This window comes from Tyto alba, unplaced genomic scaffold (genome assembly GCF_018691265.1).
Source record: "Tyto alba isolate M040663 unplaced genomic scaffold, T.alba_DEE_v4.0 Super-Scaffold_16, whole genome shotgun sequence".
Classification (NCBI taxonomy): Eukaryota; Metazoa; Chordata; class Aves; order Strigiformes; family Tytonidae; genus Tyto; species Tyto alba.
In genome coordinates, this window is record NW_024881278.1 from 15,235,614 (window position 1) to 15,523,971 (window position 288,358).

The 288,358-nt window shown below is 41.0% G+C and overlaps 7 protein-coding genes, 1 long non-coding RNA gene and 1 other non-coding gene across 17 annotated transcripts in view; 4 read left to right on the plus strand and 5 right to left on the minus strand.

The window, feature by feature from the left end:
* The window catches only part of TLR5 (toll like receptor 5), a 22,435-nt gene extending 21,216 nt beyond the window's left edge, over positions 1–1,219 (plus strand). Inside the window, exon 2 of the mRNA XM_032989438.2 lies at positions 1–1,219. This exon is cut by the window's left edge and continues 2,438 nt beyond it. Coding sequence (XP_032845329.2) covers positions 1–152 — 152 coding nt within the window. The 3' untranslated portion in view covers positions 153–1,219.
* A 30,366-nt stretch (positions 1,220–31,585) lies between these two features.
* Positions 31,586–130,012, minus strand: DISP1 (dispatched RND transporter family member 1). 4 transcript variants are annotated; one of them, XM_042789705.1, is made up of 8 exons: positions 129,819–130,012; positions 66,977–67,513; positions 48,503–48,532; positions 44,295–44,418; positions 42,932–43,059; positions 42,396–42,493; positions 40,221–40,318; positions 31,586–35,241 (listed from the first exon to the last, which is right to left on the minus strand). In XM_042789705.1, the coding sequence occupies exons 2-8, from the start codon at positions 67,480–67,482 to the stop codon at positions 31,597–31,599; spliced, it is 4,629 nt and encodes a 1,542-aa protein (XP_042645639.1). In that variant the 5' UTR covers positions 67,483–67,513; positions 129,819–130,012; the 3' UTR covers positions 31,586–31,596. The 4 variants fall into 4 exon arrangements, with proteins under 4 accessions (XP_042645639.1, XP_042645638.1, XP_032845383.2 ...); XM_042789704.1 differs by having other exon boundaries at positions 129,876–129,953; XM_032989492.2 differs by lacking the exon at positions 129,819–130,012 and adding an exon at positions 74,903–75,074.
* A 2,793-nt stretch (positions 130,013–132,805) lies between these two features.
* On the minus strand, positions 132,806–142,855 carry LOC116960782. Its single transcript, XR_004406569.2, has 5 exons — positions 142,647–142,855; positions 138,224–138,321; positions 136,213–136,322; positions 134,851–135,007; positions 132,806–133,695 (listed from the first exon to the last, which is right to left on the minus strand). It is a non-coding gene; the product is annotated as an uncharacterized LOC116960782 (long non-coding RNA).
* Positions 142,856–147,392: 4,537 nt separating this feature from the next.
* BROX (BRO1 domain and CAAX motif containing) lies at positions 147,393–165,712 on the minus strand. 3 transcript variants are annotated; one of them, XM_032989262.2, is made up of 13 exons: positions 165,607–165,712; positions 163,667–163,794; positions 162,739–162,845; positions 161,135–161,231; positions 159,712–159,807; positions 158,978–159,050; positions 158,498–158,603; positions 157,857–157,946; positions 156,971–157,056; positions 155,683–155,764; positions 154,487–154,637; positions 152,295–152,454; positions 147,393–151,798 (listed from the first exon to the last, which is right to left on the minus strand). In XM_032989262.2, exons 2-13 carry the CDS (start codon positions 163,765–163,767, stop codon positions 151,712–151,714), a joined length of 1,236 nt encoding a protein of 411 aa, XP_032845153.1. In that variant the 5' UTR covers positions 163,768–163,794; positions 165,607–165,712; the 3' UTR covers positions 147,393–151,711. The 3 variants fall into 3 exon arrangements, with proteins under 3 accessions (XP_032845153.1, XP_042645438.1, XP_032845152.1); XM_042789504.1 differs by having other exon boundaries at positions 163,667–163,798; positions 165,617–165,680; XM_032989261.2 differs by lacking the exon at positions 165,607–165,712 and adding an exon at positions 164,880–165,157.
* Positions 165,713–165,828: 116 nt separating this feature from the next.
* Positions 165,829–195,164, plus strand: AIDA (axin interactor, dorsalization associated). 2 transcript variants are annotated; one of them, XM_032989263.2, is made up of 11 exons: positions 165,829–166,051; positions 169,805–169,874; positions 176,653–176,706; positions 178,895–178,949; positions 184,252–184,315; positions 184,760–184,866; positions 186,600–186,611; positions 189,369–189,491; positions 192,258–192,380; positions 192,866–192,983; positions 193,922–195,164. In XM_032989263.2, the coding sequence occupies exons 1-11, from the start codon at positions 165,942–165,944 to the stop codon at positions 194,016–194,018; spliced, it is 933 nt and encodes a 310-aa protein (XP_032845154.2). In that variant the 5' UTR covers positions 165,829–165,941; the 3' UTR covers positions 194,019–195,164. The 2 variants fall into 2 exon arrangements, with proteins under 2 accessions (XP_032845154.2, XP_032845155.2); XM_032989264.2 differs by lacking the exon at positions 186,600–186,611.
* A 2,025-nt stretch (positions 195,165–197,189) lies between these two features.
* Positions 197,190–226,355, minus strand: MIA3 (MIA SH3 domain ER export factor 3). Of its 3 annotated transcripts, none has more exons than XM_042789503.1 (29): positions 226,170–226,355; positions 224,440–224,573; positions 219,065–219,151; positions 215,132–218,048; positions 213,943–214,224; positions 212,289–212,380; positions 210,814–210,945; positions 209,576–209,597; positions 207,357–207,445; positions 207,125–207,202; positions 206,929–207,039; positions 205,994–206,065; positions 205,689–205,793; positions 204,770–204,892; positions 204,533–204,656; positions 203,590–203,645; positions 203,418–203,508; positions 203,146–203,284; positions 201,572–201,673; positions 201,415–201,475; positions 201,256–201,291; positions 201,097–201,164; positions 200,709–200,806; positions 200,465–200,596; positions 200,185–200,253; positions 200,002–200,078; positions 199,783–199,855; positions 198,499–198,654; positions 197,190–198,097 (listed from the first exon to the last, which is right to left on the minus strand). In XM_042789503.1, exons 1-29 carry the CDS (start codon positions 226,186–226,188, stop codon positions 197,769–197,771), a joined length of 5,874 nt encoding a protein of 1,957 aa, XP_042645437.1. In that variant the 5' UTR covers positions 226,189–226,355; the 3' UTR covers positions 197,190–197,768. The 3 variants fall into 3 exon arrangements, with proteins under 3 accessions (XP_042645437.1, XP_042645435.1, XP_042645436.1); XM_042789501.1 differs by lacking the exon at positions 226,170–226,355 and adding an exon at positions 225,318–225,611; XM_042789502.1 differs by lacking the exons at positions 199,783–199,855; positions 226,170–226,355 and adding an exon at positions 225,318–225,611 and having other exon boundaries at positions 198,499–198,652.
* A 2,717-nt stretch (positions 226,356–229,072) lies between these two features.
* TAF1A (TATA-box binding protein associated factor, RNA polymerase I subunit A) lies at positions 229,073–241,867 on the plus strand. The gene is made up of 10 exons (XM_032989518.2): positions 229,073–229,409; positions 231,195–231,364; positions 232,731–232,841; positions 234,103–234,301; positions 235,034–235,164; positions 236,007–236,165; positions 237,292–237,358; positions 238,684–238,804; positions 240,216–240,376; positions 241,545–241,867. Exons 1-10 carry the CDS (start codon positions 229,253–229,255, stop codon positions 241,664–241,666), a joined length of 1,398 nt encoding a protein of 465 aa, XP_032845409.2. The 5' UTR covers positions 229,073–229,252; the 3' UTR covers positions 241,667–241,867.
* A 5,054-nt stretch (positions 241,868–246,921) lies between these two features.
* On the plus strand, positions 246,922–263,765 carry HHIPL2 (HHIP like 2). The gene is given in 11 exon segments (XM_032989486.2): positions 246,922–247,062; positions 247,064–247,306; positions 252,957–253,609; positions 254,581–254,724; positions 255,079–255,410; positions 256,884–257,009; positions 257,386–257,532; positions 259,050–259,131; positions 260,242–260,244; positions 262,235–262,314; positions 263,106–263,765. Coding segments are annotated over 11 exon segments (2,316 nt in total). The 3' UTR covers positions 263,471–263,765.
* Positions 263,766–264,165: 400 nt separating this feature from the next.
* TRNAT-UGU lies at positions 264,166–264,238 on the minus strand. Its single transcript has one exon. It is a non-coding gene; the product is annotated as a tRNA-Thr (tRNA).
* Between the last annotated feature and the right edge of the window lie 24,120 nt (positions 264,239–288,358).

The window sequence follows — 288,358 nt, forward strand, 5'->3', positions numbered from 1 at the left end:
TACAAAGGAGTCAGTATTTGCGGTGGCCTGAAGATTATCAAGATGTAGACTGGTTTTTAAATAACCTTTCTTACCAAATTCTGAAGGAAAAAAAAGTACTAAGGAAAGCCAGTGGTATAGAGCTGCGGACTGTAGCAACAGTCTCACATTGATGGGGTATGGGTTGCTGGCTTTCTAAATACCCCATTTTGAGCTGTGCTATGGCAGGAATAAACAAGTTTGCTTTATATTTCCTTGAAAAAGCAGGTAGAAAGATAACTAGTTTAGTATAAACCCTACTAAACATGGAGACAGCTTGAAAGCACCCAGCAAATATATGAAAGTGCAATTATTTTATGGACAGACACACGTTTTCAGGAGAACCAAATGACTCAGAGATGCTGCACATTTTGGATGCTCAGCTTCAGACACTTTAGTCCTGATTTTCAGAGTACTACTTACAAGTCTGTTTCAGTTAGAGAAGGATGCCTTTTTTTTTTTTTTTTTTTTTAAGAGCCCATGGTACTGTACCGGAGTGACCAAGTATGCTTTCATGTATGGTCAAGCCTGACCATCAGTTCATGGATTACTTACTCCTATGCTTTCTGAAGTCTCTAACTTTTCATGCTCTGTTTCAAAGTAGAATCACTACTTTGCACCTTTATGCTTTAAACTGCTGTAACACAGATTTCATTTATTTGTTTTCTACACAATTAGCCTCAGCTTCTCGACTGGAACATACAAACTTTGAACCTCCCTCATCCCCTTCACCTCTAGAACTTCTCTGCATCGTGGTAAAACTACAGTCATAGGTCTGCTTCATTTGCTGCTGTTTCAGCCTGGTGCTTTTCCAGTTGAGCTGCCTCCTGCCCTGCAGAGGAGCAGGCATCCCCTTCAGGTCTGAAGCAAGCCTGGTCTTGAAAAGCAAGCAAGAAACTACCTCAGCAGCCGTGTGGGCTGTACACCGGTGACACGGCCAGTAGCCCAGGGACTGCCAGACAGCTTTCACATTCTGGGAGTGGAAAGTACAGGCAACTGCTGTGTAATTTGGGTTGTTCTCTGTACATCTTGTGTGCTGAGCAATTCTAAGGTGGTGGTCCGCTTCTGTTGATATATGTTTCTAGAGTCATTATTGCCTGGTACTCTCTTACCTCTCTAATGATTTTACCCCTGTTTGTTCAGGTATGTGTCTCCAGGAGGTTGTTCAGGGTCATTTTAATAAAAGTCTGACTCACTGTTACGGAACCTGCACCTGTTATTTTGATGGTGACATATCCCTTGAGTGTACCTGTTCATCTCGGTTTATACACTGTTTCAACGAAAGCTTACCCAAATAATTTCAGTATGGCCTCAGTGAGTTTTTCGCTGTAGTGAGGAAGCAGGAATGGGGGGTTTAATAAGCTCTTTGTCTTGACCTTAGCTGCAAACAAATAATACCATCCTAACTATTTTAATAGAGGTGAAAAAGTACAACCCACTTCATGTGAACGCAGTTGTTTGAATGTAGAGGTGCCCGTGGCTGATCTAATTTACTCTCAGTGCACCAGTACACGGGATTTCTGTTGACAAAATTACTACAGTAAAATGCTACTTCCTTCTCAATCAGCGTAGCCATTCGGGAACAGAGAAGGGCTCCCCCCGGCAAGCTTTCCCGGCAGGACAGGGCGCAGGGGTGCAGGCAAGAGGGGGTTTGCCTGTGCTGGGGGAGCCCTGGGTGTCGCTGTCGGCTCAGGGAACCGTGGGCGCTGCCGCTCGCCTGCTGCTGCGGGCTGGGGGGGGCTGCAAAACAGCCGGCAGCCCCCGCTTGCCAGAGCCCCCACGGGCTGCCACACCTGCACTTCAACTCTGCATTTCTCTGAAAAGGTTCAACCTTCTTTTTTTGTTTTTTTTTTTTTTTTCTTTTTCCCCACAGCCAGTGCAAATATTTATAGGCATCCTTTAAAGTCAGAGGTTATACCAGGGAGTATTTCACAGAAAAAAAAAACACTGACAGATAGCCAAAGCAGGAATGAATCTGTACAATGAAGATCACGTGCAGGACTAGGCTGTTAGCCTAAGGAGCTGTACATGCTGTAAGAGATGGGCATTTTAAAAGCATACTTAAGAAATTATATTTGAAGGAATGTCACAAAATATTTTTGGTCAAGTGTTAATTGAGAGCCCTCTCCAGTTAGGGCTTCGTTGTATACTTACATGACACTCCTATCACTTCAGATACTTAAAACTTAATTCTGCTAACCTATGTATGTGGGAATGACAAGTAGATACAGAGATTGCTGAGCTGGCTTTAAGGGAGCCTTTTCTGTTTTGTTTGAAATGCTTCTGGCTACATAAAACTTGCATTTACTTCAGTCTTTGGAAAGGTCTGACTTTTTACAGAAAGGTTTTAATGTTTGGATGAAATTTCATTGTCTGCCTCCATGCTTATATACCATTTTGGAAACTTAAAGAGATCAAACCTGTGTCAGGAGCAGCTGGGAAAACTTCTTTCTACTACAAAGGCAGCTTAGAAACATAGAAGTAGCCTAGCCCCTATCTCCAAGGGGTCTGCAAAAGGCAGTAAAAGGATTTTGGAGACCATGCTACTGAACCATTCCTGATTGTGAAGCGATTTGCAGGCATATGAACAACTGCAGTGTCAAATCTTTAAGAGATCCGAAATAACTGTATTTTTTACTCACTGTGAAACCACTACAAACCTGAGACTCTCAGAACAAATGCAGTTGGTACAGGCTGTCCTATACAATGAAAAAAAAAAAACTTCAAATAGATCATAGAACCCTGATCACCACCTCTGTAGAGTCACCTATTCTTAAATGACAAAGCCTGGAGAATTGTCGAGAAAGGGCTTGTGCAGACTTTATACTCTTCTGCTCAGCAGGAACCTCAAAAGCATCGTGGGCAAAAATGGAGAATGACTATGCTTGATGAATTAAGGCCATAAATTGAGCCTCAGCCTCATAACTATTGATCAGATTCCCTTCAAGTTCACTGGGAACATTACTGCTTTATTAGAATTTTATGGTTCCTTAGTTAAGGATACTCTCATCAGTTTTACTCACCTTCCTCAGTGAAAGACATTAACTTGTTGGAGAGTATCCAGCACAGGGTGTGAAGTGTGGCACTGGCTCTAAAGCAAGCTATTAAGACGGAAGTTGGTGAATTTATTTGCAGTAGCAGCACAGGGAATGTTCAGAGGACAGCAGCTCAGTGCCACATGGTAACAGCTCAGATATTTCATAGTAAAAGTCTACCCCCACCATTGCAAGATGTATTATAAACGATAACTGGTCAAGCAGGCAGCGTTGTTCAACAGCAACAGCTAGCCAGCCTGTCGTAGTCCAAAGATGACATGGCCTCCTACTCAAAATCAAGACACTTGCGACTGGAACCCAGATTCTACAAACATATTCCTGTGGAGGGTAACAGAAGCCAACAATGATATGCCCACATATTATTTCACATTTTACATGATTGTTATTTCACATGCAGTGAAATCAGGCTCCCTCCTCCTCCCATCTGACATGCACACTAGTCTCAGCAAATTGTTGTCCAATTATATTTTCTAATCCCTCTTCAGAGAGACTGTTCCACATGCTGGTAGATCTACCACCTTGTTAATTTACAGTTACTATCCATCACTGCTCCCACCCCAATAGCTGTACTACCTGTGTGGAGAACACTAGCACAGGTAAGACTACAGAGAGTTCAATCTCCTGAGTGGGACACTCCTACATATGTTGCTCAGAATCACTCTGCCTTTCATTTTCTTGTGTCACATCATTAACTCAGCTCATTTGCTGACTTCTGGGTCTTTTTCAGCATGACAGCTCTCCTACTTCTCCCTGCCAGAGGCCATCTGGGTTTCAGATTATTCGATCCCACCTTCTCAATTTCATGTGGTGCTGATTATTTTACAATGGCTTTAACATGTTCTCTTCTTACTGCGAATAGCAGCAGTCCAGTTAACTCACAAAGCGAGGCCCATACCTGGTAAAATACTTAGAAACGAAGAGCAATACACAACTGAGTGGCAGGGGTGAGTGGTGAAGATGCTGCAAATGGAAGCAGAAGCAGCACATGCGAATCTCTGCGAAAGCAGCGAAGTTAGGAAGGCTGACACATGGCCATCTCAACATCTTGCCACCAGAAGGGGACTTGGGTTCCATGAGAAGTCAAAGCTTGAAGCAAGCAAAGACAGACAAGGAGCAGGATACCTCTAGGGTTTGGCTCTACAAACATGACGAAACATAGTGCCCCAGTACAGCAAGCAGATTTAACTTAAAATAGGCCTAGCACTAGCAAATATTTATGAGGTTTCTCTGCATTATACAGTACTGCCAACAGCAAACATGCAATTCTGTAAAATAAGGCTTCCAAAATCAGAAGACTGGTGTAAAACCCCCAAAAGATTAGAAAACAATTACAAATGTCTGGTAATTGACCCTGTAAGACAACATTTTTATGGTTTCTCCATGATCATAAGAAGGTGGATATTCATGCAGTCCATGAATACAAGAGCCAAGGCTTTAAGAAAAAATCTGAGTATTTCAGGACTTCTGCTTAACTGTGAAGTATGTCCTAATTAGTCAGGCCTTGAATAAGGAAGAGCTTTAGGCAGATGGTGAAGAAAATACAGTCTGGCCTTTCCAGCTTCCCGGCCTGCTCTGGGTAGTGGTCTTCTATCACATATATCCTCTTCCATTCTCGCAATATTTTTTAGTTGTTGCTGATCAGTAGGATCAGCAAAACTACAGTCTGGACTGCAGTGAAATAACCTGAAGGAGAAGTGACAATAGTAAGACTTCCCATACAGACAAATTTACATCAAAAGTCCCTACAAGGCCTCTTTTGGTGGTTATTCCATTAGGCTGCTTGTCAGTCTCTGAGAAGGTGTCAAACACCTTTAGGATGCCAAACACCTTGTTCTGCTTTTGGGTACAAGCACTTTTTCATACACAGCTTTTAGTTACCTGTTTTCTGCTTTGTTCCTCACAAAGATGAGCTGAGCATCTTGATCTTAAGTCTCACTGTGCTGTTCCTGGCAGCCATCAAAGATTCCACATACGTGGAACACAACTGCAGGTGCTGCTCCACCAGTACATCCTTCAACTAAACAAAAGCTGCAAAAGCAAAGTTGAGAAGCTGAGATTTACCAGAAGACCACAGTGAGCACTGACTTGAACCACAGAAAACACTGGATGCCATGCACGTACCAGAAATTTTAAGTTCAGCCTTGTTAGTCAACCTTGCATCACATCTAGGCATTAGTTTTGGGGCCGTCCATCTCCTGCATGATTCCTTCTTGCTGTTTGTACAGATTGACAGGAGGCTTCTCTACCCTTTATAACCTTAACTTTCCTTTCTGTATTCTGTATATACAGTGTAGTGGGTGCCAAAAATAAGTCTACATTTCCTTTCCCAATATGCAAAAGTCAGTATATAGGTATGACATGAGTTATTTCATAGTGCAAAGACTGTCTATTCATAGCAGACTCTGTTTGTTTCAGACATGCGGTTTTCCTTCCTTTTAGATAGCCTATTGTTTTGTCTTTTCCATTTATATTAAAAATAAAATCTTTGAAAACTGCAAGTAAGAGAGAAAAATATATTTCTTCTGAAACTAACAATTCTCCAAACAGGAAGGTTAGCTTTTTCCTGTTTAGACATTATGTTCAAAGAAAGGAAGTCGGGATTTTCAATGATAATAATAATTACATGGTATGTAAACATCAGTAAGTATCAAAGAAGGCTTCACTCTTTATTTAGTGTGTCCCAGTTGCTACATTGCTGTCTGGAATATCTTTACCAGTTCACCAGCCTCTTGCAAAAATGGATTTATGAGCAGTCATTGTACTGGGTTGATCACCTGTATGCAAATTTCCACAGTATAAGAGCAGGATTATCAGGCTGCCTCAAGCCTGCTTGGAGAGCAGTGATGGAGAGTAGCGGAGCAAACAGAGAATCCTCATACGAAACAACAGTTTGATGCAGCAGGGTTTTTCTGCATCGGGATTACACACACCAGGCTGCGTAATGTTCTCATGTTGCCACCCAAAGCAAAGCACTTCAAGCCATGAAGTCTGTTGATGCTGTTCCTAAAAACCAAATTGGCAGTGTAATTTCAGCACTGTGATTAGATGCAATATCAAAACATAGATATTTGGTACATGTGGTATCTTGTAATAGTGAAACCAGAAGTGCTTTATAAAGATAAGTGCATTTCATAATCTTCTCTTTAAAGATGGGGGAATTGAGGTAGAGAGAATGAAGTTACATACCTTTTGTCATGGGCAGCACTGGGAACAGAACTCAGGTTTGACAAAGGATAAGCTATTAGGTCTGTTTGCTCTGTTTTGTAGGAGTTCTACAGTATGCATTTTATTACCTTGGAAACTAAAGTCGTCTATTGATTTTCAGAACTAATTAACAGTGTAAGGCCTCAACTTAATGTGCCACCAGTTTGCCTGTGTGGGGCAGAACTAGTTTTACAGGGAGGAGAAGGTAGCTGAAGTTTCATTGAGAGTTGCCAACTTGAGTGCCAGTGATTTTGGGATGATCTGAGCCTATTCAGGATAGGAGCAAGAATTCACTGGCCATTTCAGTGGGAGTTGCTAACACTTTTCAGGTAGCCACCTGGACTTTTCTGAATAACCTAAATAGCCTGTGGCTATTTCTGATGAGGGCGTGCAAATTAAGAATAATAGAAGAACAGTGGAGGACGTATGGCCTCGTCCAGGTGAAGATGCACCTGTGGGAATGCCAGCAACAGAGTAGGGAGAATAGGGAGAAGGCAAAGTATTTTTAAAAACATTAACTTGCTTTTGAGAACTCTAAGATAGTAAAATTTCATCAATGATCAGGAAAAAGCTTTGGAATGAGCTATCTGGATGCGTTGCTTCAAAACAATGAAGCCTAAGAATTTAATGTGAGTAAGGGGGAAAAAAAAAGGTGAGAAGATTAATGGTAGGAAGTACAAGAAATGAACAAATGTATCCCAACTATAACCTTTATAACCTCCTTTTTCCAAAGATCTGATATTTTGGAATTTACTCCCACAACTGCTCATCAGAAAGGAAAACCCCAGGCCCACGCGCTCAGCCTTCCCTTTGGGATGGTGAGAAATGCCAAGGTGAATCACTTATTTTGTTATACGAGTGTTAGCACCTGCAGCTCTCCTGACATAAACATTCAACACTCCTGAAATCAGGCCTTGAATTTCTCACTCTTTTCCTAGGGAGATTAGCCTTCAAGCTGCAAAGCGAATACATTCCAACTGCTCCTGTTGGAAGCATCTTGCAATTGTCAGTGTCAGCTTCTTTAATTTCAAACTTTAACTGCTCTGTGACTCCTTTTTGTAACCTCCCTGGTTCCATATTGTCAAATGCCCCCGGACCATCTTTTGTTGCAAATGGATTTGTGCCCACCCAGGAAAGGACCGTCCTGTGCTGTGAGTGAGGACTGACAACAGCTGCCACGTATGCTGCATGGCAGGAATGTGTGCACGATTAAATACAAGTTAGGAAAGATCTGCAAACCATTTACCTAGTTATGTCTACAGTACTCACTATCCAGATTTCCGAGAAAACTCACAGATTAATCACAGCCCTTCCTCATGTCTCTGAAGTCTGGACTGCACTTTTCCTGCCAGAGGCACAACTTTTTAAGGAGATGCCAGCTCAGCCTTCAGCTGTAGCAGCCAGGGCTGCCCCTGACAGACCTCATGGCACAAGGGGAAACGCAAGCTCGTGTGGAACAAAGAGAAACCCAGAACACAGAGCACCTTTCCAAAAAACCCTCAATACTCTTCAGGGACATGTCCAGCAAGAGGAAAATGTAGGCCCTCGTTTAATACAAAGCTAGTGGTATTTCACTCAGTTCTGTCTTTACAATTCTTTATCAGGAGTAATCTAGAATGTGACTTGATGGAGAATAAACTCAAGCTGGGAATGACAGAGCTTGGTTAGTTTAAATAATGAAGGAATTTTTTCTTTTTTGTTCCTAAAACTTGAGACAGGCTTTAGAAAAGCCCATTCAGTTTTGGGCCCTGTTTTCCATTTTTGTGAAATTCTCCTAGTCTAGGTTCTGGAAACAAATCACTTCATGAAAGGAAAGACAGGTTGCAAAAGATCTGTAGACTCATTTGAAAGAGCCGAGGAACCCAGAGAAGCAAAAGAACTACCAACAACAACAGCTGCAAGAAAATGAAGCTATCGGAAGTTTCTGGTGTGAAGAAAGAGGAGCTGCATTACTACAGAGGGCACTGTCTCTGCCAACTTGCTATCTATTCATATAGTAGGTGAAATGACTAAGTGAAACATAAAGAATGGTATGAGAGGCCAATAACATGAAATAAAGGAGACAAATTCCATTTTTAAAAGATCTTGTGCAAATCATCATCTTCATGCCTCACTTCTTCTTCTTCATGGGAAGACTAGCACAAGCCCTCTATCCTAAGGGTGCTGTAATTGTAAATACATTAAAATTGAGAGACATTTAAACACTGTGCTGATGGAATGATGTAAACACAGAAGACAGATAAGGGCTAAACTTTTTTAAACTTACTGCCCTCTTCAGAGAGGAATCCATAGGCTTGTCCTATGGCCACAGAAGTACACTGGCACTTGTCTTCACACCCAGACGTTTCACTGAAGACAGACATTTCAGTTTTTTCCTAAAACTGGAAAATCTTTCCTATTTAGTGTGACTTCTGAAAAGAAAATAATGTAGTTCACTAGAAAGTGGGAACCCACTCCCCCTGGGTGTTCTTCCTTTCGAGTATTTGCTCATACTTCTGTGGTCGTTTTTGCTAACAGTGTCCTTTTCATCAGTGTTCTTCTGTGAAGAGACTCATTCATAATATTCTCATTTGGGTATACACACATTCTCCCCCTTGACACTTCAGAAATCCGCAGTTCCATTCATACCCCAGCACACACATCAGAAGGCTGTTTAAAAAGCCCCAGGAAGTTTGCTCAGACATGCTATTTTAGGAGACTTGGACTGGGTCTTGGAATTTTACAATATTTAGAGGATTTGGCACCATGACTATTTCCACACCAGGACACGTGTGCCGTCAGAACGCGCACCGTACACCTCCTGAGAGAGGAATAAGCTACCTGCAAGCTGAGAGATAAAGAGGAAGGCCTATAAAATGCTTGAAAGTAGCTGTAATAAATAATTTGGGGAAGACCCCAGTTGTCCAACAGCCTGACCCCGAAGAGAGAGGCAGGCCGGGCTGCAGCGGGCCACCGCTGTGCCCACGCTGGGGACCCACCCGCCGCTCCACTACCTGCACCGTGCTCTGCAAGGAGGAAGGGCTCATGTACCTAGAAGATGTTAGCCTGTCTGAGGGTGGGTTATCACATAATTTGGTGTTAGCTGAAGGGGCAGAACTAAGCTATCTTATTCATGTTACAGCACTATAAAGTGCATAGCTACAAAGCCTGGCGTTTCCTCTGCACTACTCCACTGCATCAGCAGATGTGTTATGGTCCTAAAATCACCAGAAGATAAACGGGCTGCCCAGTCATATGAAACCTAAGGAAGAAGAACAAAGAAGATGCTGCAGTTTTCTACACAGCTCCAACATACCTGCTGGCAGCTGCCAAAGGCACCAGAGAGGCACCTTTTTAGCAGAGGTGCCCACGAACAGTCCATCCTACTGATACCGTGGTGGTTGCCAGACTTACGAAGCTACTTAAATCAAAATTTTAAACAACAGCATGAGGAGGTGGCAGTGGCCACTCTACCAGTTTTATCCTTCTTATTGAACAGGCAACCTGGGACACCTGCTCAGACACCACCGACTGACCTCAGGGAGCAGCACCAGGAACACTCTTCTTAGTAAACAATTTTGGACACTCAGTTACTACCCACGGCTCCTTGCGGGGTCCAAGGTTTAGGAAGGATCCTATGACTCGCCTCAGGTTTGCATGTGTGCAGAACTTGCAAGCACTTAGGAAAGAGGTATGGCACTATAACTTAGGGACCTATCAGGAATATCTGCAGAAAAATATTTCACAAAGTAGGTAGCTGCAAGTAACTACTATGGCTGGGCTGTTCTGCTTTCTCGATTTTCAGAGAAAGGTGGTATTTTTCATAAGTCCCCTCTCCCATGGGAGCAGGCCATTTGTCAAGAAGCTGGCCCATACTTCCCATACGAGACACAGCAATGGGTGATGAAATCCACCAAACAGACTTACATCTTGCAGAAGCACAACTGCAGCTCTTCTCAGCAAACCCTCACCCTTCTGCCATACTGTAAATTCTACTGCTTCTCAGATGACCACAGAATACAGAGTTTTTAACTTAATAACTTACTGCTCTCTGACCTCAGCTTTACCCCTTTGAAGGAAGAAGCTTAGCAGGAGATGCTCTGGAGGGATACAGCTTGTACTTCACATATAGAAGCAGCGGCTTTTCTTTCAGTGACCCTTTGATAGCCCTTACACTCAGGTTGGAGATCTCCCCATATCCTGTTGACTGTATTTCATTGTCATGACAAAGCAGCACATCCTGCCTGAACCTATGAACCTTTGGCCAGACCCTCATCTTTAGAGCTCCAGGATACGTACATTAATAATGCCTGATGAGCCACCACAATGTGCTTGATGCCTTAGTCACTGAAATTCAGCTTAGCAGAACATCATTCTGGTCTCCTGGGACATGTATCTGAAGCCAGAATCTTTGCTAAGAGCTGCTACGCCACCAAAACACCACCCACAGCAAAGCTAGCAGAGATTTAGACAAGCTGTTGGATTTATTTTGACGTCCTGCAAAAGCTAGAGATGTATCAAGCCTCAGTTTTCAAAGTAGCATCTGGGATCAATGCAAACCTTTGTCACAAGAGGCTCAAGGTGTGAGACTTGGGCTTGCCTCCCACAGAGATCCAGCAGCTGCACAGATTTTTGACAGACTGATAACTGTTTATGCAGTAGTAAATATTTTCATACTCCACCTATTTATACTTTCACGTCACTTCAGAATTATTTATATTTTTTTAAAAAATCAAAGATACCAAGAAGGCTATATAATCCCGTGTGTTACTTCACAGTTTGATAGAGAAAACATGACCTAGGAGGGAAAGAGCGAGAAGTGAGATGTGATTGCTTCAGCAGGAAGGTTAATTAAATAAAATTCCTTAAGATCTAATCCCTCCTGCCTAGCTCCCACTTGCCTTTTATGACTACTCTGCATGTTTCGATCTACCCACTGAGAAGTCATTGAAGGGGATAATGGTTGCAGCCTGCCCACCCTATATCCACTGACTTTGAGGAGGATGGGAAAAACATCTTTCAACAATTTTTTATTCAGTACTAATACACTTCATAGAAATAAACTTCATCAGTGGGATGGTGACTGATTAATGAGCGTTTTGGCTTTGAAGAGTCATCTGAGATGAGAACCTGAGATATATCGAGATGGTTGTAAACTGGGTGAACTGGGGAGGAGAAGTCTCACACAATTATGCTGTGGTAAAAGGAGAACCAGGGATCACAAGGCAGAAGAAAACAAAAGGGCTTGAAAATCAGAGAAAACTAGAGAAAAACAAAAAATGCAGAGAAAAACAAATGGGCTTTTTACATTTTAAGCAATCTAAGGTCTGACCCAGTTTCACCAATAGAAAGATACCCAGGGAGCTCCATAAGTCTTTTAGTTAAAAAAAACCAACCAAACAAAAGAGGCATTTTTACTACATCTTGAGTAGATTAATCCCACAGCAAGAAGTATTATCTTTGTTTTCCAAAATCTTAGCCCTTCTTGAGAAATTTTTAACATAGTATTAGATCTTGATGGGGAGAATCAGTCAGCCCTGGACCAGTTTCTGATTTACAGCATCCAAAATGATCAAGATTATTCTCCTGCAGATGTGGCCTTAAGCATTTTTAAAATATGCAGCTCTCTGAATTCCACATCTAAAAAGGAGAAGTCAGACCACCAGTCACAGAAAGAGACCACCATGGTGACTCACTGTTCTCAAATCTTCCTTGCAGAAAAGATGCCTCTATCCCTTCCCAAAATATGAGTCATCATTTTCTGATGAGGGCCAGAAATCTGCCCTCCAATTCTCAGAAAATGGTGTTTATAGCATTGCAGTATCTAATGATTCAGGAATTGCAAGACCTCTTGGAGAAATAGAAAGGGCTGCTACACCCAGGTTACGAGGAAATAGCATGACCCCTGGAGAGAAGACATCCTTGTGGATGAATGTGTGGATGAGAAAACAAAGACGCAAGGATTGCTCTTGATAAAGCACAATCTCTGTATTTTCCCTATGACAACCACACACTTCAACAGCCATAACAGGAATTCATATGGTAACAGAAGCTTATCCGTACATATTTTAAGCAATTCCCAGTTTTTGATGCCTCCAGGAACTTCTTCAAAAGGTGCCTTAGGTACTTCTGTAAATAGGTACTTCTGTAAATCAGAGTATCAAGCACACAGAAAAATCAACTACCCAGGAACTGCTCTCAGCAGGAGTCACAGGCAACATCTGCCCTGGTACATTACTTTTTCCATTGGCCTTCTGAAATTAGATTTGACTTTGTGAAAAGAAGTGTGCAGGTACCCTTGTCAGCTCCAGAGGCATGAGACAGGAATGGCACTTTAATGACCCACTTAAAAGTAATGAAACAGACATTTATCCTAATTGGAGGAACACTAATTATATCACAAAGTGGCGCACTTTTAGATGGCAGAGTGCAAATGCTGTCTAATCAAACGTAATGAATAGGTAAAGTATCCCGACAGAGCATCTGTGCATCACTCACGCATTCCTGCAAACAGAAAAATTAGCCTGTAGGGAGCTGATCTGGAAATGGAGGTTTTAAAATGAAAGGTTAATTATGGTAGTTGAATATATGTGCTTTATCTGAAAACAGGTTCACATCGTGAGCCTCAGGGGATGTTTCCCTTTTGAAAGAAATTAAGGTAGTTGAAGGGTGGCTGGAACACCGGGTAGCACCCAGTGTGGAGGGCCCACGGTGGTTACTGGGAACATGTGAGGGACTCCCAGTCGTCGTTCATGGGATAGAAGGCGCAGGTTCAAGAAGCCTTTGAGTAAAGCCTTCACTGATGCTCACCACTACTGCTAAGCCACAGGTTTATGCTGAAATGGCTTTGTTTTCTCTCTAACTGGCTCCCGGTGAGCAGAAGAGAGTGGCCTTTGGCACTGCTGCTGGGAGGGAGAGGTCGGTTCCAGTATCTTCCCAACCAGACAGTCTGGAGTGCAGCAGAAGCAAAGTGTACGGCCCTGGGCTGGCACGAAGCACCTCCCGACCTTCAGCCTGTCTTTAAGGACAACAACAGGGATGCTTATCTCTCTGAACGAGATCTCACTTGCTCTGCATTAGCCAGCAGAAGGGTGGTTGGGATGCAGAGGCTGGGAAGGGACACGAGACATGGATCAGTGAACGGGTCCTGGAGAGTGCACCGGAGCCCAGCACTCCTGGAAGAGATTATTGTTATAACAGGGGAGTGTAAGGGTCTTGCCTTCAGCAATCACATGGATATACTAATGCAGTTGTATGAAAGTGAGCTGGGCTTTCTATGAGCTGTTCACTGATGGGATTGCAACGGCTATGAAAAAAGAAAAAAAAAAAACAACTTTGCCACCTCTTTAAAAAAAATCCTCTAATGAGGAATAGCAGTGAATTGACAAAATTGAAACCCCTGCCAATGAAAAAAGCCATCAAAACTTGCTCCTGTGAGCAAGATACAATGTTAAAGTCAGAAAACATTTACCCTCAAGCCGCATTAGTCAGAGCCTTAAAATATTAGCAGAATTGGCTGCATGGAAGCCATGTGAATAGCGCTAGTTTTATATACTGAAGATGCCAAGTAAACACAGAAGTCTTGACCAAACAAGCACTGCACTGACAGCTTAGCTTAAAAAAAAAAAAAAAAAAAAAAAAAAAAAAGAAGCCATGAGGGATGTAATAAAACTCCAAGGAAAATGTGTTGCCGGCCAAAAAAACAAAACAAACCTCAACAACTCAGGATAAAAAGACATTCACAGCCTCTGAATGCTTACTGAGATTAGACATAAAAGCCTCTTCAACTTATCTGGAGTTGTACTTTCCTCTTAATGTCAAAGGGTACCCTGCCGCAGAGGGAGATGTTTATACCCTCTCATGGGAAGCCAGAGGCTTCAGATAAGGGAGTGTCTTTGGAAGAAGAGAGCCTTAAAGGCTTGGGAAGATAGCCTTTATTATCAGCCAACCCTCTATTAGGTTGGTGAGATTCCTGTTTGATTTGGCTGCAGTCTCTAGCCTCAAGTTCCTGCCCTAGCTTTTAAAATAGAACAAGATCTCGCTGCAGCTGAAAAGGGGCAAAGGGTGGAACATGTAAATAGCAATTAAAGCAAAAATCTTGTTTTTAAAAAACCCTCCCCTAAAAGATACTCTGTGCTCTTCCCCAGTGTCGAGGGTTGGCAAAGCCAAACATGCCACACAAACCAGTTCAAGCTAAATGTAATTTGCCCAGCTATTTCAAACTGTGGATGACAACAGAATCCTGACATCACCCTTCCTTGCTCTCATGATTAGAGGTAATTCAGCCAAAGGGACAGACTGCTGGACTGGGGTTCATGAGTGCTGGGGGCTGTCCTGGCTCACCCACCAACCTGCTAGGTAATTACCTCGGGACATCTCTGTTGGTTTACCTTTCTGAAGCATTTTTGAGACCTTTAAATAAGAAATTCTGGATTAGATGTTACTATATATTCTTACTATCAGTGGGTTTTGTTCCATATAGGTTGGTAAGACTACATAGGAAAATAAAACAGCTAAGCAAACCAAACTTGTTTTGGGGAATAAGAACTCCCCCATATCCTTCCTTACCATCATGGTGCAGCCCTGTCAGGCTCGTGCCTCACAGGAGCCGAGTGTGCTCTGCTCCCATTTACTGCTCATGTTTTGTGACTTCACCTCATCTGTTTCTCAGTTTTTCACTGTAATGTTATAAATCATGACTCTCTTGTCTCTCAGCATTTCAATCAATATATAAAATGTCAGATCAGATAACTGGTACTCTCTCAATGCACACTAATGTAATTTTATAATGTGATTTCATTTTTCAGAGAAAGAACTGGAGAAGCTATTATTGGAACAGGAAGAACTAGGTAATCGATCAAGGATACTTTAAAGGTAAAATTGTTTGAGTTTTGAGTACCATATTTGGCTTTGGATTATACCTGAGTGGCATCTGTAACTTCCACTCCATTTGCGCATGCTACAAACCAAAACTATTTCCAAAAGCTAAGCACATATACAACTGACCTAGGAGAAAGCGGATTCACAGGATGGTTAAGTGCCAGTACCCTGGGAGATCAATTAAGTCATGGAAGTTTTTCAGCATCTATAATTTCTTTTTATATAGCATTAGTATCACGTGGAAGAAGTCACACTCCAGCCCATTTCTATCTCATTTCCAAGCTGTATCTGACATATGGGATGAATCAAGCTAACATATATCTCCAAGTATGACAACACTGTATAGACATCTTGAAGAGCTGCAAGGTGCAAGATGAGAATTGGAACCAACTACAGAATTTTGGGGAAATATTAAAGCATTCATTCAGGGAAAAAAAAAAAATACAAAACTCATGCTGTTGGTTTGAATCTGTGCTCCAACAGAAGACAAATCCAAAAACACAGTTGAGACCCAATCTCAATCCCACTGGCTCTGGAACCAGAACTCTGCAATGACAGGATGAAGTTCTGCTCACATCTCTGCACATTCCCTCTCTGTTTGTTCATGGCCATATCGTCCCACCTGTGTTAGGAGATGATGAGATTTTTCAGTTAGGATTCTTGGTAGGTTGGCTTCAGTAACTAGGTAGTCCCTTTCAGGAGCAGATTAGGAATGTCTGGGTGAACTGTTGATTATTTGTGCTATATAACAGCAGTCTGAAGTTTCAGAGTACTTTGTAAACTTTCCTTAGTTCCCTGAATTACCAGCATTATCCTCCCCACTGCTCAGACTTGAGAAAACAGAGAAACTAAATAGTACAAGTCATTGGAAAAGCCGGGATCTGGGCCAGAATCACAATTCCTACGTTTCTTGCTTTAGCCACCTCTTGGACCATCCAACATCTTTTGAAAGAATGATCAAATAGTTTAATTTTTGCTCAGCTTAGTCATTGAACTCATTTTTTGCTCAAGGACTGCAAGCAGTTTTCTGTGATAGCAGCTTCACTGTACGGCCTTGATGACCTGCCTTTTTTCAACTTGTAAAAGCTTTTGCTTCACAGGGAGGGAGGTTTAGTTTAGATCAAAAAAGCCATTGTATTGCAGAGTTATTCTTACAATGCCCCTAATTTCCAAGTACCTTTGCTAAGCTAAATATCATAAATAGTTTTTGTGTGAAACATGGAAATAAGCAAAGAAGCAGAACTAAGTATTACTGGGATAGGCTAATTTGACATTAGAAGAGAAGGAAATTGCAAACAGAAATTAAGGTATACAGCAAGGGAAATTAGCACAACACTGTATGAACATCTTGGTGAGAATCAAAACCACCCAAACAATCTCACTGAAATCACAGAGTGATCTTTGATTTTTTTTTTTAAGCACTGATAGGCTGCAGGGATGCCAGCAGTTGAAAGAAAATGTAACTTTTCCTAAGAGAGAAGAAGGAAAGAAGGTGTAAGATTTTTGACATCCAGACATCTCCACATAGAAAGTTCAGCAATATGGGAGAAAGAAAGGTTTTTTTCTTCAAATCCTACAGTGTTAAAATTAACAGGAACTCAGACTTCACTGGAGCTGGATTTCATCTGTGGTCTCTGTTTGGAGGGACTCATTTTGCCATGCTGTTAGGCACTCATGGCAGAGCTGAGAAGTTTGGGCAGATACTGATTTTAATCAAATTACTTGAAAAAGTCAGTGTAGGAGGTGATTTCAGCTTGAGGTGACAGAGATAAACCAGATTCCTTGGACACTGCTACACAGAGACAACTTAATGTCAGTGTGTGCCTTAAAGCAATGAAGGTTATGTGGCAATTTGACACAGGCATACCTGGCATTCTTCCCAAATTGGAGTGAAAAGACCGGCCTGTGATTTATATGAAGGGGAGACAAAGCTGCACAAAGGCCAGGGGCAGGAAAGAGATCAAAGTTCTTAAACGAAACAAGCCATCCTTATCAGATTGAGGCTTTTTCTTCATTTCAGGAAACATTCAGAATATTAATTTCCAGCAAAAATCTTATTCTCAGAATCATCTTCCTAAAAAATTAAACCCTGCATTAAAGAAGCTTCAGTTTTCTTGTTTGATTTTTTTTTGGTGTGTGTTTGTTTGTTTGATTTCCTTTATCACTTTTCCTCTTCCTTCACTTTTCAGTGGCAAAATAGAGAGATTTAGAGAAAAAGAGAAAATGTCAAGCAGCCACAAAGAAACCTGGACATTTTCTATACAAATGCTGGTGAAATATTTTGAATTAATAAAGTTATATGTTATATGCAAAGGCCTTCAAAATTAGAACATTTTCAAAGATCATTTTTCTACCATGATTACTTCACAAACCCTAAAATAATAATCTGAGTCTTACAAATCATTTCTGACATTTCAAGATTTTCCAAACCGCATTTCAATAAAATCATAGTAATAACAGTTTAAACAAAGAATAATTCTCGAGGTCTGAGTTTCTGGGGTCAGGTATCACTCAGCATCAGTTTGAAAACAAAGAGCATTACATGATTGTTTATTTCTTATTCTCTCTCCAGCTTCTCTTTTTAAAGACAACATTTACAGTTGGAGTACAGGGCTCACTGTTTCTTATTCCTGCCTAGTGTCCCATGCTGAATGGGAAGCAGAACAAAACTTGCACTTGCTACTGCCAATCCATGGCCAGACACAGCTAAAGACTGTAATTTCCAGGGCTGATAAACAGGGTTTATTTCTTTAAATGGCTAAATTTCTTGTATTTGTGTTTTCCTTAAGGGTCTTCTAATTCAGCCATGTTCTGAGGTTTTTACTTAAAGCTCAAGTCTCCCAAATAGTGAGATTTTTGACAACTCCACGCTCATTCCAGCCCTGTGAGGCTGCTAATTCTCTCCAGGCTGCTGGAAAGACAAGGTAGAACAGCAGTCAGTCAGAAAGACACACTTATTTTCATCTCTCATACAGCTGATATCTGAGAAGAACATCTCAGTGAGGCCCTAAGGGCAACAAGGACTTTGATTTACTCCAGAAACTGCTTTCTTAGACAAGTTGCTCTCTTGGCAAAATTTAGAACAAATTCTTGAACTATAAAGGCTTGGGGAAGGATTTGACTTCCTGCCTCACTTGAATAAATAATGTTTGCACTGTATTTTGTGTGATCTCCCCAATCCCCAGCAACAACACCTAAAATTTCCTGATGCCATGTCAATATGTTGCATGTTTAGAGGCTTTATTGTTTATAAGATCAATAATTATTATACAAACACAATATCGAATAATTATTTCAAATCCTCATTAACTTCAGTAACAACAGGAAGAGGAAACTAGGGCAGGAAAAACCTGCAATTACTGTTACGCATTCCCAGTAACATCAGTCACACCACATCAGTACACTGTCTTCCTTGTTCTTCATCCCTCTTCAGCTCGGATATCCTCTGGCAGAGCCAGCTCAGAGAACAAAAGCTGGATTAGACATTTATACCAATAAGAATAGTATCTAATATTACACTAGCTAATGAAAAATGTCCAAAGATATCAACTGTCATGCTTCAAGGCGATAAACTGATCGCCAGCTAAGCTCAAGAAAAAGCTTCCCCACCCTCAACCCACACAGCACTTCAATGTAGTTACAAGGGGAACACAATGAACGTTTAAACCTTTTTTGAAAGAGCCACAACTGGAAGCACTGGAAAGAAAACACTTGACCAGACAACTCACTTGCTTAAAAAATTCATATAGCAGTACAAAAAATAGACAGGGTAGCAATCCAGACCAAGGTAATAAAGGAATTTTGGCTTTCCTCTTGAAATGCTGGCAAATGAGCCACATATGGCTGTTTGCTGCAATTCATGCCAACACATTAATGAGTGTCTGGTAAGTTACTGCAGTTACTTCACAACATATTGTCTGCATATCCACCAAGGACCCATATTACAGTTCTGTACACAGTTCAATTCTAGTTCTAAATGCTGGTCCTGCAAGGTCAAACTGCCTTCATTAAGTCTGGCAGCTCTTCCTAACTCAACTCTAAGGCATTCAAGTCCCCTACTCAACAAGGCAGTAATACACACTCTGAGAGGCACGTGTACAGCTTGGGCTCACCTAGTCTCTCTCTACATATGCCCCTTCTATTTCTTGTTCAGTCAATATTAAATACATCTCTGAGTAGCTAGTTCTGTCTCTGCTTTATTTACCAGGCAGGAGAAGGATTTACTCGGCTGCCAGTGCTGTAGATTTAACCCATCATCTGAGAATTAGGCTTGTTTTTTTATTTCATACATCATTTTTAATAAGAATAATCATGCAATCACAGTGGAGACGTAATTTATGATATGGTGGCTTCTCCTGGAGCTGTGCAAATTCTGAATCAGGAGTAGCTAATATTTATATTAATTACCTGGCTCTCCCTAATTCTTGTGTCTGTTCCTCTCTGGTAATATCCTTGCCTTCCAGAGTTGACCTTATATTTATCTGTAAATCCTGGAACATCCACAGAAGGCTGCAGAAGCAATACAGAACTAAAAATGCTGGACAACCAGCCTTATTTTGGCATTTTTTTCACTGTTGCCCCATCTGCAATATTGCAGAAACGAAGCAGATACCATGTAGTGCCTGGCAGTCTTCCCTCTTTGAAGGTGAACATTCATTGGGGAAAATATTTTAGTAGCGAAAGGGCAGGTGAGAGAAGATTTAGAGATACAAGAATGAAGTCCACAATTTAAGTACCCAAGTATAAAAAGGCTTTCTAAGGAAGCTCTGAAATGTATCCTTAGGGAGTTCTGATTTTAGATTCATCTAATATATTCTGGGAGGCTTTTTCTTGTCAAACGTCAAGAGAATGAGTATGTCTGGACTGTGTGTCTGGTGTAATCCTACAAAAATGCAGCAGCCACAGTCATACATAGATTAACACTTGGCTTGTGATGTGGCTGAACCTTGATCCATTTACTGATTTGAAAACTAGATCAGTGCCTTAAATTGTTCTTGAAACTGAATGGGAAGCATCAGAGAGCAGGCTTTAGATGGCCACGGTGGCCTGAAGCATGGAGAAGGCAGGCAATCACATGCTGTCCTCACTGAAATCTGTGTATCAACTTCAAACCCAGCTTTAGATACAACAAATCACAGTAACACAATCTGGAGGTGACGAATGAATCGACATAATGCGGCCAGATGCTGTGCAAGGGAAGAATGGCCAAACTTTCTTAGAAAGCTGGAAGTGAAAGATTACATTTTTAGAAACTAATGTAAACCTGAGCTTCCTCAAGTAAAGTATGCTGATGTGTCTCAAAGCTTCAGCTGCGCTAAACACTGTAAGTAAACACTGCTACAAAAAACCCTAAAAAACCTTGTTCTTACAGCCTCAACCTTTATGATCAGATCTAACCTTTAAAGCAATCTGGATTTATGCCTGCTTATTTATTTTATATTTTTATACACACACTTACATACATGCATATGATGCTAGAACTTTACCAGAAAAACTGTTTCCGACAGGAAATTACTCACTTAATTTCTTCCTACAAGAAAGGATGACTTTAAATTCCAGGGTCAGAGAGGATTTGTTCAAAACCTAAATCAAATGATGGCTCCTATGTGTAAGTACCGAGGTGTGCAAGAAAACTGCTGATCAGTAAGAACAAGAGTAGATCACCTGTATTTCATACCCTCTGTGTTTACATACCAGAATACTCTGAACTGGAAATCCAGTATTTTAGTTTACAAAAAGCACACAAGATTTATAACTTTTAATGAACGTGCATATTGCACACAAAGAAGTATAACCAGGTGTCCTGGGTGAGTGCTGTCTGCTGCCATAGACTAAACCCCACTCCTTTTCCTGTTAAAAGCTACACAAACAAACAAATGGGAACAATGGATTAGTCAGCTGAAAAAGGCTTTCCCAAGCCAGCACACAGCTGATGGCTGACTGGCAGCAAGAAGATGAACTGGGTTTAAAGCATCGGCATGGGGAAGACAAGAGACAAGAGCTGGGCTCAGAGCACGGGGCCCAAGGACTACCGTAACCACTGATTCTACCCTGTCATGAAATAGGTAACCAGTTACCCAGAAAAGGACCTGGTCTGTCCCTAAAAGACAACTGCCAAAGACTATTGTATGGGATGACTTCCAGCAGAAGTCGGCATTGGTTTATGGTTTAAATTTCTATTGCAGACCACATCGCAGCACAGAGATACGTGTGGTAGCTTGAAGGTATCCTGAAGTCAGGATAAATAAGCCAGGCCAGAGCTTGTGTTGTCCTGGCTTGATTCCTTTGCTGGCTAAGGGGAGCAGCGCAAGTATCTCTTCATTTTCCTGGTCAAATAAAAAGATTCATGGAAGCAAAGTAGCCCCTTTGCCAAGCTTGCTGCCTCAAAGAGGAAAGAAATATTTCACCTGTTCCCGTGCTTGTCCAACTTTCCCATGTTACTCCAGTTTCAGGTTTCAATCCGCTTCCACATTAGTTAAGAGGAAACAAAGAGACTATACTGCATTGTTAGCCAGAAAGACATTGCAAACTCTGGAAACCTTAAGAGGGTGATGTTCCAAGCTAAGTACAGTCCACTGCTCCTAAATTAGAATCTCGGGCTCTCTAGACAGTCACTGGGAGGAGACATAGGTGCTTCCAAAAGGTTGCACCTGGGTCTGGTGCCTGAAGAAGACAGTGGGAGTATGTCTCAGATCGCTTTTACGCAGTCAGTAACTTCCCATCCCACATTTAATTCGGGGGGTTTCTGCAGTGAGAACAGAGGAATTTCAGGCAGGACACCACAGCCCAGGATGCATGTGGTTTTCCTTAGTGGCAGCAGTCAGCTCTAGGAGCTGGCATACTTATCGTCTGCTGCAACCATACCCAGGGAGGCTGGGGCTCTCAGATCTTGCTTTACTGAACTAATTCAGTATATGGCAAAACTCGGTAGCCGGGAGCCAAATTATCAGCTCAGATCATCAATCACAGATCAGCCACTGTCCTATAGAGAAGGAATGGAAGAGATTGAGAATGAGTCTTTTGACTCAGCTCCAGTTTGCCTTCCCCATTTCCCCTCCTACTGTAGGAGAGGTTGCAAGCAAGAGTTGTGTCTAGTTTGATACACTGAGCTGGGACTTGAGATTCTCTGAAGTAAAAACAAACCAATCTGAGAGCTGTGACAGCTTTGAGGAAATCTACATTCAGTCAGGCACACCTAAATACAAAAACATGAAGAGGCCATGGCTTCCTCACTGTCTGGGTTTCCTAAGGAAGGGTGGACCCATTTCCAGATAGCATGGACTTGGGTGGAGGGAAGGAGGAAGACACCAGCAGCAACAACATTTGACATGAATCTTTGCTCTTCTAATCTTAAAATACAACAATGAAACCAGAGCAAGTGTGCAAGCTGAAGACTCCAGCAGGATTTCACATCAATCAGGCTTTTAAGGCTAAAGCGTATCAAAACCAAGGAGTGAGACAGCAAATGTTAGATGTCGGGATGATTTCTGAGCTCTTGCACAGACAGAAGACAAAACAGGTTTAAATCTGCAGCCCTCAGATTTACAGTCCACCTGCCCTGTTCCCAGTCCCCGGGTGGCAGAGGAGGTTACAATACAAACAATAGCAATCTCTGGGGCAAGGCCACTTAAATAAATGAATCGCGCCAGCTCTCCTCCACTGACAAGGGGCTCCAACAAGGCTGTACACAAGCAGCGGGGGCTCCTTCCTCAGCAGGGCCCCTCTGCAGGCAGCAGCCACTGCAAGGATTCGAGGAACCAGGAGGGAGCCGCTCTCGGTTACCCAGAGCAGAGCGAGGGAATAACTTGCAGAGTAGCACAATGACAATGGACAAAAGGCAAATTTAGACCTAGTATCAGAAAGATAAATTGCCAAGAGCTCTTATGACTGGAGACTAATCCTCGGGGATTACATGTCCCAGTGCCCCGCTGTGGCACAGGCCACCACACCTGCTCTGCTGCTCCAGATCAATCACTGCCTCGTGCTCAGAGAACTAGGCGAGATGGAACAGTGGGTCCTATTCAAGCTCTGTGTCTGGGAACACACGCTTAAAAAACCCCCAGGCACGCAACGGCATAATCGCAACCCCTCCGAACTGGGTGGCCCCTTGCAGTCTGGTAACCAGCTCCTGTCCTTCAGGATTCACGTTCAGACATTGCGAGGAGGGGAGAACTTGAAGATGGAACAAAGGTAGAGGTAGTCTTGAAAGGAGGGCTGTGGAAAGGGCAAGCTAGACAGGAGGCATGTGTATACAGACTCGCTAGCAGTGAAGTATATTGGGCTTTTGTTTTACTACTATAGGTCAAGTGTTTTGTCTTCCCCCCCCCCCCCCCCCAGTCTTTTCAAGCAGTTTTAAAGCTAGCTGTAGGTACTTTGAATCATCTATGCGTCCAGGCCTAGCATTCTGAATTTATTATTTTAAAGGCATCATGAAATACAGTCATGAAGTACTAAAAATGGTAAATGAAAACAGAGTTTATATGTCCCTACAGTGCTGGACCATTTATAAAAATACTGAAGTAATGGCAACATTAAACATTAGTTTATAATAATAGGAGTTTAAGACTAGGGCATATTATTTTAGATTTTATATATTTAAAATAAATACGAATTTAAACATAAGAGCATAGCATTTCTTTGAGAGCACCAAAACAGAAACAGATCAGGCCACTTTTACACTTAACCAGGGCAAAGTGAAAAACTAAATAATCAGTTTGAATGTCAGTAGCTTCTTAGCTACAGAAATTCAAGTATGTATCTGGAACACCAAAGAATACAAGCACATACACACAGTTTCAGCTACATGTACAAAGCATTGCAAGGACTTCCTTCGCATTTTGAAACATCTACACTGGTCAAAGTTAAGAGCTTCTGTATTCAGGGGACAAACAGAAGTACAGATTTCAACCTCCCTCCTCCATTGCCCATAACAGGCCGGTACCTGGTGAGACCCAAACAGGCATACTCACATTCTGCTTTTACAGATGGTCTCAGTTTCAAGCTGCTCATTCAGGGGGCAGATCCAAAGTCCCGACTGGCGACAGTCAAATTCACTGCACTGATGTACCCATGAACCTGTATAATAGATGCCCAGTGGAGTATATCAGTTATAAGCACTAAAAACTATTTGGAGGTACTAAGTTACTGGTCGTCCTGAACAAGTACCAACATTTATTGCAGGTTCATGGAATGTATCCTGTTCAAATACCATTGATTTTAAACGCATATAAGTTTACAGTTCCATAATTAAACATCAATCACCTTTTACATGCTATTGTTTGCAACTGCTTCATGCTTATTACTCTGAAATCATAAAAGTTACCGTAGTCTCAAATACTGTGGTTTACACACATTTTCAAGACATTTATTCCCTCTGTATCATGTAACAAGAGTGTTTCAATGCAAAAAAGGATTTGGAGTACATCTCTCTCTCTCTCCCCCCGCCCCAACTATGTCTTAACTAGTTAATTGAAGGTTATGTGTCTAAGTTACCCAGTGCACCTACTAAGCTGTCTCAAATTCTTGCGTACAGTCTTGAGTATCTTGCAGTTAGAATATGATAGTTCAAATTCCATATTGTTTCTCTGCTGCAAATACTGAAAATGCCAGACTGAGTGACGCTTGAATGACAGTCTTCATGATAACACTTTATTTCAGTAATGTATCTTTCCCCAGTGCTGTTATTTCACATGTTCAAACTTCTCTGGAAAGTGATACTGTCTAGAGATATCAGAGGAGATTCTTGAATTTGCATTCAACAACAGCATGTTGTTCACCTGGGACCATACTGAGCTGGGTGTTTTAAAAATGTCCTTAAAGAATTGAGAAAGTAGCAGATCTTACCTCCTGGCAAGCCACTGTAATCCTAGCATTTTTCAATTTTATGTTGTTTTGCTTAATGCTTCCTGAATTACTTAAGGTTTTTTGTGTGTGCGTGTGTGAAGATAATGCTACACAAAAGAAGATAAGAGTAAGTCATTATCCGTCATTTATGTTACAAAATTCATAATGCCAGTCTTTGTGAAGATTATACTCTTTCAGTGCTATGCCAAATAAAACACCTCCAAATCACATAACTACTCACTGCTAGTAGTCTAAATAGTGTCAGTGTAACACAGCACTCTATTTCTGTCCTATTTAATAGTGTAATACTGCTGTGAACTGTTAAAAAGCTGACATATTATACTCCCCAAATATAAATAAAGCTTCCCTAATAAGAAAGGATCAAAGGGATTATGCTATGCAACTACACAAGTTGTATTTCAAAAACTCAAGAAAAATGTGCATCAACAAAAGCAGAGGAAGGCCTGCTACATGCAGTTTTATGAATACATGAAATACAGAGAGAAGTGGTTACTTTAGTGTATATTAATGTCAAAATGAGCTACAGTTGGCACTTAACAGATTCAGTACTCTGTCAGGAAAGAAATCAAGCTATTAGGGCATCTAAGAAAAGCCCAAAATTTTAGAGTCAGATGACACAGAACTCTAATTAAGAACACAGAATAGAAGAAAGGGTGAATAAGGATCTTGGACAACTTTGCTGATATGACAGTCACGAAATCAGATTGATTCATCAGATTGAAAAGAGCATGTATTATGAAAAAGGATTGATGTTCAGTCATGTCTGGGACAATACTATTATATATTATAAAAATAGATATCGAAAACATAAATTTTAAAAACATAGATTAAAAAAATATATTTTTAAATAGACTATTTTTGTAAGAAAAAGTGAGAGTATCTAACCAGGTACTGCAGGATGGCACCTACAGAACTCTCCACTCAAAGCACTGCTAAACCCAGCTTTCTGTTCTGTCTGTCTTTTTAGTACTGAGCTCATGTGCTTTCAGCTGCCTATTTCTGTTCATTTTTACCTTACATTAAGGACATCCATGGTTTCTGCTTTCACACATAAACATCTCTCTCAGAAAACAGATTTAGGGTCCAACACTAAAGTGTACTAGAAATTTTTATGAGAGCCAAAACCTCAGCAGTTGTGATACCTCTCTTTCTTATACCAACACAGCTCCTGTAACTCCAATTAACTTACTTTTGATGTATTCCATTAAAGCGAGAGTTGAATTATTGTCCCAGCTTGCAACACAAAGGTTTTCTCATTACAAAATGAAGAGGTGGCTGATGCAGTTATTGCCCCTGATGCTGCCGTTACAGCGAGGTGATTTCAGGTGACCTGCTGCTAGGGTTGGGTGAGGGCAGAGAACCGGAGGTGTCACCTCTTCAGTCATCCCAAGCCAAGCTGTCCTCACCTGGTATTCATTTGTCTTGAAAATGACTTCAAATATACATAAACTCAGTAATAATCTTAGTATGTCCTCCATCTTAAGATTTAAACTATGCCATTTCCTATTACTGAATACTATTATATGCAGAAGACATGGCTTAGGTAAAATTTTTACGGGTCTGACATCACTCAGTTTATATTTCAGTCGTACTGTATTCTGAGGACCAGGGCACTGTAATATAGTCAGCATTACTAAAGAGTCAGTTATGAATAAACTGCTCCTTTCCTAAGCCACAAAGACATGTGCTAGAATTGCTACTAAGATAAATCTATGGACAATTTTGGTTAAGGCTTTACAAGGGTTTAAGAAAGTTTGTTTAGGCCTCAAAGCAAAGCCATCCATCTGCTCTAAAGACTTGTTGCTGGAAGAGTTCAGCTTCTAACACTACCATCATTGTGGCCAGCCCGCAGCAAGAGAACACGTGTCATCCCTGCTGCTTTTAAGAAGACAATCAGCGCCAGTTTTAATTAACTTTAACGGTTTGGGAACTAGACTCAACATATATTTTTAACTAACAGAACTTAAATAAAAGCAACAACCAGCTGCTGCGCTGGAATATGTCTATCCACTTGCCGCTAAAGTGACATTTAACAAAACCTAAAAAATGGAATCCAAACCCAAGTGGGACATATGAAAATGTCTCCAGGAGGCACCTGAGTCTGTGCAACTTTCTAAAGTGGAGGCCTTAGAAAAACCACGCCAAATACAAGTTGCCAAGTAAAGGGAAACAGCAAAGTCAGAGTTCTCGGTGCGTAAGACTACTTAGTATTCAGAAGTTATAGCATGGTAGTAGCTAAAAACTGCAGCCTCTCTAAGCCGTGCACCACCTATTTTACAGGCTCTCCAGACCTCAGAGACCGTATTCTGACAAAGTGAGTGAACCAGTGAGATACCCAGAGGCAGAATGAGCGATGCCAGACTGATACTACGTGCAGAATCGACAGCCAAAGGGTAACAACATCAGCGGTAGCGACACTGGATCCAAATTCAGGACTCTGCGGACATCTGTTATGAACTCAGAGAAGCTGTTGCCTTTCTGTCACCTCTCTTACTCACATAGACTTTTTTGCAAAGGCAAGTATTGTTTCACACTGTGGGAATACGCAGTACTTAGTAGGATGGTGTCCCAAATCACCATCATAAATCAAATGCTAGATGTATAGGCACTTCAGATATTATTGGCAAAAGTAAAATTTAATATAGCTTGCCGGCACGTGGAAAAAATTTAAGATCCAATTCAATGAAGTCAGTGTGATTTTGGCCTGAAGTACCCATCTGCTACCTATATTAAATAGTATAACATTCTCTATATAAATAAAATATATTCAATTTTGATCACGTTTGACATTTCTTACAGTGCAAAAATTTTTGTCGTTTGTCAACCTGTATTTTTAGAGTTCTCTTGGTCTGACTTCCAGGGCTCCATCTGGCAAAATTAGGGGTGTTCCTAATCCAAAACATTCCAAAGCTATTCCCCCGCATTAGTTAAAAAAGATCAAATTAAAGTGATTGCAGGTGATTGTAAAAAGATGTATTTTAATATTCTTAAGAAACACTTAACAATGAAACAGTAACTTAAAAACCCCCTTTCTGTTACTATACCAGCTACCTACCTATCTACCAATACTTTGTATGCTGCATTCAGAGTGATTATACATTCAGCCTGGTATAATACTTTAAATGACTTACTGTAAATTATTGTATCATATTTTGTTAAACTAATCACTGTATTACCCACACTGTGAATGTGATTGTAATCTGAAACACACAGACATTAAGGACAATACAGAGCAACTAAGGTATCTCATATGTTAAATATAATTCTTTTTCCCTGGGTGAGGCGAATTTGAGACAGTTGGTCTCAGATGCAAGTCCCCCTTGCAGGAAGATTCTTGTTTGTATCCTTTATTCCTGAAGAAAGCATACTAGCAACTTCAGAGCCACAAACAGATCACTGTCTTCCCACATAAAGCCCCTTTTTCCTCCCTTGGATAATCAGAGATATCACTTTAAAGACTCACTGCACATACAAGTTACAGTAAAGTCTCTCCTAGACTTTGAAAAGGCAGAAAGCTCATCTATCATGTCCCAAGCTACGCGTGTCATCTGTGCCAGAATAATTACCAAATACCCTGACCAATGTGCTAAATATCCCAGCATGGACTATCCATACAAATAAAGCTCTACGTCTTCTAGAGGCAGGACCCTGTCGCTTCACGAGAGAAGCACTAGCCAGTGCCAGTGCCAGTGCCAGTGCCAGTGCCAGTGCCAATGCCAATACCAGTGCCAATGCCAGTGCCAGTGCCAGTGCCAGTGCCAGTGCCCTTACCCGCAGCGGGCAGGCTACCAGAGAAGCACCACACGTAGCCCGCGTGGCACGCACACATCCAGATTCACCAGGCCATCCCACTGCAAGGGAGAACCGCAGTGAGAGCAAATCAGTTAATGGAAATTAGAGTATTCTGGGTGCCTCAGCTTCCTTTTGGACTTGGAAATCATTCGCAAGACTTAGAGAGATGCCTCAGTAGGATGTAATAGTCCTTGTTAAGATTTCCCGGAGTGGAACAGGATCCCACCTCCCCTTGCTTGCTCCTAGTAGCCTGTAAAAACTTAATTATTAGTATTTATTTTTTTCCCTCATGAGTTTTCTGGGGATAGAGTAACGCATAGCCTCGTCAGCCTTCAACTGTCACTGGAACCAACTCTATTCTCTTCCACTCTCCAGGATTTGTATTGGCTTGGATTTTAGAGTTTATACACGAATTGACATGGATGCGGCACACACACCCCCAGTGCTACATACGTAAATATTAAACATCTATTTGAATGATTGCTCCATGTCCAGCTAAGTGATTTGGAAAGAATAAAGCAGTTAGCAGGGAGGCAACGGCAAAGTCACAAAAGGCAAATACAACAGCGATACTGTTTGCTAGCCAAATATATTAACTCATTTTAATCTTTTCTAAGAGTACATTACATCGCAAGGCCTTATCTGCCCCATTTTTTTCACTGTATCAGCCTTTAAGAACATATAAATCATAATGAAAATACAACATTAATCTCTCTCACTTACCTCATCATTATAAAAGATGTTATTAATATAAGCAGTCGAAAGGGATTTCCTTATACAGAATGCAGTTGTGGAAAACTGGCTTAGAAAAAACCTCACTTTTGAGCTCATCAGCTCGAAATGTCCTATGTTCTGTAGATGCGTTAGCTGGGGACCTCCCCTAAGGCCCATGTCTCAAAGGCACAGCTGTGTGACAGGCACTACATAAGCATTACACACTGCTTTGGCAAGGTCTGACTGCAGGTCAATTAAACTATCATAACGTTGTTTTTATTTCAGGAACGATTTATTGCTCAGCATGTTTCATACAACCCCCACAGAAACTGCACTCAAGCAGGTGCGGTGGTCAGGAAGAAAGCTGGACAATAGCAACAGCAACAGCCCGGTTTATTTCTTACCCCTTTTAATTTCTTTAGATTTCTAGCACTACAAGCTTTAGGTCTTTATAATTAATGGCCTCTATGGTGCACAGAAAATCCCTGAATTGCTCTCATTACAAACATTTAGAAAGAATCTGGCTCTAAATAGAGCTATGAGTTTTAAAAGAACCAAAAGTGAGTTTTATTTTACATCTAAGAAAGAACACTACTCTTCCTAATCCATGTAAAACTGTTTTATGTTTTCCTGTAGATTTCAAACTCTTACTCTGTTCCAGTCACTGGGGTATATAAGCACTAATATCACCACTGCCAGACAAACCAAAGTAGTTTGTTGTATGATACTGATCTCCTACATCCCTTCAACATGAACATTAGCACAGAAAAAGCCAGGCTTTCCCTCCAGTGATTCATAACACACCAAGTACGTGATATCACATCAGTCCATGTAATCTATCTTCTGTTATCTGTGTGTAGTAAATCAACATAATTAGCATGGCCAAACGATTATATGAAGAGAGATTTGCCATTAGGGTGCATAGCAATTATGACACAGGACACAGTTTCAGCTCTCAAATCTACTCTCCCTGAGTGACGAGACCAGCAAGTATTCCCACGACCAAACTGTAGCTGTCGTTTGACCGAACCCTGTAGTTACACAAATACAATGTCTGAAATCCAATGTCCTGATTACATGTCTTAGTTCAGCATTTGTTAACTGTATCTTGGAACTTCTCTGTGTCAGAAAACTCAGAGCACAGTATTTAAATTTACGTATGTGAACCTTTTGAACTGATTTAATCTGATACTATTGACAGTAAGTCTAGTACATGTGCATTAACTATGCCTTTCTCCACAGCAGATTTAGTTCTAATTTCTATACTACATGGGGAAAGTTCAGTATTGCAAGGCACTTCATGCCCAATTTTATAGCTCCTGATTTTACATACATTCATGTGTCATACACATGAATCATACTTTTCTTGTCATCACTGAGAAGTAAATAATGTTCACTTATTATTGTTTCCACCTGTATTCTCTGTTATTTACTGGTGAAGTCTATACAGTAAATGCCAGAAAGGGCAGTTTTAAATGTTTTACTGCACTATATACACAGATACGCAACAATGGCGGTGCAAGTGCTATTGACCTCCAAGAGCTTTTCTTTAGATTTTGTAAGGATAAACAATTAAAAGTCTTCCCAAACCAGGCTACCCTGCAGAGCTGGTCTTTCAGACAGTCCTGAATAAACACAGTTATAGTCCTGTTGCTGTTTCAAGGTGTGCATAAGCCTGCCAAGGCAGCAGTACAAGAAAGGTAAATGACATACTTGGAAAACGTGTCAATCTCAGTCCACCCCAAACGTTATCAATCTCACAGGTCCTGGCTTCAGAAAAGGGAGAGCTTCTTTGTAACGCTTTGTTTCTTGAGATGGTTTATAAGGAGAATTCAAACTGTAATGCCCTAGGACAAAAACTAAATTAAGCATAATCTAGTTTATGAGTGACAGCAAAAAAACATTCTGGACAACATCAGGTTTTACTACATGTAATGGCTTTATGAAATGTATAAATGTTACTGGTCTATAAAATACATTTTTCATTCCAAAATGCAAACTATAATTCATATTTATTCAGGACTTTCCTTTTTAGTGTTTTAATGTTACTTTTAAAAGAAAGACACAGGATTGCCAAATTAAAGATTTATTATAGTGTTTTTATTAACAAACTTTCATTGGAAAGTTCTGGGCGCATTAACATAGGAGGCACATTGGCTTCGATGTTTGGCATTTGACAGTCAACAGAATTGCACTTCACTGTGATAGCCTTGCTACAACAGCGTGAATTTTCATGGCAACCCTCGTAGCGAGCCTCTCTCACTGACCTATTCAGCAGATGTTTTTTATCATTCTGGTCAGCCTTCAAAACCCGGTCATTCTGCAAAGAACGCTGATCTACCTTGCTCTCAGCTTTCTTTTTCTGCTTTGACAGAGAGGCTTTCTTGCTTTCAACCCCATTCGCTTCTGTACCACTCCTTTCATCACACTTGTCTGTCTGCTGACAGAATCCCTTTTGGTTATTTGATACACTGTTCTCACATTCAGAGCAATGCACTAGTAGAGGTCCTGCGTTTCGGCAGAGAAACTGTGAGGAGCTCATCACCTTTGGAACAGTTCTTACATTTTCCTCTGGGTTTTGATGAGCATGTGAATCTGTCCTGTTTATTCTTTGATGTGCCTGAAACTGTTGCACAGACTGGAGGAAAAAATTTTTAGGCAGAGAGTTCGGTGTCATCGTTCCTTTGAGCCTTCCTTGAAGGCAACTGCAGTGGAGGACATGATGGACTGGATGCACGTAACCTTCGGCAGCTTGCTGTAAAGCATTTATAGGAGCTACAGAGCTTTGGATCTGCACGGCTGCTGGTGGAGGAGAACACTGGTAACAGAAGGTGTCACTTAACTGTTGACATGAGTGTGGACTCCACTTCACTGCCACTTGCTTATAGGCATCGGGACAGCTACACTGCCTGTTTTGAGAGAAAACTGGGCATATGGTGTGTTGGTCAATAGATGTCTGTAGAATAGCTGAGCTAGCGACATTTTTTATGCTTTTACTCACTTCACTATTATAGGCTGAATGCATAGGCGTACATGTGTTTGGGGGCCTGCTGCCGAAGAGCTCTGAGCAGATATGAGTTTCTTCGTAAGTCACTTTCTCGGCAGGGTTACAGATACCTGTCTGTGACGCCAGAGGCTCGAGCTCATAGCACTCGTGCTCCATTTCTGGTTTTTGACTTCTGGAGTCCAGCTGATATTTGCTAACAGGATGTGATTTGTTTTGACCTCTGCCTCCTTGGGCTCCTGAAAAGGTCTGAGAAAAGGCATTACACCGCAATTTTTTTGGTAGTGGGATCTGGCCACAAGTGCCCTGAGGTCCAAGGCATCGACACATGCACTGGAAGAAGAACGTTGCAAAAGCCCAACTAATGCACATTATAAGCATCATAAAAGTGCCAAGCTGCGTGTACGCCAACACGGTAGAGGGCATCATCATTGCTCCAGCCACAAATGTAGTCAATGCAGCCATTGCAATAGCAGAACCCATGCGGCTTAAAGAAAAAATTACTTTTCCCTCTCGGTCAGGGTCAGGGGCTAAGCGATAAGCCACTCCATAATGAACAGCAAAGTCAACAGATAAGCCAACAGCCACCGAAATAGTGACAGATTCTAACACATTTAGCTCCCAACCAAGAAGAACCAGAGAACCTACAGTGACAAAAATAGTTCCAGCTATTGAAACTATTGCATAAAGGCTTATAATTATATTCCAAGTTGTAAGAAGCATTACACTAAATGCAACAGCAACTGAAAGACCCATGGCAATCAGAGTACCATCAGAAAGACTATCCTGAAGATCATAAAATTCAAGGTTACTCACAAACCAACCATTGCTAAGACCTTCAGGAGCAGAACTGAGCTCACTTGAAATCCATGAGTCTACCTCTTTGTAGAACTGATGCATTTTCTCATAAGCCAGCGTGAAGAGGTAGGTGCTTTGGAACTCCAACACCACTGCCCTGATGGTGTCATTTAGGTCAAAGCGAGGCCCTGGGGTTTTACTATCTAAATGGTACCCTGTGCTTCTTTCTAGCTCCATTATAGCTCTCTTGATACATAATTCAAAAACTTCTTGTTTGTATGGAAAGCTCCAGTGGCTGCAGCAGGGGTAAAGAGATGGCTCATCGCAGTCTTGATTTTCCATCCACTGCTTAAATGTTTCAATGAAGCAGCTTGTGAAGTCCTGTTCTTCAGTCTGATAATAAAATGTTTGATTTCTTAACTTCTGACAGAAACGTAAAATCCAAACCTGTGAAGCCGGGCTAGCGATATTAAAACTGCTATCTAGCTGCAGCTTTCCTTTACTTTTAGGGTTTAAAGGGTCACCACTATCCTCAGGTGTGACACCCCAGATTACTGTAATTGGCATGTGGAGCTCTTCTCCATGGTGGACACGTTCAAACATAAACAGCTTTTTGTATTCTGCATCATATCGTTCAAATGGGTGAGAAGACCTAAATACCTGGAACTCAGAGAGCTCCAATGATGGCAATTTCATCTTTGGATTTACACACACAATATATGCTCCACCAACTGTTAAGGCAAGGAACCAGAAAAGCCAAATATATCGAAATTTGATAACAATGCATGGCAAAACTTTTTCAAAAAATATCCTGGATGCTTCTGAGACCGCAAAAATAATCTTGTGGAACATTTGGCACAACACTGTCCAGCAGTTTTTGTTGTTGTATACCCTCTGCTGAGGTTTCTTAAAGCAACTGAAAATATTGAGAAGATATCTTTCATGTAATACAACTACAGCAGGCAGCCATGTAACCATCAAAACATAATTCACCAAAATGGCAGTGCCGGCATAAACACCAAAACACCTGATAGCTGTGATATTGCTGACATAATTAGCATAGAAGGCAGCAGCGGTAGTAAAACTCGTGACAAACATGGAAAGAGCAGCGTGCTGCAATGTGATGCTCACTGTCTCAGAGGTTCCAGCATGAGGTTTATCAAATTTTGTGTAGTTCCAAACGTCACATAAGACAAAAGCATCATCTGCTCCAATCCCAACAAGAATAATCAATGCTGTGAGATTCATGAATGGGAAGAACTCAAAATTAAATACTACCCGATAGAGAAAGTAAGAAATAATCAAGGAACTAATTATTGCAAACATAGTCATCAGCGTGATAAACATGGACTTCGTGTATACACACATAACTAATAAAACAATTACAATGGCTATTGCAGGATACACAGTATCCATCAACAGGTAATCTTGAAACAATCTATGTTTTATTCCAAACTCAATCCCTGTGACGGTTGTTACACCATCAGAAGCGTTCCAGTTCTCAAAGTTATCTAGGTAAATACCCATCATGCTTTCCCCTTTCTCAGTCGGAGAGAAGAGCATGCTGTATTTTAAAGCTGGTAAGACATAGTCAGCTGTCTTTGGGCTTAGAAAATCCTTGTCCACTAGATAGTGAAGGATCTGGTAAACAGCATTGTACTTGGTACATTTGCGAGGCACGTTTGTACACTTGAGTTGGTCCTTCCTTTTGGCATTCATATCCCAGCAGTCCGGCCCCAGGGTTCCGTTGTAGTAGTATTTGGCACATGTGCGAAGCAGCTTTAGGGTGTGAGAGACATCCCGTTCTACAATTTTTTGACACGATGACCTGTTGTTTAGAATAGCAATATAGTTGCCCAGTGTCCAGCTGGGACAGCACGAGGCAGCAGTGGCTCTCTGGCAGAGATCACCAAACTGGGAGTGGGATCTGATCTGTGTAAAGACAGGCAGGGCAAAAAATCCAGTTTGAATTAATAGTCTGAATTATTAGAAACATTCACCCACAAAAAAAAAAAAAAATCCCCAAGTGATGAAAATTCAGCTTATAGTCCTTTTGTGTTAACATCTTAAATAATTCTTATTTCCACACACATTGGTTTTGGTCAGTATCCTCTTACGTGCAGCAGACTAAACCAGCAGTAACTCAGTACACTGACTTGTCACAGTGGCATAAAATTGGCAGAAGCGTTAAGAATATTGCAATTCTATTGTTTGAAGATGCACTGAGGGTTTTCTTTTTTTCCAGACTGAGGACTGCTAACTCTCTCTATTAACCCGTGCTATACTCCTAAAAATACACAATCAGCCATACAGCAATGAAGTTTCATTCTGCTTGGAATCACATACTGAAGTTCCTAGGAAAGGCAGGGACTTACCATCTAGAAAGAAAGGATGTGACAGCTTTATGACAACTTCCATCATCCAACCTCTCTTCTACAACCCTCACTTCACGAGTCTTTTTTAGCTCTTGTACAGCTGATAGGCATTTCCCCCACCCAGGCCAGCTTGCCACTGTGTACCCCAAAGCCTTGCAGGACTTCCAAGGCACAAGCACAAGATAATTCCGCTGTGGCATAAAGCACCCTAAAAAAAAGCCCTGCTGCACGGAGGCAACGCTCATGCCTCTGAATGCTGCACCCACCGTGGGACGAAGTCCCAAGCAAGAGTTGACGCAGGAGGGGAGTGGAGGAAGACACAGCAGCAGCAGGGCCAGAGAAGTCACGGGGACAAGCAGGCACCAGTGGCAAGTGCAGAGAGGGCACAGAGCCGGGACGGGGAGGGCTGCTGCTCTCAGCTCAGGTGACTGCCCAAAGCCTAGGAACTCCTGCCAGGGCTTTACAAAAATGACAGCTATTTTAACATTTCGGTTAAGGACTCTCCTGAGCTAAATGAGAGTTAATCCCTTACGTGGATACTCTTCTTTCACTTCAAGAATATTCCAGATTTGGTTGAAGGCAGTAAGAGCACGACTTAGCTAAATCACCATAAGGCACTTCTAGGCAAAATTGGAAGTATCTATAAAATAGAGCTGAAACTGTTAAGTAACAAGGTTAGATCAGGGAAATTTTCTCAAGTTGGGAAAACCCAACCTTCATAGGGCACAGGGAATACAAGTCTTAAAAGCCAGAACTTCTGGCTTGTTATACATGATAAATTAAAATTAATCCTTCAAATATTTAGATATATGTAAAACTTCAGTCTTAATCAAGTTACACAGAATGAACACATATTAATACAGCCATGTGTTTAAGAGTTTACGGGATTGGGCCCAGAAAACATTAGACATGTACGTTTTAAATTTAGGTGATCTGAGATACACCACTTTTTTTTTTTTTTTTTTTTTTTATTAAGCAAAAATGCCCAGGTTTGTTATTAACAATCCTTTATAATGCAGAAAAAACCCTCCACTTGGGATTCTCATGGCAGTTATAAAAGTTTTAATATGGACTTAATTTTGTCAACCAGATTCTGAACAATAACAAACTGGCATTCCAAAAAAACAGGATAATTCATATTTGATTGTTTCCAGATAAAAACACTCACACATGCAAACTCAGGAAAAACTGAACAACCTACTGAATAAAAGGAAGCACTGGAATAGCATATCTGTATTTTTCATGGCACATCTCCAGCTCAATCCTATGAGGATATAATAGGCAAATTGGGAGGAAAGGATTGTATTGTCTTCTCTATGTATTCAAGTTCAAGATGGGACAATGAGGTTTATATGCTGTTCTTCAACACTTGCTGCAGGACATAAACATTCACTGGTAACGTAACTGTTGCCAAAGATAAAGTAACATGAGCTGGCAGCTGGAAATTAGAAATTAAAATACAAAATTTACCTCTGGATAGCTCATTAAAATACTCCGTAAAATGCTGATATATTGTAGAACTGGGCTTTGTTGGTGATCCAAAGAAATTGAAAAGGCCATTTTGCTGTTGCCAGACTTGGTCTGCCACTGGCACCATTTTCATTTATTTTGGAACAAGTAAGGAAACTAAGCTGTGCAACCTGCACACATGCTGTATCTGTGGGCAGATCTGCCCAAATGGATCTATGCAGTGATGAAGAATCACAAATACACGGTTTTGGGGAAGCAGTCTGAGGAGACCATTTAGTCTTTGAAGTTTATAAAATAACTGCTCACAGTTTATAGGGAAAACATTCTGCAATTAACAGGTGAAAAAAAAAGGGCTCTTTTTATCCAAGTAATAAAAAATTAGAACACCTCCTACAGCTATTTTGTATATAAAGTTTCCATGAAGATTACAGGACTACCATATGCTGAACAGCTGCAGGATGGAGCCCCTAAGTGTCAGTAAAACATCTAGTTAAAGTAGTTACAAGCAGATGGGAATACAATTAACACATAGGGGATATACTGTTAGTTCATACTAAAGCAAATACTAGTTGGTGCTGAAACCTTGCTTATCATCAGAAAAATACATAAATTCTAAGGTTTGCATTTCCAGAAAATAGTGCCCAATTTTACTGTTGTTGAATACAGAAAGCTTTGCCACTTATTTCAACAGAACTGTGGCCCTAAACAAGCACGAATTCAACAACAAAAATAACTACAGCCAGAAGAGAGTCTGTAAGACCAGAAGGTCACTGAAGTCATCAATTTCTTCCGATAGCTGCAGTGCGAATGAACATCCTCTCTAGGGACTGGCTGCTAACAGAACATAGAATTCAGAAGTGAGGCGTGTCACAGCATTTCATGAGTTCTACAAAGTGTCAGAAGTTAAACGTGTTATTTGTAAGTAACAAGCATTTTTAAAAATGTCATGAAAAAAGCTTCAGCCCTTTCTGAGTCCCGAGTATCTAATTTTTATTATAAATTTACATATAGGCCAGCAAGAATTGCAAAACCTAACCATACCCGTTTGTTTTGTCTACTAACTAGCTAAAAATCAGTGCTGCTATCATGATGCGCTATCGTTCTACTCAGCTGAGATGTTAGATTGCTGTATCTTAAGTAAATACCTAAAGTACAAAAAAGATCCATAGAAACATTATCTGCAACAATATTCTCTATAAATATCTACACAACTATGGGTGTAGCTGAAGCAGCCAACATTTAATTTTCCAAAGTGTTCTTATTTCAAAGGAAGAGCTATTTTTATGGATACAAGGTGAGTGGTGCTTGTTTTTTTGAAATAAAGTAGTTTCATCCCTCCCTCAGAAAGTAACGCAGCATTGGAAATAATACACTATTATCAAAGTGTGCATATAGGGAGGAAAAAAGAGAAATTCTTCAGGAGTAATGCAACCATTACAAAGATCGTTCTTCAGAGGCAATTAACTGTTTTTATTCTGTTCTGGAAAAATATTTTATTTTTTTTTTTTAATTCAGACTGCATTGGCTTTGTAATGATCTATTCTATCTGGGATTTACCTGCATCACCTGTTTACATGACTAAACTTCTACAGTTAAATGCATGGATTAGCATCTCCTCCCCAACTCTGAATTTTAACGCTTGTGAAAGGTTATTCTCCACTGTATCTCTTGATTGAACTGGCGATGTGATTACTCCCTAGCTCAGCTCATTCAAAGCTGAGCTGGGTTAGTTTAAATACTGTACTTTGCTTGCCTGGCTCATTCTGATTGAAAGAGATAAAGGGTAACCACATGAGCCATCCCTGTCAGTGCAATAATCTCTGATGGGGAAATAAGGAACATTTCATGAGCATGTGAGGACAAAATCCACTTATACCAACAGAGGCCACTCAGGACAAAATGCCTGTCAGCAGACTGCCAAGGGAGATTCATAATACAGTGTTTCACTACAGCTCAACATTTTAAGCAAGCGAGTGCCAGCTGTTACAGAAAACAGCTTGGGAATTTCCTAAATTAATACAGTTGTCTCAATGGCAATGGTAAATCTAATAATGAAAATATTCCTCATTAAATAAATGTGGTATAATATGAAGTCAATTATGATTTTTTTGGTAGGCAAAAAAATTGGAAATAAATGGATCATTATTAGTAGAAGAAAGACACATTGCTTTATTTCCATACAGTCACCAGTACACAAAAATTTATGGTTATTCAGCAGTTCAGAGGAGTTCACTCCAGCAAGTAACCAGCTTGTATTTTACAAATGTACCATCCAAATGCTCATTTTATTTTAGCCTCAGTCAGTTAATTTTTATCAGTTGAAACCGGACGTCGATTTAAATCAGAGTGCTAACGTACATAATAGCAGCTGTGGTATCCTCTGAAGCTGGCTATTACAACGGTTGTTTTGACTATGCAAGGTACCGAGCACAAGGAAAGACAAGAAAAATTACAACAGCGCCAGACAGACAAAGCCAAAATGTCTTTCATTTACTCAGTTTTAAAGAGCAAATTAATATTACTCTGAAAGTATCACTATTCACATCTAATTAATTGGGCTATATTTCTAACTACTGTATCTGTTCCTTTGATGTCCATCTGCCAAATTATTCTATTTTGAGCTTTAAAAAAGAAATCTGAGTGATGGGCTGGGTGTAAGAGAAAATTGCGTATGCTATGGGGATGCAGCTCATTTACCCGAAGGTGAAAAAGCAAGAAAAATGAATTATTTGCTGAGAAACAAGAACAGAAATCCATGGAATAATATTCTAAGAGGAAACACACAGCAAAAGTTACGACAGTCCTTTCTGCAAAGAAACTTCAGAAGCAACCCTCCTCCATTCCATTCTGGATAGTACTAGTAGCAAAACCGAATTCCCCTGTATAATCTGATTTATAAATTGAAAGATGTTTTTTAACTTCATCTGCATGCTGACTGACCATTTGAAAAGTATATGAACAATGTAAAGTCCTCTCGTATGCTACTGGATGGCAATGGGCAGTAAAACAAAGTTTCAAAAACATGCTTCGTATCTGCAAATTAAACAAACTGTCATCTTTACTTACCCTCAAGTTATCTATGCTGCACATTGACTTAATTGCATTCAAATTCCACAGATTCTCTCCTTCTGTTGATGTAAACACCACTCGTGAATAGCGATCACCTGAAATTACAGGGGGGAGGTTTTATAGATTGTTTGGGTGTGTCTGGTATCAAAGACTGAGGCAAAATCCCGTCATTCAAATGACACAGATGAAATCTCTGTCAGGTCATGGGAATCCACCTCCTTTTCAAGATGAGCTATTTATCTGTAAGACTCAGTCCACATGAAAGTTTCAGTTTCCTTGAAGTGCTTATAGTAAATATGGCGTCTTCAATACTGTATACCACTTAGAAGCTCTACAGACTTCTATTCAAGCAAACTATCTTCTGAAATGTGACAAACAAATTAAAATCTGAAGATCTAATCAGCAAACTATGAAATTCTTGGCACAGCATAATGGCAGTACACAGATAATAGTAATCAAAGGCTGATTTAGTAAGTCGTTTGGGAATATAAATAATAATTATAAAGCTGTTTCTACAAGAATGTTTTTGCTTTAGAAGCAAATGACTGCAGTGGAAATTGTTGTGATATACTTGAGGCCATTTTTAAGAATTCTACAGTTTAGACACATACAGCTTAAATTACAAATTAAATCAGATTTATTAGAAGACAGCTTTTAGGAAAGGAAATAATTACTTAGTGGCAGTGAGATCTTTCCGCACAGCTAACAAGGGAAATGTATATACAAGCACAAATATATGGTGCTGCATAACACAATATGGTTCTTTGGGTTAAGAAACATTATCACGTTAATTACAATATTCTAAAAAGCCAAAAGACTGAATATTTCCAACTGCTATGAATGTGCAGAATTTTCGCCTTTCACAAGACTGTAATGAAAAGACTCGGAGGTAGAGCTTTATGATCTCTGACTGTGCTTTAGGATCAAGGAAACTGAAATCTGCAGATCCTGGAACAGACAAAGAAAGATACCAGGAATGACAAAAATGAGTCAAGAGGAAATCAACTGTTTTAGTTACTTAATGGACTGGCAAATTTTCCCATAGAAACACAGTTCCTTCATGACTGCCACAACTGAGACTACACAGAAACAGTAGTGGAAAGAATGAGAGTGAGGCTATCCAGAAACAGCGGGCAGGATAAGAGGAGTTAATTCTGCTACATGTTGTAGTTAATGCTCAGTAGAGTTTCCTCTTCCTTACACAATTTATGCTCAGTCTAATTTAGTTCTGCTCACAGGAGCAGAAATGACGACCTTGCTCATATCCTCTCACTTAGATGTAAGACCATACCATAAAAAAAAAAAAAAAAAATCATAAATCTGTTTTTCACTGGTCACTGCTCCCTCAGATCAAGTAATATAAACAAATAATTTCACAATTATGTTTTTGTACTCTGTTATCAGTCCTCACATATTGAAGTAGCTGCAAAAGAGCCCAGGTCATTATATGAATAAAGGCAAGATCTACATCTGCTAAATGCATGCTCTCTGCCAGAACTGGACTTATCAAAGTTTTGCAGTATGCCTTGTAAAAAGTCAGTAGAGACTTCTTTGTCTTTTTTCACCTCTAGTTTAACTTAGACAGTTTCATAAGCCTTCAGTACTTGAAGGTGTGTGGGGGTGCTAGTGGTTAATTTTCATTTTATCCAGGGGGGGTGTTTTGTGTGTGTGTGTGTGTGTGTGTGTGTGTGTGTACAGTTTTTTTTGTGGTTTGTTTTTTTTGGTTTTTTTTTTTTTTTTTCCACCTAAACAACCCCCTAAATTCTGTACAAGATATGACCTGTGGATGTCTTTTAGGATATATATAGGAAAAGTATTTTGATTTAGGTTTTTTAGAGTTAATGGCACAGATAAAACACAACTTCTTCCTTAGTGTGAATTAAGTTCTATCTCTATGGTCATACACAAAACACTGCCTTTACAATGATCAGCATAACCAATAACTAATAAAAATTTTTACAGGAAATGGAACCATCTAAAGTAAGCAAGAACCAATAGAACATAACATTTCAGCCCAATTTCTTCAGACTCTGCACACAGAAAGAAGGTGCTTATCGTGAATATATTAAGCAAAAAATATCTTCCTAATAAGGCATACAACATACAGAAGAGCTCAGAAATTATTCAGCTGGCAGAATTTTCTAGCCTTCCTTACATCATTTCTCTACTTACTTGGAATATCACAGAAAAAAGTATCCTTGTGGAAGTTCCAGTCTGCTTGCCTCTTCTCTCTTTCGTAGTGATCATCTGACCATCTGTCATCCTGATGACTAAAACAGAATAAATAGTTTTACCTTACCTTAGCAAAGAGATTGTTAATAGAAGGAGCATCCAAATCAGCCACACATGTTAATAGCTCTTACATATGAGAAAACATTTTTACCAATGTGACTTTGGTATACAAAAACCAAAAGATTCATTGAAATTTCTGTTTAAATTAGACTTCAAAGGAAATTACTTTGAGCTCAGTACTGAAAATATGCATAATTTAAGGAGAAAACTAAAATTACGCACTTCTTTAAAGAGCTTGAGACAGGAAATACATAGCTTCATGTGGAATGCCTTGAGAATTATAGGTGAGCAGATTCAACATTTATTGAAATCAGTGGCAGTATATATATTAATTTCAGAGGGTACAGGAGCAAGCACTATGTACATACAAAAACCCCCCAAATAAAATAAAATGCATTTTTAATATAGATTCTTACCTTTTAGCTTGCTCATCTGCATATTTGAAAGGATAGTTTGCAAGTGTTGCTTTGTACCCTGTGTTTTTCACCATATTGTTCCATGTGACCAACCTCTGTCCTATGGCCGTCCCTCTTGGTTCAAAACCCTGAGAAGAGCATCACAAAATTCCATTAATACTTTTAATTCTTTAATTCAAATAGGAAAATGGAAACATGATCAAAGTGATGGATAGTTTTCATTATGAAGTATAGTTACTCCAGACATCTATGTTTAAAGATAAAATGCCTTATGACAGGTCAGACAAATAATGAGTGACTATAGAGTGATAAGGGATTAAGAATTCTTGCACATACTTCTCTCACTGAGATGATTTTGTCTAACAAATGTTCAACACAGTTTTCAGAGCAAGGGCATTCTACAAAGTCCTCTTCTGTATCTCAATTATCACTCTTTACTGATTAAATGCACTCAAATCACTCAATTATATTGTCTCTATTTCTCCAAGAATAAGGCAAATCTTTAAATAATTTTGAAAGTGACTTTGTAACTATTTTAATAACTTGGCTGTTTTCAAGAAATATCCATTACATATGGATATGTACAGATACACACTACTATAAGTAACAATAATTTATAAGAACAGTATATTTTTATTTGAGGATAATAATTAAATACAATATTTTCAATAAAAGTCCTGAAAACTACTCATGAGTAAGACAGCTCATGAAAAGTAAGAAATGACCGCAGTATTTAATAGAATCTGATAAAAATTACTTTCAGTCTTTCAATATGGATATAATTTCATCCCCAGAAGGCACTCAGAATTCCCCTTCCTTTAATAGATCCTGGCCCTCACTCTTTTGAAACCTGATTTAGAACGTATGGTCTGTGTTGCACTGTGCTGTACATCTAAAACTGGGATGAATTTACATTATTCAATCTACAGCAGTTCTGTTGAAGGACATATGACCTTTCATCAGCAAAATGCAGAAGGAATTTAAGCTAGTGGATAACACTCTCTGATGGCAACTGCATCTTTGTATAACCGTTAGCTGCTCTGATGTCAATATTTAATACATTTTTTTCTTTAATTGGAGCAACTACAAGTCTCTTTAACAATTCATTTCTTTTCGTGGATTCATTAGACAAAACTTGCTTCTGCAAGCTTTCTACTAATAGAATCTCTCTGGGAATTGATGCCCCCAAAAGTTCCACAGTACAGGGAAACTTTTCAGGCATATTAAGGGTCAGTTTTTTCTTCTGGGCAGATCTCAATTTAAGAGGAATCTTGAACTTGTATCTGCTGTTTACTGGTCTTGCTGAAAAAACAGCAAGCCGAAAATACTTATTTGACAGTAAAACTGATTAATATTTACCTACCAGCAAAGGATCAGAGAAATCTGGAAGATCTGGAACTAATATTCCAACCAGCGCACACACCACTATTAACACAGTACACATGCCCAGGACCACCACAGGCCAGTCGGCTATCAGCGCAGCATAGCTACATGGAAAGGAGCAGAGAAAAAGACGTTACAGAAGTAGAAGTTATCAAAAATTAATCCATACTTCTCTAAAGAACCATGTTAAGACACTGATCTGTTTTCTTTGTTATACTTACAGGAAAATAAACTAGCTATCACAAATGGATGGAAACTGTTTGGAAACAGTTTATTTCTAAACCCTTTTTTTTTTTTGGTTTTTTTTTAAAGTATGCAAACCACTCCCTCTCCCCCATCATCCCCCCCCCCCCCACTTTCTATCAAATCTCCCTACTGAAACTTTATATTCTTATATAGAAAAGCTTTTCGTATCAGACTATTATTTTCCCCCCAAGATTACGACAAAAGAGCAGGCTTTATCTTAGATTTTCTTTGTGCTGCTACACAGGTGATTAACTATGGGCTACTGAAATAGGTATCTCTTTTGTTTAGTGCATGTTCAGAATTTAAAACTGCCACAGCAATAATTTACATAAAATGCTTTCACATAAAAGATGCAGGAAAAAAGCATATGTGAAGCATATGTAAACTGTTGTTTAAGACTAAACACGTTTTTTATATAGAAATACTTTTTCCTTGACTTTATACGTAACTTTTGGCATGGGTATTATCCATGGTTGGGGACCACTAGAAAACAGATGCTTTGTTAAACATTTAATGATAGAAAACATCACAGTTTCTTCTTAGAAAGCTTAAGGTTTTTTAAGAAAAATATCAAAGAGAGAAAAATCAATTTTGAAGTAGAACCGAAAAGAAAACATTTCCTCTATATTTAAAACAGTCGTTAAAAAAATACTCAAACCCTGTATAATAATGAACCATAAAAATCTGCTGTAAATTCAAAGGTGCAAAGGATTTGCGACATGATACATAAACTAATCAGCATTAATTGTTTAGTCTTCTAGTATAACACATATCCTTGGATTTTAACTTCTAGTTCATTCTAAATTTTAAGAGTGCAAGAATTTTTATACGCAAATCTGATTTTCATAAAATATTTTAATTTTTGTTAAATTGACAGAAAAGTATCAGAAAATAAAATGAAATCTTAATTTCTTAATAATTTTTCTTAAAGACTTAAATTCATAGAGTTTGTCTTTCAGGTGCAACATTGTCTAATCCTGGGAGAAAATAGAGTACAGAAAGTGCCATAAAGTCTAAGAGGGATTACAGAAATAATTACAGGCTATGAATCATTCTATACCAATAGTCTCTGTACACACTAAATATTGACCAAGAAGATCTACACTCTTATTTCCTCCTCAACTTGCATGCAATGTAACGTGAAAGTTTATAGCAGAGCACTCATTTACTTATTTCTACTGTCTTAAAAGATTATGGTTATTTTTCAGTTTCAGAGCAACTCATTATCTAATCACAATTCAATTATTTGCTCTACAGAAATTTTCTGTCCCATTGCTAAGAAGGGAGGTAATGCCCAGCTTCTCACTCCAGCAACAGCTTCCTAGCTTTCTAACCAGAAAATCAATGGCAGTGAGCAAGTTCATTGCTGACTTTCCACAGCATGTGGAAATAGGCATGGTCTAGGGGTCTAAGTACAGCTTCAAGGAGCAAGGAAGTCCAAAGCACTGGGTGTATCTCAATTTCCCATTAGGTAAATGCGGTATAATTCTTACATTCTCACACAGTAGCAAAAGCTTGAAAAGCAATCTGAAGTGTAAGTTTTTTATTAGTGAATCACAAAGAGGCAGCTTGCCAAATGAGCAATTGTACAAAGTAGAAATGAAGGGAAGTAAATGACCTAATAGAATTTTCCTATTTATAGGAGTAAATGTTTTCACAAACACCAAGCTAGATTGACTAGCTATTACAGGCATTTGCTCTGAACTCATAAAAATTATATCTGATTTATTTTCCTATTCATCACTAGTGCCAGAATTACTGCTTTGACATGTTGTCTCTACGCTTCCATTCTCAGCTGAGCAGCTCTTAAATTGGTTAAATTCTTCGGTCACTAGCTGTAAAAGAAACTGTCTTAGGTGAAGTTTTTAAGATGTTAATAAGACACATACAGAAAACAGTAAGTGCTTGTTTATACCTGCATATATGTCCTGTTTCTTGTATCAAATACTGTAATTCAGATAAGCAAAGCTGACCTGGGCTAGAACATAAAAAAGGACTAAGCAGGCTGTATTTTAATTATGTCTCAGCATAATTTGGTGTTGCTGAGGGCTCTGGCTCTAACCAAGTTGCCTACAGCCAGCCTTGAACTCAACCTACTGCAAGTGGCTAAGCAGACAGCAGTTATTTTGGTTTTTATCTGTTAAAAAGCCATAAACTGAGAGTTTAGTTACTTTTTATTTTCTCTGTGAAAAGTAAGCCACTGTCATGATTTAAATTCTGAGCAAATGACCACTTGTCTGTAAATGAGTCCAAGAGAAAATTGCTTAAATCAACTCCTCAGTCAAGATATCCCATTCAGAAAGGACATCCTTAGTGCTAAGCACATCCTTTAGTACTTTTCTAAATCAGGATAACACCTCCTGCTCTTTGATGCCTACTTAAATCTATGGTTGTGCAATGAGCTGGGCATAGAGCTACACAGATACAGTATTTTAATTTTTGTTTCTCTACAAACTATTCATGCACTGAATGATGAATTCTCAATAACTATGACACTGACTGAAATCTGGTTTTATGCTGTTTTTCCCCCTTGCTTTCAATCTAGTTGTTAGAATGGTAACACTACTTTAAGCTGCCTTGTACCATTAAAATGCATACAGTTGTCATTAATTGCTTTCTTCCTGATGTTTTTCACACACCTGAAAAAGGTTTGGGTTTGTGTTTTGTTTTTTTTTTGTTTTTTTTTTTTTGTTTTTTTTTTTGTTTTTTTTTTTTTTTTCCACATTTTAAATGATTAAAAATGCTTAGGAGATATAGATTGAATTACTGAATGTATTTATCTCACCCACTTAGCACCACTAAAAGACTGTTTTCAAGCAATTTGCCCCAAGGTGATCTAAGACCTCAGATACTTTCTTAAAAAGAAGGTAAAAAAGTTAGTGTTTGCTTTTCCCTCACATTTTAAGCTACAGCATAACACATGGATAATATTAAACTTTTCAATTCAGCACCTGCATGCAGACATACTCAGGTTAAACCACTACCCAGTCTCATATAAAGAGACAGAAACATACCATACGTAGTTTCCGTATTGAAAAGAGGTCACTATGAGCAATAGATATTTGTGTGACTGAATTAATTTTAACAAACAGATTTATGTAACTCAGAACAGATATTTATCGAACAGGCCTCTTCACTGAAAGCAAAACCTAAAGGTGGATTATCTTTTTAATGTATTTTCACTTAATACGGTTTCTTGTTGCTATTACTGATGCACTAACTGCTTTAGGTTGTTTTCTATGACCCTGCCATTCTTCAGAGCACATACAGACCAAACCTAGTGTTCTTGATTGTGTGGGGTTTCTGGTTTTAGGAAGAAAAGATCATTATGATGAAATTTTCAGAATTTTTCTGCTAGGTTCTTTTATCATTATTGATGATACAACCAAGCTGCTTTTCAGAATAACCCTTAATCAAAAATGTACTGAGTTACAGAGTTCTTATGCTTGTGCATATAGTGTACATACACGCAAAGAGAATGGCATGGATTATAATTTTAAGATACTGTAAAATATTTGAAAACAAGGAACATTGAAATCTGCATGGTTTTAAAATTCTGGCCCATGAGTTTGCCCACTTTCTGTGATCTATCCCCTTCCTGCTCCCCCAGGATTCACAGATGTGTGATAAGGGATGTTAAAGGGCTTGTCCCATGCTCCTTCTTTCAGTATTTATTTAGGGACCCATTGTAGATCAATTCATCTAAATGTGGTTTGAACTTGCTGATGCTATCTGCCTCCACCCATCTCCTGTGACAATTTCAGAAATTCACTACCCACTGCATAAGGAAATACTTTTTCCTTTTAAAATCTTCTGCGATTTGATTCCCTACTATTTTCCTTGAACATTCTTGCATTGTGTGGGGAATAACAGCTTTGACATCACCTCATCTACTGCCTTTATAATTCTGCAAACGCCACATGTGACAGTATTAGTTCCTACCTTTTTGGTAACTTGAATGGTCTGGCTGGCCTGGAAGGAGGAGAAAAAGAGAATAATTGAAAATATATGAAATATACATGCTCGTGCCAATTTGTTTAATTCTACCCATACATGGATAAGTAAATAAATTATAAAAATCGGATATTTTAGAATATGAGTTATTTCAAAAGGCATACAATCATATTCAATCGAGTCTTTGCAAACAAGTAATTCAGAGAATAATTACAGCTACAAAGACAGCTGGGTTTTCAAAAGTGGAATTTTATGCAGCTGATTTTTGGGATTACTATTCCAGAGGCTTTTCCAGTTTTCAACAAGAGGCTAAATAAACTAACATGATAAAAATTCAGTACCATTGAAATTCATGACAAAGTGTGCATATAATGGGAACTGAAAACCAAAACACCATGTTCTTACATGGCAATTCACAAACCTTCCTAATTTCCCTTTGTAATTCCATTACAAAAAATTATTTTGGCCATAAATTCTGTCTTACCATAATACAGGAAATAGAATGACAAAAGGTACCCATATAAAATAACTTTTCTATGCAAGTTTTTGTTATTTATTAAAAATCTAATATAAACAATATTACTTTGATGAGGAGATAGCAAACCCAAATGCAAATTATTCTTATCTGTCACTGTTCAGTGAGGACTTCAATTTGTTAGCTATTGAATCAGTAGGTTTCACATAAATTTCACTTTAAAAAAGTCCCATGGTGAATATGGAAGTCTTTTCAAGAACTTCCTGTCTATGCATGTGACATACAATAACTCAAAAGATGTAACCATACTATGGCTTGTTATGGACTTGTCTGACTTTTACCACCAAGGACTTATTTAATATTACTTCTTTAGAAGGTATAGAAAACAAGGAATTAAGAAACAGCTGCTTGCATAAAATAGATCGCTTAGTATTTCTACATTAAGGTCTCCAAAAGAGTAGATTTGTATGTTTCCACGCCACCAGATAAACAGTTCAAACTTCTGACTCCTTGGAGATTTTCACAAAATTTTAAAACTTATTTCAGATTTTGGGAATGAGATTTGCTGTCCTCCAAAGTGTAAGATTGAACAAACTGGGTTGAAATTCTAGTCCAAGAGAACCAAAACATTCTGGCATAATCGTCCCAAGGTAGCTGCAACCATGCCCACACTAGGTGTGACTACTGCTTAGACTATGTCTATTTCTAACTCTGAGCAACAGTATAGGGGAAATAATCCACATTAAACTAAGCCTCTGAAACACAATGCTCTGTTGCACTGAACAAAAAGTACAATCCAATGCAAATCAGCTCTTAACAAAGCAACAGGTCACTTCAGATATACATTCAAAGCACTGCTAGCTAACATGATAGCAAAAGGGTGATGAAAATGTAATTGACAGTGTAGAGTAAGATAAATGTTACCAATTCCTATTATCCCTTTCCTCAGCAGGGAAGATGGAAGAAGAAATTAAAATAGCAAAGCTAAACACTGATGCTAAACCCTCTTTTACTCTTCATCTTCATTCATGGTGTGTCTCAAGCAATAAAGCACATAAATATAATTATGATGGATCATTCCATCAAGAAATATAAAGCCGTTATATTTATTTCCTCAGGAAATATAAATCCATTTTAATTTAACCGTTGTAAGAAATAATTATTGTATAAAAGCAAATTTCTATCAGCTGTAATTCACCGCTGTCTGGAAGTGCTCCAACTCAACAAAGCAGTAGAGCTGCTGACTGGGACATGCCCGTAGGTAGTACACAGCAGTAAAAATTGCTCCATGCAGCCATGAGGAAGATGGAGAAGAGGAGGAGAAAAGCAAAATAACCAATCTGCAGTTGCAGTTACTCAAGGATTAGGGAAATGTGCAGACAAGGATTTTCTGTTAAAACCAGCCACGAAAATTAAGATTAAATTTATGAAATGTCACCAATCTTCAGACTGTAGTCCAAGATGTACAAATCTGACTTTCAGAGGTACTGAACATACTCAGTTTCACAGGTGATGCCAAAAACCTCTGGTACCTCCACAAGAACAACAGACTCATCAGCAGCCAAAATGTGCAGAAACCCAAATAAATGTTCTGAAATGACTTTGCAAGTTGCTGAGGCTGATATGAAGTTGTGGCAGGCTCAGGGGACTGCTCACTATCCTATCTACAACCTCATCCACAAAACCAACTTTTCTTACCTAAGACTAGACTGGATGATAGGACACTAGGTACTGAAGTCATCACTCATGAAACTTGAGTCTGAAGTTAGTAGTAATAGGACTCTCTATGAAGAGAAATCCTTAAGCAGACAAGTCCTTTTATTAACTAATTCAGCACCAATGCAGAGCACAAACTGAATATGTGCTCCTGTGCCTGCATGGAAAAGGAGACAAAGCTACAGTGTCAGGTATAACAGATTTTTGTAATTGCAGCATACACTCTTGGATTTACAGATTAGAAGGAAATACATAGAGATATATTTACTGTTAATATGGTAATTCAAGCACGAATTTCTAGCTTTTATTTGTAAAGATCTGAATTTCCCTATATATGTTCCATCACTAAGGAAAACAAATCCCGTTTTCATCTGCGTCATAATGGACCTTACTGTGAGCAACAATATCATACAACTATTTTGTGCAACCAAGAGACATCCAGGGACAACAATGCGCACAAGCTTTGTAATTATGCTAACTTGTATAAATGGTTTATATGACAATTTCAGTTTATATTGGCAGATAAAACTGTGTTCCATATCCTTGGTCTTTGTCAATTTTAGTACCGACTTTTACAACAAAGTTAATCTACAAGGCTGGAAAAACAAGCAGGTGCTTTAGTTGAGAATTAACTCCCAAAGAGGCAATGTCTTCCTCTGCGTGGGCTGCAGCGCTGCTGTCCACAGCATCACACACCACGCTGTACGGCCGTTACCGTCATCCCCCTGACTCTATAAAGGGTTAGCTGGTTCATCCAGACACCCGTGTCCAAAGCACTCTGCACTCCCCCCAAATACAAGCAAGGCCCAGAACCACATCTGAGGTCCGCAAAAAGCTGGCAAGACAAACACTTGTTGGGAAGGACTAACATGTAACTGATAACACGCTGGGGGCAATGCAGGCACCTTCTCAATGTATCTTCTTGTATGTTCACTCTTTCTGCAGCTGTCCCAGCCCCTTCTGCATGCAAAATCTAAGTGGATGGGCATGTTTTAAATCTCTACCTTTTAATTATCTCTCTCTAACTATATGGTAAAACTAATTTTCTCAACAGAACATAAAATTTGTTTTAGATAGAACTTTCACAAATTACCTTTGCCTAATTTAATTTACACAAAAGGGGTAGAAATACCAACAGAACCACTCCTCATCATCACCCTTTCCCATCAAAACCAAACTACATTTTCCTCTGTTTCCTCCACCTGCAAAATATATTTGGTGCTGAACAAATGATGATATTTAAGTTCTTCAAAGTTAGGGAGGGTTAAAGGTCACACCTGCTATCAAACTGTTCTGTTTCGAAAAGCACGCATTAAAAAACCTTGTGTACACCCGAGTGAATTCCAGCAGTGTAACCAATCTCTTGCAGCTGCTGTGATGACTCTATTATATTGGTCAATAGGAAAAGTTATCCCTGAAAACTATGTCCCAAAAATTCTTTAGTTATGCTCCAAAATTCAGAAATGCATGGCAAAACTGGATCTTTCCCACTTAATTAATGCTGCTGTATCTAATTTTTGAAGTATCATACTTTTATTTAGCCAGTTTAAATAACATCACTAACCTCCAAAAAGAAGCGTAGACAAAAAAAAAAATCCTCATCAGTTTTCATGAGAAAGAAATGGTGAATTCCATTATTTTGCTGGGACAAAAGCCAAGTTGATCTGTGTATTAAATTACCTCTGTACTTAGTTCTCACAAGTTTGATAGCAGAAAGTGACAACCAGTTGTTTGTGACAGGACTAGCACAACCAAGTTATTACACAAATTGCAGTCACCGATTAAAATCTAATACATACTATGCACCAAGGAGGGAGAAAGGAAGGGGGAAGAAAGGGACAGGCTCTATTCTACCACCATTTACTGCAAGTCTCAGACCCTATTCAACAGATGCCTTGCCTCATCCTGTCCTTTCCTAATGGCAAGTTTAGACTAAGCATCATACAAATAGGAACTACATAAAGAAAAGAGAAATAGATTGGTTAAAAACCCCAGATGATTCTCAACATGAAATGTATTTGGTTGACCAGCAACCTTCTGTGCAACATGGTGAAAAGGAGGAGTGGTTTGTTTTCTTTTTTTTTTTTTTTTTAAATTGCTATAATAGCTGAAAGTTTACTGTAGGAAATAACAAGAGTATCGGGAGGATGGATCAGGGCACTGGTTTGGACTGGACTACTACAGCTCTAATATTTACCTCTCTAGCCTAAATAAGCACATAACCTCAGTGCTTCTACCAATATTTTGAACAGTGAGGTAACAGAAAACATTTGTGCCTTTGTGTACATACCAACTTGAATAAGGGCAGTTCACCCTTATAAAAAAAATACTATTGCTTTACATATTTTTCAGTCTGAGAAAGGTGACAACTAGTGCTCTAGCTTTCTTAAGAGGAACATGCCATGCCATTCTACCACATCTTTCCTTCAGGTTCACAATGAAGCCGAAGTTTCCTTTCAGCTACAGCACTGGATGAGTTTTCTCATGAAAGTTAATAGATTGGCATGGGTGTAACAGAGAAGGGAGTTTGGTCCTAATTTCAAGTATCACAATGGAAAGCAAATTTTTGGAAATCATTAAGTATCATTAAACCTGATTCTATAACCTTCACATCACCTGAACATTACATGACACAAAGCAATGTTTCATGAACATGTTTCCCAGCATGGAACCCTTCCAAATGAATTTAACACTTAATAAAATTATGGACGGTTTACTGCTTTTGCAGTGTATTTGTTTCATTATTCTAATGCATTTCAGGGAAATCCAAACCTGAATATGTCAGAGGGAAATGAAAGTTATCTAGATATTCCAAGACATTCTTTTGCAGACTTTCTTCACAAATCTCTGTTGTGAGAAAGGTATCAATTTAAGTAACTCCCTTTGCCTCACACCACAAGGAATCAATGCTAGCTGCTTCCTGAGCAGGTGCAAAAAAACCCTGCAGAAGGTAGCCATGAAATAGAAAATTAGGAAAACAGGCTGTGTTTTGAAGCATATTTTAAAGAGAGTTTTCTACCTGTTGTACAGCAACCAGCATTTTTTAAAAGTGTCAGCAGCTATCAATAACCTAAAAGGTTGAAAGAGATGATAATACGATTCTGAATGGGAATGTTCATGCCTACATTGATAGTGACTTTTTTTTTTATTTAGTCAGTTAAAAAACATCAATACATTCCAAAACATACGTTTGTACTAACTTATCCAAACAATACCTTCCTGAAACATTTTCAATTCCTATTACAATTCTGGATATTGTCCTGGCTAAACATTTGATTTCTGATTTCACACCACTTAGATGCAATGAATTTCTATTTCACAGTGTGCAGATGCAGAGACTGGAGCTCAGATGTAGAAGGACTTTTCTCCTTTTTTCCTTGGAGAAACAACAAACCCGTTGGACTTTGAGCTGAAACAAATGCCTGTGGGGCTACCACCCTGACATGGGGCATCACAGAGGCACTGCCTGGGATCACTGCGCCCTATTCTAAGATGTAAGGAGACACCTAACAGCATTATGGATAAATCCGAAATGGTCAGTGCTTCTCCTCTGTTTCGCTCCTGGGAGACAGCAGCTGAGGGAAGCAGAAAGCTGCGCTCCCAGCAGCACTATCCAGCTGATTCTGGTGCTTTGCTGCAGCTGAGCCAGCTTCCAGCATTGGGTGAATGGCACCATCTCCAAGCTGGAACCAGCCCTAACTGGGGAAGCACTGCTCTTCTTCATACCATTGCCTGCCATCAAGCAGTTTATTATAAATCCACAGCTGACTGAACTAGAAGCATCTCAAAGCGATACACACCAGTTTTTGTGATCACTTTTTCCTACTTTATTGCAAGAACCGGTCTCAGATGAAAAAGTACTGACTGCTGATAACTCATCCCTTAGCAAATCCAGCCGAGATCCATGATCGGTGACATCTGCATATGAACATTGACAGCCAACCATAATTTCAGGGCTCAAACCCAGGTGCAAGTATAGCACAGAAATGGTCACTGACAGAAACTTGACAGATTAGGAAAAGCCCAATTTTCCAAACAATCATTCAGAGAAAACTAACTGGTCATGTGGCTGGTCTCCTTCATTTTGGTTCTGAGCTACATAAAATTTCAAAAACATATGTATAGCTTACACCTATTTATCACACAGTAGTTGTCACAGGGATGTAAAGCAGTCACTAATAGTACTGCACATAATGCAGTAGCAAAAGCAATCACGACAACTGCTCTAGTAAAATAGGGTCCAAAGTAAATGAAAATTGTAGACATTGCAGTAGATCTGTAACACCTTCAGTTTCTGGCAGTATGGACAAACACTAACAGTCTTGCATAATCTTAATTCTGCTTTCTTCATGCAGGTATTCATAAGAGGGATGTACTATTTCTCTGGATATAAATAACATCACATCCATAAAAACACAAACTGTACTTGTGAAATACTGTACTCTTTAGGACACAAATTATATCTTCTTTTTGAAGCACTTTGTATGCCACAGGTGTCTAAACATACTGATATTAAAAAAATCATTAAAAAGCCAACAGCAGAAAAACTAATTTTGCACTCTTGCTTTTCACTTAAAGATTTACTTGAGTCAAAAATGTTAAGTTACAATAAATAGCTGTACTTACTGAAAAAAACAAAAAACAAAAAAACAAAACAAAACAAAAAAACAACAACAACAACAAAATCAATATAAAGACTCCTCTGTCCAAGGACTCTGAGGTGTTTAACCTCAATGCTTTACTTTGCCAGAGGGAAACTATTCTCTTTGTTAGTAGATCTGGTTACAAGAAGTGATAAAACATAGCTTTTTGTCATTATTACACTCAAAGATAAGCTAAATCCCTGCAGGATAGAATGAGATATGCATCATATTGTATATCTTCGATTAGAACATAAAACACAAACTAAATCCCTGCAGAAGAAGAAAATCTTAAGTGTTTTCAGAATGTCATTGACCCATGAGAACAATCTGAATTGCTCTTAAATATCAAGCTGGCCTTTGCTGCTGTATCAGATAGAACACCCATGTGCTTTATCATTTTAACGATCATTCAAACAACAAATCCAACAGATTAAGTTGCTAAAAAAATTTTACAAGCCTCCTAATTTAATTTTTTGCTAAGATGTGTAGACTTTTCCTTGATTCTAGCAATGAACTCTCTCTAGATGTTTTTTACACGTAGTGTTTATTGTATTTCCACTTAGCTTCATTTATTTAAATCTACAAATGAAATAAGACAACCCACAGCAGAAGGATGTCGTAAGGATGACAGAGAATTCAGATTTCTAGTAAGCTGGGGGTTTTTTAAGTTTTTACTGAAAGTAAGGAAACGCAAAGAATGTCCTTGTTCTCTCTCGCATGTCATGGAACAATCCAAAAGGAGTCTATTTTTTTATCTCTAGATTATCATGGTGAGATGATCTGAAACTAACTGCTATTTCATCCCATCAAAAAAGTATGAAATCTCAATGTTGCAGCTTTCCTTAACCTTATACTTATAAATTAATTCTGCTAAGACTATTTTTTTACATAAAATTAAGCAAAACTAGTCTCTGTAGTAGAGAGACCAAAAATCAATATGCTATTTGGCAACTGTATTATAGACATCAGTTCACATTTTTATAGTTGAGGTATCAAGCTTTATAAAGCTTCTTGTCTGCACTTGTATTCTTACCTACCTCTTCAGTTCCATGTGAGGATCTGCTCTATGTTCACAGCAAGTATAAACAAACAACATTGCCTTTATGCAAAGAAAGCAATTGTAAGGAAGGTATTAACAATAATAAAAAAATCACTCTGATTTGTGCTCTGATTTAAATGTAGCATAAAAGTGTATGCTTTACAGTCCTACAGCATGCAGTGGGTAAAACCAGACTTCCTGAACATCCATCGCAAACCCTGTAGACTTAACTAAGCCAAGGTTTTACTCCCTTTCTTTCTGCTATGAAATCAATATTAAACAGTATTAACCTACTTTGAAAAGGTAATAGGCAGTTTTGAGATCTCCTATTCACAAACTTCTGGCTCATGCCAACATGCAACAGGAAAATATGTTTCCATCAAGTCAACAGAGATGGGAAAAGGTCAATGCAGTCATATTGATGTTCTATACATATGTATTTTCATTTGGAAGTTATTTTGATAAGTTTAATATCAGGGCTGGAAGGCATGTCCTACGAGGAGCGGCTGAGGATTTCAGGCTTGTCTAAATTGGAGAAAAGGAGGCTGAGGAGCGACCTCATGGCTCTCTGCAGCTTCCTGAGGAAGGGACGTGGAGAGGGAGGTGCTGATCTCTTCTCCCCTGTACAGGAACAGTTCAAAGCTGTGCCAGGGGGGATTTAGACTGGAAAGCATTAGGAAGCATATCTTTACTGAGAGGGTGGTCAAACATGGGAACAGGCTTCCTAGAGAAGTGACTGATGCCTCCAGCTTGTCAAGGTTTAAGAGGCATGTGGCCAATGCCCTTAACACACTTCAACTTGGTCAGCCCTGAATTGGTCAGGCAGTTGGACTAGATTATCGTTGTAGGTGCCTTCCAACTGGAATAGTCTATTCTATTCTATCCCAGTATAATTCATTATATGCTAACATTAAAACTTCTATAAATTTATAACATACAGATGACTTGAAATTGAAATGCTCCTATAAACAGCTCCAAGGTTTAGGGTTTGTTGATTTTTTCCCCCCCTCTCCTTTTCCTCACTGATCCGTATTGATGGTATATATGCAGGAGCCCAGGATTTACTTACAAAGTTCAGTTTAAGGTTCCTTAGAAACTCATTTTTGCAATACTGACTTCTAATGCCTTCCCTCTTTCATCCTCAGCAACTGACTAAATATTATCAACTACTAGGAAAACTGGCTCTTTTCCTTAATGGTGTCTGCTTGGTTCACTTGTCTTGAACAGGATATAAATCATCTTCTCTGTAGGAAAATCTGATGGTGTATGAAGGAGCCAAGTAATTACACCCCACAAATATTTTTCTTGTATTTTTCTTTCCCTAAACTTTTCTCCAATGAGTGTAGCTACTTTTAAACACAGTTCTCAAACTGTCAATATGAAAACTGACATAAACTTAAATTGCCATCATACTTAAATTGGATTGTCCCAGATTTAAATGGTAGAGTTCATACATAATTTAAAGTATATTCTTCTTCAAAAGGTTTAATTGAAGCTATATATATATATATATTCCTTTAACTTCTGAAGCACTAAGGGCAGGACCACATAGAGTACTACTTGGCAAGTTAAACAAAAGTTCTAAACTATTCAAGACAATAAAAAAGGCTTAGTAAAATACCACCATGAATCATTATTTGAAAACAAGCCAACAGCTAATTTGGAACAGACTAATATTATTTCAAGATCCTTCACAAGTCTAAAACCATTAGTCTTTTTTCTTTTCTTGGTAATTACAGTGAAATTAATAGATATGTTCTGGGATTTAAATGATGACTAGAGTAGTTTTCAGCATTTTTACTGGCAAAAAGTTCCTTCCTTAGAAATACTTTATTTCAAAGCTGTTTTTATTACACTTCCCAGTTGAATGGAGCAATGCAAGGTCATGGTCACATCTTGTATTTCTCTGACAGACAGGAAATTAACATGACCCAAGAAATCACAACATACACTGAAGAAAAACTCCATCCCATGACACAAAAGAGAATGAGAGATGTACAAGAGCACCTATTTTCATCAAGGTGTTTCTCCACGAAGGCTGAAATCTATGTTCTTACAGGCATTAATGTTTGACATTAAGCATATGTAAGTTTGACTCTGGAGTAGGGAGACTTCAGTCTGTCATATATCACACTTTAACTGGTACATGCTTCAGTCTTCCTTCCTGTGCAGATGTAAGAATTTGTGTATGTAGTGTCACCAGTGGTTTCATTTTTGCTCTCAGAAAACCTCCTGACCAGAGGGCTCTTCTGAAGATAGACTACAAACCCTTATAATTTCTCCAAATTACTAGACTGACTGTGGGGACAATGCTAGTTTTCATCTTTCTACATATTTAATCCCTTGCAGTAAAAGAAAGTATTGTTACTTAAGCAATTTTGTTCTACAGTTAGAGAAGTATTTAACTTCAAGCATACATTTTGGTGTTGATCTGCTGTTCCAGTGTCTATGAATTTAGTTACTTAGAATGTCATAATTTTAAAATTATATAAAACAGGTGCATATTCAACACAATCAAAAGATTTAAAAGGATTTACCAAGTAATTACACAAAGAAGGCTCTTTGGCTTATGCTGACACATTAAAAACTGTACATATATGATGCGATATCACCTTCTGTGCCTCCTGAGATTAAATGTTTTGTTTGCTCAGTAAGAGGCAAGCAAAAAAAGGGAATAGTTACTGAACATTTAAAAGTTTTCAGTATTGTAGCTAAGATCTCCGAAAAGCACTATATGATTAAACAGGCTATAAAATAGATTTAATATAATCAAAATGGTTCAGCAAAAAGTTAGCAAATGTTCATCCACTTGACTGAACGAACTAAACATCCTACAAACTGGAAATGTAACGCAAGAATTTTGTGGCAAGGTATCCCATTAACATCACAGAAAATACTGGAAAAGTGGAAGAAGTGATGCATGCAAGCTCTTCTAGTCCAGTGCATTCATCTATTTATGATTTTATTAAAAAAAAAACAAACAAACAAACAAAAAAAAAAACTGATTTCCAAATAGAGGGGCCAGACTTTCTGAAATACAATCAGGATTTCTACTTGTAACTTTCCTTACCTGTACTGATCTCTTAGTGGTATCTTCTCGTTTCTATTTTGCATTGATACTCAAGGCTTTAAGAGATTTCTTTATTCAGCAGATATGCTGGGCAGAAATCTCATAGCAATCTTAATATAGCAAAATTAATGACAAATTGCTCAGGCACCCTCCGTATTTCCCTCTTGCATTGCGTTTGGGAATTTTTGTTTTGTTTTACTGTTCAAGCACCATTGACTACTTAAAAGCATGTTCATCAATTATTACTTACAAGGAGACTAAGACAACATTGAAGTATCATCAGAGAGGAAGGACAAATGATTTTGGAAGGAGCTAGAGACAGAGACAATTATGGCAATTTACAGAGAGCTTTCCAAAGTCGATGCTCCTCATTCTGCACTTTCCCCTCATCATAAGGAAGACTGAAAACTTTTAAGTAGTAAGAGTACTCAAATCTTTCAAATCCCACCTCTTTAAAAGTGCTGAAAAACAGGTCACTGGGCACATTTAGTTTAGACTTATGCTCTTTGTTGTCTAGTGTTGTCTCGTTTCACATTTGAACCTTATCACAGCCTACTATTAAATTAAAAGTGCATGAAGACAACTGTACACATCCAAAACATTCCAATAAACTGCCATTGTTTTGGCTGTTCTGTCACATTTATTTTTTTTTTTTTTAAATAAGTGTATGGAAATGTTCAGTTTTAAAAGTCATCTCAGAAACCACACTGATTAGTCCTTTCCAAGAACGAAAGCAGCTAATGCTGGTTTTCCTGCCAATTTAGTACAAAAGAAAGGACCCATATTTTTTACCATTTCCCTCACATTATCAACTTTATGGCTTCTGAAGACTGCAGTTCAAAGGCAGATTACTAGTTAAGTACTAGCTCTTCTGTTGTTCAAGAAAAGGTGAGGGATACAGGGCACGGGAAATTCATCTTCAAGCACACACAAAACCTGGAGTTTGTAAGTAGCAGAGACGAAAGGTCAAAACATGGCCAGGCTGGTACTCAGCTGCATTCAGGCCAGAGTAGGAACCTTCCAAGTCCCTTTTTCCTATTGCAAAACCGCTTGCTTCAAAGTGATCTGAAGTCTAGACAAATACTAGTGCTTAATTAGTACAATTAAAGCCTGAAAAATCCCTTGGACTGCCTAATGAATGAGTGGGTTTTTAAAGTGCATTTAGTATTTTTCTAGGCATGTTATTTTTAATTTGGTCAGCCACTGAATTACAAATGGCATTTTTTTATTTGTATTCTGGTCTCTGCATGTCAAGCCTTTGCTTTCAGGTCTGTGCAAACTAATAGAAAGTGCAGTACGTTGTTTGCTTAGCCAACACCACACAATAATTAACATGGGAAAAGTAAACGAGTTAATAAAACCAGAATAAACCTCTTAAGGTATCACACTCAGGGATAATGTAAGACTAAAATTAAAAATTAGTAAAATGAGTAAGAATGATAAAGCACAGTTCAAATTACTGAACTGCCATGAACATTATTTCTGAGACAGAAAAAGAACCAGTTCATTTGTTTGATCACAAGGAGAGCTCTTTCTCCACACATGCACAACAGAGAATCCCGTATTTGGACTAAGATTCAGAAGGATGCACGTGACTGCTACACATTCCCTTTCCTTTTCTCAACTACATCAAAATCCCCAAGTATGCCACCAGGCTTTTAATGCTGCAACACAAAAGGGAACATCTTGATTGTGGGCCCAATGTGTCTTCAGCCTCTTCATTCTGGAAAGCCACTGGATAAAGAATTCATATTTTAGCATGGAATAAGTGGATTAAATGAGAATAGAGACAGAATTCCTAGTGTTTCCATACAAACTACCAACACACAAAACTGATCTACAGCATGAATCAAGATACTTGCAACATCCTGAACACTGAATGACATTATGATACCAGCTTTTGCTTTTTAGCTGCTAAAGGCTGATAAAAAGTTTCAGAAACAACCTTCAAAAATTTAACCTAAAAGATTTTTTTTTTAAAGATAACTATATTTTTAATCTTCCTAGGGGAAGAGAGTAAGTCTCTTTTATTAATTTATAATACGGTATTTGCATATGTATTTTGTACAAAAGACATCACTACACATTTCATACAAGAAGCAAAAACAGAAGTACCTTTTAATGAATCACATACAGCAGAAGTTAGCAGCTTTCAAAATGGAAAATATTTAGATAGGTGGAAAATACTTTGTTTAAAAAACTCCATGTTGGAGTTCTTGTGAACAGTTAATGTTGCTGAAATTAGAATATTTTAAAATATTGTGTACACATGTATACATATAATCAGCTCTGCAAGCTATGCAGAATGTACTAGATAACAATTATCCTTTTCCTGGAATCAAGCAGGGAGCTGTTTCATAACAAAGTCTTGTTATTAATATTGGTATTTGGCAAACATTCCCCTGCTTTTTGAAAAAACAAGAGCTTTTTATTTCTTTCTGGTTCTAATCTTTATGCCAAGTAACTAGAAGGAAAATGTAAAAGGGGTAAGAGGCAGCTATAATGTTCTATCCTTACTTCATAGCTTTTTCATTTTTATAGATCCCCTTTTTAAAGTATTAATTAAAGTGCAAGTATTGAAGTACATCTGCAATACTGTTTAAACAGTGTGTGGCACAGAACTCCCTGAGATACAGCAGAACTCAGAATCCCAGAACCATCACATAAATCTGCAATGCCAAAACAGTCCAAAAGAAGGCTTAAATCTAACTGAAAGGAAGATGCACAGTAAATCTGGAGATATTAACGCTTTACCAGTTTCCTGACCCTAAAGTACTATGGTTTTTGCCTTGCTTAGAATATAAATTGGTCTAGCAAGCGAAAACTTTGAATCCAGCAATTTAAACTAAGCTTTGGGAGCTAAAACCTCCAAACTGGGCTGGTGGGGGATGAGGAGCAATTTACACATATCATAAAGTCTTAAACTTTAGCCAAACTAATGATTCTGTAAGGCTTTAAACTAATTTTACTTTCATGTTCTAGCTTGAGATGACTACATGATCATGGGGAGATGGTCCCACATGTCCTTTTATTCTGTCTTTTACCAGAGATAATTCCAGTGCTTTTCGTAACAGTTCACTTTACTAATCTGCTTTAGCCAAAAGCAGCAACAGTATAGTCTTGAAACATAAATAATGGCAGGTGATACAGAGCAGGTCTATTCCAAGCAAAGAGTACTTTTATGAATTTATTGGTTCAATATTGCAGAAGTGTAAGCACTACACACACTGGCAGTTTGGAGCGGTTTCCTTATCAGCAATACCATCAATTCTTTTGCATCTTCCTGGCCTCTTCTCCCCTACCTTTTGTCTCCAAGTCTATAGGCCTAAATTTTCTAAATTGTACCTCCAAAGAGAGATTCCAAACGAGTTGGCATCAAGATTAGTGAGGATATAGTCAGCTTTTAACTGGTGTTTTCCCATTAAAAAGTTCACATACACATCTGAGAGAAGCAATTCAATTTGCCAGAGACAACAGCCATGCCCAAAACTGTCACTCCATGCCTTCCACAACCCCGAGATGACTTACTGAATGATCTCTGTACATTCTTCCTCTTCTGCCCCTATTTACATGCATAGATTCCTATATAAATAAAATAATTCCTGGTATTTTTCAAAATCTATTAAGAGTTTTCTGGTTTTACATTTCTTTACTGTAGTGTTTAGTTCTGCTGGAATATGCAACCCTTCCTTATTTACTTTATCCTCCTTTCATCCCACTAAACATGCTGCTGGGCTGCATAGTTTTACTCTTCCCTAGTGACTCCTAACTCAGTGCTTCCAGTTGTTAAGCATCAGTCTTCATGCTTCTTCCACTTCCTCAGATTAAGAGCCTTACTTGGTGCTTGTTCCTCATTTCTACTGCCTACTTGGTGAAGGTTGCTGACAATTACAGAAGCAGATGGCAGCAAAAGATGGGCAATAACCCCCCAGTATCCAGTAGCCCAAGACCCCACAGGTTTCTTGAGACATATAAGTGCATTCAGACAGAAAGTGTTACTTTAACGGGAGTCCTCCAAAGGGACAGGGTAGAAAAAAAATCTTCTAATAGTACCTGAAAAGAACTAATCACACCATGCTTCAAACGGGTAAGTTTAGAAACATTTTGTCAGAAAGCAATCAAGTCCCTGGACAATTGCATTTGGATATAGATATAGAGACACGGCTGGGGCTGGATTGTTTGTGTGGTCAAGATATTATGCCCACAAAAAAAAAAAAAAAAAAAGGTATGAACATGTTTGAATGAACTACATCTTAGATATGTGCACAAAATAACACAAAAAAAAACTTTGCTCAAGATCTTATAACCTCAGAAAACTATGAAAAATCATCAGAATCATTAGGACAAACTACTGACCTATTTGATCTACCTTTACAATAGAATTTTTTGCCACAATCCCATTGTAAACTACCAACCACTAAAAAGATTTTCTTTTATGCTACAAGCTTTTTTCACCAATGTAAAAAAAATCGCCTGTTGCACAGACATTCAAGTAATGGTGTATAGATGACATTTTCATGTAATTTAGTTTAAACTTCGAAGCTGAACACACTACAAAATTCCTGATCCAGACGGCTTTAAGAGGATAGGACAAGTGTGGCATTATTTCAATCTGTCTTCTTTATACACTCCAATCTGCAATGATATACCAGAGCCACATTCCTTTAATATTAGGTCACTGATGAACGTTAGGCCTTGGGCTTCAAAACCTGACAAAACCTGTCGTGCTGAAACAATTAGTTAGCTGCCAAGAGCTGTAAGCATTAGTGATAGAGTTCGCAATAAGTGTTTGCACCCCTCTAATCACATCTTTTCGCCCCCCTCAAACTTAAAGTTATAACAATACTTGAATGTGTTTTTTAAAAAAAACAAAGAACCAGAATGAAAGCTAGTTTGACTATACACTGAATTTAATTAATGTATCATATAAGAACCCTCATTTTAAATAACTCTGTTAAAACATGCACATGTTATAAAGCTGGATGATTTCCAGATATCCTTGTAAGAAAAATATCTGGAGCTGTTGTGCAGATTATAGGCTCAAAATATGATAAAATTAGAGTGTGGAACAAAGATCACATAAAAAAATCACATGCCTAAGTGTTATTCTGTGTATAGAAAGTTACCTGAGCATGTAAAATGAATACACATTTATCACCTATTCCCTTTAGCACTGCAAAATCACTACCAATGAGACAGTTTTTTTTTTTTTCTTCCTGAGCATATATGCATCCACCTGCAAGGCTGCATCGTTGCTCCCTTTTTTTACCTTCTACCAACATTTTAATTGCCAATGGCCTCTCAGTATGATAAACTAGATTCACAATACCACAGGAGACCACTACTTTTAGACACACCTTGTAGACTACTCAGAAAGTCAGTCTTTGGTTCCATGCTAATAACACAAGATGCTATTAGCCAGATGGATGCATTGGCTGTTAATGCAACCATGGCCAGTTTAAGTAGTTAAAATGCATACAAGAAGTCCAGCTTCCCCAACGTGGCATGGGACCTGAATACTCTTTACCACATGTTTAGAGCTAAAAGATCAGCTAACAGCAACCAGAATCTAGGTGGCTTTTAGAAGATGGATTCATATGATTTGCTGACCTATAATGCATATTGCAAGTATTTTCTTGCTGAGAAAATTCCGTTGCCTTAGCTAGAAGCAAGTCCAGAAATGAAATAGAAACCACTTGATAGGAGTATGTAGAGTACGCCAACGGGTATAGTTAAGTAAATAACTACGGGTTGTTTAACGGTCAGATTGTATCCTTATTTTGACTGCTAAAAGTAAGACAAACACTTATCACAAATCATTATTTGTATAATGTATAAATACAAATTATTTATTTGTACAATAATTTGAATATTTGTAATGTTCAAATAATGCTAATAAATAATTGTATTATATATATATTTACATAAATTATAAATAGGTACAGCATAGTGAGGAAGTACAAGATGAAACAAAGCATCTTGGAGCAAGGTCCCAATCTGAGCAGTTCAAAGTCTTCGTATTTGTGAAGCACTACAGTACTATGGAAAACATTTTACCCTATCTGGAAGAACTTTTCACTGCTCTTTTTTCTAGACTAAGAACAGAAACCCAGATTATGAATCACATTTGTTCTCTTCTTCAAGACTATGGAATACAGATGAAGTTTAACAGTCCTGTTACACAGGGAGAAAAACAGTGAAATTAGTATGCCCACTCTGACAGTTTGAAAATTATGACTGAACGATTCTGTAATGACTCAGCCTCCTGCATAGGTCTGCATATAAAATTATATAAAAATATAAAAGGTTTCACCTTTACTTAACATTTAAACAAGTATGGGGTGGAAAAAATGTGTCTGATCGTAAACAGTTCCAACACCTAAGATTTTTTCAGTTTCTAAGAGGAATAACTGGCTTAGGGGAAAGCTGATTTGCACTTTGTATTATCTTTATTTTCATCTGCTTTCACCTTAAGGAAAAAAGCTTTATTCACTTTGACATTTTCCACATTACACATTTGTCCCAGTTTGATATTCTCAGAAGTTTAAAAATAGTTCATCCATTTCATCAAGACAAAATCATTATAACTGACCAAGAAATACTTGTAGCTCCCAAGTTTTTGACCAAGGATGCAGATGTTGGGTTATGGGGAAAAGGATAGCTTTTATTACTCCATTGAAAACTCATCCAGTTTGGCACAATTGCAACTCAGAAGAAAAATAACCTTGCACAAAAGCTTAGAAGTGTCTTACTGCAACAGGGAATTTGATTTTTAGAAATTGCCCCTTGGACTGACTGATTTTGCGCAGGACCAGCAGGCTGTAGAACATTTCCCTTGTGACTGCTGCTCCTTGTAGCTGGGACTACTGTCACTGGAACTCCAAAGCTAGCAAATATAAAAAGGTACATTCATGTGAAGTGGAGGGTAGAAAGGATTAAAACCTGCAACAATCTGAAATTTCTCAGCCCAAGCACAACTGAAGTTCAGCAGATACGTACATTGAAAAGACATGGAGGCAACTCACTAAACCAGCTGACCTGATGAAGAAAAACAACCCAGTACACTTATGAATAGAACTGCTGAAATTAATCTTCAATGCATCTTTTTAAGGAAATACAGGTTTTGATTAGACTATTCAGACATACCACTTCTTTCAGTGTTTTCTTAGCTATCTCTGTATTGGTTTGTTTCACACAATATAGGTGTATACTATGTCTTGTAAAAGAGTTAATCATCTTCCAATCAATCCTGAAGAAGAAGAAAAAACAGCCTTTTCTCCCCCCCAGAAATAACTAATTCACTTCAGGAATATTCATGCAGCCCAGTAAAACTAGTTTCCTGACTTGGTTTCTTCAGAAAAAGAGTAAGTTGGTAACGCATCAAAGATTAAGTTGTAAAAAACACTGGGGTTGAAATTTGGCTCATCTTCCTTTTAGATCTTCTGATTTTGTAAGAAAATGAAATAGTTATGAAAAGGTTACCCATACTGAGAACTAACAAACGATGCAATCTGCTTACCTTATCCTGGCTATGTGTTGCTGCACAGGCTGATGCTGAAAATGGTCAGGCCACTGATGGTGAAGGCAGAAGGATGGGGAGGGCTGAAGACAGCAGGCAGGCTGATATATGGGGGTGTGTTTTTGGCAAATAGATGCTGAATACTCAGTATGGGGCTGCATGCAGCACGAAGTCATAGGAGATGGTGCTGAACTGCCAACCACTGAACTACATTCTTGCTTGTTATTATGGCTACTCAAAGAATGATGGTATGGACAAGGGTGGCAGCATTGCGACAACATCTGCTGAGTTCTTTGGTTGTCTAAAGGCAGAAAGGATGGTTTGATCGTACCATTAAGTTGCAGGCAGCCATTCGGAGTCACTTTTGTTCTTGGTGTTTCCTTGGATGGGTGTTGTTGGACGACAACATCTCCGTCATTAGCTGCAACAATACCTGGGCCAGTAGCATTTGACAAGATGCTGCCATTGCTCAGAACAACAGAGTCACTGACGTTGCTCATAGCCATGCTCCAAGTGCTCGATGGGTACGTGATGTTCCTGAAGAAACAAATAAAGCAAAGTTTACAGAGCTGCAGTGTTTTCAGATGCTCAGAAATAACTTCAGATTAAGATGAGTAAAACTCCTCTCTCATCTTCACCTTTCACAACACATGGAAATAGAAAGGAGTCACACGCACACTGTCAGGAATGTTTTGAAGGACTTTCATTTATTCAACAAAAAGTTAAGAGTGAAGTTACATAAATGCTCAATGATTAAACCAAAGTATAAGTCAAATTAATAGACATTTGTCGGTCTCCGGGTCACAGCTAACAAGTAATGGTTGAGATCTATGGGGAACAAGCTCATCTTGCACAAGACTAAGTAATAGCCACTGTTCATGAAAATAGACTTTGGTGTAAACCATGTAACCATCCACACCTTGCACTGTGATTTGCCTGTGTGCTTTGAAAGACAGCAGAAGACGGGACCACACAGTAGAGATTGTTTAATAATCATTAATGAGCTGGTTTCAGTAACCTCCTTTCCTATCTCCCATTTATATTGAAAATGAGGCACATTTTTATTTTTGAAGAAATTATTTTTAAAAATGCCTTATTTAAAAAAATCAAGACACTTCAGCAGACATCTGTCAAAATTTCTGGATGGTAGACTAGGTTTTTAGCAGAAGCTCAAAATGAACTGTTACAAATACTAAAAAGATATCATACAACCACATGTTTTTCCCAAGCTTAAAAAAAAAATAATCCCAGGATTCAATTACTGCTGACTGAGAAGCTCATGCTTCTGAGTGACACATATTCCAAAGGCAGTTAAGAAATGTACTGTGCTGTAAATAAAGGATATTAAAGATTTTCTTCTAAAGTCTTGTCTTTTACAAGCAAAATGTAAATAAGTGAAAACTATTAATACTGGAAAGGTGACTGAGGAGCTTGGCTCAAAATCAAAACTTGTCTGAGGTGCTCACAGCTGCCAATTTTCCCTCTGTTAACTATAATCGTGTGTTAATAAGATTTGAAAATAAATTGGAGATGATTATTTTGATAAGTAACATGAAAGGTCAAACATCACGCTTAGATAAGAATTTGTTTCCCAAATTGCATGGGCGAGGGCAAGGGGGTGAGGGAGGAGGAGAAAGGAAGAACTAACACTAATTATGTACTATTTAGAAGAATAAATCAATACTTGCTTAAAACACAGAATCAGTTAACTACAACTGCTTTGGCTAACTTAGTGTTACCTTTTTAATAATTTAATTGACAACATTCCAAGTCCAAATTGCAAGGCTTGCATTACAGACACAGATCTTTGCAGACAGACACAACATACAGATTAAGACAGATAAGCGAGGAAGTTTCTAACTCATTTTCTTCCCCAATACCTTTGCTGAGTGCTCAGAGAGCTAAGCCTGCCCAGCCAGCTGAGCTATTTAATTGCCTGAATGCTAATTCTGAGCAGAAAGTGCTTTGCAGAGTGGAATGCTAGCCCCGGCAGCTCCCCCACGCAGCATCTCCCCTAGACATAGCTAAATCCTTCATTTCTGAAACGAAAATTAATCCTCTGCTATTTGTTCTAGATCATGTGCAGAGCCAGATGCCCTGGGAAAACACTTTCATTTAGAAACAGCTCAGAACAGGAGAATATGCTGCTCAACGAGCATATTTTTTCCAGCTTCCAATTCCGCACATTCCTGCCGGGTACCCCCTCCCTGGCCCAGGCAAGTCCAGCCCATGGACGACTTTCCCTTGAGCACAGAGAGTAAATTCAGGTGGCTGGCTAAACTTCGTTTCAGTCTGAAGAGACATATTAGCTATGTGAAATACCACTGTGTTTGAACAGTCTGGTTTTCTCTCGCGCTGTCGGCAGCTTCAAAGCCTGCTGAAGTGGACAGAGCAAGAGCTGGACATCAAGGCAGAGAAAGATCCTCTCGAGGCATCTGGCAGCATTTTAGGAACTTCTGGCTGCTTATTTTCACATTTGCTCACATAAGAGATAAGCTGCATGGTGATGTTACATTTCTGTTTCTAAATTAGTTTGACACATCCATATCATCACTTGAAACTGCTGTACACTGATCAAAGTTACTGTCCTGCAGACTACTATAATAATGGAAAATAAGGTATGGAGATACTGCAAATATTTAGCCCTTCAAGAAGACAGACATGCCATCCTTTTGCTTTAAACCCAGGACATCTGCAGCGCGCAGCAATCGAGATAACAGGACATAATTTTTGGTAGCTGTTTCAAATCATTTTATAAAGGAAACCACACATTTACACACAAGGCACACATGCACCAGAGATGCAAGCTAACCTGCTGCTGTGGTGCTGGGCAATCCCAGCACAGACACACAGGCTCGGGACCTTCTGTGTATCTGTGTCCCTTGTGAACACAGACACAGGAATTATAACTTTTATTCCAGACAGCCAAGCGACCTCCATTTGATATGATCAAAGATAAAATGCTTTATTTTCAACAGATGTAATACCTACCTGCATGCCTTTCAGCTTAAATATAAACTTGGGAAAGACTCTTTAGAAACTAGTAAATTCAAAGAAAAGCCAAAGAGCATCATCATCAGTACTACAACATATAAATCTGCCTTCCTTCTCCTGTTGAACAGACTACTCACAAACTATTTTAAGCTACAAAAATTTTAAAAGATCAAGCTGACTCTTTCTTTATTCCTAAGCCTTGAGAAACTATTGAGTTCTGTCCCTTTTCATGGAGTCTTGGAGCAAAGCAATGGAAGCACTTGCTTACCTTGAAGCTCTTTCAATGCCATATTACAGTAAGACTACTTTGCATGCTTAAGGTAGCCATCTGATTAAGTATTTTACTCAGTCACAGCTAAGAACAACTCGGACACAAACCAATTCTCTGTGAGTTCATTTGGTTTGGTAGCTTCTGTTTTTTAAAACAAATGTAAGATGGTTGATGTCATTTGACAAGTCTAATATTGTCTGAGTTTTGTTTCATTCATGTTTGAGGGTATTAAAAATTATGTACTATGGTGCTTCACTTGTGTCATGCTCTATACAAGCAACTGCAACTCCACCAACAGCAAAACTCCACCAACAGCAAAACTCCACCTGCAGCTGTCACGCCAAAATATATTCTTAGATTATATTCCTACCTCTCTGCTGTATTTTGTCTTCTCTGACACAACTACAGTGACTGGGAACTTATTGAGAGATATAATAATGGCCCTAAGGAAACAGTTAACGCAGAATGTCTCCTGTAGGGTATGCACAAATAAGCCAGTTAAAATGCAACAAGTAAAATTGCAGTAAGATTTTAATAATATATGGACATGAGAAATCAAAGAACATGTTCCTCATTAAAAAAAAAAATCTAAAAATAAGAATCTCTGAAAACACAATCTTTGAGAATTCTGAATTCTTCCAATGCTGAAGTTTATTTTTGCTGCATTCCTCAGACTGCTTTAGCATTTGGTATTCTCCAATAGAGTAGGGTTTTCAGACTTCTACCAATTTACATCTGAGGGCTTTGAAGCAGTGGACAGGTATTCTGAGTAATGAGGTTGTAGATAATATATGTTCTAATATAGACAGCCCTACTTAACAGAAGATTATATACAATTAGAAAAAGTGTTAACCTACATGTTTAATAAATCACAATTAGGTATCTAGCTGGACACAAGGTACTTTAAACATTAATATCTATTTAGAAAAAACGCCAATTGGACTGCTAAGGAAAGAAAACTAGAATTATCTTTAATTACTGCACACTTGATAACAGTAACTGCTAAGAAAGCACATTAGCCATGCAGTTCAAAACAACAGCTTGGAAGAGTGTCATATCTGGAAAGTACCTCTGTCTGTAGCGGAAAAGTTACTTAGTGACAGTTTTATGGAGTAATCCCTCTATTATTTGTGGAACTAACAATGAACACAGCTTACACAGCAGACATCTGCCATCCGCATTGCAAGCCCTTCAGGAAATAAAGTAATGCTGTACCACATTGAAACTATGTAGGATTTGGTGTTCCCTAACTAGCATGTTCTTTTTAGACTTGGATTAGGTTCACCTGTTCCTTTGGCTGCAACTGAAAGAATTTTTGCTTGCTTTAAAGTTTCTGTAAAAAAAAAAAAAAAAAAACCCCAACCAAACCCAGACTTAAAAAAACATTGGTTCAACAAATCCCATCTGGACTCATAATGCCTGCAATTGAGAATGACAGAAGTGCAAATTCAAGAGGGAATGATGTAGTGGAAATTTAGTATAATCTAGTATATTAGTACAGATAATTTATAGATCTTTAGAAGATGACAGAGAACAGCTAAGTGTTGAGGGTTGTTTTAACCATGTAAGAAAATAAAAACCCGTCAAATCTGTACCTTGCACTAAACCAAAACCAAGCTGGTTATAAGACTTTACAGTTTTCATTTAAGGTAGGACAAAACTCAAATTTCATTTAAAACTTATCTAAAACCTTTCAGCTGTAGTCAGCATCACACCACTCAGTCAACTGAACCAGTCCAGGATTTCTGACCTGTCAGCTATAAAGTGCCATGGTTCTAAGATGAACATGATGTCTGAAGTAACGAATATGTCTTTTCACGTCAAAAGTTCATCTAAAACAATTGGATTCTAAAAGTAGTGCATTCTTGAAATAAGTGACATTTAACAATCCCAATGCTACCTCTAAGTCTCCTTCCAGATGAAATATTGTAATGGCCTTGTAGTCTCTTAAGATGCTAAAGTTTTCAATGTGGCAAATGGGTTACACAGTCTCAATCCGTAAACTCAGTTAAATCCTCTCCAGACTTCGTTTCCTGTGCCAGCCAGCGCACAGCCACTCCTAAGGAGGGTTTTCTCCTCCTTCACACGACCAAAATTCCTTGCATCTCTCCTTTTTCTTTCTCAGCACTCACAGGAGTAACAGGTGGTGCCTGGTGTCTGATACTGGGTTTTATGGGAGACGCCTAGTTATCTATCACTGAAATGGTCTTTAGCAAGTCAAACAGCTTTTTAATGTTTTATGGTTGCTGATCTCCATTTTGGCTCTCAGTTAGACATTTTTCAAATTCTCTAGCTCTTACTCCTATGTGTTCATACGTGGTGCTTAGTTTCTCTCAATACCCTGATTCTTGCTCTTCCATTTCAGCTGCTAACCACTAGGTCTTCCCTGAAAAGCTTTCGCTACACAAAATATAGACGCTAGAACAAACCTTCCCTGTCTTTCGCCTTCTTTTTTGAGTATTTAAACTATATTTTAAATATATATATATTTCACCTTCAAGAAGATTCTCTAGTTCACATTTCATCACCACACAACTTTACTGCATGTATTTATCAATGCAACTGTTTCACTTTGAGGATTGATACAACGTAGCTCCTATTTTTGAGAAATGCCATTAAGGTCAGTTTATTTTCTGCACAGTCTATAATTACCCATTTTCTCCACAAACGTCACTCCACTAACGAGCAGATTTCCAGAAATCCAAGTACTTGTACCACGCAGCAGTAGCTAGAAGACAATCAGGAAGCAGAAGAGGTTTGCAGAAGGGAAATTTCCCCTCCTCCATTTTGTACCAAGTGTTCCTTCCAAGAGCCAGCCAGCCCTTCCATCCCTCTCGGCAGCCCGAGAGGGTCAGAAGCTGTCCTGTCCCAAACCTGAGGCACCGTGAGCTCACTCCCTGCGTCGCAGGCTGGCTCGGGAGCTGCAGCTCCTGGGACAGGGAGTTTCCAGCAGCCACAGCTCACGCGAGGGATGGGCACCAGCGCTGCCAAGCTGGCACCCGGGCTGACCCACCAGCCACAGCTGTGGGTGGAGGGAGCGGGCAAAGGCTGGGAAAAACAGTATTCTTCAGAAATCGGTTTTGCTTTGCTTTTAAGCTACAGTTACTTCTCCTGGCACAAACAGTAAAACAACAGCAGACCATTTACAGAAATCATCTGCAGGGGTTTGGCTAAAGAAATCAATTGCACTGCTTTAACTACAAAGTCTTTTTAAAGTCAGAATTCACAATAAGTATAAACATACACAGAAGCAACAACCAGGAATCCTATAAATTCTCTTCCAGGGGTTTTGTATGTTGTTAAAAAAAAAAAAAAAAAGGAAAAAAAAAAGAGCATATATGTGTAGGGAAAATGGAAAAAATGTATTAAGAAAATCCGAAAAAGCTTCAAATACTCTGAGTTTTGGAAAGAGAAACAGCTAACAGCTACAAGCAGAAATGACTGGAACAAGACATACTGCTACAAGAAAAAATGTGTGTAGTTCTGGAAAGCAGGTATACCTCAGCACAGTTTAAAAGCATGGAAAGCTATTAAACCCCCCCAAAAAAACATTACTTACACCCGTGACACTGTCATCACACTAAATCTTATTTATGCAATTTACTGACTTTCCATTACCATATGAAAGACATTGAAGTTTTTGTAATTGCAAATATTCTGATCCAAAATAGTTCTAATACTGCTTACATGGGGGAGGGAGGGAAACCAAAATATGTCTCTTTCTGGACGTAAAAGGAGTTAGTTGCATTTAAAGTTCCATAGGCTTTTACTTCATCATGCTGTGGGATTCACATTTAAACTATTACAGCTGTAAGGGGATACAAGAGCAATACCCTTTAGGATACAGCTCCAGCTATGCCTACCATCATCCTGACTATATTAGTGTTACGTAAGAGGTTAAGAAACCTCTCTACCATCTGTTTAGAATAAATTTTTTTGTTTGTTTTTCTGTCCAAATTTAAAAGAACCTCTTACTAATAACAGCATTTTTTCTTATTTCAACAGAAGCACTAACATAATTTTGTAAGTAGTGTATATTAAAGCAGCAAAAACACTGGGTGAGAATGCCAGGGCACACCAGGCAGGTATACATCAGCAGTCACACCTATTTGATAAACACTGAGCATTCCTTGCATTTATCTACAGAAAATACAGCAAAGCAGTTTTACACTAGCAGTCCAACAATCATTTTCTTCGAAAGCTAAACATGTGAGCAGTAATTTTTTTCCCCTTCATTTCCCAAATGTACATTGGTTTTAAGTCTCCCATTTGCTGAGCCACACTCGCTCTGAAGGCCAAATGATAAAGCCCATACACCACGTTTATAATCTGTTGAAACAGCCAGATCTCCAGTCGGGGGGGGTGTGTGTGTGTGTGTCTTAGGGCTTTTTTTTCTTTCTCACCCGACTCTCCAGAGCTAGCAGGGTCCTGTTCTAAGCTCTCCGGCATTTCTAGCCAGCTGCAGTCTTTTAGAAGCCCAGGAGCCTACTTGCATTAAAAAGTAGCGTTTTAGTGTAGATAAACCGAAGGTACACAATAGTCTTAGTTAAACCTGCATCCTGACGCTTTCTGAAAGCCCGAGATGTTCAGCTGTAACCTAAAACACGCTCCGGGAACGCGCGGCTCAGACATGAAGCAATCCAACATAACACACTTCTTACCGCTTACCAGCGCCCAGCCGGAGCAGACTAGCAGGCAGGAGCGAGCAGCCCCTTCTCGGATCCAGGTACCCCCCTCCTCCGCGCCCGCTCCGCCGCTCGCCCCGACAACGGCCCCGAGCAGGGAGCGACGAACCGGAGCCGAACCGGAGCCGAACCGGAGCCGAACCCGGAGCCGAACCCGGAGCCGAGCCCGGAGCCGAGCCCGGAGCCGAACCGGAGCCGAGCCCGGAGCCGAACCCGGAGCCGAGCCCGGAGCCGAGCCGGAGCCGAACCCGGAGCCGAGCCCGAGCCGAGCCCGAGCCGAGCCCGGAGCCGCCCCTCCCCGCGGCAGGTCGGGGAGCTGGCACCGACCCGCCGGCTCCTCCCCGCTGCTGCTGCGGGAGCCCCGGGGCCGCTCCCCGCCCTCGGTTCCAGCCCCCTTTGATCTGGTTTGGTTAAGGCCGATCTGGAGATTAGAGCCGCGCTCTGCAGCTTCGCCTTGCCCGCGCCCACGGGGGCCGTGGGACCTGCAACGGCGGCGCGCCTTGCTCCTTTTTCCGGCCTCGACACACACGCCGCCGTGGAAAGCACGAAGCGGCATCACCTTGCCACCAGCGGATTTGAAATGGAAAGAGCTCAGGGAGGCGGGACGCTGGAAACACCGCCGAGTGTCACGTGGAGAGTTTCTCAAACTCACTTCGGTCCCCGCTGGCTCCCGGCAAGGTCCTGTCCCCCAGCCCCGAGCTCCCGCCTCGTCCTTTGGTTGTCAGGCATTTCTCACAAAGTATCTCTGTGTGGCTACGAATCTCTGACGCTTCAACAACAACAAAAAGGCCCCAGACTTGGGAAACCAGGGCTTTTCCAACGTCAGATTTTAAAATACTCGTACCTAAAATGCCTTTTCTTCAGCTTCCTTCGTATCTGAGCACTTGAGGACCTGGTAGTCCAAAAGTGAACATCCCTGCATACTCCTCATTTATTTAAAAAAAAAACAACAACAACAACAACAACAAAAAAACCAAAACAAACAAACAAAAACCCAAAACACCTTATAAATACAAACTGAATTACAGGCTATTAATGCAAACAGCTGAAAACTCCGTGGGCAGAGAAGACAGAGCCTGGTCACTTAGAAGTCAAAATTTAAAAATATGAGATTGCCAAAATCTGGGGATATTTAAACCCTCAGTTCTAAGACCTCAAGAATAAAGCACCAGGTTGTGTTTAGAAAGAGCTCAGTATTAAGATTGGGAACACTGTTCTCACTCAATTCACAGAGCTGTATTATGAAGAATTTTTTAAAATAACACTGTGGGAAATGCTACAAGCTGGTCTCGACCTGCTCTACCAGGGTATGCTCAAACTCCTAAACCTCACATGCTCACCTCATGTTTGGGGAAGTGACTTCTGGTTTTCCATCAGCTCTGGGTATCTCGGATGCAAACCACAGGACTGGCCTCCTCCTGGGGCAGATCTTATAAACCAGTCCCCTGCCATTCCAAAGCAGATCACAATCCACCTGGGACTGGCTTTTTAGAAGAGTAGAAAAGCTCTGTCCCCTCTGCTGAAATACAAGAGCTCTGATTTCAGGGTCAAGTTGAACTAGTTCTAGCAAAAGGAATTTCTCATCTACAAGCACCTTTACTCTTTGTAAAGCAAAAAAAAAAAAAAAAAAAACCCCAAAAAAAAAACCCAAAACACCAAACCAACAAAAATCTTACCCAAAGGAAATACTGGGGCTCAATTTCCCTCAGTGTGACCTTAGAATTATGTATCCTAACCCTGGTCCAAGTTTTTACGCAAAGCAGCTCTTCTTGCTCAAAGGATCTGGTCTTTAACAGGTGGTGAGAGATTGTGTTGCTTCCCTGCTTTTAAGGGGAAACTTTTTTTTTTTTTTTTTTAAGCCAGTGTTCCTTGCCTTTCTCACTTAGCTTCAACTGGAAAACTTCACGGGCATCAGCTGCCCTGTCTCCACCTCCCACACACCATCAGCATCCTACCTAGAACATCATTTTTCTAACATTAATGAATTCTCCAATAGAAAACTTATTTTCCCATCCAATGCAGAGCCACTCAGTGCAAATGACCCAGGACAGTTCTTATACAAGAAACACAGATATATTTATTGAACAAAACAGCAATACGACAAAGCAGATAACTTCAACCCATAATTCAAAATGGAAGTAGGAGTACAATCCAATATTCACTTTCTGAATATCTGAAACACACAGTATACGCCCAGAAGTGTCACAAGAATCTCAAAGCTACTTTTTCAAACTCACAAAACTCTATGTATTTTTGAAAAAAAACAAAGCAAAAACCTATCTACTAACATAAGCATTTCTTAAATACATAAATATTACTGTATATCAGCTCACTGGAGATACTGTATCACTTATATTTGCTAGTCACCTCAAAGAAGTGACAAGAGACACGTCATAATTTCTCACTGCTTTCATATGTAAGAGGAAAAGTACTATAAACATCTAAAGGATTACAATCTGTTAAAGTTATTAGATTACGTGTACTGCACAAAATACTGTTACTGTATCTCAGCACACCAACTTACTGCAGCTATTTTGTTCCCACGGACAACAGTAAAATGAACATATAACGTACGTTCATAGGTTATGCTTAATAAAATGATTCCTGTGCAAATTGAATTTAAATACTGTATCATATTTTTGAATTACAGGCTTGTAGTCAATTTTTGCCTTTACAGTACCTGAAAAGCAAACTCAGCACTGTGAGTGCTGAGAAACCTTCCTCCCACACTACCCTCTACCTGCGCAGAGCCTGAATTGTCCAACAGCCCCCCGGCACACCCCTGGTTTTGACATCTCTATCATACACCCCTTAACAGCCGCTTCTGCACTACGTTCAACTTTTAATGTTGCTACTTATTCTACTGTCCATCTCCAGCAGCATCAGACAAATGCTGATTTCTTCATTTGTAAAGGATTAGGAAATACAACTGAGCTCTGCAGCATATGGAGTGCACGTACAGGAAAACTGAGGGAAGGTGGAAAAGGATGGAAGAGTTTAGATCAATTCAAGGCAGATCAGGGATGTCACATCTGATTTGTGGAGAACTTGAGAAGATAAATGAGTAACACCCTGATCTACCCACCACCTGGAAATGCATAGATGCAGGGAATCTGCAGGACATCTGCACTCCTAATTCAGCTTTGGTTTAAGTCAATATGATCCTCGACCCATCAGGAAGTTCCACCTATCTATGGATCAGTCAATGCATTTTAAAAGTGACAGAATTTCTATCCTAAATAAAATGAACTCTCAGAGCTTCACTATGCATTAAAGAGAAAATGAACAGAATAAAATTTTACTGTTATGTCATCTTGAAGATTAATTATTATTTTTAGATTTCACAGATTACTTAAAGATCTTGAGATTCAAGCCCCTGCAGATAGACACGCTTCTCTGGGCAAACAAAAGTACTTTGCATGTTCTGATCAAAGAAAAAATCCTTCAAACTTAGAAAAAACGGGCAAACCCTCTCATATCCTAACAAGCGGCTTTTTTTTAACTGAGATTTTAAAATAACATTTTTCATAATACACTTAATGAATAAAATCAAGTAGCAGTAAAAATATTAACACAGTTCCCAAAATTCTATATACAATTCTCAGTAAAAAAAAGTTATGATAACCATATTACAGATTCAAATGAGCTATAGTTTATAGACTATACAAGAAGCTTAAAAAAATGAAGCTTATATTTGTATTTACAAAGCACAGGTGACATATTGTGTTTTAATGTATGAAGTCTGACCATTCTCTCTATTCAAACAAGACACAAAGAGTTGCAATTCTTGTCCATGTCCCTTTCATAGACTCTCCTGAAGCTACACAGCAGACACTACGCAATGCCACCAAGCGCCAGCTGCTTCTGCTAGGTTTGGCTGCCCCTGATGAAGAGCTGCTATTGAGCTACCACCTTCCCAGTGCTGTAGGTGCAGTTATTCTCTGTACCTTCCACTCTTGGCTGTATGCCTTCACATGCCTCTCTGAGTTTAATATGACATGAATCACATATTATTCCTGTCACAGGGGTGTCTTTCTAAAAAGAGAGATTCAGAAGAAGCTGAAGTACTTCGGCAGTGTTGGACGTTATTCGAAGAGCTGGTGGTGGTTTTGGGTGCTCTGGGGATAAACTGAAGCCAAAGGACTATGCAAGTGCTCAGGGGAAAAAGTACAGAGGCTTTTGAGATCCCTGAAGACCAGAGGGCACCAGAGGTGCTATAGAAATTTTGCTGAGTTGCTAATGAACTGGGAAGAATAAGGGAATATGGAATAGCAGTAAAGAGCCAAACAGAGGTTAAAATGACAGAATGAGTTCTGCACGTGGCACATGTACTCTGTAAGTATTTTATTATAGCTACATTGAATTTTTATTACAATTCCTATCCACCTACAGAATTTCCTGACTAGTGTTTTTTTCTTGGACACAATATTCTCTATTGCATCTTAGACGCTATAGCACAGTACTTGCAGTAGGCAATTTACCAAATGTCATTTAAAACAGTGCAGTGGGAGAAATATGGTAGGGACCAACCATTTATTTACTACTTTTCCTATTAAAGTGTATTTTTGTGCAACACTTGAGGCAATACTGAGCTAGCAGCAGCTACTTTAATTATTTAAAGGCACACAGGACACATAGTGGCATCTTCCAGACCCTAGCAGTAACTGGGACATGGTCAGAGCACAATATTGACAAAGTGAGTTGGACTGAGTCAGCCTGATCCATCAGACATTACTAGGTCTAGACTGCCACTGATTGTCACACCTGACACTTTTGCAGATATATGCAAGTTCCCACACGGTGCTCCCAAGTGCTCTTGGGTCCAGAAATACGAAGCAAAGACAAACTGACTTATCCAAGACTACAGCCACACAAACACGAGTCGTCTGCTCCTAGACCTAAACTGAGCCTGTTCATAATGCATCACCCCCAAGATGGAAACTCTCAAAACTGGCATTTGGGAGCCTCTGAACAGACACTGCAGATAATTTACCATCTGTCTTACCCATCCAGAGATGAAAGAGACTATTGTAAAAGAGAAAAAAAAGGACCCAGATATGAAAAACCTGTACTTAGGTCTGTGGGTTTATTTCTTTGATACAGTATGATGAAAAGGAAGTAAATGAAATACAAGGTATTAAATGTAAAAACACACATCCTCTTACACTGGTATTCTTCTATACACTCTTTTTTATTTTTTTTTCCCCAGAGGGTGGAGGAGACAAACCTTCACATAAATATAGGTCATAATATAAACAAAACTGATTCAGTACCATCATATACCTATGGGTGAAGCCTTAAGTATTGAGCCTTCCCTTCCATTTTCAGACTGCTAGCTCCACAAGGATGAAATATTGTCTAATCAATAGGTGACATGAAGTAAATTGGCTGTCCTTCTCCAGACTTCATCACAAAATCTTTCATAATCGATATCCTCATGAAAGGCTGAGAATTAAAAGGGAGCATAGAGGCTGAAAAATCTTTCAGCCTTGCAAAGCAGTCTTCTCCAGCACTAGTGACAGGTGAAATGTTAAGACATGATTGCTGATCATACTCAGCTTGTTGTTTGTTTGTTTTTTGTTTGGGGTTGTTTTTGTTTGGGTGGTTTTTTTTGTTGGGTTTTTGTTTTTAATAAACAGAGGACTTCTGGCTTGCAATTGGGAAATTTAAACTCTACACACTACACCCAATATAACAGATATCAATACATTTTTTAATATTCTGGAAACTGGACATATAAGGTCACATCATCTTAAATAACACTGAAAGTCAAAGCACAGAAATAAATTTCTGGGGGCAAAGAGGGTCTGTCTTTGTCCATAAAGCATCTAGAACAATGTGGTCTCAGTCCCTAGTGTAATTAAAGAGTCAGTTCAGCATGATACTGCAAACTAATAGAGCAGAATTCTAAACTATTTCCTTTATTGATTTCTTTTTTTAAAAGCTCTCAAAGTACAATAGTGACATTTTCCAGTCTGTTGTTTTGTATTCCCCACCCCCCAACTGAAACAAGATACTCTAGCAGTATTTCTCTAACTTTTTCCACTGAGATCCTGGGTTTTTAAACCAGGTCATGTGAAGGTTGAGTTTTATGAAATATAAGACTGTCTTGTTTTATCCACTTACAGACATAAACACTAACATCAATTTAATGATTTTTCAGTGAGGATCTAATACAGATAAATCTTTTATTTTGCACGTTTCCAAATCGCATGTACTCTGAATTGAAATGCATGTCTGAAGCTATGCAGTAACTCAAGTCACACATCACACAAAACTCTTGAAAAGCTATCAAGTTTAAAAAATTCCCCACACTGGAAGCAATTATTTACATTACTAAAATAAAAAAGTTGTGTATTAATAATGAAAACCAGAAAAAATCAGATTTAATAGTCTGCCAAAATGCTTTAATATGGAAAGTTTGTAAGACAGTTTTATTAGCACCTCAGATAGTTTTCAGATACTAATTTGAAGAAAACTTGCTGAAAGTACAAATAAATCTAGAAGGTATAGATCTTCAATTCTGCTTCTATCTACAGCTCACAACGTTTTGAAGGAATTTTTAATAGCTTATCGTAAGTTGTAACAGTTTTATTCTCTAAACAGAGTACTCCAATAATAAATTACATTAAAATGCAGCTGCATAAACATGTTTACACACAGTTACATTTTCTCATTCGCATTCCTTTCTCACAGGTGTACCTTTTCCACTATGAACTAACTACACTTAAGTGTATCTTATGTAAGTGCACACATGTATATTGTCACTTGTAAAATAGTGCAGACTGACCAGAGAGAAAAAACTAACAGAATGTTTTATCTGAACACAAAATAAACAAGTGACATAAAAAGCAGTAATTTCATCACTTGTACAACACTAGTATTTAAATTACACCACCATCCTGATGTTACAGTGAAAGAGACTACTGCAGTATAATTTTCTTCCAAATGACAGGAGAAATGCACTTTACCAATACTGTTACCGTAACTTCCATACTAAGATTATCTATAATGAAAGAAAAAAATAACTGTATTTCCTCCATCATTCGGAGGAATTCATATAGCAACCATCCAGAAAACACAACTACCACTATTTCTATTTCAGCTAGAGAAGCAAAGGAAAAGTCACTTTTTCAGATTCACATTCTTGGTTCAGGAAACAGCAAAGTCTTGAAATGTAAGGGATTCTTTTAAAAGTAATTGATACCTTACTGTTTTAAGATAGGGACCACTGTTTTGCACTGAATTTCAGGGAAGCTAAAAATGTAACATCAGTATTTACTGCAGCTGCCTAAGTATTGCCATATAGTACCTATGAAATATAAAGTTATGTGCAAAATAAGCATTTATGTTGCAGATATCAGAAAATTATTAATTTTGTTGTTCATTCCGTTCACTTTCACAGCTCAGAAAGGAGAAGGTTCTTGCTATTCATTTAAGAACAAATTAGGTGACAACTGTAGTTCTACGTTTCTTCTACCTATTGCAAATTCAACCTCCAACTTAGCATGATCTTCCCTTGGCTTAGTAAAAGTAACAGGAGAGAAAACCCCTACAAGCTTCTTAATTATCAATTTTTCTAAAGGATTTTCAAAGTTAGCTGCCTAAACCTTCAGAAAACGCATGAAAGATCTCCTCCTCCTTTGTGCACAACCCACATCACACCTTCACCTTTCCTCATTAGGAAAGTGAAATAAGCAACAAAGCTAATCGTTTTTTTCTTTAGGAAAAAAAAAATAAATCTAAGTGTTTGGAGTAAACAAGCATTGCTAGAGCCTATAGAGGAGATTTCATTTGATGTGAGCTTTACTGACACAGTAACGAACGCCTGGCAGACAAGGCAAGAGAAAATGCTATTTGAGCATAAACTCAATGTTTGCTCGCGAGGCTGCTTGCCTGCCAGAGGGTGAACCAAACACAACTCCTGCAACAGGAAGTCAATCTTTTCTTGCTGTCTCTTAGCAAACAGATGTGAGCCTGGGAATTTCTCATACAATCAGATAAATCAAGAACCAGACCTTTCAGAGCACCAACCTCCATAGCTTTAGAAGGAGATGCCAGATTTCTCTGGGACCTTCTGATTTCACACTGTTTACTCAAAACTACAGTTATGGCCTACCAAGACACAAGTCCCATCATTTCCACAGCTGCTCACTAAGTAAGTTTGATGCATGTCTGTTTTACCTGATGCTTGAAGTCAAAACCTTGAGACCAGTCTAAACTATGAAACGTTCCCCAACATGCTCTTTTTTAATGACATCTCTCTATTCCTTTTACATTATGCCTAGGGATACTGAGGTGTATCTTCTCAAAAACCTGATTTGGTGTCTTCTGCAGTGCACAGGTTCCCTGAAGTCACATAGTTCTGAGCTATATTCTTGTCAGTACAAAACTGCAACTATATACCTTCCTGATCAATTCTCAAATAAAAAAAATCCTTTGGAAAAGTACAAGGTATACAGATATTCCATTATAGTTGTATTACAAACCCAGATATATTATTTCTTTGCATGATCTATTTAACAAACCAAATTTTTATACTGAAGATGTCCAGTATTGACCAAATGTCTAAGATGATGTGTTTGAAGGCCTTTCAAACCTGATGGTACCTCTTGAGATTTACATTCAATAAATACAGTTGGATAGCTATTTAAAGATCAAATTCATGATCAGACTTCAATTAGATTACATTTACTACAGTCTCTGTGTTGTATGAAGCCAATTTAGTTAGACAATATTGTTTTTTCCAATTACTACAAGCTACCCATTTTGTATGTACTATACATGCTCTGTTTCTAGGAGATTCATTGGAATATGATTTGGTTCTCTACTGGTTACATGAATTGTAGTATCAGAATAACTCTCTTCACATAAGCATTAAGGAATCTGAAGAGGATCAGGTGCTGAAATGTACTTACGAGTACACTTTCTTTCTGTACCAAGGGGTTGAGGATCATGAAGCACTCCAGGACTCGGAAGCAGCAGGACTGATACCAGTTTTCTGCACAGGAAACCAAGGTGTGGGAACTGAGAGAACACAAGTCACTTTTGGTCATTACAGAGCACAACTGTGGAGAGATTTTTATTTTTTTTTTTTTATATCCTGGCAAAGAGGAGTGACTGGGTGTATGCCAGCAGTGCCACAGCTGTACAAAGTCAGCACCAGTAAACCACCTCTGTATCAGACACAGAGACAGACATACAGCAGCTGCCGAAGACTTCTGGCAGCCCTGCGGCAGCAGCAGCTGCACAGCGTTCCATGGCTACGAGAAAAGTTTGGTCCCTTTGCAACTCTCTCCCTTTCAGCTCACTTAATTGGGCTGTGTACCTGTTCCAGGGCACGGGCACTGCTAATTTTAATAAAGCTAAGAAATCGGTTTACTACCAAGCCATTGAACCTTTATAGAAGCGTTTAGATATTAAAACCTGAATATTCTTTTTACAATTTTAAATCTTATTTAACAGAACAGCCTTGTTTAGTCTACAGTATTTAACAGTCATCAGCCAGATACTATTTTAATGAGCAATGCATGCGTAAGATACTGACCTTCCCAGCAAAAACTCACAGCCCAACCAGCTACTGAAAGCAAAAGAGCAGCCACAAAAAGACTGCTCCATTTGTCGTAAGATACTAATCCTTGCATATACCCTTTCTAAAACAACTTATGTATAAATCTACTAGCAAAAAAAAAAAAATCTTTCCCAAGGAGTTTGCTTTAGAGGCAAAGACAAAAAAAATAATCTGACCTTGAGGAAAGCAGCCCAATCAATTTTGGATGACTTGTCTTTCATGCTTGTATGACATATCCACTACTTTTTTCTTTTCCCTCACAGTGAACAAAAAGGCATCACACGGATCTGGTCATAGTACTCAAAGCCAAATGCATACAAAGTTATCGCTAGGCATTAGAAAAGGCTGTAATATCCAGCAGCATTCTTCCCATCTTTCCAGTACAACCACATACAAGATGTGGGGCAGAACCAGTGGTATTTGTGCCTGGTGAGTAGCAGCAGGTGACTCCTTGGTTACCGACATATTGTAAGGAAGGGGTGAGAGCAAGCTGCAAATTTCAAGGGGAAGGGGGCAGGGATGAAGCGAGAGAAGGGAACCTGGAATGCTCGCCCGAGGTCAGAGGACAAGGAATTTCACAGCTAGGCGATAATTTTAAGAGGCAAGTGCCTATCATGCAAACATGTGCTAAAACGATCACCCACACACTTCCTCCTCACAGATTAGTTTTAATCCCAATAAATTTTCTGAATTTAGTTCACCACATACCTGCACAAGCACATTTGATGGGATATGGATGGCAATCATAGCAAGCAAGAATAACTAGGAGTGGGGAGATGTGCTTCTTTTGGTGACTCTAATGATTTAAGTCCACTCAGAAGTATGTATGCATAAAACATATACTGTGTATACTACAATATACAAGAATTAGTTTTAGAGTCGACACTTAGCACTAAATAGAAATTTTTTAAAGATTTTGCTTAAGAAAAAGTATGTAGAACAGAATATAACTAGAAAGTAAAACTGCAAATCAAAGGGATATGCATAAGCAAGATGTTTAATTTCTGGTTGTAAATCTTCTATAAAACAAGTTATTGCTGAACTAGCTTAGAATTCTCACAAAACAACAAAGAAGAAACAAAGGGCTGTGTTTGAAATGCTTGCAAACTGAAATTCCAGTCCCCTACATACAGGAATTTCTTTCATTAGGACAAGATGGGGAAGAATTCAGTGATTAGCATTCTAATTCAATACTAAAACATAGCTGGGTACAATTGGTAAAGCCACTGAAGGGATTTTCCCAGGTTTCTTGCTTTCTTGTTGAATGACTGCACTTTTTCCCTTCAGAGTTAAACAAGTCAACAATTCAACAACGTCATTATCTTCTATTAGTTTCTTCACAAGTGCTGCATTACTACCCTACTTGCGTGGCTACTGTAAACACTGAGCAGAAGCCTCTACGCTCTTCAGATTATCAGTCAGAGCACGACTGCAACAGTCAGGCTTCTTATGCACAGAACATGTCTGAAAGATACCAGCCATCATGAACAAGTTTGCAAGGCTGCAGGTAAACACGTGAGTGACTGAAAACAAAGTTGTATTCTATTAAAATGGCATGGGTGCAACACATGTGTGCCTTCAGATGGAGGCAATTCAAGAAAAATTGTGCTACGTATTGCTGAATTCTGCATAGTACTTAGCAAAAGCATCATGACTTCAAAAATAAAAGAACAGCCAGGTCCTGTTAAATTTACTACACTCACCCCCCTGTACATTTAAAGATGGAAAGAAATACTTCCCTCAGGGAAGTGGGGCCCATCTTATAATTTCTGGATTAAACCCATTACTATTAGCTGCAGAATGAAATTATTGGCGACAGGTTCACTGAATTACCTCTTTACAGAGGTCACTAGAGCTTCCTAGAAACCTAAAACTGCCATTGTAAATTTAGCTAGTAACAAGTGAGTTTTTTAAACAATCAAAATTAGAGGTAAACATAGTAAAGAACCTGGTTTAATACCCTAATTTAGTCATGCAGCGAAGTACAACACATTTGCATTTTCTTCACTTCGAAGTTATAATCTGAGAAATACATGAGTGCTGGCATGCACCACTATTACATCAACATTTTATGTTCACAGATGTGGATGTAGAATTTCTATTGATTTTCAACATGCTCATTTCTCTTAAAACTATAACACATATCAAGAATGATTTCTCTGGCAAGTACACAAACTGTATCTTGATCAGCACATTTAAAATAAGATTAAGCATAGGCTTAAAATAGGATTAATCAGAAGCTTTCACCATGCAAAATTCTGTTATGAAATTAATCAATTTTGCAAATATCAAGAATCTTGGAAAAAAAAAAAACAAAACCACAAAACAAAACCAAATAAGAAGTCACATGTACAAAAAAAAAAAATCTTACTTTCATCTTTCATTCTGTGTTTATTATCACCACTTTAAAGCTTCGCTCAATTATTTACAAAGGACCTCTGACAAAAATTGTTCAATCTACCACTTTATAGGCTATGCTTAGTTCTGTTTAAGCTTCCAAGACTGCTAATAAACTGTGTACTGTTTCATGTAAAATACATACACAGTCCTCAAAGTACAGCCTGTGTTTCCTCCCTCCCAGGTAAGCGACCTCATCACTGGATTACAAAGTCTTGTTTCTCTTGCCTGTGTTCTCCCTCACTCTGGTCCTGTAAATTTTGCTTTCCTAGTTGTACAAAGAATGCCCTTGATACCAATTCAGTAAACAGTTGAGTAGTTAAGAGTCCACTACTTGGTGAGAAACTTGAGCTTGAAATCCTTCAGATGGATTTTGGCATAAAATACAAGTCTTCTTTTCTTGGAGTGATCACACAGTTGCCCAGCAATTATATCAAAGCATTACAAGACATCTGGAGACACTTCTTTATTGTTGTTGCAGTGAAACTTGGACACTGGGGCACTGGTAGAAACAGCACTGGGAACAGCCTCTGCTCTACAACACACCAGTATGCCTTGTTGCTTGGACTGCAAGGGGACTGGAGCCTAACATTTGCTTATACCAAGCTCTTCGCTCCTCCCCCTGCAATGAGGACCTTTATCCCTATTGTCCCTCCTAAATTCTGATTTACTTCGTCAGATGTTACTTCAAGAACTTCTAGAAGTAATGACATGCTATCCTAGCTAAAAGCATTTTGAAATCACTATTTTTAAACGGGGTAAAATAAAACACCTTTAATTCTGCTGGTTCATAAGGAATTGACTGGTAAAATGGTGCTACAGCTGAATTACTGGGGAAGACATGGAACACCCCACAAAACAGTCATGGTAAATCTTACACTAAAATGAATGTCACCTGTCACAACTGAGCCATGTTCATTCGTATTCAACAGGAATATCCTGAAGTTCTCATAGTCCCACAAGCCTTAAATAGATTTAAAAACGTGCTCTGTTATGATTTATTTTACCAGTAGAAAGCTACTGTGCAAAAGTACTTGAATCCCACTGACCCTGGTCATGAGTTCCCTGGAAGTACAATCAAAATTCAACAATTGTCATAGACCCTGAATCTGGAGCAGACTGATATTAATTTGCAGTTAAGAAACTGAACTACCATACAGTACAGATTTCATGGTCTAAATTCAGTTTACTATAAATTCAGTTCCTTTTGTAATTTAATTTTTCTGCTGAATATTTGAAGAGATTCTGTTTTAACAACTAATACATCTCATGCAGTAACTAGAGATACCCGGTAACAGACAATGATGCAAAAGGCTGGAAAAAGTGCTTGATTAATCAACTGTGAGATTCAATATCACCTTTTGCACAGGGGCACATCTGCTTCTGGAACAAGGCAGGCAAACAACCTCTGTTCTGCTGTGCCAGCTTCTGTATCATTGTGGTACAAATTAAGATCACATTGTTCAATTACCTCCTGGCACTGGGTTTAGCAATTCAGATGTCTAGGTTGAAAAAATTGACATATTGAAATAAGAATTTCTTTGAATTGTTCCACTGGGTAGAATTTGCAGATGACTCTCAGTAAAATTAAGCCAAGAGGGGACAGGCACTTCAATAACAAAGTGTTTGTCATCCATCAAATGAAACTTCAACATGACAGATACCCATAAAGTAGGTAACCAAAATACTGAGAAATTCAGAGGAAAACTCATGCACTGAAGTTCTTGAGTGGTCTAAATTACTCTCGCAAAATATTATTGCACTATATTTCACTAATATTCACTATTTCACTATCGTTCCAAAGTTCTGTGGGTTTAGCTCCCCTTGCAGCTACTGGCACCTCAATCTGAAGAGCAACTTTTGCAAGCCTTCAAGACACTAGGTGATCTGAAATTCAACAAACTCTGTCAGGGGCTGCACTGAATTATCTACCATCTGGAAACTGTAAAAATAAAAATTATATATGAAGGGTAATGAAAAAATACTATTAAAACATGATGGTGATGGCAAAGTTTGACAACCTTCCAACAGAATAAACTGGAAATCTGCCTTTCGTGATGACCCATACAACTTAGAGCAAGATGAGTGAGAGCTAAGAGCCCTGAGGTATCAGATAAGGCTACCCAGCAGGGTCTCCTACCTGAGGAGATAAATGCCCTAGAGATAAACTATTTCCTTCTACAAAGAAAGGCAGAAATTTTAATTTTAACTTTTCAATTTGATCTCTAAAAAAATAAAATTTCAACACACTGAAATTCTTTTCAAAAGTACAGTTCCCTTTCTCAAGCCAACTCTATATCGTCTCTTCCTGAAAAACTCAGCACTGTTCAAAACTAAGTTAAAGAATTATTTGGAGTTGTCTTGCATAAACACAAGCCAAGTATCAGCTTAAGTCACTATAATGGTCTTTATATAGGCTCATAAGTCACATGGAAAATTTTGGCAGAAACAGACTTCAATTTTTAGAACATACATGTTCAGGTATTTGAACACAGTGCCAAAAATCTCCCAAAGATAAGTGAAATACACCAGAAAAACTGGTTTTAATATCCGAAGAGTTACTCAACCTGAACTGAATTTATCAAGATAAAGAATACATTTTTCTTGCTGTTCTGAGGACAGACGAATCTTTCTGGTCAATATCTAACAGCTGTTGCAAACAACAGATGCTAGAATTTCTCTAAGAGATTCTACAAAAAAAATCTTTTATGGAGGAAAATACTTCGCAACCTAAGCACCAGAGCTCCTATAATGAAACCAATTTTTATGCCATGGTCTTAATTTCAGTCTACTTCGTATATTCATTCAACCTGCAGCCTCTAACCTTCACATTCAAGAAGTTCTCACACCAGCAGTAGCCTTCCATAAAAAGACTTGTTCACTTAACAGTGCTAGTCTTTGCTGAGTGGACTATTAGTTCCTGCGACCTGTCAGAAAGTAACTGAACAACAACATACTCTGGTAGAAAAAGCAAAAAAAATTAAACGAGAACTAAAAAGGCTACCTTTTCAAAACTGAGACTTCTTGTCTGTGAAACTGGGTAGTTTATTCTACATAGAACAGTTCCGCTTATTCCGTAATCCAAAAATGAAAATCATAGCCTTCCACCAATATACTAAAAAGCTTTTATTTTTTCCACCCACAGTTTAAGCCAAATGTGTCTCAGCACTGGATCCCAAACTTTAATTTCCTTCTACTTCTGCTATTGTTATGCCAGCACTTCTAAATATTTACCCTTCCCAGATTCCTAAAATGGAAGGAGCCTGGGTTCTTTTGTAGTGCAGATGATTTGCACAGACCCCAAGTACCAGAGAAATTCTCACGCTTTCATGGAGGGAACTGGATTTAGGCGACACTTTGTTCATGACAGGGTAAAGTAATCTTTAATAAATTTAAATTGAAGGGTCTTTCTAACACAGAGGGATTATGTATACCTTCCTCATGTACAATGATAAACATTGAAGATATTAATAAACATTCCTTAGAGAACTGAAGATTTACATTTTTCATAAAGTGTAGATGTGATTAAATTGCATCTATATCTGGAAACATTTAGCACTAAGCAGCTGAAAAGTTATTTTACTGTATACACCACTTCAGTTGATCTTCCAAAAAATTAAGCTGTTATAGATAGTGATTCAGTAAAAGTAAAGGCTTAATCAAAAAAACTAAGGAAAGACAAACAAAATGGAAGCATTAAACAGCATGAAAACGGAAAATAAGTGCCAGTTTTATAACTAGTGAACATTTTGGAGTCTGCACAGACAGCTTTGCAACTGCTACCAAGAGGAAGCCAGTTTGGTCTTTGCTGGCATCACACACATTCAGCAAAGTGATCTGCAAGAGAAATGCTCTATGACCTATTTATTTATTAAATCAAACCCATAGTCCAACAAGCTAAGCTACAGCAAACCTAAAAGAGATGTAAACATAGACGATACTATGGAGTAATCTGAGACAAAAGCAGTTTTCCTTTTCTTCTTTTGTAAACGCACACTGAGTTAAATTCTCCTACTTAACAGAAATCTGTTGCTAAGATATTTATTCCTCCCGTTGCAATGGAACAGACAGAAGGCTAATTAAAACTTGCTAAAGCCATCATGACATCTTAGCTGAAGCTGTGATAAAAGTATCAATATATTATAGTATTCTTTAGTTTAAGGTTGTCAAATTATGCACTGTAAGTGGAAGGAAATCCTTCCAGAAAATCTTTTTGAGCACTGAGTCTCTTTTGTTATCAAAGCAAACATTTCTTTGCGTGTACATTCCACCTGATAAGGTTGGTTTTCCCCTCCTTATGGCTGCTGAAAACTTGGGGGATAAGAATCTAAATGAGATGATCATCCCCACATACTCCAGATTTCCTTAAGAATCTGTACAAGTTTATGTGGTAATCGACAGAGAAATATAATGAAACTTAAAACCAGTCTTCTGCACAGCAGGGAGCTACAGCTCCTCAATACCCAACTCACAACACCACACAGGCAAATCAGAAAAGAGGACAGAAAGCAGAGGCTACCAAAATCTGTTTTTCAGTCTGAGGCAGCAAAATAATTATGAGAAAGTCGTAATTTATATAAAACCAGGAAAAAAAAATGTTTCAAAAGGTAAGGTTGTTACTACTAAACCCATTTTGTACAGCTCTGCCAGTCTATCAATAACTGTCTCTTCTTATGCTCCAGGTACTACACGATTTCTCTTTCTTTTATACGGACCTTTGCTTCTTTCTCGTCTCCTGTTTCTATTTTTATATTTATCTCCCCCATTCCTGAATTTTCCTAATTACAAAATCTTCTGAATCAGAAGCAGAAACTTGGAAGATTAATTTCTAGAAGCAGCAGTCTAGATAGGAAAGGAGAAATCTCAGCATCTGTCCTGTAGGCAATCTTACTACATAGCATACCTATCTGCATAAACACTATTTATCACTGCAAGAAGTTTAGATGTGCAGGACAGTTTTAGCACATAGCCAAGAGGTTTCTGTGGGCACACAGGTTCTACAGATTCCATTAACCAGTTACCCCTTTTAATCACTGCGGTGACCTGCACTGCATTTCCACCTTCCACAACACTGAAGTGTCAGGCACCAAAAGGCTCACTAATGAAGCATGTGTCGAGTTTTCCAATTTAGGCTAAGATAATTTCAAAGCTATTTATCCTCTTAAGGGAAAGAGTTGGAAGACGAAATCAGAAATTTTGTTCATGACTTTAGTGAGAAACTGTAACATTCAAAGTTGTAAATAAAATGATTTTGTTTTTACAGGCTGACTTCAAGAAAATATTTCAGAAAACCCTTTCTAAATGATTCTTACTCAGCTTGTAAGTTACAATGGAGTTACATTTCACCAATTTCAGTTCAAGCCAGTCAACTACTCTAAACCATCAAAAGACCACTGAACAAACACTAGCTGTTTATGAAAGTCCTTATCTTTATAAAAGAAAATACTGAAAACCAGTGCTAGAACTTTAAACCTTGGAAAATAGAACTTCAAAAATAACAGTGGGTACTGACAAATTGAAGGCACTTATCTTTCTTAAACATTCTTTTTATAGTTACAAAATCTGCTTTAGATGTCGTATGGAAAAAAACTAAAAAAAGAACAATTCCTTACCTCTACCATTTAAAACACATAACTGAACAGTTAGAAGCCTGCCCTATATACTTACTGAAAGGATAAAGGCACATTACCCAAGCCCATCTGCAATGGGACCTGTGATCAGACAACAGTACCAGGATTCAAAATGACTGATAATCATGAAATACTTTAAATGCTGAATCTCCTCTAATTATCTAAACTCTGCAAATATCATGAATCTGGTTTACAAAGCACGTAAGCGAAGCTGTGTTGTATGTCACTATAATGTGGAAATACTTCCAACATACTTTTACTGTTAGAAACATGTATTTAGGATACTATTTTAAGATTCATCTTACACTCTTTTAAGTAGAAAGAATGAGAAGAAGCCTAAATGCCATCAACAACCAAACTATATGAATGAGTAATATGTTTCCTATGGCCTGAAATCAGAAGTGAAGACCTTGTCATTGTTCTGGAGAGACTGAAAGATAACAGATAAGTGAAAGAAAATTAGTAGGGAGGGGGGGAAAAAAAAAAAAAAAAAAAAAAGATGAACTCCCAATTTATCTAGATCATGCACAAGCTATAGAAGGTAGCTTTTTCTTACCAAAACTGTCTGGAGGAAAAAACCCATGCTTCCTAATAGCATTACTGGATTTTGTGATTTTTCTAAACTGATAACGAAAATAATACTAACCAGCTATAATGAATATTATGACTTTTCAGGTTTATAATGTGACTTTGGTATTATTAGGCTTAACAGATACTGAACAACGGAAAAGATTTCCAAAGATTGTGATTAAACTTATCTACTTGTTTGATTCATCAAGTAACACAGCTGCTGGCTTCAAAACTAGTAATTATCAGAAAATTTTAAAAAGCTGAAAAAAAATCTGACCTTTTCATAATCTCCTAACTGCAATAACCAAAAGTTAAATACTACTGAAGACTGGATCAAATTTTAAAAAAATTTCTTTGTTGTACCAAATGATGTGCTTTCCCATTTATGAAGGGTATTATTCTTTAACCAAATATCACTTAAAAGCAGAGATAAGGCAGCTAGCCAAACTGGATGACTGTAATAGTGTCAGTTAGGTGGATATGAGTTAAAGAAGCATGTTGCTAATACTGAATAGCAAAGTAAGCATGCTTACCTTAAGCTGGAAAAGCAGTTTTAAAGAACAGACAAGATTAATTTGCATAGAAAGAAACAATCTTAAAATGGCAAATGTTTATATATATATATATATATATATATATAGTTAACAGTTCTGTATATAGTATAAGTAACATCTAGACAACAGGCCACAGATACAAGTCTTTCAAATCAGTTAATGTTTGATATTCTCAGGAATCTTGCCCTCTCTGATGCAGACTGTATGACATCAGTTCTGGAGAGCGTAGGCAAAATGGAACAGAAGGAAAAAAGGCACCTGGAAAGAGGCAGCCCCGTTCTAGGCAGGATGATTTCACTCAAAGGGACTGCATAAGGAGAACAGCAATATGAAATAGAACTTTGTGTTATTTTTCAAGATAAGATTTTAATGATACTGAAAGTAATTCTCGAAGGGAAACTGAACAAAAAATAAACTTCAAGCTAAATGAAAAAAGAGAACGAGAAAAGATGCAAATATTTCATGCAATTTTCTTCCATCTATCATCACAAAACGTGACACTTTTTACGTCCAGATTTCTAACAATCTAAATTTTAATCGATGCTTTAATTGTCACTAACAGCTAGAAAAGATGTCACTTTCTGGTCCTGGATTAGTTACCCTGAACACGAATGAGAACAGGAGCCTTCCCAATACAGAAGAATTAAAACCATGAACTTCCCAAAGCCTGCACAACGCAACCCTTTCCCTCCTTACCCAGCCAACAGTGTGACTCATGAGAAACAGCTGACTGCACGCAGAATGAAGTCTCCGCTGGAAACCGGGCTCATTTGATGTACTTCAGGCAAGTGAAAAACTTCATTATAACATTCCAAACAAGTTTCCAGGAACAGCAGCACACTGAATTAGGAGCTAAAGGAAGAGGAGTTGTCAGTTGTAACTGCACCATTAAAAAAAAAAAAAAAAAAAAAAAAAACAGGAACACATTTCCTGGGGTTTTTTAAATTACACTTCAAGAGCTATTGTTACTAATAGCTGCTCCAAGCTGTAAAAACTGCAACCTCGGAGGGCAAAAGTCAAAGAAACCCTACTGATTTTCTCCTGATTACTCACAGAATTAATAAGATCATTTGGGCGCCAGCCTTGAGGTTATCAGAAGTCTCTCATCACTTGCCCACAGTACACTTTTGCACCATTTCTGTTTACAACTCTTTAATGAACTGCAGCACTGAAGCAGAAATCCTCTTGCTTGCTAGTAGGTCATGCTGGAATGCAATCTAGGCATCTACATATTTTGTGTTTCCAATAGCAAAGTTAAGACTCTAAAGTAGATAGATCTTTAGTGTTTTTTCAGTACATGGTTCTAAGATATCTTTATAAAAGTGTATTTACCACTGAAGAATAAATATCAAAACTTCCATACCAATATTATTACTGATAATATAAACAAATTATCTTAATTTTTCATGATACAACCCAACAGAACATTGCCTTAAAGTGCTGTAGGAAGTGCTCCTTTTTAAACTGTTTTCTAAAACAATAGCATCAGGCAGGTAGAAACAATCCAAACTGTAAGTTCCATAGTGGAATTGATCACTGATATTTTGACGCATGAAAAACCCTAAAAATCCACAGCACTGAATGGAGGCTATGCTGCAAACAGAATCTTGTCAAGAATCATAGGGTTTTAGCTACAGGCATGCCTTCACTACATTATCTTTAGGCGCTTAGTGGGCTTTAGCCCAACCACTGCCACTATTTGTGCACAAGTATCACATATTCTGAGCACCTGGTTCACTGAAGTTCCCCACATTACCACCTATGCAGAATAAAATAGACACCAAGTTGGGTATCACCTTTCAGCATCAAAAATGTGGCTTGCCAGCCAGAAGCTCAGACATCCGCTGTGAATTTGTGATGGGAGGTCAGCAGGAGACAAACCAGAACTGGTATGCCAGCTAGAGGATAGCCTCTCAATACAGCCACAAGAGTAAGTCGGAACCAGGTGGAGATCAGACAAATAAAACCGAAAATACACATGACAAAGCAGGACCTCAACTTGCTCTTAATCTGAAGGGCTCGGTTAATCACCCAGCATTGCTGGAAATGTTGTGCATCTGAAAGTGTTATAAATTTCAAAGTAAATCTTTTCTTTTGGCCTTTTGGACAAATGTCCTGAGAAGAAAATGAAAGGACTTGAAGGTGACAAAGCAGCATAGAAACCAAAGTAACATTACAGGAGAGCGGAGAGACCGAACATCATCATCAGGTTGGAATGCAAGGATCTGGCCAAGATATGGGCTGGGAATAATAATGATAAAAAAACTCAAACTTACTTCCCTCCTTAAAAGGAAAAGCCCAAAAGAGGCAAAAATCCCCAAAGTAGCCTCTCACAGGTAAGAAGTTAACTTTGTTGTCCATTTGAGAGAAATCACAGTATTTGTGGAAGGATTTTGTTGGTTCGATCAGTACAATCACCGAAGACTTAAGATTATCAGGCACTTGCTGCCACAGTTTGGAAGAATATTTTGCAATACTTGACTTCCTTTCTTACATCCCAGGAAATCCAAAATGGATTCCAAGCAAGCAGAAAAATAAAGGGTCTTTAGCCAGTTATGTCTGTTTTACTTTAAAAGTTATAAGCAGAACAAATCCAGCACACTGAGAGGCAGAGGTAGCACAGAGATACATGCAAATATACATACACTTAGTTTCTGAAATGGAAAGTCTGAATATGGAGCAAGATTGTGTGTCTCAACTGCTGTACATGAAAGTTCACTGTCCTGAGAAGGGTTAATATGGCAAACTTATTGACCATTTCAACATGCAAGCCTAGGCATGGTTTTTGCACATTAGAAATAGCCTTAAAGCACCGCCTGACACATTTTAAGTTATAAATCTTATTGTATGACATGCAGTTTTAAGAAATCCCATGACACTGCTGTTGTCTGCTATCTAGGCACTGCTAATTCACTGTTTGCACGCATGTGTTGCAAAGACTGCTGTCACATGCAATATTCTGCATCCAGGTTCAGCATCCCTTTCATGCTGGCATGAACTTTTGCCCACTCTTGACTGATTTATGCTTTAGAAATTCCTTTTTATGGTTTAGTGCAATCAGGGAGGGTAGAAGAAAAGAAAAACAAAGCTTGTAATAAACTCTCAGAACAGAGGAAGATGGGTCCATATAATTTTGATGTCAAATTACTAGTTATCTACACATTTTGTCCCCAAAAATATAAGAACAAAGGGTATCTGTTGCTTCCCCTGTACTGCTACATCACCCAGCTAGAAGAGCTGCACATCCTGCCTTGGAATCGACTCACCGATTTCAGTCCACTCCTAACAGCAGCTCTTGGCCCCATTCTTCTCTTTGTCATGCATTCTGTCTATCACCACTAACATGAATTGAATTTGCCATCTGAACAGGCTAGCAACAGCAGTTTGCCTGCCTGCAGAACACTGCTGCCTTCAGCAACCTTCAACTTTTGACAACTGCTCAGTACAGACTTTCTTATATCTGGATATTGTTTCATGAGTTTGAACAGCAAAGTGTCTGCTGGAACACTTATCTAATGGGACAGATGTACCCTGGCTGGTGACATCAATGGCAGTAAGGATGAAGCAGACAAGTAGTTGGTTGTAAGTCAGTAGCAGGTTATGAAAGAAAGCCACTGTCTTGGAGAAGACACTTAAAGCGCTAAAATGCAAGGATAATCTCCATTACCTGCAAATGTCAGTCACATCAATTTCCTCATCTGTCAATCTTGAAAAACAGACAAAAAGTTCTTCGACTATGAAAAGCAGGTGTCTGTCCTGGAGCTACTGGGACTGGCATCACACAAGTGTAAAGCAGAAACTGACGTTTTCTCCTTTCTTGAAAGCCTTATGGCTGGTAGCATCTGGAGGCATCCACTAGCTTTCTTACAGCGTTTTTTTGTAGACTTGTATTTTTTTGAGCAGTGACTACCTGGGTGCTTAGAAATGGCATAACTTTTCTCTGAAAGGAGGGGAGATCAGGCTTGTAGCCATTCTCTTCACACACTTTGTTGATTATTCACCCAAACCAGTCATATCAACGCAGTTTCAACAGAAAAGTCCCATACTCGTGCTATTTTTGAGCCAGTCACAGAGCTGCAAGCATAACTTCACCCTACTGTTATCCAGGGAGTCCAACATCAGTATGGATCCTTAAAATTTCCCCCCAAACCCCTTTATCAAACAGGTTAACACTATTTTCTTTCCTTTGGCAGTGCTCCACTGGTAACTCTCTCTTTCAGTTTGTCTAATACAACTAAAATCTAACTTCTATGTTTCCTGGATGATGACTTCTTGTCAAAACTATGTTTAACTTGGGACTTTTAGACCAAGATGGAATTTTTACGTAATAAGATCAGTAGGAATTATCATCACATTCCCATTTTCTTCAAAAATGCATCTGGTATGGGTTTATTATTTCATCTACAGTATTGTCAAGTAAAAATTTTCAAGTCTCATAAAAAACAAAGTGAACAAGGACAGCATCTACCCACTGTATTTTAGATATTACCAACAAAAGAGAGCAATTATCAACAAGTAGCTATTTAAATATTTATAATTCTGATTATTAAAAATTAGGAAAATTTTAAATGGCTTTTTAACCTGAAAACAAGGATTGAGAACTTGTAAGATATCAAAACACTAAATATACTGCACACAAAATGGTTCAGAAAGTAACTATACACCTTAGAGATTATGAGTAAGAAATTAAATTCTCTAACATGCTGGTTGATAGCTAGCTTCAGACAATATCCACTAAAAAAAAGTTAGACAACTTTTTCACTGCTCATAAATTGAATGGATGCCTTAATTTCAGAACCTGACAGTCTCAACGAGTCAAGAATTTCGAGGCACACAGAAGCCTGTTTCCATTGCAGTAAACCACCAAGAAGATCTTTTTTATTTTTTATTTTTTTTTTAAATAGAAATCTCATTTCTCCACAGTAAAAAGCTTTCACTCAGTAGATGCCTCAGGAGTGATGAGAAGGGAGCAGACTTGCCTTCAAGAATGGCCTTTAGTTATCAGCATACCTTGAAGGTTACCACCAGGACAGAAGTCTCCCAAGCATATTCCACTCAAGGCCTCTATTACGTATTCTGGGCTGGGTGCAAAAAACTACATGAATTAACAGTCTGAGTAACTAAGTGTCATGCTGATCTTGCCTACTACGTGAATATAAAGTACCTTACTCGTTACGCAAAATGTAATCAAATCTGTATAATTTAAATAATCAAAAGGTAAATATTTGTGTGTAAGCTGATGGCAGATTCCTAATACGCTTAAAACCTGATTTATGTCAGGAATATGATCTCATGTTTGCATGTTCTTTAGTTGAGGTGAAAAACTAACTAGTACAAACTATTTGTGCTCATTTGGCAAGATCACATCTCTGCAAAGGATACTTAAATGAGAGAGACCAGAACAAAGTTTCTCATCAGTATCAGAATATTATGCCACTTAACACTTTTTAAATTAATTTCTTCTATAAAATCCAATTTTTATTAAAGTTTGGAAGACAGATAAAAAGCAGCAGTTATACCTGGTTTGAAAATAAGCAGTCTGTACCAATTAGCCTCACGAGAGCATGAAGGACTCGCAGTGTAGATTTTTAAGTGGAACTCTGCTTGGAATTTCAACAAGGTAATTAAGTATAGACCACTTCAAAGCAGGACGTGTCTATACTGATCGCTGGAGCATATAGTACTGTAGAAGGGGAAAGTCAGTACTTCAAACAGCATTTGAATAAAATATGGATAAAAAAAAAAACCCTGTACTCTACAAGAAATATAACAGACTAACAGAATATTTGAGTAGGTCTGCTTTGCATTTTTTTTTTCAGTTAACATTACTTATATCCATATACAAGTACTTCTTTGCAAGTGGCAGAACTTAGCTGTTGGCTCTAAATATCTTAACACAATTAGAATGGTTTTAAACATCAGCTATACCACGGCTCCTAATCTTTCTGTGTAGACTGCAGGGTACTGCAACTCCAGTTTGTCTTCCCTCTTGCTGACCTTAGGTAGTACAGTACCTGAGCTCATCCTGCTTGAATTCAGAAGTGTGTGTCTAATGTCTCTCCTCCAGCTCACGTCAGACACGATACTACTTTTGTTGATATATGATGCATGCCAACATCTCAGCTTCTTTCTTCTGTCTGCTCATGTTCTACTCCCAAACTCCAAGCTTTTGCAGACAGTCAAGAGAAAAAACACTGTTCTGTGCCACGTATATATTGCATTGCCTGGATTGCCCTGAACACTGATTATTTCTAATAAACTCTTTACTCATGCTCAGTGACTCCCTCAAAAGATTTCCAAGTCAAAACTCCTCTCCTCAACTAAGTTGTCAATATATTAATTTTAGCCAGTTCTTCTGGTGCAGAAGCACTGTTCCTCTCTTTCAATCTGTAAACCCAAGTGAAACAAGGGTTTAATCACAGTATCAGAGAAAAGATTTGGCTGCTGGGCTTCAAGTTAGCTGATGTTGCAAAACAGTAGCTAACACAAGCAGCAGGGCAACTGACCACTATTTTGGCAAAAAGGAGTTGCAGCTATTATGCAAGATCCAGAGTTTTTAGAAGGGAGAGAGGAAATTTGTCTTTATCCTAAAATAGAACTCTTACTTTTCAGTTTACTGTTTTGGGTTTTTTTTTAATAAACAAATCTGCAATTCTGAATTTATAATGACTATATCCCAATGCCCAAACAGATATATTTGCATTGAAAATACATTTTGTGGACTGAGATGCACGGACTCAATTAATTGAACCTTTGCCCGAGATGTCAGACAGTTGCAAATAGGTTCTAGATGCACTGTCAGAACTGGGAGTACATGCCAAAAGCTATGGCTCCTTGTCTGGAGACCTAGACAGAAGGCAGTATTTCAATTGTAGGATGGAACACACAAAGAGAAATAATGTACTCGTCTATTACAACTGAAAGTAATTTTGACAGATGACCAAATAAGTCATGTTTTTTAATTACTGCAACAAGATTCAGGGTGTTTTTTTGGTTTTGTTTGTTCGCTTTTAAAATACAAATATAATCACTCTTTTTCAGTCATACTTTGTTCAATGAGCTTCAGAAAAAACATGCCATATTCTGCAGATTTGCAAACTGAGAACATATGCTATCATTATGCATACCACAATAAAAAAAGCATGCTGCCTGTTCAGCTGAACATCTCTTCCTGCACATGTACACAGATGGAAACAGCTGTTGCCACGAATACCTCTCAGAGCTGAAATGCATTTGAGAGAAACTCTGCTCCATTTTGCAGGCAGGACTGCATCAAAGCTGGATGAGGTAGAAACTAAACACAAGTAGTGAGGTGGTTTACCATCTCCCTCCATCCTGTAATAAACTATGAAAATATACTCCTACAGTTCTAAGAAATTAAAACTAGTACAAGTATTACTTTCTCCTGTAATTGTTAATCTAAGTAACAACACTGTTCAGTGCACACTTTCATTTTACAGCTCAACATAAGCAAAAATTAGGCTTCTTTCACTAAACTATTAAAACATGCAATTTTCCCATCAGGTCACTGTAAGAGTAGGCGAAAAAAGTAGTGTCTGCAACACGGGCTTTACTGAAAAAACAAGGAGGTGGAAGGATGAGGTAATGCAAAGAGGGAAAGCAGTTTATCACTCCACTCACTCTCCCCTCAGAGGACTTTGAACCCTCAGGAACAGGAGAGGACTATGTCCTACTCATGACTGTTCTTTGAAAAACTACAGTATATAGTCTTGAAAAGTAACAGAAAAGTTGGGGTGGAGACAGAAATCTGGCATTCCAGCACTCCCACTCCCAGCTTAAAACTTCAACGCAGACCAATTGTTTCAGAGTCTGCTAATTTGCTCTACTTTCCATGAACCAAGAATGCTTAGGAAATTTTAACTTAACATCTGCTTAATGTCTTATGTTAATCATAAAACTTTGGTTCTGAAATCTTTAATGTCATCAATGGCTGTAGTGGACCACTGAAAGCGAATATTCAATAAGAAAAAGAAAACTAAGAATCTACTTGCTCCAGAAGATGAGCCAGAAGTCATTTTTCCTGAGGATTTTAGAGACAGGTTAGTTTGATTTGCATGGTTTTGCACAGGTGTGCACCTATAGTAAGAGAAATTTGATGTAAATCAGTACAGAAACTACACACTTCAACATTTATCAAGTTATGAGAAAACATTAGTAATAGTACTGAAGCATATTTATTTATGGATTAGAAAAAGGTATTACTGCTTTCTGCAGCTCATTAAGTCATTTGTCTTGTAGAAACTAGCTACAGTATTATACACTGCTATAAATACAACTGTAGACATTTATATTCCTGGGTGATTGAAATACAGGAATGATTGTGCTGAATCAATCCACAAGATAATGGATTTCTCAATCTCCAAAAATACCAAGATACCTGATTCTTCAGAGAAAAATATACGACTGCCACAAGATGCACAACTCAACAGGAAATGTTTTTCCTAGAAGTTTTGAGCTATAAGTTCATAACTATGAAAGATTTTTTTTTACTGTTTGAATAAATTTTCACATTTGGAGTCCATTATATATTTTTAATATAAGTTTCAGATATGGCAGAGGTCCTATCTCTGCAACATCAATTCTGCAACCATATAGCCAAATTTTCTGATTTCCAAACAAACTATGCCTCTTATAATCCATCCCATACATCTAAGAACTGCAATTTTTGCATTACTATAAAGTAAGTAAATTTGTAGAGGTGACTAGTGCTGGACACTGTTTTCCCTATCACAGTATTGTTTTGCAATTAAATGATTACAACTGTCATGGCATACACAAAGAACGTGCAGTATATCAATACAGATAGGCACAGTCAGTCTCTCTGGCCAACCAGTTCCAGTCTTCAATCATCCTCTCAGTAAAAGAAGGGTTTTTTCTGATGTCTAACTGGAATTTATTGTATTTTAATTGGTGCCCATTCCCTCTCGTCCTTTCACTGGACTGGGATGCAAACAGCAAGTGAGCCAAAAATGAAAACTGCTACTCAAAGAGCTGCCAAGCACAGTCAGACCAATGTTAAACCAGTGAGAAAAAAGATTTCTCTAATTTTAGGTACTATTGTATTGTTTTGCTTGGAAATGTAGAAGGCAAGTATTTCTAGCATTCTATTCAGTCACTGTCCCTTTAAGATGTTAACTGAGCAATGTGAACATGGGAAGCAGGAAAGCACATACATGCAAGTTTTATTTGCAAGTTTTACTCCATGTTCCGTCACCTAAAAAAACCATACGTTTTCCATTTCTATAGAGAAACTGTGCCAGTATCTTCACCCAGACAGCTGTATTTTTCCTTTAGTCAAATGAAAAAAGGTTTAATTCTGAACTTTAACTAAGTGTTCCTACAGTCACTTCCAGACTTCACTCCATTACTTATCCAAGCAACGAAGCAAACAGAAGATGGAAAAAAAACCCCAAATCAACAATTCCATGAATCACATGGAAATTATTTGGGTTCCAAGGACACGATCAATGTTTGAGTTAGCCACTGATACAATCTTAAAGGCGCATCCTCTCCTACTGCAGGGCCTCATCCTCCATAGCTTCTACCCAACTTCCATCCAACCCAAGGACATTCATTAAGTTTTTGCCTCTGCAGTAGAGTGCACTTATGCTTGCACTATATTTTAAATCATTTAATTATTCTACCTACTTTGTAACAGAGTCATTACCTGATCAGATATGACAATAATTAAAAGAAAAATAATTAAAATAATTAAAAGATTCAGTAAAAAGAAGTCTCATTCACTTACTCGCCTTTTAAATCTAATTCACTCAACTTTTCTGCTTCTAGTTATTTAGAGATACTAATGGATCATTTGATCAGCTCTTAGAGTCAATTACTGTACTGGTAAAATGCACCTTTAATGCAACTGTCACTCAAGACATCTTCAATGTTGTTCGCAATTGATTCCTCAGGTTCTTCTCTCAAAGTTTTTGCCAGTGTTGCAGCATCTTTCTCCAAGCCCCTGCTTTTATTTTTCTCTGCCAGCATCAAGAAACCAGTTCCCAATCACAGAACTTCCATCTAACGTCCATTCTAACTCTCCCTAGTAAAATAACACTCTTGTCATTCTGACTATAAAACTCCCCCAGAAGGCGAGGGGGACGAAACCCCATCTATGTCAAAAGACAGTGAAGTTACCACAATTATCTGCCTTGCAAAGGAAAGGAGGACACCATACAAAGAAACATATAGGGAATAACTGCACAGAGAAGTTAGCCAGAATTGGAAGTTCCTGTCTTCAATGTCTCAAATAGTTAAGAATTCTCATACATTCATGAGACTTGCATGTTATATTCCCACCTTATATTGTTTCCTCCTCAGCTGCCTGCATGTCATGCGTTTGCACACAGCACCTTCATTTTCTTCCCCATGTTCTATGTGCAAGATGTAGCTGGATGAAGCCACCAAGCATTCAGCATGTGGAAATCACAAAGCAGGAGAAAGAGAAGAAAACCTTATCACAGCCAGATGTCGTTGCTCTTACTGGAGCTCCATGCTCAGGAGTCTCCTTAGAAAGAATATCGTTGCCAGTTACAGCCTAACAGCGGAGAGAAATAAAACAGAAGTAAAGCAAGTTGTCTGCTCATGACAAGAGAACATTCAGTAAAAATCTAAATTTGGCACCTTGACGTCTTTTAAATCAATCAGCCTTTAGAATTCATTACCACATGATGCTAAACATGGAATACAGCAAGATTTAGTGCACTGCAAATTTTTATGGTTGACAAGAACATTTAGCTGTTCATATTATTAATGCCAATGGAAAGACTATTGGAAGAGAGATAAAAATCTGATGTTTAAGATGTTAAGTTTTTCATGTCTCTGGCTCAAACCATAACAAGTAACTTCACCCTCTGTAAGGTGGTAAGATTCCTTACGATAAGATTCCAGCCCCATCCCTGCCCCACCAGCCTTGGTGCTCTTCAGCCCCTGAACTGAGCTGCTTCTACTGGCAAAGATCAGAAAACCATTCTCCCCCAGACTCCCTCATACTAGGTTATATTTCTTTCCTGGTTGGCAAGCCAAGCTGACTCAAAGGTGGGCCTGATGCATGCCAGAGCCAGTGCAGAGACAAGGCCATCACACTGGCTTAGCTGCAGTGTGCAACCTCACCCCCAGAGCAGGAAGAGTTTAACCGTCTGCTGAAACATTTGTCTTAATACCATCTCTGAAATTGACATTTTAAAGGTGCAAGTCTCTCCATTTATTCTAAAGGGAGCCTGAGTGACTATCACTGACTAGGTCCTTAACCATTTAAACAGCCAAACTTATCCATGATGAGCTCTCTCCTAAGCTATTAAACTGTGGTTGAACCAGAAAACATTCTCCCAAATACCTACCATGTCACTTTCCACAGACCCCGAAGCTTCTGGCAGTAGCTGACACCAGAGATAACACAGTTAGAAGCCAGATTACAAGTCAAATTCAACACAGCTATTTCTGTATTCTTTAAATGCCTCTCTCTGTCAAGGACAGATCTTGTTTTCTGTTGCTACTTCTCCCCAGACATTCCAAATACTTTATTTATTCTTCCTAAACTTGCTTTTTCTCCAGCTTTTTAATGGTACACTCTCTCTCTTCCTGCTTATTCTGTTCCTCTATGCCTGCAAGAGCATCATTCCTCCTATACATACCCAGCACTCGGACAGGCCTTGTTCAGGTAAGGACTGAACTCCTTTCAGCCTGCTCACTACTATTAATGCTCAGTCCTCTGCCATCTCTATCTCTTATCTACTCAAACTGCTGGAATATTGAACCAAAGTAGTGAATAAACTGGTACAGCAAAGGGGTACTAGGCAACACTCCCCTTATTAATAAGCCTTTTGATACCCTAGGCTAGTTCTGATGTTTCTTTTCATGTTAGTACCAGCACCATGTTAATATTTACTTACATTACCAAGATTATAGTGCTACCAAACAGTAATAAGTTTCAACTAAATATTCTCAAGAAATTAAATTATGAAATTAATCTTTTAAAAATAATAATTTTTAAAAAACCTCTTATGACTATTAGAATGGGGGAAGATATAAAAAAAAAAAATCAGTCTGAAGCAGTTTCAAAGCACAGTATCAATCATATATGAGTTTCTAGCATTTCACAATCACAAAATGAAGTTATCTTCCTTACACTGAATTATGACAAACTGTGCAGTCCTTCAGTATTCAAATTCTTATCATGTGTTGAACAACTAGTACTACCAAAAATCTTCAGCTTAAGCAAGGTATCTTCAGTTTAACCATAGGAGATATTAAAAATCTTTCTCTCTATTATGATCTTGTGGTCAAGTAACTATTACATGGCCTAGCAAAAAGAACTTATATAGATGTGAAAATAGTATTGGATTTCTAACCTGTAGCTAAAAGTACCAATGTAAACATGCATCTGCACCTACTCCATTATTTCCATTTGCATAAAATGAAGGTATAAGTACACAATTTTTTCAGCACCTGCACACATGTGAGAAATGGGCCATTCTTTTAATTCAGTCTCAGAATTGCAACTATTCCCTATAAACTTTAGTAGGCAGGACAATTCAGTCAGAGCAACCTAATAGCGAAACTGCAAAAGAAACATCCCAGAGTGAGAACCTGGGAGAAAAGGAAAGGCATACTGCCTTTCATATTCTTCCCAGAAGGGCAGCAACTTTGCTTTTCCACATTCGTAAAAACCCTTAATTCAGGCTTTCAAATAAACCTTCCATGACATGCACTGAACACGGTCTCCTAAAAAGACAGAGGACCACTTTACTATGTTGGGTAAAATTTATGTTGTAAACTGCTGTATTTCTGTTCAAAACTTACTACAGGAAGTTACAGAATTCTTAGAAAGCCAGTGGAAAAAGTATCTATTGTAAATGGGATATTGTAAACTGAAATAATAGAGCAGACACACAACAACATAATAGTTGCAAAACATACAGCAATAATTTACTTCAGCTGCGCTATACACACTCTACATAAGAGCACTATTCCTAAATGGTGAATATATGAGATCAAGTATAAACATATCAACTGCAAAATTGGGATGAAACTCTCAGAAGCTATCCTGACTGTCAGCCACTCTCATATCACTGCTTCTTCCTTATGACAGATGAATTGTAGGAACACTTTGTTTTCATGAATTACAGCTAACTCACTTCACTAAGGTTATATTGTGAGGATGAACCCATCAAAATCTGTACCTGGTCAGACAAACAATTTAGTAATTCCATCTGAACAGTTTGTTTGTTTTTGTTTTTGTTTTTTTTTTTTTTTTAATTGCTAGAACTGCTAGTTTGCCCTAGCTCAAATCACTATCACAATTTCTAATGGCCTAAGCAAAGTAATCTGGTCCAATTGTGCCTTAACCCAGATCACCTATAAGGAAAAAAAAATACAAACACCAAAACCTAAGAGTAACTCTGGTAAATACCACTATTGGTACTTTCTGTGCTCAGGCCAAGCAGCAACCATAAGAATCCAGCCTGGACACGATAAAGCCCTGGGTATCCAGCCCCTGGCTCCCCAACTGATCTCTGATCACCCAGAACATTTCAACAACTTCAGAAGGTTTTCCTCGAGACATTCTAGCAACTACAGAATGACAGAGAATAAGCAATCCTCATCTTACATCACTTTAACAGTCTCCAGCTTCTCCCATGAATGCAAAGCTAGATTAGTATTTCATAGAATCACAGAATGGTTTGTGTTGGAAGGAACCTTAGAGACCATCTAGTTCCACCCCCCCTGCCACAGGCAGGGACACCTTCCACTAGACCAGGTTGCCCAAAGCCCCGTCCAGCCTGGCCTTGAACCCTTCCAGGGAGGGAGTAGCCAGAGCTTCTCTGGGCAACCTGGGCCACTGTCTCACCACCCTCATGGTGGAGAATTTCTACCTTGCATCTCATCTAAATCTGCCCTCTTTCAGTTTAAAATCATTACCCCTCATCCTATCACTATACCCCCGATGAAGAGTCCCTCCCCATCTTTCCTGTAGCCCCCTTTAAGTACTGGAAGGACACTATAGGTCTCCCCAGAGCCTTCTCTTCTCCAGGCTGAACAACCCCAACTCTCTCAGCCTCACAAGGGAGGTGCTCTAGCCCCCTGATCATCTTCGTGGCCAACTCTGGACCCACTTGAGCAGGTTTATGTCCTTATGCTGGCGGCCCCATAACCAGACACAGCACTGAAGGTGGGGTCTCACAAGAGCGGAATAGAGAGTCACCTCCCTCGACCTGCTGGCCACACTTGAATTGATGCAGCCCAGGACACAGTTGGCTTTCTGGGCTGCGAGTGCACGTTGCTGGCTCAAAGTCAGTTATGCATCCACTGATACCCCCAGGTCCTCCTCAGCATGGCTGCTCTCAATCCACTCCTCGACCAGCCTGTATTTGTGCTTGGAGTTGCCCCGACCCATGTGCAGGACCTTGCACTTGGCCTTGTTGAACTTCATGAGATCTGCCCAGGTCCACCTCTCAAGCCTGTCCAGGTCCCTCCGGATGGCATCCCTGCCCTCCAGCATGTCAACTGCACCACACACCTCCGTGTCATTGGTGAACTTGCTGAGGGTGTGCTCAGTCCCACTGTCCTTATCGCTGACAAAGATGTTCAACAGCACTGATCCCAACACCGACCCCCGAGGAATGCCACTCAAAGACCAAGTCCACACAACTTTTATCAGATTTCACTGCCATCCTCTCTCAAGACCAACTCAAATATTTTCCCAAACAGTAATTTTTAAATTAGATCTTGTAAGCAACATATAAATTCTTTCCTTTAGAAGCATGATCCCATTTTGTGCAAGTTTAAGATACTAAAAACCCATCTAAAAAGCACACCACCGACTCCTTGGGTAGTTGATTCTTTATTTTAAGTGTTAAAGCTCAAAATTGTATCTCTTCTCAAAAAACTGAAATGGCTCTTTAACAATGCAGCAAATTATAGTACAGCATGAATGTTGTCACTGTCTCCTTTTACCAAATAATTTCATTTCATCAGTGCAAATTTTACCATAACTACCTTCCACTGCTTCTCTCAAAGTTTTCCTGTTTTTTAACACTCTGGAAACCCAACATCTTGCTTTGAAACTGCTTTGAAGAACTGGCCTATGGCCAACTTGCAACTGATACTACAGTTTAAATACCTTCCCAGCAAAGTTGCACAAACTTCAAAATACTCTGGGATCAGTCATTAAAATGTTTTTGTTTCAGTTACAACACTAATGAAAACCAAATGTCTGAATTTATTTTAGCTAGCTTAATGGTCTAGGGACTTTGCTAAGAGAAAGGTCTGAATCAACCTTCATTTATCCAACTGAATTGATTAGCAGTACAACATTGTACAGAGATATGGATAATACTTTAAAAAGATTTAATTATAAGAGTGTTTCAGCCACAGATTTAATTAAGAAGGCCCAATTAATTGCCTCAATTTGATGATTCTTCTCTAAAGCCTTCAATTACAGTGCACCCAAAACTATGCACTTTTAGCTGCAAGTTGAGAAGATTCAATTTGCAAACAGATTTAAGACCCAAAACTAATGCTACGCTACAGGATAAGCTATTGCAAACTGTATGTTTTTACTATCTAAATAAGGGACACAATAACAGATCCTGCCTGAAGTTTAAGCCTCCCCAAAGTGTCTGCTTGTAAAAGATTTCACTGTCTTATGCAAGTGTGAGTCTCAGTTAATACACATGCCACATTCAGCGAACATAGGAATATTCTGGGTGGGAATCATAGAATACTAAATTAAATGCTTCATACAAAGCTGTCTTTCAGCTACAAGTCATGACATTCTTCTGCTGGTTTAATCCATACCCTCTACAATCAAGCCAGCAAATTCTAAACTGGTTTTGTACAGGCTTAGCAATCTATAATGAATTGATGTTTCAGTAACGCTTTACCCCTAAATTAATTTTAGAACGCTTTGTACATACTTCTCCACAGCAAAGAATATCAAAGCTCTGCTACAACAAAATCAACACAGCCTGACACAAATATCTATATTTTCAATTATAACATTGCTGACCATTGTCTGTATCTCAAGATATTTAAAGCATGCACCACCTGTTTCCAACTAGCATTCAAACTGTTCAACCACACAATTAATCACAGCTGCTAAAAAGTCTAAAATATCAGGGAAAAGAAATAAAATTTTAACAACAGCTATTTAGGATTAAGGCAAGCCAGAGTATTTTGCTAAATATGAGTCATTATAATACATACAGGACTCAAATAACATATATTTACACTTCACAGCATTCTCTTCGAGACCATTAGAACTCAAAAGTTAACAGTTTCTGTCTGCAAGAATGCCGGTGTCTGTGTGTAACAACTGTTCCTAGGACAGGAGAGCGAGGAAGCCATCTGTGCACTTCTAGAGTTGTACATAGTTAAGAAATCCCTAGCAGGGACTTCCCACTACTCATCCCTAGCATGTACATCCATGCTATTTAGACAGGAACATATAAAACAGAGCAAATAATCTGCTTGAGAGCCAATACCAGGGGCACAAATGCCAACCTAAAAAGGAAAGTTGAGATTCAGTCATTTAAAAATCGATTACTTATTCCCTTAAAATAGGTAAATACTGATATATATCAAGAAATTAAAGGTTATAGATCCCTGATCGCCCAGAAAGTAGGCTTTATAACAACAATTCTAAACACACTGCCACTTTATGGAGCAAGAGACCCCACCCAGCTTAACTGTAAGCTTCTGAGTCTGCTCAAAAGCATACCAGAGACTGAAAAGTGGATGAATAACCATTTAGAACTACAAGGGCATTGCCAGGGTGTGCAGAGATGCAGTTAGAAAAGCAAAAGCTCTGCTCAAATTGAAATTGGTCAGAGATGTCAAAAACTACTATAAAGTGTTCTTCAGATATGTAAAGAAGCAGAAACAGAAAGAAAATATTGCTGCCCTGTTAAATAGGAGAGGTGAGTTAGTGACCAACAACACTCAAAAGGCAGAGGTTCTCAACACTTTCCTCACCTCTGTTTTCATCAGCACTGTTGGGCCCCAGACCTTGGGAACAAACCCCAGGTTGGTGCAAACACAAACCCACTGTCAGTGAAGGAATACAGCATGCAAACTATTACAGGAGCTTGACCCCTACAAACAGATGTTATCCACCTGAGGGTGTTAAGGAGAGCTGGCTAATATCTTTGTGATGCAGTTCTCTATAATCTTTGAGAAATCATGGAGATCAGGGGATGCCCCAGAAATACTGGAAGAAGGCTAATGTCACCCCTATCTCCAAAAAGGTCTTGAAGTAACATTATAAGCCCATCGGTCTTACTTCAGTCAACAGGAAAGTTATGGAACAAATCCTCCTGGAAGCTATCACAAGGCAAATGAAGCAGCTGACTGGGAAAAAACTGCATGGATCCACCAAAGACAAATCATGCTTGACAAACCTGATTGCCTTCTACTAGAGTAACCTGCTCAGTTGATGTGGGGCAAGTGGTGGACGCTGTCTGCCTGGATTTCTCCAAGGCTTTTGATATGGTTCCCCACAGCCTCCTCCTAGAGAAAACTGATGTGTTATGGTCTAGACAAGTGGTCAGTGCAGTGGCCAAGGAAATGGCTGCCAGGCCGCACCCTGAGGGTGGCGGGAAATAGCTGTTTTTCAAACTGGCAACCTGCTCACAAGTGGGGTCCCCCCAGGGATCAACACTGGGCCCAACGCTGTTTCATATCTTCTTAAGTGATCTGAATGATGGGGTCAAGCATACCCTGTTGAAGTTTGCTGCTGATACCAAACTGAGTGGGGAAACGGACACTTCGGAAGGGAGAGCCACCCTGCAGGAAGACCTGGATAGGCTGGAAAAGGGGGCTATCAAGAACCTTATGAAGTTCAACAAGAAGTGTAAGGTCTTACAAACAAGAAAACATAATCCAGGAGTGCAGCACAGGCTGGGATCTACCTGGCTGGGGAACAGCTGTGTGGAAAGGGACCTGGGGGTCCTGGTGGACAAGCAGCGCAATATGTGTGAGCAGTGGGCTGCAGCAGCAAAGAAAGCCAATGGGCTGCTGGGTTGCATCAGCAAGGGCATCACCAGTACAGATGAAGAAGTCATCATCCCACTCTACTCAGCGCTTGTCAGAATGCACCTGGAATACTCTGTTCATTTTTGGTCCCCACTGTACAAAACCAGACATGGACAGGCTGGAGATGGTCCAGAAAAGGGCCACAAAGATGATTGAGAGACTGGAAAGCCTGCCATGTGAGGAAAGGCTGAGAGAGTTGGGTGTGTTCAGCCTCGAAAAGAAAAGGCTTAGGGGAGACATTATCACCATATTCCAGTATTTAAAGGGTGGCTACAAAGAAGATGGAGACTCCCTTTTTGCAAGGAGTGACATGGAAAAGACAAGGGGTAATTGGCTACATGTTACTGCTGGGGAGATTCCAGCTGGACATGAGGAAGATTTTTCACAATGAGAACAATTAGCCACCTGAATAATCTCCCCAGAGAAGTAGTGGATTCCCCAACATTGGACACTTTTAAGATTCTGCTGCACAGGGCGCTGGGCCATCTTAACTAGACCGTGCTTCTGCCAAGAAAAGTCAGACCAGGTGATCCTTGAGGTCCCTTTCAACCTGGTATTCTATGATTCTATGATTTATTTCAAAGTGCAAAGTTTACTTATGAACACTGACATTCCTGCCATGCTTTCAAAAGTATGTAGAACTCTGCCTGCATAGAAATACTTTTCTAGAATATAAGGATATTGAAATGAGTAGCTTTTTATATCCCTATTTCACAGTTTCTCAAAAACATCACATACTTACAGTATTTCAATTAATTGTGCTATTTAAGAGGTTCCTTTTCTAAAAATTAGAAGATAAAATTCTGGTACTAAATAGCTGATGAATGTTTTTCTGTTAATCCCAAAAGGAGGAAAAAGGACTAATACAGGAAAAAGGGATATTTAGATCACTGCACTTAGGTTTCACAAAAATAACAACACAATATAAAAACCATTCAAGGCCTTAAGTCTCTGCCTTGCTCACAACTTTGAAGTTTTTACAGATGATAGGCATCACATCAAGAGTACCAGAAGCAAAGAATTCTCTCAAAGTTTCAGCTAAACTATGTCTAGAAGCAACAGCCAACATAATTAAGTAGTTCAGCTATTTAAATGTGAATAAAAAAAGAGCAATTTCTTATTCCTTTCTTTTGTAAATCCACACACATGTTCTTCACCATTTTGAGAGAATCAAGACATGTTTATTCACATAAGAGAAATAACTATAAGAGAAAAGATCGAGCAATATGAATTCAACCACACCCTTAAAGAAACTAACTATAAAAATACCATTTCTCAGTATGAATTTTCTGAAAACCTGGCAGTCTTACAGAACAGTCACATACATAGCTCTAGCCAGCAAAGAAGTTCTCTTTTGAAATTTCAAAGAGACACAAGAATGCCTTCATTTATTAAACTGAGCATACATACCTATCTTAATTTTTTTCAGGCATTCAGCACAGAAGACTAATAAAGAGCATGTGGATCAAACAAGCAATACTTCCAGAGATCAAGAATAACAAATCTCTGCAACAACACAGTTGGAGAGAAATTCCCACTATCAAGTACTGTTTGCACACAGCAACACAGAAGTGCAAATCTCTCTGGAGACCCCCGCATCCCATGTGTACCCAAGCGGAATTTTAAAACTTAACCTATGGTTTGGGACAACCTTCTCAAAAGTGAATCTACTAAATGGTAAAGCACACTCATTTTTTCTCTCAACAGAAAATAATCACATCAAAAGCAGATTATGGAAAGGCAACAATACTGAAGGATTAAGTTTCAAATTCAGAATATTAATACTGATTTTCATGGCTCATAGAACAAGCCTCAATTTCTTGCATGAGATAAGGAATCTTTTATGTGAATACACTGTGCGGAAAAAAAACAGATAAATATTAAGTCTTCCCCAGTGAAGCAGAACCTAACACTTTCCATAGACTGAGCATTCTCACTTTAACATCTCATCCACTTGATTATTTAGTTCAAAATGTACCTCATATCAGACAAGCTGTTCCAGAACAGTAAATATGGAGGCAAGTATATCTCAAGAACAAGCTGGCTGCTCAGCTTCCTTCATATCACACAGGAGCAGTCATCCCTTTTGGAATAAAAGAACAACATTCTGAGTTAGTAGCTCTTTTTGTTTTTTCCCGACACTCTACATAAGAGGCATTTTTTTTCCACTGTGCACTAAGGGTTAATCTGAAAACATTTAATGGCGATTGCTCCATGAAAATTTAGGATCTTGATGGCTGGTAGTGTCAGCTTTGGAAACTAGCTGTTGGACCAGGCCAAGAGGATTGATGGAAAATGAGGTAATCCAGCAGACGTATATAGCGCTTTGGGTTTTCTTCCCCTGTTGCTAGCCCAAGTGGCTTTTCTGCCTACAGCACAGTTTCCAAGTATGGAAAATAGACATATAGGATGATTAGAAAAAAATACAAGGTGTCTTTTACCTAGAAATTTACTTGGAAAGTAGGCTAGAACTGCCATAAAAGCAGACTAACCCAAGAGCTTTTGGTCACTGTGATTTATCAGTGGAGAAGCATCTTGGGATTGTTAAAACAACACCTAATATAATGAAATAAGCATAGACTGCAAAAAGCATTCATCCCTAAGCACTGTCATAACATCCTGCTGAATTTGCACATTTATGGTATATGGTCTATATTAGAGCCAGCAGGAGGACCCATACTGTATCAGGCCTCAAAACCCAAAGCTAGAAATCTTTCTCAGAGATTCCAGTGACGATTCTTACAACTTCATTTAATCCTAGAGATGTGATACTAGCCTCATGAAATCCATGCCCACTTTCTTCCCAAATATGTTGAACTTGTGTCAAAGAAAACCAGACTACGGCTCGACCCACTGTTCTGCAAGATAAAGGCTCTCTCCCTGATACATTAGTGACTGGATGTCTGGCTACAAAGAAGGTCCCAACTAAACCGTATCTCCCAACAGGTGCAGAAAATACAGAATATGTGTTACAGATTCTGAATGAAAAATGATTATGTTTAATGCTGGGGGCTGCTAAGTGGCATTTATCTTGCATGAATCACTAGAGATATTTTGCACTACATCTATAAAAGCAATGAAAGAGCTCTTCTATTAAACAGGCATAGTTTGTAACACATCTATCTCTGTACCTATCACTTCACAAAGACACCTCTCTGGCTATTGCTATGGATACCAAACCCATAGAATATCTTGTTACCTCCATCTGGAAACTCAGCTCAGATGTACTGCACTAAAATTAGCACACTGAGGGTATTTTATTTACACATTTTAAAATACACAAGACACTCCTTTATAGAAACATTTCAGATTTGTGCAACACACAAGGTATGACTAACACACTTTTGTCAAAATACATTTAATACACTTTACATGTGAAATAACTTTAAAACAAGGTTGACAGTAGAGCTAGTATGGGAAGCGATTGGTACATAGAGCTGTGCTACACAGATAGAAGATCATGCCCAGGCTTCTCCCCTGCTCAAGAAACCTGCCTTTGATTATGCAGTGGAAGGGGATAGAGACATTGTGGCTGTGGAGCTCCAGAATTAACTTTATCTCGGCATGTACCCAAGGCTCAATTTTACCAATAAAACTGCAGGTAATTGTTTCTTTTGACCATTAAAAGCGGTCATTCTCTTTTACAGAGCAGCTTCTTTAATAGGTGTTTTTTCTCCTTACTCATCTTTCACTTTCCACATGGGGATGTTTACCTTTTCACTCTTCCACTATGCTGCCTCTTGAATTCTGGCTTCTTTGACTAAAAAACTAATCATGTGTCCTGAAGTAGTTGTTTGCCTTGTCCTTAAGGACTGCACAGCTTAGAATTAGACAGGAGCAATAGTTAACCTAGTTGTATCTTCACTGTGACAAAGACAGGGCTCATTTTCTTCAGCTTTCAAACATGCCAGCCCATGCCTCTTCCAGCATGACCTGGGAAAGGAACAAGTTAATGTTTGACTTCCATTTTAATTGTATTATTTTTTCAGTGGTTACTTAACAGCAGTCTAGTGTGCTGTGCAGGTAGTTTGCAAGGGCTTAAAAGTCAGCAGTCCGTATTTCTGAATCAAGATTTCAGAGGTTACATAAACACATTCATCTTTATGATCCTTAGTTTGAAAGAAGAAAAAAGTAAATGAGCAGTTAGGAAAGAGCAAAGCAGATGGTTTAGAAGACAGAGAACTGATCAGAACCGTACTTCAAGTGTTCTATTATGTAACTAGTATCTCCTGGGCATTTGATCTATGCACACAGGAGTTTTACGGTTTCATTTCCTTGTTATGACAGCTCTTAGCTAGACTTAGCTAAAATTCACCATTGCCTTTTCCCAGATCTAGGTCTAGGACCTTTCCTCGCTTCATGAAGATACGCAAAATACAGCAGGTATGGCAATGGCAATGCTGCACTCCTCAGTAACGAGGCTCTGCAATAATGCATGTACATTGTCTACTTATTTACATGCTGATTGACAGGACTCCAAAGTAGTTCAGGGCACACAAAATCAGCAGGCTCATTTTACTGCGGAGGGAAAAAAGCAACCTGAACAACTGACAAGCTAGTGCAAAGTAAAGAGGCACACATGAACATCTCTGCCTTAACTCACTCTGAAGTGAATTTAATCCATTTTCAAAGTAGACAGTAGAATTTACATTGACTGGCCAGTTAACTCCCAATGAGAACAGCATCATTTAGATGCAGAACATTTATTTGAAAATAGCTAGCATGAACCTTCTCTGCTTCATTCCCCTGTAAACAAACATTAAGAACCTGACATATCCATGGCAACTTGTGCTGTGGAAACCAGAATTCAACATAACCTTTTATAAAATGATGCCAGTTCTTTCACAAAGAATTCACTCAAGGAACTATAAACCCTGTAGGGTGACACTGTAATAATAAATTTAAATGTAAATGTCAGTGGAGGCCTAGCTTAAAACCTGCACCTGCAGAAAGCAGCCTGCGGGGATTTCAGTCTGATGCTACTAGTTGTAAAAAAAAAAAAAAAAAAAGGTATTTCATTGCCCTAAAGACCCCACACACCCTCTCACTCTTCAAAACTGCTGGTTCTCGAACCAGAAGGATATCACACTAGTATGGGCCCCAGCCTCTTAAGGAACTTAAATTTAAAAAGAAAACCATAGGATAGTTGTATTGCTCTAACAATACTAAAAGCCAAATCAGTTTATAATGATGCAGTCTCCTTACTTAGAAAAGCTAGGTAGTAAGCAGAACTGGGAGTCCAATAAAATTTAAATTCTGCAAGCTTTCTGTACCCTTATAAACCATGAACAGAGCCAAGCAACTATACCATACATCTGAAGTTTTTGAGAAAGGAACTCTCTTCAATAGTAGTGGGGAAGAAAAAAAGTAAAGGAAGAAAATGAGCGACTGCATCTTCCATATACAAAGACCAGGGAAAACACCACAGTAAATTCTACTATGATAGGTATTTTTAACCTACCAAATTTTTAAATGGTTGTTCTTTAACCTGAAGATACTGTAGCAGAAGCCAAACACAACCTAGGAATCGATGAATGAAAACCTTGGGCTTACATACTAACTTTTAAAGTAGAAAGAGAGACATGTCAGAATTTTCATCTCTGTAGCTACAGACAAAAATTAATCCTTACAGCATTACGTTCTGATGTGTGGAAAACAGGGCCAGTAATTAAACATGCCCTTCAGCAAATCATAATTCAACATCATATCTAAGATTAAGATGCTGACAGTTCTGCCTCCCAGGCCCAAGTTCCTGTTACCAGACTACACTGCCTCTTATTCATGCATCTTAATTCCCAGGTTTACGGAAAAGGGCATGCAAGATAAAGGCTTATATCTGCTAATGAGGGAATGGTTTATTTTCTATCTTAATTCTAATTCAGAGTAATGAGCAAAGCAGTCAAAAATCTCAGAATCTAGTATGAAAATTTCTGTGGGGTTTGAAGAATCAGATTTCTCCCTTAACCCCAAAGCAATTTTATATGAAGCTGGGGAAGAAAGATGATTCTGGAAGTTTGTTGCCACCAGTATACACCTAGTGTATCAATTGGAAGACATTTAGTCAGGAAATGGAAGAGAGCCAGAAAATTTATACAAATATTTCTCCCTCTCCCTCAATGCAATGTTACTTTTCTTTGAAGAGCAGGGAGTGGAAATGAGGGAATACAGATGTGTAATTTTGATAGCAAGACCCATTAACACAAAAATGAGAAAGTGATTAATATGGGCCCAATGCTATTAACCACTCTGATACCTTTCTAATTTGTATGCCCCCGCTTTCTAGAAACCCTTCTAGGATTTTCTAATATTATAAAATAATGGTTGGAAAGGAGCTAAATAAATCAGCTAATACTGCCTTTCAGGACTGAGGGAGAAAAACACAGTCTAGACATAGTTAATACGTACCTTATAAGGCACTCTAAAAATGGAAATACCAGTCTTCCCAAGTAATCTGTTCCAATGGTTCACAATTTTGTTCTAGTGTCCATTTACGCCATCTTTGTTGCAGTTTAAGCACATTACCAGTAGTTCTATCATCAGAGAGGCTAGAGTAAAAAACACTGTCCTCTCTTCTTGCTCATTTCTCACCTGAAGACAACTCTTCCTTCTCCCTGTAGTATTCTGTTCTTTAAGGAAAACAGTTCTAAATCTTTCTGTGAATGAAACAAATCCATTTTCAAGACTTTCTTCTCTTTACTTCCCTCTGTACTCTCTCAAAGTACTCTCACTTTTCCTGAGGTGAAATGCCTGAGCCTAGAATGAAGAACTCACGTGATTTATGAAAAATTATCCTGCTTATCAATCACTGTACATCTGACTTGTTTGCAACATCTGTGTTAACACAGTCACATCTGGTTTGTTAACTGCCACATGCCCAGATCCTTTGCACAAAACTCATTCTACCTCCCCATTGTCTACTTGCAGAGAGATGATCAATAAATGGCGGATCTTGAGTCTTGTCCTTATCCCAAAAGGCGTATTTTTCCCCAGACTGCTTCTCTACTTTCTTCAAATCATTCTGAACCCTAACCATGTTTTCCAACACACTTGCAGCAATTCCTAGCTTGGTACCATCTGTTGCTAATATTGCATAGCCTTAACATTTTACTTAAGTCGAAATTAGTGACTGAACCCTGTAGAGACCATTCAGTCTAGACATCCTCTGGTCTGACACTGATCCATGAATCTATTTAAGGTTTTTCACCAGCTTTACGGTGTTTAGACAAACATTTCCTTGCTTTTCATAGAGACAAAATAATTAGAATAGCTCATTAAACTAAGATATTTCTTCCTCCCAAACAAGACTGGATACCATGTCATGAAAGAAGATTTGACTTCTTGTGAATTTTGTTTTGAGAAAATCCACATTTATGTTTACTTAAAACCTTTGTACTTATTACTTTAAGAGCTTACCAAATAGTTCATATTTGTTGCATTGTTTTTGCAAGTTCTCTACTGGTTCTTTTTCCACCTGTCCCAATTAAATACAGGTACTGGCTTGGCTTCTGCCCCTCTTTAAAGAACTTTATCTGGAAATTGATAGCTATTCTGATACCAGGAACCATGTGAAACAAAATAACCTTGCTTGAAATCGATCTGCTGTTCAAATTAGCACTTTTATAAGAGTTCTTCATTATTTACCATATCTGAGAAAAGTTCCTACACTTCTGTTTCTGAGGAGAGGTATAATTGCAGCTTATCCTGAAATAAAGATAAGTCTGAAGCAACAAATGCACAAAACATACAGTTTTTTCAGCATCACATTACATTTCTTTACTCAGTAGCAGGCCAACCAGTTACTCTTCTTATCACCATACATAAACTATCCTAGAAGTACACTAATCTTTATTGTAGTAAGTATAAACGGATGCCATTACTATCAAACATGCATGAACAGATACAGAGGAGGAGCTAGTCCTGCAGAAGAACCTCTCGAGACATGAACACACTAATGTAAACAGCTTGTTGTATAGTATGATGCCTTTGTATCATGCATTTCTATTACTTAACCATATTTAAGTTTTAATCTTTATTCCAAAACTGTTTAACTGTCTCAGTGTCAGAACTCTCAGCTCTTAGCCAAACTTACAGAAAGAAATCCATACTTTAATGAAGGTTTGAAACAAGAAACTTTACATATTTTCAAAAAAAGGTTCATCCAAAACTTTTCCAAAAAGGTGGCAACCAATTGAAGTCTTAGAATATTTTCACCAATCACCTCTTACTAGTTGTCTGTACCCTAATTTAGTAAACACCCAGCAGCATCACACATTCAAGTTTCCAATAGTACAGCAAAAGAAAGCTTTATGTTAGATGGAAATGATCTAACTGATCACCAAATACCTCATTAGTGCTAAATGAGGTCTCTTGCCTCCTGTTCTGGTTGACCTGTACCAATCGTGCTGGTGTACCTCTGACCACGCATTGAGCTCATTCAACTTGCTAACCAGAAAGATAACCTAAGCAAGTAGTTCTCTGCTGGCTTAGCAAATTGTATTGTCTTATGCCACGAACACATAGGCAGAAAGCAAGATGGCATTACTGGACTTGCATTCTGTAGTAGGAAGTTCTGATTCGTATTTCCCAACAAGTGCTGTCACCCTAATCTAGAGCATTACCCACAGTAAGAGCACAGCTGCTGCACATGGCAGCCACATCTGTAACTAACACTACTTGATATTGTTAATTATGGATAGACTCTCAGGAAGCTAGTCTATACAAGTCTAAATTAACTGAAAGAATGTAACTGAGAAAGCAAAATTTAAGCAGTGGAACAAAATTGTTGCATCAGTTCCTACCACCCCCACCTGCCCTTCTCCATTCAATAACCATAAGTGCTTGTTTTGGCCTGTGTTTTAATACACTAAATATTAAATGTCCTGGGTTGAGCGAGTGGTGGAGTTTATGGTAGCAGGGGAGGGGGTTATAGGGGCGGCCCCCTGTGAGAAGCTCCTCAAAGCTCCCCCAGCTCCACGTCAGCTCCAGTTCTGTTTGGAAAACTGAGCCAATCAGCTGCGCCTCTGCGATAACATATTTAAGAAGGGACGTGGTGACAGGCAGTGAGACTGGTGAGGAGGAGTTGCTACAGCTGCGTGAACACCAAGGTCAGTGGGGGAATAGAGGAAGAAAGGAGGGGGGAGGTGTGCCGGAGCAGAGACCCTCCTGTATCCTGTGGTGAGACGGCAGGGCGGCCCCCCCCGCCACCCATGAATGATCTACGGTTGAGCAGACACTGATTTATGGCCTGTGGCTTCCGCTTGGTTGATCAAGGTGCTGTGCCTGAAGAAGGCCAGGGTCTTGTGGGAAAAGGTAGCCCCGCTGCTGTAATTCAGCGCTGGGAGGATTGCAGCATGCGGGGGAGTCCCACGCTGGAGCAGCTCGGGAAGGGCTGCAGCCGTGGGAGAGAACCCAGTCGGAGAAAGTTAGTGACCCACGATGGAGCAGTGTGGGGAACGCTGCGGCCTGTGGAAGGAACTCATGTTGGAGAAAATTTGTGGAGGACTGTCTCCTGTGAGAAGTGGACCACGATGGAGCAGGGGGAAGAAGTTCCAGGAGCTCCACCCACCGAAGATGAAGGAAGTGGCATCACTGACTGCACCCCCCATTCCCTGCCCCTGCGCTGCTGGGGGGAGGAGGTAGAGATATTGGGAACACAACTGAGCCCGGGAAGAAGGGAGGGGTGGGGGGAAGGTGTTCTCAAGATGTGGCAATGCTTCTCACTGTCCTACTCTGTTATGTGTTGTTAGTGTCTGTAATAAATGTATGTTCTTTTTTTTCTTCCCCTAACGAGTCTACCTTTTGCTCGTGACCATAAAGGGGGATTTTTTTCCCCATCCCAGTCCTATCTCGAACCCCAAGCCTGGCTCTCTGTCCCTTCTTATTGCCGGAAGAGAAGGGAGAGAGAGTCGCTGTGTGGTGGTTGGCTGCTGACCAGGCCCAAACCACAACAGTAAATCATGGAAGACTACCCAGAAGCAGCTCACACATAAGAGATAACTAGATCTTATTAACAACTATTGAAATATTTACTTTGTTCAATCTTTTCACTTACTGTATTTTTTTTCAACTCCACCCCAGTCATCCTTCTTAGAGCTGTAATACAATAGAGAAAATCTGTAACACAAATATGAATACAAGTTTCCAGTAAAGACAAACAAGATACCACAGAACATCCTCTTAACAGAGCTGACAGAGCTGGCATTAAGCCCTGAAGAGAAAAGCAGCATAAACATTTTGTGATACCATTCAGACCCACTATTACCAGTTTACTAGATTTTGACTTGGAACCTCTGAGAGTAAATCAGGGACAACCAGACCCTTTGCTGAAACAGAGAAGAAAATACTGAAAGGTTGGTTAGAATAGAAGGAGCTCTGTTAATAACTGCTGGACCTCAGAAGTAGGAAGAAGCCTCAATGTCTCATAAACCCATTATTATAGCTTCAGTTTGTGGGTTTTACAGATTTAGTAGCCTAAGTTCTAAATGCAGCAAGGAACTCTGAACAGTATATTCAAGTCGCCTTTGGTGGCTAGAGGAAAACATGCCCATTTAAGAAAAAACAAAAGCATGTTTGGCACAAGCAAACACACACTAGTTTCTCCTGACTGGATAGTAAAAAGAAGATTATAAATTCACATATTTTTGAAGTCAATAAGTTCTTTATTGTGTATATTATTGGTAAAGCCATGACAAAGAAAAGTTAAAGGGCTTTGCAAAGTAACAGATTTTGAAAAGCTAAGAAGAGAGGGACGAGCCTCCCCTGATCCATCCACCATCATATATCAGTGATCAAAATCAATTTGCCAAAAAATCATTTAAAAACCTCTCAATTTCCCCTGAAAGCAGTTTGGTTTGTACAATTCAACCATATCCAAGGCAATAAAAAACAGCCATGTGACCCTCTCATGGAAAGGCCATGGAGAAAAAAAAAAAAAAATCTGTCTGGAGTTTGCGTTGGCCAGGCAAATCAATATACTTAGTCATAACTCAACAGCACTACTTACAAAGCAAGTAATTGTTTTCCCACTAATGCCATCTCTACCATTTTTTAACACAGAATAGGTTGACAAAGTACTGATTTTGCAGTGGATCTTAAACTGGCTTTGCCTGACAGCAAATTAAGTAGAGAAAACCAGTTTACTGATGCAACAGTTAAGCAGTTACACATAAAAAAAGCCAGTTACAGTTCACAGTCAGCCATAACACTACTTTAGCTGTCTTAATGTATAAACATTATTACACAATGACACATTTACAAATTTTATGCTTCAAAACTCTTATATCTTGCTTTTTAATTTTCTGACGTTTCACCACCAAAGAAAATACATGATGATTAATTCAGGCCCCAAAAATTTCTAGAACTATTCAGGTTCTTAGACTTTACTGTCACAGGAGCAAGTTCTAAACTATATTAATGATCTTATTTTTAGTTTTAATAATGATTTTGGGTTTAATTCCATTATGTTTTTATAAAGATATCAGCATGACATACCTTCCACATGATTTAACTTCAAAGAGTTAAGATTAAGTTACTGAATTCTTGCAATACCTGCTGTAGTTTTTATGGTATTAAAGAAGCTATCAACAATAAGTGAGAACATATGTTTAAGACTAGGGTAAAGTTTATTCCAAGAGGCAAAAATTTCCTTTAGCTTTATGTAATTATTTTCAACTGCATACATATTAAAGAAAATATTTTAACTTACATATTCAAACTATGTGGCATAGTGCTCTTTAATTGTCTAAGCCCAAAACAGCGTAACTGCAGCAATCTTTAATTACTTAGTTATCAAAATCCCCCTCTTCCTTCCTCCCACCCAAAGATATCTCCACATCATCCATTTTTTATGCAACTTCAAGAACTGCTGCTTATTCATGGTGTTTTAACATTGAGTATTTTTACCCTTAGAAATGGATCCTATCAGCTGTATAGCTGAGTGTAACAACTATTTACAGCAAACAGGACAGCGAGAAAACTCCTAAGTCTTTTAAGTTCACATTAAGTCTAGAAGTCTCTTCAGTCCAAGTCTATAGATCAGGCACCCATGTTTTACAACTCATAGGAAAGTGAAAAACTCAGAAGACTACAAATGAGTCTTTGCAATAAAAAAAAGAGCCCAACAAAAAACAAACAAACAAAACAAAACAAACACCCACAAAACACCACCAAAAAAAACCCACCCAAAAACCCCAGTTTTAATTCCAGCACTACCCTGAAGCACAAGTGTAATCTGAGCAGCATCATTCCACTCACATTCCAGATAGAATGGATTTTGTATTTACAAAATGTATCTTCTTGAATCTCACTACTGATGCTCCATCCTGTGTATAAATATTTAATCACAGACAAGCACTTCACAAAAAGCAGCTTGAACACGTATCAGTGTAGATGCATCTTCCCTACACTAAAACACAGAAAAATTATTACGTTACACATACAATTAAATATGACATCAATAAAGAAGCCTTAAAGGATGCACATTAAGAGAAACAATTTCTTAAATTAGCAATTTTAAGTCTAAACTATTTTTAAAGGATACTCATTGATCAGATGGGTACAAGTCACAGGATGATTATGATGTTGTACTTAAATATTCCAACCTGAAACAATGCTCATCGATATTCTCTTCAAACACTCAGGGAAAACAGCAAATGTGATACTTTTCAAAAGCAAGCCACAAGCACAGTTTTAGCTGTGGCAATAAAACTTACTGCTTTTGAGATTTACTCCTTGGTACAGCTCCAACAACCATGTCTTATCACATGCAAGGATGGCAATGGCATAAAGAAATACTAGGAAGTCTAAAACAAGGCTGTTTACAGCCCTTGACCAACCTTGGTTACATAAAGACAGAAGATAAAGAATTAACACTTGGGGGGGAGGGGGGTAGGGCAGAGATTCTTGACAATCCAGGAATAACAGCAGTTTAATTTTAAACATTATGGCTCTGCACAAGAAAGCACTATTGCTGGGTGTGCACGCTTCACTCAGGAATGTGTTTTCAAATGACAAGGGAAACGTTTCCTCCTATTAAAGTCAGACTTATCCCCTTCCCATTCTATCTGCACGTCAAGTTCATTAACAAGGAGAGACTATACAAGAGTCAACCACAGTATACATCTGCTAATAGTTATGGGTTAGTCATTTTTGTTAATTTGTGCTACATAGCACAAGGGTTATGTTGTACTATAGACAGCACAACCATGCTGTGTTTGTCTGCTCCTACAAAAACAACAGTGCTATAGATTACGATACACAGCAAGCCTTTTCTTCAGAGACTTCAGTGCAGAAAGCTAACATTATTTCCAGTCATAGGTTGACTATACCAACACAACAGAAATCAAGATTTTTACCTCTACCATAAAGCATAAAGATGGAGGGAGGAATAAGAACAGGCAGGGCAGAAAGAGTGTTTCCTTCACAGCTTCTGTAAACTGCACACACTGTGACCACCTCTCTGGGTTCTGCACCACTGAGGACAGCCAGCATGGCTCCCTACCTGTCCCTATTGAGGGTACCTGTACAACTCCTCTCGGTTTGGGCTGCATGCCTTAAGCTGTTTCCATACCCCAAGTGCCTCAGTCCCACCTCAGCACTCAGGTTTCCCCTCACAGGGATGGGCTCCACATCCCCTTGTTCTCATCTCCGTCCACACACTCCAAGACCATGTGCCTTACAGTCACTAGTTCTTCTGGTGCTCATCACTCCTTTCAGATATATTTCTAATTAAATTCACGTGGCACTTTTCAGTTTGTATACCAACCAGTTCCTCCTCTGTCTCTTCTCAGTGCCTGCTTCCCACCCCAGAAAACTTTGTTCTTGTAAGGTCTATGCTACCCTACATAGCCACTAGCAAACTTTATTCTCCTGTGACCCCTGGCTTCACCACACTCCATTTCCCAACACCTCTTTCCTTGCCCCATTCACCTGACCTAATTGCTTCCACTTTTAGATCTTTTCCTTCCCACTTCACCATGTGACACTGGATCTCCTTCCACACAACTCTCCTAGCCAGATTTATTTCTCTTAATATCACATGCTGAAGAATCTCCCATGGAATAATTTAAACTGCTATTAATAAGCAGAGAGTAAAGATCAGCTTAAAAAAAAAAAAACCAAAAAAAAAAAAACAAACCCCCCACCTTTCACCTTTATAAAATTGCTCAGGGTTTCCCAATGAAGGAATCCTCTGTTATTCTAGCTTTCACCAACTCAGTTGGACCGTGCTCCTTGATGCCCAGAATGTTTTTCAAAAGCTCTTGACTTGTTAAGATTTGGTGATCCAAAAATTATCTGACAGATAAAATCCACGAGTTTTTGACTACTGCAAGCCTCAAAAATCAGAATTCAGATGGTAATTTCATGTGGCTGTTTTATTAATGTCAAGACACGTGCAACAGCAGCATTAGTGTATCACACCTCAAGAAGAGATCCCCTTAAAAGGTTAAGTTACTGTAACAGGGGTCTCATGTTTACTGTAAAGCTAAGAAGTATTTTGTTTACAACAAAACACTGATCTGTTAATAGTTATTTGCATTAAAAGCTTCAGTGTCAAATAAGCAGTAGTTACAAGTTTTGATTATTTTCACACTACAGTCTCACTAAATGTATGATTCAGATGCTATAATCCACTCTTACACCAAAATGAAAGCAACCTGCGTTCTGAGGGCAGAAAAGCAACCTGCATTTTTTTTTTTTAATATAAGAACATTTTCACACCTTCCCATTGTGTTTAATTTTTGCTGCACTTCACACCAAGGCCCAGCTGACTTTGTAAAAACTGCTCAGAGGAAGTCACACTAAACTCAGAAATACCATATGGTCACTGAACAAGAAAACAGCCATGGTTACCAAACCAAATTAATGCCATTGATCATTTTAAAGAGAGATAGTTGTAGGCTTGCTAATTATCCGAGGTGCTTATTATGTATTTCAAAGTTTGAAAGTAATTCTATACTTGTATCAAAGCTAATAAATCAATCATCTCTACTAAAGGCTTAGAGGAAAAGTAAAGCTTATGGCTCAAATCTATGGTGAACATATGAGAAACATTACTATGAAAGCCAGTCAAAAAGCCTCCTCATGGGAAAGGGTAACATTATGAGAACTAAGTGTTTTCACATGTTCTTTTTACCTTTGTTCTTTTATAGTCTTATTTTTCACCTCTTCTACTGCAAGATCTTTTTGAAGGCTACTAATCTGAATTCCATCTCTTTCTTCTCAAGGCCCCTTGGGACTGCTCTCCCCCATCAATCTCTTTTGTTCCTGCTACAGTAATTCTCTGATCAGTCAAAAATATCTTCACATGGCATTCTCCAAAAGAATTGGGAATCTGCAATGGTAGCAGATTTGGAAAGGAGGAGCGAGAAAAAAATAATTCAAAGGGAAAACCCCTACTTTCTCAGCAATGTTGTAAACCTGTCTGCTAAAAAATAGAGAACATGCTTCATTCTGAAGTCATGCCTCATGCATTACCGAGCAAGAGAAGGCAACCAAACTGAAGCAAAGGTACTGCTCTACGCAAAGGAAAGCCCAGCCACCGACACAGTTCTCCCCCAGGTTCCATGAAGGCAAAGTCACCACTGCAGCCTTATTTATCACATTATACAACCCATACGCAAGCTTAACTCCACTAGAGTGAGTTCAAAAGCAGGTTAAAAAAAATGGAAAATCCAATCTTTGCATTTTATTCCCTACATACGGACAATGCCACCCAAAAGGGAAAAAAATCCTCGCTGAGTTATGCTACACAGTCTCAAATCCTAATGCAGTCTTCCATATTCTGCACCACTATAGTACCAGGTCCCAATTTCAACGTTCATCTGCGTTTAACTGATGTTCATGTTTAACCTTCTAATCTCAAAATAACTGTGCCCTCAAACTAGGCTATTATATTACTACAGGATATTACTCACTTCGCTGTAAAGGAGGAAATAAATCTTTCTGCAGAATTTGATTTTCCTTTCTATTTAATGACTCCCAAAATATCTCGTACTACAATCATGATGTAGTTCAACCATTCCATTCCTAAATAGAATACTAGTGTCAAAGGCTCTTGTGTTTTGTTACTTTAAGCTTAATGTTTAAAGATAAAGCAAAAAAAAAAAAAAAAAAAGACCCTGGATGTTTGTTTGACTCTTTCATTTGTATCTCAGTTCACTTGGACATTCAGCAACCAGCACAGCAGCATCCCAATACTAGTGGCAGTTTCTGGAAGCTACCAAAAAATAAAGCAGCACAAGTCATATTTATTGCACATTCAGAGTAAAATGTAAATATATGTAAAGTCAATAAACTTGTGAATGTTATAAACATTGTAACATACTGTGAATGTTTATAATCATTATTATTTGTTAGAGTCAACAATTTAGTGATTACAAACTTAAGCATTTGCCACAAGAGTCTATAAATGCCAATGTTGTAAGTATTCATGTTTTCCTAATAGACATTTCCCCACTCCAAAGATTGTTACCCCCCCCTTGAGCGTTTCACACTAGATCTCTTCCACCTCCATCACTGCAGGCTGCTTGCTTCAGGCTCTTGTCCCTTTGCGCAGTTAAGAAATCCCACCTTACTCCCAGGCCCTACCTGTCCCAATTGCTTCCTTGCATTTTCATTCCCCTGCAATTCCACCAGTCAACATTATTGAAGCTAAGCACATTTATAAGCCCACTGGTCATTTGGATACCTTATCCTAAGTGCTTGTTACTATTTCACAGGTTTGTCTAAGCCAGATTTTGTATAACAAGTTACTTGTAATTCTAATCAGACAGTTTTCGTTCCCTTAAAACACACACACACTAGACACACCGAGTAACTGCCAAGTCTTCATCCCTTCTCCTGAAAAGAGCTGGCTCTCCTTTGCTAACACACAACATGAACCATCAACCATTTTACAAAATTGTATTTTTCAATCTTATTTCAAGGCTGAGAAAATATTCTGAGTGTCCTATTCCCATCCTCACAGAAGTGTTTTTAATTAAACTTCTAATATCCTCTCCTCCTCTATTAGGAGAAAGATGAAAAGAAACCACCAGGTGATCCATCCTTCACACTGGAGCTAACCCGTTCTGTAAATCCGGGTACAGTGCTACCTAGTTGCAACAGCTGCAGATGCCATTGCTGATAACACAGTAACCGGTTACTTGCAGTGAATCCACCAGCCAAAGAGGCTCGCGCACTACTCATGACAGACACATCTGAATAGACCTCTGCCTTAATGGTGTCTCCAACGCATCTCCAGCATTTGCCACCACCACTGGAAGCAACGCTTCAGCAGCATGTGGGAACACTGGCTGTGCAGGCAGAAGTCAGGGGTTACCGTATGCCATATGAGTAGCCTTTAGAAACCGCTGCCTGTAAGCCTTATGTTCTCACAGTCTTTGCTCCTAACAAACGAACTTGGCAACTACAAGCAGCGTGTGTCTGAACAAAGACCGTAAGCACACGAAAGGGCTGATCATATTTCAGTCCACAATGAGCAAAAGAAGTTAGATGTCTGCACACTTTTTTTTTAACAAAAAAAAAAAAAAAAAAAAAAGCCCCAGCGCCCACTAAAGTCAACACAAAAATTCATAAGTGAATCTAAAAAATAATTTCACTCTTACGCAATGTTTTAAAATAAGGCTCACAAGACACCAGGGCAGCGCTGGCTGCCCAGCGGCTGCGAGGGCAGCCGTGACCGCCTGCCCACCTCCGCCCCGGCGAGGGCTCTCCCTCCCCCAAGGAGAAGCCGCCGGTACCCCGGGGAGGAGGGCGGACGGACGGATCCCCGGGGCGCTCTCCCCGGGTCAGGGGGTTACTCCCTCCGCTACAGCCGCCACCGGAGCACGGGGCCGCCTCCCCGACCTACTCCGGAGCGCAGGCGGGCGCGGAGCCGCTTCCCTGCGGGCGAGAGGCGGGAGGGCGGGCTGCCTGCCTGCCTGCCTGCCACACGCGCCGCGCTGAGGGGCCCCGCCGCCACCCGCGCCGCGCCGCCGGGTGCCCGCCGGAGCCGGCTGCGGCTGACGCGGCCGGGACCGCCCTCGCCGCCGCGGGGGCCGCACACCTCAGCGACGGCGGCGCGGAGAGACCGCCCCGCAGGGCCCGCCCGCCCCCGGCGGGCTCACTCTCACCTCACGACCGGGGGCGGGCGGGGAATAAGCCGTTTGGCCGGGGCCGGCGGTGCGTACCTGGCGGCTGCCCGGTGGCAGGGCCCCGGCGGCGGCCGCCCGCTGCTGTGGCCCGGGTGGCGGCAGGAAGCGAGCAGCCCCCGCGGCGGCAGCGTCTCCACCGTGGCGCAGTTACCATGGGACGGACGCCCTCTCCCTCCGGAAGTCTCCGTCGGGAGGGCGGGGAAGGGGGCAGGGAGAGGCGCCATCTTGAGCGCGGCTCCCGGCCCGGCGCCCGCCTTCCGCCATCTTGAGCGTGGCGGGGCCGCAGGGCGGTGCGGGCTAAGGGCTCACCGGAGAGTCTGTCCCTCCCCCCGGGGCCGAGCCCCGGGAGCGGGTAGGGGTTGCGTCGGGGAGGCTTTCTAAAACCTTCCGAAGAATGACAGCCTCACACAGACAGTTTTAAAAAGAGATCCGAAACGAGGGAAGGCCGTATCTGGGGTTGAAACGATTCTTTTCAGTGTCAGAAAACTGTAGTAACGACAAGAGAAAGAGCATAAATCTGGTGGAAATTCTGGTGGGTTTTCTTCTGGAGGAATTAAGTAAGGAAACTAAACTTGACACTCTCAGCAGCAGCCCCGTAAAACTTGAGGTGGTCGGAGAGGGTCTCTGGCACCACCGCGGCAGGGAACGTGGTGGGAAGGCTGGGAAGAGCAGGGGGCAGAGGAGCGTGACAAGGAGCCCACGCTAGCTCCTCGGCCTCCCCCATGACCTCAGCAGCCAGGCCCACTCGGGACACAGCACAGGCCACAGTGTCCCTGGAACGGTTTCAGCCCAGGCTGTAACACAGATCCCTTCTCTGGCCCCTGCAGCATCCCCACACGTGCACCGCACTGTCCTTGATCTTTTATAGAAATGTTAATATTTTATATAAAATTCACACATAGAAAACATTATCTAGGCGGGGTAAATCCAGTGCTGAAATGTTAAGAAAAGTTTGTTGCAGCCATAATTGTGCCATTTTATGCATATGCTTTAGTTTTTAATTACATGATTGCATACCCTTTTGTCCCAAGGGACCTCTGCCTCATTTAGTGCACAGAACAGGCTGACATACGGTTGTGTTGTTACTCAGAGACAGAGTTTCCTAACCTTTGAGTGCTTGTTTTAGCAGTTGGAATAAAAGTACGTCTTCATAATTTTTAAAACCAAAATAAAACATTGGATAATCTTCAGGGATCCCTCGCACATGACAAGCTGTTACACTTTCATCCCATCACAAGGTTAATCAGATCTCTAAAAGTCACTCTGAAGCATGTGAAACACCCCAGGTCAGACTGTCGATGGTTTGAAAGCCAATTTGCAGCCTGAGTCAGAGACGCTGACACCCTCCCTTCCTTGTTCTTCCTCTGAGGTTCACTTAACATGGTTTTTGTTAAAGGCTTATTATAATCTTGAGTTCTGACTCCAACTTCATCCTGAACATGAGCAGCGTATCTCCTGTATCAGCCCAAGATTCTGTGTGTTTGGTCAGGCAGGGGTAGGATCAGAGCATGAAATGCCGTGGAGGTTGAGGTTTTAAACTCTTGTCAAGTCTGGCACTAGAGTGGCACTCAAGGAGCACAACAGTGAATGGGAGAGAGCATATAAAATTTAGAGGAGATCTATCTGCTGTGAAGCAGCATGAGCAAGTGGAAGAGGAAAAGCTCTGGCGCCTCTGGCTGCAGAGGGACTTTGCTGCCAGGCCTGGTTGCTTAATATCATATTCTGCCAATTAATCTCTAATTGGGCTGATTTCTTCTATCAGCTCAAGCGACTACTGAGTCATGTAATATAGTTTCTATAATTCTTGTGACACCTTCCCTTTTTTTTCACAAAATAGATCTACAGGGTATCATTTGTGCTTCGGCGATTCTCCACTGAAGTATGCCAACCTCGAGAAATTTAAGAGGCGCTTCTACACCACAACTCCTGTCTTTCAGTGCCATCTAGTGTTCACGCGTGGAAGAGATGCTGTACCTAATGGCATTCCTCATCAGCTCGATTTGCCATAATTAACACATTTTGGAAACTGATAGATGGCACCGATAGAAGCTATCTTTGTAAATTAATAAAAGATTTCTATGTATAAATTCTAGAGATATATCTATTCGTATTTTTATTTTATAGCATTAAATTCTGACACAGATGTCTCTTACATTATTTAAAATCAATAGGACTCACAAATCAAATACATAGATAGATAGATAGATAGATATCTACCTACCTCAGTTATTTACTTCTGGCTACGCTGCTCTCTGTGACTAATTAAATTGCTTCATAAAACAGTGGACACCAAAAAAACCCCAAAACTCAAAACAAAACTGAAATATTCTATCACCCTGCTTCATTTTCAGCTCGTCCAAAAAGGCATAGCCATCCAGATCAGAGCCCAATCAAAATTTTACTTAAAAAGTAAAATTGCAGAGCTTGGAGTGACAGATCCTTCAATCCACCTACAAAAAGGAGCAAGGTGGTTTTTGAATCGAGGAGACAAAAAATGAAGGATTATCCAGAGATCACCCATCCTCAGTTTCATCTTTTCTCCCTTGATGTCCTTCTTTATAGTGACTTCTTAAGCTCATCCCCAGTCCATGATCAGCAGTTAAATAGTTCAAAACCACCAGAAAACCTTTGTCTGTCTTTTACTATTAATGAACAAACTTACTTAAGAGACAAACATGAGGAACTTCTAGAATCTCCCATATTTATATGAAGAAAGTGTTCAGCAGCTAGTACAGATAATTCCCCCTTGAAGATCTCAGATTCTAAATTAAGATACAAATCCTGAGTAGAAAATACAATAAAAGAAATGTGAATACAGAATTTCATACAATAGTTTTTGTATGTAATCAAATCCTTATATGTATTTAACACAACTTACCCTCCTACCTGTTCATGAAAGAATTGGAAAGTCATTATTCTCTCAATTAGTCTGGCTATAAAGGAAACAAAGCAAGGTGCTCAGCTGCTTTTATTCCAGTGAAATTTAATTTAATTAGAGAAATTTCAGATCACACTTCTGGCAGCTGTGTTTATCACAATTTCTTCAAAGGATACAAATTAGCATTGACTGACATTGGCATCAAAGCTCATTTATTCATCCACCCACATCCTACCAGCCCTTCTGAGTTTGTCTGTTTACTTAGCACTTTAATAACACCACAGTAAATAAGATTTCATTTCAGAGTATGCAGGGTTTTTGTCAAAGCATTTAGCACAGACTTCTTATAATAACATGGTAGAACCTACCTTTGCAGGTTTGATGAAAGAGTGGCTAGCTCTTCTGCAGAAGAGACATTTTAAACCATTAAAAAGGACATAGATTGCAATCCAGAATTTATTTTTTCTTTTTTTTTTTTTTTTTCTTTTTTGTCAACAACTAAAAAATATGTCTTTCAGCAGAGGGGAAAAGTGCCAGAAATGACCTGTCAATCCTTAAACTGCTGAAAAATGCCGAAGTCCAAAGCTATATAGGTCATGGTGTTTTTGAACACTGGAGTTTGGGGAAAGCATGTAGTACTGAAGACTCAGCTCCCTCTTTCACAGCTGCTTCGTCCTTGCCAGCTCATACGGAGGCATGAGCGCTGCCAGTTCACTTGCAGTGCACTATCTGCTATCATCTCTCATGAACTGAAAGTAGGTTCTTGCTGGTAAAGACCATTTTTTATTTCATGTTTGTGCAGTGCCTGGCAAAACCCGACTTGATCTCCAAGCGGAGCTGCTGAAGCACAGGAATGAGGTGGACAGATCATAGCTCAGCTGCCTCTTTTGGAGGCACATATAGAACTGCTGCCACATCAGACCAGACACCAGAGATGTTGGCAATAGGGATCTGCTGCCTACGTTGCAACTTCAAGCCCTGGGGTGACAGAGAGAAGGAGTTAGGCTGGGGCCCCATGGGCTTATTCTTCAGTTATTAGCAGCAGTTTGCATATAGTCGTGACTGTTCATGGATAACAAAATAGACGAAGATGATGCCACGAGAAGAGAAAAAGCTCCTTTCAATTGCCTTCCAAAAAGAGGTAAAGCAAACAGCTCCACTTGATTTTTCAACAAGTGGAACCCAACTGAGCTGACAGAGCAGGTTCACAACAGGCGCCCTTCACCAGAAGATTCCCTCCAGATCTCACCTTTAGCCCTGACTTGCCAACATAGATATCATCAGGTACAAACTAGAAGCAGCAAAGAGAAGCAACCTGCCAAAACCTGATCAGGGTGGAAATGGAGCCTACTGTGTATATTACCCAGACAGAAATGGCTGATCACAAGGCTCCTCTGTTATGCTTTGCTTACTTATGAATCAAGAGAACCAGTAAGAGCAGCTTTTCAAGCAAAGGGACAGTGCGGGCATTTTCTGCTTTGCAGTGAAACATCAAAACTGATGATGGAAATGGTTGTTGCGTCCCAAAGGTTTGTTGTGCTACAAGCAGAACAGTAGTCTCCCCTAGACGGTGGTATCAGCACTGGCACTAGCTGAAAGGAGAAATCAGAGCCCTCCCTTCAAGCTGTAATTCAGAATGCGAACAAGGAACAGCACAGCTGTAAATTGTCTCTCCACTGGGCATATGATTCTGAAGAGAAGTTACATTTAAAAAAAAAAAAAAAAGGAAAAAAACCCCACCAAAACACAATAAAAAACCCCAACAAATAAAATAGATGAGAGAATGACTAATGGGAATAAATTCCACTGCTTTGACCACACCATTACTTTATCAAATCCCAGGCCTTAATGAGCAAGAGTAAGACAATCATAAACAGTGAAACAAATCATAAGACAACAGTTATGTGTAATGGAAATAGTTTAAGTTTCAATATTTCATGATGACCTGTGCAGTGTGCCATCTTAACTGGAACATTTATTGATTCTGACCACTGGTTTATACAGCAGGAGTTGAAAGGTGAAGAATTCAACTCTCTGGTTCTGAAATTAGGAAGAAACAGAAATGCCAAGGAAACAAGACACTTGGCAGCCTGTGAGAAAGTGATGGAAAATTCATGGCTTTCAATCACTTACAGCAGTTGTTATGCAGGCTGAGCTCCCAGTTTTGCTTGGAGGTTGTGTCACTTGCAATCTTCCCTGTGAGACTCAAGCATGGTTTATAGTGGCGATTTGCATGTAGATGAATGAAATGTCTGCCTTCAGTGACTGTATTTCTGAAACTTGTGTTTCACTGGTTGAGAAAGAAAACAAGTTTTTTTGGGGGAATATTACTCTTGTAGAAAATCCCGATGCTCTAAACCATTGCAATGTCTAACCTTTTTTTTTTTAAAAAAAAGGAAAAAAAATTAGCTTAACACACTCAACAGAATAGCAGTGATACAGATTTTCAGCTGACAACCCAGCAACTGAAGAATCTTGTGTATTCCATTTAGCTATTCAGAAACGACATAGGCGCATGCAAAACCAAATTTTTGGACATGAATTTTCTCAACTACCATGGAAAAGCATAATTTAGACGTCTCTTCAAAAGTATTGTCCAGAAAACTCATCTTGCATAGTACTTTCCATAATCCACTCTTCCAGATGTTCTTCTCATTTTCTTCATGCATACAAGTAATCAAAAAAGCGCAATGAAGAGTAGCTTAGGACAATACTCAGTATCTCATAAGGAGATTACTGAAGCAGCATATCAACTAGGATAAGTATATTCTTTTATTAGCTTGGTTGATCTATAAAGCCAATTTACCTTCTTATGAATACTGACTGACATTCTAGTTTGCAAAAAAAAATACAGAATCTGGACAGCAAGAATTAATAAAATCATGATTATTAGTGTTCAAGTCACCTGATTTGCTGAATATTTTAAAAGGTAAATTTTACATGTTTTCAGTCAGCTAAAGTTCTTGGGTTTTTTCATTCTGTTACTCTGATGAATGAGAAAAAAAATGTGCAGCTGCCGAGAACAAAAGAGGACTTTGCAGTCTGATTTAGGTATACCGGCATATTGAATTCCACTGTAATGCCCCAAGAACTAGGCTTTCTATATTCAGAAGTGATCAGCTAGCAACAGAACCAAGATCTGTGCGATAGCAAATAAGAGCTTCAGTTAAATTGAAACCAGATGACAGAAGCTCCAGCTATCTCCTTAGCTTAAATAAAGTGGTATACGCCACAGAGGTCATGTTCGTCCTCACAAAAGCCCTCTTTCTCTTCAATGACTGTGTTGCTTTTTTCTCTACTGAACAGTAAAATCTTGCTGTGCTGGGCAAAGGGAGGAGATGTGTTATGCCATGGCTTGATAACCATTCACAGCCTACAAAATACTTTAATCAGAGATATATTGGAATGGCAACATTCAGTATTTAGTAGTTGAGACACTTTTTGGGTCACATTCTGAAACTTCATTAATATTTGCAAAAGCCCTTTGGGAGAAACCCACTGTATTCTTAACTGATCTGTCTTCAACACCCTCTACCCCAAGTTGGCTTTCTTCAATCAGAGTCCATGTCATTTCTCTCAGAGCTCTCTCTACCATCTCCATGTTCCTAAAGACAAAATAGTAGAATGTTCATTATGTAAAAGGCAATTAATGTCGTTATTTGTTAGGAGCACTTAAAAAATTATAGTCCTCCCAGTGTTTCTAGTCACATTGAGCACAGAGGCTCCATCACATACGGCTGATTTATGGCTGTTGCTTATATGGTGAAGTAATAACAAGACATTTGCAATACCAGAAGTCACAAAACATAGTTAAAATAAATATTGAAAAGCAACAGTGTGAAAACACTATTCACAAATCTGCTGTTATGTTTTAGAAATGGACCAATTTTGCTTTAGCAGCAAAAAGCCGCAAGAAGTCAGTGTTGGAGCAGGATGGGTGAGCTGCATTCACCTCTGGCTCATGTTTCGAGCAGGGTGCCAACTGCAAAGCCTCCTCTGCTACCCTTTTCCTCTCAAGTTACTCCCTCCCCTACACAATCCATATAAAATGCAGTTAAATAGGTTTATTCATCGAAGGTTCAAATTTAAGACTGTTAAAGAGAAAGAATAGCATTTGATGAATGAGAATCAAGCTCAAGTGGAAGATCTCAGAATATGCTGCCAGGTGTGAGGTCCCCTTTTAAAACTGAGCTACATCACACCTAAAAATTTGAGAACTACATGACCATTTTTACATACCCCTTTTTCAAAGCAGACTTTCACTTTAAAGAACAAGCTGGCACAAGCTGGTACTTCAGGCCTTCAAGGAAATTGTGTCATGCCTAAATTGCAAAAGCTTGTGCCTGATTTATCTCTAAAGTTAAAATTCTGTGTAAAACTATCAAACTAGAACTTGAAATACAGATTCAGACAGTTTAAGCAACTTTGGGGACCCCTTCATTTATAGGCAGACCTCAGCAATGTAAAGTTGATAATCTTCTACCCCCTCATTTAAAAAAAATCTCATATTTTCTGGAGAATTTTATTACTAGAAAAACTCGACTTCACCACAATTTTCATCCATCCTTAATTACAAAGTTTCAGCTGGTTGATCATCTATGCAGTGTTTCCTCAAGAAGCACTGGGACCTGCCTTTAATCAGCTAAATGTCCACTACAATAACCATTGTCGCAGCCATCAGTAACCAGCTCTCAGCCCAACAAGGCAGGGCAGGTCATTTTCTTCCTGGCAGGAATTAGTGAAGGATAATTGGAGTTACATTATTCAGCTGGATTACCCAACAGCCAACAACACTAATAAAAACACGAGTGTTGCAACAGAGCAACGTACTTTAGAGACTTTAAGTGAGCTGGTGACAGAAAAACATCTCAGAATTTGTTTTTTGGGAGAGGTTTTATATCACACACACTCCCAAGAGTCCTTTGTGGTTAGACTAAGTTTTCTAAGGTGCTTCTCTATTTCTTGAGATTTTTCCTCAGGAGGTACTTCCAACACAATAATACCCTGACTTTGGCACCAAAACTGGGGCCAATATTTTTCCCCAAAGCCTAGACCAACTTTGATTTCTGCTTCTGCTACCAGAACTGATACTGAAGTGAACAATCTGGCCATGCATTCACATCACCTTTGCTGCACACCTTCACTTCATCAGTTTGAGGAATAAAACCAGTAAGGCTGTCTTGACTTCTTGTTTGTTCACTTTCAAACATAATTTACGATCGAAATTCAGCTTAAATGCAGTAACTTCAGAACGTACAGCACAGGAGGACTGGTGCATGTAATAGAACACATCAACTAATAATCACACTGAAAAATCTACTAAAGCTTTGAAATAGCTTTAAGCAAAACAATGAAAAAAGCATTACAGGGACAAATATGCTCCAACGGTAGACTGTTCAGGGCTGAAATCAGCTTTTGTGGCATAAAGCATAATAGCAGAGTTAAAATGAAGCCTAACAAAGCACATCCTCTCCATCCTCCTAAGCAAGATACAGATCTTATTTACCTGGCTCTGTGTCCTGTTGTATTCTTCTACTGTGTATTTGTAACTGGGTTTGCTGAGTCCAAACAACATGGCAGGTGTCCTTCCAAGGGATTCGTCAGCTGAAAACACACAAAAGACAAATAACAACTGGAACATTCTCCTTCTACTAAAGGGCCTTTTGCAACAGGCATTTTGCATGATGGCAGAAAATTCTATGGAGCAATGATACAGATGAACATAAAGGATCAGCAGATGAGATGACACAGGGCACAATTCATTCTTAGTGAAAATCTCCTTGCTTGAGAAGCCTCTTTCATAATCCAGCCTTCACTTTTCCCAAAAGTCTGGCCAGCATTTCTGGAATAGCCATATCTCACCTACTCCATTTCCTGTCTAAAAAATTTTTTCTAGGGTATGTTTCAAATAAACAAATTCACCTTGGTTTAATTCATGACATGACCTCATTACTACCCGAGAACAATTACCACTTCCACTTCCTTACCTACATCCATCTTGCTCTGTGTAGGGATTAAGAAATGGAACTGATGTCTTTTATATTTTAGGCAGTTGCGAAAGAAAATGAACTCATTGCAACTGCTTGCAGGAGGCCCTACCTTTTCAGACACAGCCCTGCCCTGCCTATGGCAAACTGACAGACACTGCCTGGAATAAACCTCAGCCAACACAATCCTACTGCCAGCTTTCTGAGACAATGTTCTTGCAGCAGTTATTGCTATGACCTTTTTTCTTTATGGCCTCCTTTATGTTCCTGCCTCTGGGCCAATTTCTTCTGCTTCACCGATCCTTACACCCTCTCTACATTTGCACCATGCTCTCCCTTTAGTTATTCCAGTCCAGCCTCTGATGCTCAAATGCTTTTCATAAAACTGTAATAGATATAGCTCAAAACCAACTTACCTGCTGCCTATTAATTAATACACTATATCATAGGTCACACTGACTTCAATAGAGTAATAAAGGTCACTAACACTTATCAGAAGCTTTATTTTCAGGTTGCTGATAACCTGCTGTTAGCACTGAAGTATTTTGTCCCATGTAGGGAAGAAAAGGACTTCCAAATGTCTAAAAACATGGGTAGGGGTAAAATAATGTTTTTTCTCTAGTCCACGTTAAAACAGTTTGCTTGCTTCACTGCTGTAAATCACAGAGGAACTAGAGCGTTTCAGAGTCTTGAGATTTGACAGAGACGGTCACTGGTTCAGCTTTTGCTATCCCTCTGAACATTTGCCCAGGATCCAAATATACAGGCTGGAGAGAAGATTCATGTGTGGAAGGGACATAGGGCAGTTCACAGAATTACTTTTTCTTCCCAGCATGCTTAGACCTTTTGAAAAGACTAAAGCGAACTTAGTTAAAAGAAAGCTGAGTGGCAGAGCCAGTAGTTCAAAGTCAGGACACATGCTTTGGAGGTTTCTTCATTACATTTTTTCATTAAATCCCCTACTTATTTTGAATAATGGAAAAGGAACGGTATATACTGTGATCATATATCATTTTCCTTCTATGACTCATGCCTCCTTCTCAGTTGGAGAGGGGGGATGTTGGAGCACTGCCTTTGGAGCTGGTCAGGATTGCAGGGTGTGGAAAGCTGCTGTCTGTAGGACCCCGTCCTCAATCCCGGAGAGCTTGGAATATGTGAGTCAAACAGAAGGCTGAGGAGTGAGAAGGGAGAAAAGATGGTTTTATAACAAAGGCAGCTGAAAGGTGACACAGAGAGTAAGACACGATGGCAGCCTCTGCCTTATAGCTCCTGTACGATCTTTATGGGAATTTTGGCAGTTCATAGCTGCGTGACGTGTGCTTGCTGGGCTCTGGTTCAAAACACTTGCCATCCTTTGGCAGAAGTGTTGACCATTCATAGTGGCTACAGATGCACACAATAGGAACACCATCCGCAGTGTAACATGGTAAATGTCCTGTGAGTTTTCTAGCTGGATACTCTTAAGTTAGTTGGCTGCTGACAATCTTGACTCTTGTCTTTGTATTGTAAAAAAATTATAGTTGCAGAGCATTCCGATACTTATCTGACACCACTCCTCAAGAACCCAGAAGGAGATGAACAAGTCCCCATTCCGTACTACATTTCCATGTTTCACAGCAAATAAAAGAGGGCAGTCTGCACGGATATATAAAATATACTGAAAATAGACCATGCTCTCTTGAATGAGTAACTACTCCATGCATAAAGTCCTCTGTAAAAAGTGGTGCATGACCTTCTAATTAAAGCCTATCAATCCTGCATAAGGACAGAGGACTGAATTGATATTTGATAAAGCTATTCATACTTTCTTGCTTAACTAATTTTGGCATCCTAAGTTGCCTTTTGATGTTTAACTGCTATGTAATATTTTTTTATGATTAAGACATCGCACAGTAATAAAAATTAATCTAAGCATCTGTCATAATGCTATATATGGAGATGCGGTGTTTATTTAAAAAATCACTGGCAGTAAAAAGCACATTTGATGTGTGAAGATGGAATGGCAACAAGTAGTTTCATGTTGCTTCAAATAAAAAAGGTCAGCCATGGGTCTGATTTTTCTTAGAAAATTTACCAGTATTTCACTGTCAGCACAGAGGAATAGACAGAACAGAGCTCTGCCTTGGACATTTATACTTAGTATTTTCACTAGTGAATGGGTTGACGCAATAGATATATATATAAATGTATTTTTGCAAACAACTGAGAGTAACATGGAAAATAGGTATGTAATTCAAAAGAATCTCTATAAAATAAATGTTCTCAAAAAGCCTCCAGGATTTAAGGAAATAATTTCAGGTTTCTGCACTTAGATAAGATGGGAAACAGCTGTTTAGGTAGCAGATAGGCACTACTCTGTCTTGGTGAGCCCCAGCTGGAGGCTTCTGTTCTGTTTTGGGCATGACAACATTTGAAAAGCATTTGGACAAATTAGAAAAAGTCCAGAGAACAGCAGTGAGAATGAGTAAATATCTTGGGAACTAAAACTAAGGCAGAAAGATGCAAAGGCATGGTGGTGTTTAGTCTACAGATGGAAAGTCTAAGGGGAGGCATGGTAACAGTCAAATACAGGAAAAGATGAGGAAAGACAAAAAGATAATTTGTCGATAGGACAAATGCAGACAGCATAATCTACATGAAATAAAGAAAACTCTATTAGTGAAAGGATCCAAAACCACTACAACCAGTTACCCGGGGAGCTGATGCAGTAACCATTACTAGAATTCTTTGAGAAGAATTTTGACAGGCCTGTCAAGAATTATTTGATCTCTCTTGGGGCAAGAAGTCAGATAAAATGGTCCATCCTCAATTAGAATCATCCTATTCTGATTCTCCTGCAAGTGCTTTCTGCCATGCTAGTCTAACTGTGTAGGTAGCACTAAATTCATAACATACTGCACCTGTGTGGTAATCAGGTTTTTCTATTATTTTCAACTTCCTCTTTTGCTCGCACTAAGGCTGCCTCTAGATATCTAAAAGCAGAGATACATCCTTTCTGGGTATTATCAAACGTGTCCTTTGGAAAAGGTCAATAGGCTAATACCAAGCAATCTAGTCTAAATTCTTTAATTGTTGATAGTGTTTATATCATCTGACTGAAAGAAAATACCTAATTTTAGAAATAATCAAGTGTTTTAAATCCTGTTGATAATCCCTTGAGACAAAGCAAGAAAGTATTACAACAAGGAGACAAAACCGCACAGTACCAGCTTTGTTGCTTGAATAGTGACTGTGTTCCAGTTCATCCTTAAAGTAAATTAATCAGTCATATTCCAAAAAAAAAAAAAAAAAAAAAAAAAAAAAGAAAGAAACTTTATCTTACTAAGAAATTAAGTGGTTGCAATTCAAACTGCCCAAAACTGGAGATACAGCCCCCCAAGAAGAGTGTGGACTACAGAGCAGAAACAAGAAGAAAGCTTTAATTTTGAACATGACGACAGGATTATCCATGAAGTTACACTAATCACAGTCTTCTACCATCCAGCTTGCAATATGAAGCGATCTGCCAGTTCGCAAAGAAGAAAGTTTGTAGCCTGTTTTAATTGATCTCATCACACCGGCCAGACTCAGCTAATATATTATCTGCCTTAAATAATCCCACCACCACTACCAGCAGATTTTGCTAGGATAACTAGCACATGCAAGTTATACAGAGATCCGGATTTGGAAAGGTACAAGTCTTGGAGATACATCACCTGTATCAAGTTTGCCAGTTTGTCAAACCAAACAAGAAAAAAGGGCAAACTTGCATGTTTTCTCCTGAGAATTCCTAACTCCGTGCCTGAGGTCTCCAGAGGGAGGGTTCACATTAACTGCAGCTGTGTCATATTTAACGTGGCTATTGGAAGCCTCACTTGGTTGTCTTCGTAAATGCCACATCTCATATATTTTTGAGTTCCTCCATTTTTAATACTGATGCTTTGTTGTGTGGAGATTTCTTACCATACTAATGATTTCTTCTAAACATCCATGGCTAATCCCCGCGGATGCTGCTGCACTCCTAACCTGCAAATGCTCAGTGGATGCTGGTTCTGTCCCACCATTCAGATGCTGAGTGCGTGGGGCATTACCATTAGGATTTACAAAGAACTGTCGTGGATCAACCCCAGTTAGCAGCTAAGCACCATACAGCCACTTGCTTACTTCCCAACCCTGTGGGATGGGGGAGAGAACTGTAAGGGTAAAAGTGCAAAAATTTGTGGGGGGTTGAGATTAAGACAATTTAATCAAATAAATAAATTAAAAAAAAAAAAAGGGGAGAGAGAAAAAACAAAAATAAACAAAACTGAGAAAAACAACAAACTGATGCCCAACCAGCCTCTGAGCAAGGGCAGCCCCCACCAACCTCCCTCCTCCCCAGATTTATTGCTGAGCATGGCGCTGTATGCTGTAGGATATCCCTTTGGTCTGTGGGGGTCAGCTGTCCCTGCTGTGTCCCCTCCCGACCTCTTGTGCACCCCCAGCCTGCCTGTGGGGCAGCGTGAGCAGCAGAAAAGGCCTTGGTTTACTTTTTCAGCTGCAGAATGCCTCATTTTCCCACCTCACGGCCTTCTACCCCCGCACCCTGCCCCTTCCCTGCAGCCACGAGGCAGCCCACTGATGGGCTCAGCTTTGGCCAGCAGCGGGTCAGGCTTGGGGCCGGCCGGAATGGGCTCTGGCCAACACGGGGGCAGCTCCTGGTGCCTTCTCACAGAATCCACCCCTGCAGTCTCCCCGCTACCAAATCCTTGCCACGTCAACCCAGTACATGACCTCAGAGAAACCCTACACAGGCATACACGGCATCACACCACTTTCTTCCGAATGGGCGGATGCCTTGAAGAGGCTGCCAGGCCCTAGGACAGAGCAGCTGCTGGGACACAAGGCAAGAGATTGTCAGTTTGTCAGTGTTCCTGCTCCATGGCCTTGGCAGTGACCTTTATGGAAAGGTAGCTGCTCACGTGGCCAGAGAGCATGCATGGGCTCCTGGATGTCACCACACAAGTCCTTTGCAGTGTGACCTGACATAAAAGATGCAACTTGTTACACCTCTTCACGTTTTCAACTGCAATACCGCTTGTGTTATGTGACCATCTAGAGGGCCTGCTGCCTGTACTGACTTCATGCTGTTGATCAGAAACCACAAAACACCAAGAAAATATAGGATCTGCTAACCCTTTGTGGCCATAACTCCACTACAGTACTGTGGGAATTTTTTTTATAATTTCAAGAGTGCTCTTGTTCTGGTACTGTTATGCACTGTGTCATATTTTTTTGGGGGGGGGGGGGGGAAAGTACCGACTAACTTGCTGAGGGCAAAAATTGTGGAAGTACCATCAGCAGAGAAGAGAATCCTGGTATCACAGAGGAGAATGTACCTGACCTTATGATTTTAGGGCAATTCAATAGAGGAAATGCAATCTTACATCTAGGAGCTATCAAAATTGACACTGTAAAGGGAAAGTGAGTCATTCTTTGGGAAAGACCAACAGAAAGATTGGAGGCACGAAGCAAAATGATTAGAGAGCACCATGTGGCTCCAGCAGATGTGATTCTTGGAGATGCATATCTAGTTCAGATAGGGAAGACTTAACACGCTGTGCTAGTGAGGCTTCACCTAGAATATTAGACACAAGTATGGTTTTCAAGGATCAGGAAACAGGAATTTGAATATGCAAATAAGGAGTCAGGGTGATTAGCGGAACTATAACCCTATTTTATGAGAGGAACTTCAAGATTAACAGGAGCTGCCACAAAGGTGACCTGGTAGGCATACTGAGAAAGGATAGCTCCTTAGCCAGAGTCTCGAGATATCCCTGATAAGCTCAGCAGAAACCTCTGTGATGGGGAATAGTTGGCTGGACACAAGAAACCCTGATGGGTGCAGGACAAACTGTGATCATGAAGTGACCTTCCAGGAAAAGAGCAGTCAGGAACTATTCAGGGAACTGACATCCTGTGTCCACTCACATATCGACACCAAAAAGGTGTAAGTAACCCACTACCTACCCAAAATGAGCTTCTCAGCAAGAGCTTCTCTGCACAAGGTCTCCCAGACAGACTGGACTGCAGACAGACCATGATGAATGTTACAGAAACACAGACCAGAATGATAGTTTCTTATCCAAATGGTTCATGCTTTAGATATAAGCTGACTGGCAGTAAACAGATGTTCCCCACCGCAGCAGACAACAAGGAGACCCTTCCAGGCTGGCTCCACTACAAGGACACCATTTCCATAGCTCTCAAAAGCACAGGCACATCTTGTGAGCTCCCAACAGTCCTCAGCTCACCCCAGCAGCAGCAGTGGATCTCTGCCAGTCAATCTCACTGAATTGATTTGGCCCTCAGCCAGTACACCAGTAGCTCTGCCTTAACTGGAATTCAGTTGCCTGAAGATCCCATGTGCTGCAGCAGAAAAGAAAAGCCATCCCATCACTTGTCTTCATCTGAACTTCAGAGCTACTGCGTGCTTCACAGCTGTGCCCCTAATTACCTGCTTATTAAGCAACCAACAGGAGACCACATTTGATATTCCTGTGCTTCTTCAAGCTGTTTCTTCACTGATAGAAAACTTTATCTGACTTGTCTAAAATGCTACTAGACACGTCTGATATAGTGGAAAGTAGAGCTGCACAAGACAATCTCTTATTTGTGTTGAAATTATACACCAGCTGCCTGTGAGAACTGTAAGAAAACTGTAGGTCTTGTTTTGTTTTGAAAAAGGCAAATAATTTAAGAAAGAAAGTCTGTGCTGTCAGAGGAGTTCCCACACCACACAACAAAAAGTGCAAGAATGCCAACTTGCATCAATCTCAGGAAAAAGTACTGTGGCATAAGACTGGTGATCAAGTTAGAAATCTGAGCAAAATCATCAGCCCAGATGACGTGAATGTGCTAGTCACAAAAGCATGAGATGAAGGATTTTTTTAGGCTTCCCATCAGCTTTGATCCCATCTGAAGTCACAGTTTAGAGACAAAATCCTGCAGACTTTTCCTACAACATCCAGTCCAGGATAACAACATTGAGCCTTGCATTTTCCAAAACTATTGACAACAAATGAGTATAGGACTTGCTACCCAGGTGTCCACCAGAATCTCATTTTTCATTTTCATTAAGCCAAATCTCTAACTGCTATGGCTTTAACAGAAAATTTCCAAATATAAACAGAAGCAAGCAATGTGTAGACATCTATATATAATCTAAAAAGGCAGTTTTATGGTTTGAACTGTCCATTCATCCACTTTATTTATGATGTTAGCTATAAACATCATTGGTGGTTATTTCAGTTCTTACTCAAGTGTGAAAGAAAATAAGGAAAGTAATAAAGCATGGGCATCTAGGTTTTTTCCTTGTAACTTAAAAGCAAAGGCATGAAAAGCAGCCTGCAAGGCACTAGAAAGAGCACACAGTAAGAGGGGTCTTTCACATTCAAGGAGCTGCTCAGCTTTCTGAAGTCTGAAAAAAAGTGTCCCAAGTGACTCATCAGCTGTTTTCAAACCAACATGAGGGAAACTGTGGGTCTTCAGGAGTTCCCAAAACAAACCAGCAACTTTCTGTGACTTGGAAACCTATTTTAGAGTTAATCCGTTTCAGCAAAGTCTGCTGCTGAAAAGATGACTTTCTTCATGGAGGAAAGGAAAATAAAAATCCAGTCTAGCAGTTACATGCTAAAATTATGAACACTCTCCAAATGTAACGACTTGTTTATTTGGATCCCTATTTGAATAGATGAATCTGATGTCAGATAAAAAAAAAAAAAACAAACAAAAAACAACACACTGTAAAGTAGAAAACTTTGACTTTCTAAATTAGAGAGGAAGGTTTGTCTTAAAGTTGATATCCAGAACATTATCAAATTCCCAATGCTACACTCAAAACAGCCCAGTCTTCACATTCCTACTAAATTATCTGATATTATCAAAATTAAATAGAAGATAGTCTTTGACAGCAAAACAATTCTTATTCTCTAAGGACTACATAGAAATTTAAATCCTTTAAATCACTAGGATGGAGGGAAAATATTACAGGATCAGTTATAGATACTTTTACTGAAGTCACAACATGCATGAATAAAAACACCTTTTCTGTAGGTTTTTTTCAATGTACCTTGTTGAGGGAAAAAGATTTATTTCACAAGGAAATAGACATCAGAGTCCGATAGAGACTACTTTTTTCTCCTAAAAACTGTGCTAAACACTAAGAGGCTAAAAGGCATTAGTGTGTATTTACTCTAAATAACTGAAAGAGCCAACCCTGCCTCTGAAAATGAAAAAACATGTTTCCTACAAATCTACTTGCCACCTGCTGGCAACGTAGAGAAGTGTCCCACAATCTGCTGCACTGCCCAGACAATGCCTTCACACAGTGTACAGAATAGCCTATGATGTCACAGACCTTTGCAAGCACGAGGATTTTGTATAGGCATGAGAAATCATACCTAATTACTTTCTGGGTTTCTTTAAACAGAAGTTTGGGAATGCCATCTCCTCTCTTCCTGTCCCATGACTTGAAGTGCTTCATTGTAGCTACTACTTCCATGTACACCCAATTCATGTATCTTGCTCATTTAAATCCTCCTCTGGGCATACTGCAAGGATGAAGTATTATTTAAAATTATTACATTTGCATTAAATCGGAGAAAGTAACATTCAAGATAGACTCTTTTTCTTGCTACTAAAATTTCTAAATGATGAAACAAAAACTGATACGTTAAGATTGTTTATTTTAAATGGTATTCTGAAACTAGTGCTTATATACAACTTTTCAAACTACGAAGCTTAAGATGGCATGGTGACTGCCTTCACAAAATAAGGCTGGTCAGACAATCTTACCGGAGCTGATTCCATTTGAGTACGATTATTCGAAGTACTGGTTGGCTTCAAGAAGGCTGTAATCCATGAAGGCACCAACCCCAAAGGACGTAGGCCTTCTTACATGAAAAGCTAACCAAGGGCACCCTCAGTTACCATGTGACATTTGTTGAATGTGAGAGCGTCACCAGCAGGGGAAGATCTGAATGAAACCAACGGTCATTGTGGAAGGACCTTTATACTGCATTCAAAATCTGGAGACAGGTACCCACGACAGGGGCTTTTCCATGCCAATCATACTTGCTGTGCTTTATTCCTCACTCAAATGGTCCAGTTAGGGAAAAAAACAAAAAAAGGAAAAAAAAAAATGCAGCTTATGCTGCTATGATTTGGCAATGACTTTTAGAGATATATTTTGTTTTTTTGGGGATAATTAATATGCATGAACAGTATTTATGTTCATGCCAAAACTTCAGTTTAGATACCAGACACAGGGATGGGATGAAAAGTATCATCCCTCAGCCAACAGACAAACTTTTCTCTGAATTGACATGGAAGGCAGATGAGCTACCGACTGCCTCCTCTCACGTTCCCCCAATACTAAAGGTAGAGATATGCTTCATGAGTTTGTTTCATACACAGACAATTAAAAATACATTTTAGTAATGTTTCCCATAAAAATCTTACCAATAGCACAGTACCGAAATCAGTGTGACAAAATTAAAATGACAGGAATTAATATTTACAACCATTTTGTATTGTACTGAAATTGCAAGATCAGAAATTTCTAAAGTGCAAAGGTGGCTATATTCTACACGGATACAGGGATCTGTTTTCTTGCTTATAGCATGAACCACTACCATCATTACAGACACACCACATACCCATGCCGAACATTTAAGTGATCAAACATCATCCTTAGGCTGACAGGCAGAAGTCCTCTACCGAATCCAGTGAGAGGCAGACATCAGCATCCACGGGCCAAATTTAGTCCCTCAGTTGTAAGACTGTCACATGCTGGATGAAGATTAACTACTGTAAACCCACAAACATGAAACATGGAGGAAGTGTATTTAAATACATGGAGGAAGGTATTTAAATAGAAATAGTACAAAGAGCTTACTAATTTCTTTTATAGTAGATTAAAGACAATCACTGCATTTTTAAAAGCACAAAACAGAGGGCCCAGCACTCTGTATTTTATTTAGCTGCAGTTTTGTCCTAGTTCAGACTGGGCATAAATTTTTAAAGACTATTTACACCAACAAGATTTGCAGGTTTAACCATAAGAACCTCTAAAACCAGAGAGAGGCCACAAAACCAGGCTCTTGCAGCATTAGAGTATTAAAAAGTTGCCATTCAAAATACCTCATTCTTAAAAATTACTAAAGGAAATCATAATAGAAGGAATGTGGCTGCTAGGTTTCCAAATTAACTGAAACTCCCAGTCAATTCACCCATATTCTTAAGCATATTAGACAGTTAATCTACTTATTATTTACAATAATTCTTGCTACTACCCAACAAAACTGAAGAGAAAATTGCTCATTGACTCACAGCTCTCTATACTTCACAAACTAAACAGTCTCCAGTTTCTTATTTTTGGGCAAAACTATCCAATGTTTGCCATAGGACTCTATCTACAAGTAAACAACGTTTGTCTTGAAAAGCAACACATGTTAAGTGAATTAGTTTGTTCCATTCGTCTATTTTTAAACTACTACATCATATTTACTGAAACAGCTATGGCATAAGAAGTTACACAGCTAGGCTTAAGTAATGCCATAATCTGACACAATTCACTTGGTTATGCCCCAAACTATTTACAGTGAACTTGATTCAAACAAACCACTTGGTTTGAGAAAGTGTCCAAAGAATTGCAAGTCCATTAAATAATCTTTCCTAAGCAGTTGTTCGGGAATGATTTAGTCATGATGTGTTCATTTTATTTTAAGATATTCATATACTGAAATACACCCATGGGCAAAAGCCTCACTGGAAATTAATTCCAGGACCTACACATGCATGAGCAGACAAGGGTAAGTCTGTGCCACAGTGTGTAGCAGATGGAAAGGAAAATGAGGGGAGGAGGGAAAATGAAATCTAGTCTGCATAGAAAGAAAACTAATTAGGTTCAGACATGTATGTATTAACACACACAGGCATCTGAAAAACAATGAATAACTAAGAAAATCATGATTATGAAACTGAGTTAACTGGATCTTGATCCTTAAAGGGGACAGGTAGACGAGTACAGTTGTAAGTTTTTAGAATTATAACCTATAGCTCCATGCTCCATTCTGGCAAAACCTAGCTGGTCTTTTAACAATGCAAGAAGTGTAAGAAGTCAGTTGATCAAGTTACAAACAGATATGAGTAACTCTTCATAAAATATATCCCAGGCTCCTGTGCAGCATCAGAAGAAATGGAACAATTTTAGATAGAAATTCTCCTTGATGCTCATTATCCTCTACCCATCTAAGCCCTTGCAGAACATAAACTTCTTCCAAAGCAATTCGGCTGATTTTACACTTAATTTTTGTGTTTAGAACTGGCTGAAAGAAAAATCTATCACTGGAAACAATGAGTTAGTTCTGCATTTGATTCACCCATGACAGCCAGTATTAAGAGTCTTTTTGCTTCTTGCAGCAACGAATTCGGTAGTTTGGTCCAGTACCCCAGGAAGTCTTGAGTTTCCTATTAATGTCAACAGCTTTTGTTCCACAGGCCTTCAAGGAGCTACATACCTGCCCTCTAAGCTAGCTTACTCTAAGTCCCATGAAAGATTTCAAACAGAAGCACTGAATTACACCACAGTGGAAGATGAGCTGATCCAAACAGTACCAAGTGAAGTATGTGTTTACAGTACACACCATAAGTGCATGTGCCATCGTGTTTTTTTTTGAAGTGGGAACATTTGCAGGCAGTTCAGTTTCTTTCTCAGGTAAAGTGCAGCAACTCATACCCAGAGATTGAAGTGAGGGCCTTGCAACACATGCATTATATTCTCCTGTGTTTGCAGCAAATCAGAAAGCTGTTTTTGTTGACATGGGTGTTCTGCAGTGCTCAGCACTGAAGAATGTTATCACATTTTCCACAGTAGGCAGAAATGGAAGAAGTAAGTTCTACAAAATACTTTCTTTCTCAGTCTTGACTGGGCTTGGCTTTTGGCAAATTCTCTTCATAACGAGCTGATTTCAATGCAATACTGCAAAAGCTGAGAAACAGCACTGTTTACAGAGGCATGAAAGAAACCTAGTGCTTGGTTTCCAAGTTGTGCCATCAGCAATTCAGCTCATCTTTCCTCCCTGCTGTCCTAACAGCTTCTTATAGACACTACCCCGATGGAAACACAGCATCTTAGTTACAACTCCATTACATTATGCATGACAACTTCATGAATTCTAGTGCCAGGAGATTTTAACTGTCTGCAGTTTTCAAACTTACCAAATCTTTGAAGATTCAAAAACTTTGGATGAATGACGCTGTGATGCGTTACTTTTAAACACTTTCATATTACTTGCTGCTTCACTTCCACATACACTTGGATATTAAAGGATTTTAATTTAAGGACAGACAAGTCAAAGCACCTTACTACAAATTCTGGTACAGGAACCCTAATCTATAAAGAACAGAAGCTAATCATTTCAGAATAATATAAATTGTGCTTCCGTTATGCAGAACTTAAGGTTTTCCAAGTTCTGTAAAAGTCCTGTGAAATATCATAGAGGTGTTACAAACCACAGGGAGATTTTCTTTGCTCACTACAATTAAGTGACTTAGAACACAACAGGGTGTTAAGCCTGAATAACAAAACCTGAATAGATGTAACTGTTCATGCAAACTTTTGTTTGCAGAATTTGACATTATATAGCATATAATTTAATGGAAAAATCCTCAAGTGTTACAATCATGATACTTCCTTTGTTATTTGTGGGTAGAAACTAAACTCACAAAAAGTGACTCTCTCGAGGCACAGTAGGAACATTTAAAACCACTCATTCTATGATATCGCACTAAAACAAAAAATAAGTCAGATATAAATAAACTAGAAATCCACCACATTCGCAAGCAAGATAGGCGCATAGTAACAAAAGTAAATTAAATTAGTCTTCTAAATTAAGAAAAGAAGAATCAGAAAAAGGGAGATCAGAACTAAAGCCCCAGAGTCCAATTATTACAGTTTCAAAGTGAATTCAAAGCACTTATAGGTCTTAAGAAATCTGGCATCCACTGTCTTTTTGAGGCTTTATATCTGGTTCCTTCAGAGGTTTTACTTCTTCATCTGGTTTTGGTTTAGCCTGCAAAGAAGAAGAAAAAAAAACTAAATACCACAAGGAGAAACCACTGTGTCTACACAGTATTATGCATGGCTAACTTTACGTATCCTAATCTAATAGTACCCTCTCTTTTCAAGGCTGAAGGCTTTGCACAAGCCTCAAGCAAGGCGCAAAAGCCAAATAGTCTCTATTTCAGCATCCTTAAATTAATCCCTTTCTAAAAAAGAATCTTTCTATAGCATTCACTCCCGTAACATTTCCACATCTTATACACATTCAAGAATTTCCTCCTATTCAGGACTTAGAAAACACTGATTCCTAATTTCCAGATGCTGACAGTGTGGCAGAGAGGTTAACTGACTTGCCTCCTGGCACAGGGGAAAGGTGAGCTTAGGTGGTAGCCTTGTGCCTACAGCCTGCACCAAGCTGGAGAACGTTACAGAAGAGCAAAATGGTAACTCTGTGCTATACACAGATTAAAGCTAACGGGAAAGAATGGTACACGAGATCATCTTACAGTGTCATCCTTTGGCCTCTTGGTGAGATCAAATGCCGCAAGTGTTTCAGGAGTCCAGTGTGTGTTCAAGGCAGGAAATTCAAAAGGAACCGGCTCTACTAAGCCATAGTTTGCTTTCAGTTCCAGCTGGGGAGCCTCTGCTGGCACCTTCTGAAAATAGCTGTAATAGAATACAGCAATATATTTAAAACACAACACGCTATCTCTGCAGGTCGTTTGCAATTCTAAAGAAAAAACAATCTGGGTTTTTACAGTGGCAATCACTGCTGCTCTCTTTCATTAAGGCACCACCCAACATGCATTCTGTCAGCAACATTCACAAGAACAAAAGGCAATTTCTTCTTGGTATTGTTCATCCTCTGACAGTGTCCTGGTTTTGGATGGGATAGAGTTAATTTTTTTCTTAGTAGCTAGAATAGTGCTGTGCTTTGGAATCAGTATGGGATTTGGTATGAGAAGAATGTTGACAATACACTGATGTTTTGAGTTGTTACTAAGAGATCAAGGACTCTTCAGCTCCCCGTGTCCTGCCCGTATGCAGGTACACAAGAAACTGGGAGGGAGCATGGCCAGAGAACCGGACCCAAGCTGTCCAATGAAATATTCCATATCACGTAACATCATGCCCACTATATAGAGGAGGGGTGATCGGGAAGGGGCTCTCTCTCGCTTCTGGGATTGCAATTGAAGTATCTTGGTATTTTGGGATCGCTGGCTGGAACAGGCTGGGTATCGGTCAGCAGGTGTCAGCAATCACATTGTGCATTACCTGTTTGTACTTTCTATTATTGTTACTGTTCTATTTTATTTCAAATATTAAAACTGTTCTTATCTCAACCTATGAGTCTCCCTTCAGCCCTCCAATTCCCTTCCCCATTCCCCAGGTCGGGGGAGGTGAGTGAGCGGCTGCATGGTGTTTGGCTGCCGGCCGGGTTCAAACCACAACAAATAGCTAGGTGGTTTTTTTCCTACTTGATAACCATCATTCCAAGCTTCAATGAGAAGAGCACCTTTTCTCCAAAAAGACCTTCAAAATCCAAATAAGGATTTCAAATACTACCCTAGAAAGATGAAGATGACAGTTCTATTCCTAAATCAGTCTTAATGTGCCACAGCACATAATAGTAATGACACTGCAACACCCACAAAGACTTGCTACAACACAAAGCCTGAACGAGTGTATAAATCTACCCTGGGCAAACCAACAAGAGCTGAAAATTGACAAATACTGACACATGCTACCTTACTTCCTGTGCTGCAGCAGAGCTCTCTGGCATGCACATCATCCAAAACAGTGACTGGTTATCTGGTTTCTCTTTCAAAGTTTGTTTCTAGAGGGAGATGGATTTCTTGAAATCTCCTGTATGCTGTTGTTGTAAGCTATGACAAGAGTTATCGAAGCCAAAGCAGAGTAGAGAATTTCTTTTCCTGTTTGCAGTTCAGTTTGATGTACTTGGCAATCACTTTTGGCTAGTCAATTCCCCTATTATGCGGGTCTTTAAATATATAAAAAGGGAAATAACAAACCTAGCATGGAATACTAAATCATAAGACAAGGGGAGGGGAGAAAGAAAGGAGTAAAAGAATTCCAAAGCCAAAATTAATCTTGCTATTTTCAGCTGCTTCCAAACTCTTTTTGGAAGGGGCATTAACTAACAGAAACCCCTATTCACAGTATTAATTATACTTAGGCTGGTGAAGCTCCTAGCACCCTAAGCATATTCTTCACTGAATGCATGACTGTGTTTTGACTTCGCTGCTGGCAAAGCAGAATCAGCTACCAGTATTCTCCATTTCCCCTCTGTCCTCTTCTTCCTACTAGATCCCAGCAGCTGGGAAGAGGGCATTAGAGCAACACAGCAACCTTTTCTCAAAGTTTCTTGCAGGACTCTCTCTTGTGCAGAAGAAAAAGAAACGAAGTGGCTGAGGAATGAAGGAAAAAAACTGCTTAACCTGTCCAGCACGTCAGTCCAACCTACCCTTCTGAACTGGCACAGAACACAGAGAGGGTGATAGCACAGACCCGGAGCTAAAAGAAAATTATAGAATTGCAAACTTATCTTTAAGTTACATGTCATGCCCTAAAGGAATATAAGAACCGGAGAGTAAAATTTACCATCCCATCTTGAAATAAAGGCAAATGAGGTAATAACAGTTCATACAGAGTACTGTACCAACCACAAATTACTTACATGAATCCGTTCTCTCTCTGGCATTTTTCTAGCGTGTTCTTAATCAAACTTCCTAATTTCCTAAAGAAGAGATGTCCAGAAGGTTTGGCAGTAGTCCCAGGCCCTTTGGTTTCTCCATATTCTTTGCACAATGCTTCAGCCTTGGCAAAAACTTTGCAAGAAAGAAATGTAATAAAAATCATTTACATGACTCTTAAATCATGGTTCAGATCTACAGTGCTTCAGTTTTAGGAGATACTAGAATCCATTCAGCCTTCTTGTTTCTTAGAAACAAAAATAAACCAGCTCAAAGGCAGCACTTCCAGCCAAGATTTACTGCATCCAAAAAGTGATGTCCTCGTCACTCCATACTAAAAAAAAGATAGCTTTTTGTGTAGAAATATGCAGGAAAGCATTCTTACGTGTGGGTCAAAACGTAAAAAATAAGCCCACAAACTCTGCCACATGGTACAGAGAGAGAGAGAGTATGAAGGCGTCCATGCACAGCTGATGCCTCAAAATAACTAACACTTAATATAGAGTGGGAAAAGAAGCACTCTGAACAGCAGGCACAGTAAAAACCACAGTATTTGTTTTACTGCAAGTAATCCAACTTAGTTTGTTCTTAATAAATTCTTTATTTTTAAAATGAAAGTTTCCAATTTGAAGATTTAAGCATTTTTTTGTACATTGTGGTAAAGTTATGTAGTGCAGGCCATTGGGGTAGCAATAGCTTTGGAGAGAGAAAACAGGCAGAAGACTGAACTACTGCAAACTTCCCTTAATCTACCTTTCAAATAAAGAAAAAGGAAGCAAGTTACTGAAACCTGTTTAAAAACAAACAAACATGGTCTAGATTTACTATTTAATGTAAGACAAAGCAACCTTCAAAGCAGAAAAGGCTGCAGGAACTTAACATACAGAACAGAAAACATGATGACCAGACAATTGAATTTCACACTGAATTACATGCAGTTCAGAGTCAGTCTTTAACAGGCGGAGAAGTGAAGATGAAATTTTCTGCAGCACTGTTATTGAAAGACAGTCTTTAGTAAGAACAAAAATGGAATATACCGTCTCTATTCAAAAGTATGCTGGATTTTCATCAGTTAACAGACAAAATCTTAAGTTTATAGGAGACCAAATAAATACGATACAGCAAAATAAACCAGGCATGTCATCATCAGACCCTGTAATCCAGTCTCAATCACACTTACATTTTTCTGATTCCTGCAGAGATCTGATTGCTTCCCCACATTTATCACTCGCCAGTAAAGTTTGACCATGGTAACAGTATGCCTAATGGGAGAGAACAAAATCATTACCAACATCACAGGGAACTTCCTCCACCAATTCACTTCTGCTCTTTCATACATGAGAGTTGCATCTCTTTGAAGCTGTCATCACCAGCAGATAGCTAACAATTTGGGAATGCAAGTCAAAGCAGCATTCAGTGAACAATGCAGTTCAACGTAAACACTAGGAGGGAGGTATGAAGCAAGCTGTATCAAGTCTAGCCAAGAGTAACTTTGAGCTTCAAGAAGGATGTTTTAGCAAAAGCACTAGTATGTAGTGTAGTTCAAACCTTTCTTTCTCATTGTGTCAATGTACAGCACTAAGCCCCACCACAGAAAGAGGATGAACCCCAGTGAAGCTTACAAAGCAAAGACTCCAAAAACCAAAACCACCTGAACACTCCAAACCCAAATCTGCAACAAACATCACTGAATCCAGAAGAGATGATGTGTTCTACCTCATTGAGTAGAACTGCTTGAGATATTCTACCATAGTCCAAATAATACTTCCAACACCCAAAATCCCATTCGTTCACATTTATGCTTGAAGATAGTACTATATTCTAGTGAGTACTGAATTGCCTCTTTTCTGTTATCGGGAGTTGCTGAGTTTAAATACTGAATACCATAGGTAAAGGAACGATCCTGTGAACTAACATCTACTTCGCATCCCTTCCTTTAATGTCTGTTCTCACAGTATAACAAGTGTTACCTAAACCTACCATTGCCCACATTACACAAATTAAAAAAGAAAAAAAGTACCACAGCTCTGACCCTCCCTCACCTCTCAGACTTGATAATAAGGCAAGCAGCTTTTAGCTACAGGTTTAACTTAAGAGAAAGACAACAGCATTAGCTGCTTAGTTTGGGACTTTTTTACAGTATGAAAGAGCCAGACTACAGGCTGTGGCATGCCACAAGAAACAGCAAATCAAGCAGCTGATGATCCCAAGAGCAGCACTGCACTTGCTAGGAGATCAGTCAAGCAAAAAGGGACAGTACTTGGAATGGTACCTAACATTACTTGATGAATTTTCATTCAGGCCCTTCAAAAAGATGATCAGCTCTGAATTATGCCTAGAATCAGATTGTGATGCAGGTAATGGAAGACAAGTAGAATGTTCAGTCTGAATTGCTTCACTTCCCCCATTCCCTATCCAGCCCTTAGACAACATTAAAAACTGTAACTGCAGTCAACTGAAATACTTACATAGGCCATATAGAAACAGGTCTTCAAGTTTAAGTACTTCCTCCATTTACCTGCATAGGTTGGATCCAAACTGGATAATGTTTGATCTATGAACACACATGTAAAGTTATTTTTTAAGACATTTCCAAAAAAGAAAAAAATCAGGCACACACTCAAAGACCAGAATACTTAAATTTAGCAATAGATCTTAACTATAAAGTAGCCAGAAACAAGTGACATAAATTACTCCTGCAAAGGCACAGAGAAACTATGAGGAAAACCAAAAATATGCATTTATTGAGCTATCATGCAGTTGTCCCTAGAATCCCTGAAACTGCTGTCTACTGAGTTTGGAAGGCTAATTCTCCTAAGTATTTTTAGGCAGGATTTCAAAGCTTGTTCCTAGTTCAATTTCAAGTAGTGACCCATAAAAGCCTACGTACATTACAGTATTCCATCCCTTATATTGACTCCCATATTTTTGCACTTTTCCCACTTGCCTCAGTAAGCCCACAGATCAGCCTACTCATCTGGAAGGATATACATAATTAACCAGGCTACGCACTTTATGGTCTGCATCATAATCTGCTGCCCAAAGGCAGCTGAAACACACTCCATTTACATCAAGCCATTCGTTTGCTGCAAGACATTACTCTGTCTTCTGTCTCCCCTCAGTAACACTTCCTACCATTAGCTACAGAAAAAGATTCCCACAAAACCAAAAGGCCTTATCAAAATATACATTACGCTGATAACTGAAGCCCTAAGCGTGCTAAATAGAAGCTAAATATACAAAGCATATCCACTGAGAAACAGTGTTAATACCGCAATTGATGGGTGGGTGAAGTATGTCTGCTAGCAAGAATGCATAAACCAGGTCACTAGGGATACAAAACAAGACACTTACCAGCTTTTTGGTAGAAGTTGGCTGTTTCATAAGCAAGAGCAGCTATTAGTCCTGGATTGTGTTTCAGCTCAATAGCCCGAGCAATTGTCACTGAAAAAAAAAAAAAAATCCACACCACAGTATTAAAGTTTAATTGAAAATGTCATACCAAATCAGCAGAGCAATTCACCATTTTAAAACCCCTGCATGAGCAGAAAACAAGTATTCTGCAGTGAAGCAAAAGTCAGAATAAAGACAGATTATTTCTTAGATAGAATGATTTCAAATTAATAGAAAAGATGAAGGAAGGTTTGTCTGAAGACTAGCTAGTAAACTGAAGCTGCAAATATTTTAAAGGAACTGGGAATTTATGATAGGGAACCATGGTGGTGAAGAAACTGCATGAAAGGAAAAAAGAAGAGGGAGGAATGTCACACACAAGTTCTTCCAAAGTGTTTACATTTGTAATATCAGACTGATTTTTGGCATTTTCCTCCTCTAATGGTAACTAAAGTTTCTTTAAAAGCAACCCCCCCATTAAGCCACAGTACTTAAGGAGAAGAAAAAAAATGGCATTGCTGCCACGCAGACTTCACAAGACATCAAAGTAACCCACAAAGATTGTTATTCCCCATCCCCAACAAACATATATCTGAAGGTACCTTCCTGAGCTTCAGCTTGGCACTGTATGATGTAAGAGTCTATAAGTCGAGCTTCTAAATCTCTTCCCTTTTCTACAGGTGTAATCAATTTTGGAATGTGACTTTCCTAAGTACAAAGCAAATCTCAAAGTTAGTTTAGGTTTAGTACCACTGCTACCAATGTGAAGCAAGTCCCTTATTCCTAAATGGCTGGGACACCGAGTGAAGGTCCCCAGTCAGCTGGCTGCACTGTTGCACGTGCTGCTGGGCAGACAGATTATTCTTCCACTGCCACTGGGAAAGAGTAGCAGGGATGGAGTGGCAGCACAACACATTAATACCCTTCTTTTTCCTGTATCATTAAGATAGTCTGAGGTATTTGTTTATTCTGTAACCTTGTCAGAAAAGCAAGGGAGGGATTTCCTAAGACAAAAAGTCAAGTACTTGGATACAACTTAGAGAACAAACTTAGAGAACATAGACCAAAGACAGTTTTTCTACCTTCAAGTGTTTAAAAATCCCAGCTGCTATCTTCAGGCTTCTGTGAACGTCTTTTGCTTCATCTTCTGTTATACTAAGAATATAGAACAAATCAGTGAAATTTTAGTTAGAATGGACCTCTAAGTGTCATTTAGTCCCACGTCCTGCTTTGGAGCAGGACTATCAACAACAGTAGATCAGGTCAGTTAGGGCTTAGTCTAGATGAATCTGGAATCCTTCAAGAATGGAGAGTCCACTAACTCTCTAATGCAACCTTTCCCACTGCTGTGCTACCCTCATGGTAAAGAGGTTTCCTACAGTGTCCAATCATTAAAGAATAAAATAGAACTCACTTGAAAAAAATAAGTGGACCTTGCAATGACTTTCAAGTAAAAGGTAACCTCAGTGTTAAAAGCCAAAGCTTTAGAAATCTGTAGGGCTAAAAGTCACTAGATCTAGGATTTTGAGAATCTTACTTTTGTATCCGGATATTTAGAGAAGGACTGATGAAGGGTTTATTCACAACCAACACTTTCCCAGTACCAGTCACATGGTACTAGTACACTTTGTTCACGGATGCAAAAAGGGATTGAGGTGCACTTGGAAATTACAGCACATGAAGGAAAGCCAACTGCCTCCTTGAACTCCTGCTGTCTCAGCTGGACATGCACTACAGCAGTCAAAACTCAGAACCTGCTAAATGTTTGAGTGGAATATTGCTGCAGTGGAACTACTAAGAAAAGAAAAACACTTACTCTTCTTTTCCAGCAAGTCTCGATGCATATTTTGTGTACCACAGAGCTACGTTAAATCCCATGGAAACCAGTTCAAACACTGCATCCTGCTGGGCACTAAAACCAGACAGACAAAAGCCCCCCCCAAACAATTTAATGCTTTCTTTTTTCTTCTGACAAACTGTCTCTGCTGATAATTCACACAGCGTAAGTCAACATTTCTCTCCATATAATATTTTTAATTTAAGAAGACAATAATTTTCAACTCAGAACCTCCTACTTGCTGAACTGTCTAAAAGTGACTTCAATTTTTACTTACTCCCTTTAAGAGCTCATAATTATAGTTTCCCACATTCAGATGCCTACCTTTCCCTTTTGGGAACTTTTACTTTAAAACAGTAACTTTAGATTTGTTTAGCTTTGGGTGTGGCTGACATTTCCCCACCCCCCCAACCCCCTCTTTTTTTTTTTTCTTTTTTTGCTACTGCATATTTTGTGGAAAGCCTTGCCCTGGAATGTCTACTTTAAAGTTGTAGCTGCTAAGTTAATAAGTCAGAGTCTATTACATCTCCCTCAAATTAACGTTATTGTAAGTATTTAACTTCAGTCAAACAGCATACCAAATAGTGGGAAATTTCAGAAGCTAAAAACATGGTCTTTGAAAAGACTGAACTTGCAATCACAAGCTCAGTATAGCTTAGGAACTATCAAACTTTAAAAAGAAAGGTGTGGCAGTGGTAAGAATAATGTTGACCCAAGTACAAGTGTGTATGACCATGAGAAAATTAGAAGAGTCCTAACGAACAGCTTGTCTTCCAAGGGGAATAAAAGCTTTGAGGATGTCGAGCACTTCCTCTAAAGCCTGACAAATTTGTAAGTGTGGTTATACAACACAATTACCTACAATAGCAAGAGACAACTGAATAATCCCGACATCTACAAATCTGTATTCCTACTTAAAACTGATGCTTTTTTTATACCAGAAGTACATGTACTAGGACCTTCAGAGGACAAGAACAAAATCAGACACTCAGCAACATTTACACTTCAGAAAACTCAGAAGATACTGGTCAGGCAATAGTGTCAAATAAAAAAAAAATTTAAACTGCATTCATTTTTGTTATCATATACTCTCAAAGTTCTTCTTTGTACTGCTCTTGCCAACTGCAGATACAGTTTGTAGATCAACTAAGACACAATGGATCCTTCTACCATTATCATGCATTATCATGCCTTTACATAAGGGCAACACATGCTTCAGAACACCTAACACAGTACGGCAACTATAAAAACCACAAAACAACAAGATTTTGGGAACTGTTTTGTGTTCAACATTTTGCTACACTTCTAAGCTTACCTTTGTACCTGTGCTGGCACATGTGCATGTACATAGCAGACCAGAAGAAAACAGCTGCCTACCCTGTAATCATAAATGCATATGTACCTTGGAACTTGTCCGTGTAATGTGTCTGTCCACTTGAAATTCTGAATATATCTCAACTTGCATTCTTGGGAGGAGTCATCCAGTGAAAGGATAAAACCTATAGAATAAAAAAAACAAGTACCAACAGGCAATCTCGAAGTAAGAAACAGAAACAAGTAATGAAAGAATGGGTATCAATGAGAATATGGATATAGATAAAGGAATGTTTCTTGTGGTACGACTCAAAAACCTGTGTTACCTCCTGAGGCTTTTATTCCAAAATATCTTGAGAACAACATGTACAAAACCCCAAAATGGCTACTACAAGAAACTCCTTGGCCAGCAGGTTACCAACTCAACTTTGTGAGTCTTGATTGCTCAAGGAAAACCTTGCAGATGTCTGCATGTTCTGTGTGGTGACTAGTTGGTAGTTGGACTGACCCAGGTACAGGATGGCTGAGGCTGCTGGAGGTGAGTGACTGTCCCTGCCAGTCACTCGAGAAATTCCAGGAAAAGCTGCCCGGTCAACAGGGAGAAGAAAAAGGGCTTGTAAGCATGGACTCACCTAGCTGTCATATCTTTTGTCTCCAGAGCTACAGGAAATTGGGTTTTATGTCCAGCAGCCCAGGAAGCGGCAGTCAGTGGGATGAAGCTCCTGCTATGGGATGTACACATCCTAGCACATGCTGGCCCAAGGAATTTTTCAGTGAGGACTAAGATGGGCCTTGGTCCGATCAGGTCTTACAGACTTCAAGAACTCAAGACTTGCAACAGCAGCTATTGGAGCTATAGCTCTAGATACTGTCACATGTTTATAAAAACAGAAAATACTCGTTCCTTTCACATGCAGAAGATTTTAGTGAACAAGCATGATACTTTCCTGAAGAAACTCTCCAAATCTTGTCTGCAGCAACATGGACGCTTACCTTACCTTTATCTAGAATGTCACATTAGCTTACATCTTCCCAGGGACTGAGGGAACTAAACCAACTTGAGCTGCTTTACTTCCCACAGCCTGAAAGATCACAGTTTCCATGAATCAGCTGATTCTTGAAAACTCTGTCCTAAGAAACTTGCCTGAGCACCTGACTGCTAAGAGAGAGTTATCAAAATATTGGTAGCAGGAGGGTTTCAAGGGAATGTGTCATCATAGTTGACCATCTACTGAAAATGCAGATACTGTGCTAATGAGCACCTTTATGTACACAGCTAATACAAGCAGCAGCAAAAGTAAACTTGCAACAAGTCTATTATCTAGCATTAGACAAACCAGAAGTTTACACCGAAGAGTGACTCCTATCAACTAATTAACAGACTCAATTTATACTTAAGGAGCAATTCACCACAATCTAAGAGATGAAGCAGAATGATGTTATAAGCCAGAGGACAAGACTGCCAACACTTAGTACTGGCAGGGTGACAAAGGACACTGGAACATGTAGAAAGGGCCTGGCGAGTACCCACGACTGGTATCAAGCATAGAACTCACAGAGATATTCTCCTTCCTGAGAAGTGCAAAGCTTCTTTACAGAAGATTAGCATGATATACATTCTGAGAAGTGTCATTAAAATTCAAATTATATACCTCTTGATGTATTAGCAGTACTGGTAATAAATGTTCCTACCTTGCAAGAGTGAGAAGTACAAGTCAGTTGCATTCTTCATCATTTCTGGATTACAACTCGAGTCTGTGAACAGCTCCAATAGTCGTGTTCGAGATAACCTCGTATCACTGTATGGGGGGTGGGCGGACGGCAGTGGTGGAAAAGAAAAAATAAAAAAGAAATCTAAGAGATTCTACCCAAAAATGTACTACTGAGAAAGTACCCACCCATGCACACCACCACCCGTTTGGCTCAGTGAAGCTAAGCACTCAATTTAGCTATCTGAAGGCATGGAAAGGTACTTTATGAGGAAGATGCCAATAAATACAGAAAAATCTCCCTTTCTCTTCTGGATATGTATGATTGACTCTTTAGTTTAAAGTACAATCGATTTTGGACAGACAGCAATGGATAATCAGTACTCATTATCAATCTATTGTTCTAACACAAACTAAAATAACTATGCCTTTATCTACCAAGAGCTTGGGTGCAGGGGGAGGGGAGGGAAGTAACAAGCAGGAACATTCTTCAACATTAGAATGGGATGAGCATATGAAGAGATAAGAATAGATCTGCAAATTAAGCTGAGATCTCTTTTCATTATACTCCTATATACAATAGAGCATTCATGCCTTATTCACTTATGGAAATCACTTTAAGTAATCTTTTGCAGAAGAATGCACAGTCATCAGAAAGACAATGAAATGTTTAGTCTTCTGCCTCTGCATTACTATAATAGGCCTTGCTATACACTCAGAGACTTGAAAACTGGGTAATTCGTTCTCTGTAACTAAATGTTCAGTGTTTTCAGTGCTACCAGTATCTTATTGTCCCGCAGCCTACACATTTCTAGTCATCTTCAGAACAACAACTGAAAAATAACCATTACTTTTAAGGATGTCCTCCGAACTGTGAGAGACAGAGTGAAGTTAATCACAAGTACACTTACTTGCAAACCTTTGCCGCAGCTGGAGTGGTAGCTACCCCATAAAAATTAAATGAAACGGGAGCTGTAGCCTTCAAGGGATTGCGATGAAACCAGTGAGTCATTTTCTTTCTGTAGTGTTTACACCAAATCTAAAGTGTGGAAAGAAATTAATATCTGCAGGAAGGGGTACAACTGAGATGCTCTATGTCGTGCTCCTCAGCTCACAAAAACATATTCCAAATGTAAACAGTCAGGAAAGAAATTAATTTGCGAAGTTGTATATAATTGTACAGAAGAAATTAATTTCTTTTTTTTCCATTTGAAACACTAAGCTTCCACATACCTTGTCCTCACCATCCATGCGCTTAGAGAATTTCACTCTCGGAATACATATGCTTTCTGAGGCAACTGTTTTAAGCTGGGCAAAAAGCTATAACCTACTTTGCTCTATATTATTGCATACTTTCTTACTAAAAAAACCCCACATTTGTTACCTCCTCTGTAAGGCTGAATATTTCCCATGTAATTTACAGGTATATCTCAATTCACTGAGCTCTGCATCTCGTGTCTGGTCAATTTACTAGTAGCTTTTATTGTGGCATCATTGACAGAGATAAAACTGCAATTACATAGCACTGCTTGCTGAAAAGACGGATGTATTTACACACACGTATCAGACCTGGAAGCTCGGTAGAGTACCACTAAAACGCACCACCTTTTATCTTTTTCCTCAATTTCAGCAATGATATATAACACGAGCATTCCAGCGAGCTTTTGACAAGGGTGCACGGTGGGAGGATGAACCACAATGGGCACATGTTGAAACAAGGGAGGTCTGTACCGGCTAAAAAAAGAGAAACTTCTTCACCATGAGGACAGTGGAACTGAGGAACGAGCTGCCCAAAGGGCTGGGGCGGTCTCTGTCCTCAAAGGCTTTCAAGACCTCACTGGGCAAAGCTCCGAGCCAGCTCTGAGCAGGACATCGGCTTACAGACCCCTCCCTGACCTCCGGCACCTTATGATGCTTTTTGAATCTCCAAGTTCATCGTTAAAAACACTATGCGGCTTTGCTAAAAAAAAAAAAAAAAAAAAAAAAAAAAAAGAGAAAGGATCTGCCAAGCAGCGACCCACTGCCACCATCCAGGAATTCGACCCCCTGCCACAGTCCAGGAACTCCTGACCTCGCCGGTGACTTGTTTATCGTGTCAGGACCTATCGCGACATCTTCACCCACCTGCACAGCGACGTGGACAGAGCAGACGTGCCGTCGCACGGCCTCGGCCGCACCCCAGCCAGGGGACAGCCCGACGGGCGCTGCTTCCCAAGGAGATCTTCCGTGTCCGCGCCGCCTTCACCCGCCGCGCCCGCACAGGGCGGTGCGCTCGCCGGGAGCCTGCCCGGTGACCGGCCGCCTGGCCAAAGCCCGCCGCGGGGCCACCGCCCCTTCCACAGCGGCAGCTGCGGGGCCGCCGAGCCCCGCCAACACCAGCGAGCGGGCACCGGCACAACCCGCCCCCCCCCCCGCGGCGCCGGGACCCCCCCCCCCCCGGGAACGGCTCGCCGCCGCTTCCGCCCGGCCCTGCCGTGCTTCCCGCCGCTGCGTCACACGCCCGCCGCCGCAGGCAGCGCCAGAAGAGAGCCGATGGCATCGTCCCGGGCGGTACGGCGAGCCGAGCGCATTGATCCCGCCGGTTATTCCTCCCACCACCCCCCTCCCCTCGGTACCCCTGCCAGGCCGCCGTCCCGCCGTCAGCCCCGTGGCTGAGGTCTCCCGCCGCCAGCCCCGTGGCTGGGCTCTCCCGCCCCCTCCCCGGGCACAGACAACGGTGACGCGGCCGGGCCCCACAGCCCTCCCTCGGTAGGGACCCTTCAACTCCACCAACAAAATGCGGGAATGGGGAGAGGACGGCGGCCCAACACAGACCCTCGAAAAGGGGTGACCTTCCCGCGGCGCTGCTTACCCGGGGGAGCCTGCGGCGGGGAGCAGTAGAGCGGTCCCCGACACCGAAACCCAGCTGGGAGGGCGGGCTCCCTCGGTCGCCACGTGATCGCCGCCATGACACATACCGAGGCGGAAGTCCCTGGGCGGGTGGGTGCCGCCGCCTCGGTAGCGATGGCGCGGGCGGGGCGCGGCCGGCGCAGCCTACCTCGCTGGGCGGCGCTCGCTGCGTTTGGTTGTCGCGGCGGCGGTTGGGCTGGGCTGGGTCGGGCCAGCGGCGGGCGCGGGGCTGGCGGGAGCGGCGGCCCGGCGCGGTGCCCCGGCCCGGGGTGAGCATGGTGCCCTAGTGCTGGGGCTATGTCGGAGGCGGCCCGGAGCCTCCTGCAGCGCTGGGGTGCCAGCTTCAGGAAAGGCACCGACTTCGACTCCTGGGGGCAGCTGGTGGAGGCGATCGACGAGTACCAGATGTGAGTGCGGGGGCGGGCGGCTCCCGCCTCTCCGTGTCCCCGTTCCCCCCCCCCCCACCCCCCCCCCCCCCCCCTCCCTGGGCACGGCCGCGGAGCCCCATGCGAGGGGTCCTGGGGAAGGAGCGGCTCCCGGGGGGGGGCCCGCCGGGCCTAGGCCGCGGCCCCCCCTCGCCCCTCAGGCCCCGCCGGCCGGTCCCCCCGCTGAGGCGTGGGGGTCGCCCCGCCGTGACCGCCGGTCGGTGGCGGGTGCTCGGGCCGGGCGCTGCCCACTCCCCATCGCCGGGTTGCGGGGTGGGAGCCGGCCCGCCCTTTCGCGAGGGTGGCTGGCGTGGAGCCGCAGGGCTCCCCCGGGCCGGTGCCCCGGGTACCCCCCATCCCATCGCCCTGTCCTCCGGGTACGGCACTTGCGGGGAAGGGGGGACCCAGCTGCGGCAAGCGGGCCGCTGAAGCATCAGCCTTACACCACCACCACGCCCTCTTCCCCCTCCCCCCTCCCCCCCCCCCCCCCCCCCCCCCCCCCCCCCCCCCCCCCCCCCCCCCCCCAAAAAAAAAAAAAAAGAACAAAAAAACCCCAAACAAAACAACCCATCAGGATGAAAACTGGTCCATCGCATGCTTGTGTGTTCCAGCTCGCATAAGAGCGCGGGGCCTGGCAGCCCCAGTGAGATTGGCTTGTGCTGGGCGGGACTGCACCACCCATGAATCCTTTGATACCAGAGGACTGTTGCTACTGTAGGGCACTGTCGATGGTATCCTTAGAAGTACACCTGGTAGCTTGGGTCAAATCCTCACCTCGACTCTTGTGCTCATTGTGAAGGTTGAAAGTTATTCCCTTGTGATGCGAGTATTGCAGGTTGAGTTTCTTACGGTGAATTTTCTGGAAGAAGTCCCAGGGGGTTTGTACTTGTTTCGCAAGAGAAAGTCAACCGAAGAGATACTTCCCAAGAGGTTTTGGTAGTGCTGTTCAGGACTATTCAAGTTACAGGCTGTAACTGTGCTGGCTACCAGTTCAGTTGCCATTCAGAGCAACTAGACTGCTGGCCCCGTCCAGCATAGTCATGAGATACTATAATCTCATAATTTCACTCACTCACCATACAGGATGTTGCAAGTTCAGTTACTTGCAGTTTGCTGATGGTCTTCAGAGCAGGGCAAACTGTTACTACAAACCTTGGCACAGGCATGAAAAGTTTTCTTCCAGATCTGTATCTTGGAAGAAAAAAACCTGATCATTGGAAAGTAAAAGAAGGTATTTTTAATAACTGCCCTTATGTGGGTGTCTATGAGGAGGCCAGTAGGATCCTAATTCTTTAAACCGTCTTGGCAGTCTCAGCAGTCAGTTTCATATAATACTGTTTCTTCAGAATGAAAAGTCTTCAGACTTCTCATTCTGAGCTTGCTTCATTGAGAAGTAAGGTCACTAAACATTCACAGACCGTCCAGTTTGAGAGTCAAAGCATAACTTTTGTTCCCTTCCTCCCAGCATCACTTGTGTCTGACGAGAACTGAGGTGATTTCTGCGCCCTTGCGTTATTCTGACTTTGGAGCAGTGTGGTATCTTTGTAAGAAAGCTCCTCTTGGGTAGTAGTATTGTAAGATGCTGTTACAAGCCTGATCAGTGTGTTTCTGCTAAAGAGTAGTCGTCAGTAGATGAAGTCTGTGGTTCCAAGAGGGAGAACAAAGGGGAGAAAATATCAAAGGATTATAGGGAGACATTTCCTAGGGAGGAATAGAAACTTTTCAGTGTGCTTATCTGCTTCTTGTAGATACAGCAGGTAAATTAATAACATTATCAATCTATAGGGTAGAAGTTGCAAATAGGAAGCACAGGGCAGGATACCTACCTGTAGCTCTGGAGAGACATACTTTATGTCTTTATGCTGTTGCCCTCTCAAATGGCAACCTGAGGTGGGATGAACAAGTGTGTTGCTGCAGTTGTCCAGGAGCAGCTAATGTTGGCATGGTCCATACTGACTAGCACTGGCAGGCTGGGGAGAAGCTGGGTATGGAGAGCTTACTGATGCTGAGAAACATTTTTCTGAATCTAAGCTAGTTCAGTCCATGGATTTAATGGCTGCTGATTATTTGCCTCCCATGTCCAGGGGGAACTATGTCTGCCCAGGTCTTTATGTCAGCCCTGGAAGTGAGGGGAGATGGGTGCAAAGATTGGCCCTTGTTTGTTCAGGTGCTTTTTAGCACTGGAGCCCTCCAAGCTGCCAGCAGTGCCTTCCCTGTTGGATGTCCCTGGCTGTGGAACTTGGTCTGATCCAACTTTGAACAAGCTGCAAGTGGGATGCCCGATGCATTTGTTTGGATTAGGTTGTTTTCTATTTGGTTGGTTTTTTTTTGGGTTTTTTTTTTTTTTTGTTTGTTTGTTTTTTTTGTATTAGTGATAAATGGAAAGAGGGTTGTGTACTTGATGCTTGCAGAAATACTGTGATGCTGCCTGTTGTGGGTGGCATGTTGCTGCTATGGTGATACAGTTTTTTTAACCATCACTTTTAAATGCCCTTTCTGTATGTCCTGTGTATCATATCAGCAGGGTAGGAGGGAAGGAGTGTACATTTGTGTTCAAGCATGTTTGTGCATTTTGTCTTTTCTCAGCTGCCATCTTTCCCCCTATACAAAGGGGGACAACACCACTGAGTTGTGCAGTTCCCTTGTCCTGTTTGGTTGTGTTTTCACTGGTGCTAATCAAAAATTACTGTGGCCTTAATCCTTGTGTCTCTTAACAGAGCTTATTTTTAGGAAAAGCAAAGAAATAATTGAGTTCTGATTTTTGTTTCTGACACAGGCTTTGACGGTAATCTGTTTTGGTGTATGTATTTTAACTCCCCGAAAAAGCTAGGCTAATCCCCACTGTAGTGGTGGCAAGAAGCTGAATCCCTTTAACAGTGCAAACTTGTGAGTTTCCAGATGGAAGCATATTGCGATGCCCCGAGTACTGCAGCTGTCCCTCGGTTTCCCCTCAACCCCTTGTTCCCCCCTCCCCCTCTGCTTTTTAAAATAAAATTATTTACAGGGAATGACAATTGCCCAGAGGTTTTGCTTGTTTAATGTTCTCCTTCCTCCCCGGATGGAAACTTTAACTGTTCCCATAGCTTCCCCCTCTAGCTTCCTTTCGCTTTCTGGAGCTGTTTGCTTACTGTTACTTTCCAAACCCCTTGGTACTCCCATCTCTGTGGTGACAAGGGGTGGGGTCCCTGCTCAGCATGTGATGCTGACAGGCCAAATGTGAGCTGATACACCCTGGCAGCCCCGGCCAAGTTTCCCTACGCCAGGTTTCCAGCGCTGCCAGGAGAGCATGCGGCCATCGCCCCGGGGTGCCTGCACCCCTGCCTCCTGACAGTCCCACTTGCCTCAAACTCTCCCAGGGAGATGCATGTGGGCTTCTTGTACCACAGTGGGCCTTCATGGGGGGATAGGGTTTGTCATTATGGAATAAGGGAATGGGTAGAGCAAAAAGGTCAGTGCTTATAAAAGGGGCTGTTGGCTAGAAGGACCTTCTTACCTTTTCTCCCATCATGATCTATATCTAGTCTTTCCTGCCTGATGTAGTTGTATACTTTGTCCATCATCTGTTTTTTAAGTATGACCTACCATAGTTATAGAAAACTTTGTTACAAAAAAAACCCCAAAACTACTTGGAGCAGTAGTCTGTGGACCTTTGGGCTGACACATTGTCTGGAGACTGGGGGGTCTGAGTTTCTGTATTGTGTTCGCACTCTACAATTATCTTTCTCCCTCATCCAGACTAGCAAGGCATCTACAAAAGGAGGCACAGTCTCAGCACAACAACTCAGAATTCACAGAAGATCAAAAGGTGAGTATTGCCGTTCACTCAGTCAAGGAGCTTGACTTGTAGATGTTGATGTGCATTACATTTTGTTTTAATCTTGGAGACCAGAGCCTTATGAGACCTTTTCTCCTCTCTCAATATACACAAACAGAAACAGAGCACAGCATGGCTAAAACAGTTGCTGTCATTAGATGTGACAGATGCTCTGCTGTGTAATGTTGAATGTCATGTGTACTGCCCAGAGCCCTTCATAACCTGGGTGTTTCTTTTTTTTGGGTGACCTTTTGATAACTTGCTTGTACAACATTAGCACAATTTATGTTGTGAAGTCTGAATACAGAATTTCTCGAACTGCAGACAAGGGTGTGTGAGGAGGATGCTAGCTTAACATGTAACACCTGACTGGGAAGGGTCCCAGAAGAATACTCCCTAGTAGTTTCTTAGAATGTTACATGTTTAAAATCTTCAAAAATATTGAAATTACTTTACTCCTTCCTCCTTACCCTCAGTTGAAAAGGCTCTTTCTTGTCTCAGCATCATATTATTTCAATTCTGTGACAGGGGTCAAGAGGAAAATGCTAGCTGAGGTCTTGTACACTCAAGTATTTTTAGCAAAAAATCTTTTGAGATATGAGGCCCTGCTAAATTTTAATGTCTAGTATAAATGCATGTTTTTCTTAGGAAAACTGAATTAGAGAACCCCTGTATTTCCAGATTTCCAAGTCATAAGATCACTTGTTTGAGCAATGGCATTGCTTGAAAATTGACATTTGCTAGCCCAGAATCTCACCTATGGCAATAGGGTGCTAGAGTAATGGGATCTGTGTTTGGAAATGTTGGTCCTGAAAACAGGCCCTGGCTACAGAAATTAGAGATGCACTTCTTTGTAATTAGTTTATTTAAATACACCTTTACATAGAGTCTGACAGCGGTTTGTAGCTGTTTCATTGACGTGTGCCAATGAGAAAAGCAGAGACAGTCTTCCATGTTCTATTTACCTTCCGCAAAGAAGATGATAAGGCTCGTGATTCTCTTAAACTGGGTCATAATCTTGGAGAAGGATTTGGTTCACCTTTCCTGAACTGAAGGCTTGGGAGCCTTGTTAATGTTGGACAGCTGTTTAGTCTTTGGTTACTTCTGCTCTCTATCCCTTGCTGGTAGCTTTCTCCATCATTCTCAGCTGTAGTCATCTTTACTGCCTGCTTCCCCTCTGTGGATACTTTTGAAAATATGATTACTTCATGAAGGTGAAGCTGTTAATCTCACTTCTGGAGGCATCATCTCCTGTGAGTATGGGAACCAGAACCACACGGGGCTTTGCTTCCAGATGTTCCCTGAATCTGTGGAAAGGACTTTGGACCAGATTGTGGAAGTGAGTGAGGTCAGCCATGAGGGAAGGCCTGGGGGGCTCAGGAAGCAGAGATAAGTGGCCTCAGATGTTAGATGCACAACTGCAATCATGTCTTAAGGCAACAGCCTTCTGAAAAGGAAAAAATGAGTGGCTGTTTTGAATCCTTGCAGAGTGATACCTGTTCCTAAAGCTGATAGAACTTAGAGAAGAGGCTGACATTTATATCACTTTCTCTTTTTTGCATATTGGTAAGGGGCTGATGCACTGAAACTTTGAGCCTAGTTATCAAATCATTGTACCTATTTAATTAGCCACATACACTGCCAAACTCCCCAATGTTTTGTTGAGAGAACATTCTCTTTCCCTCTTCTACCATGAGGAATGCTAGTCACAACAAAAATAAGAGTCTTGCTATTGTTTTGAAAGAACCACTTAAAACTCTGTAGAGCAAAATCTTTTAGTCTGATGTTAAGCTTCTTGCTGTTCTGGTCTTCCCAATTTCTGCAGGAGCTCAGCCAATATAATCTAGTGATCATGACCAATTACTATCATTGCTAGTATCATTCACTTGGCATGTCGGAGTAGAGTTTAGCACGCTTCTGAGGTTTCAAGCAGTTTGGTTAAATAGAAGTGTATCTTCTCTCTTGCCACCCGTCAAAAAATATACATACCAGAACAGCTGCATTTGCTCAACTAAGTTCTTGCCAATGCATCCACCAGCATGCCATTTCCTTTTTGTTTCAGAAAGTCTTTTTCTGTAGTATCTTGTCTTTTTGAGGTTCTGTATGTCATATAAGAGCCACCTCTTCATTCTTCTAAATGTAGAGGAGTGTGTAAACTTCAGGGCTTGCTTATCTGATGTTGCTGGCCAAGGCTGTGCACACGATTTCAGAGACTGGAGGAGAAAAGGCTGTGAAGCTAATTATGATTTCTAGTTGCTTGATCTACCCTCATTCCAGTCTTTGTGTGGATTTGCAGTTAGCTGTTTTCCAAAGGACCATACATACTGCTGAAAATTACTTGTGAGGCTGTCGTTGTTTCTTACTTGACATACTCTGTGGAGAAGATGGATTTCAGCAGTGATTCCTCTGTACCAAGGGAAAACTACTAGCTTCACAACTACAGGGAAAGGACAAAGGCTAAGTTCAAATCCTCAGCTCCATCTGTCTGTATAAACTTTTACCATGTTTGGGTTTATTTCATGCATCACAGGTGGTGTTACAGTGCAGACATGGCCACACCATAATTGATGGTATGTTACTTGCTAATGTAATCATACAATCTGTTAATCTAACAACACTTGATAGATACCATCAATTTCTTTCCTAGGCATACTGTGAGCCAGTTATCATTTATCTTACAATAAATGTATCGTTTATAGTGAGAATTCAGACTTTCAAATATTCACATCTTGCCTTTCTGCTCTTGATCTGAAGTCTGTTTTGAAACACTGTATGCTACTTGATAGAGCAGACTGGTCTCCAGAATTTGCTCTTCATTCCTGGATTTTCAGTTTCTGGAGGGGGGTTGTCATCTTGTATCTACTGCTGGACATAATTCTAGAGTTTTAGTCCTTAGGTAAGGCTTTGTCTGGACTTGGATAATAAACAGTGCTGGAATCTTCATTAGTGATGTGAATTTTATTGAAGAATTTCTCTACAGATAAATACTGTAAACTTGTTTAAATGTAGTCGCCCTGCAACAGCTTTAAGGAGACTGTGCAACAATTTCATCACCTAGAAGCTGTGTGTATGGAATATTAACAGATACAGTTACTGATGGGTTTACCTCAGTCTTAACACCTGCATCCTGCTGTTCTTTTACCTTCATTCCCTAAAAAAGTCCATTTTCATGGGTTTTGGTACATGAATTGTTCCAGTTAGGTTTGGTCATGGTTGTCAGCTTGCCTCCAGCTATAGTTACTCTCACCCAGTTCTCTATGCAGTGAACTTGACCTTTAAAGCCCTCTTCTAACCACAGTTGTTGCTTCTCGTGTAACTGTTTTTGTGCTAGGCTGAGTTTTCTTCAGTATTAGAAAATCATGCTTTTTAAATGCAATGGTGACTTGCTGAAATAAGAGCACTTTTGAACAGTCTTAGCATGATTCATTAAACTACTGGTCTCCTAACAGCCTAGACCTCTCTTTAAAGCCAAACTCTGCTCTGGCTCTGTATTTATGCAAACATCTTTGACTGCATTACAGTTAGCACAGTCATTACTCACACAACTGCACTGAAGAAACCTTGACTACGAGATCAACTGACTTTTTCCCTTTCTAATCATGAGCTTACACAAAACTGAATCTTAACCATTTTAAACTAGTGAAGTTAATTATGGCTTCAGTCTTCCTAATGAGGTGCAGAATGTTTTCCCTGCTGCAGAAAGGAGCCTTTGCATGGGATAGTTGCAGCTGAAAATGATAGCAGTGTTTAGCTGCATTTTTAACTTTTGGGTTGGGTGTGGTCCCTTAAAAAAATAGTTATGAATAATGCCTGCTGGGAGCTTGCCATATTTCAATAGATTCCATATAAAACCTATTCTTTACTATTTTAACACTCCCAAACTCTCTTCAATTAATATGTTTCTAGAGCCATTATTGCCCTTTAACCCCCAGGAGCCAGAGGACACATGTTTTGTGTTGCTGTTGGTTCTTCCAGGAGGTTCCTAGTTCAGGCAGTTTTAAGAATACAGGGTTCTGAATCTGCAAGATAGGGAACGGGTGTTGCCGAGCTTACCAGCGAATTTACAAAGGAGGTAAGAGTTGAGCAGTGCTTCTTGAGACCTCATACGGTGTGGGCTGAATGCTCTGCGTGGGAGATCTGGAGGGGAAGAGCCATGTGAAAATCTGTTTACACATTCTGATACCGTGGTGGGGCACAGAGACTATGCGCTGGCACCCTGCGAAGTGGTAGCTCTCTTTCTGTGGTGCAGTCAGGGGTGAGGGGGATTTGATCTAACACAGAATGGGCATGCTCTTTGCTCAGCAGTCAACACCCAAAGCATCGGAACAGCTGAGGTTTTCAAATGTTAGAGCTGTAGTCAAACCTCAGAGGTTTCCCCTCCCTTCCCTAGGGAACCTTTGAATTCCTTTCTTTTACCCATTACTTCACACCTTCCTCTTTAAGATTCTACCTTTGCAAATTCATCTTTCCAGATGTTTTCAAATATAAAAAGGAATTCCTTTTGCTGTACTGCAGCTGATTAGATGGATGTAGTAGTGCATTCTCACCCTAGGGACTGAGAATCTGCTTCTGTAGTACTACCTGGTGTCGTCCCATCCAGCATGAAGGTGCATGTAAATCCACAACACTCGTGTGCAGAGTGTGGATCTGAAAGTGTCAAAATTAATCCAGGACTGTATGTACTCCTTTCTTTTTCAAAAATCTGTGTTTTTCCAAGCTCGGCTAGAGATCCAGCTATGGATCTCTGTTATGTAGCAGAATTCAGTTTGGGGAGGTAGAAGTTTGTTGACTGAACCTAGACTACAAAATGAACCTCCACAGAAATAGAGCTGTAATATTTTTACTCTGCCGTGTTGCATGCAAGCATATGGTCATGTTGCTCTATATTAAAATTCCCAAACAGCATGCTGCTGCACATGCTGCATCCTAGGCAGAGGAGAAAACAGTATGTGTCCTGTGCTAATACACATCACTCGCTACTTTCCTGGAAGGTGCTTGAAAGAACCACATTTTTTTGTAAGACCTCCATACGATGGACAATAATATAAACTATGAGGATGTAGAGTCTGGACTAATGCCATGTTGTAATAGAGTGTTTAAGACGAGAGGAGATACCAGTTGGGGAGAAATGGCTTTGAAAGCTTTGAGCCTGTGGTGACAGATGAAAATCAGGTATCTGAGGCTTTTACACACTCCAGCTGTTGGCTCTGCCCTTGAGGTACTGATGTCTGATCTGCTTATGATTCAGCTCCTGAACTCTTTCAACTTTCAGTGTGGCATAAGGTGAACTGAAACTGGAGCCACTTAGCTTTTAGCCCAGCCTATTGAAACTAGTGGTGGTTCAGGAGCTGACTGAGAAGGAGTTGTGACATCCCTTTGCAGGAGAGTCAGGGCAGATGACTGGGGAAGGTAGCTGTGTGTTTTTTATCTTCTGCTACAAACCTCTTGGAGCCCTAAAATGTAACTGTCTCTTAACGGGAAGTTTTGGCTTTTGACTGACACTGCATAACTTGCCAGATGCCCGTACTCTTGAAGTTCTTCGACGCTTGACTTGTGCTCTAGGAAATGTTTTCCTCCCCTTGCATCCAGCTTGGGGGGGAGCTGCTTTTATACTGCCTGATTTAAAAGGAGAGAATGGTGTGTATTTCAATTTTATTATTCCTTCTGACAGGGAAAACTTACTTTGAAAATAAATTGCTTTTCTTTGTGGCTTCGTTGTTGCTGTATTTCTTGTCCTATAGATGTTCCACAGAGAATTCTGAATTATATTTGGCCCTTATCTCTGCAGATAGTCCTAGTTTTTCTTCACTGAATCCTTTTAGTTAATGAACAAACTTGAGATGGTCAGGCAAGGTAAAATATTCTGTGCACTTTTGTCCACTTGATGTCGGTTACAGAAGTCTTAACTCTTGCTTTCAGCTGATAGTGATAGAAACAAATGTGGCTGTTGCTGGAGCTTCTTATTTTGTGAGACATAAAAGCTTAAGTAGAATTGTCTTCAAAGTAAGACCGCTAGCAATGGGCTATTTTGAAGCCCTTCCCTCTCTTCTACATTTTTAAATGAAAATGAGAAATTACTTCACAGTTCAGCTCAGGGGTATTTTAGGTAGCTGACAAGTTTGAATCAAAGAATATATTTAATGCTTCACTCAGAGTTTAAATGTCTTAAAATTACAAAAAAAAAAAAGACAGAAAAATAATCCTCCTTTGTGTTTCCTCTCCTACTGAAACCCACAAAAACAGACTGTTTTTTTCAGTGCTGAGATACTGGGTTTCTGTAACTTCTGGGGAGGGTTGACTTGGTCTGCTGAGATTGTAAGCCTGATAGAGGAACTGGAGGCATGACTCCTAAAAGGTCAAATTGGAACAAACCACTCAGAGTCTCAGAAGATAATACACTGGTTGGTTTAGATTTTTTTTTTTTTTGTTCTCCCCTATCACTTCAGAGCACTTGCATTTATAAACAATTTATGGTGTGGTAGGCACTATTACAATTTCTGCTGAGTGGATGACCCCCATCTGTGTTGATGAGCTGTGGGAGGGGAGTTAAGTGGCAGATGTTTGTTTCATCTATTGTGCTTTCAGAAAATCTTGCTTGTGTATAAAAAGGCTTTTGATGTTGAATGATTTGGTACTGAATAATAGATCTAAAATCTCTGCAAGAAAAAAATTGTTCGTATTTATATTTTTAAAAAATGTGCATATGAAAGAATACAATTTCAGTGCTAAATGAAGTAATTTCTTTTTTTTTTTTTTTTTCCCCTTTCAGAAAACCATAGCTAAAATTGCAACATGCTTGGAACTGAGAAGTGCAGCTTTACAGGTATAGCTCTTTTTCCTACGTGACTTCATACTTTAGTGACAGGTTACTGTAGAGCTTGTTAAAAAGCTAGTTTAGTGTCTTCAGACATAACCAAAGCTTCTGAAAATAGAGTGAACAAACCCTTGAACTCTTGGACTTTCCAGGTTGTCAATCTGATGCCCCAGGTGGCTGCCTTAAAAACCTTTAAGTGCATATTTGAGAATGTATTAGGGTTTGTACAGGAGTTTAACCACAGGTTTTGTGTCTTTGGTTCTTTGCCTCATTTTTCTCCTTCAGAACTGATTAGTTTGTCTTCCTAACCTGTGTTCAAGGGTAGAAAGATCCCTGGAGTGACCCTTGCCCTAATTCAGCCGCTTTACAAATTGTAATAGAGCACGAGGAAGAATGTGTGTGTAGAATAAAAATGGCTTTGCAGCAGTCATGAAAACACAGTGCTGTAGGCAAACGTGTGAAAATAATGATTTAGAAGGTACTCTTTGGGCTTTTTTCTGGACTGAAAGTAGATGTCATGAGAGTGAATTTCTTTTTCTCTCAGCACAATCCCCAAACAAGAGGGAGGTGAGACAAATTTCCAGAAGAGCGTGGATGGGGGAGGGATGAATCAATTGAAGCAAAGTTTAGGTTACTGGATTGCCTCTTTACCAACGAAGAGTTGTGACGGGCAAATTTTGCATTGAGTTACTCACGGCAGTGCTCCTGAGTACTTCATGTTGCTGTACAAGGTGCAGCAGCTCCATTGTGCTGCCTTCCCTTGCCCAAGAGGCTGGGATACAGAGGCAATGTAGGCAGCATGCTGGAGCAGGACTAATGAGGTAGGGGCTGACCGGTCCAAAGGACGTGCAGTGTTTGAAGAATTATTTGGTTAGCTCTACCCATCTTCCAATTTTGTTCTGACCAGGGGTGTCTGAGCAGCGTTGCACTTGTTCTCAGTCACTGTGACTTTGTGAGGAGGGCAGGTGTGTTCCATTGTGGGACAGCTTCATGGGTCAGGTCTCTTCTCAGAGCAACAGAAGAAGATGCAGCAATGTCATAACCTGACAAACTGAAGAGATGATGTCTTAGAAGAACGGCCTTCCTTGCTGATGGCTCCTCAGCAGTAACGCAAGGATTTTATAACCTCATGTGAGGGTACTAGAACTTCTCATCTGCTTCACTTTGGGGAGTGTTTTACTTGCTGCAGTTTTGTTATGGTTTCTTAGCAGATATTAAAGCAGTTAGTGAGTGTGGTCATTTTTCCCATTCTTCTAACAGTGTGGGTGCAGCAGCTTTACTGTTTTTCTGTAGTCTTGCAGAAGGTCCTTGTTAGCACTTGGGCAAAAATCTAGGAAAAAAATCCCCAACCTGTCAGTCCTTAAAGAAATGTTGAAAACAATGGATAATAACAATGGAGATGCCAAGGGTGCAATGGCACAATAGGTTAGACCTGATCCTCTGCCTAAAAGAGGATGTCCATTGTCAATCCTCTTATTTGCACCACTTTTCTTATGCCAGCTCTGCCACTTATTGTCTCGGAATAGGCTAGTTCAGTTTACCAAACTGTCAGTGAACTACCTCAGAATAAAAAATTAAAAACACTTCAGTTGAGTTAGTAAGCCAGATAAGCTTACTGAGAATCAGACATGTGCTACAGACAGGTAAGCAAACTGCATCATCAGGGTTGGAGAAAGGAGAGATGGGAATCCTTCTTCTATTTGCAGTGAGGTTTTAGCTGAGTGTTTTGTCAAACTCATCCTCTCTACTGTAATTTCTGCCAGTGTTACAATGTTGGATATGTTTCTTGAACTGTGAATGCTCCTGTTAGAGCATCACATTGCAGTGCAGTCTTACAGCTGATCTTGCTTCAGAACAACTTGATTGGGGCAGAATTAAAGCAAGGCCCTCTGTGTTAATGTTCCTGTGTGTATTAAGTACGAAAGATCAACTGGTTGCTTTAAAAATATTTATATTGCATTAGAACTTGAAACATGGGATAAGTTTGTCCTCAATAAATGAGATCTACTTTCCGCCTCACCTGTGAACCTGTCCTCTTTTGGGGGAGATTTTGTTTGGGTTTTTTAGGATGTAGCTTTGAAGTTACCTGGTACGCTTGAGCAAAGGAATTACCTTGCTTGCTTATTCTAAGATATGGTAGCCCTGTCGGAGGGGAAGGTGCATACTAAGATCTAACTCTTTCTTTGTAATGTCCTAGTCCACCCAATCACAGGATGAATTTAAGCTTGAGGATCTGAAGAAGTTGGAACCAAGTAAGTAGTATCTTTGTATTTTGAGTGATGTTTCTCATTACAGTGGAAAATATGACAGCAGGGTGAATACTGACTGACCAGGATGTGGTTTGACAGTAATGCTGGATTTAGGTGGTTCTTCCAAATATCTGTTAACATGTAGAAAAAACCTGATGTGTATTAAGGAATGTAATGTGGGTAACTTCTAAGTATAGTAGTCCTAATGCTTCAGATAATGTTTTCACCTTTATTCTCAAATAAGTAATTCTTTGGGTGCTGCTAATTTTTGCACGAAATAGTAATTTAAGCCATCAGTAGTGTAGTATAGTATGTAATCAGCTGGAAAATTTACCTGAACATTTCTTATTTGAACTGAATTTCAACACTTTGTGGTCTTTCTCCTTGCAGCATGAAATTTGTTTTTTCTACTGAAAATGTTTAACTTGTGCTCATAGCAGCCAATCACCTGTCACCTACCACTGTAATACAACCAGACTAACGAAGTTAGGAGTCAAAGTGAGGATGTGAGTCAGTCTTTGAAGGGTTTTGTGTGCTCTTGTTTTTTCCCAACTGATCCTGGGTCAGTTCTTGGTATGTCAATCCAGAAATAACTTTTTCATGTAGGAAGTATCTATTTATCTGCTGCATTTTCCTTCCCTTACACTGGCTGCTTTGTTCTCAAAGCATCCTTATGATCAGAGCTTCCGCATCTCAGCAATATTATCCTGAATGCTAATGTTTCTGCAATTCTTGGGGAGCAGGGGATGCGAAAGAGCTTCTTTCGTGCTGGCAAAAGGTGGTTTTATTTTGCTCCTGTTGCAATTGCATCGTTAAGGGGGATGTTGATGATAAATGTGGTGGGCAAGCGTTTCCACTTCATGAATAAGCTGAGCTTCTCTGCACTCCCATTCTCTAAGCAACCAGCACAGGAGCCTACAAGGAAGCTTGTCAAGAAGCATTGCGTTGAACTGAGCTTCCTAATGTCTCTACTAAAATATAGTCCAAATGCTTTTAAACTGTTCCCTGAAAATGGAAAGTGAAGATATGTTACAAGACTGCTACGTCTGTGAAGACCATAACTCAGTAAAGGGTTTAACTATGCATTGGAAGTATTAGGTCTTTCTCAGTGTGCATATTGCATGTCTGGCCTCTGCATCCTCTGATTTGGGGTTATTTTGTATAGATACTCCTGCTCTCTGTTTACAAAGTAATTGTATTTAGACTCGATTGTACAAATGCCCTGTGAGTGGCAGAATGATGGAAGAGGGAAAGGAATCATGTTTTAATTGATCAAACTTCTACAAATCAAAAGAAGTGACTATTGAAGGCTTTAATCAGAATTTACATTCTGCCAACAGACATAAAGTTTCCCTTGAAATGCCTCCTTTTCTCAAAAGCCAAAATTTCAATTACGGTGCAACAGTCCTGTGGCTTATCTTTCCCTCCATCAGAGAATTGATTTTTAGCTGTCAAAAGACCTGTTCAACAGTGTGAAGTGCATTCCGCCCACGCCTTGTACAACAAGCAACTGTATTAAAGCTGAGGAAGAGCGTGTGGCCATCAGTTTTCAAAGACACAGAGTTATTTTCCTTGGAGGAGAAGGGGTGCTTCTACAGCAACAATTGAACATTGATGTTCTTACTGCTGCTGTCTGGCTTGAATTGTTCTGGCCTCTCTCTCTGAATTGTGACTTTGTTTTGTGGTTTTTAAGTGTATCTTGAATAGAGTAAATCTTTATCAGGCCAACACCAGTCATTTCATAAAATACAGCGTGAAGTGTTTTAATTTGTGTGTTGTCAGTTTTCTCTTAAGTTCCACCAGAAAAAAACTAAAAAAATCTGGGCTGGCAATGCAAACAAGCGATTCCTTTGTTAGGTCAAGCCATTCTGTTAGGGTGGAACGAAAACAGCTATTCACACAATTTGGCTTCTTTTAATTACTTCTGTGCCTGAAGCTGTCAAAATGGCTGAGAAATTTGGATTGAGCGTTGTTATAACAACCAGGGCCCTTATATGTAACTTTGTGTGTGTGTGTGTGTGTGTGTGTGTTGTCAAGTTCTAACTTTCCCTACTTGAGCTTGCATTTCACACTGTTTGGAAAGTGAAGCAGTTGGCTGGTTTTACTTGTTTATAGGATTTGCCACTGAATCTTTTGTGCTAGAATAATGCTACAGGAGGGTCCATACATACAAATAGTTCTTTTGAGATGACGCTGTGTGAAATCATTGCTAACACAGGGGATCTCACAAAACCTTTTCTTATGAAAGCTTATACCTGTGTTATAACACACATTACAAATGGATAGTCTGGAACATCCTGTGTTCGTGTGTGATAATTACAGACACTAAGCGACTCGTTTCATACTCAGTGTACATGTATTAACAGAGAGTAGATACTGGTTTGTACTGGGGAGCCTGGTGTCTGAATTACTTTGTTTTGTCTAATTAAAAAAAAAATCAGTACAGGTATCATAGGCTGTCGCTAAAAATCTAAATGGACAGTGGTCTTCAAGTTAGTGTGAACTGATCTTATAGCTCATGTTGATAATTTATTTTGAAATCGTTCAAGAGAGAACCAACTGCTGGTAAAATCAATGTGATACTGTCCAATGTCACAGAAGAAAAGGCAGCTTCCACATGAAAACCTGCAGAACAGTATTTTAAGAAGATTTCTGTTGAAAAAGCAGCCTAAATGGGGGCCACAGTGCTGGGATTTGACCATTAGTTACACACATGGAGAATTTTCTGTGAGTCGTGTTCGCAGCAGCAGCATTACAGAGTGGAAGTGTTCTTTCTCCCAGAGACAATGTGTGTTCTTAAAAACAAAACAAAACCCCAAAAAGTCCAAACCAACCTCTTAAAGCTTGGATGTCTTACACAGTATTGCAAGGGAGATTGCTGTAGTAACTTAATGTTTTTTTCTGTGATCTGGTTATTTTTATTTAAAACAACTGAAAGTCACACTTGTGAAAATGTAAAGAGGATTTTCCTTTTCCCCAGAGGATGATTGTTGCATTGCTCTTTTACTGCATTGCTTTTTCTTAGTGACTTGGATTAAGTATTTCACCAGGCTGAGTGCTGTAGATCCACTTCTTATCCTGATGACGTTTAAAGGAGCACTTCGGTAAACTGCTGCATTACAACTTTGCAAAATGATTTGCTATTGGCGATGAGACAGAGTTGAAGGCTTTTTAAAAACTTGATCCACAGCTTTTTTTCGGCAAAAGGCAAGAGATTCTGGATGGTGTTTCCAGGGGTGTATCTGAGCTAAAGATTCTGTGTCACCTCTGATACCAACACCGCCAGAACGCCTGAAAGCAGCGCACTCCCGTGGGCAGGTCTGGTGCCAACACCCGTGTGCGTGGCTGCCGGAGGGTGTATGCTCGGCTCTGCCTCCAGGCAGCATCGAGATTTTTAGGCGGTGTAGAACTGTTTCCTTTTTTCCTGTGCTGTATCAGTGGAGTATTTTGTGCCCTCTAGTGATGACTGACCTGTATTACTAGAAGTTTTTTTTCAGGGGATGTTCATTCATCTAGTGCAAGGAATTGGTTACCGGGAAGAGAGGAATCTAGTGCTTACCAACCTTTGGAAGATGGGAGAACTACTGTAATTTCTATTGCTTCTGTATAATGTGCCTGTGGCTGTAAGAGATCTTGCTTTACTGAGATTTTTCTGCCTGGGACAGTTTCACTTTCCTTCTTTGGTATGATGCAGCTCTCCAAGAGCTGGGGAATTCTGAGAGTGATAAAAATCCCCTCCTTTTCCTGAACCTCAGCTGTGCTGGAAGGTGACTGTCTGCTATTAATCAGCTGCTTTTCTGTTGGGAAGTGGCTGTGATTCTTCGCCACCATGATGAGATCTGCGGTACTGATCCCTCGGAGCAGAAGTCTTTGGAGAGAGAGAGAGAGAGAGACTTGGCACCAGTTTTGTCTGTCACATCTCTGACTGAAGGCAACTTAAAGCTTTCCATGTATTTGTGTATTGTGTCCAGCTGGAATTAGACAGTACCTAACCTCTTGCATGGCAATACAGAAAGTAGAAAAACAAAATCAGAATGAGCAAAGACTGGAAAGACTTTTTTGGATTCTTCATAGTATCCCTGAGGGATTCTTTATCAATTGTAGCATTCAGATGATGTCTAGTAAGTTAATGATAGAGCCCACGCAGGGTGATGCGAATATGAAGGTGGGCAGGGAAGCTCTCCTGCACTGGCTGAACTGTCATGTGCAGAGGGGTCTGCCAGTGGTTCCTTAAACATAACTGGTATTCAAGTACCTCTGAATATTTGTGTAATCTTAACATTATTTTAAAACAGGTTTGTTCTCATTCAGTAGTCCTAAGCGGAGATTTCCTGTGTTTTGGGAGGGCTTATTGCAAAGTGAGGCTCAGTGAGAGGACTCATTTTTTTTTCTACCTCTTCTCCGCCTACCCAGTCTGAGATACTCCTCGTCTGGTAGGAGAGTGCCTTTCCCTGCAGGCATCCTCTTGTAAATTTTTAGGCCATTTAGCCATCCTTAATTTCTTATTTCTTCACATGCTTTTGGAAGTTTTATTTACTGGTAAATGCTTTGGGAAATAACAGCTGAAGTTGTAATTACTAAAACTTGAGTAAGTTTCCAGTACAAACGTCAAAGCCATTCACTGCCAAATGCTGGAGAGTATAGTCAGTGTCTCTGGAGCTTGATGCTCAGACGTTGTACCATGTCTTGTCTGAATTTTGCCAATCTTCCCAGGTACCTTAGGGCAAAAAACCCAAACCAACCAACCCCCTCCCACACCAAAATAAAAACCCCAAAACACATGCATGAAGAAGTAGGAAATCTCAACTAAACTATGTGTTATCAGCATCCTTGGACTCCCACGGTGACTGTCTGAATGTGCAGCCTACATCTGTGCTTAAGTGTGTCAGTTCTGGAGACTTCAGTCTGTTAGGAGCTGATGTCAGTAACAGCACCTACCCTCCTTTCAATAGCCACCAAAGGTTGCTACTGTTACCCTGGGGCCACTAGCTTTTCTCATACTGCATTTGGTTATTGCCATGTGCATCTTCCCTGTCTGTGTAAGCGTGGTGATGATTATGTACTGAAGTTGCAGTTAGCCTGTCTGAATGTCAGAGTGATATAGCTCTGATCACAACTGTACTGGTGTTTAAACTATGAGAGAAGGGTGGGGTGGGGTTTTTTTGTAAGATCTGATTATTTTTTTAAATTATGATTATGATTTCTGTGTGTGAAGATGCTGTAAGAACGGACATAGCTGTGCAAAGCAGTAGAACTAATGCTTGTTTATGGATATGGATTCTTAATTTTTTCCCATTCTCTGCAGTCTTAAAGAACATCCTCACTTACAATAAGGAGTTCCCCTTTGATGTTCAGCCTGTCCCACTCAGGTAAGAGGGCAATGAGTCACTTCATGTACAGATAAGTATGTGAAAGGGAGCATAGCCCGGGACTTGGTGTACATGTGAAACACTAGAATTTCTAGAGCCACCTACTTGCTGTACTGCTTTGGGTAAACTGGTTAATAAGACTGTTTTGAATTCTGTTTGTCTAGATACCACTAAAAATCAAGCCCATGCTTTTGGTAAAATCAGGATTTGGTACATCCCTACATCTCTCTGAAATTTCCAGTATTGTCTCTTGGTTCTAGACTTTATGCTTTTTATTGGGCTGAGCTCCTGCAATCTCTGTCAGAGTCTATAGCTACAGGTATAAGAAGTGTGAAATGACATTAAAGCATCTTGCCCTTGCTCTATACTTAGATGCTGACTTGAGAGTTGAAAGCCAGATGATGAATGATCTTTGGTCTTATTCTTCTTTCTCATGTTTTACAGGAAGATTTTAGCACCTGGAGAAGAGGAACACTTGGAGTTTGAGGAGGATGATGAGGAAGGAGGAGCTGGAGCAGGGTCTCCAGACTCTTTTCCTGCTAGAGTTCCAGGTAGGGGCACTAGCTTTGCCATGCTAGTCTATGAAGCACATGTAAGTTCTGTCTCTGAGAAACCCCTTTCTCCATCTGTGATTTGAAAAGTTTGGGTGAGGAGCAACAGGCTAATGGAAACTCTGATGCGGTACTGGAGAAGCACAAAGGTGGCCAGTGGATTTTTTTTTTTCTCAGGAAAAGACATCTTATTGCAAAACAGTTATATGGATAATCTGTGAGGGTGGTACCATCTACCTCAAATAATTAGCCTTTGTTCCTTGTTCAAACTCAGTATTTTCATTCCTTGCACTTTCTTAACTGTACTATGTGAAGTATTCCATATGCATTCAAATGTAAATTGTGGCAATGTTTCTCCTGCAAGGATCATCACATCCTGCTAGAGATGTGATAAATTCTTGCTGGTTATTTTTGTGTTGCATCATCTGGTGAAACGATGCTTGACTAAAGCCAAGCTCTGAGAGGATAAGGAGCGGGTGGCTTTTGTTTTGATAGCTTAAGTCCCTGTCCATGTGAAGGTAGAACTGGGTATACCTACAGATTCTAGAAAAGGTCTTCCTATAACTTCAGCTTTTGACAATTTATTGGGTAAAGGAGTAGGATATTCCAACAGAGGTTCTTTTGGTTCCTGGTGTAGCTTCTTTGCAGAAGAAACAAGTTTCTAGTTTCAGAGCAGGTTGGCAAACTTCATATTTCAGGAAGGAGATAACAAGTAGGAAAACTAGTACTGGAATTACAGTTGAAAGAGCTGGGGTGTTGCATCACTTATGTCTGGAGAAAACGTGTCTCTCCTTAGGTTTGAGCCAATGCATGCTACTGAATATGATCCCTGCAGGCTACACTGATGTAGATATGCACAGTCTACAGTTTATGCTAAGCTCACAAATAAGCTATGATATATTGTGATACTCTATTGCTGACATTTACTATCTTGATCCTTGCTATTCACCATGATAAATCGAGTTATGAAGATCCATTCTGTCTGTCCAAAGTACAGCAGAGAGACTCTGAGTAGCTCTTGGTATGGTGGTGAATCAGTAAGGCTGTGACCATTACCATGGTGCCAACAGTTACCTCTGTGCCACCCACTAGAGCTGTCTGTATGCATACAGTGGACATAGAAGTTGTGTATGTGCTTAAGAAAGAATCTACGTTGATTATAGACAGATTAAATTTACCGTTGAATCACTTTCAGACAAGTAGGGTAGCCAAGTTGGAAAGAGGAGATGTTTGGGGCATATACTTTCTTACAGAATTATTCCTCAGTAAGACCATGCTTTTAGGAGGTGAGAGCAACTCCTGAACTTCCTGATATTTTACATTATCTACTTAATAAACTGCATATCTGACTTTTCTGAATTTTTTTGGCATTAAAGTAAACTTCCCCATAGCTACAATGTTCTAAACCCCTAAGGTGGTTTTGTACTGCTTGAACACAGATCTTGTTTCCCCACTGAATGTAAATTAGTGTGGTATTTCTTACCTGACTGGAGGTTGGTCTGTTATTCTTTCTCTGAGTGATGAGGCTTAAACAAAAGCAGTTTGCAGCCTTCTGGGGTAAGCCTTTTAAGTAAAGTGGACTCTCCAGATTGAATTGATAGAACAGTGTTGCACTCTTTGCTTCTATATGCCTTTAATCCATAGTGCATAACCGTATTGTTTAACTGATCATGGTCTTGTCTTCTACATGCATGGCTTCATCGTTATCACATTGCACCATTCATCTAACCCAGGAGCCAATGAAGGTATGATAACCTTTTAGTATATACAGTTATTTCTTTGATCTTATTCATGTAGCTGTGATGTTCTTCATTCAGCTTGTAGTTGCAGCCCTCAAAGTACAGCCTTTGGTAACAGTCATAGCACTAGGCATCTATGTGTTGACCTTTATTTGCCTTTAGCACCAGGAAGAGGGAAGCTCGTATTTGGTGACACACCTTACATAGCTCTTTAGTAGTCCTGCTGTGCTAATAAAGACGTTCTGACTTGCAGGGTAGCCAAAGGTAGGTGTAGCTATATTTTCTTTAGTGGAATACATGATTTGTGGGAAATCTTACACAAAGAGTACTTATGTAGTTAGACTTCTGTTCTGTGTGGAGCTGAACTGACCAATGGCTTGCTGCCTCTAACAGCAAAGGTTTCCTGCCTTTCTCCTGGTTATATACTTCTGTATTCCAGTGCTGTGCGGGCAGCAGATTCCTCTGTGAACCACTTCCATTTGTGAACCCAGCAGGAGACTTGTCACTTTTTCCCATTTTCTTTGAATCGAGGTTTGGGAACAGAGGGACTGAATGCCTGTGTCTTGGTGGCAGTGAGCTGTTGGGTTGGCTCACCTTTGTGTATCTGAAATGGACTTGTAGGAGGACCCTTATTTAATCTGTAGATGGTCCCTTCCCCCCTCTGGCAGCGATGCCCTGTGGTTGTGTCTGAAATGGCTGGCGGTTTTCTCATGAAAAGCCACAGTGTGAGCCTGCTGAAGGCTAACAGGCCCAGGCCATGGTGGTGGACTGGTGGTGCCGTGCCCAGCCCTAGCAAAGTTACCCCACAGGGAGGTTACTGTCAGCTAATGGCTCCTGTGTGAAATGATGGCAGAGTCTTCAGCAGAAGACCTCCTGAGCTGGTTGTGGCTCGCATGAGGCAGGTCACAGGCAGCTGCTTTAGTCCATTGCTGACTTGACTTCTTCCTCCTGAGGCTGGAAGGAAACAGTGTTCCTTGGAGACCATCTGTCCTATGTTCTTCTACCTCCTGGAAGTGAGCTTGACTTTTCTGTTCGTTGCAACTCCGCAATTTCACACATTCTGGAAAGCATTTTTCAAGAACAGAATAATTTTTCTTAAGCCACTATTCTTGTAATAAATGCCAGTCTGATGCATCTTTCAGGTGATTTTTCTGTCAAGTATCCCATCACTCAGTCCCTTTGAGTGATGGATAGGAGAACTGAAGGTAACAGTTGTTTGTGGCTGTTGCGGGGGGCGTGCTGCTTTTAGGAGACAACTGAAAGATGGCAGAGCAAAGTTTTGTGCCATAGAGAAGACGGAATTGTTTCTGCTTTCATTTAGATTGAAATAAGAATTCTGCCTTTGAACATCTGTTCAAGAGAGATTACCTAGAGTGTGTATGCTCCTTGGCAGAAATGGGTGCTCCAATTAAAGTTTGCTTTTTAACATTTCTCATTCTATAGTCAGAAGCCTGTCCCATTACTTCAAAATGGTGGGCCGAATTCTGCCGTGATATGTTGTCTGCAGATGTACCTTGGAGGTCAGGAGTCTGATAGTAACCAGGGCAGGAAATACAGAAACGTACTGCTTCACAGATGTGAATTCAAGTCTTGCTGATGATCCTGAAAGAGGGACTGGGTGTGGGAATGCTCATGAAATCTTGCTGAAACTGTGGCTCTAGATTTAAGAGCAGAGTACATGGTCTCCTTTTGCAAAGCCTGTCTCTAATAAGAAAAAAAACTCCTTGGTTCTCCAGCTCCTCAAGCAGATCAGGAGGATAAAAGGTATCAAGGAAAATCCGTATTGGATTTGTCAGAGAAAACTACTACTTTGTTTAGATCTCAAGCCTTGGAATTTTTTATATATATTTATTTTTTTATAATTATAAAACCAAAACTTTAAATCAAACTTGCTCATGGGTCTGAGCATTTCCTGTCTTGGTGCTTATTCGTCTACTACTGGAGAGGTGCTTGAAGCCTGGCAGTTTTTGCTAAAATCAGCATGAAGAAACTTACTCCACTGTTGATAACATAATCTCATGGCTTTTAGTGAGTTTGAACAGTTTGGATTTCTTGCCAGCTGCACTGTCCTCCTCAGCACTGTGAGGATTCATTTGTGCTGACCACCACGTTTTGATGCTAAATATTCTCAATGCAGATCTGGGAACTCTTTCCTTAAAACAGAAGGGAACTCAGGGGATGCAAACACTAATTTTTTAATTTTTTTTTTCCTTTAAGTAGAGGCCAGTAGAACTTAAATAAAAATCTCCCTTCTGGTTCCCTTGTGCCCAGTGGGATTTGCAACAATGCCATTTTCCTCCTTATCCTCCCAGTCTGAACGTTCAACATGAAGCCAAGGCATGTTCAATGGGGTGGGGCTTCAGATTAAGTGTCTGAACTTCCTGCAACTGCAGATTGAATCCAGCCTCTCAGATTTAATCCTTAAAAATTATAAAAGTGGGTTCCATGGATGAGTTACTCCGCATGAGAGCAAGAAAGAACACTTTAAACAAAGCTCCTCTCTGTTCTTACAGCATTAGTTTTTTATGAATTCATTTGACCCAAGGCAGTCCTGGGGTTTTTTGGTGTGGACTTTGAAATCTGTCAAATGATGTTGTGTGTCTGTGCACACAGACTTTCCTGTAGTGCTGTGTTCTACTGGGATGTGAATTTTTGGGCCTTGAACCCCCTAAGAACAGCATCTTCCATGAGGGATGATGGGATAAGGAAGGCCTCTGCTATAAGATGACACAAAGGGTTAATAATATGCTTTACTCTTTCCAGGTACTTTATTACCCAGATTGCCATCTGAACCCGGGATGACATTACTCACCATCAACATAGAGAAAATTGGTCTGAAAGATGCTGGGCAGTGCATTGATCCTTACATCACAGTCAGTGTAAAGGGTAATGATTTCTGTTCCTGGCTCCTCATTTCTAGTTTGGAGAGAGTGCGTTTTCAGAAAGCTGTATTGATTTTTCAACCTGCTGGAAAAACTATTTGTTGGTACTTGCATTTTCTGTTGTGGACTTAAGATTTCTGCTTTAATTAAGAGTGGAAAAATTCTGTATTTCTGTGTTTTATTCTGATACTGGGAGGTGAATCACTGCAGGAGACAGGCTGATCTGTGCACTCCGGGGTGCCTTCCCCATGCTGGGAGCTGAGTATGAGTGACTTGGCAGGCTGTACTTCTCTTATTCCAGCTTCTTCAGCTGACTCTTAAGAACAGAACTGCTTGGACTCCTTGTACTCCCCAACACATATTGGTCTCTGGACTTTCTGGAGACGGTGAACCACAGCCTGCTGACTTCATTCTTGCCCTGTCATTAAACTAATTTTTCAGTAAAACAAAGATCATCTTACCAAGGCTTAAGGTTTAGAGGAATGGAGGAAGCTGGATGCCAAAGCTTGCAAGTGAAATAAAATATAAAATATGGTTTAGCCTGGGCAGTGAAATATTTCAGCCAAAGCCACGTGGGCTAAGAGCCTCCCCTCCTGAGAGCCCCCATGAATCTGGAAGAACCTCTCTCAGACCAGCACAGGCAACGTAAGGATTTCTCACGGTTTCAGATGACAACATGGTTGATGTCTTTTGCTCGAGGCTGAGATTTTTGGTATTCAGACTCTTTCTAGTGGGAGCATCTGCCTCCTCCCCATTTGGCATTTCTTAGCAGGAAGCCCCTGTAGTCAGATTTGCTTACCCTTAACCTGCCCTGCTTGACTGCTGCTTATCTTCACAATCTTTTGAAGTGTATGATTTTTTTTTTTTGTTTATCATATAAAAATTTGTAGCTGAGCCAACAGCCTCTAGTTATTTTCAGTTGTGATAGTGACCTCGTATGCATCCTCTAGATGTGCTATTGGATACCAAATGTAGGGAGGAAATACTTGAGTTGTGTGATCGAGTGCTACCTCCACCAGACAAGTTCTTTGGCAGAAGTAGGGGGCGTAGTATTGAATGTCACTTGAATCGCAGTGATATTCACAAGTGTTACCTGCCAAAATATATAGATAGAAAACTTTATCTAATCCCACTTCTTCTGATGATTTTTTCAGCGGTGAAGCCTTCCACTTCTCACTGGACCTTTAAGGAGTTCACCTGGTTGGGGTGGAAGCTGGAGCATGACTTTTGCCTTCCCCAGCTGATACAACTGCCTTTTTGTTTTCATTCTTGGAAACATGCAGTATTTCTTTGTTTATGGTGTTGCCTTAGGTTTGCAGCATTATTTTTAGATTGTGTAACTATTCTTCAGGCTCCATTTCTCTCGTCACTTGTGGATCTTTCTCTGCCTCTAGTATGCCAGAAAGCAGAGGGATGGATGACTTCAGTGGTGGGGCTAGCTGGGTGGATGTGGGTTTAATCAAATTTAATTCTTTCATGCTGAGTTTCTCTCGGCCAACAGGAAAATACCAGCCCTAATGGGGTTCTAACATTGGATCTTGGAACTTATCAGAACTTGTAAAGCAAACATTCGTTGTTCCTTGCCACTGAAGTGTTTGTCTTTCTTAACTTATTACGTATTATTAAAACTGTTGCTAGCTCTGAAGGCAAGCACTCACTTCCTTTCTGGAATTAAGAGAGACTGTATATTGCTAGGCTTACTTTCCCCAAATGTCCTTCTTTTAACATGTGGCTCTCTATTTGCAAGCTCCTATAAATGGTGGCTGCCGGGTAATGATGTGGAAAATAGGATCAAAAAGTGTTCATGGGTGGGCTATTGCCTAGTCTGTTACCGGTGACTTTTTATACTTTATTTCTCAAGATTTTTGGCGAGGAAGAGTGACCCTGAAAAGTCCTTTTGTCCCTATTAGGAGTCTGAAGATTCTTAGTAGCTGTTTTCCTTGGTTCTGCGTCAGGTTGCTCTTCTGCAGGTTTGGAGAGAGGTTTGTTCCTGATGCAACATTGGTGGTCCCAGCCCACTCCCTGGATAAAGCTCGTCAGTGGCGCTGCAGGGCCCCGGCCTGTACCCCCCACACAGCGCACGCGCTCTGTACTTGTGATCTTGGCCACGTCCTTAGCAACTTTGCTCCACCTGAGGGAAAGGGATCACTAATGAGAAGAGAAGGAGTAAGAGGACAAATGTATAAACAGCGGAGGACTAGTGAGAAGCGGTACCATCTGTGGTGGCTGTGCCTGAGCAGCACGCCTGGTGGCTGGCGCTGAGAGCTCCAGTCCATCCCATGGCCCCACCATGCCTCTGCCTGTGGAAAAAGCAGGAGGAACAATGCACGTTGAGGCTAGGCAGCAAAGCAGGGCATAGACAGCTTGCATGAGCCGTGTAGGCCGTGCCCCCCCGGCCCTGTGTGGGGCGCAGCCCTCGGTGCCTACCCCGCTCTGCCGGTTGGGCTGAAGCTCTGCTGGAGTCCTGCTTGCAGAGAGAATGGAATCCTTTGCTGGCAGCAGAAAGAAACATGCTCTTGAAAATAAGAGGGATAATTCTAAATTTTTATCTTAAATGTTGTCAGATCTTTACCTATTTTCATGTTGCAATCAAAAAGAATAAGGCACTGACTGTGAAGGGGGCACTATTGCCCCTTTTTTTAAGTTTCAGGGAATAGTCCAGGTGTGCTTTAACTTTTTGTGGCAATATTAGGAGTGATTCAAACCTCTTAAAGCAGGACCTTAAAGTCTGAGAAGCTTCTGCCATTCTCATGTTGTTTCTTTCCTGCAGATTTGAATGGGATAGATCTGACTCCTGTACAAGATACTCCTGTGGCTTTGAGGAAGGAGGACACATATGTCCATTTTAATGTGGACATCGAGATTCAGAAACACATTGAAAAACTAACAAAAGGTACGTGGTGTCAGAGACCTGGAACAGGGCCCAGGAGCTTTGAAAGTGTAGACACTAGGCTGCTCCTGATCTAATAAACAGGCTGTGCCTGAGCTGCTGCTGCAGGGCTCAAGATCCAGACAAGGATAAAAATAGACCTTTGCATCCTGTCTCTCTTCAAGTTGGTCATTGTGATGACTTGCAGACAAGGGAGGAAAAGAGATAAAAATGCAGCCGTTTGATCTACCACACAGGTGTTGAGCTGCTTTATCACCTTCTTAGTCACTGGACAAACTCTTACCTGGATATGAATAACTGAGTGAAGAGTACAAGCTCTTGTGAGTGTGGTGAGCATTGTAAGGACATGGTATAGCTTTTGAGTAAATAACAGAAGTGTTGGAGATAATTCCCTCCAATGCATGTAGAGCATGTTAATGGCAGATAAGTTTTCCGATAACTATTGGTTGTAATTGCTAACTTTTCTATTACACCATTTTCCACTCTAGGTGCAGCTATTTTCTTTGAATTCAAACACTACAAGCCTAAGAAAAGGTTTACTAGCACCAAGTGCTTTGCTTTCATGGAGATGGATGAAATTAAACCTGGGGCAATTGTTATAGAACTGTAAGTGACTCGCAATTATAGATGCCAATGACAGGGGAAATGAACTAGACTTCAGTTACGATGTGTGGCTTGTTGCAGCAAGGAGGTTTCTTGGACTTCCTAGATTGTCTTTCATAAGAAATATTCTATTTTTAATGAATAAGGGAAGATAAAGTGATTTTAGGCAAATAAAGTGGCTAGAGACCCTTCTCTAAAACTAGACTATTTCCAAATAAAATGGTGTTGGTAACTAAATTTTGTATGAAGTTAGCAAATTCTGTATGGAAGTTTTTAATTCTGACCTTAGCTTGAGTATCAGATCAGCTGTGTTTAAAACAAAACAACTCACACAGTCTTTTGGTACAGAACTTCTGTAAAGGAAATCTGATTTGAGACGTGGGATACTGATGGGCAACTGAATTTTATGAACGCTCCAAAGCATCGTTGGGTGGTTGTGTTTTCTCCCACTCTAAGTACACAAAGAAATAGGTTAGCTTGTTATGCTGCAGCGGTTGTGATGTGCATCCTTCTCTTACTGGGTGGTTGAAGGTCTGAGGAAGGCTTTGGAGGATTTTTTTTTTTTTCAGGAAGAGGGTGAACCTTGCAATCCTGGGCATCTCTAGGAAGAGTGCTTAGTCTGTGCTAGCTGGAGTACTTGTGAAGTACTGAGTAGCTGATACTGCATCTCCTGCAGTCCAGAGTATTGCACTGGGAATTCTTACAAAACTCCTACATTCATTTAAAAATGGAAATCTTTTTGTTAAAATAATAATCCAGAGAAGAACACTGGTTTGTGTTTCTTTCTGTAAATCTACTTGTTGTTGCTTCCAGTATGTCTTGTCAGATGTGTTTAAAAGATTACGGTAGTAAGATCTGTACAGGACACGCTTTCTGGTTACGCTTTCATCTTCCTACGCAGCCATTAGCACTTGGATTAACTGACTTTCTTGTGGTTACAGGTACAAAAAACCCACTGACTTTAAAAGGAAGAAATTGCAACTGTTGACCAAGAAACCACTTTACCTTCACCTCCATCAAACATTGCACAAGGAATGACCCTAGTTGTGAGACTTCTGTGAACTGAACCACAAGTCATGGTAGCTGTGTGTAGTAGCCTTAGCCTTCCGGGGGCAGGAACACGACTGTATTCATGCCAGTAGGTCAGCCGGGACCATCCCACACTGCACAGCACTACTTCAGGGTCAGAGGCAAGCCTACCATCCAAGTGCAAGAGTTTTTTTCAGTACCTTCCACACACAGGTTTTTCTGAGAGCCCTGAAATACGTTGACTGCTTTTCCTAATTTTGCTGTTCATCACTTTTCATCTTAACCGTTATTATCCTTTTGCCTCAAACTCCACCTAAGGATGGAGACTGCCCCTTTGCCAAACCTGTAGCAATAAAGACGTGGCAGGCCTACTAACTGTTTACACTTGCTGTGCTATTGTAGTTCCTCTCATCTGCATTTTGGAGTCCTCTGTAGCGGGCTGGGTGGGAGAAGGCCGGGAGAAAGGCGAGGTGGGGCGGGAAGGAGCTTGAGGTACTGCAAGTGATTTAAAAAGAGAGAGAGAGAGGAGGGTGCTGGGTCAAGCGGGGGGGCTGTGGAAGGGCTCCTCAGCCAGCTGTGCTGCTTTGGTTGGGCCGGGAGGAGGACAACTGCAGATGAGAACACAGAACTATGATTTTAACAGCTTTGCCTGATCCACTTGTACTGAGTTTTGGATACAATACATGTTATAATCCTGTAAATCACCCTTACTCCCTAATAGAGCTAATTTTTCTGTATGTTGTCCCAGAGTGATTTGCAAAGGTGGGTGGGGGAGGCAGAGAGGCTTTCTGCAGGGCTTCGTCCTGGCGGCGGCGGGTGCTTCACTGTTTCAGTGGCAGCAGGACAGGCCCCTCGGTGTTCAAGAGTCGATTTTTCCAGAGCTTTTGGTAAAGCAGATCTGGCTAGCAGGTTGACCCACCTTTTACATGAAACTGCTGTTCTTATGGAAACTGATTGTATGCAGTTTTCTGCATATTTTATGCAAGTCTGGAAACTTACTCTAAAAATTACCTTTTTATGTAAGTAGATAGGATTATCATTTATTTTCTATATTTTTGATTTGGTGTGTAATAAGCTGCAGGACATTGGCTTATTATGACACACTTGCATTCACCTTGTGACCTAATAAAGGGACAGAAGTAGAACCCAGTCAAATCTTTCATATATTTGCGTGGATGTTTAATACAGTACTTTAAGGTTTGATACACTTTGTCATATCTAACTAGAGCCTGAGTACTCTGCTATGCTAACGAAAGATCCAGCTCCCAAAATAGTGCCAAATAGTAGGTTTATTTCAAACAGTCTGGAGGCAGATGTATCACCAAGTCCTCTTCTCTGTCACGTAACCCCAAGATGTTACATTATGCTTTAATGGAAGGATGTTCCTTTTCCTCATGGTATTTGTCTGTCTGCAAGCAGCTGTGCAGCATCTTTGGCCTGACCCTATTGATTAGGATAAAAGGCTAGTTCTGAATGTCCTGATCTTCTTGCCTTCCCTCTGTGGGGATGACATTTAGGGGTTATGACAAAAGTCGGCACCACTTCTCCCAGTTCTACTACTGGAGGGGGGTAGAAAATGCAATTGAATTTATCTGTTTATGGCTTTTTACAGTACTCCAATGGTATTACATCTGATACATTGAATATCAAGCCCTGAAATGATATCCTGATGAGTTCAGGAAATACCTCTAAATGCAGCATTCTGGATACCAGACAAAAGGAGGATACATGCATTCTTAAAAAAATTTGAAAGCAAGCGATCCTTTGAACTCTGCCGAAGGCTGGAGCACAGCCTGACCTACAGCTGCCACTAACCTGGGGTCTGCTCCCTGCCTGGCTCAGGTCCCCTCCTGGGAAGCCACAGCACCAAGTGTTGCGGGGACGACCCCGGGGCTCTGTCCTGGTGCTGCCCACCCTGGGGGCTGCAGGGCCTGGTAAAAGCACAGGGGTCAGCTGTGTGGCCCCCCCCCCCCCCTTTGGGGAAGGGATGCTCCCCCAGCCAAGGGGGGTGTTGGGGCAGGGAAGAGCAGGGGCTTGGTGAACCCCTCCACGGCACCACAAACCGCCCAGCCCTGGCCCAGAGGTGGCTGTATTGACTCGGGGTGTAGGAAATGTCAACTCGGAAGTATTTTTGTTAAATACACACTAGAGCCTTGTATTTAACTAATTGTGAATTAATGTCTGTTGAGTGCGAAATACCATTTTTAAAGTTGCTTCTCTCCTTTGTGTTTTTTCTGTGAACTGTCTCTCACTGAAAGGGCGACTCCTCCCCGCAGCACAAGCTCTTGTATTGTCTTATACTGCAGTGATGTTCTGTCTTGTCTTTCATCTTCAATCTCAAGCTTAACCCCTGTACTGTAAGCATGTAACACCTCGATGCCAAGTTGAATGGCTGCTTGTACTGTGCCAGTAAACCTGTAATGGCCTTTCAGGAGGGTTTATTATTCTTAGTTGTTTTCCTTTTTTTTTTTTTTTACCTCCCCAAGGCTCACTTTTGTACTGAGCACTGTTGAAAAACCTCAGTGTGTGAGCTAGTAAGGGGCCTGCTGCGCCAAGCACTACATCCCCACCCTTGTACTAACACCACTTACAGTCGGGGACTTCCTTCAACAGTGACAGCTGGAGGGGGGGGTTAGAGACGTCCCATGTTCTGTGTGTGCAAAGTGATTTAAAGCACTACTGGTTAACGTGGTTTGTATACACACACACGTTCCACTTTATGGAAAACTACTTTTTTTAATGTAAGAGAAGGCGGCTGTAAAAATACAGCTTTACTGTTAAAGAAGCTGAATTGGTCTTAAATACTAAGATGAAAGCTCAGCTCTCACATCTTGTTTAATGCTGGAAGCCAATCTTGAAAGCGATTATGAAATTTCTTAGATTTTAGAATCCTGGAGCATTCACCTCTATTTCCAGGCTAACTCCAGAGCTGGAGGGAGGTTCCCAGCTCTGGCCGGCCCTCCAGCTGCAGGGGGGGCTGTCCCCCCCCCGGCTCTCCCGAAGGGACACCAGTCCCCACCTGCCAGGCTGGGGCAGCAGAAGGTAACACAGTCCCTGCCATGCAGCAGCAGTTACTCAGACTCAATTTGAATCTTGAGCTTGGTCCCAGCTGTGGCAGTCTCTGGTTAAATTACTGAGCCAATGGCCCTTCTGAACAAAAAAGGGCACTGAAACAGAGCCTTCAGGGTTTAGCAAAAGGAATTTTGCTTTTTATTATAACCTTCCTTTGAATACAGTGTCATTTGTGCTTCTGATCTCAGACCAGGCATCTTTAAAAAAAAAAAAAAAAAACCAAACCAAACAAAAAAACCACCTCACAGTCCTCATGTAAACCCCTGGCCTACAGTAACTGCAGCTGAATGATGTGATGGAGAAGGCAGGTAGGATAGCATTTTACTTAAAAATTATTTCCACAGGAAATGATTTGATTTACATTTTTCACGAAATTAGTTCATTCACCAACTGGTTACAGAGGCTACATTTAATTAAAACTAGCCACACAGGTACTTCCTTTCTATTGCACGTTTAGAGTAGGTTCAAGTCCATCACAAAACGGTTCTTGCAGCCCAAGGGGATGGATGAGTTTAAGGTGATCATAAATGCACATGTCTGTAGCAATTGGATAAAAATTAATCCCGCAAAAGCTGAAGTATACTGAAATGAGGCCTATGGCTTCAAGTCGAGAGCCATTTCCTAAAATCCTGACCGCAGGAACTGCGCTAGAGTCCGGGGGGCCGAGCTGCGGACCAGAGGCTGCAGTTAGGGTTTCGGCGCTGCAGGCTGTGCGTAGTCCTGGGAGCCCGCCGGGGCCGGGGGGGCGCCCGCGGGGTAGTCTCTGGGTCCCGGTGGCGGCAAGTCTCTGTTGGGAGAAGGCGTATAGTCTCTCGAGCCAGGCAGGGGTAGCCGGGGGCCTGGAGGATAATCTCTGGGGCCAGGAGGACCCAGGGGCCGGAAAGGAGGGTGCCCACGTCCGTAGCCTCTTGGGTCTGGAGGAGGCGGCAGCGGGCCAGGAGGCAGATCTCTCATTCCTAAGGGTGGGCCGGGTAGGAAATCTCTTGCAGCTGGAGGTGGCAAGGGAGCACCACGGACTAGGAGGAGAGGAAAACATGGGGTTAAATGAAACCTTGCTCTACGCTAAACGGTGACCCTCCTGACTCGTTCCTCATTTCTTCATATTTTAGGAGCAGCTCTGGGGTGGGTCACTGCCACGCAGACTTCACAGGCCACGAATTGCATTCTAGTGACCTTAGGCTGCTGGTTTCCATTTTAGACTAAACAGGGAAAAATACCTCCTTAACACCTTGGCACTAAGGAGACTTGAAAAAACCCCACCCGTCCAAGCTTAGTGATCAAGACCGCTAGACCCCGTGAGGCGTGGGGAAGCGGTGTGCCGAGGGCCGGCAGAGCGCCCTCCCCCAGCGGCCCTCCAAGAAGCCCAGTGGGGGAGAAGGCGAAGTTCCAGCTCCAGCACAGAGCGGTGCGACGGTACCTAAGGGCACAGGAAGAGGTCGCGGCCCAAAGTGCCCACGGGGAGGGGCTGGCGGCGGTCCGTAGCGAACAGGCGGCGGAGGCGGAGGTCCCATCACTGGGGAGGTCATGATAGGTGTCGCCGGGAAAGAAGGTGGGCCTTTGGGACTGGCATTCTGCACGAGAGGAGGAGGTTATACTGCAGCGCGTTACTGCATCAGAAGCACTGGCACTGCTGAACGCCACAAACATTCACCCAGGGGCCAAGAGGTGAAAGAGAAGGGGGGGAAAACAAAAAAGGAAGAAAACAAAAAAGGAAGAAAACAAAAAAGGAAGAAAACAAAAAAGGAAGAAAACAAAAAAGGAAGAAAACAAAAAAGGAAGAAAACAAAAAAGGAAGAAAACAAAAAAGGAAGAAAACAAAAAAGGAAGAAAACAAAAAAGGAAGAAAACAAAAAAGGAAGAAAACAAAAAAGGAAGAAAACAAAAAAGGAAGAAAACAAAAAAGGAAGAAAACAAAAAAGGAAGAAAACAAAAAAGGAAGAAAACAAAAAAGGAAGAAAACAAAAAAGGAAGAAAACAAAAAAGGAAGAAAACAAAAAAGGAAGAAAACAAAAAAGGAAGAAAACAAAAAAGGAAGAAAACAAAAAAGGAAGAAAACAAAAAAGGAAGAAAACAAAAAAGGAAGAAAACAAAAAAGGAAGAAAACAAAAAAGGAAGAAAACAAAAAAGGAAGAAAACAAAAAAGGAAGAAAACAAAAAAGGAAGAAAACAAAAAAGGAAGAAAACAAATGCCACCAAACACCGCAAACAACATTAACCAAGTAGAAAATGGGGAAAGTTACAGCACCATCATGTCCCATCACCCAGAACACTGCTTGCACTACCTAGGAGCGAGTGCTTGTGTACATTCCGAGATGACAGGTTTTCTCTGGCTAAAGCTATACTAAAGAAAAGTTCAATCCCTTCCAAAGTGTCCCCGGCAGCCACCCCTTCGGTAAAGGGCCTGGCCCCTTGAATTACATATGGAATTGTGCTTAAATACCACGGGTAAGTCAGCTTCTTAGGATTATTGTTGTAGTCACTCCAAAGTGTTTGCCTGCAGTCCTTAACAAGAAAGATCTCATTGCCTCTATTCCATAAAAACCAGACAGCAACTGCTCATCATTAGAGAAACCTTTTGAGACAGAGGTATAAGCCCTTGGTTAGTTCCATGGAGCGTTTTGTTATTCAGCAGTTCAGCACACTAAGCCTGTTATTCCTTTCCATCAAAGCAGAGTAACACCATATTCAGCCTCAATACTCACTGTAGCTGGTTCAACAGATGGAGGTGAATCAGTAGTTACACAGGGGGCTTCAGACTCTTTGGGAGAGGGTTGCTTTTTTTTTTTTTTTTTTGGACAGCAAGTAAGGATAGTGACAGGATATAGACAAGACAGAACATGATACAGTTAAAGAAGCAGCAGGAAGTACAGTGAATCATGTATTAGAAACGCCTCCTGAAGGTTGGGGTTTTTCAGCTTACCGCTCCATCCACTGCTGTGGAAGGGGAGGAGGTTCTTGGCACAGTGCTGATCAGGGATGCTACAGCAGGCCCGAGATCTGTAAAGAGCACCACGAACGTGTGTCCTACCATGCCTGGGGTTTAAATTACATTTCCAAAGTGAAAGAATAACTAAGTTGCAGTTGGGTGCAAGCCACAACTTACCAGGAACAGACATCCTTCCAGGTAGCTCTGGTGGCCTTCGTGGAGCAGGGGGGCCATCTACCACAGTACCTTAAGGGAAACGGGAACCCCACAGATCCTAATCACCACATGCCTGAGCTATTTTTGTCCTTTTTTAAAAAAAAAAAACACCACTCATCTGCTTATTAATAAAGCTCGTTTCGATACTCAACACTATCCCTCGAACCAAGATCAGACCTTAGTGTTCCTGGGTGTGTAGCACAAGAGGTGGTTACCACAGAAGGGAAGCTTCAGGGCTTACCAAATTCACCTCTGGAGCCTTCCCTTCGAGGAGCAGAAAGGGGCCGAGCAGGAACTTCTATCATCTGCGTGGGTGAGGGATTGCCTCCACTCACGGGCGAGGGGCCGAAAGAACCATCTCTGCTTAAGGGCCCTATGCGAAAGAGATGCAAAACACTTGATTTACTTTTCTACATGTGATCATGGCCTTTTTTAGGATATACTGACCCAAAGACCAAAGTTTTGAGAGAAACAGCAGCATTTACCTCGTCGTGGCGGGACTTGGCGATCGGGTCGGCCTGGAGTTGGCTTCACAATTAACGGTCTTTGAAGCATGACGATTTTTTGGTTTACTTCTATCAATCTATTTTTTAAAAAATAAAGGGGGTTTTTAGTATTCAAATAATACACGAGTTACACGTGTTATAATGTAACAAGGCAAACTGCAGTGTAAAATGTTACAGCTTTCACCAAGAAACCCTATTTTAACTGTCAAAACAATTTAATAGTAGTTTCAAGTTAGCAACCTGAATGTGCACTGCACATCCTGAGCAAGCAGGCTAACCGAGTACCTTGCATGTTTTGAGCTCCTTCTCTCCCAAGCAAAATGCAGCATGTTTGAAGAGCAATGAAAATAGCCTCTACTGTACTTACTTTTGTCTCAGGTTGGCCGCTTCTCTTTTTTCTTCAGCCAGAGCTCTCTCAGCAGAGCGGGCAATAAGCTATTAGGGAAAATTTTGCCAACTGCATTAACTGCACCAACCTGGAGTCAAATACAAACGGTCTGCATCAGAAAAGGAAGAACATTCTTACCCAATTGTCGTGTGCCTTCTTCTCATGAGCAGCAATCTGAGAAGAAACGAAGTGGTTTAGTTTACTTTGTCCAACTACTAGTATTTCCAATAACTCACTACAGGGCATCGGAATGATGCAGGAAAAGGTGACACAAGAACCAGCAAACAAGAAGTTTACCTGGTTTTTGTAAGACCTCTCTGTTTTTTGCAATTCTTCCTCCATATCTTGGATCCTTTGCCTGTACAAGAAGGAGGAGGGAAGGAGAGATGTTTAAATGAGTTTTCTCCAATAGCTGAAATAAAGGAAAACAACAGTCTTCAGAAACTGAAATTACTTGTAAACTTTCACTTCCTCGATGGCCAGCACAGCTTTTTCATCTGCAGCACACAATTTCTGCTCCTTCTCCTGACGCTCATATTCCTCCTGGGTTAGTTTCCTGCATAGGACAGGGGGGAAAAAAAAAAAAAAAAAAAAAGCACCATTTAGTTCACCATCCTACATCTCCTACAGCTCAAAATCAAGGTATTTCCTTGCTAACAACAGTGGTATCATAATCTATAAAAACACATGAGAAAACACGTGAGATAATAGATTTTTTTTTTTTTTTTTGAGACAGAAATACTGTCTTTTGAAACCAATAGACAAACCCTTTCGGCATCTAACAATTTCTCAGCATCTAACAGTTGCAAACAGTCCATCCCTTCAGATCCTGAAGTTTACTTAACAATTCTAGAGATGGTAATCCAGATTTACAACTTCCAGAGTCTTTTTATAATCTCATGGTTCTTTTTTTTTTTCATTTTTGACATTTTTCTTGAAGTGTTTAAGAGGTCCATAACATGCTCCTAACTTACAAGAGCTACCCTACAAAACTGAAAGCATTACACTAGCAGTAAGTTAACTATTGCGGATAGCCAGTTCAACATAATCCATTTCCTTGGCTACATGCAGAAACAGTTTTCCAGAAAAAAAAAAAATGTAGCAAGTCCTTTATTGTAATCAAGAAGTACTAACAGACAGCATAACTTCCTAAAAGTTTAGAAAGGAATAGAAATCCTTTGAAAAGGTCAAGAAGTTTCCCTTGAAAGGTGGGCTATCCTTCACCTCTCCATTCATTACCTGTTTGCTACACCTGGATCCTGAAGTTATGAGGTCAGGCAGTTTTACTACTGAAGTTCTGTACAGCCTCTACTCCTTAGCTTGTTCCAACCCTGTGCTTTGCTCAACCTACACACTTGAACCTAAGAACTTTCAATTGTTTCTCCACCATAATTTCAGCTTTCCTACAGAATGTAATGAAAAATGTCCTCGCACCCTATCTCAAATTTTCCCCACAAAATCAAGACAGCATTACAGACACTTCATTAAGTAAATAAATGAATAAATCAAGAATGAACACAGATACACACAACCAGTCTTTCACTGCTAGCAATTCATTCATCTCAGCTGCCACACAAACTCAGCCTTAGTTCAGCCCTTTGAGAATACAAAATGCTCACAAGGCTAAAATACTAAGTTTCTAAATTATGAGAACTAGACTCACTGAACTGAGGTCAGAGTAACTGAAACAAATCTTAATGGCCCTTATGTTCTCCTTGACATTTCTGGACAATGTGACAGAGCAACCACACAATTTGCAGACCAACCACCCATCTCCCCTCTCCAAAAGTTGTTTGTTCTTTAATAGTAGAAGGCAATATTGTGCATGCAAAGCAACAGTCTTTTTAGAATCTCTGGAATGGTGGAAAAAGTAAAAAAAGGGTACTAGCTTCAAGCATACTGAAACACTAGTCACCATCTTCCATTCCATACACAACTTCAAGTTACTTGATGCTCCTGAGCAAAGAGCATTTGGACAGTGCCTACGTTATAACATGCTATGCTGCAGAAGAGTAATGAAAGGCTTACTTCTGGAGTGCCATCTCCTTCTGCTGGTAAAGTTCACCAAGAATCTCCACTTTCTGCTGTAGTGTTTTGCATTCATTTTCCAGTCGAGCTTTGGATGACTGGAGCGAACAGGAGTCATGTTCTAATTTTTTTATTTGCTCTGTTGGAGAAGCAAAGGTAGGTGAGGAAGTTGAAGGAAGTTGCAACGAGAACCATTATGCCGCTTAAATGCTCCGTTTCTTTTTAAAACCACAACAGCATTTAATCCTAAGCAATTCTTTTGCTAAGCCTACCTTCTAGCTCATGTCTTGCTGCTACTTCATCACTCAGTTTTGATTGCAGAAGATTTCTGTCCTCTTCAACTATGGATAACATAGTTTTCACCTGAAAAGAGGAACAGAAAGTTTATGATCTTAGGCATAGCAGTAATGTGGCTGCATTTATTAGAAATCTTGTGCGGCATACCCTGGAGACATCCATCATCTGCTTAATCTGAGTCTTCATCTTCTCACTCTCATTATCTAGAAGAGAAAAATATATTTGTTTTCCCTGTTTCTCAACCCCAGTTCCCTGGACTCTACAGCTGTTAAAAATCACTCCCTACACTTTAATCTGGGATACGTCTTGTTACGTGGCAAAAAAAAAAAAGAAAAAGAAGGGGGAAGTGGGGAAGAAAGCACAACAGCAATTCCATGACCAGCACAACGGAACTATTGGATTGATTCTGAAAGGCATTCAGAAGATTCCTTCTTGTCACTTCTTCTAGCCACCATGCTAATATCAATGTGAATGCAGTGTCTCTTACTGGACATAGTATCTGAAAATCAAAAAGTGGGAATTTCCAGCCCACATATACCGTATAGTTAGAAAAAAGGAGAAGGGTAGGGGGCGCGAGGACAACAGAAAACAAAAGATAACTTCAAAACCAGAGATGTAGCAAATGCATGTGCACCATCAGGAATGACAAAATGCCTGAGTAGTTTTGAAAATGTCTGTTGAGGTCTTTCAGATTTAAAAGATGTGATTACCTAAATTAGTTATCTATCCACAAGTAAGCACAATACTCATTAAAAATTTGTATTAAAAAAATCAATGCAGCATAACAACAAAGCTGAGATTCTCCGCTTTCAGAATGTTCTTAATTACTAACCTTTATATGCAATCTTTAAAACTGTGTCATTACACTTACAATATACCTAAAAGGAAATCTAAAAGCTATTACTGGCCTTTTTAACAGTTTCTCCCTTCAAGTCATGAGATATGTTGTGTTTGAGCACCACAGTTGGCAGCCAACCCGCAGGCAGCCACACACGTGGATTCCCCTTGTTCCCCATGTGACGTGACATGAACATGCCACCGCCTGTGCTGTAGCCACTGGGCTATCAGCCAGCAGGCAGGATTACTGTACCTGGCAACTCTCCATTGGCCAGATCGTCTCCTGTGCTCCATTCGCACCCTTCGCCATCCTTCTTGGTCTCAGCTGCAGAATCCATGTCCAGCTGCTTCAGCTGCATAATGCAGTTAGTCAAAACCTAGAAATGAAATCAAAGATTCACTGAAGAAGAATCGCTCTGAATTTTGTAAAGTATTTCAAATTATTTTATGATGTGCAATATGTAAAACAAACTTGTTATAAAGAACCTACTTCAATTTCATTTTCCTTGTAGGCAAGTGCTTCTTCTATGTCCTTCTGAGATTTCTGATACAGTTTGATCTGCTCGTTGAGCTCAGTATGCCTCTCACTCCAACCTTCAGCTTCTTTAAGCAGCTGTATGAAACACCAAGGCAAGATGATTACTTGTTTTATTTTTAGTACAGGGTATATGTAATTAAAGTCTATTTTACTGCCAGCTCTGGTGATAACTGATCACCACAGGTCACAGATAAAGGGTAAACTTCACTGTTATCACACTCGTCACTAGCCCACTGGAAGAACTGGATGCTGGGAATCTTTCTGCAGTTTGTTAGGCAATTTTACAAATTTGACATTTTCTCAGCTATTACCCAACATCAGAACCAAACTGCTCACACACTTCAAAATATGAGGAATTAGTTACAGTCCAATGTAATCAAACTACATTGTTTAAGAAGCCATCTACTTCATATACAGAGAAAAAAACCAGACAGATATTTAACAACTATTCGTAAGAGAACTGTCATGACGTTTCAGGGCTAAAGGTCCTCCCCATCTAGCCCAGTTTCGGAATTGCTTTTTGGTAATTCTTTACTATGACTTCCTTCAGTCCTGATCCCAATTAGCAATCTCCCAATCATACAGTGACTACCACATCAGCACAGACCTTCTGTGAAACTGCTGACAAAAACTGAATCACCAGAACTGGCAAAGCCTTCATGGCTTCAAGACATGGGGCTCACCTGTACAAAAAGCCTGCACAGGTAGGCGCAAAGGGTTTAAATTTTATCTTGGTAATATGAAATGTGGAATTCTGATATGTTAAGAAAATGGAGACATGCTGAAGTTATACTCAAGAAAACTAAGAATAAAGCCCCAATATTTTGTTCAAGAGAGAAACAAAAAGTTGCCTGGCCTGGGCATAACTTACTTGCTCCTTGCTCTTCTTCAGCCTAGCATTCTCTTCCTGCACATGATGAAGCTCAGACTTCACCTTTTCTTCACTTAGTTTAGCTTCATTAAGGGCTATCTGCACCTACATATGAAACACAAATGAACAAAAAGACAAAGTCGAACTGTAATAGAACAAGAGCTACATATTACCTGAAAAACAGAAACGAAGAAGGTATATATGCACAAACAATCTCCAATCTGCCAAGATAGCATTTTCTATTGCATCCTAGATACAAATTTTCCTACTGCAAGACTGTTGAGAAGGTGTAGATAATGCTTTACCTCTGAAAGCTCTACAGAATGCACACTGATAGCCTCTTGAAGTTTCTCCAAGGTCTTCTGGGTTTCAGAGATCTATATAAGAAAAAGATGAGCAGTGATTTCATAGTAGTCTGGTACATGCCTTGGCCTGAGTAATCCTTTTACCTGTGTAATTTGGAAGCCTAAAAGGAAAGTCAAAACACCAACAAGTTTCCATTTAAAGCAGCCATTAGACTAGCAGCAACATAGTGCTGCCTTATCAGCAAGGCAAGGAACAGAAACATACAGCACATCAGAATGAACTTCCCCCTGTGACTCTGTTGGTGGCTGGGAAGTTCCCTGTACACCTGAACAGCCTAGAACAGAAGTAGCACGTGCTGCTGTCATTAGCAACAACCTTTGATCAAAACAAGATTAAATAACTTGTCTGGTAGAGCTTATCATTACTACAGAAAATCAGGCTTTAAGAAGAAGAAAAACAATGAAAGAGAAAAAAGAAAACAAATACCTCTGGACAACAAGAATAAGGGGCAGCTTAGAGATCTTCACACTTACTACAGAACTAGATGCTTCCTCTAAATACAAGAAAATGTCTCTTACCAACCTGAAACCTTCAGCTCAAATTGTTAAGGAACTTCTGGACTGGCTAGGAAGCATTAGACTAGCCCATGACTTGAATGCACCTGTGTGTGTGTGTGTAAGCACATAACCACTTGAGTCCATCAAGATCTTACAACAACAACAACAAAAAAAAAACAACACAACAACAAAAAATCCCCAATCAACAGACTCTCCCCCTTGAGCTTGGGGTGAACCTGAAATTTAATTTCAGTTCTCTTTCTGAGGTGGTTCATCTTGTCTGCTCTACCTATATCTGTTTACTCATCAGGTTGTGACCAGCTTTTAGGACACATTAAGCTAAGAACAGTATAAAACATGAGTGCGATTGCTCTCACCTTGTTCTGTTTCTCCTCATTTTTTTTTCTCTCTGTTTCAAGCATTGTGTGCAGATTTTTTACTTTGTCATCTAGCTGACGATTTGATTCTTCTAGTCCTTTGACAGTGTCCTAAGATAAAAAAAAAAAAGACCAACTAAAGCAAGTTATTTTGATGCTTTTGCTTTCAGTATGGAAACAGTTAACTGTTTTTTACCTTAAGCCCTGCAGTTTCATCAGAGAGAATGTCTTTTTGTTCGCGGGCCACTTTCACAGATTCCTTTGCTTCCTTTATCTAAGCATGGAAACAACGAAACAGAACTGAGGAAATTATCAACATAATGTTCAGTAAGAATAGAAAATAAAAATATATTAGCTGTTGCACTGATTGTGTCATTAAATGAATAACAGAAAATTAAGAAGCAAAGGACAATAACCTAGAACAATACCTTTTGATCATATTCTGACATCTTTTCTAAGATTTCTGTTTTTTCTTGCAGAAGGTTTTTAATCTTTTCAGCAAGTTGCTTTTCAGTCACTAGGAAGAAAAAGAAAGCTTACAGTAACTGTACTTCATATGTTGGGGAGGGGGGAGAATATCAGAGCTAGCATCACTACCACTTTAGGGAACATTTTGAAGTAAGTACTAAACCATAAATCAGGACAATGTTAATTCCCTGGCAGTCAGCCCTTTCTTCAGGAGTCTAAGCATCTCCAGCTTTCATGTAAAGCTAGGATTAAAAACAAGGCAGTAAAGCATTGAACACTGACACAAAGCACACAGCTCTTGCATCTACTTCACAGAAGCTGGTCACAGAAGGCACAGAGGAGCAGGGCAAGGTCCTGGCTACACACAGATGAGGTATGTTCAAGGGAAGAATTGGCAGCGAGGATGTCTGAGCCATCTCAGACTGCTGCTTTGACACTCAGGGAGATGCAACACCTTCTCTAACAACCACCTCTTTTTGTTATACGAAAACTGAATGTTTGGTCGGCAAAGATAGTAAGATGAAAGCTCTAAAAGACCTACTGGGAACAGACAAGACTGCCAGCTAGCAGACAGCACCAGTAAGCCTCAAGGAACTGCACCACTTTCTAACAGACCTCAAAAGGGCTGGGACCGAGCAACAGTTCTTTAGGCATACATTACTTTCTCAACCTAAACAAGTCGCCAACCAACCCTTAGGATTCAAGGAAAACCATTAGCATACTTGAATTATTTTATTGCAAATTAATTTAAAGAACACCCAATTGTTGTTCTTTTTCAAGTCCTAAACCACCCCTGTATTTGCACACCCCAAGGCCCATGTGCCCCACAGTTAATCCTGCAGCACAAACAGGAAGCACTGGTTGTTCCAGCTGCACCCCACTAGGTGCAACAGCAACTGCTACTCCTCCTTCCCCTCCCACAGGAGGGTTTTTGGGCCAGGGCATCCCCAGCCCTCTCTGCTCAGGGGAGAGAAGAGCCAACAAGCCACTGCTGAGGTACAAGACAGTTCTTGGCAGTTTAAGGCAGGCAGCAATCCCTGCATTAGCTTGGTCTCCCAATTTTTCTACTGTCATGAAGACTGGATAATAGATTTTATCTTTGGGACTCCAAACATAATCTATATTTTAAAGCACTTTTGTCTCTGTTAATATTCCTCTATTTTGGATAAAGATTTTAATAATGACATGACTTTTATCATGCTTAAAGAATATGTATCTGTTCTTAGCTTTATTAGTTTCTATACAGTATCATACAGAATAGTATTTTGGGGGGAAAAAAGTATTAGGCCTACATTCCTCATTTTTTTTAGGGCATGCTGCTACGTAATTTCTACACCACCAATATCAATGTTTTCACCCCCTCCAGTAACAATTATTGTTTTGCAGTGTAGAAATCATCTTACAAATCTAAGATGAACTTTTTTTTTCAGCTCATCAACTCTGCATTAATTGTACAGAAGGACACTGCAGTGTAACTACAATAAAATTAGAGAGGAATGACTGATAAGCAGTACGTTTTGTGAGGAAGAATGAGGCAGAGAGCTCATATAAAGACAATTCATTCATTTTTTTGCCTTGTACTCAATTATGAATTTGAGCAATCACTCTACTTTGAATTCTATTTCTTTTCCATTTGGTACATTTTAATTTTATACCCTTGAAGCTGGAGAAATGCTCTTGCAAAAAGCGATGTGCTAGCCCCAGGAATATCTGCATATTTAAGTCTACATTTAGAAGGCCTCCTTGCAACTGCACATCAGCCAGTTTCAGGCTCCCCTCAATCCAAAAAGGCAAGAGGAACTAGCTACTGTTTTTTGTGAGAAGCAAAAAGCAAAAGCAGATTCACTGCTAGTCAGAAAACCAAAACAAACTGCCCCACTACCATCGGGCCAGTAAACCAATGGATCACATTTATGCTGAACAAGGTGAGGCTTTACCTTGCCCTTTAATTTGCATGCGTGAGCTGCACTGTTTCTCCTAATCAAAGCATTATCAAAAAGCAAAACTGAAATCCTCAGATTCAAATGAGTATCATCTACTGGCCTAGCTTATACCCTAGTCTTAGACTTAGCATTCTCCTTGAAAAGGAGTGCAGATGAATACTTGGTCCTCTGAAACAATCTTCAAAACTTTTACACGTCTAAACATCAAGTACACTGAAAAGCACAGAGAAACTTACCTTGATATATTCTACTCTTTACCTACAGAAGAGGGGAAAGAAAAAAAAAAATTAGCCATAGAAAGTGGTAAGTGAAAAATTTTATTAATTTTCCCTATAGAAAAGTCACCACTTACATGCTGATTAAGGAAGCATATGGAAAACATATCTCTTGCTGCCAACAAGAGTGTTGAATAACACTGCAAACAAGCTTAAGCTGTTTTCTAATAAAAGCTTCTAGGTTAATGCCCTGTCCTAGAGCCTTAGTAAACATCTGTTTGCTCAGTCACTAAAAGGATAGTAGTAACTGCCCACATCCAATTTGCAGCAAAGGAAATTAAGCCATTTTGCACCCAAACAAGTCACGAACTTGTAAAGGCAAAAAACACTTGCATCCCAGTTCTGATCCTTTTAAAGCAAAGTAAGTTTTACATGACAGTTGCTCATTTCGAAATTAACACTTAGAGAAAAATTTTAAAAGCTTTCTTTTTATACTGTTATATTAACACTCTTTAGCATTTGAAACTGATCTACTATATGCAATATCAAAACTAAGCAAGGAAAAAGCTACCAATACTGCTACAGATAATATTTATTTCTGTCAAGCGAAGATAAAAGTATTCCACAAACTTCCAGAGCACATTACCACCAAACTGGACGGCTGTAAAATAAACTGTCCTATTTGATTTTCATCTATTGGTTCCCAAGGAGATGCACTGCTACACTTAAGAACTGGGGTCTCTCTTGCACAGAAAATTATCCATGTAGGAAAGAGGAGGCCAAACAGAGTAAGGAGAAGAGTGGGGAAGGGTCTCTCCAATGAGAATTAAGGTCAGTTTAAGTGCAGTGTCTGGAAGCAGATGGACAATATGAAGGGGGAGAAAATTAACTGTTTTGGAGAAGGTCAGCAACATTATCAAGCACATGGAAGGCTTCTTATTTCAAAGATATGCTGACCCTTCCCCCAGCCTTCTTGGTTTACATCATACTTCCCTGTTTGGCTTTCGAAACTGCCCCTTACTAAAAAAAATCTTCCATTAATAGTTTAAAAGAAACTCTTCCCACCTTGATGAAAATTACAACTTACTTCAGCTATTAAGCCCAGCATTTAGTTCACAATAATGCTCTAAATGGAAAAAGTAAAAACATGAAAGACTACATATGGCTTTGACTCCCGTAATGCTGAAACAGTTTAACCACACAAAAGACTGCTCAGTAAGTGAAATATCAGCAGGCTTGCAAGCATGAAGTATACTCACTGAAAGGCAGGTTCTCCAGAAAATTATAGCAAGCGTGGCGACTCCCACTAAGGCAGTGATAATAACGGGCTCCCATGGAAGTCCATGGAAATCAGGACCAGGACGAATTTCCTCAGGCAGGGTAGCAACCAACTAAAAACCGACAGCATTGACAACTATGAATATGTTTTCATTAAATACTCCAGCAAAATAAGCAGCCTGCCAAATGCTTTTATTCCTCTCATAAAATCAGAGAACCATCTAGAGCCTTCTTGCAGCTTTGCTGTAAACTGAAAACCGAAAATGAAGAAAACCACAAAGCGGCTTCATGTTTGCATTTCAACTCTGAAGTCTGAGTATCTGAAAGACACCTGACAGTAACAATCTGCTGGCAAAGAACAGCTACACCAAAATAGGCCGATACACACATTTTGCATTACACAGCACTAATAGCTATTTGAGCCATTTCTAAATAAAGCTATAAGGACAGAAAAATATAGGAAAAACCCCAGCTTGACAGCTGAATGGCCATAACAACCCAGTAAGAGCAGTTCAGATCTTTTCCCTAATGTCACCCTAGTCACAGGGTCACACGTCATGTGTCTCGTCATACGCCTCTCTAAAGGCCAGAGAGCACCAACTGCCTGAAAGAGGTGGGAATACCTGGTACAGTTTACAGGGCTGATACAGACACGGCACTCGGAAAAGAAACTGTGCAAACCAAACAGAAATCGCTGCCTTCTGCCTGGCCGCAACTGACAGAAGCGTGAGACTGAAAGGAGGGCGCACGCTTCCCCCTGCAAAGCCCAACCTAGGGGCGAGCCGGTGCCTCGGCTGACAGCCCCCTCTCCCCGCAAGCGCCGGGGCGCGGCGGGAGCGCGGGCAGCGACCCCTGCCCGCCTTGGTGCCGGCGGACGCCCCCGCTCCCGCGGGATTGCCCTGCATGGCGGGGCGGGGGCGAGTTAAAAACCGGCCCCTTTCACGGCGGCGGTGAAGCAGGGGGACGGCGGAGGGGTGGGGTGGGTATGTGACCCCCGAGGGGACGCCGAGCAACCCCCGCCTCGGCCCGCCTCCCTCTCGGGGCGGGAGCTGTCACTCGGGGCGCCGGGTCCCCCGGTTTGGACCGGCGGAGCCCCCCCCCCCCGCCGCTTGTCACGGCCGCCCGCCGGCCGTTAACGGCTCCCAACGGCCGGCGAGGCAGTGAGGTGGGGGGGGAGGGACCCGCCCAGTGCGCGCGCGCGACAACCCTGACACCCGCCCCACCCCACCCTCCCCGCCGCCCCTCGCGCACCTGCAGCAGCCGCCGCGCCGGGGGCTCCACGCGGCGCGCGCCGCCGCCGCCCGCGGGGTCCATGGCGGCGCGAGCCAACTTCCAGGCACACGTCAGCCCAGAGTGACGCCCCGCCGCCCCCCGCCCCGCCCCCCGACCGCGCGCGCACGTCATCGGCGCGCGCCGCCGCCCGCCCGCATGCGCGGCCGCCATCTCCCCCACTCACCCGCCGCAGGAGCTGCCGCGTCGCGGGCGCCGCTTCGGCCACGGCTCCCTCCGCCCCGCGTCCTGCGGGACGCCCGGCGCCCTCCGCGGGGTCTGGAGGGAGAGGGAGAGCGGTGGTTACCTGCGGGAGCGGCTGTCGCCAGCGGGACCTGCGGAGGGGGAGGGCTGCAACGGGGAACCCGCTTCTGCCCACCCGCCCCACCCCCCGCGTTTTCTGCGGCATCTCAGGCGAGATTTCAAATCACGGGCCCCGGTTCTCAAGGACATTGAAGAAACTGGCACAAGTCCTTAGAAAGGATAGCGATAGTCTGCAGGCTGCTTTAGAAGAGGTACCGCAGAGAGGGACACTGATAAACAAAGTCACTTTGCCAAGCCTGCCTCAGAGCACATAGAACTTCTTCAGCACCAAGTTAACAACAAAGAAATCACAGACTCTTCCATTCCCCGTCAATAAACCTACGTCCTCTAATTAGTTCACAGCACTGTTAGTACAGCGTGAGCTTTAAACCATCTTCCACCCGATCCTCCTCTTCTAGCTACTACGGTTGCCATAAATTCAGGTTAACATTCAAATAACCACCTGCCCAGCCTGATGTTACATTGTGGAACAGCTTTTGCAACCAGCAGTTCTAGAAGCATCTGCCCTATTTCTTCTCAGCACTTCTAGCAGTCCTCATAGGAATTCCTGGCAAATGGTATTTAACCACCAGTAAGGAAAGAATGGAAGATGGTCTGAAGTACTACTGAACATCCGACTGTTTAACCACATCAGTAATCTACCAGCCATTTAAAATTCATTAGTTATCTTTGCATTCAACCTAGAGTTTCCCTCAGAATTTAAAAGCTGCTCAAAAGTGCTTGGCTGTGGGGATGGTACAGTACTTCAGCAGCATGCAAAAGCTCAGGAAGATGTGCCTGAATTTTTTCTAAATGCTCAGTGAATAAGGATTTCTTAAGCATAATCAGAGGTGAATGTAGAACAACAAAGCTGAGCTTAGCACCGAGAATGGAGTCAAAGGTAATTTTCATGCTAAAACAGAGCTGAGGAATATGATGGTAATCGGATCCCTCCTTGGCGTAAGGACAAGTCAGCACACTTGCACCAGAGGGAGAAGGTCTCAGTGGACAGAGTCAAACATTTCGTGCACTCCAAATACCTCAGCCAGAAATGACTAAACTTGAGGGAAGCTACACTCCCATCTTTCCTGGAAAGTAACACAGCCTAGAGTCCCAGGTTAAAAAGGGGTGGAAGAGAGAGAGCACGTGATTTTATAGCCTAATGGTTAGACTGTCAGTCTCCGTGCAAGGAGGGGACCTGGTCTGATGGTATGCTGCCAGTGATTTCTGCTCTTTATCCATTACCATCCTGAGACACAGTCCACCAGCCCAAGCACAGAGCTCTGACTATGACACTTACAGGAGAACTTTTCTTATTTCTATAGTGCAAAAGGTAGTAGAACCACCTTTCTGCTGAGAAAAGTAGTAGCATGACAGTACTGCCACTAGAGGGACTGTCACGGATTAGTGAACGCCATTAGGATTACAGCAGCATACAATGAAAACGTTGGTGGAAAACCTTGGCTTTTGCCTATAAACCATTCCACCAAGCTCCTCTAAGAGCAAAAGAAGAAAATAACACAATTCAAAAAGGTTACCTGAAGCAATATCTTCCCTGGCACTCTGTCCTGAATCAACTGACCCAAAGGAAGCATCTTCCAGCAGCGACTCTCTTTCACTATCATACCCTTCTTCGGCTTCTCTATTATCCAAGAAGTTGGCCTCTTCATTTTCAGGTGGAACATTAACAGCCCTCTCCTCCTCCTCAGTAGACCGTTCTGGCCACCTATCTTCAAAATGCTGAAATTCCTGATTGCTCTCATCAATGGCATCTGGGTTTCTGATGGAAACTCTGTCATATTCAGTGTCTTTTGCACCATCTGTGACAGACAGGGAAACATGAATTAACCACTGAGCTAATGTGTATTTCTTACCCATAACTAACTGTCTCCAATGCAATACTATATTTGACAAAGCTTTACTGACACTTTTTAAACACTTCAGCTTGTATATTGCTTCCGATATATTCTCCATCATTTTTCAATAACATATAATTAAATGTTTATATGGAATTTATGCAAGGTATCAACCACTGACCTTGCAATGAAATACTGCAAGGTGAAATTTTTTCATAATTTGTGACTATCAGAAATCACATACTTAACATGTACCGTCGTAAAAGGAGCCTTGCTAAAAGCCTATCTTACCACCTTGCATATTAATTAGAAAAAACAGCAAGTTTGCAGCAGACTACCACTGGTTCCTCCACCATCAAAAGATCTGTTTTTTCAGTATTTCTACTTATGCACCCATTTATGAATATGGGCAAAAATATGATGATAGGGACACCTGAGCTTTCAGGTGCATAGATATAGTGCCTGAACTTTGCATTAATCACTGGATCTCTCATAATAAGGTGCTAGCTAGTTCACAAAGAAAGGCTGCTCTAAACCCTCCAGAAAATTCAGCACATTAGTATATGTGAATCCCTGTTTCTTGAGAGGAAGAGCTATAGACATGACCTGAATGACTCCTCCTAGCCATATCCATGCACAGATCCCACTTAATCTTAGAGAACCTGACCCATAAGAACAGACATGCTGAGCTCAGCAGTTTCTCAGGATTTGTCCCTGGACCACCCATCACAGTGCCAAAAATATGCATTCAAGATAAGCAAAATCCCCCACAGGGCATTTTCCAATTCTGGTCCCTCACCCTCTTAAAGCTTCTCTGGGTTACACAGTGTTGTCTGGGATAGAGTTTTAATTAAGTGGTTCAACATCCTACCTTGAATGTATAGCTCATCATCTTCCTGTTCTGGAATAGATGCAAGTGGGACACTCTCACTAGCAGATGAGTATTTGCTCCTTAAAGAATACATTAATTCTTGAATATCATCTATTAGTGCGCTCTCCTCATCATATAAATCCATCTCTTTCACCACCTCTTCTTTATTTTCTGCCACTCTGGAATTCAGAATTTTTCCTACAACATCCATAATGCTCGATTCTGAAAACTCAAGTATCTGGTCCAAAGCTTTTTCTATGTCTTCGTTATTATGACTTGCCTTCCGAGCAAGTTCCATCTCTGCCTTCATGTCATGAAACACGGCTTCTATCCTAACCATGTGTTGAAGCCCAAGGTACTTTTGTAGACGTATGACACGCTTTTCATCAAGAAAATCTCTCATTATTGTGAGCCGCTTCACAGACTCAGTGAAGTCTGTTACAGTGTCACTTGTGGCTGCTGAGCTGTCAGCAGGACTGGGGAAATGTGCAAATTGCTGGTGGTCATTTCTTGTATGCTTTGTATTTTGCACTTCTTTTGAGTCTTTCTGTGAAATACCCTCTGGGAGATGATCTTTCCTTTGGTTAAAGTGATTGTTGTCTTCTGTATCAGGAGGCTGGAAATTATGTTCTTCCACAGCTGATGGTTCCTCAGCTTCAAAATATTCCTCATCATCTTCCATGAAATGTTCCATCTCATCCGATTTAGCATCTTCACTGACTGGTACATCAACCTGTTTGTTCCCAGTCTCACTTGCATCGTGCATGCTAATTGTTTTTTTATCCTCCTTAGAAAATGAGTTTGTTTCCTCTCCTGTTTTGTAAGTAGGATCTGGGGTTCTGGGAACCGCTTCGCTTAGCACAGGTTTTGTACTCTTAACATTTGGTGTACCACCCTGTGCATTTGCAGTCCTTGCTTGTGACAGCTGTGCACTTGCAGCATTCTCATCTTCCAGTAGCTCTTCCTCTATTTGTTTCAAGTCAGGGTCGTCTCCAGCATCTGGCTCTTCAGACTGCAATTCTGGTCTTAGTGTTCTTTCTCTAGTTAAATTTGTGCCAAGATTTCTGTCTGAATCTGCATCCTCGGTACGAGCAGTTCCTTGCTGAGTAAGATTCTCTATATTAGTATTCTGTGTAGTGCTTTTTGATTTTTCTTCGGGGGAACTTCTCTCAATGCTTTCTTCAAATACTGTCATCCTGCCAAGATTTCTTGAAAGCTCTTCTTTCACATCTGCCTCTGAATACTCAGTCTCATTTTCCCATGGCTTAGGTTGCTCGACAGCTCCTCTATGGCTTGAGTCTCCCTCCCCCGTATGGGTTTCTTTCATGTTTCTCCTTTTTATTTCAGGTTCTTTGTTACGAGAGGTGGTTTTCTGATTTTCCTGATTGGTCGCTCCTGTTTGTTTCAAATCTTCTTCACGTCTTAGAAGTTCTTTCTCCACAGCAGGCATTCCATGCTCCAGTTTCTTTTTCAAGAGGTCAGTATCTCCTAAGTTACCCTGAAATGCATTTTTTACCTCTTCCACTGGTTCGGCTGGAACATCAACAGAGGGCTTGTTCTCAGCTCTTCCTTTCTCCCATAACTTTTTGTGCTTTAAATCACTTTCCAAGAACTCTTCCAAGACGTCATCCTCATCTTCCTCTGTTTGAGCAAGCGACACTCTTTCTGGACTTTGGTTAATATCACCATCAGATGGTTTTAAAGCATCTTGCTTGCTTTTAACAAATGACCTGGACTCCAGATCACCTCTGGGACTAGGCAAAACATGAGGATCAGGCACAGCTGTACTCGTCAGCTCTTCAGAACGTGACTCAGTTCCATCAACTGGGAGCTGCACTTCGAACTGTTCAGTTTTGTTTGTTTTTTCTTTTGATCCCAAATCACCTGTATCTACAGGTTCCTTTCTAGGGAGCTCTTTGGAGAGATCCTCAGGTTGAGTTGTTGCTGGTGCTTCTCTTTTGCTAATTAGCATCACCTCATCCTGTTTCTCTTCTGCTTGTTTAGATTTGGACCTGTCCACACTTTTACTGTCATCTGACTTGTCGCTTTTACTGAAGGCATCCTTAAGAATTAGTTTATCTGAGTCAGGTTCTTTCTCAATGTCTCTTTGGTTATTTAGCTCTGTAGCACCCTCTGCATTTTCATCAGGTTCATGATTTTGTGACTCAATGTCATCATTTTCATCACTGTCTACATCCGCTGGGGATGTAATTTCTTTCTCTGCCATAAAAGGCAGCAAAGGGATTTCTTCAGACTGATCTGCAAAGTCTGGCTCCTCCTCTGCATCATGAGCATTAATGCTCAAATCTTCATTAAAATCATCTTCCAGTGATGTAACAAGGCGAGTGACTTCATCATCTGATACAACAGCATCAGCAGTTGAGCCAAATTTTGTTTTCAACTTCACAGAGCGCTCTCTGTTTAAAAGCGTATAGGCATTGACTTCTTCATTCTCTTTGTCAAGTTGACTGGTTTCACCCTGAGGAATACTAGTATTTTTGGTATTTTCACTTTCTAGCCCTTTTAGTTTCCCATGTAGCATTCCCTTCAAGTGCTCATGTGCAATTTGATCTCCCTGAGAGTTTTCTTCATGACTATTGACACTGGAGTCTCCCCCAGGGTTTTCAGTTCCTTCTGTAAGAGAAGTGTCAACTTCCTCTGTCATGGCGAGGGCATCCTTGTCATCCTCTGTGCTTAGCTCAGGATTGTCTGTCTCCAGAGCATCAGGGGACTTTACTGTATCAGCCTGTACAGTCTCATCATCTCTTTCAATTCCCTCAGCTGGTTTTGTCCCTGGATCACTTGATTCAGTTTCCCCTTCATTTGCTGTTGTCTCTTGCAATGACTTCAAAAGCTCATCCACATTGTAATTGTCAAAATCATCCCTTCCGCCATCAAAGCAAACAAAGTCCGTTTCCTGGAATGAAAAACAATATGTAGTCATAAATATTATTTTCTTTATTGCAGTGATGAGACCAAATCGATTTGGTTGGTTAGAGAGAGATGCAGCAGCAAAGTAAATTATATTAATCATGCAGAATTAACCCCCTGAGTCCTTAAACAAAACTCTCTCTGAAGTCCGTGGAAGTTTTGCCCAAGGACTCTTAAAAACCTAAATAAAAAGCTTATGACTGAGCCCCATCAAAGACCTCCTGGTGAGGAACAAATTGGAAGTCATCAATGGAGTTGAGAGTATAATACTTTACTCATAACACACATCCTGAATTAAGAACAAGTCTGTTGCTGAATGCCAGTGAGGAGAAGAAAACAAACATCTCTAAGCTTGTTTGTCACAATCTCTTTTATCTGGTCTCTCCTCAAATGACTAAGTCCTCCAAGCAGGAGTTGCCTGTCATACAGTTTCTGAAAATTAAACAGCAGTGCAAGGCACTGAACATGATTTCATAAGGGTCTGAAGCTGCATCCACAAACAGGCCTTACTCACACAACTCTGGAGTTACTAGCTATTAGTTCATGAAAGCCATTTATGTGTGTGAGGGCTGAAGGACCAGTTCCAGAATCAAAGGGCTAAGTATATCAGATTTTGTTTGTTTCTGATAGTACTTTAAACTTTGAAACTTTGGGAAAATAAATAATTCTGAATACATACCAGACAACCTATATGCAAGCCAGCTAGCAGCATTTCTAGAGCTCAATCCAAACACATTTTGTTAGCATAAAACCAGAATATTCAAGAAAAGAAAGACCAATGCCCACATTTTGGGCTGATGCTTACATACCCATCCACATACATGCTGCATAAACATTCCACCCCTCAACACATATGTGCATCTCTGCACATATGTAGCTGCTTACTAACACAAGGTAACTAAGGATCACCGATAGACCCACTCTCCTCCTCAGGGATTTTATTGAATGCTGAGGTAAGAAACAGTGAGAAGCCCAATTAAAAAAATAACAAATAAGACTTACATCTGTTGGTAATTCTAGCTCCTCGTTGGAGTAATTGTGATTTATTTCAAGTAAATCCTTTGGAAAATATCCAAAATCACTTCCAACCTGCCAGAAACCAAACACAAGCAAACAAAAAGCCCTAATGAAACTTTTGAAATCATGTGACTATGTTAAAATCCTAATTACAGACACTAGTAACAAACATGTCAAACTGTCTCATTTCTAAATGAAGTTTAACACAGTGAATAAAAGAAAAATATTAGCAATACCTTGCTTATGCAACAGTTGTCACTGAGGTTTTATACTTAATTTCACAACACTCTTGTGAAGTTAGTAAGTTTTACTCTTCATGTTTTAAAGACCGATTTATGACAAATTATTAGGAGAGTTGGGAGCGAAGCCCAGTCGTTCTGGCACACGTGCTTTAAATGCTGTTGTGCACTCTCACTAGCACCACGTAATACTAATATGATGACAAATACAATTTACATCCATGCACAATATTATAGCTTGAAATATGCTCACTTTATAGTTTAAGGAAAAAATAGTCTTAAAGCAGATTTTTGGAAAACGCAAAATTGTTCCTGAGGTAATAATCTGTTTTAAAACCTGTGTGGAAAATACACCCGCTGTGCAAATGCACTGTTGTTCTTCAGTGACTAATGCAAGCAAAAATCAGTTGCAGATGGCTATTTTCAAGCAAGTCAATGTACAAAGCCAAGGCAAACAGTGGAAGACAAGAATCTCTCTTATCACTCACCAGATAAGATCTACACAGTAATGCTCTCATTTGAGAGTTCTGACAACGGCTGTCAAGAAGCCAGTATTAATAGCGTGCTATCACTATGCAGATTAGATAATCCAGGCACTTAGAGCCTGGTGGACACACCTAGAAAGGTGTTCCTAGATGACCAAAATATCCGGGGGAGGAAAAAGCATTGGTAATTTCCTCAGTGTTTTGTTACAGGATGAAGATGACAATTGCCAATTTTCTTGAAGAGTTTGTTTGGGAAGAGCACTCAGTTAAATAGCAAATTAAAAAGGAAACCAGTTATGTTAAAACAATTAGGAACATATAGATAAATGTATTGTTACATTGGTATCATTGAAATAGGTTAACCTGTGCTGAAGTTTTCTGGATTTACAATGCCATCAAAAAAAAGGAGGAAAATTGTATCCATTAAACAGTACGTACTAATACTTTTTTTTCCTGGGGGGGAGTGTTGTTGTTATGCAAGCAAAGTAAGCATAATACATTATAGAGCTTCCTTTTTTAATCATTTCTCATTCTTACTACCTTTCAGAGTTGATATCTCTAAAGTTAGTTACACACACACATATATATACATATTAAAAAAAAAGAAATCTATTACATCCCCACCTTTTGTAAACACAGAGATACTCTCTTATGGAAAAGAGATAATGTATGCAGGTTTGTTACTGGGAATTGCTGGGGATGGGAAATTAAACTAGACAAGTCAAATCAAAAGCTTGTCCTTGTACAGTTTTATTCTAAATTGTCCTATTTCTCTCTACAAAATTTCTATTCCAGTTTTAAATGATCTTTCTAAAAACAAAAGTCAAAGCATCAAAGTAGCCTCGTTACAGACTAATCTCCGTGACTACCATCATAATTAGGCATCACAATTTTTAACTCATTTAGTGTAATCCAAGATGCTGACCATACAAGTCCTCTGCAGTGACCCAGTTTGCCACTTACGCGGTTTATGAGCCATATGGGATCTGCATGCCCAAAATTTCATCTGCTCCTCTCCCTACAAGTCCTCTCTTGTAAGGGAAAAAAATGCCTCATTGTGCAAATAAAGGAAACATTCTTCAGCCTCTAGACACGATAGAGGAAAGGCATTATGAATGCCAAGTAAATAAGGGAGAAAAAAGTGCATCCTTCATTTCCACTCTCTTCCCAGCTAAAACGCCGTTGGTGGAAGGAACACATAGCTGTGTGCACAGCATCGGTCCCCACCAGTGCCCATGCGTGACAGCCAGCTGCGGCAGATTCACCGACCACCACTGACCGAGAGGCCGGACCCTCACACCACCTACCTCAGTGACAGAACAAACAGCTGGGAAATAAGGTGTTCAACTGTTTTTAATCTTAAAGCCCATATCCCTGAAGCACAGGCATCACAGGTGCCAAAAACTGCAGAACACTTGTCAAAGAGTTGGTTTGGTCTGTGCCCTTGCTGAATGCTGGCATTATTAAGAAAACACAGAAACAAGAGGAAAAATCCCCTGTTCCTCTGGGTCCTCCAGAAATACACTGTCTTCCTGTCTTGTCTTAAATTTAGCTCTCCTGTCTTCCTTTTTATTACGGTACGTATAAGATTTGAAAACAAAAAAAAACACCTACAAAACAACCACCCAAAAAAGCAACAATCTGCAGCCAAGTCCATTTCTTGTAATGTGAGGCCAGAAATAGTTTTCTCAACTGTGAATCAAAGGAATAAACTTCAGCCCTTTTCTGTAAGATAAAAATCACAATCTTCTGCAGCAGTATTTTAAAGTGCCTTTGCTGAAATGTTTTGTTAAAAAGCAGCAGTTTTTACTTGGTACTATCTGAAGTAGTTTTGGAGGTCTGGACCTTGCTAAAGATGAGGGTAGAGTGCAGGAGAAATGAGTAAGAGGAAAGTCTACATTACACAACCTGATAGTGTAAACAGTGCGAGGTGGATGCTGAAGAGGACACTAGTTTGAGAGCAGGACACAGTGCAGTGGACAATGAGAGTAACAGATGTGCTCCACCTTTTGGCTTTAGGAAAAAAATCTAGTATTTTCTTGGAACTGACGTACTCTTTAAATTTTTAACATGAAATCACTATTAAATAATGGCCATAGAACATTGCCCGAGCATTTGGCTTTGCTTTATTAATGAGGTTTAAACAGCTTTGCTAAAAATCGTATGCTATCTAAAGTTTAGAATATGCATAATAGCTGGATTCCAGAATTTTTTCATGTGCAAAATACTCACTAAGCTACAATGGGAGTTCTGCAAGCAATAAAGTATTCAAAACTGGGATCAGAAAATAAAGGATCTATTTTGTTAAAATACAGTATGTTTGCTTGCACGGGGAAAAAAAAAAAAAAAAAAAAAAATCAACAATGGCTTGAAAAGGGTGGAATGAATTAGAAAAGCAAAGGCAAATAAAGCCCAGACTCAACCGCTACAGATTTTTCAGCCTTGGTGAAAGGCTCCCTTCTTATCAGATCATCTCCCTTCTGGTCAGAAATACTATTGGCTCCTCAAAATTGATTTCAGCATTAAAGCCTGTATTTACAACTCGTTTGACATAAGCCCCAAGTTGCAGTAGTTGAAGCTTCTCATACACACAATCCCCTAACCTCTGCCCCCATCTGCAGATCAGAATACCACTTATCCTTTGATTTCATAGTTTCCATTATGCCCTAATACATACTTTCCCCCAGAACTTCAGGGAATGGAAGAAGGCATGGGATCAAATGATACACACAAAGTCATGCGACGAGATCCCAGGAGGGCTGGGACAGAAGGTAACGTGCCTTCCACTGGCATTTGTTTGATCACAAACCTCTCTAGGTAGCCTGGTTTTAATTAGCTAGCAACAGCCTCCCCCTCGCTCCGAGACTGCACACGGCGGGCACGGCTGGTCTACATAAATCAAGTTGCCCAGCCAAATCTGGCATGGGAAGTTACGTTGCAAGAGAGAGACCCCAGTGTGATGTGCAAGTCAGGGATGGGGACAGGCATGCCGGTGCCCTACTCAACATGCAAGGGTGGGCACCTCTGACCCCCTGCAGCATTACGATTAATGCAGAAGCAGCAAGTCAAACCGGGGAAAAAAGAACTAAAGATTATAGCCACCAACTGAAAGGAAATAGTCTGTCATCACTGCCCTAAAAGGAACACAGAAAATAGCGTAACGCAATTTAGAAAGTGACAGCAAATAAAATGGAGCTTTGCAATTCTTTTATACCTGCCAACTTCAGCTTTTACTTGTTAAACTCAAAGCAAACATCCTTTTAACTTGGAGACACACCTAACTGTTGCATGAGCTTCCTATCGGCAAATAGTTAAACTGAATATTAACTCAGCAATTACCTTAAACCTGCTGTCTGATCTTGCAGCCTGTGTTACACCTTGTTAGAAGATGGAAAATTGGCCCCCCCACGCTGCTACTCCGCGTCTCAAGAACTGGCAGCCCTGGAAACCTTTACCAGCTAATTAAACAGATTATTTATGGTACAGTACATGTCAGAAGGGAATTACCAGCACGATACAATTATAAACTCCTTCTTTAACCACCTGCTGCAGTTTTCTGCTCTCTTCTGTACCATTCTAATTGGATCCAGCTCCTGCTGAGAGCTTGGCTGTCCACACCCAGCCTGAGCAGGTTAGAGAAAGTGGTACATCCTGCTTTTCGCTAAACCACTAGTCCCACCAACAACACCCAGGTGTGGCTTCCAGCAGCCCAGACCACTGTCACAGGCAACTCTCTATCCCTTGTAGAAGACCAGAGTAAGAAAGGAGGTTGAAGTAAATGATTTGGACACAAAATGGGAAGCACGGGGAGGGGGCAACAGGAACAAGGTTTAAGCAACCTCCAGACTGCCCGCATTTTCAAAGAAAGACCACCAAAATTACTCTTCCTCCAGAGTATCTGAGTTCTGCTTCTGTCAGTCAAATAAGGTGTTTATCATGAAATCCAAGAGCAGTTTTCTGTGAAATAACTGCAAGTGTGGGGACCCTCCTTTCTTATCAACACTCTCGAGTCCCCAAAGACGACCACGACACAGACAAGGCCACTACTCTGCAAGCTGCTACAATGCATTACCAAAGCTTAGAGACAGACCTTTTAAAAATTGATTTTAGCTTAATTCTTTTTAGATTTAACACTTTTTTTTTTGCCTCCAATTCTGCATGCAGCTTAGATAAAAATGGGAAGACAGCAGCTGAATATTAAGAAGAGAAACGTGATTAAAACATATACACGGAACGATTTTTAGCACAACTACACAGGGCACAGGAGGAGACCACATCGTGGGTAAACACAAGCGCAGGCTTAAGCCTCCCTGGATGGGAAGGGAGACTCAGCTTCCAGGCAGGCTCATGGGCCACCACTTACAGTGCTGCAGTGGGAGGTTTTCAACACAAATGCAGTTTTCTAACAGTTTTTAGCACACATTAGCATTGCCCATTTTTCACAGCACTTAATGCCTTAGGTTTGATCAAACCGCATCCCATTTCACACTGATGTCAAGACAAAATGGCATTCATTATATAATTTAGCTATGTTTAAAGCCCTAAGTGTTCTCCTACGAGGCAAAAGGAAGGAAAAAAGACTACCAACAGAAAGTGACAAGAAGAGCAAGTAGAACAAATGCTTTACAGTACTCACACTTCCAGCCCAAAGCTCGGTTGATTTTCCAATTAGTTTATAATATACGTACACGGCTTCTCCCTTCTTAAAATTTACAAAGCGACAATCTGGACCTTTAAAATCCTGCATCGCCTTCCCTCGGCACATTAACACTGTCCAAAGAAAACAACAACAAAAAAAAAGAGCATTACTTGAAAAATAATGACAATAAAAGAGTTTCATGAACAGGGGCTTTGACAACTGGCAGAAAACAAGACCTCTCCGAGCACACCAGTTTCCTATTTTCCAGATTGGGTCAAGAGATAAGAACTTAACTGAAAGCGTAACTAGAATAAGAGATGATTTTTTTAAAAAAACAGCAAGTTCACTGATCCAGACAAACGTTTGAGAAAGCACTTGAGAATTACGTTTCAGAAGTGCGCTAGGAAGCTAATTATTAGTGTTAAATTAGACGGGCTGAAAGATGACATCTGTGTCCTAGAGAACCAGCCCTGAAATTGTTCCACGCAGAAACAACGCCCAGAGAGCGGGTTTATTGCAAGGGGGGCTTTGCCGGGGGGGGGGGGGGGGGCTCTGAAAACTTGGCCGGGAGGAGAGGAACGACGCGCTCCGGCACCGCGGTCGCGTTTCCCCGATTCTCCCCCATTTCCGCGCCAGCGGGGCTGTGGGGAAATGCCCCCGTGAGCCACGCCACGCTCGCATTTTTTCCCGTGACAATTTCCCGAGGGGAAAGGGGGTGGGGGGTGGGGGGGGGGGGGCGCGCCGGGAAGCGGGCGGGCACCTCCCGCACCCCCGCGCCAGGGTCCCCAGCCCACACCACACACACATCCCCCCCACACCCCACACCCCCCCAAAACCCTCCCGGGGCGCGGCGCGTCCCCGCCGCCCCCACTCACTACTGCACTCGGGGTCGGCGCAGCGCTTGCGCTCGGCGAAGCGGCGGCCCAGGTCGGTCCCGGCGGCGCTGAGGAAGGAGGGGGGCGGCGGGGGCAGGAGCAGCAGCAAGGCGAGGAGCAGCCGGGGGTCCGGCGGCGGGGCTGCGGCCATGTTGGCGGGCGCCGGCGGCGGGGAGGGAGCAGACACGTCAGCAGCGCCGGCGGGAGGGCGATGTGGCGGGGGAGGGACCGGCCCGGCCCGGCCCGGCCCCGCCGCCGTCGCGGGAGGAGGGCATCGCCCGGACCCTCCCGCCGCCATCCCGGGCCTGCCCCCGCGGGGGCAGGACACCCCACACGGCGTCCCGGGCCTGCCCCCGCGGGGGCAGGACACTCCCCTCACACACGCACCCCCCCACGGCCAGAGCCCGGCTGTGGTTCAGGCTCCCCGCGAGCAACGGGATCTCTCCGCCCTGGCGGGGCGAGAGGGGAGGTTTTGCCCCTGTTTTGTGCTTATGCATGGCGGGGTTCTCTAGCAGAGGGTGGCTGAGGTAAGGAGAGGAGCAGGGAAGGCGGGATTGTCCCCCCCGTGCGCGCACACGCAACCCCACCAAGGGTAAAACTGGAACAGCTCCAAACGCCCCCCTCGATGCTCTCCCTCCCGCCCCCCAGAAATTCACACCTGCGCTTGAGGGGAGCAACCCTCACCCAGCAAGCGGGTCACCTCCCCCGGTGACCTCCAGAGTCAGAGGGCAGACCTGCGGGAGTGTGGCCCCGCTCACCCGTGTCCCTGCTCCGGCCCTGCCCAGCCGCCTTTTAGCCAGAAATGGTTGCAAACCCAAAGGCGTGGAGCTTGCAAGCGTGCCTTGCACTTACCATCACCTCTTCTTCGCATCCCTCGCAGTTACGTTGCTTGAGATCTAAGATGGCAGAATTACAGCAGAAGTCACAACGGTCACTCGCAGGAGAAAAATGAACAAAACTTCTCCCTCCTCTTTTTCAGACCCTTGTTATATGTTCAGCACAGCCCCTGACCGTACGAAGCGAATAAAAGACACAGCCAAGAAGGGATAGATAACATAAGAGAGTCTTCTTGCTGGTTTACCAAAAGGCCATTTTTTTTTTTTTTTTTTTTTTTCTCTTTCCAAAGGGCAAATTCCAAAGCTGCTCCCAAAATGAATAGGCACTTGGCAGAACTTATAGTAAACGTGAAGGATTCTGCTTTTTTGGGCATGTCAAAAGCCGACACAGGGGTTTTTTGACTCCTTTTAAATGATCTATCACAAGAGTTAGCAGTCACCACTGCTAACTGGATTAGAGGCACTGCTTGTGTTCTTATCATATCCTCATGATTATTGATTTTTGCTCTACATACTCTCATTTCCACAGTCTCATTGTACAGGGCCTGAGATCCAAGCTTAGTTACTGCTATGTAATCTCTGAAAAAGATGTAAGCATTTAATTTTCAGCCCCCATCTAGAGCAGTTTAATATTTCAACCACATTTTGAAAAAGCACCAAGTCAGAAACAGCTGTCTTCCTTAGTGCTGCAATGAATAGCTTTGCCCAGCGTATCTCGGACATCCCGACATTTCTTGCAGCCCAGCCTACCCAGAGTTTAAACAAACATCCACACGCTACAGGAATACAGTGATTTATTCACCCAGTGCTCACACATACTCTCCAGGCCTAGTGCAGTATCGCAGATGTAGCACACACCTTGAATTTTGTTGACACTTTTGTATTTCACATCCTCTAAAATTAGGTGATACCTATTTCCCAGTGCTGATACCGGCTGATTAAAAGCTCTAAGAAAGCCTAACTCATAAAATTTAGAGATTAATTTTATCACAATTTACAACATTCAAATACATATATTCAAGTAATGTTTTATGATGACTGTACAAATGAAAGACAAGTAATTTTTCCTTTGACATCAACGTTTCTTGGGGCTTAATGCCCAGCGTGATCTTTAGGCCCAATTGCTTCTGAAAACAGAGCTGTTCGGTAATTTCCCATCAGTACAAGGTTATCAAGTTTATCTTTATTAAAAGACCAAGATAAAAGGTAACAGTGTTTGTGGTCAAAGACAAGGGCAAGAAAGGGAGATGTGAAGAGAAAGAAGTTCACATGCTTCTTACATAAGTCATTTCCTTTATTGTGCAATAACAAGTAGCTTGCAGTCCATATGTATAGACGAGTTTACCACTGCAACCATCTACCATTCCCTAGAATTTCAAGTACTGCATAGTAACAATGCACCCACTTATTAACATACCCAGCTTTCCCCAGTGTGTGGCATAAAAGAGAAATATTTCACATAGTTCAATTTAGATATTTCAGACAAAATTTCCTTTAGTCTTCAACCCCAATCTTGGAAACAAATGTATTCAACAATGAGAGTAGTCCCACTGTACATGTAACATTTTGTAGGTGCCTACAGTTACAAAGTAGTTCTACAATCTCTCCTGCACTAAAGTATGTAGTAAAGTAACTAATACCCACTAACAAGATCAGTTGGCCAAGTTTAGGTAAGAATCAGCAAAAACTCTCATGTATGACACAGGAAGGTAAAAATAACAAGCCAAATATAAACGTGCTTCCAATCAAATGTCAGAACTGTAAGAAATGTAAGAAATAAAGTGGGAGTAAGCTGGACAGTGAAAGTAGGGTGCTTGACCTAACAAAAGATCAGCAATGTTGTAGGAAGTGACACCACTCTTGGGGAATAGCAATGATAAATGAGCCACTCAAACGAGGTACAAATTATAAAGGACAGACAAAGAACGTTACACTATCAAAGAAATAGTAGTATATAACAGTTTATCATCTAGTCAAGTAAGTTAACTATCAGTTAATGATATAATACTTATGAGCTGAAGTGCCGGTCATATGCTGAAAGTACACTGGATTAAAAAAAAAAAAAAAAAAAGGAGACTTCTGATCTCCCCATACAGATTTATTAAATGTCATATTAAGGTATGATACCAAGGTTAATGTTTAGACGCTACAAACAACTGTTCTGCCTTGTACAGTTGCTTTGTTTTTTGTCTCACTTGACACTTGCTATTGACTGCAGTTGAACCAGGATATTGGATTACATGAAACTTTAATCTGAGCCAGTTTATTATTTACTCACCCTCACATGGCAGAGCTGTTCTGAAAAAAAAACCCTGTAAATTCTTACTTGGAAAACTGGACTTTACACATAACAAAACACTCCATGGTAAAGGCAGTTGCTAAAAGTAATTTAAAGAAACGAGTTCCAGCACAAATTTGTACAAACCAGATTCTGTGGTTGAAGCTGGCAGATTCCTAGAATCCTGGTACCCTGCGGGAGCAAAGGCATTATTATTGCTCTACAACGCACAAGATTTTGATTCAGAACCCTTTGCTTCTGTAGAACACGATGTTCTAAATTACAGACTAACAGAAAAGTACCAATACAGCTAATGGGAAACGTTGACAACGGGACCTAGTGAACTGCCCCCCTCAGAGCAGCCACGAACTCATCACGGTTCCACTGCTGCCGACTGTGCGACTCGTGGAATTAAACATCTCTCTGCCGCGCTACTGAGCACGCCCAGCTGCCCACTCACGCTCTCCCCGATCCCTCCGGGTCCCCGCTGTGCTAGCGTTTCTCCTTTCCCCACACCCACGCGCGAGGTTTGCTTCCCGCCCCCGCCTCCCCTTTCCATCATGGCGGCAATCGCACCATGTTTCCCACGGCGCATGCGCTGCCCCCCCCCGGAAGGGCCGCGCCAATGGCGCATGCGCGCGGCGAGCCTGCCCCTTTGCGAACGGGCGGGGCCGGTGAGCAGCTCCGGCCCGCTTCCCTCGCCGAAATTCGGCTTGCTTGCGTTCCGCTGGAAGTTCGCGAGGTTCCTCCTGCCGCGGCATCGCTCCTCAGGATCGAGCTACGCCCGCTGCAGCCGGGCAGTGAGGTTTGCCTGCGGCGCCATGGACCGCTTCCTAGAGGAGGGGGAGGCGGCGGCGGCGGCGAAGGGGAAGGGGAAGCGGAAGGGGAAGGGGAAGGAGAGCCCCGCCGCGCTGTTGGCAAGCGTCCTGCCGCCCATCCTGTACCAGCCCTTCCTGCCGCCGTCCTTCTACCGAGCGGGTAAGGGCCCCCGCTCGTCCCGCCCTGCCGCCGCGGCTCCCCGCGCTCCGCCGGCCCGCTTCCCCCCGCTCTGCCCCCCCCGCTCTGCCCCCCCCGCTCTGCCCCCCCCGCTCTGCCCCCCCCCGGCCTCCCGCCCAAGAGGCGAGTTTGGGGTTCCCGGTGCCCTCAGTGCTGCTCCCCGGCGCCGCGGCGGGTGCGCGGCCCGGCAGCCTGCGGGCAACCCGGAGGTGGCTGGTAACAAAAGCGTTTTGGATGCAGGTGGCCGCAAAACCTCTGGAGAATTTGTTTCGAAATGGCTTTGTAGTGAAACGCCTTACATCAGCTCTGCCCCTCTCAGGAGGCAGCACCTTGCTTAGTGGGGCTTACCTACAGGAGCCATGGCCCTTGTATTTAATCTTGGGGTATTCACGGTGGGTTTTATTTTCTTAGTACTTGGAACCTTTGAGGCTGGATATCGGTGTGAAGACTAGACCTCTAGGTAGATTGGTTAGCAGTGATTTTGTAGAGCACACTGTAATAAAATTGCTTCAAGCCGGTGCCTGAGTTATTCCTTTGCCTACAGCATCCAGGTAGGAGGTGGTGTGGTGAGCTCTGCATGTCCTTTGCAGAAGGCTCTTGTGGCTTGAGGATTGGTGTAGGGGCACGTTGAAGCGTGGAAACAAACTGTACAACTCACAAAGAGTTGTAAAGCAGGTATGTTTATTGCAGCGCTGGGTGCAAGGGGGATCGCGCCTCCTAGCCTGCACTCCAACAGCACACTTTGCCAAAAATTTATGCAGTGCACATATGCATATTCATGAAATGCTGCAACACAAATATACATATGTATAAGCGAGGTGGGGTTAGTTTGCACAGACTCAGCTCTGTCTCTGGTGGCCATTTACTTCTGCAGGGGTCTTATCTCCCTCTTTTTTGTCCTTTCGATGAGCTTTAGCCATTCACGCATGCTCTATTTGTACTTGGTGATCTCAGCAGCCTTTTAACCAGTTTTATGGTCAAGCTGACACCGTTATTCTTGTTATCTCCCCCTGTGTCTCATACACAGTCCTTGACAAATACCAGTCCCTGATAAACTTAGGCACCAGTCTCTAATAAACAAGTTCCAAAAGAACAATCAAGGCATCAAAATAACATTCAAGGTAAACAGGATTGTTAAGAAATTGCAAAGCAGTTAGTTCCCTGTGTCAGCATTAAACCATGGCATACAGCTGCAAGCTTTAACCAGATTTGGAAATGAGGTTTTAGTTTGGTGCTATAATAGGAGTTGAGCCAGTATCCATGTAAAAAGGGTAAGTGACCTCTTTCCAGTCTTATATTCAAAAGAGAGTAATTCTCTACGCTTGTCTTTGTTTACACTGGGAATTGCTTAGCCTTTGCTACTGGAATACCCAGGTTGTATGTGTCTGTGCAAATCTTCAGCACAGCAGGGTCGCAAACTTAGATGATGATTAACAAGGAGAGCGGTCCCCAAAAAATAAAATGTACAGTGAAGTTATCAAAGCATCATGGTCTTCTAATTCTAGTAGAGCAGTAGTGTGTAACAAGTGCTCTTCACTGTTTCATGTGTCTGCTGCTGTCTGCTGCTTGTGGAAAATGCCATTTAATATTGTATTTCCAGCTTTTGCCATAGTCTTGCTTCACTGGGGACTAGTAGGTGTGTTTAACACCTATGTTTAAGTAGGCGTGTGTAGTGTCTGAGAGAGATCGTTTAAGAAATGGTAGATACCTTATCTGAATAAGGGTTGTGACAGTTGTGGGCTTGGTTGATTCGTTTTGTTTGTTTAGCACCTTCTGATGAACACAAACTCACCTTCAAGAAAAGCAAGGAAATGTGTTTAAATTACATTCAGGATGCCATGCTGAAAAATCAGTGGAAAAGAGCTGCAGAGTTTCTGACCTCCTATGTTGAGTCACTAGAGAAGGACTATTCTAGAGAACCTGTGGGTCCATCAGAGGTAAGTCAGTGTCCCTTATCAGAGTTCTTTTGCAGTTGAAAAATTACTTGAAAGAAAGATCTATAATACTTTGGGACCAACATTTGTCTTAACTAATCACAGGCTATTTTTTTTTTTTTCTTAAATTAAGAAAAAAGTACCAGAGGTAAGACCAGAAAAGCTGAAAAAGTTAGGCAACTTCATAAACTAAGCTAGTTTCTCTCTCTCTTTTTTTTTTTTTTTTTTTTTTTTTTTTTTTGTTTAAAGTGGGGAGCACTGAAGCTTCCCAAAACAAATAAGCAACTATTCAGGTGCTGATGTAGAAACTCTTGGATAGCAGGCTGCAGAAAGTACACCAGACCTCATCACTGGTAGTGCTCAAGGCAGTATGCTGTCTAGTTACTCACCAGAAATCTGCCTCTGCACAGGCATACCTCTGCTGTGGGTTTAACTAATCTTGCTGGAGCTTGAATTCTGCTGAAATATCACTTTGAGGGATAGTGATAGATACAAATTCTGCTGAGAATCTGTAGTGCTGTCTGATGATTTTCTTGACAGAATGCTCAGGGCTTCTGCAAAGTTCTCTATGCTTACAGGCTGGTTTTGTGCAGTTTTTTTTTTTTTTTTTTTTGTTGTTTTTTGTTGTTTTTTTCACATAGGCCCTTGACACAACAGATGAAGACTTGGCTTGATATAAGCTAATTCCATCAGGAGCATATCTACGAAAAGTCATCTTAAAGTAGTCTTCTAAAATGGAAAAGCATTAAATGTTTGCCACTGGCATGCCATCAGTCAGAATCTGTTTGAAAGGTAGTGGCTTATTTAGGTCTTTACCAGCTACCCCAGTACTTGTAAAACTCCTAACAGGTACTGGATAGAAGCAGGAGGAAAGGGTTCAGAGCTGTTAAAAAAATGGAGTATTCAAATATGGCTAGCTTGCTGGAATATTTGGTTGCATTGTGAAGGCAGACCTTGAAAACAAGTGCACATAGATGGAAAGCCTACATCTAATTGGAGATAATCTTTATTACGAAGTTCAAAGAAATATGTATACCTTGTGTGTCAGTGGGATCATATCAAAGGAAAACATAATTTTTCAGTAACAGGAGGAACAACCTTCTGAGAAATGCAGTTTTCATAAGCTTTGCTGGAGTGCTGCATGTATAATGAGCTATTATGAAGCATCCACTGAGTGATTGTAAAAGTCCTACTAGGTGAATAATGTAGGTTACTGTAGCAGTAGATAACACTTAGTATTTTTTATTTGCAATTCAAATGTGCATTTTTTCATGTTACAGTAACTATGTTTGATAAGACCGTATATATGATGACTGTTGCCATTTTTGTACTGAGGTTATTTTTTTAATCTCTTTTTCCCTGTTAACAGACTATTTGGAGAATAGGAACTGAAATTTTGTACCAAAGCCATTGCAGCATGAAAGAGTTCAACTCTTTCATAGAACAAATGAAAACTTTAGGAGTAAAAAGGTATTTGAAGGTGAGTGTACTTAATGCAGTCTTGATGATTTTCCACGTTTACCTGAACACTTACTTGAGTATTAGTTTTTGACCGTCTCTTCTGAAATGCATTACTGACAATCGTGTCAAAAGAAGATAATACATCTGAGTTACCAATGAAGTGCTATTTTAAGAGTTATTCTAGCCCTAACCATATCTCATTTGGTCTACATACTTGATCACAGGTGTGTATTGTCAGTCATTAGAAGTGCCTAGATCCTTTAATTAATCTTTTAATTTGAAATGGCTAAATTCTTCTTCATGCATGCCCCAGTAACATCTTATTACATGTTAACACCTGCCAAGTTTTGTTTCCAGTCCTTAATTTGTTCACTGTGCTCATGACTAAACAGTTGTACTTAAATTTTGCCATAGCTGTCCGCTTACTTTTTGAATATCTAATCTGTATGTAAAACAGTAGGCCTTATACTGTGGTGCCCTGTGTTACCCAGGTGTATTTTTTTTTCCTGTGGTGGCTCATTCAAACCTATATTGGTTTGATTTCCTTGACCCTTTCTCACTTGTGATGATGCTTCTGTCTTTCATTCGATTGTTCAAGGCCTCCAACAGAAGTTGTATACAAGATTTTTTTAGAGCTAGCTGAAGGTTTAGACTTTTATCCAGTGCCTAATCAACATGATAGTGTGGTAGGACATTCCTCTTTCAGGTGTTCTGCAGGTGGGTAGCCAAATGAAAAATCAGCAAATGTAACCCAGCTGGATTTCCTCAGGTCGTTTCTGGATCTTCTTAAATTGGTACAGCACTTGTTAATGACAGGCAGATTTTTGAGACAGCTGCTTTCTGCTGCCTTGATAAGTGCCACTGAGTGTCTACTGCCTGAGGGTTGACTTTCTGCCCCACAGATTTCAAGAGCTTCAACCCTTTCCCAACCCAGGGATACATCTTTGTATATCAGATATGCTTTTAATTATTAATGTTTCTCCAGCCAGAAAAAATTACTTAGGTTTCTGGTTCATTTCCTTGCCTCCAGTGACACTTACATACTCCCATTCCTGTAATTTTCTCCAAAATTCCTTGTAAAGATACTGTTTGGATAACGAATACGTGTAAAGTGCTCTTCTAATTAAAATACTTTACTAACCATGTTTGCAGTATTTTTTTATGCAAATCAGGAATGAGTCTCTTCTTTCCCTGCACATCTGTGTAGAAATTTGATGTATTGCTGTGAATCTCTCCATTTGTGATGTGAAACACTGTGATCTGAACTGTTTGAATTGCAGATTTGCTTAGAGCATGCCTTTCATCTCCTTTGTAATGGACTAATAGATGAAGCTTACGAAATCCTGTCTGAGGCAGAAAGCTGGAGGTATGGAGAACGAACAGCCAGTCAAGATAGAGATATGAAACTGATTCAGGCTTACAGGGCCCTGTTGGACTATAATCGCTGGTCTAAGCTGAGGGACATCCTGTTAGAGCGTGGTAAGTGTTTTTGTATCGAGTTCTAAACTTCAACTTGCTTGTTCCTGTAGACACCGGGGTTTACGATGACACCTTTTCTTTTACCAGACTTCAAAATTTAATGTCAGGGATGGTACGCAATTCTATTTCAGCAGTGATGGTGGTGCCAAAGTGACACACTGACCTGCACTTTTCTGAAGTGTCCTGAAACACTGTTCTGAAGCTTTTTGTCCCCCTGAATCACATTTCAGCACCACCTAAAATCATGATCAAAGGAAGGTATTTACTTATAACTGGATTAATAGGTGCCTAAGTGCTTGACTGCTGCTAGAAATTTGAGTGCTAGCACGAGCCCCCCCAAACTTGTGTTTGAGTTTCAGTTTCTTTAAAAATATGTAAGTTGCTACTTGTGTGTGGCATCTAATTCTGCATGTACCTTCTGGCTGTATGTTATTGGTTACATTAGATCTTTACTTGTTTCTGTGAAAGTGAAGTATTGGATTTGATTTATGGCCCTTGTGCTGGTAGCATCTTGTCTTGGAACACTACTTGTCACTCCCCATAAGTAGGAATTGGGTGATAATAAATTTGAATGAAGAGCAGTGAAAATTTCAATACTGAGGTAACTGAAGCCTCTTTTCTTAAAAGCTGAGTCCTTCTTTAGCAAAATGTGATCATCTCTTAGGTGCGTTACTTCAAGATCCATTTTGATTAGCAGAGCTAACTTTGTGGCATTCTTTCATGTTTTGGTAGGTCAGGATGGCTTTGAAGATTTGTCTGTTGAACAGGAAATGCACAGTTGCTTTCGGAAGGCAGCAGTGAACTTCAAGGAGATTATTAAAATACCTGGAATCTGGGATTCCTTTGTGAAAGGTTATGTGGATGTAAGGGCATATTTTAAAGATGTATCTTCCTTTCGTGTTTTCCCTGTCTAATTTTCATTAAAGTATCTGCAGATTTTTTTTTGGGTGTGGGTGATAACAAAGTACTTTTAAAGCAATACATCTGTAAGTGTATCCCACGGGCTTTGATTTAGAGCACAGTTTACTCCTGATAGAAGTGCAGAGCCTGCACAGAGTACAAAAAGGACTTTATCTGTGCATTGTCAAGAAACAGAAGTAGACAGACAGCTTGCGTATTTTGTTTTCACGGTGCTAGTACAGAAATTGGAGCACAGCTGCTTTGTTTAAACTCCTGAAAACAAGTTCTCTCTTTTTGGCAGGGCAGTGTTTTTCTGGATATGCTAAATATGCAAGACATCAAACGCGCAGTCCCTATGTGTTCTGGTTTGGGGTTTTTTAAATATCTGCTTTGAATTTGTAATTAGGAAATAAACATAATCTTTTCGAAGTTATTTACTTTTTGTAAATGCTGATAAACTAAGCATATTTTAGGGAATGTTGCATGATGTTGACAGTGCCATGTTCTCTCAACACGTGGCAGGCTGCTTCAGTGTCTTTTTCCAGTGAGCAAGTGCTGGTAGTTCTTTGACAATTAAGTAAGTGTTAAAGGAATTTTCTCCTGTAGCGGCTTCTATGTGTGAATTTTTGTCTACCTATGATAAGAGTAGCCAGTAAAATGAAAACACTAGTCTTAGTCTTATCTAATACACTGCACTCTTTTAGATACAGACCATGCTATTGGATAGTTCTGTGGCAGCCCAAACTTAGTTGTAAGAGTTTGATTGCTAACATGGCAAACTAATGATGGACTTAACTTCTCTTAGATGTTGGAGTTCTATGGAGACCTTGACGAAGCCCGCCAGGTATTAAATGAATATGCCTACAACCCAAAGTTTCCTGCTAATCCCAATGCTCATGCTTACCTCTATCAGTTCCTGAAGAGGAATGGTGAATCTAAGAAATCACGCATATCTGCACTGAAGGTATATGTTATATAGTAGATAATCTGGGGTCATTCACGTTGCATGGTGGTCTGACAGTTTGGTCCGGTTGCTCCTGTAACATTGGTTACCCTATTGTATTCTTTGTGGGAAGCAGAGAGTTAAAGGAAAGTTAGTGGGGGGAATGCTAAGGTACCCTTTACTGTCTTTGAATTCAAGTCTTTGTTTTGCCTTTAACCGATGCATCATATAACTTCTTCAGGTCAGTAAGCAAGCTCAGAGAAGGTGTTTACGGGGTTCCAGAAGTCTGTATCAGCAGTCTTGTTTGTACATAACATGCATTGGCTTCTGCTACATTTTGATTTTTACAATATTGAAGAAATTATTCGATGCCTGCTTTTTCACATCTCAATCTTGTCTAGCAATTAGTTTCTGTGCTTGTTTTCAATGATCTAAAATAGAAGTTAATTTCTGCTGGCTGTTGGCAGACAAGGCCTTGCTGTATTAAGCTTTTGTGTAGTTGCTTTTAAATTCTTGCTTTCCTTGCCCTTGCTCATTCATTTTGGTAGCTTCTTGCAATCTGTTTTACCACTTGATGGCACTAACATGCTTTCGTTAAGGCAGATGTTTTAGAACAGCTTCATAAAGTTTAGACTTTAAACTGTACCATATATGTATAAAACTCCATCTCCTCGGTGCTTTTCAGCAGTGGTGTTAGATGCTAATTTCTTACAAGGTAGTGACAAATGAAAGAACTGGTTTGGTAAGCCAGAAACTGTGATCCAATGCCCAGACCAATAGACAGGGGAGCTAGAACTGGCCTAGGAAGGAAATTATGTTGCCTTCTAAAAAGGGGGCACTGGATGTAGGTTTGGGCTGTTCCTTGACAATGTTGTATTTGTCATATGCAGTGTTTTTCAGCAGCCATCAGGGTGTTTCATTCACTGTCAGTAGTGTCACAGATGTGCAAAATGGACCTAGATATATTAATTCTTTATATCAACGCACTAAGGAATCAGACTGCTTAATTTTCTTAACTAAATTAACCAAATTTTCTTAACTAGAATTCTGAAGCCTGTGATTCTCTTGATCAGCTAGAAGTCACGTTCAAAAGTTTTCATATTAAAATAATGTATCTGGGTTTTCTGGTTTTATTTTTGTTTTTCAGATTTTGCATAACACCGTTCCTTCTCATATACTGATGATAGATTTTAATCTCATGCTTCAAAAATCAAGTAAGTCTTTAAGTACCTTTGCTTTGTTCCTTTGTGTTAATCTAGAAGAGTATTTTGAAATTATTTTTCAGCCTTCTTTCTGCTTTTTGAAATAGTTCTGGTTTAAGGAAAAAAACAAAAACCAACCAAACAAAAACTCCTCCAAAAATAACAAACAAAACAAAAACAAACAAACAAACAAAAAAAACCCCACAAACAACCCAAACACAACTTTCCAATCACAGGAACCTTTGAATTGTATGTGTGAGCATGCATTTACAAACTTCTGTAAACAAATGCCTTTCTTGTTTCAAAGGCTGATCAAAGCAAACTGTTGTAAGGCACAGCCAGGATCTCAAAAATAACTTTAAAGATTTTTCTGTAGTAGTACCCTCCTATGAATGCAAGGGTCCCCATTCCCTTTTTGGGGTCTCTGATTGATTTATTTATCCTCTCTCCCTGGAGGAGCTGAGATGGATCTATGCTTTAGTTCATTGTTACTGATCAAAGAACAAAATCTTCCTCTTCAAGGGAGTTTTATCTTCAGGATGGTAGGAAAGTCTTCCAATGCAGAGACTGTTTTTTTTTTTCCATACTGTTCAATTGTATTGCAACCTGTGTCTTGTCTTGGTATGTTCCAGAAGGTCTGACTGGTGAAATGAATAAGTATTTTCTCTGCTTTTCCTCTTTGAGATGGGGAAAAAACAACCCCCTGTCTGAAACATCATTTTTTCTGTTTATGCATGACACGTTTTCATAGCTAATTAGCACAGTCTGAATTTTGAATAAATTTATACTGATAACTTTCCCCACATTTACCTGCTGTGATAGGTCAAGCATTGTTTTAAGAACTCTGCTGATACAGAACTGCTGATGTGAAATGTCTGTTTGATTCATAGCAGCCCCAGATTTGATTTTTTTGGGGGGCATCTCAGGATTTGAAGTGCCCCAGAGGCACTGTGTTCCCTTCCCATGGGAAGAACGCGTTGAACAGTGGTGCCAGCTGGAAGCTCTGGTTAGCGAGCTTTGGGAACACCAACTCTTGTAAGCAAGGCAGCGTGGGCTGAGTGAGTGAGTGATCCGACATATGCCTCTTGAGTCATCAGTTTTTGAGCAGGATGGCAGTAGCAACAGAGTGTCTCTGGTATGAGTTGTGCTCTAGAGCTGGGAAGTATTCCTTAACTCTGTCTCTTGGAAGAGGCAGAAGGTGATGGGGGGAGCCCTCAGTAATAAGGACAGTAGCAGCATTTGGAGGAGGCAGGATGGAGAACTGTATTTCACTTGTTGCTTACTAATGAGTTCATCCCCATCTAAGTAATCCATTAATCAGCCTAATCTTTTTCCAGAGAAAAGAAAAAGACGTCGACTGGGGCTGGAAGTTATTTTTGCAGTGTTGGATTATGCTGGCTGTAACAAAAATGTAAAAGCATGGAGCTGTTTAGCAAGACAGATGAAACAAATTGTAATGTAAGTATCTCTGATGCAGTGTGCTAAGAACAAATGTGTCGGGCAATTGACAAAGTGACACTGTAGCCTTTGTCATTGTGCTGGTGAGTGGAGGTGTCATCTGCCCTACCCTGAGTTCTGTGATGCCGCTTGACTGCAGTGTGCTTTCTTTGGGAGGAAAGAAAAAATTATTGTTGAGGAGAATTCCAAATTTCTAGTATTGTCATTGCCTGAAAAAAGTTGTGGGTTTTGTTTTTGGTTTTTTTTTTTTTTTTTTAATCTTACCAAGTTACATGCTTCTGCATAAAGAGTTACTTGGATGTTTGGGTAGCATTTGCTGCTTGTCACTAATCTCCCTCTTTGGGGGTGTGAGAAAACCAAGTTGTTGGGTCTTCTGCTCTGTTACTATGCGTGCATTATTTGAAGCTGGTTTGAGAGTTGCTGGGCTGCAACAGGGGCCTGGCTGGTACTGTACAGACTAGTGTGGTGTGGGATGAGAGTAGGTGTTACAGAATGCAGCTAATGTATTCTTGAAAGCTGAGCCAATATTCCTGGAGATTGATGTGTCCTCGTCAACACTGACAGACATGGCCTCTGATTTCAGAAGAAACCATCTCAGGCAATCTGTGCCCAGGAGGCCTCCTAGTGTCTAGACTTTATTTTACTCAACAAACAGGGTGTTGTGTTTTTTAAGCCCTAAAAATTTACAGTAAATTAATTCAGGACTTACTTTGACCTGTTTTGCTGTTTTATTGCCACCTCCACCTACACAGCATCTGCTGTTAAGGTCCAGAAGCTAGTGGATTAAAGTTTAGGAGTGTTGTTGCATAGAGTTAGTAAAAATGGTATGAATACTCTTAACTTTGCCTGCGTTTTTGTATTTGAAGACACGACTTCAGAGTATCTTGAAATACACTGGGCATCTTTGTTGTTTTCAGGGAGTATCACTTCCCTGTTGTAGGTAGTTTCTATTTCTGAAATGCTTGGTTTAAGGTCTTTATTGCATAACAGTTATTGGGATAAGTATTTGGGATAAGTTAGTCTTTGAGTATGCATAGACTAACACAAGCCTTTTCTAAAACTATCCCCTTCATACTACTAATTTGTTGACAAACTTGAAGAAACTTTCTTATTACTATTGACAAACTGGCACACAAATCAGAGGCTTGCTTCGTTTTGCACCATAATCTGTGATATTGCCAAGCCTAAATAAGACTGCTGGAGTTTGCCTCCTGCCTCGCTAGTGTTGCCAGGGATTAAGGAAAAAAAGAAAAGGTTATTTCTGTTAGATTAGTGCTTCAGTCTGCACTGTAAGGTCAGTGTCTATGGTAGCAATTTGAGACATGTAGCAAGCTGATTATAAAATTCAGTGCTTCTTAATCATCTTTCATTCCGATGTAAGTTTTTCAGTAACTGATTTACCTTTTTGCAGCTCTGAGAAGCATCTTAACTGGATCAAGAAAGAATGGAGCTCCAGAAAGGACTGGTGGCCAGCCTTTCATTTTAGCTCTTTTCTGGCAAAAAAGAATTGGAAGGAAAATGAAAGCCTTTCCTATCAAAAAGCTCTGGTGGCTGGAATCTTACTGGGAAAGGGTAATACTAAATGTTCTTTCCTTTTCACTACATAGAACAAAAATAATGCCTAGTTCTACGCCTAATTAGACAGGATGCAGCTGATCTACGCCTTGAGAGAAACGCAGTGTGCTTTTTCTAGGGAAGACTATTGTTTTTGAAGCTGAACATGAGAAAAATCTTTAAATTGATTTGATACTTGACAGTGAGGCATATTTTGCATAACTTGTCTTATCCTGGTTTACAATTCTGTTTTATCCGGCCATGTTGAGCAGTCACAATACTATTTATTTCGTTGTTTAACCTTCAAACCGCAATTTAAAAAATACACAACGTGCTCCTGAGTGAATGTTGTGAGAATTGCAGAGAGTTTGCTTGTTGGATGCCAGCCTGCCTAGGCAAATATTGGGGAGCCATTAAGGACCATGGGGGAGTTGTAATGCAGGAAAGAGGAGGTGGTGGGGGTGAGTCTTAAGTGAAAACCATCATCAGTTTGATAAGAAGGTGAAGATCATGACCTTTGGCAGCATTTCACAGCATTCTGTGAAATGCTGCCGAAACCAAGAGTAGTATTGGGCCAAGAAGCAGCTGCTAAATTGAAAATGAGAATATGGTGTGGAGACTGTGGCTCGTACACTTTTTTGGACTTGTGGTTGATAGACAACTTGTTGTCAGCTTTTCTATAACATTTTATCCTCTGGCCTTCAAAAAACAATTTCTCATCTCAAAAGTCTTTTTTTGCTTTCAGTAATATGTTACCAAACGTCTCCCAGCTTTTATTTCCAGATGGCTAATAAAATTGTTCCAGTTCTAATTTTCTTTAACGACGTTTCTGCGCTTACTGGTGTCAATATGAGCCTCTGTAATTTATTGTGTTGCATAAGGAAAAATGCATGAAATCAATGCTGCTTTAAACTCTTGAAATTTTACTTTCTGATCTATTTGAAGAGTAAAGACAGAAGAAAATATTTTTCAAGACACAGCATACAGTTATATACATGTAGAATGTTTTCTGGGTCAAATGAGGATGGATATTTAATGCTGCAGTTATGTCTCTAATGTGCATGTCTTGGATTATTACCTTTTATACTGAAAACTTTCTTAGATGCTTGCATGTTATTTAAACAAAGAAAACACTTAGTATTTGCTTGTATCATGATATAACTTACAATGCTTTTTTTTTCCTTAGATTGCAAGTACTTTAAATATGTGTCACGCAAAGGCTGCAAAGCTCAAGTGAAGAGGTTTCGTATACTGAAGAAATTTGTGAAGAAGCATAATCCTGTCTATCTGAGACTGTCTGGACTTTAAGATTCCTCTGTACAACCTTGATTAGAAAGCATCCTTAAGGTTCTTGCTGTACTTTTTCCTCTCTGTGAAACTGACTTAATGGTGCTATTCTAAAACTTCTAGGTAGACCGTATCAACTTAGTACTGGGCTTTGTTATATATTTCTGTAAAAATGCTCTGGTTTGTATTTATTTTACAATAAAATGAATAGAAATCAACTGATAAGGTTGAGGAATTTCTTTAAATATAGTCCCATATTTCTGTGTGAAATGCAAACAGCATTGACTTCAAATACATCTTGAAAAATGTTTAGTATTATTATGTGGAATTTCTGTATCAGTATTGTAGGGTTGATCCTCCTTATGTGTAGATGGTGATTTAAATGACTGCTGGAATGTAGTTTAAAATCCATTCAGGACTAGCAGTGGCATTCATGATAGGTATAGTGTCTTAACCTAGGAACAGTACATGATGCACTGTGAAAATGCATTCTTAAGCTGTAAAGGTTACATAGCTTACTGCTTATAACTGACCATTTCCTGAAATACATGGAGAATGGAGATGTGTCACTTTTTGCATTGTATATTGAGAAGAACTATAGGTTGTGAAGGTCTCCTGCAGCTTCTTCAAATAGATGATGCACTTCAACATATACAAAGGCAGTTTTTCCAGATGTCTTACATACTTGTGAGTTGCGTCCAATTCAGGGATTGTTTTCACATCACAGGTAGGAGTGAAAGGCTGCTGTAGCTGTGTGGCTAGAGGCTGAAGCTAGTGTTGCAGTGCTTTGAAAGAGCAAAGGCCCGGAACTACTCAAAACTGCTCTACTTGGTGGAAGATGCTTTCTAGAATCTTTTTGCAGTCTTGCCTGTGAGTTGAAATAGGCAGTGTTGCTGTGTTTGGAAAGCAAAAGTTAACATGTTCTCACAAACTAGCATTCCAGTTTTCTTGAAATCAACAAAATGGTTTCCGAATGCTACTTCTGGTGTAATGACAGATCTGTAGAACTGGTGGATGAACTGATGGAACTACCTCTGGGAATAAAATAAAGCTGTCTTTAATAGCGTAGTATATGGCTAAGTACAGTTGTGCTTTTAAAAGCTGAGTCTTTATCTGGGATTTTGGTCTGGGTTAAGATGAGTTATGTGAAATTTGCCTCAAGCCAATGTGTTGTAAATGTTAAGTGAGCTACTTGCCATAACTATGTTTTATTGAAAAAAAAAAAAAAAAAAAAGGGGGTGGGGCAAATACTCATCATTCCCAACCTGTGTGCTGGTTTAGTTCTGACTCCGTAAGAATGCTGCTGTCTTGTTCTGTAACAGTTTTTTTTCTGTTGGAGATCTTCAACTGAGTTTTGACTATTTTAATGTAGACTGTAAATTTTCAAAATGTTCTTCCCCAGCATCCCGTAAAGTGTCCCACACCCCTGGGAAACGACCCCTCTTAGTCCGAGAGGCAATGCAGATTATTGTTCCCAGTGACTCATCCTGGGTTTCAGGCCTGGACAGTGGGGCTAAAGCTGAGCTGGGACAGCCCTGGGAGGCAACCAGACAGGGTGTCCCTTCCGTGGAGTCCTTAATTTGGCTTCCTACCTGCCATTGTGCCCTTCTCCTCCTCTGGACTTGCAAAATGGACCTCTGATAGTCTGGTGACTGTCCTGTGATGGGCCTGGGAGCATCCCAGCAGAGTATTATTTGGGCTTCCCCCGCCACTGTCTCTCTGTGCTCCTTTGTGGACATGCAGAGAGCTTCTTATATAATCTAACACAAGTAGTATAAAAATTAAACACTAGAGCCTCTGCTGCTTGTTGAGAGCTCCCATATAATTTCCTTTCTGTCCCCTTAACTGCTCATGGGGTATGTGTATGCCTTGCAAGAAACCATCTCTTTATTGAGAAAGAAATGTGAAATAAAGCAACAGAGATTGGGGTGAAGGTAATGTGAGTGAGAGGACAAAGAGGAGCTTGATGTCTTTGGAAAATGTTAGTTTGTTGTGCTCACAGCTTTCTCCTGCAACCTCTGGAAGCAGGATTGCTGCCAGGGATCAAATTCTATCCTGATGCTAGAACTACCATGCTGCAGCTGGCATGTAGAAGAGTAGCACAGTCCCAGCTTTCATGTAACTATCTCAAGCATTGCTCTTTCATGTCCTGCAAGAAACTTGCTGTTTCCTGACACTATAGTACTTGCACCCGAGACAAACCCGCAGTTCACAAGTTCTGAGTGAAACTTCTGCAAATTATTCAGTGTATACTGTGTTTTCAAGACTGTGTGTTGCACTTTGAATATGGTAACTCCTAGTGGATTGGAATATTCTGCTTTGGCTCTGAATTCAATGCTCTGGATTTGGTTTTCTTATGAATTCCTCATCCTGTGTGCAACACTCATGTGAGGATTTTTTTTTTTTCAATTTCATGAAACAAATAGCACATCTTTTCTTTGCTGTTCTCACTGGATCTGTGGCAAGGAACTTGTTCAGGGAATCCACATCTTCTGCCCAGACAGTGTCTGTTGTCCCCATTATTCCACCTCTTCTGCTATTTTCAATATTAAAACCTAACATAACACAAAATTACAAATCACTTCAGCTCTGCTCTCTGCTTTCCCTGTTGTTCCATTCATACTTCTGATGCTTCTGCTTGTGCTTTCTTGTTTTAAGAATGCCTTTGCTAAAGTTCAAGAAAAGCAAGCTAATGAAATGTCAGTTTAAAGCACGTCAACCTTGTGTGTTGTTACCCCTTTTCTCTTCCCCACTAGGTTCTCTATTCTGAGCAGCTGTCTGAAACTTAGGCAGGACTTGCCTTAGCTTTCAGATCAGTGTAAGCATATTGTCAGCTCTAAACAAGTGTGTACCTCACCCTCAGAGAGTAGTCCCTGCAGAATCAGAGGATTCATGTGTTGCGTGCTGGTTTGAACTTACAGTTCTTCAGGGCTTTCTGTAGTGGATGTTCTTATCTGCGATGGTAAATCGAAAGTTCCACTTAGTCTTGTGTTGTTGTATATAAAGAAGGGCTGGGGGTGATAAGTTGGCCAAAAAACCCAGATTGTCCCCTGCGAGGAGACCTTGGGTAATGTGGACAAACATGAGTAAAGCTATTCTAGTTCTTCTGCCCTCGTCAGGGGCAACAAGGAATGTTCTTGCCTCCTGCTCCAAAATCCAGTAACTAGGAAGTGCGGTACTCCACATGGGTAAATGTTCTGAGTTTTTGTATGCAAGTGGCATGTCCCTAGGAAAGGGAGAGAGGCACTCAAGTTCTTTTAATGGTGGATAATGTTAGTTACCCCAAAGAGTTCAGTCATGCTAAAGGAATTAAAAGCATAGGGAACTTGTAGGCTGTAGTTACAAATGAAGAGTACACAAATATCCTTACATATCCTTGCTGTTTGTGGTTTCAGAATAAAACAATTACCAGGGGACACCAAAGTAATGTCTTAATTTCAGTGATTGTCTGCTGCAATGTATAAGAGAGATAGATGAGATAAACTGATACTTTTGCAGATTTAAGTACTTGGATTTAAAATGCTTTACCTCATCACAGTGCCAAATCTTGTGATTGGGGTGTTTCCAGTTCATTGAAGTCTAAGCAGAGGCAGGGTTATTGGCAGGCTGCTGGATAGTCAAGGTGCCACAAGTTAGAGCCACTGCAAATCAGGTTAAAAACACAGAGGTTTTTTAAAACAACCATTTTTCAATAAAGACTCTGAGGAGATCCGTAGACACAGATCTCATGTCATGTTACTCATGTAACTCAGCTGTCCTGTTACACTGGTGGTTGTATTGAGGAGGTGGGACTGTCAGCTTTGATTTATCCATCAGCTACAGATAGTTCATGGGAGTAAATGGTGATGTGAGGGGAGAGGGGGAAGAGTTTTGGATGAGTGAGTATATGCCTGTACATGAGATTGTCTGTGCAGCTTCCCTTTCCTCAGTGTCTGCCTGTGTCCCAGGGAGGTAAAGCAGTATAAAGGATATCTGTGCATTGGCCATAATAGTTTCTCCTAGGATTTGTGGGGAGGAGAGATATCTGATTGCCTTTTTATAATCGCTTTGTTCCTCACTGATGTTCCAGGAGCAATAGAGGAGATCACAAAGCCTTGTTTTCTAATAAGCTCTGTTGTATGGAAATATCTAGTGAGGGGGTGCGTGCTGAAGCCTCTTCCTAACAGTGTCAGACTGGCTGAGCACTCCTGCGGCTGCGAGGTAAAGCATGGCTTACTCCTCTTCGCTGGCTCGCTCAGGCTCTTGGTGTGCTGCTGACCCTGAATTCCCACCTCGTGATGCGTGCAGCACGGTGGTGATGAGTGCTCGGGGTGCGTGGGGGCTTGTTGCACCGTTATCGGTAGCAACGTGTACGTGAAAGGAAAACGTTTGGTTTTGGTGAAGTGATAAAGGAGCTTGGTTGTGATCCAAGGGCTCTCGGTCTGCTCGTTAGAAGAGTAGCAGAGTAGCGTTAGGGAGGTGTCATTCTCAGAAATACAGGCTGAGCGCAATGTTTACAAACATGGTGCATACATGACTGATGCTCTGCTTCACTAACTTGGAGGGCTTGCTTACGCATTCTTCACCAGAGGGGGAAGTGGGCAAAAATCTGCTGCCTCTCTAAATCAGCTTAATGTCAGCTGGGATCAAACCCACTAAAATCAATTAGCTGAAGTACAGGGTTACCACAGAATATCACAGTCGACTTCAGGTTGTGCTGGTGCCTTAAACGTGTGTTTTCTCCTTCGCTCTTTCTGAGTTTCTTTTAATTTTAAACCTGAATATGTAGCTGGATTTGTGGGTAACAGCAACATCTCTGTAAAACTTTTTGTCCTGAAATTACTTGTACCTATGGTTAACTGCTGCCTTAATTTGATTGTATTTTATAACCCATGTTCAGTCTTTATGAAACCAGACCCAAGTTTGGTGCATTTTAAAATCTGAGCAAGATGGTAGTTAGCAGTTGAAAATTATTCACTTGTGTGTTGTAAATGGGGAGAGATTATGAGGTTCTGTATATAGGTATCATATTTTTATGTTATTCGTATTTCTTGGTGAAGGATTTCTTAGCCAGTTTAAACTGAGATATAGGGATTAGATTTATCAATGCTTCTAGGGGCATGAGAAATGTCCAGAGGGGAGGGTTCAGCTATGTGACGTGTGAAATACCAGAGAGACAGCCTGGAGGGTTCCTCTCCTGCCAAGTAGTAAACTTCAGAGAGAAAAAGGGAGTGAGAATGTAAGCAAACCTGAGGGAATGCTGAGCTCTGTGGCTGGCAATTAATAAAACAATGAGGATGAATGAACTGTGCTACCAAGTAATCCAGGATACCTATATGTTTGACCTTGAGAAACCTACAGGGAAAGAAGTGAATGTTTGGCCATGCACTGGAAGGAGCAGCAGCAGCTCTGGAGTTTCCTTTTCTTGCCCACGTGCCTTTTTTTTGCCTCTTCTTGTTGAGCCTGACAGGCAGCCTGCTGGGGCATCCTCAGTGTCTGGATTATGGGCCGCCTTTCCAGCCCCCTTTTCACTTGGAGTTCTGCTCTGCCTATGAAAATTTTGGCTGCTGTGACCAGGAGAGAGACAACAGCATTGCAGCAAAATACTGGGACATCATGGATTATATTGATCCCCGAGGGCATAAACTATGTGGAATGTATATCAAAGATATCCTGTGTCAGGTAAGGCAGAAAAATAGTACCTGTATCCTACACTTTGGGCTGACTTGGGGGTTCTTACAGCCTCTTACAGCTAGCTGTGTTGCTGTGGAAAGAGGTGTGGGAGCAAGGGATCAGTGGGCTGACAGGGCAACATGGTACCTAATCCTCAGCATGCATTTTGCAAAGAGCTTTGTTGTAAGGTGCATCACTTTGTGGTATCTGGCAATACATAGTGACATTTGTTAGCAATAATGATTTATGAAAGCATTGCCCAGCGTGGATGATGATGGAAATCCTGCTGCTCTGCTAATTTTTTCATAATGAAGAGGGGAGTTACAGATCAATATTTACTTTTTGCTTGCAACTACTATGTGCTGGATTACAAATTCTACAGGATCAAATGATAGGGGAATTACCAGACAAAGTGTTGGGATCCCTGGACTGCATGAAGGATGTGTTTTGCTTGTGTTCCCGCTGGGGATGCTCCAAATGGTGTGGTTGCTAAAGTAGAACAAAATTTAATAGGCAGTGTTTTCACACAGCTGCTGCAAGGTCCCCAGGCTTCAGTCACTGCATTTTCATCAGTGCTGTCTCCCCGCTGTCCTCCAGGCTCACAGAAACAGGCATTGTGCAGTGAGGAAAGACCAGAGGCACTGTTCTTCCTGAGCTCCCCTGCCTCCCTGTAATTAGAGGGCAGAAGTGACCTGCCTTTTTAACAACTGTTAGTCACACAGAGCTGCACTTACTGCATGCCAAAACACAAAGCAGCCAAAAGACACACTTAATCTTTCTAAGAACATATAAAACTTTTGTAGTTAACATTTCCTTAGCCCTAAAATACTAACTGTGTACCAAACAGTTTCCACTCTTTTGGATGCTGGCAAGATTCTGGCATCTCCTTGGGTCAGGCAGGGACACCCTTTCAGAACCAGGACTGAAAAAAAAGTAGCATCAGGGTTGTTTGTCATTTTATAGTTGTTGAACCAGAAAAAGATGTGTTACAGGTCCTAGCAGAACCACCAATGTAGGTGTTACGAAGATTTTTCTATGTGTTGCAGGTAGAAAAAACATTATAAAATTACTATCGCTTCTTTAATTGCTCATTCTGCAGGACATAATTTAATTCTGCATTTGTTGTAAGTGTGTTTTGTAGCAAAAAAAAAAAAAAAACAAACCACCCTTATAGTTAGTTTCTTATAGATTTGGAAAAAAAAAGCTGTAACTCTTTTCATATCTTTGAGTAAGATTTCTGTTAAGTTGGAGTTTGTGATTGTGTTGTGTTGCTCTTCCTGTTCAAGTTGGTGACAACAGTGGAAATGATGCCGAGTTCTCCGGCAAATATTATTTGGGTGTTGAATTAGTGGAGGAGTAAAGATCTACCAAATGGTTTTGCTTTAGTGATGTCACTTTGCTGGATCAAATTGTTACTGATGATCTCATGTGGAAGGGATGGAAAAGGACATCTCCATTCTACCACCTCCGCAGTATCCTGATGGTTTGTAGTCACTACCTGTGAAGTGTTGACATGTACCTAGTGCCACGTCAAATATAAAAAGACAGAAGCATATGTGTGATCAGGGTGCAATTGTGCCAAGTACTTATTTCTGCTGTGTACGTCAGGACTTCAGATAAACTGCTGCTAGTAACTAGTGCTTGTATTGATATTATTTGTATGGAACTTGGGACACAAAGATTAATCTCAGAAGCAATGGTAGACAAAATAGTATTACTGGCTTTTGTCTTTTGAACAAAATAAATTTCAAGAAAGAGGTGTAGGTGCTTATTGATAAACCTGAATTACTAGTAGCTGCTCTAACTTAGCGAAAACAGTATTATTTTGCATCTTTAGGAAGATCAGAGTGGTAGGGATGCGTTGTAACAAAGCAGTTCATTCAGTCAGGTGTTCCTTCAGTGCCAAAACCGGCAGACAGTAAAAACCAGACGACTTTTTTTTTTTTTTTTTTTTTTTTTTTCCCCCCACCCACCAGCCTTCCTGGTGTGGTAATGAGCAGTGTGCTCAGTGTTACACAGAGAAAGCTGCTCTTGGCAACTGCAGCGGTGTCACTGGTCCTGCAGAGCCCAAGAAGCATGCCATGGAGTGCACCTTACCTTGGCAGTGAAGCTGTGTGTTTTTTAACAGATAGAAGACGATTAGATGGGGATGCGTTCTGGATAGTGGATTTCCTGCTGTCACTCTAAACCAGATACATTTCTCTTGAAAACTACCAGGCTAGAAGAGGCATCTAAAGCAATCTGGCTCTGCTGGTAGAGCTGCTTCAGTTTGCATCTGGCAAGATCTGGGTCTACTTTTGCTAGCTACACTTATTCCAAGCATTTTTAAGTTTAGAGCCTGACCCTCAGCTGAGCTGTTCTACAATTTAGCTTAAAAACTGAATATGAAACTCTGAAAACTGCCTGTAATGTTCTTAGGGAGGTGTGCAAGTTGCATGGCTATAAAAATTCCCTGGATGCAAACTTTGCTCCATGCACTAGAACAGCTGCTTGGCTGATGGCTGAGAGGATGTTTATTCAGAAAACTGCTACAGGAGAGGCTTGAAAACTCAAACAAGCCAATTAAGCCTTGTCCAAACTGATTGAGAGCCATGATATTAGCATGGGATAGGAACTAGTGCGGGGAAAGCAACATACTTTTTAAACAAGTCCTAATCTGAGGCTTGACTTGATTGCTGGCTGCACACTTTTTTTGTGGAGAAACTATTACAAAACAGCAAACTAGTATCAATTTGATTTTAGCAGCTTCAGCTTCTTGCTATATAAAGTAGTGGGATTAATTGTATTGTCACGTAGGCCTGAGTGAAATGAAAGCAGACAACCAACAGTGACTGTAAGTCAACCTATTCCTGGGAGTTTACTTAGATGCTGAGGAGCAGCCTCCACCTTGTGTGTCTTGCTGGGTCCGTGTGCTGCAGGTGGTGTTTGTCAGGCAAACACTGTGTGGGAAGCCCAACAGCTGGAAAAGCGTGGCAGCTGCTCGGGGGTGACACTTCTTTAGGAGGATGAGCTGTAGGAGACCGTCAGGCTGCAGACTGGGCAGAACAGAGTTGATGGAGCTTGGAGGCAGTGTGAATATGCCTTGTTTTAGAGGAAGCTGCTTTTCTCAGATTGCTGATCTGGGAGCTGGACTCTGTTCCCACTTACTGAGAGAAATTAAAAATGTTTTCAAAGGTGTTAATAATCACTTCAGAACAGAATTGAGAGGAGCTTGAGACCGCAAGGGACTTGGGCACAAGGCAGCGGTGCGCCAGCCCCAGCTGCGTGTTGGTGGAAGAGGGCGTAGAGCAGTTAATGAGGGAGCTCCCCAGGACTTGAAATGCCACACAGGTTAGGCTCAGCCTACTCTCCCCCACCTTTCCTTGGTGATGCCTTATCAGGCTGTCACCTCTTCTTGTCTTCTAGCTGCTTGAGATCAGCACCATATTTTGTGGAAACTGATATAACTAAAAAGTCAACATATTCAGGGGTGTGGGAGTGTGTACTGGTGAAAGTGGAGAAGGTGACCGATGGTTAATGGGCTCGGTAAGCATCAGGGGAGGAACACGCCAGCCGAGTGTTTTTGAATGCCTGCACCAAAGCTGCTCTCCTTCAAGAAGGTGAGAACAGAAAGACACTTACCTGAAGCTTTGGCTCTTGGGGCTGGCACTCAGGGCCTCATGGTGTTCTTCCTTGTTCTAGGAAGACCTTAAATGTGGGGAAAACGGTGTGGTTCTGCCATCTAGGGCTGGGGTCAGGCTGAAAGGACAGGCCTGGGGGACTTGGCTTCCCTTTGCGGGCTGGGGACTTCTGATTTGGGAAGAGGAGAGGTTCCTTACGGATGTGATGAAGAGGCAACAGAAACCAGCTCGCTCCGTGCAGCTTGATAACCAAATGGCAGCAATGAAAAGTGAGAAACTTGCTATACCATCCAAGAGTTGAAAGGGCTTTACTTGTAGAAACCATATCTGTTCTTAGTATGGCCAAAAGCCTTCGGGTTCTTCTGTGAGCGAAGGAAACAGTTTGCTATGCTAAGTTTGGAATGAGGGTCTGTAGCCTTCACATTAAATATCTTGGAAAGGCTGCTACTTGCCTAAAAAAAAAATTGTCAGTGCTTGTATAACTGCCCTAAATTTGTTTAATGATGCAAACTTGTTTAACAAAGCAGAAAAAATACTAATGTAGTAGTTCTTCACTCTTTGACTGTATATATACTTACCTTCCTTCACATGTGCTCAATAAAAAATCCGGATAGACCGTTTCAGGCTGCTGGCATGAAAACCAGTACAATAATCTTTCTGCAGAATTTAGTTCCTTCTGTTTTATCTTCTGCAATTTTGTGCTGATTTAATATAGACGTGGTATTTGAATGGAAATATTTTAGAAAAGTTCTGGCCCAGAGTTTTTGCAAGATGAGTTTAAGTTTAGGTACAAATTTGAACACAATGTATGATTTTTAGTATTTAACCTGTATTTTCCACAGCTGAAAAATTAACGATATTTGAAGCGACATAACTTTAGATACATAATACTTGAAAATGTTGCCCACAGTATTTTTCTACTGTATATGTGATCTCCAGGAAATGGTAGCTACGTGAATTGCTTAAGATGATATTTACTTACTTGAATAGGTTTTAAGTCTCAACTACAGTCTGCTTCAGTGATATTATGCATGCAAGCGCGTCATTGAAGTCGTACAGCATCAGAGCAAAGATTAATTTAGCCTGTATATTTGACAAATGTACATCTTTAGCACCTACAATTTCTTCTGGCAGAGTTTCACCTTTTTTAACCTGGCTTCTACTAGCTTTATCTGATGCTCCCTCATTTTGCTCTGGGAGAAAGCGAGCCCCATCCATCTTCTCAGTGTCACTTGTGACATTTACAGACCTCTGTCACGCTGTTATCCTGCTCTGATCGCCTCTCTGCAAGACTGCTCGGTCCCACCTTACCTAGCTGTTCTGTAGCTTTGACTGTCCTTGTGGATTTGTTCCCCTATTTTGTTTTTGGGAAGGGGGGACCAGAGCTGCACACAGGGTTGAAGTTGTGGGTGAACCTGTATCTGTTTTGTTTTTCTTTCTTGCTTTCCTAACACTTGATTAGACCTAGGAATGGGCTTAAGTGGCAGTAAAATCTTAATTATATCTGGAAAAGGCAGTGATGGTGGCTGATGTGAAAGATGTGTCCAGATTTGGAGAAGCCTGAAGTATGAAGGCTAATGCTCTCCATAGTGCAAAGAGTTGCTGCAGTGAGGGAGTCAACAAATACTTCTCTCAGCCTGGTAAGAACGGGTTACAAAGTACCTAGTTTAAAATCTATCAGGGGAAACTAATGGAAATTTCTAAAAGCAAAGGTAAGACTAAATTACAGGAAGAAATTGCCTGTCACTTTCTTAAAACCCTCTAGTAGTGGAGAATCCACAGCCTTCATAGATGTACTTCTGTTGGGAATAATTTAGGTGCAGCTGATTGTGCTTGGTAAATGAAACTGCTACTGACCTCTAAATCCCCTTTGGCCATATTCTGAGTGACTTTCTACTATTCCACTTCAAAGATGACTCACTCACATTCTCTCCCTTACTAATTTTTCTTTTTATTAACTGTTTTGCTTCCATGAAGGTGTCTTGGCTTCTCCTGGGTGTTTGTACAGAGCCACATATTTAGTTTCTTTTACTTTGTAGGAATATTCTCCATACGCTGCACATCTCTATGATGCAGAAAACCCTCAGACACCTCTAAGGAAACTCCCAGGACTTTGTTTTGACTACTGCTCTGAGTTTCATCTCAACTGCCACTCTGCCATTAGCCTGCTGACGAGTGATAAGCACATCCGAGAATGCTGTGAGACAAACAAGACGTGCTTTTGCAACCTCCTTCACCTACACGATGAGGATTACCGCTTCCCCAACGTGCTGAAGAACACAGCCCTCAACCGCAACCTGGGCTCGGTGGTGGAGGGCCGCAAAGGCTGCCTCCAGCTCTGTCTGGCCGAGGTTGCCAACGGCCTGAGGAACCCAGTGCTCGTGGTGCACGCCAACGACCGTACCCACCGCGTGTTTGTAGCTGAGCAGGTGGGCATGATCTGGGTCTACCTACCTGGTGGCAGCCGGCTGGAGGAGCCCTTTCTGGATATTAAAAGTATAGTGCTGGCTACGCCATGGATAGGGGATGAGAGAGGTTTTCTGGGAATGGCTTTCCACCCCAAGTACAAGTACAATGGGAAGTTTTGTATCTATTACTCGTACGTGGATAACAACTGAGTGGAAAAGATCAGGATCAGTGAATTGAAGGTTTTGGCATCCGATGCCAACAAAGCTGATCCACGCTCAGAAAGGTAAAATTTATGTCGAATCCTGCTGTATGCCATGAGGAGAAATGATTTTTCTCTGTCCCTGTCTTTCCCCCTTGCAGAACCTCCACATTCCCAGTCACCCTGGTCCAGATGTGTGACTGGCCTGCTATGAAGCTACCAGAGACAGGTAGCTTCAAGGTCACACAGCAAACTAGAAATTAAACTGAAAGGATCTAGGCTTCCAGGTTGTCTTCTCTCTCCATCTTGTACTCTTCTAAACAGTAGTGATAGCCTTAAGCCTATTGTGGAATTAACATTTGCCCTAAAAGTGTTTTGTACTGTAGAACAACATGGGCGTTTCGCTACAGTACTATACATTTCATTTGGTCCGATGTGTGCACCTGCCCTGTCCCTCTGCTAAGAAAAAAAGCTAATCGTCAGTTTTGGAGAAGAATTTTTTAATAGTGTACTTATGGTGATTGTGAAACTTTAGAGAAAATAAGATGGTTCTGAAGCCCTCAAATTCACCAACTGCTTCTCATACAAGAAAGCAGAACCTGCCTGCCTCCATTGAAGTTTGAAGGGCAAGAAGTGTTCCCTGCAGACAAACACATTACGTATCTGCAGTTGTGTTTTCAGAAGAGCTGTGATTCTCCTGTGCTCAGGGTGGTGGGCGAGCTCTGTAGCACAAGAGGTGTTAGTGCAGCGCAGGCCAAAGCTGCAGTGCACCGGGCAGCCGTAGTGCCGCACGGCTCCTGGGAAGCGCGTTTCCTCGAGGGATGCCGTGCTGAGAGGAGCTCTGCTGCAAGGGAGGCAGGCAGCCTTATGCTGCAGGCTCACGGGAAACAGGATGCAACACAGCACCGTATTTAACAAAGCTGACAGGTCTGGACAGCTGGGAAATCTTCCTTTCTTCTGTAGAAGTAGTGGTGCAATATTTATGCACCCTACCTGAGCATTCAGTCCTTCCCAGTACTATATCTGACTTAATTATGTTTTGGTTTTTTTTTTAGGAATCTTCTGGAGCTTGAGGAACCAGCCGCAAATCATAATGGTGGGCAGCTGCTCTTTGGTGTGGATGGCTATATGTATCTATTCACAGGGGATGGAAGGAAAGCTGGAGATCCTTTTGGAAAATTTGGGAATGCTCAGAACAAGTAGGTGGGAGGGCAGATGAGACCTTGTTTGCCAAGATACAAGGTTTGGAAATGAGACAGTGTGGAAGAACAAAGTAAAAGTGCTTCCAGAAAGTGCTTGTACATCTGCAAATCTGTCTGACGCAGTATTTTAAAAAAAAAAAAAAATTTTACATCTTGAAAGCTGAGGGAACCCAAGTTGTTTAGAGAGGGAAGAGTCTTCCGTGACTTGAGCAGGTTGCAAGATACACCAGCCACTTGTTTATTTCTTCTGGACAGATAACTTTTCCTTTGGAAATGGAGGAGATGATGATAATTGTTTGTGTTTTCAGTTGGCTCTCAAGCTGGGCTTTCTTTTTCTGTCATTCTTTTTAGGAGCACTTTGTTGGGGAAAGTCTTGAGCATTGATGTGGATGGAAAAAGCCCTGATGGAAAGCCTTATCGCATCCCTCCTGATAGTCCATTTGTGTCTGATCCCAAGGCCCGCCCTGAGCTCTATGCTTATGGGGTCGGGAATATGTGGCGCTGTGCGGTTGACAGAGGGGACCCTGTCACGAAAAAGGGAAGAGGAAGGATATTCTGTGGGGATGTCGGGCAGAACAGGTTTGAAGAAATCGACATCATTGTTAAAGGAGGGAACTATGGCTGGCGAGCAAAGGAGGGATTTGAATGCTACGACACAAAGCTTTGCCACAATTCCTCTTTGGGTAAGGAAGAAGTTTTTTTTATAGAAGATTACTATTCTATATGTGTATTTAGTGGACTGTAGCACCATTTCTCCTGTGAAGCTAAATAATCCAGTGTTGCATGTTAAATGGTAATTGCTTACTTCTCAAGAGCAGAAAACCCTTCTTCCCCAGCCGTGCAGTGTTGGTATGGAATGATGCCCTGCTTATTCAGGGAGTTCTCTGCCATACACTGCACTGGACAAGGTGTTCAGGGTCAAAGCCTGTGCCTTTTGCAGACAGAGTTCTCTCAGTGGAGTCAAGATGGCAATGGATTTGGTTTAAGTAGAAAAGCAATATTGTGTTTTCTCCTGAAGCTTGGAGCCGTGGATACGGCTAAGGACCAGGCTGACACTGAGACCCTGAAACAAATCCTGTGGAAGAGGCAGTGTGTCCTAGCGAGTAGGGCGCTGCAACAGAACACCCAAAAGCTGTGCTCTGCATCTGAGTGTGCGTACAATGGACAAATTCACTTTCTGCCTTTAAAAAAAGAAGGGTAGATATTGGTGGTCTTCATAAAGCTCTTTGGAAAGCATGGTAGAACAACTGTGTTTTGTTATAATGTTTCTTAAACTGTTGAAAGAAGACAACTGGTCTCAAGCTCATGGAGATGTTCCTGAAAGATCTGCATGAGCAGGCAAGTGTAGAGTATGTACTATCAACACTCCTCCTCTGCTATGCTGGTACCCACGTGACTCTCTATTTTTTTGTTTTGTGATTTTTTTTTTTTTTTGATGGCCTAATCCTCAACTGACAGCAACTGATTTAGATTTTGCTGTTAATCTCTGTTTTCTAAATGAATGGCATTTGTGATCTTTATCCTCATCATTGAAGATTAAAGATAAGCTACTTGATCCAGGGGAAAAAAGTGAGGACGAGACTGAAATTTTGTGGGATCTGATATTCAACCTGAGAAAGGGATGAATTCAATTTTAACACTGCCAGAAGCAAAGCCTTTATTTTATTTTATAAGTCTCATGACATAAAATAGAGGTAGCACATTTAAGCTTGTCCTGTGCTGAGAGTGTCAGCAAACCTATGAAGACGTTAACTTGCAATTGTTTGCTCTTATTCCCTTCTCTAAAAATATTGGAATTTGTAAAAACAATCCCTGCTAAAATGATTGGTGCAGTCACAAACCTGTAAAATAGTGTTTTCTGCACGCTGGTACCTTTCTGCATTGCTCGCTTGATGCAGAGAATCTTGGTCCTATGTGTTATAGAAGCTCATCATGACTGAGCCTTAACAAGCAACTACACAGAGAGCTCCTTAAAGCCCCCAGGTCTGTTCTGTCCTGGAGTAAATTACTGAATCCCCACTGAAATTTAACTGTGCTGTTTATTCAACTGTACTGATTCTTCTAGCCAATTTTGTGCCCATCGGTGTCATTGAGCTATTGCTTTTTGATGTTCTCTGGAAGTAGTTTTTTTCACTCTTTATTCTTGTGTTGAGCAGATGACATTCTTCCAGTATTTGCATATGGCCGCAATGTGGGGAAGTCAGTCACTGGAGGTCATGTATATAGAGGATGTGAATCGCCCAACTTGAATGGCCTTTATATTTTTGGTGATTTCATGAACGGTGAGACTAATTGTTTTCTCTGCAGCTCCAGTTCTGCACCTGTATTTGCCTTATCTGGGCCTTATCTGTGTAAACAAGCATATTGGAGCATCTTGAGACCTTTTGAGCTGAAGTAAATGAGAATCTCAGATGTTTGTGTATTAGTAAGTGCTCTGTTTGACTATAACAACATTTTGGTTGGAATCTAAACTTCCTCCAATTTAGCGGCCTTAGGATAGGTTTGCTTTTGTCCAGGTGTATTCTTCCAAAAGACAACTATTAAAGCCAGTCAACAGTCAGGGTCCTCATTGACTTTTTTAGTATTAAATAATGCATGCTTTTGACAGGAACTAATCTTGATAATGGAAACATAAAACACGGTTTTATTTTTCGTCTAGTCGATTTATGGCTTTACAGGAAGATGGGAAGACAAATAAGTGGAAGAAGCAAGATATCTGCATTGGCAGCACAAGATCTTGTGCTTTCCCTGGAATGATCAGTTCTTACAGCAAATTCATCATCTCATTTGCTGAGGATGAAGCAGGTAGGTGTTGTGCCAGCCACACCTTTACTGGAAACTGTACTGTCAGTTCTGTGTTGTGGGGCAAATGTGTAAAATTATATTGCCTCTCACATGTTTCTAGAGGTCAGGCACTGCAAACCAGGTTTGTGGCTAGCTCAGCATGGCAGGTGGGGTTGGTACGTGGTTCGGAGGGGTCTTCTGCCCTGTGAGGCTGCTGCAGATGGGCTTGAGGGAGAGCTCAAGAGACAGATCCTTGTGCAAACGCTTCAGGTTCTCTAAGGAGTCTGAACTCCTGTTTGTTTCAGCATTTCCCTGTGTTTTTTTTGCTTATGCTGTTTTATTAATGAAAAACCTATATCAATGCAGTTTGTTCTTCCATTGTAACAGCTCATCATTGCTTGAGTTCTTACAGCTTATCTGAATTTCCCCCACTTCATTAGTATAAATTCCTCAGTCTTAATTCACAGCAGCAGAACTTCACACTCTGGATTATAGACTAAGGCTTTATTTGGGGATGAGGAAAGCCACTCATTTTAAAATTTAGTCTCGGTGCACAGGATTATTACTATGGTCATGATGAACAGATCTCTCACCAAGGTGAAAGTACCAATGCATACTTTGTTCACTTTTGTACAGTCTCCTAACAGACAGCTGTGTGATACAAAAATTGGCTGCAAGTTTTCTGATAACACAGTTGTGCTTTAGTGAGCTCTGATGCTTCACAATTCAGCATAAAAGAGATTTGCTTGTAATGAAAAAACCCTAGCCTATTCTGTTGAAGATGCAGGAAAATGCAGGATTTGTTGTGATATATGTAAAATTTTTAAGTGTTCTAACAACATGTGGAGTGAGTGGATCTTATGTCTTTTCTACTGGGTTGTTTTTTTATAAACCAGTATGGTGTCATCATGTAGTTTGAAAGACAGCAACAGTTTTTGCCTCTTTTGCAAGCTACCATAATTTTCCTGGATATTGTTCTAGTGGGTGCTGAAGGGAAGACATGAGGAGTAGTTGCTCTCCTCAGCAAGCATACACGAATAAGAAGCTTCTGTCTTCCTTGGATTAGCCAATTTAGCTCTTGTTGGATTTTTTTTTTTTTTTTTGTTACAACTATGAGATGGTTCAATATTTATCGTGTGGTCTTCCCCTCTATTTGTAGCTTCTGGATGCTTCTTTGGTACAAACAAGTTTTAAAAATACACACTTATACAGAGGAAAGTAACCTTTTGGAGGGTCACTGACATGAGGTAATGAAGGTCCTGCTTCAGGCACTGCTCGATGGAGAGCTGCTGGTTCTGCATGGAACCCTGCTGCAACCAAGAGATCATTTGTGTCCCTGGGAGTCCACCTGCACAGGCCAGGGTGAGATCAAAGTCCACTTCTTGGAAGTAAGACACAACTGAGGGAGTGACTGAAGGGAATTTTCTTTTCTGAACGTGTGAATTAGTGAAGAGCCGGAAAAGAAAGGAAATGGAGAACTGGGATTCAGCTTGGGTACTTGAATCTGAGACTGGTTTTCTTTTTTCACTTCCATTTAGGAGAGCTGTATTTTATGTCTGCTTCTTATCCCAGTGCCTATGCACCACATAGATCGCTCTACAAGTTTATTGATCCTGCAAGGTTAGTAATTAAAGATGTTTTTCCATGTCAAATTCTTCTGTAATTACCATACATTCTCCATCTATTACAGTAGAAAGAACACTAAGTACTACTGATAGAGAATCTCACTGACCTCCACACCCAGTCTTTGGTTCTTGTTCACCCACTGCACATCTGGTGCAACTTTAATCAGTTTTAGTGAATTTATTCCTCACTCGTCACATTTGTGCACCCAGAAATGGGCAGAATTCAGATACCTAAAAAGTCTGGAATGGTAAGAATCAAAATAATGTCTCCTTGCTAGCGTATCTGAGGTATAGCACAGTGGTATTTTAAAAAGGACAATCCGTATCCTTCAGGGTCGTGAGATCAAATATCTGCAATGCACTTTCATATAAATAAATAAATTGCAGTCCACAGTTTACTTTTCTTCACAAAGAAGAGTGAAACCTGGTTGTTTGTGCAGTGTTCAAATAATAATTGCAGCCTGAACCTGAGTTTTTCCAAACAAAATGTTTTTTCACCATTAAACAGTTATCCCTGCTAAAAGTCTGTTTTTACAATAATCATGCTTATGTAATTTTTCCCCCCTCCCAGGCTTCTGGGTCTTGCTAAAAAGCATTAAATGAGTTTCAAGTCACCCTGTAAAGTAGATACCGTACTAACATCTGTGCTGTTGCTGAGACCTCAGAGACTATGAAAATGAAGGAAACAAGTTATGTTTTCTTGGGAAGTTAAATCCAAAGCTAGATAGTTAACTCAAGATCTGTACCAAGGCGATGGGGAATAGGAACCTGAGTCTCTTTTACTTGCCGTAACTACTTGAGGAGACTCCTGCCTTTAACAGTTTATTGCCTGCCAGGAAGCTTTTGAACTGCATTAACTGTGGTCGACAAAAATGTAACGTTTTGAACTAAACAAACAAACAAAAAATAAAATTGCAAGGTAGCATAAACATAGAGAGCTTAGGCATGCTCTATTTCACCAGAAAAAAAAAAAGCCCTCCAGTCCCTATGCCGTTCCTTAATGTGCCATGAAGACTGTCAGGATGATAAATCTTCTCTTCTCTCCCACAGTGAAGAGAGAAATGCACCTTTCTCTTTCACAAGCAGCCTGTGGGAGCCTTTCCAGGAGGTGGCTCTTGCCTGAGGACCAGTGTGCAGTAACGCACCATCTTCTGATGACTCTGCGGTGGCAGCAAGCCCCTGCCAGGAGCGTTACGGTTTCACTGCTCAGAAGGACTTTCTGGGAAGAAGCCAGCTCTTCCCTGTGCTTATGGAGCTTCATAGCTATCACTTCTAGAGCAGGACCAGGCACTTATTCTCTTTGCTCTTTGGAATTTATTCTTGTATTTTCTGGTTCCCCTTGTTTACCTCAGCCTGGATGTTGTTCTCCCCAGTTTTGCCCTTGCCTGTTTGCATAAGCACTTTGCAAGCTTGTCCAGGATGTGCAAAGCACTGACTGCTCCTCTGGAGGCTGAGCTTGCCCGGCTCTGGAGCAGCGTCCTCCTAATGCCTCCAGAGCCTGGGTTGTACTCTGGCCTCCTCCTGATTCTGTGAGCGGAGACTTTTCCTTTCTCCTTTGCATTTTGATGCCGTTTGCAGGATTCTTCCGTTCCCATCTCAGCGTGAGGGGGTGGCTGGGGTAACGGGCTCCTCTGACGGGTGCAGTCCCCGCTTGCCCAGCCCCGGCTCTCCCCGCTTCCCACCTGCACTTTGGCAAGCCCGCTGGTGTGGGCAGCGAGCCACGCAAACGCCCGCTTCAAAACGCTGGCAGGGCCACTGCCTCCTTCCTGATGGCAACTCAAACTTCCCTAGGGACCTCCCAGGAAAGCAGATGTCAGCGCTGCACCGTGTCCCCGCTTTTCCAGCAGTGTTCTCGGAGGCAGCAGAGTGGCTGGCACACCTCTGCCGGGACTGGCACCAAATCCCCGCAGTCCGGAGCGGAGGGAAGAGGTGTTAGAAGGTGCTTTAGGGGAAGAGAGAGAGGGAAAAAAACCCCACACCAACCCAGCAAAAAAATCCCCACAAGAAATGCCAACAAACCTGCTCTTTTTTAAAAATGGGATGGAGGGAGCACTTGGCGTTCTCCCCTGTTTGAAGGAGAACGCTAATCACAAGAAAATGTGATGCCTTAGGCCATGCTTTGCTCTGTGCTGGCAAGCATGCCAAATTGGAAGAGCCTGTTCCTATTTGTCCTACAGCAGTTCCCTTGGTGGGTAACAGAAAACGCAAGTCTGTTGCTTGTTGTACCCCCCTTTTGTCATTTAACATGGGACAGCTTTACCTCGGGAAAATGTGCTTTATTTAGGGTGCTTTTTTACTGTGGGGAGGTGTCAGGGAGTGGCAGGAGAGGAACACGGATACATTTTCTTTGCAATTGTTGCTTCCTCCCTCCTTGCCTGTTCCTTTCTGTTCTCACCCGTCTTGCTGCAGCACTATCTCGTGTCTGAAGCGGCACCCTCTGAAGGTCACACTAACTTCTGTGGGGCTGTGTGGGATTATTCTGCTGCGTGTACAGAGATCCTTACACGGCACCACGAGCGAGGGGAGAGCACTGTCTCTGACACGCCTCAGGTGTGTGACTGAGACTCCTCTCCTTCCAGGTGGGATGCACGAGCCAATATTGGTGAGGACAACCTGAACTGACTGATAGTCTGAAGTTCAACCAATGCCTTCACCCCAGGCTTCTAGAAACAGCGTTGTGCTGTGCCTCCAGCGGCTGGACACGTAGCTGAACACAACTACTCGGTGCCCTTGAATTCAGTGGTGGGCTGCAAGTTCATGCAGGCAGGCTAGCATCCCACACGCAGACAAACCAGCTATTGATATTGGATAAAGACAGTCCAGACAGCCTGATGGCAGAAAGTTGACTGGAAGGGTGGTAGAAAGGAAGTTGCAGCCTTCCGGCTGCTATCGCTATTCAGACAGGGATTTTATGGCTTGCAGCCCTGAGATAGGCTCTTCAATTCCACCTACGTTGCACTCCAGGTACCTAAAGAGTTTTCATGCCTCTTCCAGCAGAGGCAAATGACAAACAGGGGATTGATGCTTGCCTCTGGAATAAATAAACTTCCTTAACAGTCTCTCAGATATCTGCATATGGCTTTCTGTTTTTCAGGGAGAGCTCCACCAGGGAAGTGTAAATACAAGCCTATTCCAGTGAAAACAAAGAGTAAACGGATACCATTTGTCCCATGTGCAAGTAAGTTGTTAAGCTTTAATTTTACAGAGAAACAAAACATATAACCACCTTACGGGCATGTGATTGAAATCTTTAGTGGTCTTAAAAAGTAAAGCACTAAGCAGAAGCAATCTTGAGGTTAGGTTATCACATCTAATGTGTGCTTCTGTTGTCTACTGGATGCCAAATCTCTTCTTAATCCTGGTCTCTGATATCTTTTTCTAAGTGTTGCCAAGTAATAGTGTAAACAGGCATCAAAAGGAACTGATGGCCTTGATTCAGGCATTGCATTTGGTCAGGGAAGTTCTGAGCGCCCATCCCTGGCTCTGTGACAAGTTCCTTGAGTCAAATAATCTCTGTTCTGTAAATATAGGGGAGTCAATCTTCTTCCTCCTGGCCTTTTTCTGTCTTATGTACTGTGCAACTAGGGTAGGGTTTACATCTTGTTATTGAGTAGAAACGGTGTTTAGCAAGCTGAGGTTATCTTGCCTGGGCTTTCCAGATATTAGTGTAACATGAAAAATTTGTATTAAGTCTGCCAAAGAAATGTGCAAAGTTTCATCATATTCTGCCTGGACTTATTGTCCTTAAATATACATTCATCATTTCTGAAATTAAACAAATTTTATTTCCCAGAAACCCAAGGCTCTTTCAATGAAGAAAAAAGGTTTATATAGTGTGTATTTCTTCTTTCAGAATGGCAGCTATTTTTCTTAACTGTAGCTCTAACAAGGTTTTATATCAGTTATATCTCTGAATGAGCCTTTTGCCTTAAAGCAGAGATGCTGAACCATGTTAATTACTTTCCTCAGAGACTGTCCTTGAGCTGCTTAATGAACCTTCAACAACCCAGCCTCTGAAAAAATCTTCTACCCCCACTGCAGCCATCTCAACAGTTTCTTTCAAGAAAGCTAAAAAGACCTCATTCACCAAAATAAAAACATCAACAGCGAAACCAGATCCATCTGGTAAAAAGGAACGGAAAATCAAAGCTGAGGCTAAACCTCACAAGCTAAAGTGGGAAGAGAAGGTTGCACATGTTTCCAGAATGACACCAGCACCACCTTTGCCAAAAAAGAGCTCCCATTTAAACAGAACCAAGAAGTGTCTTCCAAAGCAAGCTAAGGAAAAACTGCAGAAGAGGAGGAAGGAGCATAGATTAAGCAGCAGCTTTTGAAGCTCAGTGATGTCCCAGGGCAAGCAAGTCACATATAAGATGGTGAAACAAATTAATAGTGATCAAATGAAAGAGAATCAGCCGAATTGTTATGCCAGTGCTCCCAGGTGCACCTCCCTTAATGTCAGTGTCAGCAGTCTGCCTGTATGTTCCATTAAGCCTTAAGAGCACCAGCCTCCTCATACTGTCTTTGCAAATCCCGCTGTGATGTCCTTTTCTGATGTACGTAGTTAGGAGAGTCTGATGGACAGGTAAGATTTGGCTGTGTATGGCTAATAAATCTAAGTGCCTCCAACTTTGGGGACTTGAATCTTTTATCTAAGGATAGGAAATAGACATGTCAATGACCTCCTCTTTCTTTTTTTTTTTCTTCGCCCTTCAGCTGAACTACACCGAGCGCACAGCGGGATGCTGGGGGGGGAGCGGGGAGAGAGGACGGTGACCAAAAACCATACCGCGCCGTTTTGCCGTTTCGGCGTCCCCTTTGCCCTGCTCTGCCCGCGCGCTTGCGGGTTGCAAAAAGCAGCGCTCTGCTGCCGCGGCTGGGGCCGGCGGGAACGAGCCACTCAGCACCGCTGAGCCCCCCCCGCCCCTGAGGAACGAAATTCCCGGCTTGGTCAAGGGAGGGGAAAAAAGACTGGGGAAAAAAAAAAAAAAAAAAGGCAAGAAAAAGCGCAGCGATTGAAAAGCTCGGGAGGCCCCAGCGAGGATCGAACTCGCGACCCCTGGTTTACAAGACCAGTGCTCTAACCACTGAGCTATGGAGCCACCTATCATTTCCAGCGCTGCCGACGCGCCCTGTGCCTCTCCCCGCGCTGCCGGGGGCTGGGGGGGGGGTAGGGCGTGGGGGACCGTGGGGGTCAGCACCCCTTTTCCTGGGTGGACGTGACGCGGCGGTGCGAAGAGCCGAGCTGCCGGCGCCCACCCCCGGCCCTGCCCTGCGCCCCCTGTGCCGAGCCAGGGCCCTGCCCGCGGCGTGCGCGGAGCTGGGAGGGGCGGGAGGGGCGGGGGGCGAGATATTTGTCTTTATTTCTGCAGCGCAGGGGGCCGGGCACCCGGCACCAACGAGCGCCCCGAGCACCCCAAGCCTTCCTTTTTTATAGCAACAAGACGTAGTCGGCTGGTGTTCTCACACTTCCTCGTGCACCTCTCGCCCGCCCCGCCCCCGCCATACATAAGCATTTTATCTCATGTATAAAACGTTTGGGGAGGTCCCCTCATTAGCGTGCTCATTATTCACAAGCGGGCGCTTATTTTGGTATTCTAATTACCAAAGGTTACTACAGGATACACTCTCATCGTGACTTTATTCCAAAATTGTGCCCATAAAGCTGCAAAACAGAAATTCACAGCTTGCTTAACCCGGGAGCTTCCATGCTGCCTTCGTTGGAGATTAGGAATGTTCCAAGGTTTGGAGGTGACCAAGGCCAGGCAGTCCTCCATCAGATACACATAGTTGCTCAGTTGGGCATCTTTGGAACTCTTAACCCTTTTTCTTTCGACGTCAGCAGGCTGTCTAGCAGTGTCCTCGGTGCTGTGAAGGAGGGAGCAGTTGCTCCCATGGTGGGAGCAGATTCAAGATTTTGGGAGGTAAGGCTGTGCAGCATATGGTTTTGTGTGAAGTGAAAAACAAACCAAAACAAAGCAAAACGAAAAAAAAAAAACCCAACAGAACAACTTAGTTTAAATGGAGATAATCGTCTTGATGTTGAATCAACTTGGTGTTGTAAATCTTCTGAGGTTTTGTGAAGTAACTCTTACAGAAAAACAGGTTTAATGATCTTGCAAATAAACCACAAGTCCAGGTTGACTAGGATGTGAACCCAGTGGCAAGATAGGCATTGTGTAGCCTTAGTTTCTCCTTGAATTTTTACAGAGCAAGGATATTTGAAACCATTGAAGATCTTTGCATAAAAGAACGAGCTTGTCATATACAGCCCTCTTCCGAGAAAGTTTAGGTGAGGGTGAAAAGGTAAATTGTGGAGAGGAAATTGAAGGACACCACTATAGAGTAATAAATCCGAGCAATTCTGCTGCACACTAGAAAAGCAGACATGATTTGCTGGGTGTGAGCCTCAAACTGCGCGTGACCAAAAGTAAAGCTCCTTGAAATAAGAATAGACAGGAAAAGCTGCATTAAGAAGTTAAAGACCTTTCATCTATCCCACACGCCACAAATCATGAACTAGGTCAACTTCCTGGTTTGTTATTTTTTTTTTTTTTTTAAATTTATTTATTTATTTATTATTTTTTCACCTTTTCTTTAAATGGATATGATCTCTGTGGACAAACTAGACCAGTTCTGGTGAGCTCTGTCTCGCTGTTTATTCAAGACACTAAAATTACATTATCTGCTTTTGACCTCTAATGTGGCAGCTGATGAATTTGTGAAGTTTCACATTTCTTTGATGGTTGATTTTTTTTTTCCCTTCCCTTTGAAGATAGTGACTCTTTAGAGTTGCTAAAGCTCTTCCAAAGAGGGCTAAAATGTCTGTGGTGAGTGTTCCGCTAATGCTTCAGGGAACCGAAATATAAGCATAGCTTGTTTTATAACCTTAAAATAGGTAGGAGCAGAACCATCTTACACCTTTCCTGCTATAAGACAAACCTACCTTCACCAGTCTAACAGAGTTGAGCAGCAGGGTGAGAGGTATTCTGAGAACAGAATACTGTTGAAACCCGGCTTTCTGCGATAGTATGGCTAGCTGTCACTATTGTTTTTTAACCTAGGTTCAAAGTCTGTAACTGCTGTGGTTGCCCTGCTTCCAGAGTCCTTTGGCTGCCTGCTTAGAGCTACTGCAAGGTGGGCTACACTTCAGATGCTGGGTAGCAGACAGAATCTTAGACACCCTGGGTGGGATTCAAGATGTGTGATTCAAGTACCAGGCTATCAGGGAGCCCTCTAGCTTCTCCTTCTAATGGAAATGAGGAAATGAGATACTTTCTAGGATGCAGCTCATCTCATATGAGGGTCAACCTCTCAAATAAGTCCTCTGAATCATGGTTTAGGAGTGCTTGTTTCTCAGCTGACAGCGAAGGGAGACGACGCTGCAGATGTCAGCCGTTAAGTGAGATGTTTAAACTAGAGTAACTGTGGCGGTAGAATTCCCGTCGGAGGACCAAGAGAATTTGTAGGGAGATGGCAAGATAAATGATATGTCTAAAGAAGACTCTATGAACATTTCTGCAACTAGACACACAGATTTTGAAAATTAAGCATTTATGCAATAAAATGCCTCTCATCTTCTGTTTATTGCTGTTGAAAGCCACTAGGTGGAACCTAAGTACTGTGTGAAAGGGTGAGGAAAATGTTTTAACGGAATTCAAATGCTGAAAAGTGAATATTTACCACACAGGTTTTTAAAAAAATCTGTAGGATAATTTACCTCTAAAGATGTGCCAAACATTTCCCTGTTTATATATGCTCTGTAAAATTTCTGCTGATTTGCAGTAAGATTAAACTCATGTTAAGTGTTCCCCTTGCTCAGTCAGGACTTTCCCAAGCATGTGTTATTTTCATCTGGTTCAGTGAATTAATGCTGATAAAAGTGGAGGGCTAATATCTGCTGTTTAGTAAAGGCCTTAATGAAAGCAAATAGGCAGATCCTTTGCAAACTGCCTTGCTGGTGTAACACGTTTGGCTTTTTATTTCATATAGAAGTTTTGTAAGACAGACACTCCCCAGGAAGGGAGGAATGCTGAAAGTTATTGGGACCAGCATGCAGAAAAATTTCCCCTTACTGAAGAAAGCTGTTAAGAAGCAGCAGGATTTGAAAGATATATCCTAGACCTTCTCTACACCAAGGACAGGCATCAAGCTAAAAATTAGAGTAGCTAGTATAAGAATAGATATAATTTTGTCCTCAGGCTGGACCAAGGCTGTTATTAAAAAATGACTTAGCCGTTCATGATTAGCTCCCTGACTCTCCTTAACAGCCTCACTGAACAAACACACGCTTAACTGTGTGTAGAGCTGGTGTCAGTCTGCAGATGTCAACTATGTTGCTATGAATTTACATCTGTCTTGTTAAGAGCAGTGAGCTAATCTCATGCATGTTCCCTATGATCTTATTGCCATAGCTTGCATTCAAATGCTAACAGAAGTCAACAAAAGGAATGACTCTTCAGATAGCTGGTTCATGAATTATCCCTAGAAATTCTCTTATACTATAGTATTCTCTTTTTCTAAACATCTTTGCCTGGTTTGCCATCCAGTTCCCTGATGAATTCAGTTTCACTGGTGTTTTGCAGGCTTCAGTTCTTTGTTGCACAAACCACCTACCAGCTTTGGGCTGCAGTAGTATGAAATAAATAGCAGTGACAGTTTTCCCTGCAGACGTGGTGTGTCTAACAGGTTGTTGTGGCTTGCCTACCTTTCTCCTCTTCACATCTGATTTCCTGTGTCCCAGGGGCAGCCTACCACATCTGGGATTATCTCTGCAGAAGTACAGATCAGCAAAACTGGCATGCTTGCCTTTCCTTGTCAACCTCTGTGAGAAAGGACTTGCAGCACAGCTCCAGCCTTTTTATGAAACGGGATGTTCTGGGGGTTTTAATTGTTTGACAGGTTCAGTACTGTTGGTTTTATTTCTTAAAGAAACTTTACAGTAACTAAAGGTGTCTGAGTTTAAGGTATTAATTTTAATTTGCAAGTGCTGATGGATTACTGTTTCTTATACAAATGCAAGGGGATTTTTGGAGTAAAATGTTATTAAAATCAGGGGAACACATCCTGCTGAGTTGGGGTAGCTTTTGGAGCCGGTCCATTGGGTATTTTAGGCACTCAAGGATCTCAATATGTGGTTGAGGCCTGCCTTCTTTATGTGGAGCTTTAGGTCCTGTTTGATTGGGGTATGCCTGAGGAGATGTCCTGTTGCTCTGCAGTTTTGACCCAATCAATCCTTTTAAAAAACATTGTTCTCCAAATTATACAGGAACGATCCACTTGTCCTTGAAACATTGGATACAAAACATGAGCTAGAACTAGATAAAAATCAACAAAATTAACCTCCTATGATTTTTCCACTGACAGTTACCTTGTATAACAGAGTCTGGATAAGGTGCTGGGAAGGCTGTTTCTAGGTTTGAGCTTATGCACTGCTTGAATCCCTACTCCAACCTAGCATGGGATACTGATGTGCACCCTTCCCTTCTCTGATTCTCTGCATTCCATAGGAAAGAAGTTTGAACATGCAACAGATACAGTGACCTTTCAAAATTACTTTGGTATTTTCAGCACTCTTCTTTTGGACAAATATCCAATATCACATGCAAAAAAAAAAATCCTGCCTTTTTAATAGCATTCTGTGCAGCTCTGAAGAGGAGTCAAGGACTGATGTGTCTATGAAAATTCAGTTCTTTTTTTCTTCAGAAAGGTGACACAGCACACAAGGGAAATGTAAAGACAACCATATTCCATGCATTTCTGCTTGCTTATAGGCCAGCTCATGTAATGGGTGTTGTGGTGCTCATCATTTATATTTGAACATCAGTACTTTTCCATGGAGAAGCCGTCACTATTCTCAAGTCATGCTCCAGAGTAATGGTTCTGTCTCTGCTTCATTGTGCTCACCTGTTGTGGAACACAATACAGTTACTTTTTTTTTTTAATCTTTTTTTCCTTGAAGCTAACATGCATCTTATGCACTTTTCTTAATATGGAGAATTCAAGCAGAAGAGATGTTGTCTTCAAATGTTTTATGATTTTCTTCCTGAAACAAGAAAGCAGTAATCTATTTTTTTTTTGCTTCAGAGTTATTTCTCTGATCTAGATCAGATTTGAAGCTATTTGTTATAATAAAGCGTTTCTGATTGTGATAATAAGGTAGCTGGTAATCTTTAGAAACTTTGAAAAATCAAGATGTTACCTCTTCCAAGCTAACCTGGCTGCAAGTGAAAGATGTTGTCATGACAGTTATGCAGTTTGAGAAGGAGCTAGAATATTTCCTTTTTCCTGCCCTGGATTAAAAAGAAGTTGTGTCTGCTTATATCAAAACGATCTCTTGCTGAAAATGTTTAGGAGGCCTGCGTCTTAGCAGAAGGACATAATGTTCTTCAAAGTGCAGAACAGGACTTGGCCATGCCTGGCCTCTGCCTTGAAGACGGGGACGCTCCTGGAGCCCGGCTGGGGAGGGACAGAGAGAGATGCCCCCGCGCTCCACCCCTCTGGGAGAGCACGAGGCCTTCCCCCCGGGGACCCGCCGGAGGGATCGGCCCCTTCTAGCAGGTGGGTGAAGAAAGCCCTGTGCCACGTGCCTGGCCGGGCTCTGCCCAGCGGGCGCTCTCCCCTGGCTGGGTGCGCCTTTCGCCCCCTGAAACGCGTCGAGCCTACCCGCAGGGCCCTGCAGCCAAAGCATGGCGGCCTGGGGCCTGTCCGCCCTGGTCCCCGCGGGTCCGGCTGCCCCGAAGAGGCAGCACGTTGCAAGCTGCGTGCTGCCGTCGCCCAGCTGCTTGTCCTTGCACATCCCTCATGGAAGCCCACAGGGCAGCAAACGTCCGGCCCATAGCTGGCCGGTCTGTCACCGAACACGTACGTTTGTGCCTATGTATGTATATACCCCTGTAGGTATGTTTGTGCTGCCAAGCGGAGTGTAGAGCAGCTGCGTTCTCCCTCTCTGGAGACACTAACCTGAAGGCTTCTGCTCATTTGTTTGTCTCTAAAAACTACAGGAATGTAGGACCATCTTCAAGGCTGTTAATCCTCTCAAACTGGGCTGAAACCAGTTAGCAGATTTGAAAGGTACTTGGGAGTGGGGTTGGCAGCCAGTGTGGTTACATCAACCCTTTTCCAAGGAAAACCAAGCTAAAAATATACTGATCACATTTTCCAAGAAAGCTTTTCAAATTCTTTGGAAAACGGACAATTTGGGAATGAGTGTGAGGCAGAGGAACCAGGACATCCAGAGTCCCCATCCTTACTCCAATATGGACTCTTCTACTTAACCCTGTGCCCTGTTTCCATAGCTCTCCAGCACTTCCCTCCCAGCCTCCCAAGGGGATGGCGGATGTGTTTGTTTGTAGCATGCTCTATAAATGCAAAGTCTTATTATTATCAGCATAAAAATAGACTCAGAAGATTTCAAGTGGGCTGTAATGGAATAAAAATGTAGCAACAGGATGGCTCAAAACAACCTGCCTCTGAAAAAATACATGAACAGGTTAATTTTTCTGTTGCTGTTTTTAGACACAGGGAACAAAGCTGCTTAATGGGTATCAGAATCCTTGTTTTAAATAAACTTTTTGTGATGGTTTCTTCTGTAAAGTACCTATAGCTGTAAAAGTACTAAGTTCCTTTTGCAGCTCGGTGGGAGGTAGGGAAATGGGAATGTGTCCCACTGTGGTCAGCACTGGTGTCAATTGGAGGCTGTTGTCTCAGCCATGGCCTGTTTGAAAGGCTTTGAATATTTGGCTCAACTGAGGATGCAACTACCCAAGCAAGATACAAATGTGTGGGTCTGCTCTGGGTTGGAATTACTGGAAAAGGCAAAATAAAAGACCTGTCACAACTACCAGGCACCTTCCTCAAGTGCTCACATTCCCTTTCTTGTGAAACACATCTGAGTGCCCAGGTCAGGCAGACAGTCTCTATGCTAATCAAGGAATAAATTGTTCTTTGTTCTGGAGCTCCCTTAAGGTAGATGGAGGAAAGATGCATGTATAATAAATAATACATAAACTGTGGAAAGCCAACTGTTGCTTAAGTGCTGGACATGATAACTGGAGCTATGTGATTTTTTTTTTTTTTTTTTTTTCCCCCTCCAGGGAAAAGTAAATGAACTGAAAATACAGTTTTGTTCCCAGGTCTCTGATTTTGCCATGTGTTTGCTGCTGGAGACAACAGTTTGTAGGTTAGAGTCACAAAAGTGGCCATGTGTTATTCTTCAGTGCAGTTCAGAATATCCTGCCCCCATGTCTTTGTGTGCCTGGGGAGAGTGGTGCTCCAAGCTGCAGGCATTTGGAGGCCTGTCCTCACCACCCTGGGATGGACATCCTGAGACGTTTCTGCTGAAGCAGAAACATGCTCTGAAGGAATGGAGTGACTGGGACCAGGTATTTCAGCACCCAGGTAGGGTTGTTGGCCCCTGGACACCAAATGAGAATGGGAGTTTACCAAATCCCCTCTCTGATTCTAGGGTCAGGCTGGAAGGACATACATGCACAGTCCTGCTTACATGCAGGCTTTTCAGTTTTCTGTGCGTGGGATATGGGGCTCAGGACATCTGCTCTTTTCTCCCAGGAGAATATATTCATCTTCCCAGTTACTGGACTGGACAAACTGAAATGAAAAAATGTTGGATGGAAGGTTTCTGTGTACTTCCCTCTCTGTGAATTTGTGACATATTGAAGCCCTTCTCTGCAATCCAGTCCCTTGTTTGCTGTTGCTGGTTGAGGTTTTGAACATGGGTTGCATGGGTGGCTGCAGTTCTGCATGCTCTGGTTTTGTTGACTTCAGCTGCCAAACTGCTGAGAGTCCTGTGTACACTCTGACCAAGTTATGAACATCTACAGTTTATGAAGTGAACAAAAATAGCAGCTAGTATATAGGTATGCTTCAGCCTTCTGCATAAAATCTAACAACAGATTTGTTTTAGGATAGTAAACCAGCAGAGTGTCCTTTCCTCAGATCTGGCTTACATTAGAAATGAGCCAGAAAAGAATCTCAGAAGTGACCAGTCCTGAACACCGGGAAGCTGCAATTCTGCTCCCAGTCTTATGCTAGTAATTGTTAGAAGCCCTTCCTCCCAAGGCTGTTGCTGTAAAGCTTTCCTGAATCACATTTTGGAAAGGATTTGCATGATCAGATCTTCTTCTGACACTGTCTCCATAAGCTGCCCACTGAGCATGGAAGAATCTCAACTCCTTCAGTTTTTTGGCAGGTGCTACTGTTTCAGAGCATGCTTTTGCTGACAAAGTATTGTCAGGTTTTTGAAGTGGTAAGTAATTGGCCATTTCCAAGTCCCTCCTTTGCTTCAGAAGGACCAAACTGTCTGGAGACCCTTGAGCCTCCTTTCTTTTGGGTAAGTTTGCACCCACAGTTCAGCTTTGTGATTGGGTTTGTCTGCTTTGCCATTTTTCCTGCTTTCAACTGTGATGGAAATACTGAGAGTACAGTCTTCCTCAGGGTACTATCTGTTTTCTTTGGCTTTCCCGAATGTTATGCATCGTGCAGAGCGGAAAATGAATGGGAAGAGAATGAATGAAAACGTTTTGAATCTTGAGGATTTGGATTAAGCTTTGTTTAAAGCTTTTGGTTTGAGGCTTGTATCTTTTAAATTAGCTCACTCTATAATAGTGCAGATATATCTACCACCGAGGTCCCAGCTAGCTAATGAAGGCTAATGCAGGTGATACCACATCCTTCCAACACTGCCGTCCAATCTGCACTCTAATGGCTTTGACAAATCCCCTCAAGCAAAATTGTCAAGCTGACTCCATGATCAAATGTGCCCAGAAGCTTTAAAATCACCACTGAGAATGTCAAACAGGACTGATGAGGTTAGATTTCATTGACATGAAGGGATAAATTGTTCTTGAGTGTAATTCACAAATCAGAACATTAAACTATTGTAATCAAACTCCAAGTGAGCTTCTCTGTAGGGCATAGATATCAGCAGCTGCTCTTCATACATGACAGATCTCTTTCAAAGTTCATACATGCCTATTAATTCTTCTCCTGGCCAAAACTTATTTGAAGGATGCCTCAGCCTGCTATAGGGTGGAGAAGATATCTTAAGCATCTTAATTCTCTTGGGTAACTGATGTAGTAATGCTTTCAGTGTGTTGGGAAATGCTTGTACCAATTTACTTTGCTATTATGTGAGTAAATTTAGAAGTGACTCCTTTGTACCCTCCAAACAGGACTCGTTGAAGGGCAGTGGATTTACCAAGCCCACAGTTTGTGCAGTGTGGAGTGGAACTGATCCAACTCTTGTGGAAAGACTGGGTCAATATTTCTGTGTAGTCAGAGGTAGGAAGTGGTGAGGGTCAGGATGCAAAGGCACTTCTGCCAAATAAATGATAATCAAATCAGCCTACAAGTTAGATTAGTAAATACAGGACTCACATGTCCAATGGGATTGAAAGGAGGTGATGACGAGTTTGTATATAAGAATCTGAGCCTGTTCAGATCTCAGATCAGCAAAGCATTTCAATGGTGTCATTTACAGCGGTATTCAGTAGTGTGCTGAAATGTCTGCCTTGTACTAGTCCATAGTCCTTTTCTGTGCCTTCTAGTATGTCTTCATTTGAGAGATGTAATGTCCTGCTGCTCTTCAGGAAGCCTCGTTTGTTTTTGTACTAGTTGTTTTTGTTTTTAAACCTCCAGTCATTCCCATTGAGGAGAGGAACAGAAGAGGCTCCATTCACTGAAAAACAGGCTGTGAAACAGAGTTGGGTCATCTGCTGTGGCGCAGAGCATGAAATCCAGTGTGTTAAGAACACATTCCTTAACAGCAGAGCAATTAAAATATAGATTGCATGGAGTATCTTTTGCTTGGTATTTGTTAGGTCTTTAGAGAGGCTTTACACTTTCTGGGATATCAAACACCTCTTACTTTACAAAGTAAGGAATAATTTAGCAATCTATGAAATGTTCTTAGTCTTCTAGTTAAGACATTACTGGACTGTGGGATTGCGTTGTGGGTATGTTTGAGGCATTCTTGTTTTCCTGCCAGCATATCCACAGTGCAAAAGCTCTGTATCAGTGTTCCAGAAAAATCACAAAAAGAAAGGATGAGATGTGTCTTAGCTACAGAGGACCCAGCTCTGGTGACCTTTCCACCACTGCAACCGTAGGCAAAAACTTGTTGAAAATTACTCTTACCTTTTGCTTATTTGGCTGTTCTTCTGGTGGAAGCAATTCTGGTAATGGGATAATCTGGCCAGTGGTGAACTGTTGTTTTCCTGTAAAGAATATTAATTAACTTTTTATTTAGTTCTACAGTTGAAGCAGAACTGCTTCAAGGTTGAAGGCACTAGTGCCCATTAATATGGTACAAGAGATTACGGTTAAGAGACTTCTCTTTCAAACAGTTCTGGAAAAAAATGGCCACATCTTCAAGTAAATAACAATCCATTTCTATTTGTGATAAATAAATAAGTACTGTATGAGGGAAATAACACTAAAAATATGAATGCTTTTAAAGACTGACTCAGCTATTGTGGTTTTATAGGACAAGTGAATGTAAACTGTTTGGATTTTTCCTAGAATAAATATATAAAGACTTTTAAAGTCTTCTGGAGAATAGAAAAACAATCAGCAATAATGCAGAAGCACCAGTTTAATCTCCAGCCCACCAGACACTTTTGTGTTAGTGTGGAGTGCACATAGTCAGTTCTAAACCATTCTTATGCCTCACATGCATGTTTAACATTTGGAGTCCTTGACCATGTCTGCAAAGCAAGAATAGGGAGACCCAAGTTTTTATTAGTGTACAAGGCTGAGAAAGAAAGGCGAAGGAGCATGGTTTTCCTTGTACCCATCCCCTTAGTCATGTCCTTGGGCTGAGAGTTATCTCTAAGGAGAATTCTTGGTATATATTGTGGGATGTCTGGAAAATAGATAGTAATAAATACATCATTTTATATGGAAGATGGATAATTCAGTGCCTAAGAATGTGAACTGCAGAATAAATCAATGCAAAGAGACTTTCTCTTCTTTGGTGTTCATTTCTCCTTTTTCTTTCCCGAGTGAATGTTCCTCAGCAGTCTCAGCAAAGGGATGTTTTTACAGATATCTTGCTGAAAATCTCAGATCTGCTGTCTTTCCTCATGAGTGTTGAGAATTGCAGACCGGATGGTGGATTGCTGGAGCTCGTGTTTAAAGCAGCAAGTAGCAAGTCAAGGTAATTTTGAGACTAAGTTGTTGTTTCTAGCTGAACCGATGGTCAGTTGTTCTAAATCACTCCGACGTGCTTAGTAAGAAGTAATAGCACATTGCTGTCTCCTCTGAATCTTGAATTTACAGTGATAATTGTACAACATGAATCTAGGTTTAAGCTAATCTCCAGTTACCTCTTCCATTTTCATTTTATGCTTGCTTGCTCTACAATGACCCCCTTTAGACTGCTAGTTCTATAAATCTTTGTCACAGAGGGTCACTGAGTTCGAGGGAAAGGAGAAAAAAATGTGAACAAAAAGAAGTCTAATATACTTTCTCTGCTAGATGCCGTGCCAGAGGTAGGTGTGCTTGCTCTGGTCTGATTTAGCTAGTGCAGATGCCACCACTAAATGCATAAACTAAATACAGTCTGGTAGGGGTTTGTTAATTAGTTTGTTTACAGAAGCACTTACAGAAACAATTTGGTTCAGCAAGAGCTGATCTATCAAACTTCAGCTGAAGAAACCCCAGAGTTACCTTTTCCACCTGACTTGCTGGGGGACAGGTTAGAAAATATTGGTAACACCAGCTACTGACTGCTGCATTTAGTGTTCTTTGCATGTGTGAGGGGGAAGCAGGGAGGGACTGCTTTTTTCACCTTAGTTGGAATACTTGTCCTTTTACAAATACACCTTTGTCAAGAGAAAAAAACACCTGAAAACTCATCAGTCTAATAAATTGGAAGATTATGCAGATGGAAAAGCCAAAGCCCTTGGGCCCCGCCCACAGTGTTGTTTAGATGAATTGGCAGAGCCTGAAAAACTTTATCTCATCCCTCTGACCTAGGGTTATTCCCTTAAACGCCTTCTTCAGGCTCATTCTCCCAGTTCCCATTTTAGCATCTCTCTTGTGCTGCAACAGAAGGAAGTTCAAAGCTCATGTTCTCTTTAAGAGTTGCTTGTAAAAGGAGCATCAGCGAGACTGATATTCTTTCCATGAGTCAATGTGTTGTGGCCCAGGTTGGACTGATGTGTAGATGTTCTGGTACATAATGACCAAATACAGCCTCAGAGGTTGGAACAGTGTCTGCAATAGTGTATGTCCTTCCATCTGTTTCGAATGCCTTATCAGTTTTATTCATGCTGGTGGGCGCTGCCTGGTCTAAGGAGTCACAGATTTGTGGTATCAGTCCTCACCGGTGGAAGGCCACAACGTTTTGTTCTCGAAGAAGCTTCTTCCTTAAGTGCTCCTTACGCTTGGATGTAGCTGTCAAGCTTTAGATGATCACCTTATCTGATGGTGGCTGCCTTGCAGGTCGCTGTGGGTGCACCCTGTGGGTGCTCCTGTGACAGGCACAGCTGAAGGCACTTTGTACTCTTGGCAGCATGAATTGCGCTCCACTGTAAATGTGGAACCTCTTACTCAATTAACATGTCAGGCTGAGATTTGCAAAGCTCTTCCAGCTGATCATGAGTTCAGCTAGACCCTGCATTAGAGACAGAGCTCTGATACATCCAGTTGACGTACTTTGTGGAGGATGAGCAATTTACCTAAGTTGCATAGCAGGTCAGAGTAGAAGTAAAGAACATAGAGTTTCTTTCATGTAGGAGCAAATTGGAGCAAGCTGTGTACTGTGTTTACACTGCAAAGTGCAGATCCTGCATTATACAATGCTGTTCTAGTCTATGCTAGATGATAATATGAGCCAATGACAATTTGAGGCGTGTAATTCAGGATCTGGACATTCTTTTGAGGTGCTTACATTTCAAACTAGACTGCTTATATTTAACATCCTTTCTGTCTCTCATAGCTGCTGCTGGATGGAAAAATCATTTGGCTTGTGGGATGCTATTTAATAAAAATAATTCTTTGTGTTTGAGTTTACAAGCTGTGATCAGTACCAATAGTGAAAACTGTAGGTGATCCCATCAGAAAAATCTTCATCAAGTGCTCCCCTCTGGTTTTCATTTTCACCTCAGAAGCAGAGGGAAGAAAGTGAGATCTTTTCAGAGCTCTAATCTGCAATTGTCCAATGAAATTTTGAGTTTTGAATTACACAATGAGGTGGAAAATATCCTTGTTGTGCAGGAAAGGACATAATCTGAAACTGTCAGAGCTGTAATATATAAAACAGCACATATAATTTGTCCAAAATTGCTATCAAAAAGAAAATAAGGGAGAAGTCTTTGTCGGCCAAGATGTCCCGCCTTGCAGATTTAGGGCAGGATGAAGTGATTTGCTGACCTCCGTCCTACTCACAAGGGCCATATAAATCTTTTCCCTGTATAATCCCACCTGCCTTTCTCTGACACTTCAGCCGGGGCTAAGGAGCTGATAATGTATAGTGCCACTAATCCACTGGGTCACATACAGTATGAAGCTCAGCATTTTGCAGGTTGTTATCTGTCTTTGAAAGAAAGACCATGACACAATGCATGGAGACTTTATTTGCCTTTTACTATTTATCTTCATCATCCCACTGACTTTCATCAGTAGTTCTGCTGAGTAATAGCAGTGAGAAGACATTGTGGAAGTGTACCAGGGGACCCTATCTCGGAATTACTAGTTACGCTACCTAATAGGTACATCCTTCTGGTAATACAGGCTGTTTATCAAAGCATCTGCAGACAAGAATTTCTTTGTAGCAGCTGCCTAAGGAAGGTGTTTTACGTGAGCTTGGGGAGAGAGGGAGTATAGCAGGTTGAGAGTGGACCTGGAGCAGTCTGTAGTTTTTTTTGGCAGATGTTACATGCAGGATGAGATTTTGGGAGGTGAGAATGTGGAGCACAGGGAGCTTGTGAACAATATGTGAGACAGGTCATGTGAGAAGGTTAGGAGTATGTACTGGAGAAATTGGAGAATTTATCTTGAGTTCTGCCAAACTTTGTGCAACTGCCTATGTAACACTAAAGAAATTTCTGGTATCTACTGAACTCATTTGTAAACAATCTGCATGAAAACACTATAAATTTAATACTGCTTGACAGCTCTAAAGAATGGAGTCACTTGCTCATGTATAAGGTCATAGCAGATCACTGCTCACCCTCTTAAACCTGCATGCCTAGTACAACAATGATTCAGGGAGAAGCATGGAAATATCTTCTGGAGGGAACTGTGACACTTCCATTTCTATGGCTCCTGAAGTTCTTGTGTCGGTTGCTGCATCTGCCAGCTTGAGCAAAGTGTTATGGTGAATTTGTGGTGTAGGAACTGGAAGGGAGCTCGTACTATGTCCAGCCTTTGAATGAGACAGCTTGTAACTCGCTTTTAGCGCGTGAGGTTTCCAACTAGTGACCGATTCCTGGGGGCTCATGTGCAGCGTAACGCAAAGAGGCATGCAGTCTACCTGTAAGTACTCCCGTTACACTCCTGTGCACTTGCCTTGCATCCAGCAGCAAGCCTAACACCCCAAAGACTGAAATTTTGTGTCGTATCCTCACAACATTCTGAGAGAGATATAAACTGTGATATTTAAGGCAGTAATGCATGTGATCTTTTTAGTTTTGATCTGCCACAAACCCCTGGTTTTAAAGGCTTTAGGTTACCCTTGGCTCCCATTTTCAGGCTTGGCAATCCTATTTTGTTACAGATATAGTTACTGAACCGAGTTCTGACCTTCTGGGATGTTAGGTAGATGGGGTCTTTCCCTCTGAAATACCTTCTACAGCCTGCTCTTTGTGCTCTAGCATCAGATTCCCCCCTCTATTCTTACAGTCAAAATTTCCATTTATTATACGTAATAAAATATGTAGTGGTAGGTTTCCACTTGCTTTTAGGTATGCTGTCAAGTGTAGTGCACAGCCATTTACCAAGGAATAGCTACATCAGGAATCTTACACAATGGAAGAGGATATTCTGTGTATGCATGGTTATATCACAAAGGAAAACCTGAAGCAGAAAAGAAATGTATGAAAACAAACACCCAGGAGTTTGGTGATGCAGGAGCTAAAGCTAATCTGTAAGGCCTTCATTTGTCCATCTGAGCATGTGGAACAAATTCAATTCTCAATACAATTCTCAACTGTGCAATCACATGGTTTTTTTCTCCCCCTGGTTGTTGGGGAGCAGTAAGTATGGTACTTGTGTGGCTGCACAACGGCTTCTTTCATGAGCTGCAGAGTCAAAGGGAAATGTTACGTGCTGTGAAGCTCAGCCTAGAGAGGAGGCCATGGGGCTTGGCAGAAGCAGAGTGGCATGCACCATTTTGGCAGGAAGAGTCAGACCTGTGGGCTGCAAGGTCAGTGTGAGGGATAGGAAAAGAAGTCACATGTATCTTCTAAAGGCACATGAATTTAATTTGGAATGACAATGCCACAATCACTTCCAGCCTTTCACTCCCACCTCTGCTTCTCTGATCCTCTTACCAGTGCTGGCACAAGCATTCATAAACTGATACAGCTCAATGCAGCTCCCAGTTGCTGGTGTGAATGGGAAGGAGTGACAGGAGGAGGAAGTGGGAGAGTTGTTTTTTGGCAGCAGCTGGTGGTTATGTAGGCTTAAGGTAGTCGTGGAACCACAGCTCATGACTCTAGGCACTCACAGGTTTTAGTTGTAGCCATGTAATTATTATCTGTTTTTTTTTTTCCAGATCTAACACAATTAGATGTCTTTAAATTGAATATCATGGATTTTCACTGCTTGCCTTGGAAACAAGTGTAATATGCTTTATGTAGAGTGTACCTCAAGTTATTGGTAAGCACTCTCAAGCTTTTCTTGTATTTCTATTTGTGGATCAAAAAGGACAAATACCTGCCTGGAGTGGATTTGACTTACCCCACTAAGGTAGTATGGTCATCTCCCTGCTGCCCTTTAACAGATCACAAAGTACACCTGGAAGCAGGAGATCTTGAACTCATCCATGGGTATTAGCTTTGTGCTACAGCAGCTCATCCCTTCAGTTTGACTCTCCTCCATCCATTTCCTTTCCTCCTCCTGCCTCCGTGAGCATATGTTTTAGGCAATAAGTCTCTCCCCTCACTCCACAGTAGACAAAATATATATATGAGAGGTGTCACACGTGGCATGGTTGCTACTCGGTACTCCTGTTCCTGGTACCGAGATACTCTTGTTGTTGTGATGATTGACAAAGGGCAGTTAGGACCATGTACTGGTGTGGTTCTGTTCACAGTCACTCTCCACTCAGCTCTGCTGTTTTGAAGTGAGAGGCGTGAGCTTGTCCCCTCCAGCGGGAGCCGCCTGTCTCTCCTGGTGTCAAAGGCAAGCTGTCTTCCTGAGTTTGGGAAATTGTTAGGGGTTTGGGAGCTACTTCTTTAGGCTGATGGTGGTGCATATGGAAAGCAAAGAAAGGGAGAAGAGGGTGAGTAAAGAGGAAAAGGCGGGCAGGCACAGTATGTATTATTCTCCCACCATCTCCTGGATGGAGACGCGCTATGTAGCAGTGTGCCTCAGTTTTCTTATCTGCACAGAAGGTATAAATGCAAGTCTTTGAGGACCATAGAGAGAATTAATGTTTCCATTGCTTGGGTGAAAAGCACTATGCACACAAAGTGTTTGCTGTTGAGCAACTGATCCTATTTCATGATGTTTGTCAACAGTTGATACTCTGCTCCTTTGCTGTCTGGCCCATTACAGGGGTGAGAAGGCATTAGCAAGGGGTTCTGTTTGCTTCCCTTAATAGCTGATTCCCTTGCTGTTGGCTAAGAAATCATTAAGCTTGTTCAGAAGGAGACTGTGCAGATCTGTTTCTGAAAGCTTTACAGAAATCTGTGGACAAATTGTCTGAGCCCAGGGCATTTCCAGATTGCATACCCTTAATTGTATTAAACACTTCAGAGCCGTCTGATGGATTGTCTCACAGTTCAACCATCTGGTCTGGAAATTTAGGCAAGCTTTACTTCATGGAGGAACTCTGAGTCACTCACACTGGAGTGTCATTAGATGGCCCCTGGGCTGCTCTTTGATGGAGAAAGGCTAGTATAGTGTCACTGATGATAGTATGCTGATTGAGAGAAACATAAGGTTTTAGGGGCTCATTAGTTTTGGTTAATTAGCCTAAAAATACAGCTTTCTTGCCTTTCTTGTCTATGCAAAAAGACTAGTTGCACCCCCCCCCCCCCCCCATAATAGTTGTCATTGTTATTTTAGTTGCTTTATATTTTTTACAATAAATCTAAACTCACTCTGCTTTCAAAAGAAATTCTTTTTGTCTTTGAAGGTAGTTAAGTCTTGTTTACTTGATTACCACAGCACTTAGAAGCTTTGATGCACCACTTCTTGCAACACTCTTGTGAGGCAGGGAATATTGTTACCCTCGTAGTAGCAATGGGAGGATGTACAGAGAAATAAGGTCATGTAGGGGAAGGTGACTTTCACTGAAGACTAGACCAGCTGCATGAAAGCAACTTTAGTGCTGGTTTCATGCCTGCTGGTTCCTGTGCGCTCACTCTTTTTCCCCAAGGCAGAGAAACTCTGTAAATAACTTGCTAAGAGATTCCTGGGGGGAGATCGGGTGCCATGAGGCCCCTCTTGTTCCCAGGCCAAGCATGCACACATGGTGTGTGGTGGGCTCAGGAAAGCTCCTTTTTCAGGGGGAGGCTTATTAATGCTGCTCATCGTGTGGTCAGTGTGCCCTGTGCTGGCTAATTCAGGGGGTGTGAGGATGCTGGCTTTCCATATAAGAAAGCTTAGAACTAGGTTTTCATTCTCTTTTCTAATGATCTGTATTCAGTGCTGGCAAGGGGAGGCCAGGTGACTGATACTGAAAGGGAAAAGAGGCAGTTAGAGAAATGCTTTCAATTGCATAAAGCAGCCACTGCAGCCTCAGTTTTTGAGATTATTTTTGCCAATAAACCAAGCATGCCTATTTAAAATTATTTGGAGACTAGAGATCTATTTGTGTGCTCAAATCTGTCAACAATTAGCCCAAGAATACACAATATTTCCCAGAAATGCTGTGGCTCACAGAAGGCTGCACAGGCCTGAATCTCCAGAGAATTACTTTTCAATTTACAGGAGAAGCCTAACTTTGATTTGGTTTGAAATAAAATCCTGACCAGTCCGTGTCCTCAAATCTGAATTGTATCTGGAGACGTTATCTGAAGGCCACCCCATTCCTCTCAGTTCCAAGAGGCGAAGTAAGTGAGTCCAAATGAGAAATTAACTCTGCTAAGCTAGAATTTGTGCCCCACTGTCAGATGTACAGCAATCAGCAGTGGCAGGAGGGGATGCTTTTCTCCCCTCTGGGTTTGCCAAAGTCTTTCACCAGCATGGCTGAGCATCTGGGAGACTGTCTAACAGCTTGTGTGGGACACAGGAGACTTTCCAGCTTCCTGCTTCAGCTTCTGTGCTTTACCATATTGTGGGACAAATGTTGAATTGCTTTTTTATTTCCCCTTTCCTCCCCGCTCTCTCCCTCTTTTACCCTTTTTCCACCTCTTGCCATTGAGAGCATATATTATTAGAGAAGTTTCATTTATGCAACCAAGCTGATCTATCAGATATGGACAGTCCTGCTACCAGTGCAACGTGCCTCAGTAAGAATCACTACTTGTAAGACACAGAGGAGTTCTTTGCTTGTTACCTGTTTAACTCTCTTCCTCTGATTAGGAAAAGTCCTAGCGTGATTGCTCTGACTGTCTGGGATGATCTCAAGATCAAAACTCAGATTTTGATCAGTTCTATATGCTAAGAGGATCTGACTGCTCCTGGTTTCCTAGGGGTAATTCAAAAGCAATGATGTGGAAGTGAAATGACATTATTCAGTACCAGAGCTGGGAAAAACATGATGAGGAGCTGAGTCGTTTCCCTCTTCCTGGTCCTTATTTAGGTGCCACAGCAAGCAATGCTGGCTTGCAGCAGGGCTGCAAATTTGGGGTGTTTTTGGTGTCTGGCTAAAAGAGACTTTGCTGGGTGAAGACACTTTGTTCTGCCCAGCTTCATTCCTGGCTCTCTTACAATCTGCTGTTATTTTCTGCTGTGCTTCAGAAGGTGTGGTTTCAGGAAGAGAGTACAACAGTGGCTTGAGGCCATCTCTGCTTCTATTCCTCAGCCTCTCAGCTGCTCAGGGGCCAGTTTAAATTAGAGCAGCCCCCGTGGGTGCTCTTGCAGACGCTTTACCCAGCTGCTTCTGTTTCTGGAGCACAGAATGCCTCAATCACCCTCCCCTCCCTGACATTGCCCCTGTGCCAAGGACAGGGTTGGTGGCACTGTACAAATACATGCAGGCCCTGTGCTGCTCTGTAGCTGCTGCTGTATTGCTGGGGCAGTGTGTGAAGGCCAAAATGGGTCTCAGTTCTGTAAAATGCTTGTATTATTTCTTTGGGGTGTTGTAAGTGTTGGAGTCTATGAATTTTGGTGTTATAGAACCCAGATTTTAATATACTGGGGGAAGTTTTGCTGTCTGTCCAGTGATGGCAAAGAGCAGGGTGGAGGCATTCCAGCTACACTTGAATTTTCTGTGAGTTTGCCCAGCGCAGCATACAGCTAAGGCCTCACTGTGTGTCCCAGTGCAGCAATACCAGTGCTGGAAGGCTGAAAAGGTGAAGCAATGGATACACTGCTGAGCTGCCCATCCATTCCTCAAGTGGATGAGTTGGAGAACAAACAGTTTGTTCAAAGGTTTTCAGGAAAGTCAGCCAAAGATTGTGTTTCTATGGACCAATTCCTTGAAAAAAAAACAAACAAAACCATTTTGGTTGGTTAAGAAAAGACTTTGGCTGTCAATAATTTTAGTTGTTTTTTTCTTTGACAGAAAATATGACATTTATTTTTTTTTTTTTATTTTTTTTGCAAAGTTGCAAAGAAAAGAAAAAAGAGGCCATTTTTCATGAAAGAATTGCACATGAAACATTCTACCCAGGTCTTAAGATTGCTTCATTATTTGGGTGAATTATTTATAACTGGGCTTTCCTTTGCTCAAGCCCGTATAGTTTTGTGCAATAAAAGGAATTTTCCATTACACAGACATGTAACGGGGTTTTGCACTTAATATTCATGCAGTGTGGTCTGGGTCTCTGAGTAAAACATCCTGTCTGAACATGAAGTATCAGCACTAACCTGCTTAACTGGTACGTTGAACCTCTCTCATTATATAGATCTAGTTGTCTGATGTGTGTCAGACATAAAGGAGTGAAATTAATTTGTTGCAATCCCACAGCTGAGGGGTATCACGTAAAAGCACCTCAAGGTTGCTTTACGTTTCCTGGTGGATTACAAGAGCAGTCTGCAAGATGAGCTGATGCTCCAGACAACTTTTTGTTTTAATAGCCTCATTGCTTCAGTGAGGCATGTATTTGCCATACCCAGTCAGTGATTTCCCCTTCATGATGAAGATTAAGATAGCTGGGCCTCCCTTTACCCCCACATAATTAGCACAGACCTTCCCCAGCAGGCTAAGGACTGAGGTGTCTCCAGTGGCCCATAAGCATATAATTCATGCCCTTCTCCACAGTGAAGCTGCTTTCCCAAGGTGTAAACACTATAGCAAAGGTTATGCACTGCTTGAAACGGTTTTCCAGCAGCTACTGTGCTACTCTGATAGCCTCTCCATTTTCTTTTTGTAATTTTGTTTGTGTAACTACAATAAGCAGATAGATATATTGCTGGACTGGAAGGATAAATCTTCTAATATTCCACTTAGACTCACAAACAATTTTATTTCTAGTCTTTTCCTATGTTTTTGTTCTGAGTACTGAATTTTGCAGGTTTTTTCTTAACCTCATGAGGAGACTGCTATCGCTGTAATACTTAGAATGCATTGTCTTGAGTGAAAGAGGGAGGAAATGACTTGCTGACCTAAATATCAGGGGTCTAATTGCTTTCCCCCACAGAAATGATCATGCAAGGGACTCCTTTAGAAATATATTCCCCCCATTCTTTGTCCAGAATAGTGGGAGTGTGGCCCTTCTAGCCAAAACAGGGAATTTCTTTCCAAAACTCTCATGCAGATCTCACAGGACTCTCAGTTGGCCTGTGCCCATCCAAGGGATGATGTGAGTTTTGGACTAACTGCCAGATTCTCTGCTGTCCTGTTTGGGTCCTGCTGAAGCCAGTGGTGGTGCCTTATAAAGGCATTTAGGTCAGACAATGGTTAGGGATGAACCAGCCCAGTCTTTTCTATTGCTGTATGCAGATGTATGTTTTCTGTGAACTCCTGGAAGTTCAGGGCAGGCCATTCTAGTTTCTGAAGCATAACTCCCTGAAAGCCAGTCACGTGATTTACTTTGTGGAAGAATGAGTGGCAAGTCTTTCAAGACAAGGTGTGCTATAGACTGTAAGAATCCCATGCATATTTTATAAAGTCAAGATTTGGTCTGTCCTGTTTCCCTCTGCCTTTTGCTCCTCTCTGATGCAATGCAGAAGTTGGAGAGTATGCTGTTTACCTGGCTGAATTTTAGTGCTGTTGTACACTCAGAATCAATTCGTGTATTGGTCAGTGCTAGAGGTGGGAGAAAGAGTAGTTGCAGACCCATCTTGTATAGATATACAAGCCTATCACAGCCTATTCTGTGGGGTAGGCATCCCTGAGAGATTCACCTGAGAACCAGTATTTGTATTGATAGATGTAAGAACAGCCAGTTAGAGGAAACCAGCTCCTTCCCCCACTGCAGCAGAACCAAGGAGCAGAAGCAGGGGCACCCTGGGTTGTCACCATGCTATCAGAGCACTTCAGAGCTCTAGGGCCACATCTCTACATGTTCCAACTGCAAACTGGGTTTAAACAGGTATCTTGCCAGCTATGTGTGTCTGAAAAAGTACTGAGAAGTCTGACAGACTGATGCTGATAGCGCTTTAACCATGGGGTTGTTTGTATCTGCTTAGAGCACCAAATGTCTTATTTTGCTTAGGAAGCCTGGAGAATTAATCAGGAAAGAAGTAAGGGTTAAGACAGACATAATTCAGCTCACTGTGGAGTTTAATTTATAATATATAAACCAAAAATTGAAAATGTTGATCAAGAACAGACTTTGAAAACAGTTCAATCTTGCCAATTCCTATGGTATTAGAAGAGTTAGCTTCCGTCTGGTCGTCTCGGTAACAAAATCTTTGGGGCCAATTTTCAGCCAACATGAGTCAGCAGAGCTTTTTTGCTGACTTGTGTCAGTTTGTTTATATTTTCCTGCAGCTTGTATAGCACCTTGAACGTTACCAGCTCCTTACAAATAAGCCACGTTTCAGTATACCAACAGGTATCTCAGCAGGCAGATTTTACATATAAAGTCTACACCAATCCTAGTTCTCAGATCATCCTTGCCTCTTGCCAGTCTTTGTCAGCTGGACACCATTCTGGTGGATGTAAAGGATCTCAGCGAACAGAGATGAGTGTCTGCTGCGTGTCATGGGATACTTGGTTGCTTTGGCCTCCTGACTCTTTGTTCATGCCTCTTTTACCCCAGTCTACTCTAGGTCGGGGTCTAGTGAGATACATATCTTCAAAAAGCAAGAGTTTTCCTCTTTTGTAGAGTGTGTCCTTCCAGTGTCTTAAAATGGATGGTAATGGGCTACTGATGTGATCTTGTTTAAAAACTATTCATCTGTTATGCAAATGAGATGTGAAAATAATGTGCTTGGGGTTTTGTTTTGGTTTTGATTTTTTAGTCCTTATAACACAGAGCATACAATTGTCTTAATGCCAGCAGGGAGAGAGAAGTGGTATGAGATGTTCTTGCTGAATGTGTTATCTTCCATGCTTACCGTTAGTTTTCTCTCTGAGGTACTTGCTCATTAAGGTAACCTATTAAGCAATAGCACAAGGAAAGAGATGTTAATATGCATTATTCTAGACAGCAGTGGAGAGATTTTCAACTCTAGATCTCAGTGCAGTGGTAATTTAGGTGAATACGGGATTTGACAGCCTTGTTTGCTACAGCTGAGCTCTTCCTCCTTTCTCGTTATATGGAGAGAAAGTGAAACCCTGGGAAAATAGTAATGGTTGAAGATAAGACTGCTGAGCCACACTGCTGTTACGGTGAGACCTTGCACACTGTATGGGATTAACTGGTGTCAGAGCTCTGGTGGAAAGCCGTGGGGCTGCCGTGCAAGCCCATGAGCAGTGCCAGGGAGCAGCAGGGGCAGGGGGAACACGGCGAGGGGGCTGGTAGGTGCAAGGGTCCTCACCAGCAAGGGTGCAACCCTGCAACACTGGGGCAATGCAGGCTGCAAAAGGCCCCATGGTGGCCGCCGAGGTCAGGCAAGAGCCCAGGCTGGTGGATGGGCACCGTGATGAGGCAGGTCTGTGGGTCAAGCTGAGGAGTCAGGGCCAGGATTGGGTCAGGACAGTAACGGGGGTCAGCCACAGTGCAGTGATTGCCAGGCAAGTCTATAGTGGCAAGGCACGACCAAGGTCAACCTGGGAAATCAGGTCTGCGGGGTAGTGTCAAGGTCAGGATCAGTGGGGTATGTGGCCAGGCATGATCATGGCTGTGATGCTGCTGCAGCATAGCTTGGCGGGGCCAAGGATGAAAGCCCTAGCTTAAAAGGGGCTCCTGTGCGAAAGATGTTTTTGACTCCATGATGGGGCTAATAGAGAGCTCCTGGGGGAAAAAGGGCTTTTGGTTCACTGTCCAGAAGCAAAGAAAAGGTGGGACAGTGTGGGGAAAGGAAAGGAGAGACAGACTTTCATGGAAGTATTTATTAAATTAGAAGAAAAGCCTGAAGCCTGATTTCCTTACCCTCTCACCTGTTTTCTCCATTTTGCAATGCATGCATACTGCCCTGGTCAGACATCTCTTACTTAGCACAAAATAAATATTGGCAGGCTGTAGTTGCAAGGCTACAGGAAAGCTTTTGCTTCCTTTTACAGCTCCTGAAAATAGAGTTGTGTTTGAGTACTAAGTACTTGGTTTATATTTGAAATGCAAAATCTCATGCCAACTTGGTGTTAAGACTGCGTGTTTAAAATAGCTAAAGGTCCGGAAGTACAAAATTCAGGTTCCAGTTGCAGTTCTGACTCACAGTCGTGTTGCACATTGCAGAGTTTAGTATTTTCCCTTCCTGTTTAAGTGTATAAATGGATGGTACAGCATATATCTATTTCGGGATTTCTTCTTCCAGTTCCCAGCAGAAGCCAGAAGTGTAATAGAAGTTAGAAATAATTTTATTAAAATTAGAAT

What these genes read in the sequence shown, in the direction of transcription:
- DISP1 (XM_042789705.1), bottom strand. Translation starts at nt 67,482, where the DNA reads ATGGCTATGAGCAACGTCAGTGACTCTGTTGTTCTGAGCAATGGCAGC. An exon ending in CAACACATAGCCAGGATAAG is followed by an intron (nt 48,533 to 66,976) that starts GTAAGCAGATTG and finishes TCCTCCTTCCAG; the next exon opens with GCCAGCCAGACCATTCAAGT. An exon ending in ATTTCTCTGATCCTTTGCTG is followed by an intron (nt 43,060 to 44,294) that starts GTAGGTAAATAT and finishes TGCTCTTCTCAG; the next exon opens with GGTTTTGAACCAAGAGGGAC.
- BROX (XM_032989262.2), bottom strand. Translation starts at nt 163,767, where the DNA reads ATGACTCACTGGTTTCATCGCAATCCCTTGAAGGCTACAGCTCCCGTT. An exon ending in GCTGCGGCAAAGGTTTGCAA is followed by an intron (nt 162,846 to 163,666) that starts GTAAGTGTACTT and finishes CCCCCCATACAG; the next exon opens with TGATACGAGGTTATCTCGAA. An exon ending in GGATTTTTAAACACTTGAAG is followed by an intron (nt 158,604 to 158,977) that starts GTAGAAAAACTG and finishes CTTTGTACTTAG; the next exon opens with GAAAGTCACATTCCAAAATT.
- AIDA (XM_032989263.2), top strand. Translation starts at nt 165,942, where the DNA reads ATGTCGGAGGCGGCCCGGAGCCTCCTGCAGCGCTGGGGTGCCAGCTTC. An exon ending in TCTGAAGAAGTTGGAACCAA is followed by an intron (nt 178,950 to 184,251) that starts GTAAGTAGTATC and finishes CATTCTCTGCAG; the next exon opens with TCTTAAAGAACATCCTCACT. An exon ending in GGGGCAATTGTTATAGAACT is followed by an intron (nt 192,984 to 193,921) that starts GTAAGTGACTCG and finishes TTGTGGTTACAG; the next exon opens with GTACAAAAAACCCACTGACT.
- MIA3 (XM_042789501.1), bottom strand. Translation starts at nt 225,468, where the DNA reads ATGGCCGCAGCCCCGCCGCCGGACCCCCGGCTGCTCCTCGCCTTGCTG. An exon ending in CCAAGTCCCGCCACGACGAG is followed by an intron (nt 200,597 to 200,708) that starts GTAAATGCTGCT and finishes TCTTTCGCATAG; the next exon opens with GGCCCTTAAGCAGAGATGGT. An exon ending in TGGAAGGATGTCTGTTCCTG is followed by an intron (nt 200,079 to 200,184) that starts GTAAGTTGTGGC and finishes TGCTCTTTACAG; the next exon opens with ATCTCGGGCCTGCTGTAGCA.
- TAF1A (XM_032989518.2), top strand. Translation starts at nt 229,253, where the DNA reads ATGGACCGCTTCCTAGAGGAGGGGGAGGCGGCGGCGGCGGCGAAGGGG. An exon ending in AACCTGTGGGTCCATCAGAG is followed by an intron (nt 231,365 to 232,730) that starts GTAAGTCAGTGT and finishes CCCTGTTAACAG; the next exon opens with ACTATTTGGAGAATAGGAAC. An exon ending in CACGCATATCTGCACTGAAG is followed by an intron (nt 236,166 to 237,291) that starts GTATATGTTATA and finishes TTTGTTTTTCAG; the next exon opens with ATTTTGCATAACACCGTTCC.